Raw genomic sequence first — 213,885 nt, forward strand, 5'->3', positions numbered from 1 at the left:
ATGTAAAATCAACATTGCTTCCAGATTTCAAGCTAACCGACACTCTTGTTTCATCATTTCCTTTTACCTAACCTTTTGTGAGTAACTAGTAGCAAAGTTGACATGCCTGGGTTTCATTTTCCCTCGGACCAGCTCTCCTCTCGTGAAGGTGCTAATGAGTGCTCTTAAAAAGCAGAGAAATAGCCAAGGAGGATCTCAGGAAAGGAAGGTGCGACAAAGGATGTGAATTTTCCAAAAACTGAATAATGGGTCCTTGAATAACTATATCATAGTCAATGCCTATGTGTTATTTTCATTTTGGAAAAGGTTAGATAAATTAATTTTTCCACTTTCTGATTAAATATAGTTCTTCTTTCACAATGTTTAAGTATAAAGTTAATAAATAGCTACATATAGGGAGGGTATTACTGATACTTGGAATTTTATGCTTCTGTTTTTAATAATAGGAAATATTATAGACACTCTGCAGCATAGTTTGTAGGAGACATTTTCAGACATGTAGTCTTGCATTAAGAAATGTTTATGAGGACGCAGTATATTTTGTACAGTTCTTAAGGGAAACAGATTTTGATTTTATGATCATCATTGTCTTTCTATGATGGAGTGAACTTCTCCCCAAGTAGAGTGATCTATATTCAGGAAGCACTCAATGGCATCCTTTCAGGGCTCACACAGCAGGAGCCACATGAGTAGAGCTAACAAGTTATGTCCATTAAATCTAGTGACTTGAACAAATTTTTATTATCTTTTTGTAAAAATGTAAGCACTGCCTTACACAGAAACCAGTTGTTACCTAGTGAAGTATTTCAACATGTTCATATATGTTGATAGTTTCATACGGCCAGACTATTGCTGCATCAGCTATTAGCTACTAATAACATGCTCCCATCCTGCTTTAATGACATTCTGTACTCAGAATACTTAAGTGTGGACAGATGTTTAGGAATATCATCTTTCCCTCTTGGCTATTGATTGACTCCCAACACCCACTCCTGATTAGAATGCAAGATGTTTTCTTTTAGACTTGGAGTCTTTAATTACCCAATCTAATCAGAAGAAGACAAGCAACACACCAAGAATTTGGAATGTAATGCGGGAGCATCTTCTTGGACTTCTTACCATGGACTGTATTTCCAGATGCTCAGTGACAGCCTCTATCACTCTGTTTATCTTCCAAAGCCAAAGTGTTAGTAAAGAACACGCAGCTCTGACAAAGAGAAAGTGAAATGCACTATACAGTGGTTTTAGCCCAAATCAAATTGATGGTTTCATTAGGAGATTTTGGAGGGGTGACCCATGACCTCGTTGCAGGACAGGATGGAGTGGATCCTCTAAACTAGCTGTGCTTTCTTCATAGAACCCCTGATGGGCTTTATTCCTAAACCAGTGGCATATCTGATGCCACTAGGAGCACTTTTTAAAAGTGAAATTGAGGAAATAATTGTATTGGGTTTTGCACATGATGAAAGTAATTCTTTAACACCTGGGTTTTAAATCGCTTTATTCTTACTTCCTAAAAACCTGGACCCTCAGGAATCAATAGGAAAGGTTTTAAAATTGTTGTTTTGGGTATAATAGTGTTTGTGTTTACTTATTACTAAGTGCTCTCTCAGTAGCTAAAGTCCTTTTATGTCTTGAACAAAGTGGATCCTCCAGCTACCTTATTACGCAACCTGAACATTTACTCTTATCTCCCAGGTAACAAATTACCGTCTTGCTCCCCCTAGTGGAATTGTAACTCTACTTCAAAGTTTGAGAACACTGTTATCAGTACCTATTCGATTTAGCATCTTATTTTGGGGAATTGGATATTTTCCTAGTTTGTTCTCAAAGACTGAGAATAAAATAGAAAAATATTGCATTGAGTGGGCTGATAGGGGATGTGGGTAGCAAAATTGGCATTTTCCTGATAAATTTTCAGTTCCTAGTGTCAGCAAGGTTGGCTACTTCGTTCATAGTGGCTGCCAAATTCAGGCAGCTTCTGCTCTGCACTTCTGTCTTCGAGGGGGTCACATGTCATCAGCCTGGCAGACAGTCACCTCTAGAAGGCAGCTGTTAACACTCCTGGCAAAGATGGTACAGTGCTGGGAGTTGGTGATATTGAAAGACAAGGACTGGTCCCATCTGAATGTTGACTCCCACTTGTGCTATTGGTAAAGTAGGCCCAGGAAGTATCCTTCTACCTTCTCGATCTACATGAGGGACTGTGCCAGTATCCACAGCACATGGCAGTCATTTCCAGTGTACAGCTGCTAAACATGCTTAAAAAATTCCAGTAATTGAAGCTAAAATCACTGTATATCTCTTCTTAAGAATTTAAGTTTCTTTAGGGAATGATAACCAATGGTTTCACTGCATCAGAATCTCTTTTTCCTGCCACTATTTGTTTTTCACAACTTTGACCCTTGTAATAAATTTGTGTTTATTCAGATTTGCACACAAAGCACTCCTATTTTGTATATGCTAGTGTTGAAGTGTGTGAAACTTCTAAAAAATTTTTGTACATGCCAAGGTTTAGGACTCTGTTCTTTTGCAAGTAAGGCCTCATCAAGGTCAAGGCAAAAGGTGTAAAAGATACAGTGATCGCCAAATTAACAGTCAACAGAATATAAGTACTTGGTACTTATGAGCAAGAATATTGTATTTAGAATATCCCCCCCTTTCTTAAAATCATGTAATAGCGACAGTATTTAGAAATATTTTTCAAAATATTCATTCTCAGGGCAAGTGTTTACCTAGGGAAAAATAAAAGAGCGGGATCCGATTAAAATCCCAACAAAAGGGAATGCCAAAGTGTTCTATGAGCATGTTTTATTTGGGAGTGTGGAGAAAAAAAGAAACACCCGTACTGTTTTTTGTTTTTTTTTTAAATACCACTGGCTCAAGAGTTACAGAAATTTAGTTCAAGAACTACATCCATGCAAACACACGGCTTCCGTTCAAGCAAAGCATGTATCTGTGAAGTTCTGGTTTGGAATCTCATAATGCCTGGATTAACAATTGTGAAGACAGTGGTGTCACAGTGGCCGCACAGCCCAGCTGGGGTGGAGATGTCCATTTAGCAAGACTTTGGGCTTTGGGGAACCGGCACTTTTCTATTCCACAGGGAGTGTGAGGGATTCGTGAGTGAATCAGCATGTATCTCTGTGTATACACACATGAATGTAGATATAGATGTGTACATACATGTACAAATGTAGGCATGTACATGTGGGTATATTCATGTATGTATGTGACTGCAGCTTTGGAAGAGTTACAACAATGGCTCAGCTTCTTCCCAATGGATGCTAGGAATTCTGGGCGTTGACAATGCTTCCCAAAGCAGCTTTTAGCAGAGGGAAGCTGGGAGGCATTGGGGAAGTGTTCATACCATTCTCTGCTGGAATTCTCTGCACTGATGATACCCTTCCAGCAGTCTCAGAGACCGGGGACTGGGAAGCTCCACATACCACTCCCTGAAGAAGGACTGTGCTGGCATCTTTGTCTGGCAGCATTACAGGGTGGCTCTTCTTGGGAACATTCCAGCCATAGCTTGGAACCCTTGTCTTTCTTGAGGGGTGTGAGGACTGAATATCTTCATGCATTCCTTAGACTCATGAGTGAAGAGAGGCTTTGCTTACCTAGCTCTGTTTCCTTAAAGTGACTAACTAGTGGTGCATTAAACTGGGATGGGTTTGTTTCTCAGAATCTTAACTTTTCAACTGTTGATTGACCACTGTTGACTCAACACTAAAATCTTGTCTGCCTCTGCTTGTCATCCCATGGTTATTGGGGTTTGTTATTTGCTTTCTCTCAAGGTTCAAAAAGGCAGAAAAGTATACACAAGCATTGGGCCACAAGCAGAGCAGATAGAGAATTATGAAATAGATATAAAAGATTCAGTATTTTTGTTGAAATCCTGACTTTGTGTGACTGCCTGTTTTACATGAAATATGGTCCTTGACATGGGGTAGATAGCCTGGAGACATGGTTAACAGGTAGTCAGCAAGTGTGGGAAGGAAGTCCTTGTCTTGGGCAGAGTGCCAGCTGACGCCAAACTAGTCAAACTTGCATTCTTTTCAGGACTTCTTTCCTGCTACTTAATTGTTGGCAATTTGAGAAACTATCTTTGAATCATACACCTTGGCAAGAAGGTAGGATTAAGAGAGTACTGGGGACAAAAAAGAGATACAGATGTCCACTTGCTGGAAACTTTGATGGCAGAGGGAAAACTGTGGACAAATTCCTGGCATATGGAAATATTTATCTGCAATTTAACATTTTTTATATAATGTTTCCTCAGGGAATCTTACTATATTCCTACTGATAGTACTTACATTGGCCCCCCAAATAACAAGGAACACCATCAAAACATGTAAGAGAGGCACCAGGCAGATAAAAAAGAGAAAAGAAAGTTTGTAGGGAAATTCAGGACTTAGAGTCTCACATAGATGGCACAGGGAGAGGTTGAGGCAAATCATGCTAACCATGTCACCTTAGGCCAGTGCTCTCCAGTTCCCAAGAACTAAGTGGGTGTTTATGAAAAATCTAGGTTCTCAGATCCCACCCCAGAATCTCCAGGGAAGGGATCTGGGAACACAGTTTTAACGAGCATCTCAGGTGATTCTTACTGTCAGACAAGTTTGAGAAACTGCCATCATCGTATTGCCTACTAGGACTAAAATATTTCCAAAAGTTGTATAAGTGTGTGTGTGTGAGTGTTATTGCCAAGGTTTTTAAAGTTTGAAAAAAAATAGTCTAACAGCCCGTATTGGCATCATTAACATTTCTTAGTGAAAATATCTGTTATTTGTGTAGGGTTGTAGAGTTACAGAGGGTTTTCCCGTATATTATCTCATTTGTTCCTAATACCAACCGTTTGAGGGGCTGGGCAGCAAAGATCATGTTTGGCCCCAGATTATACACGGGAAGTGGGCTCCACATGTAGCTGGCAAGTGGCAGAACTGGCTTTGAATAGGATCCTTCACCGTGTGGGCAAGCCCAACACCAACCTCTGAGCCCACGCCTTTTCCTCTTTTCCCCCCACACCCTGGTCACCAGGTTGATGGCAGCCTTTGTAACATGGATTTGCATACCTACACCTTTGCGCACCACGATCCCTCTGCCCACATGTCCTTCCTTCCCTGTCTGCACACTCAAACCCATTCATTAAGGTGCCTTCCATGAAGCTTTTCTGGATACTCTTCTCACCCTACCACCCAAGCAGAGACCATTTCTCTTTCAGCTGGGTTTCCATCAAGCTTTACAAATCCTTCTACCATATGTTGGGTCTTGTTTAATATAGGTGAGTTCAATGATACCTGCTCAGTAATGCCTCCCTTCTTGCTCCTCACCCCGCCATTGTACCACTTTATTTATTTATTTTTTATTCTATTACAGATAAACAGAAATGTTAGCGTTGAATAGCCACTTACTTTAAATAGATGGGAAGTAATCACGTCTAAAACACTCAGTGCTTGTTGGCTAAAGCTATGGGAAGCATTCAGCAATGATTTAAAGGGTTGTCCGAACACTGACAAAGTTCTTGTTCTGGAGGCCAGCAACGTGGCCATTAACATCCTCTAGGAACAGAACTGTTTAAAGGGACCAGGGAACATTGTCTCATGAGAGATGGGGGAAGGACAGGGGACTCTATGCACAAAAGCATAGATTTGGTAGTTTCCTTGATAGGTAATGTAAGGGCCTTTCAAGGACATCTTCAACTAGGGGTGATTTTCATGTTATACTCGTAGCCCCAGGTTAGATGTGACTGTCTGTCATGGCTTTCAAATCATATTATAGTTAATTCTTTATGCAAATATACCCCCTACTAGACTTTGAGTGAGGGTGAGCCTGAGTCCCATATTCATCTTTGTCTGCCAATTGATAATTGTTGAATCAACTTTTTGGGGAACATATCTTCTAGCCATCTGCGTCTGAATGCAATCCAATTATTTAATTATAGTTCTAATTCAAATTCTCCTGTGTTTACAGCCACCGTTGGTCCAAGCAATCTTCAGTGGTGATCCAGAGGAGATACGGATGCTCATCTACAAAACGGAAGATGTGAATGCTCTGGTAGGAGATGCTCTGGCTTTGCCGGCTCAGACCCTCTTAACCTTTTCTGTGCCATGGACCTCTTTGGTGTCTGGTGAAAGCCCTGTCCTGCTTCTCAGAATTCTGTTTTTAAATGCACTAAATAAAATATATAGGGTTCGAATGGAAATCAATTATATTGAAATTCAGTTATCAAATCAAATTTTTCCTATAATAATATATGTGTTTATCAGCACATTTAAATGGCAAGATACAGTAGGAGATCTAATAGTGACCATAATTAAAAAACTGTGGTGAGCCTGATGAATATTTTCTGCTACCTGCTACCACTCTAATGTGGTATGAATGTGATTTCTGCTGACACTACTGAGGTTTGCTGCCCGCATTCATAATGCGAAGAAACGTGGAGTTTCCATTAGAAGTTAGTGAAAATAGAGACAGAAAATGTGTACATCTAGAACCCTTGCCCTACAGCAGGGATTGACAAACTAGGCTCTGTCTCCTGTTTTCATACAGACTACTAGCTAAGAATGGTTTTTATTTTTTAAATAGCCGAAAAAAGAATGAAAAAAGAATATTGTGTGACACAGGAAAACTCTATGAAATTCAAATTCTGATATCTACAAGTAAAGTTTGGTTGGAGTACGGGCAGCGCAGCTTTCATACTGCAGCAGCAGAGTTGAGGCACTGTGACAGAGACAGTATGTGGCCTGAAAAATCAAAAATATTCACTCTCTGGCCGTTTAGAGGGAAATTTTGCTGCCCTCTGCTCTGGAGGGTCCATGAACCTGGGATCAGTGGATAGACTTGGCATTCTGTGTGCACCCTGAAATCGTGTGTAATATGTGTGTGCACTTGTGGACATATTTTTTCCTGTGAAAGGGTCAAGGCATTTCATCAAATTCTTAAACGGGTCTATGATCCCCCAAAGATTAAGAGCCACTGGATCTGGAAGTTCTTTTTTTTTTTTTTTTGCGGTGTGCGGGCCTCTCACTGTTGTGGCCTCTCCCGTTGCGGAGCACAGGCTCCGGATGCGCAGGCTCAGCGGCCATGGCTCACGGGCCCAGCCGTTCTGCGGCTTGTGGGATCTTCCCGGACCGGGGCATGAACCCATGTCCCCTGCATCGGCAGGCGGACTCTCAACCACTGCACCATCAGGGAAGCCCCTGGAAGTTCTTGAAATAAATAAACCTGCAATGAAGAAAGGTGAAAAGAGTTATTCAGTCATTTACCCTGTTAATAGTTTTCTAGACCTAGATTAAACAGGCAATTATGTACAGTACATGCTACTAATTTTCTTAATGTAACTCAATTACTTAAATGCTCCAGTCCATCGGGGAGAGGAGTTTTCTTTGAAGTCTCTAGTGTTCGGTAGGAACAACAGAGTCAGACATATCGGGGTAAGAAGAGCTTTGCCACCGGGAAATGAATTCTGTCTGAGGTTGCATCACTATCCGGTCGGCTGAATGCTTTATTCAGAAGGCGAGTCATTGGTGCAGCCATTGTTCTGTGGCAGTGTAGGTTGCTGTGGCTTTTTGAAAAAGCTTTGGGCCACTTCTCACCAGCTGGTACTGAAAACAACGGAGCAATGTGCTGTGACATTTTTGCAAGGTAAGCACAGATGAGGCCAGGGCCAGACTACTTGAGAAGGCAGTTGGGCACTTGTGCAGGGCCTGCGGGGCCCTGTACTTCTGAGAGGAGGCGAGGCAAGGAAGCTGATCATCTATGGTTCTGACATCACCGGAATTTGCCCAGCCTGCTTTGTGGCTTTTCCTGATGATCATGAGCAAAGAGGACTTTTGTTCTGTCATACATCCCAAGAAAGATTGTACTGTTCTCTGAATGGCCTTTATTTCTCCTTAGGAAAGTGACAAACGTCCGCTGGCTGGTAAAGATTAGGGGAGCTTAACTTGAGTTGTCACCTAACTGTGTGACTGAATTAGAGAGGTTTACTCCTGAACACGTAGATTCCGAAGTGTCTCATGGCTCAAGCATAGGAGAAGGTTGATTCTCTTATGAACAGATTTAGAGGGGTGGCTCTCTTCCACATAGAGTCCCAGGTATCAACATGTAGCTTCTAAGGTCACTCAAGGGGTTTGTCTCTAGTCCAACCAGAAGGGAAAAAAGAGTGTGGAGGCAAAGCACGGGAGGATTTTTATGGGTCCGCTTGGCAGTGACTTTTAATCACTTCCACCCACGTCCCACTGCCCAGAACTCAGTCACGTGCCAAACTTACCTACAAGGGAGGTTGGGAAATTAGTGTAGCTGTGGCCCCAAAGAGTCAGAGAACAGGGTCTTCGGTGAACAATTAGCAATTTTGGCCACACCAATTGTTGGTCTTAGAGAATTCTAGGGAATACCTCTTGTCTGTACAGTGTCTCGTTCATTCGACAGTTATTTACTGAGTTCGGACCCTGTGTTAGGTGCTAGGGATACAGCAGTGAGAAGATAGCTCTTTCCCTTGTGAGCTTACATCATGGCAGAGAAGGCAACAAGTGAGAAATCATACCTTGGTGTATTTCTGAGGGAAGATCCAGGACACTATGTAGGGGCCTAATCACGAGGGACCAATGAGACTACTGAGGAAGTTGGTTTTTATTTGTAGCCTGTTGCCTGTGTGGCAGCAGAAAACGGTGGCATAAAGGGAGGGAGGGGAATAAATGAATGAATGAGTGGTTGAATGAGTCAATGAACACACACAAGGGGCACCTGAGTTCCTTATGTTGATCCTGTGGTTTTTCTGGGTCCACAGCCCCTTTCCTCCACTCTCACCTCTTAAGACTCCCTCTTCGTGTCTCCTGTTCCCTTCGCTCAGGTGAGCATAAAGATCATTTGCTCCCCTGCTCTGTTATCAGGTATGTTGGAGACACTGAGCTGTCCTCTTCATGTCATGATTTTCCTTTGCCAGAACTCCGTAGGGATCAGTCACAGGGACTGTTTGTAGGAGGTGGATTAGGCAGTTTAGGGGAACTGGTTGTTAATAAAGGGCATAGGGAGATGGAAGATAAATAAGGATTAGAAATCTAAGCCTAGAGTTTCATTTTAGGATGGAAGAGAGGCTGCACCAGTACGGAAGGGAAATAAATCATGGAGGAGCCTTTTGTTAGTGGGAAGACGGTGTTTGTCTTCCCTTCTCACCTTTTGCTTTTCTCTCTTTACCCCTATTTATTCACTTAATTTTTTCCTTTCTGCCTTAGGTTCTGACTTTTTTGCCTTCTTTTTTCTTCCCCACCTTTCTGTATCTTTTAATGGGTTGCCTGTTCTTTGGTATAAATACCCTTTGATTAGCTGATCCTGATAGAGGAAGGGTCTCATCCAGCTTTGCCTCTATGTGTTTTTCCAAACTTTACTTCCCAGTAGTAGTATTCATGGACCCTATGCATCAACCAAACCAAATTACTCAACCCACTGGTATTTTATTCTTTTCTCACTTCTCCACTGTTCCAGTCCCACCTGTCCTTCCAGGCCTACTACTTCCTCTGGTAAGTTGGCCTGATTCTCAGCTTCCTTTCTGCTGCCTTCTGTGCCACCTCCCAACTCCCATAGCTCTTTGAACCTCACTCATCACTTGAGTTATTTATGTCTGTGTTTTACTTTTGAGAAACTATGTGTTTGATGACATGATTGCTCATTTGCTCGGTGGCTCAGTCCAGTGCTTGCAACACTTGTTGAGTGAATGACTAGGCCTGCTTTATTACTTATGTTGAGCCAGTTTGTGGTTGCCTGTTTTTCATTTCTGCCAATGAGGACAAGTTGCCAAATAGTTCTGGCTTAGTTAGTGGCCCTCAGTTCTCAGTTGTAAGATTGAAAGTTCTTGTCATAAGATTGAAAATCTGTAGATGGATTTGAGGAGCCACTGAAGGATTGGGAAGGGTACTCTGAGTCTTTTTTGTGGTTTCTCTGGCCGGTGGCATGCCAGGGGCTGGAAAGGTGGGAAGACAGTTATATATTCTGAGAAATCCATTGAAGTGGGCCCAGCTGTAGCTGATAATAGAAAGATTTAGTAGCCTCCATCAGACTAATTAAATTGAGGTGGAGCATGTGAAGTCTAAATGAATGCAGAGAGTCTGAAAGCCAAAATTTGAACTCAATAAAGGCATTTTGGGGATTATGTCCTGACAGCATGACATCAACACACCATTTTACCATGCACCGCACTGAAACAAGGACAGAGACAAATCGGTGTCTGTCAGTAGCGAGTGGTGAAGACAGGGAAGGAACCATGCCCAGTGAGGAATGGCTGAAGAAACTGGTGATGTTTTAGACTTGGGAAGGACAGGAGAACTCTCTGAAATAGTTCAAGCACTGTCAAGTTAAAGTGGAGCTCTTCTTACATGTCTCGTGGTTGTAAGCTGCAGAAAATAAGATTTCAGGTCAAAATATAAGAAATAACTTCATAGAGCTGTCTAAAGAAGTAATGAGTTGACTTGACAAGTATTAAGTTCCCTGAAAGACCACTAGACTAGAGATTCTAAAGGTAGCTAGTAGTAGTAACACACATTGCCCCACTCTCCTGTCTTGTGCCCTTGGCTGGCATTGCTAATGGTTCATGACCTTTTTTCCCCTCTTAGTCTTAAAGGCCTAAATTCCTTCTCAGGACAGCAGTATTAAATTGGAATTGGCCTATAAATTGAAATCTTCTTCCCATGCCTGGACTAGGTGATGTTTACAGTCTCTTTAAACTGTGAAAAACTACAATTCTAAGACTTGTAAATCCCATGTGATAGCAAACCCATGGAGTTTATTTCTTTTTTAAAGTATCACTAGCAGATAATGAACACACACACATATACACACACACAAAATCATTGTCATACTAAATAAAATTCGCAATAATTCCTCAGTATCACCTAATATCCAGTGCATATTCAATTTTATTTTGTCCTAATAATTTCAGAAATGCCTTTTCACAGTTGGGTTGTCCCTGTGTTGATTAATTTAATGCATCTATTTTATACCAAAAAAAAAAAGATTTTGCCAAGCAGTTAATGTTTATTATTTGCCATAATAGGATCTGGCCCAAGTATATTGGTGCATTTTGCTTACTCTCTTCAGTTCCAGGGTAGGAAGGGATGATGTGTGCATCTACTAGAATAAATCTTGAGATGAAAGCTAAGCTTATGTTAGCAAAGTACTTAAAGTGAAAAAAGGGGAGAAAAGCATTAAAGCTGTGGTTCTTGACTACGGGCATTAATTCAGGGGGTGGTGGGTGGCCTGCTAGTCTCAAGATCCAAGTGAGAAAAAAGAAACTGTATCAACATTGTATGATGAGGGGATTTTTTTTCAATAAATAAGACAAATTATCAATAGTAAATTTATAATTTGTTCTCATGTGTGTGTTACTATACCTACAAAAAATACACCATATATAGTTACAAAAAATTTTTTTTATGATTGGAACTTTTAAGATCTACTTAGCAACTTTCAAATGTGCAATACAGTATTATTCACTATGGTTACCATGCTGTACATTGCATCCGCATGACTTATTTATTTTATAACTGGAAATTTGCATTATTTCTTTTAAAAATAGAATATATATTTTTGAATCCATCCAGAAGGCTGCAATCTGACTCTACCTAAAGAACTTTGAGTGATAAATTTAATGTCCTCTCTAAACTTTTCTCAGCTTCATTCTATCATGTCATGAGAACATGAGAAATACAAACTGTAGAGCACGGGCTTTTACACTTCTAGATTTTTGTGTATTTTCCCTCACCTACATATTTCTTACTTGTTTCTTTCTTTTTTAATGAGGAATTTGATATGGGGATAAAGACTTGAGGTGTTTTGTTAGCTTAGAGACCTGTACACCCTCTAAATTAGACCTAAATCAGAAACTGCTTGGAGTAAGGAGGCTGCACGCAAGGGTAGGGGGACAACCCCTAAAGCAAAGTCCCATAAATCTAGAAGCACACTGCCACTGGGGGTGATGACCCCCTCAACTCTCACTGAATGTTCCTGCACAAGAATGCAGGCGCAGCGTGGCCCAGACTTAAGTTTTTAAGAGAAAATACAGGAAATCTCTAAATTGTTAAATGTTGGTTCCAAAAAAATGATCCAACATCATTCAGGCCAAAGAAAACACATCTGTGGGCCAAATCTAGCTTGCCGGCCACCGTTTTGCTAACTGTGGATGAGATCAGCAAATATTCAGCAGTTAAGGTTTCTCTGGCCACCTGCATCTGGAAATCTAAAACGTGGTCCTGAAGCAGAGGGTCCGGGGTTCTGGGGAGAGCAGTGACCCGTGTTCTGCAAGCATGGACAGCATTTCTGGCTCCCTGGCCCATGGGTAGGCTGGCAGCCCCTTCACAGCTCTGGGAGGGGTGCTTTTTGTCCTGAGGGTAGGTGCCCATCTCTCAGCGTATGCCAGGCAATACTGTCACCCTGCTCCTTGTTGGACCACTGCCCAGGATGTGGGGCTGTGGTTTGGAAGCCATGACCTATGTCCTGTAGAGAATGATTCATGAACTCCAGATGGCTCTGAGCAAGCTGCAGCTATGTGGCTTCAGGGCATTTACGATGTGTGAAGGCAGGTCTGGTTAGCATCATTCCTAATTGTCCTCCGGGATGCTTAGCAGCTGAGGCCCCATTTCTCCAGCACTGGCCTTGCAGGCCAGAAAGCCGTCCTCTGTGAAAGAGAAATCTTATAAGGGTATTCGATGTGCACCCTCCAGATAGTAGAGATGGGTATTTTGGAGCTATGGGAAAATTCCAAGTATAATGGCATTAGTATTATTTGCTAGACATTTTTACAGCACAGAAAAGTCTTGAATTAAAAGATGTACTTTGTAAATAGCTTGAAAATGTGAACATCTCTAGGATAAAGGGTTATGGTTTTCCACGTTAGCTGTTAAGTTTGGGGGAAGGATGAAAATGTGAATAAATGAGCTACATCATTCTCAGATGGAAAGAAGACTCACTTGTTAGAAATTAATGTATAAATTCAGTGCATTTGATTTGGGTGGTAAGACTTGGATTGGGGAAACTTGACAAGATCATTCTAAACTTTATCCAGAGGAATAAATATATGAGGAAACTCTTGAAAAAGAAAATCAGTGAGGAGAGAATTTCACCAAATATAGTAAAACAAATTACAAAAGTATAGAAATTAAAACGATGTGTTACTGGCATAGGAATAGACAATCAAATCAGTGAAACAGATATAGTGAGTCCAGAATTAGACTCAAGTGTATATGGTCATTTGGTATAAAATAAAGGAAGCATTTGAAACTACTAGAATGAAATGGATTATTTAATAAATGGTGTTGAGAAAACTGGCTGGTAAAAAGCTGAATCCTTCCCTAATTTCTTATATCAAGATAAATTCTAGAGGTAGAAAATAAAAAGATGAAAGTAATGGAATACAAGGGGGGAAATACTTTTTTAATCCTGGTGTGAGGGAGGACTTTCTAAGCATAATAACAAAGATAAACATCATAATGGAAAAGATATCTTTGAATATATAAAAACTATAAACTTCTGTATATTAAATCTCCATAAACAAGGTTAAAAGATAAATTAAAGGTATGTACAATATATGTGAAAAGTGTTAATGTTCCTAATATATATAAAGAACTCTTGCAAATTATTTAGGAAAAGATAAACACCCAAATAGAGAAACGGGCAAAGGATATGCAGAGGCCATTCACCAAAGAAACTGTAGATAGCCAACACGAATGTGAAAGGGTGTCCAGTCTCAATCTCACCTGAGATCTAAGAATTCATATGACAGCCATACGGTGCCATTATTTACTTGTCAAATCAGCAAAGATGAAAATAAGATCTCAAGGAGGGTGTAGACAAATGGACACTTTGATGCCTTTTTGGGGAAAGTGTGATTTGTACTAGCCTTTGGAGGGCAGTTTGACATCTGTATCAACATTCAACAGAGTATATATCCTTTGACAGAGCAGTACCACGCTGGGGAATTTACCCTAAGGGAAATCACTGGACAACTATATATACAAAAAATGCTTGTTGCTCTGTGGTTTATAATAACAGGAGATTAGAAATTACCAGTAGTTTATTTCTGAAATATGTTACAGTATATCCATATGTGGTAATATCATACCATCTTTTAAAAGAGTGATTTGTATCAATTTTTACCTATTACATATATTTATTGATGGGTAAGATTTTCAAGGTCTATTTTTTTTTTTTTTTTTGGCTGTATTGAGTCTTCGTTGCTGTACACGGGCTTTTCTGTAATTGCAGCGAGCAGGGGCTACTCTTCGTTGCGGTGTGAGGCTTCTCATTACGGTGGCTTCTCTTGTGGAGCACGGGCTCTAGGTGCGCAGGCTTCAGTAGTTGTGGCACGCAGGCTCAGTAGTTGTGGCTCACGGGCTCTAGAGCACAGGCTCAGTAGTTGTGGCACACGGGCTTAGTTGCTCCACGGCATGTGGGATCTTCCCGGACTAGGGATCGAACCCATGTGCCCTGCGTTGGCAGGCGGATTCTTAACCACCGTGCCACCAGGGAAGGTCCCTCAAGATATATTTTTGAGTGAAACAGCCAGTTGCTAAACAGCATATGTCATGTGTGCATATAAGTTTAAGAAGAGGTCCAAAAGGTTAATTATGGTTGAATCTGGGAAGTAGGATTTCTGCTTTTTTCTTTATTCCTTTATGTGTTATTACGATTTTTTACACTGACCAAGTATTGTGTTGATAAATGATAAAGACAAATACATTTATATCAAGAAGCCACATGCACAAGAAAGCCAACAAACCAGGTTCCAAAGTTGTTCATATTTAGTATATGACTGCTAAAATGCACTTGTTATATTTGTTTGAATAAGTATAGAGCATACTTCAGTGGTGTGGTACTTGCTACCCATAGTGATAAGCAGAGAGGTGCTCCCACCTTTTATTACGTTACAGGGGCCTTTCTCGTGGTGGTGGGAGATGTTGGCATCTCAGTAGAGTTCTTTTCTTCTACCATCATGCTTCCTTCTTTGGAGGAATTTCAGGGGGACCCCATTCATTGGCATTTAAGACTGGAAATGTGTATGAATGAGATTCTAGAGGGCAATATCATATAATTTCATGTCTTTTTACTTAGGTTTATGAACCACATGTCGTATCATAAATTATGGAAAAATAATTTTTTTTTTTTTTTTTTTTTTTTTTTTTTTGTGGTACACGGGCCTCTCACTGAGCACAGGCTACGGACGTGCAGGCTCAGCGGCCATGGCTCACGGGACCAGCCGCTCTGCGGCATGTGGGATCTTCCCAGACTGGGGCACGAACCCGTGTCCCCTGCATCGGCAGGTGGACTCTCAACCACTGTGCCACCAGGGAAGCCCGAAAAATAATTTTTGATTGATAGTTTCGATTAGGGTAAAAATCAAGTGAAAGTTTCCAGGTGCTTTTTGGGCTTCTTTATTTTCTAATTTCTTTTATAATTAGAATATACTTATAATCAGAAAAAAACATTTAAATCTTTGTTGAAAAGAGCTAACTCATATTTAAAATGAATTGGGCAGAGATAACCACATGCCCAGATCATTCTTAAGAGATATGTGCAAATTAAAAGGATATAACATATATTTTACATCAATTAGTTGTGTCAGCTGTGACTTTTACCGAGGAAATATTGCTTTTGGTTTCAAATGTTAAATAACTATATAATTATGACAGCCAGAGGACTTTCCATTTGTAGCTTTATAGATGTATTATCTTTGCAACTGACTTTAAAAGAAAAGAAATGCAAAGAGCTTAAATGTATGTTTTATTTAATTAGGGTAGAAGCCTGGGGGGCTGGGTGGGATTTTTTTCCCCAGGAGGGTGCATAGCTGGTTGTAGTCAAATCAGTTGCCAACCTTCTGCTTAAAGAGATGTTCCTGGCAGTCATTCTAGGGCAGCTGTGGGTTTCTTGCTATGTACTTTCCGAAGTCACCCTGAGTGTAACACAGGCCACATTCTCCTTCTCCTTCAGCCCTTTCCTAAACTCCTTCCTGGCTTTCCTACTCCACATGCACCTGATCAGAATTTTTGATATAACACCTTCACAACCAACCCTTATATGTCCCTGCTTGATATACTTTATTTGTTGGTACATAATCCCTATCAGTCACACCAAAATGCAACTGTGGTGTAGGGAAAAGAGTACTAAGTTTAGCTCAGAGGCAGAAGCCTTGGGTTCTGTGTGTTTTTGAGTCAATTAATCTACTCTGGGCTCAGTTCCCTGTCTATAAAATGAGTATGATAACAAACTTTTTATAAGGTTTTGTTTGGAGAGATGCTATGTGTATATCTGTTAGGATTAGATTTGGCTTCATTAGAGAGAAAATAAATAATAGTAAAATGGTAGCTTGTAGTAAAATAAAAGCTTATTTCACTAAAATATAGTGGTTTTGAATAAAACAGAAGTTTCTTTCTTTCCTATGTGCAAGTACAGAGATAGACTGTCCAAGACTAGCGTGGTACAGGCATACCTCAGAGATACTGCAGGTTTGGTTTCAGATCACTGCAATAAACCAACTATCACAATAAAGCAAATCACATAAATTTTTTGGTTTCCCAGTGCATATAAAAGTTATGTTTACATTATAATGTAGTCTATTAAGTGTGCAATAGCATTACATCTAAAAAGCAATGTACATACCTTAATAAAAAATACTTTATTGCTAAAAAGTGCTTAACCATCATCTGAGCCTTCAGCGAGTCATAATCTTTTTGCAGTAGTAACATCAAAGATCGCTGATCACCATTACAAATAGAATAATAAAGGCAAACTTCAGAATATTGCAGGAATTGCCAAAATGTGACACAGAGACATGAAGTGGGCAAATGCTGCTGGAAAAAAATGGCACCAATAGACCTGCTCAACTCAAAGGTGCCACAAACCTTCAATTTGTTAAAAACAACAACAACAACAAAAACTCAGTATCTGAAAAATGCAATAAAGCAAAGCACAGTAAAACAAGGTTTGCCTGTACTCAGTGATGGTAGGAGCTAGTCTTTGTCTCCTTTTGTGCTGCCATCCTTGGTAGGTGGCTTCCATCTCATTGTCCAAAATGTCCACTTGAGCTCCAGCCATCACATCCAAATTCCAGATAGCAGGAAGGTGGAGGAAGGGAATTCCACCCCCACCCCACCCCAAGGCCACTTCCACTGAGGAAACGATTATGTATTGTCTAGAACCTCATCATATGTTCATGTACTAGGCTAAAAATAATTGTTTTTTAGGAAAGAAAGAGAGATGTTGGGGCAAACCAACAGTCTTTGCCATGACCTTTGAAAGACTTTTGTGACCTGGGAAATACTCTTGAGTCCAAAAAACTACATTATTTATGTAATATGACTGTGAGGCAACCGCATATACATTCATCCATTCACCAGATATTTATTAAATACCTGCTAGAGGTGTAGCACTAGAACTGACACCCCATATGCTTTCTCACATTTTCTTAGTTTATGTTATTTCCAAAAAAGGGTTTGAGAGATCCATGTAGCTGTGATTCCCTCCCCGCTTCCTGCTTTGCTGTGCATGTGGGAACATAACATCACTAAGATACCATATTCCTCTATTTGGGAGAAGGGAAGGAGAAGGGTGACATTGGAGCCTGTTGTAAATGGCAGCTCTCTAGCTCACCAGTACAGAAAACACTGTGTGTTTTCCCCTCCAGCTCTCAGAGGTCCTGTCTTTTGTCATCAATGCTTCATGTTGCTTTACATCTTGTGTCCCTACTTACTTTGTGTATATGCCTTTCCCTCTATTTAAAACAGATGTGCTGGATTGTCTCGTTATCATCTGCCCTCTCCCTTTCAAACAGGGAACACTGTGTTTGAACAAGCCTTTGCTTTATTTGGGAGGCAAAGATGGATGGATGGATGGATGGATAGATCAATTAGTGGGCGGGTGGGTGGATGGGTATGCAAGCAAGCATGCATAACCTGAAGGCCAGGCAGCATTGTCCAGTACTGGGGTTATTACTGTTCTCAGGGGACCCTGATGTGTGCAGGATCCCTAAGGAAATAGGATCTGCAGTCACAGGCTCAAGATACTCCATTTGGAAAGGATCGGGAAATGTCTGACATCCTTCCTTGTAATCTTTCAAGAATTGACAGTGGTGGGCTTTTTTTTTTTTTAATCTTCTTGTTTCTTTTATTATGAAAAATTTCAAACATTCAGAAAACAACCACGAGCCCACTACTGAAATGGAACAAATGTTAACATTTTGCCATATTTACTTAAAACAACAAAATGAAATTTTATAGCTGTAGAGTTTTCCTCATATAAACGCATGCTCCTTGTGTCATTCATGTCTTTGCATTAGCACCACCTTATCTGAGACACCGTCCCAAACTTCCTTTGTAATAGAGCCTCCCTCCATCAGCCTCTAACCTCTCTTGCTAGCACTTTCACCACTTGACATACACAGTGCATTTTTCTGTCTTCTGTCTGTCTCCCTCCTAGCATGTCTGCTCTGTGAGAGCTGGGACATGGCTTTGTTCCCATTGAATCACCCTCATCTGGCATCAACTAGGATCAGATGAACAGAGATGAAGCCTCTTTTAGGCTTCCTGGCCCATCATCTCCCTCCATGTCTCTCTCCCCAGGGGCAACCACTGTCCTGAAGTTTAAATACCCTTCTCATCCTTGTCTTTATATACTCTAATTTTATTTACACCTTTAAATCTGTGTGTACATAGATGCCAAAACAATAGATGGTGTTGTGTATCTTTTTTTTTAATTAATTAATTTATTTATTTATTTATTTTTGGCTGTGTTGGGTCTTCGTTTCTGTACGAGGGCTCTCTCTAGTTGCAGCAAGCAGCGGCCACTCTTCATCATGGTGCGCGGGCCTCTCACTGTCGCAGCCTCTCTTGTTGCGGAGCACAGGCTCCAGACGCACAGGCTCAGTAGTTGTGGCTCACGGGCGCAGTTGCTCCGTGGCATGTGGGATCTTCCCAGACCAGGGGTTGAACCCGTGTCCCCTGCATTGGCAGGCAGATTCTCAACCACTGCACCACCAGGGAAGCCCGGTGTTGTGTATCTTTAAATACATTAACTAAACAAGCTGTTTATATCCTCTGTAACTTGCTTTTTCTTGTTCGACGTTATGTGTTCAAGATTTTCTATGTGGATACATGCCCACAAGAATTTACTTCATATATTTCATATTCCTACAATATTCCTTCTAGGATTTTATCACAGTGGGTCCACAGCCTTTTAATAATGGCTATATTATCCTTCTTTTGTCAGGGACTCTCTAAATCTGATCTGTGGTAACAATTGTACAAATCCTAGAAATGGGCTAAAAAATTAAGATGGTAAATTTTGTTATGTGTATTTTACCACAATTTAAAAAAATTTTTAAAAACTTATTAAATTATACATTTAGGAAAAAATAAGAAGGGGCACCAATAAGGCTTGTATTCTTTGTAAAAGTAAAATAATTGTTAATGGTAATTTTAGAGACAATTTTACTCACCGTTGAATACATTTAATTATAACAGTAGCTTTTTCAAGGAATTGTGATATTCTTCTTTGTACCTTAGAAACTAGAATTCCCTCAAAGAAGACATACAAATGACCAACAGGTACATGAAAAGATGGGCAACATTACTAATCAGGGAAGTGAAAATCAAAACCACAATGAGATATCAACTCACACCTGTTAGAATGGCTATTATCAAAAAGACCAGAGGTAACAAATGCTGGCGAGGATGTGAACAGGGAACCAACCCTCCTGTACTGTTGGAGGGAATGTAAGCAGGTGCAGCTGCTATGGAAAACAGTATGGAGGTTCCTCAAAAAATTAAAAATAGACCTATCATATGATCCAGCAATTCCATTTCTGGGTATATATCCAGAGGAAAAGAAATCATTGTCTTGAAGAGATCTCTGCACTCCCATGTTCATAGCAGCATTATTTACAGTAGCCAAGGTATAGAAACAAACTTAGTATCTGTGGATGGGTGTATGGTTAAAGAAAACATGGTATATATGTACATTGGAATCTTATTCAGCCTTAAAAAAGAAGGAAATCCTGTCATTTGCAATAACATGGATGAACCTGGAGGACATTATGCTAAGTGCAATAAACCAGACAGAGAAAGACAAATACCACAGGGTATCACTTACATGTGGAATACAAAAAAAAAAGGTAAATATGTGAGGTGATAGATGTGTTAATTAACTTGATGGGAGAATCTTTTCACAGTGTATATCTATATCAGATCATCTCATTGTATATTTCAAATATCTAAATTTTTGTCAATTATATCTCAGTGAAGCTGGAAAAAGATAGAATTCCCTCAGAGATAAATCACATATTTCAATATATAGTTCTCCCATATTGGAGAACCTTTAATGGCTTTTCTCCTAAGGAGAGAAAACTTGGGAACAAATATATTGAGTTGCCCTAAAGTAATATTCAGAATTCTTGGCTTTTGACAAGATTCTAAATGTCAGGGAAGTCTGTTTTTGCAACAGCATGACAACTTGACTTCACACATCGGTACAGATTAACTGAGTGCCTGGGTTTTCTTTAAGACACATTCAAATATTCTCTTTCCAAGCTTCCTATTAAAAGCAGACTTGTTAGAGGACAAAGCTTTATTTATAAAGCATTTTGCAGATATAATTATAGGTATAATTGGAAAAGTTAAGGAAGATTTATCACCCATAATTTTGAATAATGACTCAGTAGACCTTGGCTAAATGTGAAACTGTTCTAGAAAGATCACATGATTGACCCTGTTTTTCATTTTGCTCATAAAAATCCATCCGGGCTGTCCCATGAATGTCTTGCTTCTAGAGATACAGTCAGATTTAATGAGCTATTTATCAGTTTCAAAACAGGTCCTGTTACTGCATTTCTTAAATTCGATTGGTATATTTCCCTGAACCCTACTAAACTTGAATACTTAAAAACACTATTGGGCTTCCCTGGTGGCGCAGTGGTTGAGAGTCCGCCTGCCGATGCAGGGGACACGGGTTCATGCCCCGGTCCGGGAAGATCCCACATGCCGCGGAGCGGCTGGGCCCGTGAGCCATGGCCGCTGAGCCTGCGCGTCCGGAGCCTGTGCTCCGCAGCGGGAGAGGCCACAACAGTGAGAGGCCCGCGTACCGCAAAACAAAAAAAACAAAAAAACACTATTTAAAACATATTTGGCAGTTAAATTAACTATCTAACCGTGGCTGTTTCACTTCAGTTCAATCAGCAGATGTTTATTGAGCATCTGTCATGTTCCCAGCACTGTGCTAGGGCTGGGACTATAAGATGAATAGAACAGGGTTCTGGTCCTCCTGGACCACATCATGAGGTGGCTGAGACAGATATTTATCCAAGTTATCAAAGGTAATGGTCAATGCTACAATAGAATTAGAATTGTCCTGTTACTGCACGCTCCCTGTGTGGCCAGGACTCTTAGAGCAATAGATTACTACCCTCAGCAACGGTGCCAGGAAGTGCATGGGCAGGTGTGAAGGTGGTGATGGGGGGAGAGCTTTAAACCTACCCACCATCTTCATCAACTTCCTTCTCCAAGCTGCCAATAATAATAATGACAGTAGTTTTTGATTTGGGCAATTGATCTTTTCTCAATCTTATATAAAATATGACTAAAAACATCTTTAGAAACTTTTATTTTATTGAATTAAAAATAGACTTTATTTTTAGTAGCAGTTTCAGGTTCGCAGCAAAATGGAGCGGAGGATACCCTCTGTCCCCACAGAGGCGCAGCCTCTCTCACTGTCAACACCCCTGGACAGATAGTACATTTGTTACAGTCTGTGAGCCTGCACTGACATTCCCCTCACAGTCCACAGTTTACCTTACTCTTTACTCTTGGTGTGGTACACTCTGTAGGTTTTGACTAATGTATAAGGACCTGTATCTGCAGTTACAGTATCATATAGAACAGTTTCACTATCCCCCCAATCCTCCGTGCTCTGCCTATTCATCCCTCCCTGTCTCTGTTTTATTGAACTTGACGTATAACCTAAGTAAGAACAGTTGGCCTGAAATGCAAAAGCGGCTCCAACTAGACTGTCACACCAAAGCCCTCCCGAGCACATTCTGGAGTCACTGCTATGTTACTTCCTTTGGTCATCCACGCCTCTGCGTGAGAGCTGCTGTGTTTAGCGCAAATGCTCACAGTTTATGTTAGAGTCTGTGGCATTAAATTCTGTGGTTTCAAAACCATTGAATGTGGTAGATGTGTTCATGGTCAATTTTTGTTCATCATCCTCCCTTTCCCATCACACTTTGACCACCCTTGTCTTTATAAAAAGGTCGGAAGTCTCCAAACAGAATCGCCTTTGTACTGTTGAGCGTCGGGGGTCTTCTGTGCTCCAAATGTCTGATTACAGTATAAACAGACCTATTTGCTTTTAGGGAAGCAAATGTTTTCTGTGTCCAACTGAGCTTGTAAAATTTCATTAAGAAGCTAATCATTAGCCCTGATTAAGTGAACAGTGGATGTTTGGCATGAATATTTTAATTTTCTATTTCCAGGCTGGCTTAGCCTTCTCAAGGTTACTGATGGTCAGCTGGCACTGATAATTTTTCAGTCACCTGTGCAGTTTTCCACTCCATCATCAGAGAATCTCCTCCCCTCCCCCATTCAACTGGGGAAGAAAACCAGGGCTCTCCTAGAGTCCCAGACATGAAGCTGGTTCTCTCATGCTCATTAGAGGACTTTTTTTTTTTTTTTTTTTAACATCTTTACTGGAGTATAATTGCTTTACAATGATGTGTTAGTTTCTGCTTTATAACAAAGTGAATCAGCTGTACATATACATACATCCCCATATCTCCTCCCTCTTGCATCTCCCTCCCACCCTCCCTATCCCACCCCTCTAGGTGAACACAAAGCACGGAGCTGATCTCCCTGTGCTATGCGGCTGCTTCCCACTAACTATCTGTTTTACATTTGGTAGTGTATAAGTGTCCATGCCACTCTCTCACTTCGTCCCAGCTTACCCTTCCCCCTCCCCCTGTCCTCACGTCCATTCTCTGTGTCTTTATTCCTGTCCTGCCCCTAGGTTCTTCAGAACCATTTTTTTTTCTCTTGCAATTGAAGTAGTGAATCTCATTGCTGCCTACTCCAGTGCAGGACAAGAGACTAAACTCTGCTCTCTTTCTAATTCAACTTGAAATTGCCACCATTTCTATCCCTCCATATTTGCCTTTATAAACATTGCAGGCTTTAACAAAGATCAGATTTCTTTTTACCGATACTTACAAGTCAGTAGGAAGATGTGCTTAATATTACGCTTTTACTTTCAAATCTAGGAAAGATCATAAAAGATAAAGATGCAAAAAGCTTAAAGCAGTTACCGCCAGTGACTCAGACGTTATTAATATCGTTGTGGGCACAAGGAATTGGAATGGTGTTAGAACGATTTTCTCCGGGGAAGAATGCATCATGACAACATTTTCCAAAGTGTGTTTCTCAGAGGCCACAATAAATTTGACTAGTGTTTAGAAGGGGAAAAAAAGATATTTTGTGGCTAAATAAAATTGGGAAGCACTTCTACTGCAAATTTCCTTGTTTTAGTGATTCACAATGTGTATTGCTATATTAAAGGCTCTGGGAATTCCTGCCGTAAGGAAACCTGTTTAACTTTCTTCAACACAGTGTTTCAAATTCATTTGGCTTCAAATGCCTACTTTTTTTTTTTTTAATTTTAATGTAGCACCTGGAACCAACCCTCAGAGCCAATGGGATATACTTACACTTCGGGATATCATGTAGAATGAGAGTCTCTGGAATAGTCTGTGGCAGTGGTTCTTGAACTTGAGTGTGCATTAGAATCCTGGAGGACTTGTTAAAATACAGGTTGCTGGGTCTCACTCCCGTAGTTTCTGATTTGGGAGGTCCAGGGTGGGGCTTGAGAACCTCTTTTTCTAATAAGTTCCCAGGCAATGTTGTTGATGCTGGTTGGGGACCACACTTTGAGAACCACTAGTCCATGTTCAAACTGGAAGGAAACAAAAGTTATGGGGGATGGGGGTGGTACCACAGGTGCGCTGCTGTACAGTATACAAGTTAGTGTACTCATACAAGATATACTGATCCAACCTGCTGTGTGTCAGGCACCATGCTAGGTGCTGGAGATGATCCTTGCATTCAAACTTACAGTATAGTGGAGAGATAGACAGTAAATGGGTAAAGGAAATGAGTCATAGGTCCATATGAATTGAGAGGACTACTGTGAAGGAAGCCAGCAGTGTGTGTGCTGTGATACTGAATAAAAGGTGGTCGGGAACGATCTCTCTGGGGTGGCAGGGACATTTCAGCTGAGACTGGCCGTGAGAAACCGGGGGGCCATGAGAAGATGGGGATGATGTTTCAGTCTGGATCAAGCCACGAGCAAAGGCCCTGGGGGGGGTTGGTGGGGGGGAGAGTAGCAAGTTCTGGGAATGGAAAGAAGGCCAGGATGGCTGGAGGACAGTGAGAGAGAGAGAGAGTATGGAAGAAGAAGAGGTTGGAGAGGAGACCAGGAAGGGCCTGGTCACTGGAGCTGAATGAGGCAGTTTGGGTGTAATTCTAAACGCGAAAGGTTCTGGTGACTCTTGTAAACAGTCGCTCTGGGTGTTGTGTGAAGGAAGGATTGTAGGGGAAGAGTAAAAGCTGTGAGACCAGCAGGAAGACCATAGCTGGAGTCAGGGTAGAGATGATTTGCCTGGGTGGTCAGGCGGCCACGTACTCATGAGCTCTAGGGGGCGCCACTCCCAGGGATTACTTGTGGCTGTTAGCAGTGGAGAGATGCGTATTGCTTCCTAGCGTATCTCGGAGGTAGATCATCCCGGATTTGATGATGGGTTAAGTTGTGAGGGGCAAGGAAGAGACAGGTGCCAGGAATGACTCCTGAGCAACAGAGAAGGGGAAGCGCTGCAGGAGTAGGAACCAGTTCATTTCAGAGAGAGAGGAGGGAACTAAACAGTTACTTTTCAGGGCGACAGTGAAGTGACCACAGCCCATTATTCTGCAACTATAGTAACTGGCTGTTTGCTGGTACACAAAAGCAATGATATTGGGGTTTAATAAATACTCTTATTAGAGAGTTGCTCTATATGTTGTGTATCAATGGTTGCCTGGTAGCCCAGAATTAGAAAACAAATAAGGCCATTTAACACTAAGCATAATGTTGTCTTTCTCTAATAATTCAGAGAGCACTTCAGAACCTCACAGAGACTGTTACTGTTGCTGTGTAACAAACCACCGCACAGTTTAGTGGCATAAAACAGCCATTGTATTATGCTCATGGATCTTGTTGGGTTAGGAATTCAGACAGGGCACAGCGGGATAGCTTCTCTCTGTTCCATGGTGTCTGGGCTCAGCTGGAAAGACTTGTCAGCCGGGGGGACTTGACAGATGGGGGCTGGAATCATCTGGAGATGTCTTCACTCACGTGCCTGGCAGTTGATGTTGGATGTCGGCCTGAGCACCTCCACGTGGGCTCTCCACATGGCCTGGGCTTCCTCACTTCTCGGTCCCTACACATAGTTGAACTTCTGACATGGCAGCTCAGGGCTCCAAAGGCGAGTCATCATTGCAAAGATCTTGAATGTTTGAATTATACGAAACAGGTTGCTGAATTCATGTTCTGTTTAATAGAATGCTAGATAAGAAAGAGATTGCCTTGCTTGCATGCTGCCTCGGGGATAATTTGGGAAGAAGAGCCTGCTTTAGGGAAAGAGCTGGCTGTTTTGCATTAGAACAGATGACAGGGATATTCTCGCTTTGGCTGTGAGCCAGTCATGTGATAAACAAGTATTTTTCCAGCCTCTTCTACTTGCCCAGCTCTCAGGGGTGAAGCAACCAAGCATAGTTCATGCTTATCGGATAATAAGAGGATGTTTATAAACTAGGACATATAAGAACTGGTTTGGAATTATTTAAAAACATTACCTGGATTCAGATTTCCCCAAACCTCTATTCATACATCCATTCTGGTGAGTTTCATCCATGAAGTAGCAATGCACAATGCTTCCTTAGAAATTGTTCTTGATGTGGATCTTGGGTAGCCCTTGATGACTAGAAGACACCAGTCTGAGTTGGATGGTCTAACCCTAAGATAAAATCCTTGGTCTAAGGCAGTAGATTCCAAAAAGGGGACTATAGGCCTCCCAAGAAGTGTTCAAGATGATCCACTGAGGGCAATGGAATACCTATTTCTTAAATAGGTATTCTTAAAAAAAGAAATTTCTTAAAATTTCTTAAAAAAAAAAATTTCTTAAAAAAATTTATTTTTTTATTTCTTAAAAAAAGTTTAATACATATTTCTTTAAAAATTTTCTTTAAAAAATTTATTTCTATTTCTTAAAAAATATATATATTTTGTGTGTGTCTTATAGAATATTAAATATGTAATGCATGTATGAAATTTGATTGGTTAATTAAAAAAATAATTTTGTTTGTGCTCAAAAAGTTGTTTTTTGCTGATGGAGTACAGCTTAAAGGTGTGTTTTATCACATTTATTCCTTGTTGCTAATGCTTTTCAAACTTTATTATGCAAATCACCTAGAGAAACTTGATTTTTCTCAGCTCAAGAGTGATTAGAATTTGGGGAATTGATTCACACTAAGCTCACAAGAGAATGATTTATCAACCAAAATGCCAAATTTATTAATTTCCAATAGCTGGAAAACTAGACCTATCATTGATACATGTTATGCTTTTATTCTTGGACAAAGTGATTTATCTCAGGATATGAAGTATCAGAAAGCTATGTGTCTTTTAGACACAGAACTGCATTTTCTGAGCTTCTCTAGTGTTTAGGGCTCTTCTTACATATGACCTCCTGGTTACCACTCTCTATTCCTAGCTCACCTGGCTCACAGGTGCTCACCCACAGGAAGTGAGATGCAGCATGTGACCCACTCGCTGTGGTTGGTGTTGAGTCCACCTTTCTGGCACCCTGGTAATTAGAGGTGCCTGTGGCAGCAGTCAGATTTTGTTCACCAAAGATGAAAAGCTTGTCTGGTCAGCTCCTCTGTCAGGTGACACCTCCCGCCATGTTGTCATATTTTGATTTTGTTCATCTGATCCTGTGCATCTCCAGTCACAGGGTCTACTAGAGGGGATGTTTATCTGGCCCTTGGATGTCTTGATTACCCTGGAATTTAGGTGAGACTGGGTGGGACACCTTATCCTTCCCCACCTCTGTCCCACCCTGACTTCTTTCCCTCTTCCCATCAGCCAACCAGAATGGGGGAAAGAGTAAAAACATGGATTACATAACACAGGCAACATTTGTTGAGTGCTAACCATATACTAGCAACTGCACTTTATTAGCATCATTTTATTCCATCTCACAAATTCCCATTTTACAGACAAAGAAATGGAGGCTCCAGTAATTTGCCTGAGACCACATGGCTCTAGGTGTCAGGGCCAGGACTGGAACCAGATCCCTCTGCTTCCAGAGCCCACTGTTGCACTGTCATCCTTAGAGATGGCTAAAATCCAAGGCCGAATCAACTAAGTACAAACAAATTTCAGGGACCAGGGAGGGGAGGAACTACTGCTTTTGAGAGATATTGCTGGGAAGGCATTGCTGAGAGGGCCTGGAGGAGGTTGAGGGCTGTGCCTTCTAAAGTTAAGACATCTTAGGGGTGGAGAGATGCGGGGGAGGAAGGCGGTTCTGGTTAAGAGGCAGGCCTGACTGAGCAGAGGTCTGGGGCCAGGAAAGCCAGTGCTCTGGGGCGGGGAGGGTCCCTTGGCAGGGGGTGGTGGGGCGGGTAGGGGCGGGCTGCAGGGAGGGGAGCAGTAGGAGGTGAGAAAATCCTTCGGCAGGGCGACCTTCACCCTCCCATAGAAAGCTGCCTCTCCGAGTAGGGATGACGTCATCACTGCGCATGCCCACTGTGGAGGCAAAGCCTGCCCTTCCTTCTTCCACCGAGAGACCACGCTGCGGGGAAGGACTCTCTAGAGAGCTGCTCTTCGGCTGGAGGAAGTGCCTGACCTGCCTGACCCCACAGCGTGGCTCCGGAGAACCAGAACCGAGGGAAAGGGCTTCCTGTGTCAGGCCGCCTGGGAGCTCCAGGGACACAGCAGCTGTACTTCCCTCCCTCTTCCCCACACCCTTGACCTCGTGCTGCCACAGAGGGGTCTGATACCCAGACACAGCTGGTAGCATCTGAGGCCAGACCTCCAGTGACCTGAGGAATGTGGAAAAGTCCCCGCTCAGCCAAGTTGGAAATCAAGTCGGTTCTCACCCCTGAATAAAATTTCCCTAGCAACTCCGGTCCTAGCTGAGGGACATGGGTGGACTGGGATGTGGGTCCCCCAATACACCTCAACCTTTTTGGGAAATCCATCCTTCTGGGAAATTCTTGAGGGATTGAGAAGCAGTAGATACTACCTGTGACCCCACTTCCTTTATTTGTCCTTCATAAAGCACTTTGATGGACCCGTAGCCCCACTGTAATCTCTTCAGCCCTGTCCTTTTAAGAAATAGTGTTGGTGTTCTCTGTCACCAGCACCCCTCCCCAGCACTGGGCCTGCACTGGCCTGTTAAGGTGACCAAGGACTTCCCTGGTGGCTCAGTGGTTAAGACTCCGCACTCCCAATGCAGGGGGCCCAGTTTCGATCTCTGCTCAGGGAACTAGATCCCACATGCATGCCGCAACTAAGAGTTTGCATGCCACAACTAAGGAGCCCATGTGCCGCAACTATGGAGCTGGCGAGCCACAACTAAGGAGCCCGCCTGCTGCAACTAAGACCTGGTGCAACCAAATAAATAATAAAAAAATATAAATTAAAAAGGTGACCAGCCCACGCCTTCTCCTTTCTATGCCTGTCCCAAACATCTAGATTTCCTATGCCTGGAACTATCCACACTAGTAGTTTCATTTTAATAGGAGCCTCTAATAATTTCATATACAGGTTTGGGTTAGCCAGAGACAAGGAAATAAATGTCCCGCATCTTTAAAAAATTCGGTGTTGGTCCCCTAGTTCCACACACCACTGGGTTCCCAGGAACTGGTATTTGTGGACTGGCGGTGGACATGAATGTCCCTCTCTAGGTCTTATTGTCTCACAGAAACCAGGACTGCACAGCAGGCAGCCCTCACTGGAGGGGGCAGAGGTGAGCTTTCTTGATAAGAAACGACGCTAGCTGAGCCTCATAGCTTTTTGTTACCACCTTCTTAGCAAGCCTTCTCCTCCACTGGGTGAGTGAGGTACAAAATCAAGGCCCTATTTTGAGAGCAACAGAATGGATAGGAAGTCTGAAGGGCTGAGGGGTCCTGGGGTGGTCAGACAGCTTTGAAACAAGGCCAACCCCTACCTGTGATGGACTGAGGGGGTTGCTATCTTCAGTCAGTGTTAGAGGTGGATGTGAGCCACAAACAACCATGCCACACACCCATCCAGACTCTGGCATCCCTAACCCCCTGTAGAGAGCAGTTCTCTGCCTCACCACAGAAACCTGCAGGCTACCCTCATCCAGACCCTCTTCTTGTTGGAGTTTAGGTTTTGTTGAGTCTAAAATAAATCAAGACATGACTCTCTCTTATTCCTCCAAGAAATGCATATTGAGCACCTACTGTATGCCAGATGTGGTACTAGGTTGATACAGAAATGAATAAGACTATCTCTGCCCTGAGCTCACAGCCTGGTTAGTAGGAGTCAGGAAAAAAGGAGGGCAGACAATCAGATGTGATGGTGCCACGAAAGAAGATTGTAGAATAGAGGGGGTGGGGTAGAGAACCAGAAGAGGTTTCAGAGGAAAGGTCAGTTGAGCTGCATGTGAAAAGACTCTCCCAGGCAACTCCAAAAACCCAAATCAGGGGCTCCCTGTTTTGTGATATTAAAATAAATGTTGCCTTATGTTACGTCAACTGTCCCTGCTTCTTCTCAAGGGGGAATGTTTTGTGTTGACTGTCTCAACGCCCTCACACTTCCACATCCTTGCCAGCACTTGTTATTTGTGGTCTTTTTGATACTAGCCAACCTCATGTCCTCTTTTGTTATCTTGTCATTATTTTATAATTCAATGGAAAAAATCATAAATTTTACACAATTTTAATGTGTAGACCGCTCTCAGAAACACATATGGTATGCAAAGCAAGATACATTTAAATTAAAAATCATTCCCTTCCATGAATGCATAAGGTCAGTAGAGAAAAGATAACACTCGCAAGCAAGCAAACCAACCAAATATGTGTTAGTGTTTAACCCATCCATGGAATGCCATATCCCCATGTCCTGTGGTGTTGAGTAGGGTATTTGAGATCTTCTGGGGAAAGACCCCATTCTTGCCTTCTGTATACTCTCAGAAGCCAGATTTTCAAGTGAGGATCCTAAGGGGCTCTTAACTCATGTGAAAAAGTACTGGTTAGTCTGGAAATACTAAGCAATTTGAAGTTGGGTTGGGGAAAAATATCCCCTATAGTCCACGGTTACGAAGGCCAGTTGTGTCCCCAGTGACCTTTTTCTCTGATGGTTGTTCTCAAGTGGTATGGGTTTTTTTGAGATTGTCCTGAAGGTAGAGCGATGCATCTTCTGTTTCCCTTGTCTCCAAGAAGGGCTGTTATGTAACCATCTCCACATTCTGGGACCACTCACATCAGGCTCTAATTAGAGGGCTTGGGAGGCCTGCCATCTTGCAGTCTTCCCTCGCTAAGCAGAATGCTCTGTATTGAATCATTGCAGTGTGTTTGGCTTTCTGTACTATTAGCTCAATTTAGGAAGGGCGTAGATGAGTGCTCCTTTGCTTTTTGTTGTAGCAAGTGGCCCCCTGTTTATTTTCCTGAGTACCTTTAATGATTCTGTGGTGGCTTTACTTCTAATAAGTTAATAAGGGAGACTTTGATTAATAGCGTAGGTGTCTTGGATAGCAAAACTCTCCTGTCGAGTGTCAGAAAGGTTTAGTGAGCTTTCTAGCTTGGGGATGCCTAGTTCGAAGGTTTTCAGCTTTGGGGGAGGAGAGAAAGGGCACAGCATCCAACCCCCAAGGGCAGCTCCCATCTGTCTGTCTAGGTTGCTGACTCTGCTGAGCTACCGAGACTGGATGAGAAAGGAGGCCTTCATGGCAGCAGAGATACATTCTCAGCAAGGATTTAGAGCTGCTGGGGGGTAGGTGTTTTAGGTGGTTCCATGAGAGGAAAAGACTCCACTGTGGGGTCCCACGAGATAAAGGACGAATTATGCGAGGCCCAACTCTGGAGTCTGGGAGAAGCTTTGGTTACTTTGGTTGAGGTGGGACAGGTAACAATGGCCAAGCCCACCGAGTTGACTGCTTGAGGCTGGAGAGGAAGCAGGCAAAGCACTGCTGTGGGCCAACTTTGAGCAGGCATTGCCAGCCCTTCTTCTGGTAAACAAATACCACTTCTTAACAGTAAAACTGTTTCCCCAGAAACTGTTCTGAATCTCCTTATTTAGTCTAATCACCAAGGGGAGCTAAAAAAATTAGGATAAGCCACAAAGATGTCAATAATAATAATAAGATGGCTGACATTTATTGGACCTCTGATTTGTGACTGCAAGGGAGGTGATCCTGTTTTCATTTTATAGAAAAGGAAAATAAGTCTCAGAGAGGCTGATTTATTTGCCCAAAGTCACACAGCTCCTAAGTGGCAGAGGAGGGATTCAGAGTCAGGTCATTGTGACTCCAGAGTGTATGTTCTTTAGGCCACAGGAGGATGCCTCTAATGAAAGGGTGTGGGTGTGCATGTGTCCATCCCTATCCTGCAGGTCACTTGACAGGAAAGGTCAGAGTAGGACCAAAGGTCCAAAGTGCCGTGAGGAGGGTGGAAGCAGGTTCTTCCTTGGCGAGGAATTCGTACCAGCTAGTACAGCCCTGTGTAGTTTTGTGAGAGAACACAGAGAATGTGGAATCAGGACACCCAGAGTCACCAAAAGTTGGTGTGTGACTTTTGGCAAGTCATTCAACTCTCTAAGTCGGCCTTGATTGCTGTCCTGTTAAATGGGGATAACAATACCTACTTGATCAGTCTCCCTGACTTTTCCTGTGATGCATTGTGCAGGATGATGCTTTGGCAACTCTGTGGAGCATTATACAGATTACAGTTTTTCCAGGTTTATTCATAAACGTAATATTTTGTCATTTGCAAAGAAACTCATTTGCATATCAATTATTCAAAACCTTACTACAAGATAACGAAGGTTTTGGACAGGAGATAACGTCCAGTGCTTTACTATTTATATTTAATTACTTACAACTAGCTCTTGTTAGAGCAGGCCTGCTTTTTTTTGTTTGTTTGTTTGTTCTGTTTCTGTTTTGTTTTTTAAATAGGAAAGTCTTTCTTATTTACAAAAGGAATTTTGGTTTTTCTGTTTCTAAACTGTGTTAATATAAATCTTGAAATACAGGCAAAGAAAGAAGAAAGTGAAGAACACCCATAATATTCTTTACCCAGAGGTTATCATTGTTAACATCCTGGTTTATTGAGCCGATCTGATATCTTAGGTCCTGATAACTGCATTGGTGATTTTTATAATCGGTATTATATATAAACTCTGTTTCTATAATATCCACCTGGAGACTGAAAAAAAAAACTTGTAAAGAGATACTAATCATTTTAGTTAAGATGCTTTTTTTCTTTTTTGTTAAGATGATTTTTTGTGGACCACAGAAACTGTTTTTATAAACTTTCGCTGTGAATTCCCCTCCCTCACCCCCAAATAAAAAAGAGAGATAGCGAGAAACAGACGCAGTATCTAAGAGTTATTGTTGTGTCCAGAGTAGCTTCCTTTGAGCATTGTCTCCTTTCATGCCACACTCTTTCTTTCTCTGTTTGCTATTTTCTAACACTGCATAAGTGTGTGTCTGCTCTTTGCTGATGGGTGTGATTAATCTAATATTAGTCCACTGTAGTAAATAGCCCATTGTCGTAAATAGCCTGGAGCCAAGAAAGTGAGATTCTTTGAGGTTCCGTGAAGGCAGGGACCCTCTCTTAAATGCTGCTGCATCCCAGGACTGAGCATCGTGCCCAGCACATAGTAGGCTCCAGTAAATATTTTGTCATTTGTATGAATGAAAGGTTCCACCACTGCCATTAACAGGTATGTGACTTTGGGCCAATCAATTAAATTCTCTGGATGTCTCTAATACCCTTCTAGTTTAGATATTTTATAATTCTAGGCTTCCTCTCCTGAGATTTTGATTCTGACACTATGTGATCATATACCTGATGACAAACTTTCACCATTGCTATCCCCTTAAAGATGTTAAAACCTAGCAACTGCCTTCTCTTCATCCTTTTATCAATAGGAGATAATTTTCCAAGTAATGAACTGATTTTCTTAGTTATCTCCTCTCCTATTAGACATCTTTGTTTGTTGAAGAAATTGGTTAATGATCTAATTAAAAGAGACAGGAAGCCTGGGGTGGGGCCCTAACAGAAACGAGATTTGTCACCTCGCTTGTTAGCTCATTGGAACCAAGGGCAGTTCCAAATTGTGGCCTCCCTTAAATATCCTTAGCAGTAAAACCTTCCCACCATGTATACAAGAGTTATGGTTTCTCCATGAGAAACTATTTACCAAATGCATTACGTTTAAAGACACTGCTTCTTCTTATACTTGGGATGCTGCACAGAGCATCTGTGAACTTTATTAGCTTTTAGGATGCAGGGGGAGGTAGTGCTGGGAAGATCTGCCTTGGTTTCATCAGAAGCTCCAAATGATTGCCTTTGCAGTGGGTGGATGTGTATTACTGTTTCACTGGCAACAAAACCCAAGCATGTTGGCCAGTTTTCCAATCTGTAGGACTAGAGGACTAGAACCCTTTTCTTTTTTTTTTTTTTTTTTTTTTGCGGTACGCGGGCCTCTCACTGTTGCGGCCTCTCCCGTTGCGGAGCACAGGCTCCGGACGCGCAGGCTCAGCGGCCATGGCTCACAGGCCCAGCCACTCTGCGGCATGTGGGATCTTCCCGGACCAGGGCACGAACCCGTGTCCCCTGCATCGGCGGGCCGACTCTCAACCACTGCGCCACCAGGGAAGCCCTAGAACCCTTTTCTATGTTCTGTTTCCACTGACTCTTGAGAAATGTTTCTGGCCAAACGAAATCAGGGCAACAGAATAAATAGTTGGTGTCCCATCAGGTTCCCCAGGCAGAGTCTGCCCTAAAAGGACTCTGTCACTTGGGAATTTCTGAGCGCTGTGGTAAGATCCCAAGGGTGCTCTGGTAATCTGCTGGTGACATGTTGCAGTGGACCCACAGGTTAGGCATAAACCATTCAGTTTCATACTTGTACTTAGTTTTCTAGATTTATTTTTCTACATCCTTACCCAATACACATTTGTCAAAGGTTTCATTGAGGAAATGTAAATGTCCTAAGAGATTTTGCGGAGAAATCTTGCTTGTGCCTGTTTTTAAAGCATATAGACTTTAATCCAGCACCCCCTTCTTTTGCCAGAACTTCACTTTTATGTCTATACATGAGCAGGACATAACATGAATTGCCTCATTTCCTTTCATGACTTTGCCATTTCTTTTCTTCCTCGTAACTGAATTGTTGCGTAGGTGTATTTTTTTAACTCTTAAATATAGACTTCTTTATGTTATGCAAAAGAGAATATGTTTCATTTGCCTGCTTGTGTATTTTAAAAGCAGCTTTATTGAGATATAATTGACATACAGTAAACAAAAATTTGCAGTTTTGACATGTTTACACCCATGAAACCATCACCACAATCAAGATAATGAATACATCCGTCACCCCCAGAAGCTTCCTTGTGCCCCTTGGTAACCCCTTCCTCCCACCCTTTCCAATCTCCCTTCCAGCCTCCTCAGGCAAACCCTGATCTGCTTTCTGTCACTGTACATTAGTTTGCATTTCCTGGAATTTTATGTAAATGGATTCATACAGTACATACTCTTTCTTGCCTGGCTCCTTTCATGCAACAAAATTACTTTAATTCATCCATGTTGTCACATGTAGCAGTAGCTCATTCCTTTTAATTGCTGAGTAGTGTTCCATTGTATGAAAATACCACAGTTTGTTTATCCATTCATCTGTTGATACAAATTTGGATTGTTTCCAAGTTTTGACTATTAAAACAAAGCTGTTACGACTTGTGGCTACCAAGGGGGAGGGGGCTGAGGGAGGGATGGATTGGGAGTTTGGGATTAGCAGATGCAAACTGTTGTATACAGAATGGATAAAGAACAAGGTCCTACTGTATAGCACAGGGAACTATATTCAATATCCTGTACTAAACTATAATGGAAAAGAATATGAAAAAGAATATATATAATATATACATAAGTGAATCACTTTGCTGTACAGCAGAAACTAATACAACATTGTAAATCAACTATACTTCAATAAAATAAATTTTAAAAAATAAAGCTGTTACAGGCATTCATGTACAGGCCTTTGTGTGGACGTATGCTTTCTTTTCTCATGGGTAAATACCTAAGAGTAGAATATCTGGATCGTATAGGTCTAATGATCAATGTCACTGAGCATTACTTCATGTGCTTATTTGCTATCTGTATATCTTCTTTGGTGAAATATCTGTTCACACCTTTTGCCTACTTTTTGATTGGATTGTTTTCATATTAGTGAGTTTTGAGATTTTTTGGGTATATTTTAGATAGAAGTCCTTTATCTGATATATACTTTAAAATATTTTCTTTCACTTTGTGGCTTGTCTTCTCATCCTCTCAACAGTGTGTTTCAAAGAGCAGAAATTATTATTTTTGATGCAATTCAGTTTATCAATTTGTACTTTTATGGGTCATGCTTTGGCGTTATATCTAAGAGATCTTTGTCTAACCTAAGGTCACAAGGGATTTCTCCGATGTTTCCTTTAGAATTTTAAGTTTTACATTTAGTTCTACGTTCCACCTTGATTTAATTTTTGTCTAGTGTGCAGGGTTTGGGTTGGAGGTTTTTTGTTTGTTTTTGCTTATGGATATCTAATTGTTTCAGTGCCATTTGTTGAAAAGGCTATCTTTTTTTTTTTTTTTTTTTTTTGCGGTACGCGGGCCTCTCAGTGTTGTGGCCTCTCCCGTTGTGGAGCACAGGCTCCAGACGCGCAGGCCCAGCGGCCATGGCTCACGGGCCCAGCCGCTCTGCGGCATGTGGGATCTTCCTGGACTGGGGCACGAACCCATGTCCCCTGCATCGGCAGGTGGACTCTCAACCACTGCACCACCCGGGAAGCCCAAAAGGCTATCTTTTTACCAGTGAGTTGCCCTTGTACCTTCTTTGAAAATCATGTGTTGTCCATATATGTGCCTTTGCACCAATTCCAAATTGTCTTGATTACTGGAGCTTTATGATAAGTCTCAAAATCAGGTAGTATTCATTCTCCAACTTTATTCTTCTTCCCTACTAGTACTTTTTACTTATGAGAATTTTGTTCTTAGGTCTGGAGTATTAGGGCAAGAGTAGCAATTATAACAAACAATAACTTTCACTTTGTTTACTTATAACTATTCAGAGAGTCAGCAAGAGCATGAGCAATGGAATCGGATCTGGTTCTGAATCCTGGTTCTACCACTAATTAGCTGTGTGACTCTGGTCAAGTTACTTATCATCTCAAAGTTTCAGGCTCCTCCACTGTAAAATAGGGATGATAATATTTACCTCACAGTATTGTTTTAAGGGACAAATTAGAAAATATAAAAATCTCTGATATAATTTTTGCTTAATATATATTAATTTAGTTAAAAAATTAATGCAATAAAATATATAGTATTTAGTTACCTAAGGCATATATAATCAAAATGTCTTTGGCATTCTCATTTCTCTTATTTTATCTTCTTTTTTTTGGCCACACAGCTTGCAGGATCTTAGTTCCCCGATCAGGGATCGAACCTGGGACCTGGCAATGAGAGAGCACCGAATTCTAACCACTGAGCCAATTCCCGCCAGGGAATTACTATAGTTTATTTAAAGTCTTTTAATAAGACTTTAAAATCTCATTTTAAAGTCTTTTGAGTGATTATTGTTTAGTTTCTATAATTAGGTGTAGTTTTGAGGTTTGAATTTGAACATTTTTGATATAGCAAAATGTACTAGTGTTTCCCATACATCTGTGTTACATTCAGATGGATGGGTTGAAATACCAACAGAGTGATAGTTGAATGAGGTTGTTCAATGTTGCAGGTGTATAGGGGCAGAGATTAACCATCACTTTTGAGGCATAGAAAATTCCAGCCAAGGAAAATCCAGCTCCATGGGATCACTCATGCATGGAAGAAGAATGACGATTATAAATCTGAATTTTTCTCTTATGGTGACTTGGGGTAGACATTGACCCATCTCTGCTGTGTCTAGGTGAAGGCATAACGAGTTTTCATTGAAAGTTGAATTAAGCAATATTTTTAAAAACCCTCCGCACATCATAAGAAAAAGACTAATAACTGAATTTGGAAATGGATAAAGGATATGTACAGGCAGTTTGCAGTTGAAGAAGCCAGAACTTTTAGTAAACATATGAAAAGAATCTTAACCTCACTTGTATTTAGTGAAATATAAATCAAAGCCACAGTGAAATACCATGTTAGGTATATCATATTGGCAAAGAGTAATAAGGTTGATAACAGCAAATATTGGCAAGGATATCAGGGAAAGGAACTAATTAATATTTGACTGGTGGGAGTATAAATTGGTGAACCATTTTTTGAAAGCTATTTGGCAATACCTAATAAAGTTGAACATGAATATTCCCTAAGATCCAGCCCTTTCATTTCTTGGTATCTGCTCTAGGGAAATGCTCATACATATTCCCAGAGAGACATGTACAGAATGTACATTGCAACGTCGTTTGTGGTAGTGAAGAACTGAAAACTGCCTAACCTAACATGTCTCTGTTTCTGTGTCTCTGTGTCTCTGTCTCTCTCTCTCTCTCTGTCTCTCTCTCTCTCTCTCTCTCTTTCTCTCTCTCACACACACACACACACACACACGCGCGCGCACACACATACACACACAAGTTATTTTCAGGACCATTTGCAAGTCACAATACTCATGACATTATACCCCTAAAACTATTTTTTAAAAACAGAGTTCTGGGGCTTCCCTGGTGGTGCAGTGGTTGAGAGTCCGCCTGCAGATGCAGGGGACACGGGTTCATGCCCCGGTCCGGGAAGATCCCACGTGCCGTGGAGCAGCTGGGCCCATGAGCCATGGCCGCTGACCCTGCACGTCCAGAGCCTGTGCTCTGCAATGGGAGAGGCCACAATGGTGAAAGGCCTGCGTACCGCAAAAAACAAAACAAAACAAAACAAAAACAGAGTTCTGAAGCAGATGTAAAAAATGCTAACATATTTGACATGTTTGATTTTGCTGGTGGGAACATATAGATCTGGTATTTTCTGTACTCCTCTGTATTTGTGAGATGTTAAAAAGAAACATGATTTTTGTTTCCCTCCTTTGCTTTCTTTTCTTCTTCACAAATTTCTTTTAATTCCCCACCTTCAGACTAAACATCTTTCCTGTTCTGCCTACTGTTTGATTTAAATCTTTAATGTGTCTTTGGCTCTTTTCCTCATATGATTTGAAGTATCTCCAAGGTACATATACATATCCAGAGTTCTTTAGATATCTGCTTGCTTCTAGTGATCTCCATTCAGTATCACATAAGCTGGTTGGGCCTAAGTTGTTAGTTATTTCTTCGCTTGTTTGGTATTAGTGGGAGTTTGAGTTGACGATTGGAACTTAACTTTTGTATTTCATGACAGGAGAGGTTTGCAGAGTTTGTTTTCTAATATTGCTCCATCTGCCTGTCTTGGTATATAAGATATTTCTATGTAGGGAGGGATGTTTGTTTTAGTGTATGACAGATACTTACAATGAAGATTAGATCATGCACTTCTAGCTGAGAATTTCCAAAGCATGTAATAAACAGTTCTTAATCTTCAAAAGAGAGGCTTGGGGTGCCCCCTCAGTCGGCCTGCCTACGCAGTATTTTCAGCTGCCAGAATGGACTCTCTGCCCGTGTCAAATTCACTTTACATGAACAAACTTCTAGTTCCCTATTTTCTTTCGTCTGCTTCTTTGGTAAACAGACGACAGAAACTTCCTCTGCCTGATCTTTCTATGACATACTGCAAATTTAGCTCAGACGCCAGCTGGCTGTGTGTCTTTGGCTATTCATAGAAAGGGAGGGTTTACCTTCCTTCCTTCTGAAGAAACCTGATTTTTTTCCATGGGTCCGAATCTGTTTGCCAAGGGCTATTTGGAATGGGAGCTCCTGGGGAATGGAAAAAGATCTCTCTTTTTGTGGCACTTGAACAGCCTATTTAAAAACTACATTGATGAGTTATTTCTAATCTGTGCTTGCTTTTGAATTGTTTTCTCCTCTTGTATTCCTGGGTGTTGTAAAGACCTACACAACCATTCATGAGCTGTTGGTCATCACAGAGAATCCACTTGGGTAACAGAAGTGAATGCAAATGGTACAGAACATGTAGCTCGGCCACTCTGCCCGAAGGCTTCTCTGGTCCTAGCCTGGTCCTGTATTCTAATTTTGATCCAGAAACTACCCCTAAGGCAGCCTATAAGATACAGGCTGGGCTCTGTGACTGACCTGGAAGTCTGACCCAGGGCTTCCGAAGTTCCCATTTAAGCTGGAGCCAGTGGGGCCTCTTGAGAGTCCTTGGCAAAATTTGTTTACTTCCCAGTTCAGGAGAGATTCTTTTCTTGTCGGTTTAGACTTCCTGCCCAGGCTTGGTCGGAACTGGACAGGTTTTGGGGCAATATTTACTACAACATTTGTCTCAGTTTATTTTCACAAATCTTTTAACATCACGAATATCACTAATTACCATGTCCCTGCTTTTGTTTCTGTTCTGATGTCCTAAATTGGGAAACTGGTAACTGGACTGTGTCTTTAGGGTGAGGACTGGATGTTTTAAATTTTCTGTTCCTAACATCTACCACAATGTCTGGGAGATAATACCTTCTCAATAAATGTCTGTGCCTAGAAAATATGGCTGAATAAATGGTTGTAAAACATATCCCAATGTCACTGTACTTCTTTTATCCTTCTCCAATTTTCTTTTTTTTAACTTTTGTTTTCATCTCTCTTAGACCAAAGTCTTACATGGTTTCTAGCATCATTTGTACTGCTTCCTGTAACTCTTCCTTCATACCTCTTCCCCCAAAGTTTGTTCAGTTAAAAAAAAAATAAGGTCTTGTTTTCTCCCTTGGGCTTTGTCCTTCATGTTTAAATGATTTTAAACATTACTTGTATCTCTTTCTCCTTCTTCTATAGTATTATCTCAGGCTCCTGCTGGTTGTTATGCCTGCTGACTCTGGCTTATGGGAAATTAATTGTTTCTACGTGGGTCTGTGGTTTAGGCTGGTGAGCTCATCTTCAGCGGAGGTTTAATATGTGGGAATCCTGGACTGCTTGGATTGAGGGCACATCTCTCCAGATAGATTTTGTTTCTTCTTCTTGGCACCCTAGGGGTATCCTTGGCTTAGAACCAATTTTTATGCCAATTTTTTAGCTTGAAAGTTTCTAGACTACAAAGGTATTGTGAATTCAAAACCCCAAACCACACGAGGGCAGACTCTGGGGACGTGGATGCTCAGTGGAGACACTTTTGTTCTTCCACCAAGAATCTAGGCCAAGGCATCACTTTGCCATCTGCCTATGGAGTGTCTGGCTTTTTCTCGAGCCCACCATTGCACTTCAAGGATCTTTCTTCAAGACCACTTCATGGGTCTTCCAGTTCCAGTTCTCTACCTCACCTCCCATCCCTGAGCAAGTGTTCAGTCCCAGGCTTCTGGGGTATGACTTCTCCCTGCAGGGTAATAAGCTCATGTGCTTCCAGCTTTGGTTCTCACTTTACTCTTCATTTTACTATTACTTTAACTTACTGTAAGCTCATTTAAATGAATGTTTACTATATGTTTACTATATGTTTGTCACATTTTCCCCAGAATCTCTTAGGGATTATAATGGAAAGTTTTTAAGACTATCAAGGCAACTTCTAAGATGATGTTCTTGCTTCCTTTTTTATAAAGAAAAAAGTTTTAGGTTGGTAGCCAACACACCTAATTCTTTGACATCAGTTTGCTGTGTTGGGCAAGTCATATAATCTAGGGGTCAGATTCCCTATCTTTTAAATAGTGGTAACAAGACTTAACAACACAGTTCTGAAAGGTGTTTCTCCTCTGATAGGGCTATTATGAGATTTAAGTAATAGAATAGATGAAAAGACATTTTGAAAAAAAATTAAAAGCCCTGCGTAAGTACCAGATAGGTTTGTTTTTTTTTTTAACATCTTTATTGGAGTATAATTGCTTTACAGTGGTTCTGCTTTATAACAAAGTGAATCAGCTATACATATACATGTATCCCCATATCTCTTCCCTCTTGCATCTAGCTCCCTCCCACCCTCCCTATCCCACTCCTCTAGGTGGTCACAAAGCACCGAGCTGATCTCCCTGTGCTATGCAGCTACTTCCCACTAGCTATCTGTTTTACATTTGGTAGCGTACATATGTCCGTGCCACTCTCTCATTTCGTCCCAGCTTACCCTTCCCCCTCACCGTGTCCTCAAGTCTATTCTCTATGTCTGCACCAGATAGGTTTTGTTTCTTCTTTTAGATGCCATAGGGTATCATTGGCCTAGGACCTATTTTTACTAGTGTTATTATTAGTATTCTGTTTTCCCCAGAGCCTTCCCCCTCCTTCTTCTACCATTGCATCTCCTACTCCATTTGTCTAGCTTATGGCAAGTAGAGTGGCCCTATACTTAGGCAGAGGATGAACTGCAGTTGGTGAAACCTGGCTGGTTTCACCTCATTGGGTATGGTGATGAATGTGGCTCTGTTATTCACCCCTCAGCTCATGATCCTGTACATCACTCGGGTTCCTTGCTAGAGAGGAGGTGTTGATCAGTAGTAGTAATGCATTGTTATTTTGGGTAAGGTCTTAATAGCACATGAAATTATTTATATGATTCTGCTGCTTCAGCGAACCAAACAACTACTGCCTGAACACAGATCTTCTCTTCAGTTACCTGTCTATGGCTTGTCACTGAAGGAGAGTGTCAATTGGCATAGATGTTCAGGAAGCTACAGGAAACCTTTAAATGCATATTAACAGGAACACTGGGATTTACAATCAAGGAGTTTTTACAATATGATCTCATGTAACACACCCATTTTGTAATATAAAAACTTCTCTTTGAACAAGTCGTGTCATAAAAGGGGCCGCAGAATGAGCAAAGCCAGTTATATAATGATGAGCCAACCAGATTTGGATATTGGTGTTTTCTTGGTGTTTTTTTGAGGCCAAGTCCTCAAACAGAGCATCGACTTTGCTTCAGGTCAAATTAAAGTTATAATTTGCGTTGGGTTAGTCCTTGTTTAAATCACTTAGGTGAGGTTTAATTTTTGAACAAAACTCTGGAACCAGTTCAATTCACGAAAGAACATATAATTATATAACTTTTATCCTAAGACCCAAGAGATACTTTTCAGCTGATATAATGAGGATTCAAAGGGAATATGAAGCTAAGAAGGAAAGTGCTTGTAGAAATATCAATAGAAGAAATAGAAATAGAAGACATTTGTGAAAGTCTGGTCTCAGTTATTTGTATAGTTCATTGCACAAATTAATACACTTGATTCTCAAGCAAACATGTTTTTAAATATTGAAACTTTATTTTCACAGAAAGGATGATATAGCAATAAGAGGGTTAACCATGGTTGTATATCTTACTGACTTTTCCAAGGCATACCATTATTTAATGTGGAATAGTTAACATGACTGCCCTATTTCCGCTTATCTGTAGTGATTGCCTGCAGCATACATAGACAACATAAATTCCCAGCTAACTCAAACCCCCTCTTTTGATCCACTGAAAAGTTAGTTAATCCATTCATAAAACCTATTTACCAGACCTCCTAACAAATAGACGGGTCTGAAGATCAGTTCTTGTCATGTTCCCTGCCTGCCATCTGTTTTAGATATTAGTGAGTCATGAAATGCCTAAAAGCTATGGTCTGAAAGAGACTGAGAACAGAGGGCCTGAACTGTCCGCAAACAGAATAACAGAATCCTTAGGCTACAAAGACTGTTAGGTATATTGTCTAATCAAGTGATGATAGGAATGATGATTAAAATCAGTAGTGAATCCACAAATCTCAAAACTAAAATGCATGCTAGTTTCAGGAGAAACCTCTAAGATAGCATATAGGCTTTGGTTACTGTTGTTATGGGACAGTTGATGGAAGTTTGTGGAAGAGACCACACACATAGACTAGTTTAGTTTGGTCAGTTTATGCTGAGCACCGACTGTGCTGCTACTATGGGGAGAGAGGGGAGTAAGACCTGTTATTTACTCTATGAGAGTTCTCAGTCTTGGAGGGAAGACATAACCAAACCAAACTTGGGTCTGGTCGTCTAAGTGCAGTAAAGACCATCTACTGATACTGGGCTGTAGTGAAGGAAGGTGCAGCGTTTACCGCAAGACCAAGCAAGGGGTACTTGCCTTAGCAAGGGGTGGCTAATGCTCAAAATGCCTGTACTCCTCAGTGGCTTTCGGGGAAAGGTTTTTAAAGTCAGGGTGAGGGAGATGGTTTTGGGATGTGTGACCAGCTTGTGGACATTCTTCTGATTGGTTGGTGGTGAGGTTATCGGGAGTCAACATCATCAACCTTCTGGTTCCAACTTATCTGGGGTCTACGTGCTTGAGGTCAGCATGCAGTTAACTTCTTCCTCTTGGTGGGGGTTTCAGTATCTGCAAAACAACTCAAGGATGTGGCTCAGGATATTGTCTATAGCACTTGAGGAGGAACTAAAGGTCCTAGATTTTGTTTAATGGCTAAACTATTACTGTTTTCTCTTAATTTCTTTGTTTCTTTCTTTCTCACTTCTTTGATTAAATGTATTCTTTGGAACTTGGGGAAGGCCTAGGAGGCTAAAGTTTTTCTACAAACAAGAGGCAGGTAGAGGACAGGGACGTGGGTCCTGTCCTGGGAAGGCCCCATAGGGTCCTGCTGGGTTACAGTATCACACAACTATCTATGCTGTGACAATAATGGCTACTATGGAGCACTTGCTGGGCATGCACCAAGCCTCATGCCTGCCTAGGACTTATTTACTTACATTATCTTGAATGTTCTTATCAGTCCTCTAGGGAGATATTATCATCTCCAGTTTACAAATGGGAAAGCAGTATTTTTTCCCCTGCCTGTTAGCAGGCTGCCTCTCAGCACAATATGTTAAATGCCTTTGCCGAGGACTGAGATTGGAATCTGACAGGTGAAGGTCTAATCTTGACTCTGCTATATACCTGTGGGGTCTTGAGGACATTTCTTAATTTATTTGAGCCATAGTTTCTCATCTATGAAACAGAGTAATATCTACCTCACCTCTCAGCTTCAAGGTCAACATCCTCTGAAAGGCCTTACTCAACCACTCTAAGGAATCTTTTTCCCATCTCCCCAGTCACTTGATCTCATTATCCTGTTTTTATTTTGTTATAGCCTTTATCACCATCTGAAAGGATCTCATGTGTCATTGGCTTACATGACTATTGTAGGCCTCCCCACATGATTGTGAGTTTCATGAAGCCAGGGACTGGGCCTGTCATGGTCACCCTCCCTGTCCCCAGAATCTGGCTTCTGGCACATAGTAGGCATTGAATAAGTACTACATGAATGGGCAGTGGTCTAGGCAACAGTTAACGGAAAATGTCCTTGTGAACAATTCCACTAGGTTCTCTTAGAAAGAAAATAAATCATTGAAAGCTTTGAACTATGCTGTTAAGGTAGGTAGAAAGATTTGAATTTTTTTTTTAACCATACTGAAAGTTTAAAAATAAGTGGAATTTCATCATCCAGTGCATGATGGTCCATCCTTGACCTGAACTGGGCTTCAATAAAAGGAGTAGGGAGGCAAGTACGACCCACAGACATGGAAATCGGGATCTTTCGTACACGTGACTGTGGGAGATGCTGAGAGAAATGTGTAACCAGAACTCACCTGAGTGGGTGTTTGGCCTTCAATCTCTGTCACAAGCATTAATCTCAGAGTGAGTGACATGTCGTACTATAACTACAAAAGATACCTCCGGCTGCCACTGACTTATTTATCTTTGCCATTGTTTCAGGATTCTGAGAAGCGAACCCCGCTTCACGTGGCTGCGTTTCTGGGAGATGCAGAGATCATTGAACTCCTGATTCTGTCAGGTAAGTATCAGCTGTACTTAAAAGTCAACTGCAGATAAAATTTTCTTTTTTTTTTTGCTTTATAACAAATTTAATCAGTTATACATATACATATGTTCCCATATCCCCTACCTTTTGCGTCTCCCTCCCACCCTCCCTATCGCACCCCTCCAGGCGGTCACAAAGCACCGAGCTGATCTCCCTGTGCTATGCAGCTGCTTCCCACTAGCTATCTACCTTACGTTTGGTAGTGTATATATGTCCATGCTGCTCTTTCACTGTGTCACAGCTTACCCTTCCCCCTCCCCATATCCTCAAGTCTATTCTCTAGTAGGTCTGTGTCTTTATTCCTGTCTTACCCCTATGTTCTTCATGACATTTTTTTTCTTAAATTCCATATATATGTGTCAGCATACAGTATTTGTCTTTCTCTTTCTGACTTACTTCACTCTGTATGACAGACTCTAGGTCCATCCACCTCATTACAAATAGCTCAATTTCATTTCTTTTTATGGCTGAGTAATATTCCATTGTATATATGTGCCACATCTTCTTTACCCATTCATCCGATGATGGACACTTAGGTTGTTTCCATCTCCGGGCTATTGTAAATAGGGCTGCTATGAACATTTTGGTACATGTCTCTTTTTGAATTATGGTTTTCTCAGGGTATATGCCCAGTAGTGGGATTGCTGGGTCATATGGTAGTTCTATTTGTAGTTTTTTAAGGAACCTCCATACCGTTCTCCATAGTGGCTGTACCAATTCACATTCCCACCAGCAGTGCAAGAGTGTTCCCTTTTTTCCACACCCTCTCCAGCATTTATTGTTTCTAGATTTTTTGATGATGGCCATTCTGACTGGTGTGAGATGATATCTCATTGTAGTTTTGATTTGCATTTCTCTAATGAGTAAAGATGTTGAGCATCCTTTCATGTGTTTGTTGGCAGTCTGTATATCTTCTGTGGAGAAATGTCTATTTAGGTCTTCTGCCCATTTTTGGATTGGGTTGTTTGTTTTTTGTTATTGAGCTGCATGAGCTGCTTATAAATTTTGGAGATTAATCCTTTGTCAGTTGCTTCATTTGCAAATATTTTCTTCCATTCTGAGGGTTGTCTTTTGGTCTTGTTTATGGTTTCCTTTGCTGTGCAAAAGCTTTGAAGTTTCATTAGGTCCCATGTGTTTATTTTTGCCTTTATTTCCATTTCTCTAGGAGATGGGTCAAAAAGGATCTTGCTGTGATTTATGTCATAGAGTGTTCTGCCTATGTTTCCTCTAAGAGTTTGATAGTGTCTGGCCTTACATTTAGGTCTTTGATCCATTTTGAGCTTATTTTTGTGTATGGTGTTAGGGAGTGATCTAATCTCATACTTTTACATGTCCCTATCCAGTTTTCCCAGCACCACTTATTGAAGAGACTGTCCTTTCTCCACTGTACATTCCTGCCTCCTTTATCAAAGATAAGGTGACCATATGTCCGTGGGTTTATCTCTGGGCTTTCTATCCTGTTCCATTGATCTATCTTTCTGTTTTTGTGCCAGTACAATACTGTCTTGATTACTGTAGCTTTGTAGTATAGTCTGAAGTCAGGGAGCCTGATTCCTCCAGCTCCATTTATCGTTCTCAAGATTGCTTTGGCTATTCGGGGTCTTTTGTGTTTCCATACAAATTGTGAAATTTTTTGTTCTAGTTCTGTGAAAAATGCCAGTGGTAGTTTGATAGGGATTGCATTGAATTTGTAGATTGCTTTGGGTAGTAGAGTCATTTTCACAATGTTGATTCTTCCAATCCAAGAACATGGTACATCTCTCCATCTATTTGTATCATCTTTAATTTCTTTCATCAGTGTCTTATAATTTTCTGCATACAGGTCTTTTGTCTCCTTAGGTAGGTTTATTCCTAGATATTTTATTCTTTTTGTTGCAATGGTAAATGGTAAATGGGAGTGTTTCCTTGATTTCACTTTCAGATTTTTCATCATTAGTATATAGGAATGCCAGAGATTTCTGTGCATTAATTTTGTATCCTGCAACTTTACCAAATTCATTGATTAGCTCTAGTAGTTTTCCGGTAGCATCTTTAGGATTCTCTATGTATAGTATCATGTCATCTGCAAACAGTGACAGCTTTACTTCTTCTTTTCCAATTTGGATTCCTTTTATTTCCTTTTCTTCTCTGATTGCTGTGGCTAAAACTTCCAAAAGAGTGGTGAGAGTGGGCAACCTTGTCTTGTTCCTGATCTTAGTGGAAATGGTTTCAGTTTTTCACCACTGAGGATGATGCTGGCTGTGGGTTTGTCATATATGGCCTTTATTATGTTGAGGAAAGTTCCCTCTATGCCTACTTTCTGCAGGGTTTTTATCATAAATCGGTGTTGAATTTTGTCGAAAGCTTTCTCTGCATCTATTGAGATGATCATATGGTTTTTCTCCTTCAATTTGTTAATATGGTGTATCACGTTGATTGATTTGCGTATATTGAAGAATCCTTGCATTCCTGGAATAAACCCCACTTGATCATGGTGTATGATCCTTTTAATGTGCTGTTGGATTCTGTTTGCTAGTATTTTGTTGAGGATTTTTGCATCTATGTTCATCAGTGATATTGGCCTGTAGTTTTCTTTCTTTGTGACATCCTTGTCTGGTTTTGGTATCAAGGTGATGGTGGCCTCATAGAATGAGTTTGGGAGTGTTCCTCCCTCTGCTATATTTTGGAAGAGTTTGAGAAGGATAGGTGTTAGCTCTTCTCTAAATGCTTGATAGAATTCGGCTGTGAAGCCATCTGGTCCTGGGCTTTTGTTTGTTGGAAGATTTTTTTATCACAGTTTCAATTTCAGTGCTTGTGATTGGTCTGTTCATATTTTCTATTTCTTCCTGATTCAGTCTTGGCAGGTTGTGCATTTCTAAGAATTTGTCCATTTCTTCCAGGTTGTCCATTTTATTGGCATAGAGTTGCTTATAGTAATCTCTCATGATCTTTTGTATTTCTGCAGTGTCAGTTGTTACTTCTCCTTTTTCATTTCTAATTCTATTGATTTGAGTCTTCTCCCTTTTTTTCTTGATGAGTCTGGCTAATGGTTTATCAATTTTGTTTATCTTCTCAAAGAACCAGCTTTTAGTTTTATTGATCTTTGCTATTGTTTCCTTCATTTCTTTTTCATTTATTTCTGATCTGATTTTTATGATTTCTTTCCTTCTGCTAACTTTGGGATGTTTTTGTTCTTCTTTCTCCAATTGCTTTAGGTGCAAGGTTAGGTTGTTTATTCGAGATGTTTCCTGTTTCTTAAGGTGGGATTGTATTGCTATAAACTTCCCTCTTAGAACTGCTTTTGCTGCATCCCATAGGTTTTGGGTCGTCGTGTCTCCATTGTCATTTGTTTCTAGGTATTTTTTAATTTCCTCTTTGATTTCTTCAGTGATCACTTCGTTATTAAGTAGTGAATTGTTTAGCCTCCATGTGTTTATTTTTTACAGCTCTTTTCCTGTAATTGATATCTAGTCTCATAGCATTGTGGTTGGAAAAGATACTTGATACAATTTCAATTTTCTTAAATTTACCAAGGCTTGATTTGTGACCCAAGATATGATCTATCCTGGAGAATGTTCCATGAGCACTTGAGAAAAATGTGTATTCTGTTGTTTTTGGATGGAATGTCCTATAAATATCAATTAAGTCCATCTTGTTTAATGTATCATTTAAAGCTTGTGTTTCCTTATTTATTTTCATTTTGGATGATCTGTCCATTGGTGAAAGTGGGGTGTTAAAAGTCCCCTACTATGATTGTGTTACTGTCGATTTCTCCTTTTATGGCTGTTAGTATTTGCCTTATGTATTGAGGTGCTCCTATGTTGGGTGCATAAATATTTACAATTGTTATATCTTCTTCTTGGATCGATCCCTTGATCATTATGTAGTGTCCTTCTTTGTCTCTTCTAGTAGTCTTTATTTTAAAGTCTATTTTGTCTGATATGAGAATTGCTACTCCAGCTTTCTTTTGGTTTCCATTTGCATGGAATATCTTTTTCCATCCCCTTACTTTCAGTCTGTATGTGTCTCTAGGTCTGAAGTGGGTCTCTTGTAGACAGCATATATATGGGTCTTGTTTTTGTATCCATTCAGCCAATCTGTGTCTTTTGGTGGGAGCATTTAGTCCATTAACATTTAAGGTAATTATCGATATGTATGTTCCTATTCCCATTTTCTTAATTGTTTTGGGTTCGTTATTGTAGGTCTTTTCCTTCTGTTGTGTTTCTTGCCTAGAGAAGTTCCTTTAGCATTTGTTGTAAAGCTGGTTTGGTGGTGCTGAACTCTCTCAGCTTTTGCTTGTCTATAAACGTTTTAATTTCTCCATCAAATCTGAATGAGATCCTTGCTGGGTAGAGTAATCTTGGTTGCAGGTTTTTCTCCTTCATCACTTTAATTATGTCCTGCCACTCCCTTCTGGCTTGTAGAGTTTCTGCTGAGAGATCAGCTGTTATCCTGATGGGGATTCCCTTGTGTGTTATTTGTTGTTTTTGCCTTGCTGCTTTTAATATGATTTCTTTGTGTTTAATTTTTGAGTTTGATTAATATGTGTCTTGGCGTATTTCTCCTTGGATTTATTCTGTATGGGACTCTCTGTGCCTCCTGGACTTGATTAACTATTTCCTTTCCCATATTAGGGAAGTTTTCAACTATGATCTCTTCAAATATTTTCTCAGTCCCTTTCTTTTTCTCTTCTTCTTCTGGAACCCCTATAATTCGAATGTTGGTGTGTTTAATGTTGTCCCAGAGGTCTCTGAGACTGTCCTCTGTTCTTTTCATTCTTTTTTCTTTATTTTGCTCTGCAGCAGTTATTTCCACTATTTTATCTTCCACCTCACTTATCCGTTCTTCTGCCTCAGTTATTCTGCTATTGATCCCATCTAGAGTATTTTTTATTTCATTTATTGTGTTTTTAATCGATGCTTGATTCATCTTTAGTTCTTCTAGGTCCTTGTTAACTGTTTCTTGCATTTTGTCTATTCTATTTCCAAGATTTTGGATCTTGGAAATAGAATCTTGGATCATCTTTACCATCATTATTCTGAATTCTTTTTAGGTAGACTGCCTATTACCTCTTCATTTGTTAGGTCTGGTGGGTTTTTATCTTGCTCCTTCTCCTGCTGTGTGTTTTTCTGTCTTCTCATTTTGCTTATGTTACTGTGTTTGGGGTCTCCTTTTTGCAGGCTGCAGGTTCGTAGTTCCCGTTGTTTTTGGTGTCTGTCCCCAGTGGCTAAGGTTGGTTTAGTGGGTTGTGTAGGCTTCCTGGTGGAGGGGACTAGTGCCTGTGTTCTGGTGGATGAGGCTGGATCTTGTCTTTCTGGTGGGCAGGTCCACGTCTGGTGGTGTGTTTTGGGGTGTCTGCGGACTTTTTATGATTTTAGGCCACCTCTCTGCTAATGGGTGGCGTTGTGTTCCTGTCTTGCTAGTTGTTTGGCATAGGGTGACCAGCACTGTAGCTTGCTGGTCGTTGAGTGAAGCTGGGTGCTGGTGTTGAGATGGAGAGCTCTGGAAGATTTTCGCCGTTTGATATTATGTGGAGCTGGGAGGTCTCTTGTGGACCAGTGTCCTGAAGTTGGCTCTCCCACCTCAGAGGCACAGCACTGACTCCTGGCTCCTCAATTTGGGATGATTTGTTGTCTATTCATGTATTCCACAGATGCAGGGTACATCAAGTTGATTGTGGAGCTTTAATCCGCTGCTTCTGAGGCTGCTGGGAGAGGTTTCCCTTTCTCTTCTTTGTTCTCACAGCTCCTGGGTCTCAGCTTTGGATTTGGCCCCGCCTCTGCGTGTAGGTCGCCGGAGGGCGTCTGTTCTTCGCTCAGTCAGGACAGGGTTAAAGGAGCAGCCTCTTCGGGGACTCTGGCTCACTCAGGCCGGGCGGGAGGGAGGGGCACGGAGTGCGGGGCGAGCCTGCAGCGGCAGAGGCCGGCGTGACGTTGCACCAGCCCGAGGTGCGCCGTGCGTTCTCCGAGGGAAGCCGCCCCTGGATCCCGGGACCCCGGCAGTGGCGGGCTGCACAGGCTCCCGGAAGGGCGGTGTGGACAGTGACCTGCGCTCGCACACAGGCTTCTTGGCGGCGGCAGCAGCAGCCCCAGCGGCCCACGCCCGTCACTGGGCTCCGCGCTTTCAGTCGCGACTCGCGCCCGTCTGTGGAGCCCCTTTAAGCAGCGCTCTTAATCCCCTCTCCTCGCGCACCAGGAAACCAAGAGGGAAGAAAAAGTCTCTTGCCTCTTCGGCAGCTCCGGAGTTTTCCCGGACTCCCTCCCGGCTAGTTGTGGCACATTAGCCCCCTTCAGGCTGAGTTCTCGCCGCCAGCCCCAGTCCTCTCCCTGCGCTCTGACCGAAGCCCGAGCCTCAGCTTCCAGCGCCGCCCGCCCCGGCGGGTGAGCAGACAAGCCTCTCGGGCTGGTGAGTGCCGCTCGGCACCGATCCTCTGTGCGGGGATCTCTCCGCTTTGCCCTACCCAGGTATGTGGGGAGTTTCTTGCCTTTTGGGAGGTCTGGGGTGTTCTGCCAGCGTTCAGTAGGTGTTCTGTAGGAGTTGTTCCACGTGTAGCTGTATTTCTGGTGTATCCGTGGGGAGGAAGGTGATCTCCGCGTCTTACTCCTCCGCCATCTTACCCGGAAGTCCCCAGAATCTCTCTAAAAATTTAAATGACCAATTTACTGGATTGACTACTACAATGAACCCAAACAAAATTTCTTTACTGTGCTCGTGGAAGTTTATTTGATCACGGAGTTTATCAGTAGACAAGGGACAATGCAAGACCTTCTTCTTATTGAAAAATGACTTCTCTCGTGAAACTTTTATATTGCTTTGAAAGTCTGATTCCTGACTGTCTAACCAGGCCCAGTATTGTAAATGAATTCAGTACATTTGGATATCTTTTAATTTTTTTCATTGTATAAAAACAAAGAACAAACAAGAAAGCTATTTTCTTAAGGTCTACATGAATACACGTAAATGTGTATGTGTATTTACATATATTTAAATTGCATTACAAAACAATACTATGTTTTGCTTATGGATACATAACTGTAATGATATAATCAAAGAATAAAAATATGGAAGGAAAGGAAACATATCCATTTCTGGATAGTGATTACCTCTGAGGAGGCCAACTGAGTGAGAGATGTCTTCAGGGGAGGGTATGAAAGAGACTATAACTCTGTAAAATATTTTATTTTTTTACAATTGGGGTAAATATGGCCAACACATGTTAAATCAGATTTGTATGTGTACTGGTCTTTGTGATATTAGTCTCTTTATTTTTCGATGTATTTTAGATATTTCATCAGATTTTTTAAATGTCAGTGTTTTCATTTTTGGAACCCTGTATACTTGGTACATCTCATCAAAGAGGCTTCCAAAACCAGTATGTGCTTTCTCCCTTGAGTATTTGCTAGACAAATCCCCAGAATGAATCTGAGCACGTGCATGTGTCTCAGTGTGGATTGTATGCAGGCCAGCTGGCTTTCTTTCTCCTTCTTTTGGTTTGGGGAGATTCAAATCTGGAGGCAGTGCCTCTTCCCACAGACTATGCAAAAGGCCTATAATAAGGTTTTACCTTTGTTTGCAGTAGGGAAACTGTAGAATTCCAAAGTCAGCTATGCACAGGTAGGAACTGACATGGTATTTGAGCAGATGTGGAGAACATTATGAAAAAGAAGCAAGCATTGTGCTGTGATACACAAAGAAGACTCACATTGCGCTTATTTTTGTTGTGTTTGTGTCCTTGAGGTGGGTTTTCCCAGGAAACAAATATTTTGTGTCTTACAATGTTTGTGCCCCATGCTCTTGTCAACCTCGTGGAACTTAAGTTAGATTCCATGTAGTATTTCTGGTGCTCTTGAAACAGGCCTTCATTCTGATAATTCTAAAGATGTTTCAGGGCTGTGTTCCAAACAAAACACGTACTGTTTGAGGCTGGCACAGTCTATGGCTAACAGCCAGCGCACACCTGGCTGGTCACCCCAACAGCAGAAATTTGGCCCATGGAAAATTATAGGCAGAATTGGTGAGGGTGAAAAATAAAGAGTTTTGTGGTATGACACCTAATGGTCCCGACCTGCTGTACTCACCATCTAAATGTTGTATTAAGAGACAGATCTGGGTCTCAGAGGAATGTTTGATTCATGAATGTACAAATTCAAAACCTTGTTTTAGATCCCCAGCTTTGGTTTTTTGGTTTTTGGTTTGTTTTTCCACATTCGAAGGGGAAGGTTTCAATTCTTCAACATGAAGGACCCATCTATTTTTTTTCAGGCATCTGGGGTCTGGTGATCAAGAAACTTGGTTTCACCTCCCCTTCACATGGGCATGGAGTACACCAGCCTCTTTTAAACGGGGCTTATTCAGTAGAGCCAGGAGAAACTGTTTTGTATATCTTGATCTGTACACCTGTTCTCTTAGTCCAGTCATCTAGGAAGAATCACTGGCTATTAATGTCTCTAGTATAATTTTGGGTGGCACATGCTATGGAATTTTTCCTTCTTCCCTCATCAAATTAGGAAGACTAAGGGCATGGGAGAACATTGGGAAAGTTCTTTAGAAATTTTATTCAGCTGTGGGAACTTAGGCGAATTCTTGGAATTCTCATGGTTTTAATTTCCCCAAAAGGTCCTTTATTCAATATGTATATATTCCTAAAGAAATATCATTGCAAGAGCAATGATTTCATCTCTGAGCTTACATCTGGCAGCTGACCCTTTAGGGAATCCAACCAAACTGTTTTCCAATTTAATAATGAATGAGGTGCTAACAATTCCCACGTTGGACAAATCACTTGGCTTTGCCAGAATTGCCCATTACAGCTGTGTTCTCCATTGTTGTATTAACTTACAGAGCATAGTGTAACCCAAGCCTGCTAAATTCCTACTGACATTATCTCCTGTTAGCCAGGCAGATGGAACCCTGAATGCCTCTGAGCAAACAGCGAGGAATTCAGGCCTTGCAGATTTCCTCTTCTTCTAACTGCCAGTCCACATTCTGGCTTTCTTTTCCCCACCTGCTTCTAGCTTCTGTTTTGGAACTGGCCGAGTCAGGATTAAGGCAAATACAAGGTCAAGAGCTTGCTAAATCGTTTGCCTGGAGATGGATGAATGAGATCAATGTGAACCAATCAGTGACCAAGAGTTAAGAGCCTAGGCTTGAGATATAGGAAACAGAGCACACAGAGAAACAGCCACAGTAACGAGACCCTGTAGAGAAACTCTGGAGACACGCAAGGGTTAGAGAGTTCTGGGCTGAAGGAAGAAAACCAGAAATACCCACCCTCTAACATGGGAGTGTTTGTGAGTTGTAACTACTAATTAAAAATAGTAAATTTATTAGCACATAGGCCACCAAACAAGTGGTATTCCTGTAAAATTATTTCCTGTGATTGTTCAAAATGTGATTACTACTCCCAATGCAAATTGCCTCCAGAGCTGGTAGCAGGTCATTCTTTTGATTATCTCATGCATAACAAATATTCATCCATTGAGGTTGGATTTGATTTTTTTTTTTGGTCTAGAGAAAGAGGGGTGATTAAATGAGTCAATGCTGATTTTGACCTCCAATGTAGTGCGATTATAAAGTAATGGGCCATTTGCTGATGGGTATATAAACTGGTTCCAAAGGCAGCTCCAAGGGGAGTTTTTAAAATGCTTTGGACAATGCTACATACATGGAATTATCATACACTCTTCCAAGGTCATTGCTTTGAAGGACAGTGCTCCTGGGCTGTAATAAGATTTGGTCTGTTTGTTAAAAAAAAAAAAAAAAATCAAAAGCAAGCTGATCTCACTGTATTATAATCATACTTCATATGATCTTTCTTTCATATTTCTTTTTCTTTTAAATTAATTTGTTTATTTATCTAGTTTTTTGGCTGTGTTAGGTCTTCGTTGCTGTGCGTGGGCTTTCTCTAGTTGTGGTGAGCGGGGCTACTCTTCTTTGTGGTGTGCGGGCTTCTCATTGTGGTGGCTTCTCTTTGTTGCAGAGCACGGGCTCTAGGTGCGTGGTCTTCGGTAGCTGTGGCACACGAGCTCAGTAGTTGAGGTGCACAGGCTTAGTTGCTCTGCGGCATGTGGGATCTTCCCGGACCAGGGCTCGAACCCGTGTCCCCTGCATTGGCAGGCGGATTCTTAACCACTGTGCCACCAGGGAAGTCCCCATATTTATTTCTATAATTAAAAGCCAAACATTGGCTAAGCTCACCTTAAGAATCAGTTGTTCTCTCTGGCCTGTAAGAGTTTTAATCATTTGGTCTACCTTTTTTCTTTATTCAACTTCTTCCTAGATGACAGGGCTAAGAGAACAGAAGTATTGCCTCTGGAAAAGATGCTCAGAGTTCTCTTTACTCCTGATATCTATGAAAATAAAATCAAGTGTTAATAAGGATAAGATTTTTTAAAAAGGTATTTAATTTGTAATTAGAGTTTATGCCTGATCACTTTTAGTTGTGTCTTTGTTTCTGCAGAATCAGCATAGCCTAGTGCTTTAAAAAAAATGATAAGCTTTAAAATGTCCTTGAGGAAATAGCATTTGCCTTTAAATCATGAGACATGCAGACTCTGTGTCCTTCAGTGCACAATGGTGCCTGACAGGCAGGTAAATAACATGAAGCTTCCTTTAGAAAAATCAGTTATAAATATTCAACTCAAAAGCATCTGATGTCTCCCTCTGACATGTAAACAAGACTCTCAGACAGACGGAGGAAGAGGATGAGGAAGCCGGTCTCACGGGATGACACTGATGAAATATTGCGTCCCCATTCAGACAACTCTGCTTTTGTTGTAATAATTTTGTTGTTCTGGGAGAGGAGGTTTCCTTGGCAGCCGCCTCTTCAACCTTTTGGAGGAGGATTAGTAGAGGAATGGAGGACTTAAATAGTGACTGAAAGAATCTACTTCCTAGATTTCTAATTATCTTTCAATTCCTCAAGTGACCCCAAAGCTGCATGAACACAGTGCTGGTGTTTGTTACACACGGGCCATGTGTTGCTTTATGCTGCGCAGCAAGCTCAGGGTCAAGGTGGTGGGATGAATCGGGAGATTGGGATTGACATATATATACGAATATGTATAAAATAGATAACTAATAAGAACCTGCTATATAAAAAATAAATAAAATAAAAATTTAAAAAATAATAACAATACAATATAAATGTATACATATAAATTATAAGAGTGACAAAGTGAAAGAGAGGCATGGACATATATACACTACCAAACGTAAGGTAGATGGATAGTGGGAAGCAGCCGCATAGCACAGGGAGATCAGCTCGGTGCTTTGTGACCGCCTGGAGGGGTGGGATAGGGAGGGTGGGAGGGAGGGAGACGCAAGAGGGAAGGGATGTGGGAACAGATGTATATGTATGACTGATTCACTTTGTTATAAAGCAGAAACTAAATAAATAAATAAATATACACAAAAAATAAAAAAATAAAAAATAAATAAATTATAAGAAAAACATAGTAGAAAAACAGGAGAAATAGGCAAAGAATATAAATACATGGTTCTCAGAGAATGAATTTTAAATGACCAATAAACAAACATATTAGAGATGCCCAACCTCCCTGTTAAACAGGAAACACAAAAATGTGAGACCATTTTTCTCCAATCAGATTTGCACTATTTTATTTTATTTCTTTATTTTTGGCTGCATTGGGTCTTCATTGCTGTGTGCGGGCTTTCTCTAGTTTCAGTGAGCGGGGGCTACTCTTCGTTGTGGTGCGTGGGCTTCTCATTGTGGTGGCTTCTCTTGTTGCAGAGCACGGGCTCTAGGTGCGCAGGCTTCAGTAGTTGTGGCACGTGGGCTCAGTAGTTGTGGCACTCAGGCTCTAGAGCGTAGGCTCAGTAGTTGTGATACACGGGCTTAGTTGCTCTGCGGCATGTGGGATCCTCCTGGACCAGGGCTCGAACCGGTGTCCCCTGCACTGGCAGGCGGATTCTTAACTGCTGCGTCACCAGGGAAGTCCTGCAATATTTTAAATAACTGATAATATCAAGTGTTGATGAGAATGTGGGGAAATTAAGCAATCATACACTGTGAGTGTTGATACACTTTAGAGGGTTCAGACTATGAAAACCAAAAGTGTGCATGACAAAGTCCGTTTCTAATTATCTATCCTAGACAAATACTTGCACATTTGCGTAAGGAGTCATTTTCTGGATGTTCATAGCAGCATTGTTTGACTAGTGAAATACTGGAAACAATTGAAATACCCATCAATAGAGAGAATGTCTAAAAAAAAATGTGTATTTATATGTTGGAATACATGTGGCAAATAAAGAGAATGGACTCATTCTCTAAGTTTCAACATAAACAGATATGAAAAATGTATTATTGAATGAAACAAGGAAATTCAGTGTTATTACAATATGACACATTAATGTAAAAGCATACTTATGAAATAGTGCTACAAATTTTTTAAAATTGTGTAATATTTTAAAAAACAAGAAGACTATTGTATTGGCCACTCAGCTTAATTCTCTGATTTTCTATGTGTACACATATTTGTATATGAAGACATAAAAGAAACGAGAAGCTCACCAACCAAACTCAGAGTAGTAGTTTTCTTCAGGGAGTGAAGAGAGTCCAGCATTGGGGATGATTCTCAAGGGGACTTTACCTAAATCTTCAACAATCTATCTTTTAAAAGAAGAATGCATTCATGTATTACTCATATGATCAAAACATGAAGTAAAATAGGTCTGCTGCTATTCATGGTGATAGGCATATTTTCATAGCTCTGCTTCAAACCAGTTCAGTTGAGGAGACATTGCTGGATCTTTCTTTTAACCAGAAAGCATCCTTCATGTGGCAACTGTTAACTAAGGTCTGAGCTGGACTTAGAACTGTGTCAATGGTAGATACCCCCGGTCTCTATGCCTTACTTCCCTGACTCTACTTCGATAATAGTTAGCAAGCAAGTGTACAGTGTTTACCACGTGCCAGGAAGTGATCTCAGGGCTTTTGTGGTACATCCTTCTAGAATGTTTAATGTTTTTACAAAAATGGGTTCACTCATTCATAATGTTTTAGTACTTGCTTTTTGCGCACAACCATAGTTTGTGAACATCTCTCCACATTATTAAGCATTCTTACAAAGCATCGCAGCTGCATCATGTGGCTGTATGGTAATTTATTTAACCAACCCTTTGTCTAATGCCAAAGTTGTTTCAAGTATTTTACTTTTATGACTAACCTTTCTTAAATCATCCTTAAAGATTAGTCTTAACATTTACCTAAAGTTATTTCCTTACGATAGAGCATTCTAATACACACATACAAAGACAAAAATAGGTTGTGTATATGAGAGAGAGAGGGAGGAGGGAGGAGAGAGGAGGGGGAGACGGAGGGAGGAGAAAGAGAGGAGGATGGAAGGTAAGATTTTTGGGGTTTTTTGTTTAACGTCTTTGTTGGAGTATAATTGCTTTACAGTGTTGTGTTAGTTTCTGCTGTATAACAAAGTGAATCAGCTATATGCATACGTATATCCCCATATCCCCTCCCTCTGGCATCTCCCTCCCACCCTCCCTATCCCACCCCTCTAGGTGGTCACAAAGCACCGAGCTGATCTCCCTGTGCCATGCAGCTGGGAAGGTAAGATTTGAACTTGCAGGTAGACACAGGTCAGGCGTGTACTACACACATGTCCTCTGCCCTCGTCAGTATGCTGGTGGTTTGGCTGGTGAGAGAGCTACTGAGATGAGATGCTTAGATTCAAAATGTGGTGATAAAATGGCATATGGAAAGACAGCAAAAGATTCGCTAAGATTCTAGAGCCCTCGCACCTTTGGGTAGGCACAAGCTTTTTTTTTTTTAATTTTTATTTTTTATACAGCAGGTTCTTATTAGATAATATCTATTTTATACATATTAGTCTATACATGTCGATCCCAATCTCCCAATTCATCCCACCACCACCACCACACCCGCCCCCGCTTTCCCCTCTTGGTGTCCATACATCTGTTCTCTACATCTGTGTCTCTCTTTCTGCCTTGCAAACCAGTTCATCTGTACCATTTTTCTAGATTCCACATATATGCGTTAATATACAATATTTGTTTTTCTCTTTCTGAGTTACTTCACTCTGTATGACAGTCTCTAGGTCCATCTACATCTCTACAAATGACCCAGTTTTGTGCCTTTTTATGGCTGAGTAATATTCCATTGTATATATGTACCACAACTTCTTTATCCATTCGTCTGTCGATGGGCATTTAGATTGCTTCCATGACCTGGCTATTGTAAATAGTGCTGCAATGAACATTGGGGTGCATGTGTCTTTTTGAATTATGGTTTTCTCTGGGTATATGCCCAGTAGTGGGATTGCTGGGTCATATGGTAATTCTATTTTTAGTTTTTTAAGGAACCTCCATACTGTTCTCCGTAGTGGCTGTATCAATTTACATTCCCACCAACAGTGCAAGAGGGTTCCCTTTTCTCCACACCCTCTCTAGCATTTGTTGTTTGTAGATTTTCTGATATGCCCATTCTAACCAGTGTGAGGTGATACCTCATTGCAGTTTTGACTTGCATTTCCCTAATAATTAGTGATGTTGAGCAGCTTTTCATATGCCTCTTGGCCATCTGTATGTCTTCTTTGGAGAGATAGTCTATTTAGGTCTTCTGCCCATTTTTGGATTGGGTTGTTTGTTTCTTTAATATTGAGCTGCATGAGCTGTTCATATATTTTGGAGATTAATCCTTTGTCCGTTGATTCGTTTGCAAATATTTTCTCCCATTCTGAGGGTTGTCTTTTCATCTTGTTTATAGTTTCCTTTGCCGTGCAAAAGCTTTGAAGTTTCATTTTGTCCCATTTATTTATTTATTTATTTATTTATTTATTTATTTGCGGTACGCGGGCTTCTCACTGCTGTGGCCTCTCCCGTTGCGGAGCACAGGCTCCGGACGCGCAGGCTCAGCGGCCATGGCTCACGGGCCCAGCCGCTCCGCGGCATGTGGGATCCTCCCAGACCGGGGCACGAACCCACGTCCCCTGCATCGGCAGGCGGACTCGCAACCACTGCGCCACCAGGGAAGCCCCCATTTGTTTATTTTTGTTTTTATTTCCATTACTCGAGGAGGTGGGTCAAAAAGGATCTTGCTGTGATTTATGTCATAGAGTGTTCTTCCTATGTTTTCCTCTAAGAGTTTTATAGTGTCCGGTCTTAGATTTAGGTCCTTAATCCATTTTGAGTTTATTTTTGTGTATGGTATTAGGGAGTGTTCTAATTTCATTTTTTTACATGTAGCTGTCCAGTTTTCCCAGTACCACTTACTGAGGAGACTGTCTTTTCTCCATTGTGTATCCTTGCCTCCTTTGTCATAGATTAGTTGACCATAGGTATGTGGGCTTATCTCTGGGCTTTCTATCCAGTTCCATTGATCTATGTTTCTGTTTTTGTGCCAGTGCCATATTGTTTTGATTACCATAGCTTTGTAGTATAGTCTAAATCAGGGAGTCTGATTCCTCCAGATCTGTTTTGTTCCCTCAAGATTGCTTTGGCTATTCAGGGTCTTTTGTGTCACCATACAAATTTTAAGAGTTTTTGTTCTAGTTCTGTAAAAAATGCCATTGGTAATTTGATAAGGATTGCATTGAATCTGTAGATTGCTTTGGGTAGTATACTCATTTTTACAATATTGATTCTTCCAATCCAAGAATATGGTATATCTCTCCATCTGTTTGTGTCATCTTTGATTTCTTTCATCAGTGTTTTATAGTTTTCTGAGTACAGGTCTTTTACTTCCTTAGGTAGGTTTATTCCTAAGTATTTTACCCTTTTTGTTGCAATGGTGTATGGGATTATTTCCTTAATTTCTCTTTCTGATCTTTCGTTGTTAGTGTATAGGAATGCAAGAGATTTCTGTGCATTAATTTTGTATCCTGCAACTTTACCAAATTCATTGATTAGCTCTAGTAGTTTTCTAGCAGCATCATTAGGATTATCTATGTATAGTCTCATGTCATCTGCAAACAGTGACAGTTTTACTCCTTCTTTTCCAATTTGTATTCCTTTTATTTCTTTTTCTTCTCTGATTGCCATGGCTAGGACTTCCAAAACTATGTTGAATAATAGCAGTGAGAGTGGACATCCTTGTCTTGTTCCTGATCTTGGAGGAAATGCTTTCAGTTTTTCACCATTGAGAATGATGTTTGCTGTGGGTTTGTTGTATATGGCTTTTATTACATTGAGGTAGGCTCCCTCTATGCCCACTTTCTGGAGAGTTTTTATCATAAATGGGTGTTGAATTTTGTCAAAAGCTTTTTCTGCATCTGTTGAGATGATCATATGGTTTTTATTCTTTAATTTATTAATATGGTGTATCTCACTGATTGATTTGCGTATATTGAAGAATCCTTGCATTCCTGGGATAAATCCCACTTGATCATGGTGTATGATCCTTTTAATGTGTTGTTGGATTCTGTTTGCTAGTATTTTGTTGAGGATTTTTGCATCTATATTCATCATCACTGATATTGGTCTGTAATTTTCTTTTTTTGTAGTACGTTTGTCTGGTTTTGGCATTAGGGTGATGGTGGCCTCATAGAATGAGTTTGGAAATGTTCCTTCCTCTGCAATTTTTTGGAAGAGTTTGAGAAGGATGGGTGTTAGCTCTTCTCTAAATGTTTGATAGAATTCACCTGTGAAGTCATCTGGTCCTGGATTTTTGTTTGTTGGAAGATTTTTTTTTTTTTTTTTTTTGCGGTACGCGGGCCTCTCACTGTTGTGGCCTCTCCCGTTGCGGAGCACAGGCTCCGGATGCGCAGGCTCAGCGGCCATGGCTCATGGGCCCAGCCGCTCCGTGGCATGTGGGATCTTCCCAGACCAGGGTACAAGCCCGTGTCCCCTGCATCGGCAGGCAGACTCTCAACCACTGCGCCACCAGGGAAGCCCTGTTGGAAGATTTTTAATCACAGTTTCAATTTCATTACTTTTGATTGGTCTATTCATATTTTCTGTTTCTTCCTGGTTCAGTCTTGGAAGGTTATACCTTTCTAAGCATTCGTCCATTTTTTCCAGGTTGTCCATTTTATTGGCATAGAGTTGCTTGTAGTAGTCTGTCATGATGCTTTGTATTTCTTCGGTGTCCATTGTAACTTTTCTTTTTTCTTTTCTAATTTAATTGATTTGAGTCCTCTCCCTCTTTTTCTTGATGAGTCTGGCTAAAGGTTTATCAATTTTGTTTACTTTCTCAAAGAATCACCTTCTAGTTTTGTTGATCTTTGCTATTGTTTTCTCTGTTTCTATTTTATTTATTTCTGCTCTAATCTTTATGATTTCTTTCCTTCTACTAACTTTGGGTTTTGTTTGTTCTTCTTTCTCTAGTTCCTTTAGGTGTAACATTAGATTGTTTGAGATTTTTCTTGTTTCTTGAGGTAGGATTGTATAGCTATAAACTTCTCTCTTAGAACTGCTTTTGCTGCATACCTTAGGTTTTGGATTATCGTGTTTTCATTGTCTTTTGTCTCTAGGTATTTTTTGATTTCCTCTTTGATTTCTTCAGTGATCTCTTGGTTATTTAGTAATGTATTGTGTAGCCTCCATGTGTTTGTGTTTTTTATGTTTTTTTCCCTGTATTATTATTATTTCTAATCTCATAGCATTGTGGTCAGAAAAGATGCTTGATATGATTTCAATTTCTTAAATTTATCAAGGCTTGATTTGTGACCCAAGATGTGATCTGTCCTGGAGTATGTTCCATGTGCACGTGAGAAGAAAGTGTAATCTGCTGTTTTTGCATGGAATGTCCTATAAATATCAGTTAAATTTGTCTGTTCTATTGTGTCACTTAAAGCTTGTGTATCCTTATTAATTTTCTGTCTGGATGATCTGTCCCTTGGTGTAAGTGAGGTGTTAAAGTCCCCCACTATTATTGTGTTACTGTCAACTTCCTCTTTTATAACTGTTAGCATTTGCCTTATGTATTGAGGTGCTCCTATGTTGGGTGCATATATATTTATAATCATTATATCTTCTTCTTGGGTTGATCCCCTGATCATTATGTAGTGTCCTTCCTTGTCTCTTGTAACATTCTTTATTTTAAAGTCTATTTTATCTGATATGAGTATTGCTACTCCAGCTTTCTTTTGACTTCCACTTGCATGAAATATCTTTTTCTATCCCGTCACTTACAGTCTGTATGTGTCCCTAGGTGTGAAGTGGGTCCCTTGTAGACAGCATATAGATGGGTCTTGTTTTTGTATCCATCCAGTGAGCCTGTGTCTTGGTTGGAGCATTTAATCCATTCACGTTTAAGGTAATTATCTATATGTATGTTCCTATGACCATTTTCTTAATTGTTTTGGGTTTGTTTTTATAGGTCCTTTTCTTCTCTTGTGTTTCCCACTTAGAGAAGTTCCTTTAGCATTTGTTGTAGAGCTGGTTTGGTGGTGCTGAATTCTCTTAGCTTTTGGTTGTCTGTAAAGCTTTTGATTTCTCCCTCGAATCTGAATGAGATCCTTGCTGTGTAAAGTAACCTTGGTTGTAGTTTTTTCCCTTTCATCACTTTAAATATATCGTGCACTCCCTTCTGGCTTGTAGAGTTTCTGCTGAGAAATCAGCTGTTAACCTTATGGGAGTTCCCTTGTATGTTTTCTGTCGTTTTTCCCTTGTTGCTTTTTTTTTTTTTTTTTTTTTTTTTTTGGTTTTGTTTTTGGTTTTTGCGGTACGCGGGCTTCTCACTGCTGTGGCCTCTCCCGTTGCGGAGCACAGGCTCCAGACGCGCAGGCTCAGCGGCCATGGCTCACGGGCCCAGCCGCTCCGCGGCATGTGGGATCCTCCCAGACCGGGGCACGAACCCGCGTCCCCTGCATCGGCAGGCGGACTCGCAACCACTGCGCCACCAGGGAAGCCCCCCTTGTTGCTTTTAATACTTTTTCTTTGTCTTTAATTTTTGTCAATTTGATCACTATGTGTCTTGGCATGTTTCTCCTTGGGTTTATCCTCCTTGGGACTCTCTGCACTTCTTGGACTTGGGTGGCTATTTCCTTTCCCGTGTGAGGGAAGTTTTCAACTATAATCCCTTCAAGTATTTTCTCGGGTCCTTTCTCTTTCTCTCTCTTCTCCTTCTGGGACCCCTATGTTGCAGATGTTGGTGCATTTAATGTTGTCCCAGAGGTCTCTTAGGCTGTCTTCATTTCTTTTCATTCTTTTTTCTTTATTCTCTTCTGTGGCAGTGAATTCCACCATTCTGTCTTCCAGTTCACTTATCTGTTCTTCTGCCTCAGTTATTCTGCTATTGATTCCTTCTAGTGTATTTTTCATTTCAGTTATTGTATTGTTCATCTCTGTTTGTTTGTTCTTTAATTCTTCTAGGTGTTTGTTCTTTAATCTTTTATGTCTTTGTTAAACATTTCTTGCATCTTTTCAATCTTTGCCTCCATTCTTTTTCCAAGGTCCTGGATCATGTTCACTGTCATTATTACGAATTCTTTTTCTGGAAGGTTACCTCTCTCCACTCCATTGAGTTGTTTTTCTGGGATTTTATCTTTTTCCTTCATCTGGTACATAGTCCTCTGCCTTTTCATTTTGTCTCTCTTTCTGTGAATGTGGTTTTCGTTCCACATGCTGCAGAATTGTAGTTCTTCTTGCTTCTGCTGTCTGCCCTCTGATGGATGAGGCTATCTAAGAGACTTTTACAAGCTTCCTGATGGGAGGGACTGGTGGTTGGTAGAGCTGGGTGTTGCTCTGGTGGGCAGAGCTCAGTAAAACTTTAATCCACTTGTCTGCTCATGGGTGGGGCTGAGTTCCCTCCCTGTTGGTTGTTTGGCCTGAGGCGACCCAGCACTGGAGGCCACATGCTCTTTAGTGGGGCTAATGGCAGACTCTTGGAGGGCTCACACCAAGGATTGCTTCCCAGAACTTGTGCTGTTGGTGTCCTTGTCCCTGCAGTGAGCCACAGCCGCCCGCCGCCTCTGTAGGAGACCCTCCAACACTAGCAGGTAGGTCTGGTTCAGTCTCCTATGGGGTCACTGCTCCTTCCTCTGGGTCCTGATGCTTTGTGTGTGCCCTCCAAAAGTAGAGTCTCTGTTTCCCGCAGTGCTGTCCAAGTCCTGCAGTCAAATCCTGCTAGCCTTCAAAGTCTGATTCTCTGGGAATTCCTCCTCCTGTTGCCGGATCGCCAGGTTGGGAAGCCTGACATGGGGTTCAGAACCCTCACTGCAGTGGGTGGACTTCTATGGTATAATTGTTCTCCAGTTTTTGAGTCACCCACCCAGCAGTTATGGGATTTGATTTTATTGTGATTGCACCCCTCCTGTTGTCTCATTGCGGCTTCTCCTTTGCCTTTGGATGTGGGGTATCTTTTTTGGTGAGTTCCAGTGTCTTCTATCTATGGTTTTTCAGCAGTTAATTGTGATTTCAGTGCTCTCACAAGAGGGAGTGAGTGCACATCCTTCTACTCCGCCATCTTCATCCCAAGAGGCACAGACTTCTGAGGTCCTGCCTTTCCTGCATGTGCTGACTTGCCTCTATTCAACAGCTGGGGAGATCAGCGATAGTGATTGTGGAGAGAGGACAGCATGAGAAAAAAATGACAATAAGACCAGCAAATAACACGTAGTTAACTTGAAATTTTCTTATCTAAATGGACTGTACAAATGAGGTCATCTGCAAATCCAACAGCAGCTCTTTCTCGTCTTTCCTTACTCACCTTGGGTGAGCCTTAGGAAAGTCCTGGAAGAGACTGTGAATGGGCCATTTTATATGAAAGTGTCATTTTTCTAACAAGAAGGGTGACTAACCAAGAAAAAAGTTGTGTAAGAAAAAGCAACTTAATCCCCCCGAACCATTTTCATTAAGAGACATAAAACTTTAAGTGTACTAGCTTTCTTAAAAGTGTTTTATTAGAAAATATTTCAAACATATAGAAAAGTATGGAGAATAATGTAATTAATACCCATGTATATCAAGCTTTAAGAAATCTTAAGATTTTTCTGTACTTGCATTATATCTTTTTGAAAAGAAAGTAAAGCATTGAAGACACAGTTGAAGCCCATTGTATCCTTTCCTTATCCTTTCACACCTTCCCTCCCAAGAGTCAACCACTAGCCAGAATTGGTAGTTGTTTTCTTTAGCCACATTTATTACTATTATTTCAATCTATGCATCTATAAACAACATATTGCTTTGTTTTTTTGTAAATTTAAAAACTTTATGTAACTAGTATTAAGCCATTGGTATTAATCTGCAACTTCATTTGTTCATTCAGTGTTGTGTTTTTGAAGTGCATATGTTTATATATGTAACTTCAGTCTGTTCATTTCCATGACATTGTAGCATCCCATTGTACAAATGTACCACAGTGTATTTTTCCATTTTCCTCTTGATCAACATTTAGGATCCCAATATCATGCTGTTACACACATGCTTCAGTGACTATTCTTGTACATGTATGAGAGTTTCTCTAGGGTATATGATAGGGTGGAATTGCTGGGTGGTGTAGGACACGCACTTTATCAGTTTTATTAGGTAGCACCACCCTGTTTCAAAAGGGGGTTGTACCAATTCACACTCTCACCTTCTGTATCTATGTTTCCCTGTTGTTCCATATCCTTGGTAACTCTTGGCATTTCACACTTTAAAATTTTCCCCAATTTGATGTGTGCGATATGCTTTGTTAATGTTGCTTTCATTTGCTTCTCCCTGATGAGTTTTGAGAAGTATCTTTTCACATGTGTCTTACCATTTGGGTTTCTTCTTCTTGCATAACTTTTTAAGTTTATACACAATATTTACTCTGTGAAAGACCATGAATAACAAAATATGTATTTCTGTTCCATATTGTTATAACCGGTGTTTGGAACTAGAAGGAAAAATATGAGAAAGAAGGAATGAAATCAAGGGGGAATATATACATATATATGAAAAATATATACATGAAAATGGAGAAAGAGGGAGAGAAGAGTGACTCTAAGGACCAGAGAGAAAGATGGGGGAAATGGAAGGGAAATGCAATCAGTGTTAGTTGAATGCTGTGTGAATGTTACTAATTTTGAAGTGAGGCATACTGCCCTAGAGTTTGGCTTTGATGTCAGACCACCTAGGTTCAAATCTACCATTTCCTAGCTGGGGACCTGGAGCATGTTATTTCTCATGGCCTTGGTTCCCTCATCTATAAAACTGGCATAATAAGAGTATCTCCCTATTAAATGGATTACACGTACGTTAGTATAGTCAGCGTTCAGCCATTCTTAACACGGCTCTTAGCAATTTCACAGCTCTAATGGTAGAATCATAGCTCCTTAGAACTGAAGAGAGCTACTCAAACAAACGAGTAGCCAAGCCTGGGGTCTGCCACCTAGCATTTAGAGCTGCACTGTTCAGTATGGTAGCCACACTCCAGCTGTGGCTATTGAACACTTGAAGTGTGGCCCGATTGAATGGAGATGTGCTGTGCGTGTGAAATACACATGGGAGTTTGAAGCTTTAGCATGAAAAAAAGAATGCAAATTATCTCAATAATTAAAAAATTCAATTACATGATAATATTTTGGATATATTGAGTTAAGTAAGTAAAATATATTACTAAAGTTAATTTACTTGTTTTTTATACCCTTTTTAGTGTGGTTACTAGAACATTTTCAGTTACTTGGTTCACATTATATTTCCATTGGGCAGCACTGATTTAGAGGCTCTGAGGCAGAACTGATATGCTACCCATAGCGGGTATCAATCTGTCTCATGTAGCATTCCTTCCTACAAACGTACTAAAGTGTTGATAAGAAAGAACATCATGCAGACAGCCAGGTGAAAATTCAAACCCAGAAACAGAGGGAACTTACGGCCAGATGTTCTTCATCTCAGATGACTGATTTGACTTCGTGACACGGAAGTCCCTTAAAAGTGGACAGGGAATCTGAAGGGACACCCTGATACAGCCATCTCTACCGGTAGGGAATGAGACTTGAATCCAGCTCTTCGTGAAATCTGGGTGATGTTTGTGACGTGTCAAAGAAACAGCCTAGGACTAAGTAACAAATATACATTTGAGTTACGAGAGGGAATAAAAAGTCTGTCTTCTGATATGCAGGTATAAGCACAATGTGGTAAAATAGACATATTTATGACCCGGGTAAAGGCCTGAAAAAAAGATGGGTAATTTTAGAAGGGTTGAATGCTGAATGTTGGAAGAAGAAATACTAAGACCTGAGGGTTAAATGCTGTTTGTTTCTAAACCAGAAAGGTAGGCTTTGTAACAATCATCTGGTGCTCCCTTGGAACTTAGGCTTAGGAGAGGAGAGCTAAAATTTGTTTTTTGGTAGGGAAAATTTTGTTTTAAAACTCACAATATTTTCTGCGCTCAATTACATCTGGGTTTCCTCCTCCCTGGCATTCTCTAGCATCTGAGTCTCTCTTAATCTTCAAAAGATATCTGTTTGTGCAATCTCTAGGTGATGGTTCTTTGCGTTCTTAAATCTATATGTTTGACTTCCCCCTACTTTCCTGGGCGAAGACCTGAGTCATAGATTTAGAAGTAAATATGACATTAGAGGGGATTTGGAAATAAGAACTGCTAATATTTTTCTAGTGCTTTGCAATTTACAAAGCACCTTCAAATTCACTTGATTCTCCCAACCACCTCATGAGGTGGGTAGAGAAGTATTATTATGTTGTTGTTGTTAGCCTCATTTTTACAGAGTAGTGGCTTTTGGTAGCTGGGCCAGTAGGTGCTGAAATCAGAATCAAATCTGGGTCTTCGGACCATGAATCCCACTGTCCTTCCCAGACCTCATTCTTTTCACTCCAGAGCATATAGCCCAGGACATCCTGCTACTGGGGAGAGAGATGTCTGCTGCCTTGGCGTCTTAGCACCACCAAACTGATTTTGTTTGGTTCTTACTGATGTAAGGGGCTTGAACCTTTTCAGGTAAGCTGCCTGGATGAAGTTAGTAGAATTAGGATTCAAATAATTTTAAGCTTGATAAATTAAGCAACAACTTACCAGTGGCTCTCAATCTTAACAGCCTATTACAATAACCGTGGGTCCTGGGGAGTTTTTAAAAACTACCTGTGCCTGGTCCCACCTCCAACTAATGAAATCAGAATGAGGGGAGAAGAGACATTCTCTCTTGTTTTAGGGATTATTATGTTCTTGTTTTCTATCATTAGTATGGTTGATGGTATTTGTTCTTCAGCTAAAGAGAAAAAGCAGTGTAAGTTCTATGATTAAATTAAATTTCTAGCACACTTTTATCCATGAAAGTCTCCTGCTGCCTTTTTTTTTTTCTAAACATGGTTCCTGTTTTTTAGCTGTCAGCTGGCCTTGGCCTCACAGAGATTGGTCAGCCTCTGCTTACACTTGACTCACTTTCTCGGCCCTTGTCTCAGAGCCACCTCCTTTGCACTTCCCCTCCTCTGCCTTACTTTCTAGTTTCTTTGAGCTTCCTTCCTTGTTGTCCTAAGGCTAAAACAGGGTCCTCTTATTGCATCTGCAAAGATATCATAGATCTTTTCTCCTCCTCTCCTTTTGCAGTCCTTTTATAAAACTTTCCATCTCTGACCAGAAGACTGATCAAAATCCAGATTCCAAAAAAAGGAAGCTCATATTGGGTGTTGTAGTGGTTCAGTTGTAGCTTGGTGGGCGTGTACGCATGGAGAATTGTGCAGGTGTCATGGGCGGAGGGCATACTCTACTTTCCAGGAATCTGTTCCTGTGGGGCTTCTGCTCCATGATTGTGATGTGGCTCCCAGGGAGCTGAGCATGGGCACCTCCCTGAGTATGACCGGGCTCTGGCTTGTGTGGCAGCCTGTATGCCCACCCCATAGTGTTAGCGAGCCGTGAGCAGCCTACATAGGCTTCATGTTGTGTCTGTCCAAAAGCTCCATGGAACCTGGCTTCTTCCTACCAAAATATTTGGCTAGTTCCAGAGAAATAATTGGGATTCTTGGATAAAACAGATTTCTGCTAATCCCTTTAGCCCAGATCAAATCTCATCAGAACTCAACTTCATGTTGTGTGTCCTGTGAGATAGATACGCTTAATGACTAAAAATAAAATAATGTATATGATTATATATTTTATATTCAGGAATATATGTTACATTCAGGAACACGAACACATACACACACACACACACACACACACATATACACATGCATACACACCCCTGAAAAGTTCTTCATTCTTCAGAACCTACATTTCTATAGTTCTGGGGAATCTCAGCTTTCTTACAACTGTATCCCCTACCCAGTGAGACACTGTTATTTCTCATCTAGTCTTGACCCGATTCTTGTGACATCCTCAGCTCCTGATCTTGCTCCTTCTACTGCATTCAATGTCTTCTCCTTGTTTGGTGGCTAGAAAGCACATGACTGGCAGAAAGGAAAAAACAAAACAAAATGTGTTGGTTGCACCTGGCAAATGAGAGCACAAGATATAGCATCTGACTTCACATCAGCAGAATTGCATTATGCCTCTAACCTGTGCTGTTTGGTTCCAGGAGCTCGTGTGAATGCCAAGGACAACATGTGGCTGACCCCACTGCACCGGGCTGTTGCCTCCAGAAGTGAAGTGAGTGATTATCTTATTTAATCTAGCACCTCCAGTTCCTAGAAAGAGAAAAATGCTTTCTGCTGAATTAGGGATTCTCACTGGTAAGCAAAAGGCTTTTACTTCTAATGCAGGAGGGTTACCAAATTGAACAGCTGTTTGTTTAAGCACCTCCTGTGTGCCAGGCATGGTGCTAGGGGCTGACGGGGGTGGTCCAAGATGGACGGTGTGATCCTTGACTTCAGTGAGTTCTCAGTCTGAAGGGGATGCAAACAGGTAAGCAGATCTGTACAGTATCATAACTGAGTTGGAGGAAGAAGCAAATAACTGTCTTCTTGAATAGACGAAGTCTTCCAAGAAGACATGTCAATTGAGCTAGTCCTTAGAGGGTGATAGGGACTTACCAGGCCAGGAAAAGGAGAGAGGGCTGAGGCAGGAGGACAAACATGCTGTAGGGAAAGGGTCATGGAAGTGATTGAATGGTGAGTTCAGTTGGATGTAGCTGGAACACAGGGTGTAGTAGAAGATAAGTCTGATAGTAGAGGCTGGGTCCAATAGCAGAGGGCTGGGTGTCCTCTGAGCAGTGGGGAGTGTTGACAGCAGAGATAAGTTGTGAACCTGACAGGATATGGAACTTGTGAGGGTGAGATGGAAAAGAAGCCATTGGTTGAATGATAACACCATTACCATTGGTAACCCAATGGAAGGCAGAGGCAAAGGAGCAAGGGTTGGGGAAGTTAATCAGTTCTGTTTGAACATGCTGAGTTTGGCAAACATGTCACTGGAATGTAAGCACCGTGATGGCAGGGATTTTGTTTTGTTTCCTGATGTAGCCCAAGCCTGGTACATTGTAGGTGTTCAAGAAAGAATTTATTTTGAATGCTGGAAATTTGGCTGAGGATGGCAAATATGTCTTTTAATTGGAACATTTTGTCTATTTACATTTAAAGTAATTATTGATAGGTATGTACTTAATGCCATTCCATTAATTGTTTTCTGGTTGTCTTTGTAGTTCTTTTTTGTTTTTTTTCTTCTTTTGCTCTCTTTCATTGTGATTTGATGACTTTGTTTAGTGTTATGTTTAGATTCTTTTCTATTTTTCTACGTGTATCTGTTGTAGGTTTTTGGTTTGTGGTTACCGTATACGTATATGTTGATGATCTCTTAATTTCGAACATATTCTAACAACTCTGAATTTTTACTCCCCCTGCTATATTTAATGTTTTTGACATCAAATTTTACATCTTTTTGTTTTGTGTATCCCTTAACTAGTTATTGTGGATATAGATGATTTTGCTACTTTTGTCTTTTAGCCTTTCTACTAGCTTTATAAGTGGTTGATCTACTACCTGTAGTTTATGTTTGCCTTTACCAATGAGATTTTTCCTTTCATAATTTTCATATTTCTACTTGTGGCCTTTTCTTTTCCACTAACAGAAGTCCTGTGAACATTTCTTGTAAAGCTGGGTTAGTGGTGCTGAATTCTTTTAGCTTTTGCTTCTCTGTAAAACTCTTTGTCTCTCCTTCAAATCTGAATGATAACCTTGCCAGGTAGAATATTCTCAGTTGTACGTTTTTTTCCTTTCATTGCTTTGAATATAAAGTGCTACTCCCTTCTGGCCTGGAAAGTTTCTGCTGAAAGTCAGCTGATTATCATATCCCTTGTACATAACTAGTTGCTTTTCTCCTCCTGCTTTTATTTTTTATTATTTTTAATTTTTTAATATATTTTAAAAATTTTATCTTATTGAAGTATAGTTGATTTACAATGTTATGCCAGTTTTTGCTGTATAACAAAGTGATTCAGTTATACATATATGTATATATATATATATACATTCTTTTTCATATTCTTTTCCATTATGCTTTATCACAGGATATTGAATACAGTTCCCTGTGCTATACAGTAGGACCTTGTTGTTTATCCATTCTATATATAATAGTTTGCATCTGCTAATCCCACATTCCCAATCCATCCCTCCCCGCCTGCTCCCCCTCCCTCTCCCCCAGCAACCTATTGCTCTTTTTAAGATTCTCTTTTTTTCTTTAATTTTTGTCATTTTAATTACATTGTGTCTTGGTGTGGACCTCTTTGGGTTTGCTTTGTTTGGGATTCTCTGGGATTCCTGGACCTGGATATCTGTTTCCTTCCCCAGGTTAAGGGAGTTTTTAGCTATTATTTCTCTGCCCCTTTCTCTTTCTCTTCTCCTTCTGGAACCCCTATATTGGAAATGTTAGTACACTTGATGTTGTCGCAGAGGTCTCTTAAACTATCCTCATTTTTTTTTAATTCTTTTTTTCTATTCAGCTTGGGTGATTTCCACTACTCTGTCTTCCAGATTGCTGATCCATTCCTCTGTGTCATCTAACCTACTGTTGATTCCTTCTAATATATTTTTCATTTCAGTTATTGTATTCTTCAGCTTTGTTTGGTTCTTCTTTATATTTTCTAACTCTTTCTTAAAATGCTCGCTGTGTTCATCCATTCTTCTCCTGAGTTCATTGGGCATCTTTATGATCATTACCTTGAACTATTTATTGGGTAGATTACTTATCTCTACTTCATTTAGTTCTTTTTCTGAGGTTTTGTCTTGTTTCTTCATTTGGAACATACTCCTCTATCTCCTCATTTTGCCTAGTTCTCTGTGTTTATTTCTATATATTAGGTAGGTCAGTTACATTTCCTGATCTTAGAGAAGTGGCCTTATGTAGGAGATGTCCTATGGGGTCCAACAACATGCTTCCCTCTGGTCACCAGAGCTGTATGCTCTAGAGGTGCCCCCATCTGGGCTGTGGGCCCCCCTCTGTTGGAGCGGGTCCAATTATTGTGGGTTTGCTGGGAGGTGGGGCTGGCCCCCACTTGGTAGGCTGTGAGGTTCTGCCTCATGGAGTAGCTGTGGGCCCACTGGAGGATGGGTAGTTTCCCCAAGCAGTTAGCTGTGCAGCCTTGGGGGTGTTGGGCTGGTGCTGGTGGGCAGGTAAGTCCCCCAGCACTGATAGGCTATCAGGAGGATTCCAAAATGGCACTTGCCAGTGCTGATGTCATTGTAGAATGAACTCCCCCAGATGGCTGCCACCAGTGTCTTTATCCTCAGATGGAGTCCCGGTTGCCTTCTGCCTCTCTGAGAGGCTCTCCAAGAATAGCAAGTAGGTCTGACCCAGGCTCCTTTTAAACTACTGCCTCTGCACTGGGACTTGGAGTGTGTGAGATTTTCTACATGACCTTTAGGAGCAGTCTGGCTCCTAAGCTCTCTGGCTCTCCTGAACACAAGCCCCACTGGTTTTCAGAGCAGAACTTCTGGGAGCCCATCTTCCTGATTCAGGATCCTGGGCTGGGGAGCCCAATGTGGGGCTTGGACCCCTTGCTCCTTGGGGAGGACCTCTGCCATTGTGATATTCTTCCCACTTCTGGGTTGCTGACCCAGGTGTATGGGTCCTGAGTATACTGCATCTTAGCCCCTCCCATCCATCTCATTGTAGTTCCTTCTTTATATCTTTAGTTGTGGGAAATCTCTTCTGCTGTCTTCAGGTCATTTTCATAGATAGTTGCTCTGTAAGTAGTTGCAATTTTGTTGTGCCTTTGGGAGAAGGTGAGTTCAGGGTCTTCCCACTCTGCCATCTTGGCTACATCCCATCCTTCCTTTTGTGAATTCTAGCCTATAGCCATTACTTTATGCCTCCCCTAAAAAATACCTGGGGAAAGGGAAGCATGCTTGAGAGGGGAAGAACAGAGACGGTTTGGGCTGGTCTTTTGGAGTTTTGCTATTAACACTTGCCAAAGAAGATATGTGTGTTCAGTAAGAGAGCTGGCACATCTGTCTATTGCTTAGATGGGGCAAACAGTGATATTCCTTACACAAATATGTTTTAAAAACCATTTCTTCATTGAAAGGCTTATAAACTCTATATTGTCTTCAAAACCCCTGTGCTTCTAAAATGTGGGTAATTGATCTCTCTCAGGGCTTCAAGGTTCAGGGTTCAATCAGGGAAGCAGAACCACAATGAGAAATATAGATAAGACATTTATTATAGGAATTAGAGCTTACACAATTGTGTGAGCTGCTGAAGAAGTTTATGTAAGGCTATCCCCTTGGTTTCTGTGTGGTCCTAAAGTCACTGTAGGCCAACAGGGTCTGCAGTTGAAAAGAAAAGCTAAACATGACATGGGGGAAAACAGGGATAAACTGGAACCCCTGTCTGTCTCTCACTGCCTCTGCATCATGGATGTGGGTCCCTTGCAGAAGGAGCTGTGTGCTTCACCTCTGAGCTTGCATGCACCTGGCCCAGGAATGGGAGAAACTGAAGAAGATATGGCAGGATCTGAAGAAGCATCAACCTGGTACTGCCCTTTGCCAACACAGTGATGCAGCTGGTCAGTGACACCGTGCTCAAGCTGCCACAGACCTGGCACCCAACATGCCACTCAGTCTGTGGTTTCATGTATGCCTTCCAAAACTCATGCAGATTTCTCCAGCACCAACCCTAAATGGAACAGTACAGCGGAGGGAACTCTGCGAAATGTAACTCAGCTTGGCTAACTTAGCACAATATAAAACTACCACTGAAATTGTTTTTCTGTTTTAATTAAAAAGATCTTCTAGGCAGTACATTCTTTGCAATGAGTGGCATGCCTATTGCTTGTCATTGTATGTTTAGCATCTAGCCTGCACAGGAAACAATTGTTTTTTGAGTGACTCTTTAAAGACTGGGTTTTCCGCTTAAGCTGTGTTAACCTGGTTCTCTGTAAAACTGCTAACGTGGAGCTAGTATACAGCACAGAGAACGCTGGTGGTAATCATCTTTCATGCATGCAAGGTAAACTAACTTGAAGTTTGTTTATGGGAGCGTGGCACTAAAAGCAAGTTAAGCCACTGGATCCTGCAAAATCAGAACAAGTTTCAAAAATAGCGTGCAAGAAGATATCAGGTTAAGTCAAAGTTATCAGTGTACGTCAACATTTCTGAGCCTTCTATACATCAGGCAAATTTCATGTTTGGATTTCTATGCCTGCAAAAATAATGTTCATTTGCTAAATTCATTTCCTGAGCCTGTTATAGCAATAGGAGTATCAGGTCATAATACTGATTAAACAGCCACCCATGCTTGACATTACAAAAGCTCTTCTGCAGACAAGAAAGTAGATCAAGAAATGGTCATATCCCTCAAAAACTGTCCAAAATAGACTGGGTTGTGGAGATGAACCTTTAAGACTTAACTTGGTACTGACCAGGCTGCATTGTGTGCTCCCTTCTAGGCCCAGTCCCCTCCTCCTCCCGCCCCCACCTGCTCCCCATGCCTGCGATTCCCAGGGAGGAAACACCAAAGAGATCATCGGAGCCCACCAGTGCTGTGTTCTTACTGACCCGCCCAGGCCACCATTCATCCCCCTCTTTCTCTGACTGCTCCCACAGCTGTGAAGAAATGAAGAGAGTCTCATATGAAAATATTAGGGAAACTTATTTTGCAATGCTAGATAACATACATGAGCAAGATTTGGGGCTGCCAGGGAGAATTATCTGAAGTGCTGCTGTGAATTATTTCATATCGTTTCCCCTGTTTAGCTTATTCTTGTTGCTTTTTTGTTTCCCGTGGAAAAGAACAGCTGTAGGGGAAAGGAATGAAATGCATACAAACCTGGAGAGTTTGACACGTTTATTGAAGCCCACTCTGTGGAAGGCGCTGTTAAGTGTGGCGTCCCTTCTTGGACACTGTGTAGAGGGTAGACAACCAGTACACAACCGGTAGACAACCATAGAGCCTACTGTGGCCTGTGTCCAAATGTGTTTGACCTTTCACACATGCATTTTCTTCTCTAATGAACTGAGAGTAGCCCCAAAGGGTTTGCTGAACTTGTCACTTTTCTGTTCTGGAGGCTATTTTGTTGTTAGAAATGTTGAAAATAATTGTATCCTGTCTTTGGGGTGTAGAATTGAGGATGTTGTGTTCAAATATGTATTGTCACGGTGAACGTTTATTGAGCACTTACTGTGTGCTAGGCAGTGTGCTAAGCACTTTCTGCACATTATTCCATTTTAACCTCTGAATCACTCTCTGAGATTGACACTGTTATTAATCCTAATTTAGGAAACGTGATCTCAGAGAAGTTAAGGAACAAGCCTAAGACACCACAGCCAGTAAGTGGAGGAGGGTGTAACCCGAAAACCTGTTCTCCTAACTGCCGTGCTCCACTGCTGCCCTCACGTCACATGGGCACCCCTAGGGATACTGGTCGAACTAATAACATGCGTCTATTTTTGTGTCTGTGCAGACAAAAGTCTGACAGGTATAAAGATGTTTCCCAGATCTGATCAGGAGAAGCATTTTATTTTATAGCTTAAATTTTAAACATCACATTTCCCCCTTCCCTCTGAAAAACGTTGTCATTATGGTGGGCTAAATGCTAATAGACAGGAGAATTGGAAAAATTATATGGGAGACTTGAATGTTATGCTTTCTATAAATTATCTTTATGATTATAAAATGATGATCACATATAGAACATATATCATACCTGGAATGGGAAGTAAGCATCTTATAACCTATTAGAAGGTAGATGAGTAGTATTCAGATTTAGTGTGCATTCAGATCATCTGCAGTGCTTGTTAAAAGTACCTGTTTTAACACTGCTATATATAAAATAGATAAACAACAAGGACCTACTGTATAGCACAGGGAACTATACTCAATATTTTGTAATTTCATGTATATATATAGCTGAATCACTTTGCTATATACCTGAAACTAGCACAACATTGTAAATCAACTATACTTCAATTAAAAAAATAAATAAATAAAATTATGCGCACACACAAAGTACCTGTTCTAGAACCTCACCCCCCAGTGATTTTGATGAAGCCTGTAACTGAGCCTGGAAATCTGTATTTCAAAAAGAAGATTCTTATGCATGTGGTCTACATACCACACTTTGAGACCAGAGATTAAAGATTGGAAATACTTTAGTATCTGGCCTTCCCAATGTTTAAAGCCAGTGGTTCTTTTTTTTTTAAATACTTATTTATTTTATTGTATTATTTATTTTCTTTATTTTTTGGCTGCGTCTGGTCTTAGTTGCGGCATGCGGGATCTTCGTTGCAGCATCCCGGATCTTTTTTGCTGCGGTGCGTGGGCCCTTCCTTGCGGCGCGCAGCCTTCTCTCTAGTTGTGGCACGCCGGCTCCAGGGCGTGTGGGCTCTGTAGTTTGCGGCACGCGGGCTCTCTCATTGAGGCAGGCGAGCTCAGTAGTTGAAGTGCCCGGGCTTAGTTGCCCCGTGGCATGTGGGATCTTAGTTCCCCAACCAAGGATCAAACCCGCGTCCCCTGCATTGGGAGGCGGATTCTTTACCACCACTTCCGTGGACCGCCAGGGAAGTCCCCCAGTGGTTCTTGAATAGTTTGAATTCTTTCACATCCCCAAGTCTTCCCTTTGTACTACTAGTTCTTAGAATAATTGTACTCTAATAATAATTATAATAATAAAGTGCAAGTTTAGTTTAATAATAGGTACTTTTAGAAGAATAATTTGATTAATTTGAACAAATTAGGCACCAATTTATACAATTCTTACAGGATATGAAATTGCTATAATCAATAGAGGGTAAAAGCCCCAACTGGTTATTTTTTTACATTAATAGAGTGAATGCCTTCGGGACTCGAGTGCAGCCTCAGGGACCTCAGCCCATATAAATGTCTTGTTAATTTTCCTGCTGTATATAAAAAAAAAGTCTTGTTAGTTTTTGCATATTATTACTTAGAGAGTTTGCTAATGATTATACCAATATATTTATTCTACCCAAATTTATTGAATATACATTAGGTTCCAGATACCTGCCAGGCTTTGTGGCGAGTATAGAAAATTGTATGAGACTCAGACCCTGGTCTAGAGCAACTTACAGTTTATAAAATTTGACATTGTTTATGCCTACAAAGACTCTGTATAGTCATAAAGCATTACTTTTCCATGAGTAATTTATGATCACTTAAATGCAATGCACATTTGAGAGTAAGAAAAACAAATATTGGAGGCAACAGTTTTTAAGGCACATGTATCCTATTTCTTCTCATCTTTTCCATGTGCCACAGTGTATGTTTCTACTTCTTATACAGGGTTGGAGTGACCTTTATAAAAGGAGAAAGTCATAAAAAGTAGAAATAAAATGACTGCAGATGCCATCTCCAATTCCCTCCTGTGTCACATCCCATGACAGTTCCTCTCTCTGTCTATTATTTCTGTGTCTCATGTAGGACAGCCTACTGTGGAGTGTAATCCAGCAAGGCCTACAGTCCTAAGGCTGAATGCTAACTAGGCTGATCCCTCCACTCAGGAGAAAGGCCGGAATCCTCACACATGCTTGTTCATTAAAAAAGAAATCAAGACTTTGAAGCAGCACTGCTCGCAGTGTGGCTTGTGACTAGTCTGAGTCTTTTTGTCTTTCCTTTTGTGACATGAGTGAGCATTTCACAACTTTTAGAGAAATTTGATAGAGTAATTTCATGCCTGCTAAATTAAATGATAAAATAATTGAGTTTATAATTTGTCTTTGTCTTTTTTCATTTTATTATTCTTCTAATTACTCATGAATTTGAAATAATAATAATTTTTAAAAAAACTGGCCCTTCACCACAGATAGTTTGAAAAGTACTGTTTTAGTATCCTTTCTTGATTCAGAAATTGTTCAGCTTCCCTTCCACCACATTAGCTTCTTTTTTACCTTGTAAATTTCTGTCAGCTCGAACTCCTAGCTGTTAATTTTTTTTTTTATTTTGCGCTACGCGGGCCTCTCACTGCTGTGGCCTCTCCCGTTGCCGGAGCACAGGCTCCGGACGCGCAGGCCCAGCGGCCATGGCTCACGGGCCCAGCCGCTCCGCGGCATGTGGGATCCTCCCAGACCGGGGCACGAACCCGCGTCCCCTGCCTTGGCAGGCGGACTTTCAACCACTGCGCCACCAGGGAAGCCCCTAGCTGTTAATTTTTTAGTCAATGTGTGATACAGGAAAAGAGAGACTTCTTTTGATTACAAAAATCAGTAATTCCCTAAATAGCCATAGAATTACTTCCTCTTAAAACCAAGTTAAAATGCTTACAAGATTAAAATTTTTGAAAGAGAAATGCAACTTTGGAAAAGGAAATTGTAGTCTTTTTAAATCAAAGCTTCGTTTTTGTGAAAATATTGTATTACATTTCTATTAAATGTACGAAGCCAGTTTGGCAGGCTAAAACTTAAGAGTTTAAAAATGTAAATAACTAAGGAGAATTAACATTTCAAAGTATTTATGTCAGGGTACTTGGCTGTTACTGTGTGCTGAGTAAGCTCGGACCTAGTAGAAAATGCATGAGCCCTTAAACCCAGGCTGGCAAACCATCTTCAGCCATCTTCCCTATACAGTGAAGCTGCCTATCAAATGAGGGGGCAATCCAGATGACCCCTGAGGCCTTTTCTACTTCTAATATCCGGTATATCTGTGAATTTAATTCCATAATCATTTTATACTTGCATTTTCATTTTTTCAAAAAAGGTTAATCCTTGGAAATTAAATAAGAACCCCTCCTTTGTATACTAAGTATTCCTTGATAGAGTCCTTTCTTGTCAAGTAAGATGAAAACTGTTCAATTCACTATATAAGCAGATATGAAAGTAAAAATGGAGAATGGCAAAGTTAAAACATTTTATAAAATTAGAGAAATAAAAGTAACGGTTATCATAGGTGTCCTTGAACTGTGAAAGTGAGTGTTGGTACAAAAGACACGTGGCGAAATAGGCACTCACGTGGGAATTATGTAAAGTTCACATGAAAAGAAATTTATTAGAGACCCTACCCACTTCTTTTTTTCCTATCTGATCAATGAACTTGAACCTTTTCCTTTTCTAATTTTTTAGGTATAACCCAGATGTTGGTCAGGGGCACCTAGCCTTCTAAATGGATATGACTGACTGGAAACCACTTGTTCAAAGTCTGATATTCTCCCAACAATTCCAAAGAATTCCTGGAGATTTAAGTTTTGGTTGCCTGGCTCCACAAGCCTGCTCTTGCTGCATTCATTGGGTTTATGCATCAGCTTTCTCCTCTTCCCTCTTGGCCTGTTGACTGTGTTCCCACCCAGATGTACACCTCCTCCCTGGGATGCAGGGCCACATCCTCTCTCCAGTCTCTCTGTCCTCATCCCTTCCTTCCTGCCAAGCTCTAAATGCTTCCCACTCTATTATGCAGAGCAATGCAACTCTGTTTGGCCCCCTCCCAAAATTCACTGTAGACCCACCATCACATAGCAAGAGCTGAACTCAGAGGCCTCTGACTCTTTTCATAGGACCTGCCCTCCTGAAGACTATTTGGACATAAAAATAGTATTTTTTCATGCTGGTAAATAACAAAATTTTATTTTAACCAGATTTGATCATTTATAGTTTGTGGTAATTCAAACAGAGAGCTAGTCCAGGGGTCTGCAAACTTTTTCCGTGAAGGGTGAGATAGTAAATATTTTAAGCTTTGATGGCTGCATGTGGTCTCTGTCACAAATACTCAACTCTGCTGTTATAATTTGAAAGCAACCATAGATAATATGTAAACAAATGAATGAGGCTGTGTTCCAAAAAAATTTTATTTACAAAACCAAACCAAAATTTATCTGATTAAAATATTTTTAGAAGTATTGTCTACTTAAGAATATGGTTTTTTTCCCCCACAAACTCTAAAAGCACTTATTTATATATAAACTATAACTGGCATATGAATGTATATTTTCTTTGCTTAAAGTATTGCTGTGTATACAATGCAAATCATTCCTAAATATTCGTTTAAAAGTAGGGCCTCTCCTAGGTAATATCTCATTCACCTAGTCGCAGTTACTCTAAGAGCAATCATATTTTGTTACCTTTAAAAAACAAATTTCTCATGAATTGGTCTTATAAATTTGTGAAATGTTGCTGTACATTTTCTGTTTTGTTAGTCTATCCTGAATTTACATAATATTTAATGCAAAGCAAGAATCTGTACAAGTACAGTAAAATAATATACAAAGCAAAGGTATTAAAAAGACAGTATGTATTGTTATTTTGCTGTGAATGTGTGAAAAGGATATATATCATTTTTTATAGTACTGCTTTTGAGATGGTTATCTCCAACCCTTTTGGCCACGTATCTGCAAAACTTTTTCAGCATGCATCTCCAGAATATGCATCTCATTTATTTATAAATTATATATAAGAACTACTATCATTAGATAGTATTTCAAGGCACAGGTGAAATATTAAAGTGAGGCTTTTCATTTGTCCTAGTCTTAAATAACCATATAGATAATAGACTTTTTTTATATATATATATAAATTTATTTGTTTATTTTTGGCTGCGTTGGGTCTTTGTTGCTGTGCACGGGCTTTCTCTAGTTGCGGCGAGTGGGGGCTACTCTTCCTTGCGGTGCGCGGGCTTCTCATTGCAGTGGCTTCCCTTGTTGCAGAGTATGGGCTCTAGCCACATGGGCTTCGGTAGTTGCAGTACGTGGGCTCAGTAGTTGTAGCTCACGGGCTCTAGAGTGCAGGCTCAGTAGTTGTGGCACACAGGCTTAGTTGCTCCATGGCATGTGGGATCTTTGCAGACCAGGGCTCGAACCTGTGTCCCCTGCACTGGCAGGTGGATTCTTAACCACTGCGCCACCAGGGAAGCCCTAGATAATAGACTTTTGATGATTTCTCTGTTTTTGCCAAGCTCTTGTTAGATCTGATTACATTTGTCATTACTTTTACCTTGTAATGTAGGTGATAGAAAGCTTTTACGAGGAGTAGAGGTGTCAGCTCTGTGACTTTCACATCATTTATGCTCGCATTGGTATTATTATTATCTTTAATCTGTGGGTTCCTTGCATAAATCTTGTCCATTTTAGGGTGTTTTTAGTTTAAGGGTACATATTACAATCTGTAAATGGACTCGGCAGGCCATCACTCTGTATTTCAGTGCACTCGAAGTGAATGAATGGAGAGGGCAAGCCCCACCCCCCCAGCACTGTGGAAGCCCCACCCCTCCTTGAGGGCATCTCCAACACTGTGAGGCAAGATCTTCCATGGAGCTGACTGAGGGCAGGACACCAATCCAGAAGTTAAATACCAGCTTAAATGCTTTCCTTCCCCCCCACCAACCCCGGTACGCGGGCCTCTCACTGTTGTGGCCTCTCCCGTTGCGGAGCACAGGCTCCGGACGCGCAGGCTCAGCGGCCATGGCTCACGGGCCCAGCCGCTCTGCGGCATGTGGGATCTTCCCGGACTGGGGCACGAACCCGTGTCCCCTGCATCGGCAGGCGGACTCTCAACCACTCCGCCACCAGGGAAGCCCAAATGCTTTCCTTTTTAAAGAAATAAAATATAAATGGAGGTTCCAATATTTTCTTCCCATATTACAATTGACTGCACATCTACATAAACTGAATAATTTATGAGATGAAAGTTGATAAAAATATTATTTTTCTCTTATTTAAATCTTAACGCTTATATTGTGATCTAGCTTTTCTTTTATTTTTTGTTCACCCACCTAGTTGTTAGGATAGAGCCTGACTAATGTTTCCCTCAATCTTCCATAGTTCTAACAGTGTTTTTTACATAGAAAGCGAGCATTAATAATAGATGTACTCAAAGACTATTTAATAGTCATTATCATCAGTTGTGCTGAGGATGGGTGGCATATATCTTTTTTTTTTCCCTTTTGGTAATCTTAACAAATTGATTGTTTGCTTGGATCCTATCAGTTTATTGCCCTTTATTTATAGCATCTAAATGGAGTCCCATTGTTTTCTTAAAGTGTATTCTCTAATTTGCAAAGTTAACTTCTTTTTGCTCTCATTCTACTGTTCAGGTTAACCATTCATCTCAATATGTTGCCACTACTGATTCGTGGAACATTTTTTTTATTTCATCATTTATGTCCCTGGTTAAAATGTTAATTCTGAGAGTTCAAATCATCTACTTTTTTGGGATTCTTTATATACCTGCATGATAAAGTTGATAGACAGTCCAGGTCTTTGGGGATTAAGGTGGGCAAGGGTAAGTTCTTTGTCCATGAAGGGTGACAGGAATGTGGTACTAATGCCTTTCATTGGTCTATTGATGCCACATTGACAAGATGTCCATAAAGGAGCCAGGGACATCCAACTGGTCTCAGGGATGTCTCTAGACATAAAGAGAAACAACCGACAGCTATTCCCTTCTCTTGAGAGAAGCTGTGTCATTTACTTGACTAAAGAGAAGAGTGTCCTCGATCCTGGCTGCATAACAGAGTCCCCAGGGAGCTTTACAGACATTCTGAGGCCAGTTAGAATCAATACAGAACCGTCATGTGTATTTTTAAGAGCTCCCCAGGTGATTCCATTGCACAGCCAAGGTGGAGAGTTATAGTTCAAGAGGCTAATAAGATGATGAGGTCAATAGAAGGAAAATCAAAAGTGGGAGGCTCAGTAAGGGTGAAGGGACTCAAGAGCAGAAAAAAAGTCTCATTTTAACATAGAAAAGATTGGGGAAAGAAGAAACAATTTTGTAACTTCAAGTTGAGGTGGTAATAGACATCCTCTTCCCTTGACTTCTTATTGATCACACAGGGAGGGTTGAGATTTGACCAAGAGAACCAAAGATTTATAAATTGATCCAAGAATGTCTGGAGAGCTTTGGGGCCTTTGGCTTTGGAAGATGGAGGCTTACTGACAAATATGGCTAACCTTGGAGGATCTTTGGGGGCCCTTTGGTCTATGGCTGTTTTAACCTGCTGTGTACACTTGCACATGAGTGCTCTCGTTCGGCCTAAGGATACCTTATATTCTGTAAGGAAACCTTACACTTGGAAGTTTATTTGGTTTTGGAGTTTTGCCAGGGCTCTTGGCCTAACAGAGAAAGGGAGAGTGAATCTGTTTTAATCTGTGCCCCTCTTTTAATCTTCATCCCGTATGACCTTGCTTGTCTCAGAAGAATATACGTCGTGAGCCAGCCTGTGAGGGCAGGGAGCCTTTCCCTTTCTGTAGTTCCAGGGTCTGGTGAAGCATCTTATATTCAATAAGGATTGACTGAGTGTGTTTGTCAGTGACCCTGCAAATTCTGCTTTTGTTGTAGGAAGCAGTGCAAGTGTTGATTAAGCACTCGGCTGACGTCAACGCGAGGGACAAGAACTGGCAGACCCCGCTCCACGTGGCAGCAGCCAATAAGGCTGTCAAGTGTGCAGAAGTCATCATTCCCCTGCTGAGCAGCGTCAATGTCTCTGACCGAGGGGGACGCACAGCCTTGCACCACGCCGCTCTGAATGGCCATGTGGAGGTCAATGTCCTCATCATTGAGAACAAGAATCCTCCCCACAGACCCTCTTAGCCCCATGGGGAACCTAATCTCATGGCTGAGGCTTTTAGATAATGTGACAATAATATTTGTACACCACAGCTTTGGCAACTGTACCTATTTTTAAATTTAGAGCCACAGTGAATTGAAAAAGTAGCCGACACCTCAGTCTTTTCCTCTGACACACATGCGGCAGGTTGGCCCTGGTATCTTCCTACTTTGAACTTCAGATCTCTGACCTGCCTTTAGATTGGACATTAATTTGGCTCACATCAGCTGCTGAGGGTGAGGACCCCTCACCATGACAGAGTATACACTTGATTTCACTGTCGGTTATCTTTCAGATGGTTAATTTACTCTTGGCCAAAGGGGCAAACATCAATGCGTTTGACAAGAAGGACCGGCGTGCTCTGCACTGGGCAGCTTATATGGGTAAGGATTCCATGAATGGAGAGCAAAGTGCAGAGAACTTGACCTAAAGAAGCCCCGGGTTTCTCACTGACCACGCAGGTTTTCTCCTGGGCGAGCCTGACTTCTTTTCAAGCTTGGGATTCAGTTGAATTAAGATTCGGTCCTTGTACTGGCATGCACAGAGCGCTCTAATTGGGCAGTTGCTTTGTCAGAGATTTATTTATCCTACAGAGAGCAGGAGGGGTGAATCATGGCATGGACTTCATTGAATGTGTTTCAATCTGGATTGGAAAGCTGCACAAATTGTGCTTATTTTAACTTGCTATGGCAGCAAAATAAGGTGTTTAAAAAGAAAGAAGGACGGGCTAGCAAAGCAAGGATGTAAATTTCATTTGTGTTTTTATTTATAAATATTCCTGAAAGAAACAAAAAGGAAGGTATAAAGGACAACACCCTGACTGTCGTGTAGGTGGAGGTGCCCAGAGTCACTGCGGGTGATTCTGCTGCTCCACCGCCGACAGAGCTGGGGCTTGCTCCTTGTTTCTGCCAGCTCGGGTGCAGAAGACAAAGGAAGACATTACACTTCTATGCTTTTCCGCTCCACTTTTGTTGGCACTAGTACCACTGACAAATGAGAGCCCTCAGAGAGTTTATTCTCAGTGTTGACTCTTGGGAAATGAAGAACTAAAAGAACTAAGATCCTTCCTTTGTGTTTCTAATGGGAGAACATCCTGCAATTAGAAAAGCAGAAAAGCAGGATTCTATCAGCACCAAATTATAAACACCCTGACTGCCCATCACAACACAGGAGATTGTGAAAGATCTACACAATGGGACACTATGCAGTAACTACAGTGATGATATCATTAGTATTTTTTTAACACAGAAAGATTCTGTGATATGTTAAGTGAAAACAGATCATAATACAGTATGAATAATACAATCCTCATTTTTGTTAAAAATATCTATAAAATGAAAACAACCTGGGATGTATTAAACACTGAAATATTAACTGAGTATCTCAAGGGATTGTGGATGATTTTGGTTTCCTTTTTTTTTTTTTTTTTTTTTGCGGTACGCGGGCCTCTCACTGTTGTGGCCTCTTCTGTTGCGGAGCACAGGCTCCGGACACGCAGGCTCAGCGGCCATGGCTCACAGGCCCAGCCGCTCCGCGGCATGTGGGATCTTCCCGGACTGGGGCACGAACCTGTGCCCCCCGTATCGGCAGGCAGACTCTCAACCACTGCACCACGAGGGAAGCCCGATTTTGGTTTCCTTTAAACACCTTTTTGCCTTTTCTGAATCCTTTTTAATAAGCCTACGGACCTTTTATTATCATAAAAAATAATAATGTTAATTGTGGGGAGAAAAAAGAGAATGGGTTGGGGCAGGGATGAAATAAATTCTGTGGCTACAGATAGGCCTGAGTGAATTCTTGGACTTAAAAAAACAGAATCTTGGGCTTCCCTGGTGGTGCAAAAAAAAAAAGAATTGAAATCTGGCTAAAGAGGTAGTACAGCATAGTGATTCAATGTCCAGTTCTGTGGACAACCCCCCCCACCAAAACCAGAATCTTAAGATTTTGCATGCATTATCCTTTTTTACAAGGTGACATGGACTTTCGAGTTGTTTGAAGCAGGTTGGATGTCTGCATGGTCCCTGCCGGACTGGAGCCAGTGAGCGTTTGCCAGATGATGTTTAGGCAGAGCACACACTAAGCTAGTGTGACGTGGGACTCAAAGAACCTGGAGTTTCATGTTTGTTCTTTGCTGATACACGGCTAAAACATATGTGTAGAATTGCTTTAAAGCAGTAAAGTTACATTTTTGTGTGTCATCGGGATACAAATAGGAAAACATATACAGATGACTATCTTTAGGGAGTAAGGGACAAAACCAGGGCAAAGAGCTTAAAATAGCACCACCAGTAATTCAAAATAGTTTTTTTCCGTATATAAGTCTTCATAAAACTAGCCAAGACAAAACTCTGTCTCTCTTGTACACACACACACACACACACACACACACACACACACACACACACACACACACACACACACACACACACACACACACACTTTAGGCCCTGGAGCCGGTACTCATCTTCTACCCTTCAGTTATCAGCAATGTTTAGAGCAATGATCTTGAAGCATCAAACAATCTTTAGTCAGGAAATAAAGATCAAGTACATTTATCGTTGTATATGTAGCAAGATAGAGAACAAAGGAAGATATTCTAGAAAATATGCCAACAGGAGTTGAAACTAGAAGGGTTTTCAGTTTAGCCAGCAATTCATGAGAATTTGAAGTTGAACCATATGAAGTTGCCATTTTTGTGGGCCCAAAAAAGAGTCAAACAGCAGCAGTTGCATATGATTCAACAGTAATCTGGAGTTGTTCTGATTAATTGATCTTTTTTTCTTTCATTAGTTTTTCCAAACCAAATGGTCATTGTTAGACTTTTCAGTGAAGAATGGCAATTGGTTTCAAAAGCATTGCTTTCATTTGACATGTTTTTTTTTTAGTCTCTGGTTCTAACATATTGGCAGGACCTCCTCATTATTTATTTGTAAACAGGCATCGATCTCCTTAAAGAGAAGGCTCACATATGAATCATATTCTTTCTTCCCACAGCACTTACATGATGCCTGACACATAGTACGTACTCCCTAACTATTTGTTGGATATTTGCCACGAAGCAGCTTTTTATAAACAGCTTAGCAAAATGCTGGGCTTCCCTGGTGGCGCAGTGGTTGAGAGTCCACCTGCCGATGCAGGGGACACGGGTTCGTGCCCCAGTCCGGGAAGATCCCACATGCCGCGGAGCGGCTGGGGCCGTGAGCCATGGCCGCTGAGCCTGCGCGTCCCGAGCCTGTGCTCCGCAACGGGAGAGGCCACGACAGTGAGAGGCCCGCGTACCGCAAAAAAAAAAAAAAAAAAAAAAATGCTGGCGGCAATAAAAGCTGATGGTGATAATTCAGGTGGAATGAATTGTCAAATTGTCCTATAAAGGTTAAAGACGTTTTCTGCTGCTTTGTTTCTACAGGCCACCTGGACGTTGTGGCGTTGCTCGTTAACCACGGCGCGGAAGTGACGTGTAAGGATAAGAAGGGCTACACGCCCCTGCATGCAGCAGCCTCCAATGGGCAGATCAGCGTTGTCAAGCATCTCCTGAATCTGGGGGTGGAGGTGAGCTATGATTCGGGCATCACCCCATGGTGCATTTGTGGGTTTTCTGTTGTTCTGAAATTAAATCCTGTCTTTGTGGGTTTTCTGTTGTTCTGAAATTAAATCCTGTTTACATTTTAATTCAAGAGGGGAAAAACTCTCATTTCTTACCATCCTGTCTTTTTTGAGTTTACATGGGCAACTGATGAAGGGCAATGGGGCATATGCTAAGTCATAGAAAGCCAGAAACAGACTTTCTATATCAACATAGAGAAATATTTTAACATCTATGATACATATCCACCAGTCATTTTTAAAAGACTGGCAAGGTTTCATCATCCCACCTTTAGAACCTTGCCTTCTAAATCGTGGCTTCCAAGCAGAAATGAATGAATGAATAGCAGGACAAACATGCTGAGCTGGAGAAGTAGACCTCACCCCATTCTCCTTAGGTAGCAGGGCAGGAGCAGTAGTGAGGCTGTCCCGGAGGAAAGGAAAACCCAGCTGCAATAGTGAGATGGTGATAACAGCAGTCAGGGCAGGTCTGGGAGAGCAAGAGGGAGCTGGGGGCTAAATAACCAGGGCAGCTCCACAGCCCAGCCACCAGAATGTGGCCTCTTGAGGTGTCAGCAGAGCGAGTTCTGAGTTCAGGCCCCACAACAGCTCCCTGAGCACCTCCCACCCTTTCCTCTTCTGTTCACTGTTGAGATTCGGGCTCTTTTCTTGCTCCCCCGATTCAGTTCTCCTCTGGCGTGTTTTTTTTTTTTTTGCAGTATGCGGGCCTCTCACTGCTGCGGCCTCTCCCATTGCGGAGCACAGGCTCCGGACGCGCAGGCCCAGCAGCCATGGCTCACGGGCCCAGCCGCTTCGCGGCATGTGGGATCCTCCCGGACCGGGGCACGAACCCGTGTCCCCTGCATCGGCAGGTGGACTCTCAACCACTGCGCCACCAGGGAAGCCCCTCCTCTGGCGTTTTGAGAAAGCTTTGCCTTTCCCTTTTTATCCCTTCCCTAGCTGAAAGATATCTTCCCACGAATGGAAACCTCTCACTCTTCCTCCCAGCTCACTTTTTATCACTTTCACGTTTTGCTGATCTTTACCTCCGCGTGAGAAGCCTTCCCAGGATGACCACGCTGGGGCAAGAGTAAGCTCTGAATGATCACACTGACAGATGGGTGTTTCCTTTCTCCAGCACAGCCAGTAGGCTTTTGGTGGGAAATTGGCTTCAGTGCTTTTAATCGCCCATGTTGGACTCATTTGCAGATTGATGAAATCAACGTGTATGGAAACACGGCCCTCCACCTGGCCTGCTACAATGGGCAGGATGCTGTAGTCAACGAGCTGACCGACTACGGTGCTAACGTGAACCAGCCCAATACCAGTGGGTTCACCCCGTTGCATTTCGCTGCTGCCTCCACACACGGTGCTTTGTGTCTTGAACTACTAGTAAACAACGGGGCAGATGTTAACATTCAGGTATGACTCTCTCTCAGTCTCCCTCTCTCAGTGTGAAGTACCTTTGTGTTGAGCCTCTGTTTGAGCAAACTCACCTGCTGTAAATTACAATTAGTGAATTGTAACTCTAAGCATCCTGATTCTTGTGGACTGATCCTATATTGTCATGATGTGGAAACTTCTGCAGCAGTGGTGGTACCGGTGGATGACACTGAGGTTCTAGCCACGTGCCCTTGGTAGCTTAGTGAATATACGGGAGCAAATACTGGGTCTCAGGGATGCGGACTTGGCCGAGATTCTAATACTGAGGTGAATGTTGAGCTGATAGGGCAGAGATGCTGAGCATGAAAAGGAAGCCTAACCTAATGATCTCAGGTCTGCTTCCAACCCACAAGGCCCTCCAAGGAGTTTCTCAAATGGCTTCCTGGAGTAAACCCCAGATAGTGGCTTCAATTATATGATATTAATCTGGTTTTAATGGTAATTCCTTTACTCAGAAAACTTACTGAGGACTACCTAGTGCCCTCTGTTTGGTACTGGATGTATACTCCAAGGTGCCCTCAGGGAATTTACGATATGGCAAGGAGATAATGTACTCAGATAATCATGGGGCAAGAGAGATGTCATGAGTGGCATGAGAAATTAATAAAGTGCTGCAAACTATAAGAAGTAAGTACTGACTTGCTTTTTGCTTGGGCATCAAAACTAGAGATTGCTTTTGAGCTGAAGATTGATATCAGTTGAGATGAGGAGGGATAGAGAGAATTTTAGAGAGGACATTCCAGATACATAGAATGGCAAGCAAAGGAGTTGAGAGGTATTGATAGGTAAACTTTAGGTAACCAGTCTGCTCACTGTAACAGATAACCAAGAGGAACTTTTGCAGGTAGCCTTCATGATCCAGGTTACGTCACTTGGATGCATTTAGATTGTAGCAGAATATCCTGATTTACACCAAGTGACCTTGTTTGCATCCTCAGCTTCACTTCTCCCAAGCACACAGGAATTGTAAAGCAAGGTCCCAGTGTATTCTGTCTCTGCTTTTGAAAAATTGTTATTTCCAAGATTTAATTTCAAGAATATTGGATCAGTCTATTTTAATGATCTTCTCTATTCACTATTAAAGTCCTCATATTTTTTCATTTAATTTATAATAGTGGGGAAATATGGGACAAATTCTCAGAATAGTGATTTATTGTGATTGAATGGAGTACAAAGCATATGAAAGAAAGGAGCCAGGAACAAGCTGAAATGTGACCTGACCAAGAATGGGCACTTGTCTACTGGCCAAGGAGTTGGGGCCTCTATAGGGTGTGGGTCCGCTAATCACTATAGAGGCCACATGATCAGAACTGAGCATTAGAAACAGTAATCTGGCCACAGAAAACCAGAGACAGAAAACATAAAGAAAAAAATGTATATATGACTACATAAAAATTTTAAACTTTTATATAACAAAACAAAACAACAAAAAAGACAAAAACAAAAACCTTAACATAAAATTGAAAGGGGAGCAACTCGGAAATTTTTCTGCAATATACATATAAGCAAGGAGTTAACATATTTAATATGTAAGAGCTCATAAAATTCAATAAGAAAAATTCTGATAGTCTACTAGAAAATATGGGCAAATGCAGATCACAAGAGAGAGAATACAATATCCATTAAACTTATGAAAAGATATTCAGTGTTACTAGTCATTAGAGAAATGCAAACTAATACTTTTATAATACTAATACATTAATATTTGCCTTTAAAATTGGCAAGTATCAAAAAGACTAGCAATGCCCCGTGTAATCAATGAAAAATTAAAATTCAATAAGTAAATATGATCCAGTTTTATAATTTCAAAAAGTATGTGTCTATGTATGTGCATAGAAAGAGAAAAATATCTGGAATCTACATCAGTATCCTAGCAACAGTTATCACTCCAGCGAGGCCAAATTATGATTTGGGTTTTTAGTTGCTTTTCAATATATTTGTTTTAATCTTCTTATTGTGATGCCATAAGCATGTGTTATTTTTATATCGAAAAGAAAAAAAAAGCTATTTTCATTTTTATAAAAAAAATATTTCAGATATAGTGGACCTAGGGAGGGGACAAGTAGAAGGTAACTGGAAGTCAATGAAGTGGGTCTGGATAAGAGGTAATGAGGACAGGGGGACGGGGACAGCCAACGGAGGTAGAGGCTTTGCAAAAAGGAAATCGCTGGGATTTCATTGGACAAGAGATGGAGGAGATAAAGATGAGTATAAGAATTGAAATCTGGGCTTCCCTGGTGGCGCAGTGGTTGGGAGTCCACCTGCCGATGCAGGGGACACGAGTGCGTGCCCTGGTCCGGGAAGATCCCACATGCCGCGGAGCGGCTGGGCCCGTGAGCCATGGCCACTGAGCCTGCGCATCCGGAGCCTGTGCTCCGCAGGGGGAGAGGCCACAACAGTGAGAGGCCAGCGTACTGGAAAAAAAAAAAAAAAAAAAAAAAGAAAGGGAAGATAGGAAGGAAACCAAGGGGATGGAGTGTCTTCATGGAGGTAGAAAGCAGGCAGAAATGAAAAAGTAAACTAGCTGAAGAGAATTTCAGAGTTCTAGATCTTGTAAGGGGACCCCATCCAAGGTCCTAAGTGGAGGTAGGATGAAGGTCTTTAGGAGCAACAAAGAAACCAAGGTGGGGAAAGAGCCAACATGTGGGGTTAAAGTCTAAGAGGAGGGTGGTGGAGGACAGGAGACAAACAGGCGGCTCAACTGTCAATGTCCCCAAGACTTGTGACAATTTTCTTGCCATCCTGATGTCTGAGGGACATCCTGTGGATCCTCCAAAGGAAGGAACATTATTGAAGTTAGATAAAGTATCTCTTTACCAACCTTAATTAATTCACGGGGTTATCTGAGGCTCTCCATTTCCTCTTTAAAACATGCCAACTGATGCTTTCAGTGTGCCTGATACTGAGGTTAGAAGGCCACTTTCTGGCATACCTACCTACTTCTCCCAGGTAACTGACTAGCAGCCAGTTCAGATTGGATAAGAGGCTTCAACTAGGTATGGTGCCTTGGTTTATAGCAGCCTTCTCTTCTCCCCCACAAAATGGACATGGAAAGCATAGCTACTTAATTTTAATAGTTAATTTTTTCCTGTAGACTGCTAATCATCAATAGAGTATAAGAAGCACCATTAAAAAGAAGTCTGAGACTTGGGTTTATGTATTATCTAATCCATGTAAATGGGATTTTGAATCAAATCTAGCCTTCTCCCTCAGTCTCCCCATCTACTCTGTCTACATCCTAATTCTCTTGAATCTTTATTAGTTAACTCTGGATGCATGGATCATCTAACATTTCCGTGGAGCCATTCAGTCTGACTGGAGGTTGTTATCTCTCTGCACCACATTGCCCTTGGATTTTGAAAGTGTCTGTAGATTGCAAGACAATTTGTATTTGTTTAGATTTTCCAAAGTTAGAAGAAAACAGCAGATTGAAATGTAGCCAATACCTACTCACATGTTCACTTTGTTTTCCTCTGTCCTCACAAAACACAAAAAGTGATGTCTTCACGAGAAATTGCAAGATGATGGAGGGGGGGGAAGGCTATGTGTCCTGCATGCATTTTACAGTCCCTCATTTTGCTTAGATGGACCATGGCCCTGTCCTTGATTTTGAGTATTGTGATATCACAAAGTTTAATTATTATAAAATAATAGAGACACAATACTTAATACAATAATCTGTTGAAAGTTTACTTTTTTTTTGCAAATAGGAAGAGCGTGAGGAAATATGAAATAATTTCCCTTCTCCGTTAGAGACCACATTGTAATTTTTGTAGCATCTCAAGGCTCTTTTTGGAAGCACTCAAACTAAGCATTAAAGAAGGCAGTAAACACGTGGCCATGCTGGATATGACTTAGAAAGATAGATTCAGAAATTACCATTGCCTGCCTAACATTCCGCCTGCCTATGGTCTCAATTCTTTTCTGTGCACGGGCCCTTAGATCACTTAACCCTAAGAGACTGGAACTGAAGCCCATCACACATTTACTGAAGTGGACCAGCTCCCTTCTTTGTATGTACCAGGACCAAGTTATATTCTGTAATTGCATTGCAGAGGTTGAAGGTGAAACTGGAATAGGCAACAGTAAGCAGTAATAGCGACGTGGCCCTTGGGTCTTAAGAGAGGAAGTGAGGAAAGGAGGGGGGTGAATGTCTGAGGCAACCACGTACCATCTCCAGCCTTTAGAAGCATTAAAAAAATTAGACTGTATATGGCTTTTTGCACGCCAGGGTATTAGATTGCTCTTCCATTGAATTAGGAAGCCCTTTGGGGTTTCTCGCTATATTTATTTTATAGAGACTTTATTGCCCTCCGCCAGGGCCACTGAGCTTTGTGGCGCCAGGGGGCGCTGTACCACAGAGAACACAGTGCCTTCAGCTTCCTGGGGAGTAACTATGTATTTAAGTTTAGAGAAGGTTTATGGGAGGAGGAGGAAAGAAGGCATTAGAAGTGGGAGAAAAGAATGAATGGATTTCTGAGAATGGAAACGCTTCATTAATTCAAGGATTAATCTTCCTTGGATGATGGTGAATTCTGCCCTGAAAGAATACTAATATTTGTCATAAAATATTCTTAGTCCTCACTGGTTTTCTTTCATGACTTATTGCTGAACCATAAGTCAATAGGAGAGCTATTAAGCAAGTTCTCAAGGTAACAAAAATTTCCAAGCCCTACATCTGCTCTGGGAGAATGCACCTAGAAATTGGAAGGAGGCTAGAAAGGAGGAAGTTTTTCTAAAAGCAAAGCTTTGAATAAGTGGGAGAACTGATCATTTCTTCTCCTTTGAGCATTCAGGGAATGTTTGGTATCTGAAGTTCCAGGGCCAGCAGCAGCAATGGCAAGTTCCCCGCCACCCGACCCCGCCCCCATGTGAAAAATTTCTCAGGCAGATAATGAAACTCAGTAGGATCCTCAGTCTCAACCTGAATATTCTGAGTTCTAACTTGTAAAGGCTAAATAAAAAGTACTAGTCTTTTGACCTTCATTGGTTTTCAATGGCTTTTTGAAATGAGTTCCCTTTACACCTATACCATATAAACAAAGCTGCCCAAAAATGACTGCTATGATACCCTTAATGCTTCCTGTCCCCAATTCCCGACCTCCTGCCACCCATATCCCAGTGAGAAAAAAAAAGTCAGCTAAGGTGTGTCTTCAGTGGTATGTGAACTCGGGCAAAGATCTGCAAGGGTAGATCTGAAGCAAGCATCACCATTGACTATATTGCCATCCTTTTCATTTAACCTAACTTTGGTCATGTCTGTTTGTCCCTTTACCAAAAGCACAAGCACTCCAAGGGAGGAAAAGGGTATGGTGTTTGCTGTCCTTGAAATGGGACCAGCTTTGTAAACTATATACTGTAGAAACTGGTGACGTCTGCTTTGACTCTCTGGCTGCAATTTAGTTAGTGACCACCAGGTTGGTGGTTACTCCTAGCCTTTAAGCTCTTTTCTGGGCATGGAAAAGTGCTTGGTTAAATATTTATAAAGATATTATCTAAACACTGAAATATTTACAGCTTTATATATATTTAACTAAATGCTAATAAGTTATGTTTTCATCTTAAATTTAAGAGAAAATACTGGAGCAAAATTTAAAGAAATAGCACCATCTAGGGACAAATGAATGTCAGCTCTGCAATTTCTGTTTTCTCTCTCCTTAAGAGCCTTGGGCTGTCATCACTTTTTTGTTGGAGGGAGTATGTCTTAACTCCTTATTCCTAAATGGTTCCCAGACTTTTTAGTCTTTTGAATTGTCTGAATTTATCCCAGCTAAGACCCAGGCTCTGGGATCAGAAAGCTTTTAGGAGCTCTTCTCCATCATATGTCTTATGATTGGTGATGGCATCATATCCTCATTTTCTTGACTAATGCTCCTTTTCCCTAAAGATATAATTTCAGTAAAGCTTCAAGCTTACTTCCATCTTCCTTTCCTTTCTCAATCTTTTGTAATTCAGGTTATAATCATACAAGATTAAGATGGAGAAAAAATCCTGTTTTTTCTAATTTTTTACCCATCAACCTGAGAACCTTTCACTATAATGATTATTTACTTCAGTCAACATGCAGTTACCACTCTGACTAACTCTTCCCTTGACACAGATTGTGCATAGTTCCTTTCTTAAGTCTAAGGAATAGACTTATAGGATATAATAAATATTCTTCTGTTAAACCTTGTGGTTTTATAAGCTATTCCAGTGGCTCCTAAACTTTAATGTGCTGTGAAAGTTAGAAATGAAATCAATTCTGATTCAGCTTAGGTCTGGGTTAGGGCACAGAATTCACATCTCTAACAAGAATCCTGGGTGATTCAGATGCAGGTAGTCTGTGGTTCACTCTGAGAAATATTTAAGTGATTATTTGTTTTCCATTGTAGAGTTTTTAAAAGAATCATTTTAAAGCACACGTATTTGAATTTCATCACAAAAATGAACTTGTGTTTTTGAAATCTCATATTTTAACCTCAGGCTTAGGAAAACGTTTCTTCTGAGACTTAGAAAAAGAATAGTTACATAAATTTCTTTCTTTTCTTTTCTTTTTAAAATAATATCTGAATGAAAGAGTATGTAATATATTCTCTCAGTTGGGGATACTTTGGATCTTTCTTTTCTTTTTAAAAATAACATCTGAATGAAAGAATACATAATATATTCTCTCAGTTGGGGATACTTTGGGTCTAAAATAACAGTAATATTTTCATTTGGGTATCACTATTTTTAGAAGAAATTCTGTAAATGATTATTTCTTAATCAAATGTGTAGGACTTTGGTATTTGGTGTAATGATGACTAATGTATGGATTCTGTACATTTTTCATCTTTTGGCTTAATCTGTGAGAGAATGCCATCATTTATATTTTGACTAATAAAGAGATGTATAAATTCAGCGCATATTCCCAGATAATCATTAACATGGCAATTTGCATATCTTAATCCTATGATTTCTAATGAGTCAAGTGATGCAAATGTTTCTCTTTTGGAATAATCGAAAGTGGTGTTTCTCTGTGGAATTAGAATGTAGAGAATGGTGGAGGATTTCAGGTCAATTTTGAGAGTTGCAGTGATTTATAGCAGTTTAGTCATCTTCAGGTCAAACAGGGCCAAACAAGTTAATACATCATTTGTCTTTTTTTCATGTACTATAGACAAAAGGTGAAAAAAAACACTGTAATAAACTATACATATACTATCCATTATACTGTATAATGGAAAAGAATACAAAAAATAATATATACTATATATGTATAACTGAGTCACTTTGCTATACACTAGAAACTAACACAACATTGTAAATTAACTATACTTCAATTTTTTTTTAAAGTTGAAAAATAAAACTCCTTGAAGGAAACCTTCACCAGTAGATCACAGGAGATGAAAAAATGTTTTGGATGATTTCCTCAGTTTAAACCAGGGTAGTTTAAAAATTGTCCATGTAACTAAAAATTTTGCATTTCTTCTCTAGAATAATTTCCACGTCTCGAAGCTTCTTTAAAATGTGATGTTATAGATAAATAACAGGACCTACTGTATAGCACAGGGAACTATATTCAGTATCTTGCAATAACGTATAATGGAAATGAATCTGAAAAAGAATATATATATATGTATAATTGAATCACTTTGCTGAACACCTAAAACTAACACAACATTGTAAATACTTCAATAAAAAAATGTGAAGTTAGGCAATAACTTGTGATATCATGTGTAAATACTTCAATAAAAAAGTGTGAAGTTAGGCAATAACTTGCGATATCACATACACTTTATTGAGCATTGCTAGCAATGTCCATAGGAATGTTTCAGATTGATGTCACTGGCCCATTGTTTCTCTCTCTCTCTCATTTTTTAGAGTAAAGATGGTAAAAGTCCTCTGCACATGACAGCTGTCCACGGAAGGTTCACACGGTCACAAACCCTCATTCAGAATGGTATGTGAGATTCTTCTGCAGTGTCATTACTGGAACAGTTTCCTGGTGTGACTGAGTTTGGTTGTCCATCATTTGAACGTGAAATATGATGCTCTGTTTTAGAGTTTATTAAGCTTGGATTTATACTGTCCTTTGATGAACTTTGCTAAAAGCTCTTAGACACAACATCACCAATTCAGCTTAAGAGTGAGGACATAGAGCCACTAAGTTTCACAGTCAATTCCCAGTCAGTCAAAGAACATGTGAGTTTTGAACCTGGAAATGATCTACTTATATAGGCTCAAGATCCTGCATTTTTCACTCTGAAACTAATAAAAATAAGTATCAGACATTTTCTAGCAGCAAATCTGAATTATTTAAAAATTTTTGAATTTGCCATAGTTCCATAAGTTAAAACTTGTTAAGCTACTTGGGCAAAGGTAAGAAAAATGAGTGACTCAGAGGAAAAGCAGGTACGTACATGATATAAAGGATCATAAAATCACAGGCTTGATAAAGACCTTGGAAAAATCACATAATCTAGTAATTTCCCAGGCTTACAATAAAGGTGTGTTTGAACCATTGGGTTGTCTCTGCAACCAAAGTACTAGAGAGTGTCACTTCACAGCATGGTTCACGTTACAATTAGAGGGTCATGGCCAGAATCTGTGAGTGGATTGACTTTGACAACACAACTTCTATTATTTTAGCAAATCTTAAAGACAATTTTTAAAAAAAAGGTTTAGTTCAGATTTTATGCTGACATTCCAGGTAAATCCAGCAGTTCCTAAACTATCTTTAGTTGACCCACATTTCTAGTTCTCAAAATTCTGGCATTAGTCAATTTTTTTAGACCTATCTTGTTCTCATCTGTAAGAATACTGGATGACATACACTTGAATTGTTAGTGGTACTAAGTTATGTCTTAGGCACTGAAGTCATAAAACTAAAATGTCATTTGACATTTGGATGGAAGACCAGCCAGGGAAATTATGCTGAGGAAGCAAAATATCTGCAGCAAAGCACAGGAAATTTATAAGCATTTCAGTGAAACTATAGAAGAAAAGAAATCCCAACAGATTTCCAGTGAGCAAATGCAGGTAAATGAAAATGAACTGCACAACACCCATTAATTCTAGTTTGAAATATGTGATATGCCTTTGTCATTTACTTTATTGAAAGGCCACTTTAATTGTTTTGTTTTGCTTGAAGTAAAGGGGAGGTGGAGAGGGACCTTAGCATCTCTCCTCTGCACGCTTTCCTCATCCCACTGTATTTCTCAACTGTTTTTCAGAAACAGTGTCCACTGCCTTAAAAATAAACAAAACTAGGGAGCTATTTGGTTTCCATTTTAAAAAATTTAATGTGAACATAATCACCAGGGCTTAGCTCTGTGGCATTAAAAAGCATTGTTCCCTGTTAGAATAATTTCAAGCACGAGTGACCAGATCAGAGAAAGAGCAGTTTTTCACCTTGTAAGCACTGCCTTCCTACAGGTCCATCCCTGCGGGCCAGACCTGTGTCATGCTAGTGTGCATGCTAGTCTTGGGGGTGCTGCTGGCTGCTTTGACCTCTCTAAAAACCACCCCTGTGGACTTGAAGACTTCCATGCCCTCTCTGGACATTCTTGCTAGACTTTTGAGTTGGGACGACTCCTGAAAGAGACCTTATGTCTTGTCCTCTGTGATCAAGGAGCTTGTCTCAGAGCCTATCTCATTCTTGGCTGGCCTGGCATCTTGCTTGTGGGTTGAGTGGGATCCTGGGTCCTATAATGCTGAGGATATAGCGGCTATAATACATAACTTATATATAATGATAAAGCTAACATTGGTTGAGTGTTCTTCACATTGTGCCAGGCACTCGGCTAAGCACGCCACGTAAATCCTTCCAACTACCCCATGAGAAAGAGGTGCTATTATTATCTCCATTTCAAAGATAGGGAAACTGAGGCAGAGAGGTTGTCACTTCTGCTGGGATACATGGCACGTATGTTGAGGAACAGATATTAGAACCCAGGAAGTCTAACACTGGAGACTGAACTCTCAACCACTCTTCTCTGTATGAACAATGACAGGTTAAAATGTTTTGTTTTGTGGTACGCGGGCCTCTCACCGCTGCGGCCTCTCCCGATGCGGAGCACAGGCTCCGGACGCGCGGGCTCAGCGGCCATGGCTCACAGGCCCAGCCGCTCCGCGGCGTGCGGGACCCTCCCGGACCGGGGCATGAACCCGTGTCTCCTGCATTGGCAGGCGGACTCTCAACCACTGCGCCACCAGGGAAGCCCTAAAATGTTTTTAAAATTGAATTCTATTTACTCTAAGAGTCGCTTGCATTTGGCAGAGAGTTATTTATCCCTGTAAAAGGATGATTCGGCATTCTCTTCTCTCAGCCGACAGTTCTTTGCGTTCATTGCAGATGTGAGAACTGCGAGTTCTTCCATTCGACTTAAAAAAAAAAATGCCCTTAGGGACAAGAATAGGAAGCTCTTTTCTTTCCTCCTGTTTGTTGGTTTCTTTCTGGGAAAAGCCCAGAGGCTCACACCCCCAGGGCCTGCTGTCTTTCCTCCAGAGTGGGTAACCACACGACAGGACCTGGAATGCCCGGCCCCCATGGGGACATCACTTGGCTCTTAAGACCTGCTGAGGAACATTCTTGATGTTTATTTATTTGTTTTGTTAAATGGCTCTGATGTTTGGACTTTGTGCAGCATTTCTCTGCTTCTCTGACTGATCTATAGTCAGAGTTATTAATTCTTTATAATAACTTTTTTTTTTTTCCAGAAGCATTCAGCTTTGGTAAGGTGATCGTTTAAGAAAAAAACCAAAAGACTCTTTTCTTTTTTAAGTTAATAAGCAAAGACTACCTCTGCGGTTCAATCACGTTGTTTGTTGTCTGAAGCTGTGTTGTCAGAGCCAGAGAGGGAAAGAAGTAAACGAAGACACAATCTGATATCAGAAGGCATTTGATCTGGCCTTTTGCACAGGCAGCTGCCTCAGATGCTGTCCGGCAGGTTACAAAAGTTCAAAATGATGTTTTTTTTTCACAGAAGCTTTAAAAATAAAAGTTTGAAAAGGAAGAGTGAAGTGATAGGTTAGGATGATTCATTGTGAGGTTTTTGACCTTTGGGCTCACAGACTTTCTGAGGCAACTTAATAAGATAACTATTCTTGTTTGTGCAATGAAAAACTAACTTCAGATGAATGCCTAGATAATGCTACATAAATCATCCCTTCTGACGTGCTCTGCATATGTCTAAACTCACGGATATTTATTTTCCTCACTAATAATCAATGATCGATAACCAACATTTAACTTGCAACCTTCAAATGAATAGTAAAGATATTTAATTTGCTAAAAAAAAAAAGATAACTAATAAGGACCTGCTGTATAGCACAGGGAACTCTACTCAATACTCTGTAATGGCGTATATGAGAAAAGAATCTAAAACACCTGAAACTAACACAATATAGTAAATCAGCTATACTCCAATAAATTTTTTTTAAAGATATTTAATTTGCATTCCAAGCAAATGAAAATGGAAAGGCTTCGGGAGTGACTATAAGATAGAAATTCATTCATCTAGAGGTCCTACTTTAATATAAAGCATATTTCTGAATAACAAATAGTCTCTTTTATTTTTCTACTAAGTTATGATGTTTTCTAGAAGTATATCTTAAATGACAAAGATAATTATCCATATTTTTACAGTTTTAAATTGACTTATGAAATGACAGTAACAAGAAGAAACTTTATCGGCTCAGACCCTCTATTCCATCCTTTCCAGTATTTTTCACTCTTCTCTTTTCCTGTCCAATTTTTGGCATATTTGAGGCTGGTAAACATGGAGCCCCTACTCTTGGCTGGGAAGGACATGAGCAATGTAGTGTTTGTCCAGGACAAAGACTTCTTTGACGTCTGGGGATCTGTCTCCCACATTTCCCTGGATCAGCTCCGTGGGTGGACCTTTCAGGCTGACCACTGTGGGCAGCTCTCACATGGATACTTGTACCCTGGATTGCTCTGAGGTATCCATGGAGACCAGGTGGCTGCCTTTCCCCAAGGCATAAAAATGATCTAAATTGGATACTTCTAAATTTAGATTACTGTGCACTATTTCTTGAGTCCCTAGAAGTTTTTAATAACTAATTTTATTTTAATTTTTCTTGATTATAAAATTAGTACATGCTCACTGTAGAATAAAATTAACTTATTAAAGAGATTCCGCCATGACCCCCATCAATGTGTCTCCCTAACCCCATCCCAAGAACTTCTATTGACAGTTTGGTGAAACTTCCAGATTTTTCTATGTATTTAAGAATGTATATATAAAGATACATAATTATTACTTTTACAGAAATGATCGTAGTCCATTTATTTGAACAACTGATTTTAAAAATCACTACTGTGCCACAGACACAAAGATATGAGGAAAGATCAGCGTTTGTATTCAAGTTGCCATTTATATTTCTCTGTCACAAAGTTAAAAAGGGATTACCTTTTTGTAAACAGCTATTAAGTTGCTAACTCCAAATGTGCAAATTTATTGGCAGCAGCTAAACTCTACATGCCAAAGTCTTGGCTGCAGAGTGAAGCATCTTAAATCCTGTGTAAACATATGTACTAATTGGAGTTGTTTTTTTTTTTTCTTAACATCTTCCCCTTCTACAAAGCTCACACATATTTGTAATTATTTCACTTTTTAGGAGAGATTCTCGTTCATTAACTCTGTTGTGCCAGTACACCTGGCTAGAAAATATATTGTTTGTTGGAAGTAAATCTTAGGGAGTTGGTGGTCATAGTTAGGATTCATTAGAATGAAGGACCATACAGATATTATCATGAAGATTTTATAATGGTCATATTATAAGAAATAGTGTCTTGGCCTGGAAGTTAATGCTTTTTCCTCAGATCTGAAAAGACTCTCAGTGGCTTCCTTTTGGTGCTCAAGTATACCTCTGTTGGGTGTGCAAATGGGCACAGCCTTTCTCAAAAGCAATTTGCCAGTGTCCATCAAGAGCCTTAAAAACATTCATACTTGTGATCTAGTAGTTCTACTTGTAAAAATATTGCTGAAGGAGATCATCTGAAATGTGGATAAAGATTATGTATAATTATGTTCATTCCTGTGTTTTTCCTAATGGCAAAATTTAGGCATAGCCTAAATGCCTAGCAATTGGAGACTTGTTGAGTGAATTCTCTAAATACCGATATCATGTAGTCATTTACAGTTGTGTTAATGAAACTAATTAATGATATGAGAAGTGTTTGTGATGTAATATTAAGGGGGAGATCGGGATACAAAACTCTTTCTACCCTGTGATCTCAACCATGGGAAATGTCTTCACACACAAATGCACACACACATACAAACAACTGGAAGAAAATATCCAGAATATTAATAGTGATTATCTCGGATAATCAGTGAATTTATAGATGGCTTCTGTTTTCTTCTTTGTATTTTACTGCATCTTCTAAATTTTCTACAGTGAGAAAATTACTTTCTCAGTAATAAATATTATTTAAAGTAAATGCTTAATATCTTTTTAGATTGATCTAAGCCATTTATATAATATTTGCATTTCTCAGGATTTTGTATTTCTTATTCTGGAATATATAAATGTGTATGTGTAGTTTAGATACATAAACTAAACATTATAGTATTAGTATCTTAAAATTATGTATTTTAGTTTTAAAATATCAGCTTACTTTAGTTCAGTATAATTGATGATGAGAGTAAAGCTTAAGATTTGACCTATTCTAAAATACCTGATACCTAAGAGCATGAGCTGACAATTCGGTAACTTACTGCTTTCCATAATGATGCAGAGATTTGTTTATGAACAGGATAGTCAGGAAATAAGACCTTAGAATAATTTATATTCGGTGCCCCAATATCCTAGGTGCTTTCTTTTATTAAAAGCATAAGTGCGTGTGGGCTTACATAAGCAGGAGTACACACTATGTGATTTTTCTCCTTGGTGTGCTTCCCTGTCCTCTACTCCCTCCCCTTTTCCTACTTTCTTCAGGCCCCTCCTTTTTGACTGGGGTATAATTCATATACTATAAAAGTCACCATTTTAAAGTGTACAGTTCAGTGGATTTCAGTATTTTCACAAGGCTTTACAACCATCACCATTATGTAATTCCATAACATTTTCATCACACCCCTCCAAAATCTTTATCCCAGTTAGCAGTCACTCCCCATTCCTCCCTCTCCTTGATTTCTCCTTATTTCATGATTTTCAAGGACTCTTAAACTACTTGGAAGCTTACCCAATTATCACTAATGCATGTAGCAAATATTTTCACATATGTCAGTTTCCTTATTGCTAGGATGTGGGGAAAGCCTTTTTTTTTTTTTTTTTTACATCTTTATTGGAGTATAATTGCTTTATAATGGTGTGTTAGTCTCTGCTTTATAACAAAGTGAATCAGTTATACATATACATATGTTCCCGTATCTCTTCCCTCTTGCGTCTCCCACCCTCCCTATCCCACCCGTCTAGGTGGTCACAAAGCACTGAGCTGATCTCCCTGGGGAAAGCCTTTTTAACTACAATGCAAAATCTAAATACAATAAAAGACATAAATTACGAAAAAAAAATTTTTTCAGGGTAGAACACCAAAGACAAATGAAAATCTAGGCCAAAAATATTTGCAACATGTATTACTGATAAATGGGCAATCTCCCAAATATTTTAAGAACCTTTAAAAATTAAGGAATAAAAGATCTCTCTCTCACACACACACACACACACACACACACACTCTCTTAGAAAACTGGGCAGAAGTCATGGAAAAATGGTTCATAGAAAAAGGTAAACAAATGGCCCTTTAATATATTAAAAGATTCTCAACTTCCTTAACAAGAGAAATGTAAAGACTACAGTGAGATACCAGTTCTCACTCATTACATGGTATATATTCAAAAGCTTGACAAGGCTGGGGAGAAAAGGCACTCTCATACATTGCTTGTGTGAGTGCAAAATTGCACAGCACCTAAAGAGGGAAACATGGCAAAATCTAACAAAACCACATACTTATTTCTTTAACCTAGAAATCCCCTTTCTAGGAATTTATTCTGAAGATAGACCCAACAAATACAAAACACTTGCAAAATGAGGTTATTCACTACAACATTCCTGATATTAGCAAAATGATTTTTACCACCTAAATGCTCATCCATACTGGACTGGTGTACTTAACTAACACATCCATGCAATGAACAATAATTAAGCTGTACAAAAATGAGGAAGATTTCCAAGAAGAGATCTCTAGGAGTGAATTCGAGGGTATGTTGTTAAGTGAAAAAAAAAAAAAAAAAACCATGGTATAAAAGATTCTATGTGCTTGTTTTTCCAAAGAGAAACACAGAAAGCGTAAACCAAAACTAAAGAAAATGATTAATTACTATAGGATGTGGTTGAGGGTGAAGTGAAAGGGATAGAAATGAGAGTGGGACTTTTTAAAAGTGTAGAATTTTTGACTTTTGAAACATGTGTGTTACATATTAATACAATAAAATTAAATCAAAGCTGGTAAACATTTTGAAAACAAAATCAAATGAACCTGTGTATCAAATTGATAATGTAAGCACACAGAATAAAGAATTCAGATAACTTTTGAACGAAGTACTCGCTGTATATGCTAAAATCATTATGGGAAACTTTGTTGGGAAAAAGAGTAGCTGCACAGTCTGGAAGTATCACCCACAAATTCCTTGTTAATTACAAAAGGGAAAAGACATTTGTACAGTGGCGAGTGCTGGCCGGCATCTCTTGTATTTCTTATTCTGGAAGATATAAATGTGTATGTATACTTTAGATATACAAACTAAACATTATAATATTAGTAGCTTAAAATTATGTATTTTAGTTTTAAAATATCAGCTTACTGATATTTTCTTACTGATAATCAAGCCTCTTTTTTTTTATTGTGGTACATAAAATTTACCATTTAAACTACGTTTAAGGGGCACTAATAAGTACATTCACATTGCTGTGCAGCCATCACCACTACCCATCTCCAGAACTTACTTTTTCATGTTCCCAAACTGACACTCTGTACCTATTGCAAGTAATCAAAATTTGCATCACCCAGTAATGGAATAACTTGACCTTATGTGTGTGATGTGGAGATGTGATGGGAAGTGCAATTCAACTCTGGGGTATTCTTGCCAAAATGTTTAGCCTGAATCTAGTAATGAGGAAATAATCAGACAATTCCAGAATGCAGTATATCCTACATGACTCCTGGCATGGTCTCCAAAAATATCAATGACATGGGAGATAAATATATAAATACATGAAAGGCAGGAGGATTGTTTTAGATGAAAGGAAACTAAAGAGACGTGACAACCCAAATGCTATCAGAATCTTTGATTGGATCCTGGATTTTAAAAAAACAGTTATAAAGCACATTTGGGGGAACAATTGGAGAAATTGGAATATGCACTTATATTATGTAAAATTATGGTATTAATGTTATATTTCTTGGATATGATGATGAAATTATGGTTATGTGGGAGACTGTCTTTGTTATTAGGGGTGAAATGTCATGATGTCTGACTTATTTCTAAATGGTTCTTCAAATGAATAGACTACTTATCTTTCATATTATATATTATATATTATATATAACTTTTCATATATATATGAAAAGGTGAGGGAAAGAAAGAAATGTAGTAAAATAAAAATTAGGGGAAAAAGAAGGCAAAATAAAATAAGATGTTTACTGTGTTACTAAAGTGATGGTTAATGTTATAGTTTTAATAAATATAGATTTTTCAGTTTATGGTTGATGCTTTTACTCATTTTACTCATCAGCATTTAGATAACCAAACTACATAAAATCTTTTCCTGAACACTCTATTCCTTCTGGTTCTTATGCTTTAGCATAAGGATTATTTACATAGGTCTCTAATTAAGCAAATAAAACTAAAATTGAATGTGTCTTCAGAGTTACATTTTGTGGAATTTGATTACATTATTTATTCAGAGAGGGAATCTAGTTGTAAGATTTTAGAACCTTAAATAAGACAATGTGGATAGGTTTTTTAAAAGCATTTTGTTGTTGTTGTTGTTGTTGCATGTATCTTTTTTTTAAAAATAGATCTTTATTGGAGTATAATAGCTTCACAATACCGTGTTACTTTCTGTTGCACAACAAAGCAAATCAGCCATATGCATACACATGTCCCCATATCCCCTCCTCTTGAGCCTCCCTCCCACCCTCCCTATCCCACTCCTCTAGGTGGTCACAAAGCACGAAGCTGATCTCCCTGTGCTATGCGGCTGCTTCCCACCAGCCAACTATTTTACATTCGGTGGTGTATATATGTTGATGCTACTCTCACTTAGCCCTCCCACCCCATGTCATCAAGTCCATTCTCTATGTCTACCTCTTTATTCCTGCCCTGCAACTAGGTTCATCAGTACCATTTTGGTTTTTTTTTTAGATTCCACTTATATGTGTTAGCATACGGTATTTGTTTTTCTCTTTCTGACTTACTTCACTCTGTATGACAGACTCTAGGTCCATCCACCTCACTACAAATAACTCAATTTCATTTCTTTTTATGGCTGAGTAATATTCCATTGTCTGTATGTGCCAAATCTTCTTTATCCATTCATCTGTCGATGGACATTTAGGTTGGTTCTATGTCCTGGCTATTGTAAATAGTGCTGCAATGAACATTGTGGTACATGTCTCTTTTTGAATTATGGTTTTCTCAGGGCATATGCCTAGTAGTGGGATTGCTGGGTCGTATGGTAGTTCTATTTTTAGTTTTTTAAGGAACCTCCGTACTATTTTCCAGAGTGGTTGTACATTCCCACCAACAGTGTAGGAGAGGGTTCCCTTTTCACCACACCCTTTCCAGCGTTTATTGTTTCCAGCTAAAAGCATTTCTAATAGACTTCCCTCTATGCAGATTTAATAATACTTCTACCTCAGATGGTAACTTGTCCCCTTAAAAAGCATTCTTGTCCTTGAGAGCAGAGATGCACAAAGTAGAAACGAAACCAACATTTGGTAACATGAGTAACTAGCATAAAATGTAGTATCTGAGTCAACCTGAATCCTTATGTAATTTTGTATTAAAATGTCTTTTCCAGGAGGTGAAATTGACTGTGTGGATAAGGATGGCAACACTCCTCTCCATGTGGCTGCAAGATACGGTCATGAACTTTTGATTAACACCTTAATAACCAGTGGAGCTGACACAGCCAAGTAGGTTACTGCAAAAATATGGTGGAATAATTTCCACATGTGGGAATACTGCCAAAGGGATTCTGCCATGCTGTAGATAGTTCCCATTTATCCAGGTTAAGTTAGATATGCACCATTATGCTAAACACAGATTAGATTTGAACTAAATTAGGTGACTTTTAATGACAGTTGCCAGGAAGAACCAGTTTTATTTTTCAGCTGTATCAGAAAGAGGCCTATTTCAGTGGTTTTAATTAAGGAAACTTGGACTTTATTCCTAACTCTGCTTTTTAATATTCTTCTGTTTTTTCCAATGTGCAGTGTTAGTTAAACAGGAAAAATAAAGCATAACTGGGCAAACTCAGAATTTATTCAGGGTGCTGTTTTGCATGTATTAATGGCCCATATTAATGATAACGCTTATACGGTGCAATTGAGTAAATCTGCTACATTGGGAAGGGGGGACCTGACTTCATTTTGTACTTTAATTCAACAAGAATATATAACGCATCTCTATGAGTCTGTTGCAATGTTAGGTGCTGTGGGAAATTTCAGAAGTAAGTTAACTGGTTGGTACCTTCCAGGAGCTCATAATTTTGTTGGAGGCCCAAGGCCCACTTAAGACAAAGAACCATGCAAGATAGTATTTAATAAAGTTCAAAATGAAACAGGACTTTAATGGCAAAATGTTTGGTGTAGACAGTATATGCCACAGAGTGTAGACAGGAAGGATAGAGCTCAAAGGTGGCCACAGTTTTCAAGGAAAAGGTGAGTTTTAGGTGGGCTTTGAAGGATGAGAATTATGTGAGTAGAGCAGAGAGTGGCAGATATCCCAAGCAGGGAGGCAAGCAGGAACAGACCCAGATCCGGGAGGAGCTTGGCCTGGCAGGCCTGTGACAGTGCCATGCTCTGCCCAGAGGCACTGTTATATCAGTGCGGGGGACCCAGGCTTTCTTGGGCACTAGCTGGGTTCCAGTCCAAGCTACCTCACTTGTGAGCTGTGTGACCTTGAGCCTGTTGCTCTATCTGTCTGTGCTTTGATTTCCTCATTTGAAAAATGGGAGTAATAATAGTACCTACCATAGGTTTGTTACGAAGATTAAAGGACTTAATCACCATTCAAACTCTCTGGTATGTGTTAAGATCCGTGTTAGTATGAGTTATGTAAATACATCTGCTAAGGTTATTCAACAAGATAATCCACGTTAAAAGCTCTTTGAACAGTGCCTGGCACATAGTGAGCTATCAATAAATGCTAACTATGGTTTTATTACTTCATAATAGGCAGGAGAACCAAATTAAAGAGGGCCTTAAATGCTTAAATAGTTTGGCCTTATTATAGAGACTGGGGGTAACAATAACTGAATCTTTAGGAAAGGCAAAATATGAGGGCAGTGTTACATTAGGAATTCTAATTTGTTTGTCAAGGGTTGTGCAACAGAATTGAAAATCTTGGTGGAGAATGAGCCAGAATTTAAATGGTCCAGGGAGGGCGTGGTGGGTTCCAGTGGCCCTCTGGGCTCCCAGTCCAGTGGTGGAGATAAGATCAAGAGCAAATGTGACTGCAGCATCATGAGATGTGTTATGATGGAGGTTTGGATAGGGCAACACTGACTACCTCTAGGTTCCGCAGAAGAGGTGACATTTCATCAAGAAGAAGGATGGATAGGAGTTTGCCAGGTGGACAGAATTGTGTGAGATAAAAAAGATAGAAGGGGAAGCAAAGAAGGACATTCCAGGAAGAGGGAACAGTATTTACAAAGGCACAAACATGTGAATATGTTGAAAGCAGATTCCCAAGCCCAGGTTATCTAACATGTTACGGGGAGTGGAAAGAGATGAGGTGGAAAGGTAGGAAGAACCACATTTTGAGGACCTCGAATGTCTTGCTAAGGAGTTAGATTGCATTCTGAGGCATTCGGAAGCTGTTAAAGAATTATAAGTGGGTGTAGGGTAGGTTGTGTCTAATGCTCCCATTTGTGTGTAAGAAAGATCACTCTCATAGCAGTCCACACAGATTGGAGGTGGTCCAGGCTAGAAACACTTTGCAGCCTCTTGCAAATGTCCAGAGAAGAAAAGATGAGAGTTCGGGCTAAGGACAAGACTGAGGGCAGACAGAGGAGGGGGCATGCTGAGAAATAGCAAGAACAGTGGGTTGTCTCAGAAGAGAAAGGAATCTGCTTCAAGCCAATGGACCTTTTTGACTGGGAGGTTGCAAATCAAAAGAAGCAGTTTGGAACCTCCCTGGGGGTCCAGTGGTTAAGACTTTGCCTTCCAATGCAGGGGGTGCGGGTTCGGTCCCTGGTCGGGGAGCTAAGATCCCACATGGCTCTTGACCACAAACCCAAAACATAAAACAGAAGCAATATTGTAACAAATTCAGTAAAGACTTTAAAAATGGTCCACATTAAAAAAAAAAAAACAAAAACTTGAAAAAGGCGAAGCAGCTCAGTTTCCTGGAAAGAGCCGTGTACTAGGATTCAGGAGGCTTTCACCAGATTCTAGAGTTCCCAAGCAGGCCATGGCTACCCAAAGCCAGAGATTTTAAATGCTCAGTGTCAGTTAAGCAGAAATAAAATATTAGGCACAAACCAGCTTCACCTGTGGTATGTTAATATTCTCAGTGATGTTTTTCTTTCAACCCTGGGTTATTTGGGGAGTTTTAGCCAAAGAACTACGAATTTCTGATTTTCTTTCAGATTTGAACTCGTTTGAGGGATAAAGATCAACTGGGCCCAATACTTACGTAAAATGTCTGAAAAAACACATTTAACTCAATAAACACAAAGTCTATTTCCTCGTAATTATTTTCCCCTCAATTTATGCGAATACAAACTTTGTAGCAAAAATGCCTTAGGAATGACCTTGTTGTTCAAGTAGCCTTTCCTTCCATTGACCATGCTGTGTCCTGGGGACAATGACAAGGGAAACATCGTCCCAGCCTCAAAGAGCCACATACGTATGCTTTCTTCTGTCACAGCATTATCTGGGGTTAAGACATGCTCCCTTCAGTAACAGTGGTTCATTAAAGCAGCAAGTGTGTGTGTGTGTGTGTGTGTGTGTGTGTGTGTGTGTGTGTCTGAGTGTGTATAGTGTGTGGAAAGGGAAGTCATCTAAGGAAAAAATATCCAAGTGAGGGGGAGGAGAGTTGGAGAAGATTAAATTTGCTAAAGACTCCCCAGAAAGTCACTGTTTTCTGGGCTCCTCGTAGATTTATGTAGGATAGCTCCTTAAAGAGGAGAAAAGCAGGCCTTTCCTTCTGTAAATAAGTGAACAAAGAGCATTTATGAAAATCACCCATTTTCATTCATAAACAGTATGGCCAATGTATTTTTAAAGATCTCTTTATGACAAGTTTTATGGTCATTACTCGCTGATGAATTTATTTGCATCTTATTCTCAGTCCTTGATTGAATGTTCTTTGTTATTCTTTTTGCTTCTCTGAACTTTAAGTCAGAGAAGTTTCTGCAGTGTGACTCGGTGCTTATGCAACTTTATGTGGTATTGGAGCCATTGGGTTTTTTCTTCTTTAACTTTGTTAGGTTTGGGGTGCTTGTCTCTAGAATTTTACCAGTGATGCTCTCATGGCTTTTTCTGCCTCAATTGCAGCAGAATTAGCCGTATTGTAGTTTTACAGGTAACCGGTTCTGACATTCTTATATTCGCTAAATATCTGTTGATAGCTTGTTAAGTGTCACCCACTGTGTCAGATTCTGGGGTCACAGAGCTCCCTGCCAAGGAATTTATAGCCTACAGAGGTGGGGGAAAGAAGTAAACAGGCAATGACAATCACACATGCTAAGGGTGATGCCAGAACAGTCGCCAGGTGCCACTGGGATACAGGAAAACGTATCTGGGAGATAGCAGGGCCAGCACAGCTTCCAGGAAGAGGGATGTTAACCTGTAGGACAAGAAGCGATCAGTTATGTCATGGAACATCTTTCAGATCCCAAGCATCGACTTAGATTATTTTTATTATGATGTTTGAATATGTATAAATATAAGACTAGATAGAAACTCCTTAGGCTTTTGACTCTACTATAGCAATAAATCAAAAAACATTACAAAATACATGCAAACAGAAACCATCAATGTTCACACTAACTGCACGGGACAACCATAGTAACAAACACTCATGAGTGCTTACCTGTGCTACGCCCCACTCTGAGAGGTTACATTTAACTGTCACAACAACCCCGCGGGGTAAGTGCTATGATTATGCCCGTCTTATAGGTGAAGCAAAGGAGGCACAGAGAGGTTCAGTTACCTACCTGAGGTCACAGAACTAGTGGGCGGAAATGGGACTCCACCTTCGGCTGTCTGGGTCCTGGGCAGGAGGCTTGCTGCCCTTCTTTGTAGTGGATGATGTGATACTTCACATTTCGCATGGGATTATGGTCCTGGTGGCTAAGGTGCTGAGTCTTTAGGATCCAGTACACACCATGGGAGTGGAGATTTTGCAGGGACTTAAAGTGGTGGGCAGTGGACCCGTCATACGGCGCAGAGACCTTTACTCAGACTACTGCCAAATTCCGCGCATCCAGGAGGCTCAGTGTGCTCCATTATCATTGGCCCTCCCTAGACTCAGACATTTCATTTGCTATTAAGTCCACCTTCTTTTCTCATTAGCCCCTGGCAATTAAAGTTGGACCACCAGCACAGCTGTGATCCTAAGTACAAACGTGGGTGCTGAAATTTGACAGAGGTGTGTGGTGATATGGTGGTCCTTCAGATGAGCTGAAATATGCTCTGATGCCAGCTGTTTTAGGTTACCTTCAAAAGGAAAAGACAATTTAAAAATTGCCACAGAGACCTCTTAAAAGCCCTAAGATATTTCCAGCAACCCCCAGAGATGCACTGACTAGTTTGAGAAACACTGGGAGAAGCAGGAGAGAATGGGAAGAGTTTTGGGGGGGCCCTGCATGTGAAAACCTAGGGCTGGGCAGAGCCTGGCTCTTCCAGGAGGAATATACAGAAGGTCACAGAGATTAAGCAACAGTCAGATCCAGAAAGGGCCTTGTAAGCCACGTCAGAGTGTTTGGACTTGATACAGAAGGAACCACTGAAAATGTCTGTAGGTCGTAAACAGCAAGGACCAGGCCTCATTGTTGTCAGTTATCCCAAGTGCCTATAACTTTAGGGTGCGTGATAAATACTTGGAATGGCATAGATAAAATTAATAAGTTTGTTTTAGGGTTTGGTTTGATCAGTTGAGTAAGAATCATAAAATCATTTGATGATCGAAAATCATCAAATGTTTTGTCTCGCCCACTTGGTGGGCAAAACTAAACCAATCCCACCTTCCCTGGGAGAGTTGAGAGATAAGTATTGTAAAGCATTTTGAAATATATAGAGAGAAGAGAAATGCTAGTTGATCACACTTCATTCTTGGGTTTTAAGGAATCACACACCTGATTTTAAGGAAGTACAACCTGATTACCACTTCAAAACTCACAGACTGCTGGTTATCCAACTAAGCTAATAATAATTGCAAGGGCAAAAATACCACTAACATGTATGGTGAAGACTTAACCGTGGGTCAGGTGTTCTATTCAGCACTTTATGCACATTATCTCAATTAGTCCTTAAAATTGTTCTGTAAGATAGACACTGTTATTATCTTTATTTTCCAGGTGAGGGAACCATTATGTACTTGCCAAAGATCAAATAGCTAGCACATGGCAAAGCTAGAACTGAAACCCAAAGGTTCTGACCCCATCACCTTAACCACAGTGTTTTTTACCATACGGCCTAAGGGAAGGCTCTAGAAAAGCCTGGATATGGAAAGGGACAGCCATGTCCCCCGATGCCAAGGGGAAAACTTAAAAAAACTGATATTCTAATGGTGCAAAAACCCTTTCCTCACCTCTGATGGCTCTCTACAATTTATTCTGACCTCATTTATTCTGAGATAACTGGGTAGGAGATGCCAGCTAACAGCTAAATTAGAAATAGCTAATACAAACATGTTCCATTAATTTTATGACTGCTCAAATAAATGTAGCAAATTAACTGGAATTGGTCTTCCCTTTCCTGTAATTTATGCATTGTTAAGTTTAGTGTTATCTGACATCTTTATTTCTTGATCTTCCTTGATGTAGACCTGATGAAATCAGAGCGATGCTTCTTCTTTGACTGAGACAACCAAATCCTAAGTTTCCTGCTAAAGGTTTTAAGATCCTTTCTTTATAAGCAGTCTTATTTTATAACAATAAAGGAGAAATTTTATTTTGAAACGCATGAATCATTTCTGAAGCGATTCAGAGATTCTGAATTCTACTTTTACTTTCTTTCCCATCTTGGCCTGATACTTAGTTTTTCTCTTTGAACCAGAGCATCATATTCAAGTTCAAATGCCAATAGTACTTGAGTCTAAATTAATATGTTTCAAAACCTGCATTGAGGTAGTGACTTTTTATTAACTATGGAAAAAAAAAATCTATCAAAGAGAATTTTTGCTAGGCCTTTTAGAGTTCTGCCTCCCTTACCTTCTCAGGTTCATAAGTAGCAGTAGAAAAAAATGAAATTATTAGCTAATGTAGAGTGTGACAAATTACCTAAGGACAATGGTGTTAAATGGTAAGGTTGGTTAGAAGTGTTAATAATGAAGTTTATGAAATATGTTATACTGAGGCTGTTAAAATATCTCATACTTTATGTTTTTCTTGATTGTTTTATTATAGAGTTTGATACTCTTTAATTCATTTGCTTGTATTATTTAATATAAAGTTGTATATTTTATGTACCTATATAAACTATATCATAAATATTGTGTATATATATGTGTGTAAGTATGTGTATAGGAAATATTAAAAGATTTAAAATACTAAAAGTATTTATATTTTTATACATATTAAATATTTGTGTATACATGTATATAAAGAATGAGGAAGACTCAAAGAAATCTTGACAAATCCACCCCTTGTTTTAGGCATGTTCTTACAGGAACTCACAACCATCCTAGAAAATAGTCTATCCATTTTCTTCTTGCAAATGTCCAGAAATATTTAATCAAAGATTTTTGCCTTAACTCCCCCAAACAAATAAAATGGTTAGGTAAAATCCTATTAGCTTACAGTTCCATGTAGTAAAGAGCTTTTAAAACATGTTACACATCAAAAAAAATTAGTGTTTCATTGGCATAGGGAGGGAACAATATAAATAGCAGCACGAATAAAAAGCTTCTCTCCCATCCCCCAATTCCCTCTTCCTTTTCATGAGCATCAAGGTTGTCACTGATGCGATTGCTTTTCAGAATTTTTTTTTTTTTTTTTTTTTGTAAATGACAAGAGAGGCAATTACAAGCAGTTCTCCTCCGCATGACACTACCCGGAAGACGGGCAAATTGCATCTCTTGATGGATGCCAGCTATTATATACACTGGGTTGGAAATCTCCATATAGGGAAAGGAAAACGAACAGAGGGAAGACTGAACAAAAACACCAACAAATAAAAAGAAGTTTTCATGAAAAGAGAGAGGTGGTTAATTGCTAGCAGACTCGAATTTTGCAAAACACTGAATACCATGAACTATCTGTGAACATGTATGTACTTTCACATACTCATGCACATCATGATAACTTTTGAGATAGCAAATAAAATTCATGTGTCTCAAGCTTAACAAATTCAAATCACATGTAGTTTTTCATTCAGCATAGAATCTGGAAACGGGCCACTTTGTGCTAGGGAAGAAACTTAGATGATTCATGCTGCAGGTGTATATATAAATAGTCTCATACTCCTTGTGTTATGTAGAGGATTTACAAAATCTGAAATATATTATTTGAATAAAATGAGATGTTATGAGAAGTGATCACTAACACGCTTCTAAGTACACAGGAACCTCCTGATGATGCTGTTTGTTTTGAACTAAATTCAGCTCACAACTTTGACTTTGGGTCCCTATTTGCGGAGAGGGGATGGGCAGGAGGAGGAAGATTGAATTCTAAGGGAAGGTTTAATTCTAAGGCCCAAAGTACTGCCATCAGAAAGCTGCCTGTCTCTCGGGGTTGTTCCAGGGACTGTGTTATGGCAGGGGTCAGTCTAAGAAGTCCTATTGTGGATTCTTTCTGTAATGCTGTTAGGGGAAATATGCTAGATTTATGAAATATATGCAAGATAGCTATTAACTATTTTGTGACTGTTATTCTTGTGTGGGTTAACGTGCAAAACAAAAGGCTATTAGGAAGATGAAGTTTCACTTGCCGAATGTGAATATTTATACATATTAAATATTTGTGTATCCATGTATATAAAGAATGAGGAAGAATATAAAGAATGAGTTTTAATTCCCATCCAAATTTTTATTTCCAGTAATGCAGCCATAATTAACTCTTAGCAAAGTGCTTGGCACATAATAGGTCAATAATAAATATTTGTTTATCAACTCAAGGAATAAAACAGGTTGCTTTTCGAAGTCGAGGGTTTGTCAGTTTCATGTTTTCTCCAGCACTTAGCATGGTATCTGATGCTTATACAGTGTTAAACAGATGAATGAATGATGAATGAATGGGACAAAATTGCTAAGCTGAAAGAAAAAGAAATTAATTTTAAATGCTTAGAGTCACTGTTGATGTGAAATGTTTCCTTAAAAATATATCTTCCTATTGTTATGGGCTTTTCGTTGTGGTTTAGGTCCAGGATTTTATTATTTTAAGATAGAAATGATTGCCTAATTATTTCAGCCAAGAGTCCCTAAGCAAGGTCTCATGGGTTTAATTTTCATCAGAGAACTTATAGAGAGATCGTGCCCCTTCTGCGGGTGTCTTGAGATCTGTTACCGTGAGCTGCTCTGTTTTCTTCCTCCTCAGGTGTGGAATCCATAGCATGTTCCCCTTGCATTTAGCTGCCCTCAATGCTCACTCTGACTGCTGCAGGAAGCTACTGTCATCGGGTAAGTAACTCCATTACCACAGCTCAGGCTTAACATGTCCTGTAAATGAGCCGTGTGGCTTCAGGTGTCTGGTCAGCATGAGCGGCTGCCTGTGCTTCATGTCATCCATGACCCAACTTGGCAGGATGAGTGGTGTCCACAGCTAAGTGCATGTGACAGCTCCCAGTGGCCCACGGTGTTGAAGCTGTTTGAACGTCAGTATTCCTGCCCCAGAATGAGAGACTTGTCTGTTTATCAAGTTAAAGCTGGCATGATCCAGAGTGAGAGGCAGGCAGGGATGGCCATAGCTTACAGGAAGTTTCTCATAGAAGGAGAAAACATCTTTGAGGCTTAAATTGGCGGCCTAACATTTCATATTTTTCAACAAAGGGAAAAGGCCAAATCCGCTACGTTTTAATGGTAGAAAATGTCAAATTACCATCCCACTCCTTGAGCTCTGAAAAATTTGCTGTGGTTGATACCCCTTCAACTAGGTTTCATTTTTATTTTTTTAATGCGGGTCTATTTGGAACCAAGAAATTCTTTCTGGTTTGGAGCTCTGCTAATCTTTCTTATTACTGCTTCTGCCAACCTCCATGTATTAAGACGTTCTTGGCTTTCAAAGGTGATAGAGGTCTGAAAGGCAAAGATTGCTTAAGAATTCATTCAACAGATATCCCAGAGGCGTTTTGTTTTGGTTTTTTTTTTCCTTTAAGTTCTTTACTTATGATCGATTCTGCTTTCACTGCTTTTGGCATGTTTAACAATAACCCCTGCATGAAAGCACATTTCCCAAATCTTAAACCAACTGAAAGCTAATAATACCCTTAAGAAAATATCTCTTCTAGCATGCTACGATTACTCCTTTGCCTTCCATGTTTTCTCCATGTGTTCTGTCTGCCTGTCTATTGCGCTACTTATCTCAAACTGGTTTCATAAATTTCTATCCTGGGATTGAAATATGGGGCTGTAGTTCACCCAGGGCTGGATGTGAAAATAAATTCTTCTTGACTTCACGGTTCTTCCTATAAAATTGCCAGGCTTGAGCAGTTACCGATCGTTTCCATGACAACCTCTTTCTGACTACAGTGGCTTGCGTTCTGGTTTTTCTACTAACTGATTTTTCTGTCTCTGCAATGTTTCTTGTGGTTTAACTAGGACAAAAGTATAGCATAGTATCCTTGTTTAGTAATGAGCACGTGCTGTCTGCAGGCTTTGAAATAGACACCCCAGATAAATTTGGAAGAACGTGCCTTCATGCTGCTGCTGCAGGAGGGTGAGTAGTTAACAATTTTAGTTGTTATCTTATGGCCTAATTACTAATTCATCGTAACTGACTTAAGTTGTCTGTGGATCAAAGGCAACTTCTTTAGTAAAACGGGTAAGAACTCTTTCTACCAATACCAAATATCACTAGGTTGAATTTCCAGATTACTCGTGTGTTTGTTTTTCCAAAGAAAAAGTGTTAGCCCATCTCATATAGAAAATATTTTTTCTTTTGTTTTCTCTTCTCTCACTCTTTTTTTTCTTTTCTTTTCTTATTTTAAATTGTAGGTCTTTAGCCTGTAGAATATATACTTACTTGGTACCTCTTCCACCAAAAGAAAATAATTTGAGATTTGTTCCTAAGTTTTTCCTCTTTCATTGCTGGAAGGTGGTTGATGATCATGGAAATCCAGGGTTGAGTTAATTCATGTTCATTTACAGACATTTTGGTCCTTATTTCAAAACTGATTTTTAAGTCCTTATAATGATTAAATGTGAACAGAGGTCAAGAAACCCAAAGGATAGGCAAAACGTGAATTAATCCTTGCCTTTTTTTTAAGTTGTAAAGAGCATTTTTCATCAGATACTCTTTTTCATATCAGTGGTTAGATTAAGGCTCTGATCAATATATTGTTGATATATGACCACACATTGGCCAAACATGTTTTCCTTTGGATGGCCTCGATTGGGTAAGGTGTTGGTTCTTCATCAGTTTCCTAGTCTTAAGGACTCTTAAGGAACAGCAGCGCTTCTCCATGTGTCAACTGTATATGACCAAAGGTATTACCTATTTAGCAGAGGTGGATTGACTGTGAAGCTTTAGGGCCCTTTATTTGCATGGCTCCCTTCCAAAGTCTTGTATCTAGTTTTATATTCATAATTTTGTTATTATTTTTTTTTAAAAGAACCTCCTTCTCCTCACCCCATTTCCTCAAATTGTATGAACTTCCTGAGCCACGCAACTTGGATCTGTCTCTGTCTTTGATCCTTTGACTCCCAGAGACAGGTGCTTTACATCAGCTGACATGTTACACCAACACATAACGACCTCATAAAGTTCTTATATTTTATGACTTAAACTAGTCGCTATTTCTCTGTGAAAAGTGGCTACAAAGGGTGGAAGTGGGGTGGGGAGAGCCCTCCTCACGTTTATCATTAATGAGATCATTTTTCTTATTTAAACGATAATAAAGTCATAAATCCTAGGCCACTTCTTAGCATCCTAAGTTGAGAACAATGATGGATGAGTGTCTCTTTTTATGCCCCCATTTTTAAAAATATCAGACCTGTACAGAAAAGTGGCAACAAACCATTCTGGATTCATGTCTGAAACCCCTATTAGGATTAGTATTTAGCTTCAATAGGAAAATTCACTTCAATGGGTTCTTTTCTCTCTACTAAACATGATTTATTGCTTCTGCAAATGACAAAGAAGCTTTGGAAGATCACTACGCTCCATTACATCATTTTCGGCCTTGGTTCTGCACGTTCATTTACCTAGATTACCAAGACAGGGAAATGCTGCTGTTTTATTTTCCATTAAGGAGAGTCTGGGTCGAAAATGGTTATCATAGTGAATTCATTCTGCTGTGATAAAAGGTAATGCTCATCCATTCTGGCTTATTGTTTAAAGGTGACATGAAATTATTACAGGTTTAAGGGGCTGTTTCATAAACTCTTAATGGTTTTGAAAGAGAATTTTAGGGTAAATGATGAAACCATCACTGAAAGGTTTCATCATGTAACAATCATTAAATTCTTTAGTCATGGAATTGAAAATGTTCCATCAAGCTCTCTAACGTATGGATATATTAGCTTTGCAAAAGGAATTGTGGGAACTTTAGATCCTTAAGATATGACATTACTCTAATGTGTTCAGGTTATTTTTGTGTTAGCAGAATTTAAAGCTAGTGCTCGCATTTCAACTGGGCGTGCACTCTGCAGAAAACAGCTCTGTCTGAAGATAGCCCAGCAGTTGACCTCCCCCACCTTAATGATGTTTTCCCTGTCTTTCTAGTAACGTGGAATGTATAAAACTCTTGCAGAGCAGCGGAGCAGATTTCCATAAAAAGGACAAGTGTGGGAGGTATGTAAACAGGGAACTCTGCTTCAAATGCCTAAAAAAAAGGAGTGGGGAGCAGTCCATCTGGAAATCATGTTATGTTGAGATGGTAAACAAGGAAGCTAGCTGGGGAGATTCCATTCTCAGAGGGAAACCCCTTCTACACCACCAAAGCAGGCACAAGGCACAAGGACAGAATCTCCTCTCCCTGCTTCTGTTGAGCAGTGCCAATTGCTTCTCTGATCCTTCCAGTATATATATATATATATAACTGTATCCATGTGGGGGATTACATATTTTATATGTGCATATGTATTTGTATCTATAAAATATGTAATTTCCCACATGGATATGGTTTAGGAAATTCTGTCTGTAGCAGAGTAGAACACTTGAGCCCTTCCAACCCAGAATTTGGTCACAAGATCTGGAGCACTTTATTGTACTTATTGAACATTTCATTTTGGGATAAATCTTTAGACACATTTAAAACATGAATCATAACTAATGAGAACCTGCTGTAGAGCACAGGGAACTCTACTCAATGCTCCGTGGTGACCTAAATGGGAAGGTATCAAAAAAGAGGGATATATGTATACACATAGCTGATTCTCTTCGCTGTACAGCAGAAACTAACACAACATTGTAAAGCAACTGTACCCCAATTTAAATAAATAAATAAATAAAACATGAAACACACACGGGCCACCTATAGCCCCTTTGGCTATTGGGATGGGTCATAGAACTTTTCTTATCTTAATTGTCCTTTGCATGCATAGCTAAGTCATGCCATAATACTAGCTGGTAGGGGGAAGAAAACAGCATGAGGAAAGGTGGAGGAAGTGAGGACATGACCAAGAAAACCTCAGGTTATTCAGTTTGGAAACGGCATTGGACACCTTTAGGGGGGAGAGAGATACTTTATAAAGATAGACCAGGGCTAGCTTGGGAAAGTCTTCAATTCCAAACTAAAAAATCAAGGCTTTGTTCACTGGGGCGGACTGAAGGTTTTAGTACAGGTTTGTGATATGTAGGTATTGGACCTTAAATAAACCAGTTCTTCATTGATGCCAACTAAAAGTTACATGGAAGTTGCATTAGGGCAAAGGAGGCCAAAAGGGGTGGTATTGCAAGAGTCCAAAGGAGCAGTAATGTAGACCTGAACCAGGATAGGCACTAGGAATGGAAAGGAGAGATCTACAGGTGGGTGGCCTTGTCTGAAGCCACCATCTTTGTAGCCTTCGTTCTAACATAAAGTCAGAGAAAGGCATGTCTCTTGGCCTCCACACTGAGAGCCAACACCCCTAGGAATACTGCTGTCTGTGCTGGTGCTAATGATGGGCGTCTGTTTCTCAGACTGAATGAAGTAATAGACTGCTGTTTGTTTTTCAGGACCCCTCTGCACTATGCAGCTGCAAATTGTCATTTCCACTGTATTGAGACATTAGTGACCACAGGGGCCAGCGTTAATGAAACCGATGACTGGGGCCGCACCGCTTTGCACTATGCTGCTGCATCAGACATGGATAGAAAGTAAAAACAGCCTTACTTCTGTTTCCTCTCGAGGTGGGGGAGGTGGGGGGAGGTTGCTAAGTTTTCTTCATACCACCTCACAGAGAGTGTGAATGAAGAATCCCTCTCATCCAGACCTGAAGGAGTTAGAATTGCTTCATTCCCTAGCCCCGGGTTTCCCATTCTTCTCTCTTTACGTTTGATTAGTATGTGTCACTGCACAATTACTTCTCCTCTCTGTTCTTTGGGTAGAATGCCAAGTGGAGCTGTCAAGCCCAGGTTTTCAATTCATTCAAAATCTGTCGTAATTTGTTTTGTCATATACTGCGGTTTTCATCATCACCACTTACATGCTTCATTTGCTGTAAAACTTACATTTGCTAATAAATATGTCATGTGTCAAAAATATCCATCTATTCACAATCCTAATAGTCTTCAAATGCAGCATCAGTATTTTAAGATAGGCACTGTTGTTCAAACCTGGGCATGAATACTCTTTCAGGAGCTGGAGTAAAGAAAGTTGGGTACCCTGATCGTATTTGGATTCTAGGTGGCTAGGAATGGAAAGCAGAATTAAGTGAACCAGTTCAGGGGGAAAGGGTGGAAGAGGTGCCCACAGTTATGAGATTGTTCTCAAAGACTTGAGGACCAGGCCTTCCTTCATAGGAATACTTTTCGGTGATCCTGTTTGGAGAACTACTGAGTTATTTGCTGCCCTGTGCTACGGAGTTGCTTCTGGGTCAGTACTAACTCCCTTTCTTGTAGAGCAATGGCTTTCAAATGTATTAGACAATGACCCACACTAAGCAATACATTTTACATTATGACCCAATACACACACTCACATATATATGTTTTATACATATGTATGGAAAATGGAAACAAAGATTTCATAAAACCATACTTACTTTTGCTATGTGGGATGCATTTTGATATACTTTTATTTCATTAAAAAAACCCTACTGACTTCAACCCGCTAAATTGATTTCACAATTCAGTAATGGATTATGATCCATATTTCCACAGTTTGGAAAACACAGCTTTATTTCCTTCATATGATACTGGCAAGACTGTTGTAGCCTCAGGATCCCAGGGCCGCATGTTATTAATTCAACAAACATTTATTGAGCATCTACTATATGCCAAGCTCTATGCTATTCACTTGGAATAGAATGGGAGACAAGTATACTTCATCTGTTAAGAGCTGGCAGAGGAATCCTAGATGGTGAAGAATTGCTCTGGCAGATAAGGGGTGCTTAGGAACCCATTTATTCCTGGATAAATGAGATGCTCAACTGCCAAGGAGGCAGCAAGGAATGTTGTAGGAGCCAGGGAAGTTTAAGCTAGTCACTTCCTCTTTCCATGGGGAGTTTAGAATACTCATGGAAGGGTGGGCAGCATGATTGCTGTCTTAATCACTGATACCTCGGTGGAAGTTTTAGGAAAGTCATGTTCTCAGTCGGATTCCTTGGGAGAGAATAGACTTACTGGATGGCCTTGGGGAGAACCATGTATATCCTCCATGAAAAATCAGTAGCACTTGCTTCTTTTGAGTTGGGGGAGAAATTGTTAAGATATAAACTGCACCAAAATCATTAGCAACTTTGCCACTAATTGTAATTTTTTTTCTTTCCCTTATGCTGAGAAGTAAGACTATCTTAGGAAACGCCCATGAAAATTCCGAAGAACTTGAAAGAGACAGAGAGCTGAAAGAAAAGGAAGCTGCATTGTAAGTTTCTTCCCAGCTTAAGCACAAGGTGTGGTTACTGATGCTTTGTCCGCTGCTCTGGGTTGCCACGTGGGCCAGCCTTACTATTTTGGGGTCTCACTTGGGCTCTTGCAGAAGTGATGTGGGCTTGCCTTTGGCGAAGAAGAAACTATTCTTTTAATATATCCTTCAACTATGCTGTTTTCACACAAGGAACTCTTCCTAAAATTGAAACCTTTGCCATGACCATCACTGTGATTGCTCAGCAGTTTTTAGGACTAGGTACCTTAAATATAGTTTCTGACTCTGCCATGTAGTATGCCTCAGGGGACATATTAAGCCTCCTCCGAGGGCCTCAGGCTCTCCTTTTGTGACCTGAGGATAACTATTTAGCAGATTCTATGAATAAATGTTTTGAGATTTTGGTGTGAAATACACCAGTTGTACTCTCCCCTTCTCCCCAGAAGACACCCATCAACTTACAAACAGCTCCTTGCTTCCTGCAGACAGCTGCCCTGTCACCCCTCATCCCACCTGCCCTCTGGTGTCTGACAGAGATTCAGCTATGACTGTGATGGAGTGCCTGCCAGCACCCAGGGCTGTGGATAACGTGGGAACCCCTAATGCTTCCTCCTCTGAGAGCCCTTCGTGCACTGGAAGTGGCAGTAAGAAGGTTGTGCTCTGCCCAGGGCAGTGCCCAGTGGGTAGCTGGTGATCAGTAACTGTTTGTTGAATGAATGAACACTTGAATAACCGGTGCCCACGGTTTGTGTCCTGCCCCCGTGAGACTCAGTGGATGTAGTGCTCTAAGAGTCTGCACACACACAGTCCTTAACTTGCTTATTCTCTTCCCTGCTGTCAGAGGGACCCGTTTCTCTGTGACTTGAATGCGCATGTCCACTCTGGGGTCTTCTTCCCACTGCCCACTGGGCTCTCCTCCCCTGTCCAGACCGTTGTGGAAAGGTGTGGTTAGAAAGTGAGGCCCCAGTGCAAGTTGTGGGGACATAACTTTGACTGTTCCTGGGGTGAGCACAGGAAACACCACTGTGAGTAAATCAGAATAACAGAGGTTTTGCCCTAATCGTGCAAAATTAAAATAATGGTATTCAAAGACTGTAGAATTTTAAGCCACCTCAGCAGATGCTCCCTTCTCCAGTGAAATGCAAGCTTGCCCTGGGCCAGAGCAGCCCTCTCTACATCTGATGGACAGGGAAGGAGCGGGAGAGGCAGGGAAGGCAGGGACCAGCCTGCTGGGGATCTGTTCCATGCAATGAAATGCTACTCCCCTTGTCCAAATACACCCCTGACCTAATGCGCCTCTCTTGATTTTGCAGCTTAGGTGCCAAAATTACTAGTCAGGGCCCTGGGTGGTAAAGAAGACAAGCATTCCCAGTTGAAACTGGATTTCATTTTCCCTTAGGAACAATGTGGAGATTATTCACGTTCTGTAGTATTGTTGTTATTTCTAACAGTACTGTTGACAGTTATAGTTCAGCTGTATTCCGCATTAAATAGGTCTTTGGGAGTAAGCCCAGGACTTTCCAAATTACATATTAAATTTATCAACTGATTTTTAGAGTATAATCCTTTCAGAAGCTGGGAGTTGTGTGTCCACTAGAACTCTGTTCCTACTGAGTGATTTTATTTCAAGAGCCAAATTCAGTTTAAAATGAGTCACACCTAGGATTCAGTCCATGGGCATTTAATTACAAAAATTAAAAAACGACTTCCTTTTAAGGTATAAATCACCAAAGACAGCCTGATGTATCAGCGCTCCAATAATAGTTTGATTTATTACAGAGAATTTTATGGATGAATCGTGATATGTAGGTATTTGGCGTAAAAAATTTCTCTTTCATCAGGTTTTCTAGAAATTAAAATGTCTGTTTTCCTATCTCTCTATGTGTGTGATTTATTTACTCCTTTTGCCTTAGGTAAGTGTCATTTTAAGGTTTTTGAGTAAACTATAGAAATTGTCCATTGGAGGTCTTCTTTAATATACAAGCTTATATTTAGGATCTTACAGTTTTGACTTGAGTATGAAATTGAATCACCCTGGCCTTGTAGAGGACATGTTTGTCCCACTGTCACAGAAATAAAACCGAAATCATGGAACGTTGCTCCCTGTCTAGTTCTTCCCTCTTTGACCAGCAGGATGGTCCCATTTGCCACACGCCCTGAACAGAACACATTACGTCCCCGAGTACCTGTGTCTTGGAGGCTGGGGCTCTTCAGCAGAGGTGGCGCCACTCCCCTTCCTCTTACCTATTACAAAGATGGTGTTTTTTTCAGAAAAATTACAACTGTGTCAGAAAAGGCTTTTATTATTTTAAATGTTATTTTAAATTTTATTATTATAAAATTTATTATTTATCATTTTATTTATTTTTCCAACCTTTTGATCTCAGACTCTCCAGTAGCAAGGTTAAAAATAAACACTTCTCTCTTGAGGTTTATCCCGTTGCAACGCCTTGACCACTTCTTTATTATGCTGAGAACTTGTCTTTTGAACGTGGAGCTCTAAAACTTATTATTCAGTAATCTTGATGACAGGCGGGTTCTGTACCTTAAGGTGAGAAGGGAAAAAAAAACTTAATTACCCTCTAGTTCCTAAAGCTTTTCCTGAATTCTAGAATGGCTATTTTAAGCTGAAGGAGGGGACTTCCCTGGTGGTCCAGTGGTTAAGACTCTGCGTTTCCACTGCAGGGGGTGCAGGTTCAGTCCCTGGTCAGGGAACTAAGATCCCACATGCTGTGTGGCTTGGCCAAAAAAAAAAAAAAAAAAAAAATTTAAGCTGAAATAAAGATAGCTGCAGAAAACACATAAAACATCCAGTACATAAACCCTCATTGCTGTAGGATTTTTAAAGAAACACTTCAACTCACAAAGTGCTTTGTGGAACACTCATAATAAGAGAACATTTACATTAATTATCCCTTTTGGTCCAGAGATGTTTTCTGAAATAACATCTCATCTTTATACTTACAGATGTCTAGAGTTTCTGCTTCAACATGATGCAAATGCATCTATCCGGGACAAGGAAGGCTACAATAGCATACATTATGCTGCTGCCTATGGCCACAGACAGTGTCTGGAATTGGTGAGCTGTTTTGTCTTGATTTGTTTTCTCTCACACAAACACACATACACCCAAACCTGAAAATGCTGGTCTTAATCTCTCAACAAATGTTCCCTCACTGCCTAATTCAGTCCCCACGGGAACTCACCTGGAAGATATTCTGTGGTAAGCTATTAAGTTGTTTCCCTTTACAATATGTAGATCTTTTTGTTCCATTTCTGCCCGTTCTAATCTCAGAGCTGACTAACAATTGATTCTTTTCCGCATTAACTTGGACTAGGAATTTTAGACCCTGGTGTGGACACAGTTTGTATTTTGAAGATAATTTGGATGTATCAAATAAGCTTAGTATATATTTCCAGAGTCACATTTAGCACCCCAATATCCAGTAAGTGTCATAAGATGATTACAGAACCATTAGGCATATGGGTTTGTTATAGTCCCACATTTGTGGTTTAGGAAAAGAAATCGGCAAGGGTATAACAGCAGAATTTACTGGAATTTCTAAACCACCCCAAATTTCAAACCCATTAGTGATCAAGAAACACTTGATTTGAAGTCTGAAACTCCTCTGTTGGTGTAGGTTACCAGATGCAAACTCAAATGTCTACAGGCACAGGAATATAAAAAACAAGTGAAGTGAGCCCAGGTGTGGATAATAGGGAGTGGTGGGGACTGTGGCAAATAGAGAGGACATGTTCTGTCTGAGGGGAGAAACAGCTAGTCAGCTGCAGCTGATGGAGACCAGATGGTACTGCAGACCCAGGTTTGCTAGAATTCCACTGTTTCAAGAGAAGCTACAAATCTAGACTTTGTGTGTGGAATTTCCTGTTTTGAAAACACTGGGTGGGCTAGAAAGAAAAATTATGGGTTTGTGGCTGAATCCTGACTGCAGGCCATCATTTGCTGTCTTCTGAGCATCACCCTTGATTCAGCATCACCAGGATACATGGGGTATTCCAAACTCACCATCTCTGGTCCAATGATAGGTGCCACCTTCCTTACTGGACTCCAACTGTTTTCCTTGTTCTTTTAAAGGAGAAGTCCCACTTTTCAGAGTTATTTGAAGGTGTGTTTGGTGAAACACTTGCCCTTCATCAACTGCATAGTTTATTGAGAAAGGCATGAGGCAGAGAGCCCGCAAGCAATGGTGTGAGTGCCTACATAGAAATGACTCGATGCCCCGGTGAGGCCCTTTACCTTTGGCCTTGCGGCTGTTTTTTCAAATGGTTCCACTTAGGGTCTTTCTTACTATATTTGTTTTAACTATGAATGTGGGAAAATGTTCATAAAGATCACCCAGTTTGGAAATAAAAAGGTGATTATTCTGGTATTGATTTTTGTGACATTTATTGGTGAATTGTATGTACCTTCATCATTTCTGCAGACTTCCAAGTCTGCTTTTCCTGAGGTTCTTGTGGATGCTGAAGATTTCTCTGCTTGACCTTGCGGGTGACATTTTTTTTTCTCTCCCGTTTTAATTCCATCATGGTTCCTCTTCCAGTTACTGTGGCTGCATAACAAATTACCCTAAAAGTTAGTGGCTTAAAACAACGCTAATCACTGATTGTCTTTGTTTCTGGTCAGGAATTCAGGTGTGGCTTAGCTGAGCAGTTCTAGTTGATATCCTATGAGATTACAGTGTCGGGGCTGGCATAATCTCAAAGGCTTCTTCTCTCATTTGTCAATCACGTGGGTAGGAAAATCGAATTGCTGACGTTCCTTGGGCCTTTCTCTCCGTCTCTATGTGGTTTCTTTTTGCGGTTTTCTCTAGCATGGTGTTTTCAGAATAGCTGGATATCTTACCTGGTGGCTCAGGTTGCTAAAGGTATCTGCCCTGGGAGAGAGTGTGAGTGAGAGTATGAGCAAGTAAAAGAAAGAGACCATATTACTTTGAACGATTTAGCCTTGAAGTTCACATTTCTGCGGCATCTGTTCATTGCTGCAGTCACAAAATCCAGAGAGGTGAAGTAGATGCCACCTTCCAAGGGCAGGAGTATCAAAGAATTTGTGGACATATTTTAAAACCACCCAGTTCCATAGGAAGATGTAGGAAGCCAGTGACGTCAAAGCCTTCTATAAATTGAATTTAAAGTAGAATCACAAGTGGCCAAGGGGCAATCTCTTATCTTACAGATGAACAAACCAAATCACAGGGGCATTTACTGGGTTGTCCAAAGTCATAGCTCTGGTCAGTAGAGGAAGTGGTACCATGAATCAGGATCCCTGATTTAAAAAAAAATTTTTTTTTTTAACCACATCATGTTGCCTTCCACTGCTGGTCAAAGCTCTACCACCATCCAAAGCTTTTCAACATAGGGTAAAATCTTGGTAGGACCTGGTTAAGATATAAGGCAATATCACTTCTTCCTTCTAACACCAGCAATGGAAGTTGATCTAGACCTATCAGCAAATAGGATTTGTGTTTAGATCCCACAAAGAAAGGAGTGTTTGTGTGTGTGTGTGTGTGTGTGTGTGTGTGTGTGTGTGTGTGTGAATCAGTGGCAGAGTGAAGGTTTACTACTGTAACTACCCATATGAGCCTGCATTCCAAAGTTTACTTAAGACACAGCTGTCTTTAATTGGTTTTCTCTATGAAAACCATATGTCATCATTGGACATACGAACTTTCATTTCAAAGATTGTTATTATAGTCTTGATAGCTTGTGCTGTTTTAAAGTACTTTGATGAGTTATCTTTAATCCCATAGTATAATAACTCTGAGAATGATTTACCCATAACACCTTTTTTCTATGTAAATAATATATGGCACATTATTTTCCTTTTTCAGGAAAACCCTTTCAAGGCTATTATTTCTGTTATCCAATGAAAAGGTTTTCTGTCTACAGAAAGTTTCACAAGTGCTATATGATAATGAAATTATCCCCATGATTAGGTCAACATTGTGATTTACAAAGCAGTAATGATTCTTGGAAATTATGTACATACTTGACATACAGCACTGTATAATTTTAAGGTGTACAGCATAGTGACTTGACTTACATATATTGTGAAATGAGTACCATAATAAATTTAGTTAACATTGATCATTTCATATAGATAAGAGAGAAAGAAGGAAGGAAGTAGAGAGAGAGAGAGAGAGAAAGGAAGAAAAAGTTTTTTTCCTTGTGATGAAAATAAGGACTGTTTTTGAACAATAAGTGAGCTTTTTGCAGGGCATCTTTTCTAACTTTAACTTTCTCTCTCAACTAGGACCTCAGTGCACTCATGTTCCTTAAAACTCCCATTTCTTTGAGTACTAGGTGTTAGGAAAGCAAGCCACTTAACCAATATGCACTAGGAGTTAGTTCCTAAGACTCACCACCACCATGCCAATCTTCTCCCTTATCTCATGACACAAACACCTCAGTCCTCCTAGGGGGTTATCTGTTTTACAAGTTGGTCCTGACTCTGTGTTAGATGCTAGAATTATGACAAGGAAAGACATGATTCTGGTAGCTCTGAATGGCTTACTTGAGCCTCTGAGCAAGAATTATTCAGGGAGACTTTTTTTTTTTTTTTTTTTGGCCGTGCTGCATGGCATGCAGGATCTTTGTTCCCTGACCAGGACCAGGGATCAAATCTGTGCCCCCTGCAGTGGAAGCACAGAGTCCTAACCATTGGACCACCAGGAAATTCCAGGGAGACCTTTCTTTAAGTCACATTTCCTAGCCTATGTTTCTGGCCTGAGGAAGGTGTGGAGAGAATAAATGAGTATTTGTGGCCCCTGGGCCTCCCGTAGCAGACCAGGCCCTTTGTGCTTTGGAGTAGGAGTAGGATTAAAAAAGATGGGTGGCATCAGAGCCAGCTGATTTGTGAGGTTGGTAAAATTTGTCTTTTGCCTCTTTTCCCAGAGAGCAATTACTGTGATTATGCATATCATTAATTTTGATGCATATTTTTTGACTCTTAGTGTGTGCTTACTTGGCATTCGTGGTGTATGGCTCCTGCCTGTGATCATAAGCTTAGAATTTGTCAACGATCCTTTGTATTCAGTCCATTTTGCTATAATCAAAAAGGAACAGAAATTATTTAAGTTGTTTTCATTCTATTTCCCTTATACAAAGTACTATTGAATTCATTCAATGAGCAAAAAACTTCTAGAAAGTAGGGTGAACCCCTTAGCCTTGATAAAACAGGTTCAGAATTCTGCCAAGTATGGCTCCTTAGGCCAGTGTTTTCAGCTGGTCTTGATCAAAGATGTACGTACCGTGTGTGCAAGCACAAATTTGCCCACAAGTGGATGCTGAGCGCTGTCATCGGCCATATTCAATTGGGATCAAAATATCAAAGCGGAACAGAGGAGACTTGGCTAATAAAGCATCTTGTGTCTGAATAAGACTTATGTTTGAGTGGAGGAAGGGAGTTGGCCAAGGAGAGCTCTGGGCCTCCCTTTTCCTTTATCTGGAATGCATTCTTACCGACTTGAGAGAAAAATCAGAGTCGTGCCCCTACTTGGAATTTGTGAGTTTATATGGGCACACTGTTTCTCTCTTACAACATTAAAAATTTGTCTGTGAAAGAAAGATCTTTGTGGCTTTGTTACTGAAATGGAAAAATGTATGTGCCAATATAATTACATAAATTATCTACGGAAATTTGGAGAGATTGTTTGAAAACTCTAGGCCTCTGATTAAATTCAGTCCAAGATTCTGCCATGCCAAATCACTTGGAATTTGGCTGCTTCCTTGGGACCTTCTCTCCCTTTCACTGTTATGAGATAATTTGAACTTCAACTGGGAGAGTTTATGGGGGTGACAAATGCCCCTGTGTGTATATTCTAGGAATTTGTGGGATTCTCTGAAGACAGTTGTATCTCGGGCAACTGAACACTGAAATTATGCTGCTTTTTAAATGTGTCTTGTATTTATCATAGGGCTTTAGGAAACCATTACCACCTGGCTTTGTATAAGATATACTCACATTGGCAGTATCTAATTAAGCTTCTCAAGACTGAGAAAGCAGGATATAGAAGAGGGGTTTAAAAAAAAAAGAAAAGGAGAGCTACTTAGCAGTCAGCTGAGGACACGATGAAAACCCAGTGAACTTGAACCCCAGCCCCAAATAAGTCTCTGATGGCTTCTCTCTGTCCCCAGAGGTTCTGCTAAGAGATGGAACTGGGGGTGAACATGACCTCCCAGCAGGCGGCCTTCCAATGGGCAGTGGAAACTTCAACAATGCTAGTCTTGTTTTTTCTTCTAGTTAATTCAGTTGAAGAGGAACATAAAGTCTTATGGGGAACTCAAGGGAGGGAGCAGAGGTGTGGGCACAGATATTTTGATGCTGTTGGCAGCCTCCTCACTGCTGTGAATAAAAATATACGCCCACAAATTTTGAATCAGAATTTGGATGTGAGTCTATGTTCAGAACATTGGAGTAGACAATATTTTGTGACAGAATGTTCCACTTATCCCTTTGTAATAGAGCAAAAAAGAAATTTTTTTGGCTTTACCATGAATGAATTTGGCAATTGATGAAAGAACCATTCAATAGGATGTATTAAAATAATTTCAGTTTCACCGTCAGTCGAGTGCTCAGGACAGTGGAGCCATTGCCCCCACATTTCAAAGTCAGATACTAGTTTTCAACCCATGGCCCCCTTGCCCATTCAAGAGATCAGAGAGCAGATTTCTGTGGAGATAGTTCTGCTTCACATCCCGTCACCACTCCCCTGCCCCTATGGCGCGGGAGAAATCCTGATCCCAAGCCCAGTGAGAGAAGCTTCAAGGAGATTGCTTGGATATCTGATATGAATTCCACACACTTTAGGGGGCTGAGTGGACTGGCATGTGATGAATCTAAAGACTGAATGGCGCTGATTAGAGCTTGCTTGCTGGGAAGTTAAATAAAAAGAGGGCTGTGGTTGAGAAATACTCTACCCCCACCAATGATAGGTCAAGAGTGTATGTTTCCCAATGTCCAAATGTGAGCCAAGGGTCAGAGCTGGCCTGGAGTTCTCCTGGATGCTACTCAAGAGGGCTGCCTGGAAGTATGGGGAGGTGTAGGATGCCTGGGGTTGGGGAGAGGGGAATGTGAGCCACCAGCAGAGAGGGGCAGTCACCCAGGGAAGTTGGGAAGTTGTTGGAGAACCTAAATAAGCATTCGAGAGACAGTTTTAAACATCTGACCCAGTCAGGGGGTCACTGCCAGAAGGGTGCCAGTCAGTAAGACCATTGTCCCTGTACCCTTGGTGTCCTCCTTTTCCCTCTTCTCTTTAGTCCTGAGGCAGGCAGAGGCAGCCAGGAGGGGAAAGGAGGAGGAGAAGCCATAGTCTGGGAAAAAGAGAAGTCAGCCTTGTCTCCTTCCCCACTGGGGGAGGCAGAGAGGAGCTTCGGTGCTAAAAAGCATTCAGGGTTTGTTACTACATAACAGACATTGTAATTACTGACATGAAGTTATGTTTGTGACTAAAGTGCCTGAAGAACTTTTTGTTATTTGTTGGAGATTTTATCTGAGGTGGCAGGAAAAGAAGTAGTCTCATAAAGATTATACCAGGTATAGGAAAGGGAGAATAAAGTTATTGTTTGATTATACCCCATGACTCACTGGTTCAGTACAAAGTCACACACTTAGAGTCATTATTTTAGGAAAGATTAACACTCAGCTCTAAAGAAAAAAACACTATTGCCCTTTAAATATATGCGAATTTAAATATCAACTTTATAAGACATAGGTTCTAGTAATGCCAAGCACTTGTCAGGTACCAAATTGTTGAAAAAATGAATCACACTTGTGAATGATAAAGCCTGACTTAGTGATAAAACTTAAATGCTAGTTTATAAGTATTATGGTGACTATCCTGTTCGGAAGGTATTTCATAGAATCCACAGGTGAGAGAGAAAATGAAAATGTACTGTTCTGTGGCTTGGCCTTTTCTGTAGATTTGATTACTTCCCAACACGAACTCCAAATTTTATTGCAGCCTCTCCTTTATTTTTTTTTCTTCAAGATCTAAAAAGCTGTACTGATGCGTCAAATTGGTATGAAGACATCTACAAAATTAAAATTACATGCACACACACATGTATACACACTTCCTGTAATTTCTTATAAATAGCTAGTCAGCACTAAGGGATTCAAAGAAGAGGAATCATTGCTCATGATATGGGAGCTTTAAGGACTCAATGATGTAGCAGAAAGGAAGATTTCTTAAACAGAATATAACTTAAACGTTAGCCTAAAAGAAGTTTATCTAGCCTTCCTTCCTTCCTTCCTTCCTTCCTTCCTTCCTTTCCTCCTTCCTTTCTTCCTCCTTCCCCTCCATGCCTCCCTCCTTCTCTCCCTTCCTTTCTTCTTTTCCTCCTACGCAATTACAGACCCATTAGGCAGGCCTGAGGAGGGTAGGAAGGCAGTCCAGCTGGGACCCAAGGAAAAGGATATCAGGAAAGCAGCCCAATAAAGATTGGAACTTATTCAGGGAGAGTGTCCTAAATGTATATACACTAAACAACAGACTGTAGTATATATGAAGCAAAAACTGATAGAACTGAAAAGATGGAGAAACCCACAATTATAGTTGGAGACTTTAGCACCTCTCTTTTAACAATTGATAGAACAACTAGATAGAAAATCATCAAGCGTATAGAAAAACTCAATAATACAATCAGCCAAGATGACCTAATCAACATTTATAGACTGTTCCACCCAGCAACAGAATGCATATTTTTTTCAAGTGCCCATGATATCCTGAACCATAAACCAAACCTCAACAAAACTGAAAGAATTGGAATCATATAGAGTGTGTTCTCCCACCACAATGAAGTAAAACTAGAAATTGATAACAGAAAGATACCAGGAAAATCTCCAGTACTTGGAAATTAAATAACAGACTTCTAAATAATCCACGGGTCAAAGAGAACATCTCAAGGGAAATCCCCTAAACTACACTGAACTGAATGAAAGTACAACAAATCAGAATTTGGGGACACATATTAGTGCTGAAAAAAATTGTAACACTAAATGCTTATATTAGAATAGAGGGAAAGTCTCAATTCAGTAAGTTTCTACCTCAAGAATCTAGAAGAAAGCAGAGCAAAATAAACTCAAGATAAGCAGAAAAAGGAAATAATAGACATGGGAGCATAAATAAATAAAACAGAAAACAATGGAGAAAATCAATGAAACAATGACCTGGTTTTTTGAAAAATCAACAAATGAAGTAGGGTATATTACTACAGACCTTGCAGACATCAAAAAGATAATAAGGGAATATTGTGAATAACTCTATGCAAAGAAATTTGACAACTTAGGTGAAATGGACCGATTTATAAAACAACACAAACTACTACAATTTACCAATATGAAGTACTGATCGTTTGAATAGTGTATAACTATTTTAAAAGTTGAATTTTAAAACTTTCCCAAAAGAAATCTCTAGGTCTAGATGGTATCACTGGAGAATTCTACCAAATATTTAAGGAAGAATTAACACCAATTCTACCCAGTCTCTTCTGAAAAATAGAAGAGGAGGGAACACTTTTTAATTCATATGTGAAGCTAGTACCCTGATACTAAAAGCAAACAATGGTAGTACAAAAAAAAGAAGTATATATATATATATATATATATATATATATATATATATATATATATATATGCAAAAAAATCCTTAAATATTAACAAATAGAATTCAGTAAGAATTATATACCATAACTGAGTGGGATTTATTACCAGGAAAGACTATTTTGTTATTTGAAAATCAATCAATGTAATGCATCATATTAACAGGATAAAGAAGTAAAAGCACATGACTGTGTCAAACACTGTAGAAAAAATGTTTGACAAAATTCAACACCCATTAACAATTTTCAAAAAACTCTCAGAAAAAAAGGAAAGGAGGGGAACTTCAACTTGGTAAAGAGCATTTAACAACTTAATAAAGAACAGCGAACATTGTACTTAATGGTAAAAGACTAAATGTTTTCACCTGAAATCAGGAAGAAGGCAAGGATGTCTGCTTTCACTGCTCCTACTTGACATTGTGTTAGAAGTCCTAGCCAGGGCAATAGGGCAAGAAAAAGCAATGAAAGGCATAAAGCAGAAAGGAAAAAAAACAACTTTTCCTCTTTGCAGATGATGATTGTCTACATAGAAAATCCCAAGGAATCAAGAAAAAACAACTAGAAATTATAAATGATTTCAGCAAGGTCACAAGATGCAAGACAAACACACCAAAATCAATTGCATTTCAGTATACTAGAAATGGACATGTGGACATCAAATTAAAAATACAATATTATTTACAACTGCCCCCCAAAAAATGAAATATGGGGATTATATGCTGAAAACTACAAAATGCTGATGAAAGAAATCAAAAAAGATATAAAATAATGGAGAGACCATGTTCGTGGATTGGAAGACTCAGCATAATAAAGATGTCAGTTCCCCCCCAGTTAATCTGTAGGCTTAATGAAATTCCTATCTAAATAACAGCAAGGTTTTTTATAATAGAGGTAATATTTTTCTTAACTTTATATGGAATGGCAAAGGAACTAGGATAGCTAAAACAATTTTGAGAAAGAAAAAGTGGGAGAAATCAGTTTACCCAATTTCAAGACATATAGCTACAGTAATCAAGATTGTCAGGTATTGGCAGTCTTAAGATACATAGATCAGTGGAACAGAATAGACAACCCAGTCATAGCCACACACAAATACACCCAACTAGTTTTGACAAAGGTGCAAAAGGCATTCAATAGAGGAAATGTAGAGTTTGCAACAAATGGTGCTGGAGCAGTTGGACAGCATAGGCAAACAACAATGAGCCTTAATCTAAGTCTCACACCTTATACAAAAGTGAACTCAAAATGGATCATAGACTTAAAGGTAAAACATAAAACATAGGAAAAAATCTCCAGGATCTAAGACTAAGAGTCTTAATACCAACTAAAAGTTTTAATAGGCAAAGAGTTCTTAATACCAGTTTTTTTAAAAATTGATAAATTGGACTCCATCAAAATTAAAAACTTTTGCTCTGTGAAAGACCCTGTTAAGAGAATGAAGAAACAAGCTGAAGGCTGGAAGAAAATATTTGCAAACCACATGTCTGAGAAAGGACTAGTATCTAGAATATATAAAGAATTCTCAAAACTCAACAGATAAACAAATAAACCCATTAGAAGGTGAGCAAAAGACACTAGCAGACATTTCACTGAAGAAGATAAACAAGTGGCAAATAAGCACCTGAAAAGATGTTCAACATCATTAGCCATTAGAAAAATGGCTCCACTGCACAGCACAGCCCACTCAGTTGCACACTCAAGTTCCCCTGGAAGAAACTTCCAAATCTGTATCTCTAGCCTCAATCCTCTCCAAGGTCCAGGCTCATCTGTCAAATGGCCTTATAGATACCCCCATCCACAGGTCCTTCTGGAACCTGAGTGGGTTCTGAACTTTATGGCACCAAATTTCATGGAATCTTGACCAACAATATAAGGTCAACAGACCCTCGGTCCTTGAAAGAATCAATCCCTCACGCAAAACAAAGCCCTAATTCTCTTTCAAAGCCTTTTCTCATGGGGGACAAGTTTAACAACCATGCCTATTTTTAATAAAGTCATAATAATGGACATTTATTGCAAGCATATTGGGCTAGACCCTGTGCCTACATCATCTCATTTAATTCTCACAACAGCACTGTGAAATAACTCCTGTTTTTAATCTATGTTTCATACGTGAGTATCCTAAAGTACAAAGAAATGGAGTAACTTGCCCTGGGTCTTAGAGTTGGTGTGATATAGAAGCAGGACTCAAATCCATGTTTATCTAACTCTAAATTCCAGGCTTTTAACCATATGCTCTACGGTCTGGAGGACTGGCAAACTTCAGACTTTAAAAGACAAAGCTGTCTCAGAGGATCTGAATTCACATCAACCAAGAGAGTGATGTCCAAACAAGATATCACTGAGATGAGCAGTGTTTCAGCTTTGTCAAAGGGAAGCGGGAGGACCTCAGACAGTACCAATATCGGTTATGTCTGTGTCACCCATTTCTCTGGAAAGCCTTAGGCAAGGCAGTCTGCATTTTCTTTTTCTGTAAGGAGAACAGAACTACCTTATAGCATTCCCCATCCTGTGATGGGTAAAAGCACCCTAGCTACAGTTCTGAAGTACGTGCCATTATTGGAAATCTACAGCACTGACCCCTGGACTTCACGTATTTTCATAAAAGCACTCTTCCTTGGGCCCAGCCTTCCTCCTGAAATCTCTGTTCAGTATGTTTGTAACAGCTGCTGTCAGCTTGGCCTCACTCTTCTTATGATAGCAGCTGCCAGGGATGACCCTTTCCCGCTGGGGGTGGAGTGGGTGGAAGTAAGGGGGAGGGACTTCCCAGCAAGATTGTTTCTCCAAAGACACTTTATTCTTGGCAGCCGCCAAGGACTCCTGGCTAGTGAGGTCTAGACCAGGTCCTTCTGATAATCACTTCCCTTCTTGACCCTCATTCAGTAACAGAAAATGTAGAGGCCCGAGCATTTTTAAATCAGCCTAGGTGCTCACATACACACCTGTGCCTCCAGGTCACGGGGTTATGATGCTCATAAAGAACAAAGAGCCCTTCTGAGATTCCAGAGAAGGGTAGAGGCCCAGCCATCTGTAACAGCTGAAAGGAATATTTAGAAAAACCAGACCACTCAGCAATAACTAAGATTTATTTTCTCTTATGAGCAGATCCCTATAACCTAAGTGATAACATTACTGGATTTAAATTCTGTGGGCCATTCTGTACTTGGAAAAGTAGTTTTGTTAATAGTAAACAATAACATTCACTTGATCACTGGGAAGCCATTTAGTATAGGGTGACAACTTCATAGCATTTTTCCCCCCAATTCAAGGATTCAGCCAGCTGCTGCAGGTCATGTAGTCCTATAGTATGCATTTAGTGAAAAAAGTCCACGTATTACTGAACCTGTGCAGTTCAAACTCATGTTGTTCAAGGGTCAACTGTATTGTTGGTCTGTTAGGATTTTGTATTTTTGTTATTTTTATCATTATCCAAAATAAAATGTGATCTTCCAGAAGAGTACAGGTGCTATGCTGTGAGAGTTCAGGGGAGGGCACATCCCATTCTTGGTTCAGTGGTTAATGAGAGATTACCCGACACTCGTCAACGCAATGCATTTGCTGTGTTTGTCTCTCTAGATTTCTTGTCTCATCACCGCCACCCCGCCTCCCCATTTGTGTGAATGTGGGATAGTAGCACCAAACCTGAAATGAGTTGAATGATGGAGAATGTGGGTAGATGTTTGGACTTGGTTAGACCAATTGACCAACATGTCATTTTCAGGATATCAGAAGTTTTCATGATGGTTTCTTTCCTTTTGATGATATTTGCATCATCCACTAAATAGAAAAGTTGTAACTGACATCGTACATTGGAGTAAAAGGAAAATGGATGCTGTATCTCAAATTGTGCTCCTGAATTCCATTACCATCTGGGATCAGTCATTCATAAAAGATTAAACGTGAGGCAGGCACACATCTGAATATATGTGTGTCAGTCTCTCCCATCTGTTTTAATTTTGCTTAAAACAATAACAGCTTTCTTTACCCACTTACTTGAATCTACATTGATTCTTTTAATGTTCATTAGCCAGAAGTAGTCTGTGGTGTTTAGCTAGAGTTTCAGAATCCCACCAAGATTAGCTTTAATTGAATCAGTAGAAATTTTCTTTAAAGCTGTATATTTTAATGACTGAGCTAGAATCACTGAAATGTTAATGGATGCTTAGAGTGGGTAATTTATACTGTAATTTAAGATTAAAAATGGTATCTGAAGATACATTTATGTTGGTTTACACAGCTTTTGTGGGGACTAAGACCAGGTAAGCAAACTGCCTTTCTGAAGCAGGGTTTTTACTTTTACTATCACATAGTTTTTTTAATTATTAAAAAAAGTGTATTCAAATCTAGTATTTCCTTTGTTCTCTTTTTCTGCAGTTTTTAATCATATTACCATGTCCCTCAGATTTTACATCCTTCTCCAACCTACCCCTACCTCTCAAATAAAACCTCCCTTGTCCTAGGCAAATAAATTTCACCTTGTGCTGAGGCAGAAAGTAAATTAACACAATGATAATATAATTTAGGGTAAACTAAGAATATCTTCTAGAAGAGAATTACTTAAACTTAAGAATTACTCTCAGAAGTCACCATGGAAACATGAGGGCAATGTTACTGTTTTGCCTGGTAATACACAAAGAACTGGATGTGCTCAGCAAGTGGAATTGATCAAATGTAGCACCCATGACCCTGAATATTTTACAGGGTTGACTACTTGTCACCATTTCAATATGTCTGTCACTTAATGCAATCAGATGTTTTGCAGTGCAGAACTTCAACTGAATTAGCTCTCAGATGAGTATTTTTGTTGATAGATAGCTGGATAATGGATAGGGGACTGAATACATTTTAAATAGTATGAAATCCAGGAGACCTGCTGCCGTTTTGTTTTAGATGCCAACTTACAGTGGTGATTAAGCCCCAGAGTTATATAAAGACTCTCTAATAATCAAAGCCTTTGTAGATAAGCATTCACATTTTATCAATGAACTAATAATGCCCTGGGAGGTAAAAAAAATTAAGCAGACTGACAAAATCTAGGCTACTTTAATTTTCATTAAAATTATCCATTATCTCTTTTCATCTTGTATGGTATCCCTTCTCTGTTTAAAAGGTTTTAATTTACAGAACACAGGGCAATAAACAATTAAATGCTGGAAAAAAACAAAAGATTCACAGTCTAATTGTAGAGAGAGCATCTCTCTGAATCCCCCAGTTCAACTCTAGTGCTTTTTTCTGTTAACTTTAAGCCACATTGATTTAAATATTTGGTGACTTTGGAGACCTGCAGTGTCAAGGATGAGATGAAGGGATAGGTAGTTATTAGTATACGCCTAACTACAATCCCAAGACATTTTTCCAGATAGTACTTAAAAATATAACATTCTTTACTGTTGAACAAAAAATTGGACTATCACCTGCAGTGGCACCATCTGGTGGTTTCATCTTCAATTCACTGCATGTTTATTGAGAACATATACTATACCGGGTACTTCTCACTATAAAATGGACCCAGCTCCATCCCAATGGACTCGGCATATGTTGTGAACTGCCAAGAATGCAGGCAATAAATGAAAGAACTTTTCTGTTGGAAGTATGTGGTTTCTATAAGATTCTTTGTCTTATCTCAACCCTCAACATGTTTCATTTCATTTAGATAAAGATATCACAAAAAACTTTAGATAAAAGCAAACAGAACTGTTATGTGGTTAGATCACTGTAGACAAGATTCAGAATGATATAAAGGGCTTGGGGTTAAAGATCTATTCTTTTTTTAATGTTATCTACAGTTCTTATGTTGCTTAAGGTAGATTTTTTTAGGCTGAATATTTTTTAGACTGAAAACATCCATCCAAAAGTACTGACAATCCTAAACAAAATCTTGGCAAATTAAATGCAACAATGTATGGAATAAGATAAACTGCATCATAATTGAGATAATTGAGTGGGAGTATTCTAGGGATACAAATGTAGTTTAGCATTAGAAAATCAATCAAGGCAATTTACCACATTAACAGAAAAAGAAGAAAAATATCAGATAAACATCTCCATCAATGTAGCAAAAATATTTGGTAAAACTCAGTGTCCATTTATGATTTTTAAAAGTCTTAGCAAACTAGGAATGGAAGGGAACTTCATTAATCTGATAAAGATTATCTGCAAAATGTCTATGGCACACATCATACTTAAGAGTGAAATATTGAAAGGTTTTTTTCCTTACAGTGGGAAACAGACAGATATGCCTGTTGTCTCCCCTTCTATTCAACTTTGCACTGGGAGTCCAAGCTGGTGAAATAAGGGAAGAAAAGGAAATAAAAGTGCGGTAGACAGAATGGCCCTCAAGTGATGTTCACGCCCTCATTCTTGAAACCTTTGAATATGTTACCTTACGTAGTAAAAGAGTCTTTGCAAATGTAATTAAGTTACAGATATTAAGATAGGTGGCAGGTTAATTGCATATGCCTATAGGGAGAAATGAATCTTTTCTTCTACCTCACACCACATACAAAACTCAATTCAAGATGGATTGAAGGACTTCCGTGGTGGCACAGTGGTTAAGAATCCACCTGCCAATGCAGGGGACACGGGTTTGAGCCCTGGTCCGGGAAGATCCCACATGCCATGGAGCAACTAAGCCCGTGCACCACAACTACTAAGCCTGTGCTCTACAGCCCACGAACCACAACTACTGAGCCCACATGCCACAACTACTGAAGCCCATGTGCCTAGAGCCTGTGCTCCGCAACAAGAGAAACCAACGCAATGAGAAGCCCGTGCACCGCAACAAAGAGTAGGCCCCACTCACTGCAACTAGAGAAAGCCCGCGTGAAGCAACAAAAACCCAGCACAGCCAAAGATAAAAATAAATAAATTTATAAACAACAACAAAAAAAGATGGATTGATAAGGGTATACGGTCAACATACAAAAAGCCATTATATTTCTATATACCAGCAACAAAACAAATAGGATATACACATTTTTAAAGACATCATTTACAAAAATATTTTAATTTGCATCAGCATCTAAAATGTTATGTAAATTCTCTCTCTTTCTATAAAAACTGTAGGGCTTCCCTGGTGGCGCAGTGATTGGGAGTCCGCCTGCCGATGCAGGGGACACGGGTTCACGCCCCGGTCCAGGAAGATCCCACATGCCGCAGAGCGGCTGGGCCCATGAGCCATGGCCGCTAAGCCTGCGCGTCTGGAGCCTGTGCTCCGCAACGGGAGAGTCCACAACAGTGAGAGGCCCGCGTACTGCAAACAAACGAACAAACAAACAAACAAAAAACCTATAAAACATTATTAAGAAAAAGATGACCTAAATAAATGCCCTTATCTTACCATATATAAGGTTAATATGTTAAAAATCAATTGCTTTTCTATATCTCAGTAACAACAAACAGAAAATGAAATTTTAAAAAGATACTACTTTAACAATTACAATTTTCAGTAGCATAAATATATTAAATGCCCATACCATAAAACTATAATATGTTGCAGATAAAAATTAACTATACTTCAATAAATGGAAAAATATATTCTTTCCATTGATTAAGACTCAATGTTGTAAAGATAACAACTCTCCCCAACTGACACAGACTCATCAAACTCCCTGTAGGGCTTTGTATATGTGTGTAAATTGAAAAGCTGATTTAAAATTTTATATGGAAATGCAAAGGGCAAAGATTATACAAGGCAGTCTTGAAAAAAGAAAAACCTGGGGTCTTACACTTTCAGATATCAAAATCTGTTATGAAGCTATAGTAATGAAAATAACATGGCTTTGGAGTGAAGATAGGTAACTTACAATGGGACAGAATGGAGAGTTGAAAAATAGATCCACACATATAGTATCCTGATTTATGATAAACGTGGCAAAAGGGTCTTTTCACTAAATTTTAATTGAATATGCATATGGGGAAAATGAATTTTTTTATCATCTACAAAACAATTCAAGATGAATTGCAAATCTAGATATGAAAGTTACAATAATAAAGCTTTTAGAAGAAAACATAGGAGAACATCTTCATGACTCAGAGAAAAAGATTTCTTAAATAAGACACAAAAATAATAAACCACAAGGAAAAATTGGATATATTGGAATATATTAACATTAAAATTTTGTTCAGTAAAGGACACCACTAAGAGAGTGTAAAGGCAACCTTCAGAGTGCAATATGAAAAAGGTCTTGTATCCAGAATATGTACAGAACTTTTATAGAATATATAAAGAAGCCTTAAAAACCATTAAGAAAACAATAGGAAACCCAATAGAAAAATGGGCAAAAGGTGTGAACAGGCACTTCAGTAAAGAGGATATCCAATAAATACATTAAAAGGTTTTCAGCTCTATTAGTCATTCGGGAAACATAAATTAGTGTTCTACTGTATTAGTGTGATATAACAAATTACCACAAATTTAGTGGCTTAAAACAACACAAATTTATTACTTTACAGTTCTGTAGGTTAGAAGTCCAACACAGACCTGACTGCACTAAAATCAAAGTGTCAGTAGCACTGCATTCCTTTCTGGGGGCCCTAGGGAAGAACTCATTTCCCTCCCTTTTCAGCTTCTAGAGGCTGCCCTCATTCCTTGGGTCTACCCCCTTCCTCCATTTTTAAAACCAGCAATGTTGTATCTCTCTGACCCTTCTTCCATCGTCATATCTGCCTGTGTCCACAGCTGAAAAAGGTTCTCCACTTTTAAAGACTTGCATGATTAGGTTAGGCTCACCCAAATAATTCACAATCATCAATTTCAAGGTCCATAACCTTAATCACATCTGTATATTCTCTTGTGCCATGTAAGGTAGTATAGTCACATGTTCTGGGAATTAGAACATGGACATCTTCTGTCTACAATATGCTTACAACTTCACACCCACCAAAATGACCAATGAAAAAGAAAATACCAAGTATTGGTAAGGATGTGGAACAAGTATCACACTCATACACTGTTGTTAAGAGAAAAACCACTTTGTCTTAAAAAGCCCTTTTGTTCACCCTTCATTTTTAAAGAGATTTTCACTGGTTATAGAATGCTGTATTGACAACTTTTTTTATTTCAGTACTTTCCTAATGTCATTCCATGGTTCGGGCTTACAAAATTTCTGATGAGAAATCTGCTATAATTCTTTGTTTCTCTGGATGTAATCTTTCTTTTTTTCTCTGTTTGCCTTCAAGATTTTCTCTTATCTATAGGTTTCAGCAGTTTGACTAACATGTATATAGGTGTGTTTCCCCTGCTTTGATATTTAAACTGCTTGAAATTCTCTGGGCTTTTTTGGTCTGTGTTTTTTGGGGGGGTTGTTTGTTTTTCAGTTTTGGAAAATTCTTCAAGTATTTTGCTGGCTCATTCTCGTTTCATCTTCTGGGACTCCAATTACATGTATGTTAGACTATTTGATAGCTGTTGATACTTTGTTATTTTTCTCTTTCACTCTTTTTTTTTTCCCTCTATTTCAAATGTTTGGATCATTCAGATTGACCTATCTTCAAGTTCACGGATTCTTTCTTCCATGGTATGTGTTTAGTCTGCTGATGAACCTGTGGAAGGAATTCTTCATCTCTGATAACATGATTCTTTGTCTAGTATTTCCATTTAATTCTTTCTATAATTTTCATCTATCTGCTGAAATTCCACATTTATTCATACATATTTTCTACCATTTCCACTGAATTCTTTAACATTAGTTAACTTAGGTATTTTAAAGTCCATAAATGATCATTTCACCCATTTGGGTCATCCGTCTTTGAGTCTGGTTCTGTATTGCTTTATCTCTTAATAATAGGTTGAGGGGGTGTTCTTGCCTTTTGTATCTCTCATAATTTTTGAGTGAATGATCAGTGTTTTGTGTGGAAGAACAGTAGAGACTGAGGTAAATAATAATCACAGCTGGAAATGGATAGGCCTCTTCTTCTCAGTGTTAGTGTGGGCATGCATCAATCTAGTCAGGAACTGAGCTGGGTTTGAGTTTTGTTGTTGGCATGGCTATCTGCAGTACACCAGAGACTTAAAATTCCTCTGGAACAAGCCATTGCTACCTTGAGCTTAAAGTGGAAGCTGAGCTGCCAAAAGGTTTTTCTCAGTATTTCTTCTTCACTCTCACCTTTCAGCAGTCCCTGCATCCCTGTTCCACAGGAGTGGTCCTTTTCCATGCTGTTACTTCTGCAGTAGATTGCTTTTTTTTTATTTTTTATTTTGACCATGCTGCGGCTCGCAGGATCTTAGTTCCCCAACCAGGGATCGAACCCAGGCCTCCTGAAGTGGAAGCGCAGAGTCCTAACCACTGGACCACCAGGGAATTCCCAGCATTCCTACTCTTCTACCCTTTGATAGACAAACACAGCACTGTATCTATGGTGGTTCTTGCATAAGAGAGAGGTTCCTGCCACTCCCTGAGTGATAGCAGAACTCTGCTTTTTGTAGATATAACACATAGGCCTAAAAGGATTTTCTGCTGTCCCCAGGGGCAGAGGATTTTTGCTTCTGCCCCTCTTCAGAGGAAGACTGATTTTGCTTTTATCCCTCCACCAGAACTAATGGAATATTGTCTGGGTCCTAGGGATGAAAGAGTTGTCACCCCATCCTGCTGGCCTAAGACTTTTACTTTGTATGAGAGAAGAATCCAGGGAAATAGGCAGCGTTTCCTGTTTATCTTGCAGTGGCAGCCAATCACCTCCTCCATACCTCCTCCACCAAGGAGGGTTCTCCTTGGTCTCCCATTCTGCCTCCAGTCTTGCTCATGAGCACCCAGTGGAGACCTATGGTAAAGAAATTTCAAGTTGAGTGCAAACTCCCCTTGTGTCTGATATTCCCAGCTATTCTAAAAGACAGCTTGGCCTTTAAGAATTCATTAGAAATTTGAGTTAATTTCTTTTTTCCTGCTTTTTTATGGACGTCACTACTTTCACACATGCTCTGCCATAGGTGAGACAGTTCATGTGTCCCATCTCTCCTTGGATGGGCTTATTACTCTTCTGAATTAATTTACTTAGTTGCCTTGTGACCTCAGCTCTCTGATGAGCTCAAGAAACGTTATGATTGTGTAGACTATTTTTTTTCTCATTGTTAGGGTAGGAGCATTGTGCTCTTTTAGCTTTCAAAATCCTAAGTGAAAGCAGAATGATGAAACACTTTAGAAAACTGGCAATGTAAATTAAAGCTAAAACTATGCATGCCCCCTGACCCAACAATTCTACACATAGGTATACACACAACAAGAATGTCTAAATCTGACTACCAAAAACACGCAAAGATTGTTCAGGAAGTACTATTCATAACAACCGCAAACTGGAAATTGCCCAATGCTCTTCCACAGTAGAATGGTAAAATATATCGTGGTGTAGTTATAGTGAGATACTATAAAGCAAGCAGAGAATGAGTGATTTACAACTACACATTGCAACATGGGTTAATCTCACATACATAATGGTGAGCAAAAGAAGCCAGATACAAAAGAATACATTCTTTATGATACCCTTTAAAAAGAGCTCAAAAATGAGCAAAACTAATCTATGTTGTTAGAGGTCAGGATAGTGTTTACTCATGGAAGGGATTAATGATTGCAAGGGTGGGGGCATGAGAAGGACTTTGAATCCTTAGTAATGTTGTGTATCTTGCTTGATCTGTGTGCTGCTTGCATAGAATTCTTGATACCGGAATGATTCTGCTGGGTCAAGGTATTATGTTTCAGTTAAACTGATAATTAATGTCCTAGAAGGGAACATATTACTACCTGCTGACATCTGAGCTCTGAGACAGCAAAAGCTTGAGAGAATGAGAAAAAGGACATAAATTTTGCTCTGTGGGGGAGACTTGCACAGCTAAAGGCCAACGTAAGAGCATCGAGAGGATGAGGGAGTACTGGTCCAAAGTATTAGTCCAATTTTTCCATGTCTACCTCAGGTTGATGTCACCCGGACCCATATCTTTTCCATATTCTGTGACCTCAAAACATCTGTCACCATAGTATCTGTACAGAAGGCATTCTGTAAGTGATGCTTGAACCACAAAGTTACTAGGACTATTATTTTAAAAGAGCTCTGGGAATATCCATATGGCCCTGTAGTCATGAGGAAATTGTTATAAATCAAACAAGAATTCCCCATTGTTTTGGGGTTTTTTTGAATTTTATTTTATTTTTTAATACAGCAGGTTCTTATTAGTTATCCGTTTTATAAATATTAGTGTATATATGTCAATCCCAATCTCCCAATTCATCCCACCACCACCCCCGCCCCCGGCTTTTCCCCCTTTGTGTCCATATGTTTGTTCTCTACATCTGTGTCTCTGTTTCTGCCTTGCAAACCAGTTCATCTGTACCATTTTTCTAGATTCTACATATATGCATTAATGTACGATATTTGTTTTTCTCTTTCTGAGTTACTTCACTCTGTATGACAGTCTCTAGGTCCCACCACATCTCTACAAACAACCCAATTTCATTCCTTTTTATGGCTGAGTAATATTCCATTGTATATATGTACCACATCTTCTTTATCCATTTGTCTGCTGATGGGCATTTAGGTTGCTTCCATGATCTGGCTATTGTAAATAGTACTGCAGTGAACATTGGGGTACATGTATCTTTGTGTATGTGTGTGTGTGTGTGTGTGGTACATGGGCCTCTCACTGTTGTGGCCTCTCCTGTTGCAGAGCACAGGCTCCGGACGCGCAGGCTCAGCGGCCATGGCTCATGGGCCTAACCGCTCCGCAGCATGTGGGATCTTCCTGGACCGGGGCACGAACCCACGTCCCCTGCATCGGCAGGCGGACTCTCAACCACTGCACCACCAGGGAAGCCCCATGTATCTTTTTGAATTATGGTTTTCTCTGCGTATATGCCCAAGAATTCCCCATTGTTAACACCATGGAACTAGAAATAGCTAGTTAGGACAGGATCGCTTACCAGCTTCCAGGATTATTGTGGGCATAATTTATTGCTCACTTATTGACATATCAAGAAAGCCTCTTTAACTGAGTGGTAGGCACAGGTATTTTCTTCAGTTTGTATTGATACTTACACAGGAATTTCATTATCTTTTGCTTAACTATCTAGACTTTAATTTTAAGAGGATGTATTTGTTTTCAGTGGTAATACCTATTAATGTTTGATATGGCTCTGCCTTTGAACCTTAAATGTTGTTGACTTTTTTTTTTTTGAGGTCAGATTGTCAATTCTTGCTTTGATATGCATAAATTCAGTCATTTGAGTTTTCTTAGGATGATAGCAAAACAAATACTTTCTCTCAATTCTCTAATGACAGTGAAATTTAGGTAAATCCATGTTCTATATTGCAGAACATTTTGGTGCTTTGCTTAGGCCACCATCAGACACCTTATATCATCAATGTGTCAAATTATTTCATTGAATGCATACATTGCATACAACTTGGGACACTGAGCTAAAACATAATTATACTTCAGATCCTTTTCAGTGTTTGAGCCTCATATCTTCAGTATGTCCTATAATTGGCCTGGTTGTGACTCTTTTCTATTTTCTTTCATTCTTTCCTTCTAAACTATCCATTGCCAGAATATAAAGGTATGTGTACTGTGGAAGATAGAATTTGAGAGGTCCTTTGATAAACTAGTTCTTGAGTAACATGTTAACATATTACCCACTAAACAACATGTTATACAGTCAGCTCTATAAGTAGGTAATACTGGGTGAGATTTTCATATGATTTGATTTAGTATCAATGGTTATTTACCCTTTTTTCAGCATAAGTAATCATGTCAATATTTAAAGGATAGCAGTGGAGGTAGAATTGGATTATAGTTAGGGAATGGAATAGAAAGGCAGAGGGGTATAATTACCCTATTCCAGGTTGTTTTCTGATTATAGAACTAATATGTGCTTAATTGTAGAAACTTTGGAAACATCATAGAAATATAAAAAGAAACTTGAACTCCCCTATAATCCCACCATCCAGAGATAACCCCTGTTTAAATTTTGGTCTGTTTTCTTCCAGTCTTCTTTCCCCATGTGTATGCAGATGTGGGTGGGTGTGTGTTTGTGATGTTTTAACTCTCTCAAGGTCTTCAGAACAACAATAACAATAAAACAGGAAATCCTTTTAAAAAAGGAATTGATTTAAATTCTTACTCAGGAGTGGGGCAGTCATGCATCAGTTTAATTTAAACTTCGGCAAAGGAATATTTTATTTGGAACTTGGCTAAAGGAGACAAATTGGGTCCATCTGGTTTTAATCCCCCCTTTACCAGCTGAGACGAGCAGCTCACCTTCTCCCCAGTCTTCTCTTCCCATGTTGTTTGGCAGAGCTGTACGCTCCCTGGCATGATTACCAAAACAAATGAATGCTTCTTAAGTCTGCTTGTAATTAATAACTCCCAACAGAACATGAGTCTTCCGTAGGCTTGGAATCTTGCCTAATTTTCTCTAAGATAAGTAATTAGATGCTGAGGGCTGATAAGGCTCTTTCCTCTGAGCATCTGCCAGACAGCCGGTATCTGTAATGTGGGTAAGATGATTAAAGTCTGAAAATAGCTGGAGGTTTTCTCCTGTGTCACAACTGAAGATATTTATTTGTACTCCATCCTCCAAGCCCAACGCAGCCCCAAAGGAGAAGAGATTTAAAATGGATTTTTAAAAGGCTATACCTAAAGTCTTTTAGATGGTTTAGTTAGCCTCTGTTTTCTATTTTCTTCTTCATTCAACTCACACATTTTCTGTGTAGTCAAATTAAATGTGAAGTATGGGTTTCTCACTAGCTTTGAACACTATCAAGTTAATGATTACACTTTCTCTGGAGCTTAGTCTATATGTCAGTGGATTCAAGCTTACTAAACTCCTTTATAAGAATCTACTAGGGCACTCCCATCATAGGACTTCTATTTAGAAACTTGTCTTCCTATTAGGAAGTTCTAAGTCAGATCTCTATACTTCTTGGATGGTAACACTTCCAAAGGTTCAATGGGAATACTTTTCTTTTACCTGCTTTTATTTCATTCCCTTAAAGCAGGCTTTCTCAACCTTGGCACTGTTGACATATTGAACAGGATAACTCTTTGTTATGAGGGCTATCCTGTGCAGTGTAGGATGCCTTGTAGCATCCCTGGCTTCTCCCCACTCAATGCCAGTAGGAACCAATGCCCCCTCTAATTTTCGACAGTCAGAAATGTCCCCAGACATCACCAGATGTCTGTTAGAGGTTATAATCAGCTTTGTTGAGAACATCTGGCCTGCAGAATAGTATTCACATGTCAGTGGTCACAGTAAGTTAAAGTAGATCTTTATTTATCGGTGAGCTATAGCTGGGATTCCAAGCTAGTACTGGGAAGAGATGAATGCATCTCTTCAACAAACTTACTGTTAAATAATTCAGAGGCACATGTGGAGAGCAGTTGACTGAACACATATTCTGATTTAACCAAGCTGGTACCTCCTAGTAGCTGGATTTGGTAGAAGCTTACAGTTTTGAGAAGCTTGGGTCCTACTGTTTATGAGTCATTAGCACTTTACAGATACAAAAGGGAGGCATAGGAATAATTCCACACATTGAAGTGCTCCTCCCAGGGGCTCAGGTCTGCTTCTGAGGGTGCAGTGCTCTCACAGAGCCCAAGCACAGCTAGGAATAACCGTGGTTTATTTATATGACTTTCTGTAGGCAAGAACTTTCAAAAAATAACCTGGTGGTTTGCCAACAGAAGGAGGCTCGAATTTAATTGGCCCAAAGTAACTAATTATTTGTGGAGAAAGGTTTTAATTGCAACAAGGGATATTGTGAATTTGGAATGAGGGAGAAAGAGGATGCTTTGTTATTGGTGGTCAAGGTGTGTCCTGGCCAAGATACAGAAAAAGGCCATTGGGTTAGTTTAGAAGGGAGAATAATGTTTGTTAAAAAAAGAAAACATGCTCCAGGAATCTTCTTTCTTTCTTGATTAAAATCCTGCTAAGGTCAAATTCTTAAGGTAGGAATTCAGAAGAGCATCTGGTTATCCTAAGGTGTATATAAAGCAAGAACATTTGAAGCATAGCTGACATGAAAATATAAAAGTTAGAGAGGGCAGACAGCAGAAGCAAGAAGAACTACAATCCTGCAGCCTGTGGAACAAAAACCACATTCACAGAAAGATAGACAAGATGAAAAGGCAGAGGGCTATCTACCAGATAAAGGAACAAGATAAAACCCCAGAAAAACAACTAAATGAAGTGGAGAGAGGCAACCTTCCAGAAAAAGAATTCAGAATAATGATAGTGAAGATGATCCAGTACCTCGGAAAAAGAATGGAGGCAAAGATCGAGAAGATGCAAGAAATGTTTAACAAAGACGTAGAAGAATTAAAGAACAAACAAACAGATGAACAATACAATAACTGAAATGAAAACTACATTAGAAGGAATCAATAGCAGAATAACTGAGGCAGAAGAACGGATAAGTGACCTGGAAGACAGAGTGGTGAAATTCACTGCTGTGGAACAGAATAAAGAACGAAAAGAAATGAAGACAGCCTAAGAGACCTCTGGGACAACATTAAACGCAACAACATTCACATTATAGGGGTCCCAGAAGGAGAAGAGACAGAGAAAGGACCAGAGAAAATGTTTGAAGAGATTATAGTGGAAAACTTCCCTAACATGGTAAAAGAAATAGCCACCCAAGTCCAGGAAGCGCAGAGAGCCCCATACAGGATAAACCCAAGGAGAAACAGGCCAAGACACATAGTAATCAAACTGGCAAAAATTAAAGACAAAGAAAAATTATTGAAAGCAGCAAGGGAAGAACGACAAATAACATACAAGGGAACTCCCATAAGGTTAACAGCTGATTTCTCAGCACAAACTCTACAACCTAGAAGGGAGTGGCATGATATACTTAAAGTGATGAAAGGGAAGAACCTACAACCAAGATTACTCTACCCAGCAAAGATCTCATTCAGATTCGATGGAGAAATCAACAGCTTTACAGACAAGCAGAAGCTAAGAGAATTCAGCACCACCAAACCAGCTCTACAGCAAATGCTAAAGGAGCTTCTCTAAGTGGGAAACACAAGAGAAGAAAAGGACCTACAAAAACAAACCCAAAACAATTAAGAAAATGGTCATAGGAACATATATATCAATAGTTACCTTAAACGTGAATGGATTAAATGCTCCAACCAAAAGACACAGGTTTGCTGATAAAAAATATATAAAAAGACCCATGTATATGCTGTCTACAAGAGACCCACTTCACACCTAGGCACACATACAGACTGAAAGTGAGGGGATGGAAAAAGATATTCCATGCAAATGGAAATCAAAAGAAAGCTGGAGTAGCAATACTCATATCAGATAAAATAGACTTTAAAATAAAGAATGTTACAAAAGACCAGGAAGGACACTACATAATGATCAGGGGATGAATCCAAGAAGATATAACAATTATAAATATATATGCACCCAACATAGGAGCACCTCAATACATAAGGCAACTGCTAACAGCTACAAAAGAGGAAATCGATAGTAACAAATTAATAGTGGGGGACTTTAACACCTCACATACACCACTGGACAGATCGTCCAAAATGAAAATAAACAAGGAAACAAGCTTTAAATCACACAATAGACCAGATAGATTTAATTGATATTTATAGGACATTCCATCCAAAAACAGCAGATTACACTTTCTTCTCAAGTGCTCATGGAACATTCTCCAGGACAGATAACATCCTGGGTCACAAATCAAGCCTCAGTAAATTTAAGAAAATTGAAGTTATATCAAGCATCTTTTCTGACCACAACACAATGAGATTAGAAATGAATTACAGGGAAAAAAACATAAAAAACACAAACACATGGAGGCTAAACAATACGTTACTAAATAACCAAGAGATCACTGAAGAAATCAAAGAGGAAATCAAAAAATACGAAGAGACAAATGACAATGATAACACGACGATCCAAAACTATGGGATGCAGCAAAAGCAGTTCTAAGAGGGAAGTGTATAGCTATACAAGCCTACATCAAGAAACAAGAAAAATCTCAAATAAACAATCTAACGTTACACCTAAAGGAACTAGAGAAAGAAGAACAAACAAAGCCCAAAGTTAGCAGAAGGAAAGAAATCATAAACATCAGAGCAGAAATAAATGAAAAAGAAACAAAGAAAACAAGAGCAAAGATCAATAAAACTAAAAGCTGGTTCTTTGAGAAGATAAACAAAATTGATAAACCATTAGCCAGACTCATCAAGAAAAAGAGGGAGAGGACTCAAATCAATTAAATTAGAAATGAAAAAGAAGTTACAATAGACACCACAGAAATACAAAGCATCCTAAGAGACTACTAAAAGCAACTCTGTGCCAATAAAATGGACAACCTGGAAGAAATGGACAAATACTTAGGTATAACCTTCTGAGACTGAACCAGGAAGAAATAGAAAATATGAACAAACCAATCACAAGTAATGAAATTGAAACTGTGATTAAAAGTCTTCCAACCAAAGTCCAGGACCAGATGGCTTCACAGGTGAATTCTATCAAACATTTAGAGAAGAGCTAACACCCACCCTTCTCAAACTCTTCCAAAAAACTTCAGAGGAAGAAATACTCCCAAACTCATTCTATGAAGCCACCATCACCCTGATACCAAAACCAGACAAAGATACTACAGAAAAAGAAAATTACACACCAATATCACTCATGAATATAGATGCAAAAATCCTCAACAAAATAGTAGCAAACAGAATCCAACAACACATTAAAAGGATCATACACAATGATCAAGTGGGATTTATCCCAGGGATGCAAGGATACTTCAATATATGCAAATCAATCAATGTGATACACCATATTAACAAATTGAAGAATAAAAACCATACGATCATCTCAATAGATGCAGAAAAAGCTTTTGACAAAATTCAATGCCCATTTATGATAAAAACTCTCCAGAAAGTGGGCATAGAGGGAAACTACCTCAACATAATAAAGGCCATATATGACAAACCCACAGCAAACACCATTCTCAATGGTGAAAAACTGAAACTATTTCCTCTAAGATCAGGAACAAGACAAGGATGTCCACTCTCGCTACTATTATTCAACATAGTTTTGGAAGTCCTAGCCACAGCAATCAGAGAAGAAAAAGAAAGAAAAGGAATACAAATTGGAAAAGAAGAAGTAAAACTGTACTGTTTGCAGATGACATGATACTATACATAGAGAATCCTAAAAATGCCACCAGAAAACTACTAGAGCTAATCAATGAATTTGGTAAAGTTGCAGGATACAAAATTAATGCACAGAAATCTCTTGCATTCCTATACACTAATGATGAAATATCTAATAGAGAATTTAAAGAAACACTCTCATTTACCATTGTAACAAAAAGAATAAAATACCTAGGAATAAACCTACCTAGGGAGACAAAAGACCTGTATGCAGAAAACTATAAGACACTGATGAAAGAAATGAAAGATGATACCAACAGATGGAGAGATATACCATTCCCTTGGATTGGAAGAATCAATATTGTGAAAATGACTCTACTACCCAAAGCAATCTACAGATTCAATGCAATCCCTATCAAATTACCAATGGCATTTTTTACAGAACTAGAACAAAAAATCTTAAAATTTGTATAGAGACACAAAAGACCCCGAATAGCCAAAGCAGTCTTGAGGGAAAAAAATGGAGCTGGAGGAATCAGACTCCCTGACTTCAGACTATACTACAAAGCTACAGTAATCAAGACAATATGGTACTGGCACAAAAACAGAAACACAGATCAATGGAACAAGATAGAAAGCCCAGTGATAAACCCATGCACCTATGGTCAACTAATCTATGACAAAGGAGGCAAAGGTATACAGTGGAGGAAAGACAGTCTCTTCAATAAGTGGTGCTGGGAAAACTGGACAGCTACATGTAAAAGAATGAAATTAGAATACTCCCTAACACCATACACAAAAATAAACTCATGATGATTCGAGACCTAATTGTAGATTCGAGACCTAAATATAAGACCTGACACTATAAAACTTTTAGAGGAGAACATAGGAAGAACACTCTCTGACATAAATCACAGCAAGATCTTTTTTGATCCACCTCCTAGAGTAATGGAAGTAAAAACAAAAATAAACAAATGGGACCTAATGAAACATCAGAGCTTTTGCACAGCAAAGGAAACCATAAACAAGATGAAAAGACAAAGCTCAGAATGGGAGAAAATATTCACAAATGAATCAGTGGACAAAGGACTAATCTCCAAAATATGTAAACAGCTCATGCAGCTCAATATTAAAGAGACAAACAACCCAATCCAAAAATGGACAGAAGACCTAAATAGATACTTCTCCAAAGAAGATATACAGATGGCCAAGAAGCACATGAAAAGCTGCTCAACATCACTAATTATTAGAGAAATGCAAATCAAAACTACAATGAGGTATCATCACCTCACACCAGTTAGAATGGGCATATCAGGAAATCTACAAACAACAAATGCTGGAGAGGGTGTGGAGAAAAGAGAACCCTCTTGCACTGTTGGTGGGAATGTAAATTGATACAGCCACTATGGAGAACAGTATGGAGGTTCCTTAAAAAACTAAAAATAGAATTACCATATGACCCAGCAATCCCACTACTGGGCATATACCCAGAGGAAACCATAATTCTAAAAGACACATGCACCCCAATGTTCATTGCAGCACTATTTATAATAGCCAGGTCATGGAAGCAACCTAAATGCCCATCGACAGACAAATGGATAAAGAAGTTGTGGTACATATATACAATGGAATATTACTCAGCCATAAAAAGGAATGAAATTGTTGAGATGTGGATGGACCTAGAGAGTGTCATACAGAGTGAAGTAAGTCAGAAAGAGAAAAACAAATATCGTATATTAACACATGTATGTGGAACGTAGAAAAATGGTACAGATGATCCGGTTTGTAGGCAGAAGTTGAGACACAGATGTTGAGAACAAATGTATGGACACCAAGGGGGGAAAGCCCCGGGGGGTGGGGGGTGGGGATGGTGGTGTGATGAATTGGGCTATTGGGATTGACATGTATACACTGATGTGTGTAAAATTGATGACTAATAAGAACCTGCTGTATAAAAAAAATTAAATTAAAAAATTAAATTAAAAAAAAAGTTAAATAAACAATGAGAATGTTCCTTAACAGCATAGAACTTAAATATTAGCGTCTGGTTGTATGGATGTTATGGGAGGGTAAAACAAGGATTGCTTGCTGTCATGCACATATTTGGCAGATCCCAGTTATCCTTCATAGTAGTGTCCTGTGAACTTGTAAAGATTATAGAAAAATCCTTTGCACCTACATTTTTAGAAGATGAACGATCTCTAATGATTGGATACATGAAAATAGATGTATTTAGAAAAGCACAATGTAGGGACTTCCCTGGTCGTCAAGTGGTTAAGACTCTGTGCTCCCAGTGTAGGGGCCCGGGTTCAACCCTTGGTCAGGGAACTAGATCCTGCATGCCACAACTAAGAGCCCACATGCCACCACTGAAAAGATCCCACATGCTGCAATGAAGATCCTGCACGCAGCAGTGAAGATCCCACGTACCGTAACTAAGACCTGACGCAAAGAAAGAAAGAACGAAAGAAAGAAAGAAAGAAAGAAAAGCACGATGTAGATGATAAATTATTTCATAACTTACAGGAAGTCCATGTAAAATACTTATTCATAGAACTAAAAGTAAGGTTTAAGATTTAAGTTCTTAAAGGAGTAGCTAAAAGTATTTCAACAAAGAAATTGTGCATGAGTGTTTTTTTTTTCTCTCTTGAAGGCAGATAGTTTTAGTTCCAGAGGGCTTTTGTCATAGGCATTCAAAAAATTCACTGACATCACTCTTAAATTCTTACCTCTTACCCTCTTACCCTACCCTCTACTTTTTGGAAAAGGTTTCAAGTCCTTCTCGACTAAGTTCTTCTAAAGCACATTGAGTATCTCTGTCATTACTAGAAACATTATGGCACTAGTCCTATAAGATGAGAAATTCTTTCTTCATTAATTTATAGTGGTTATTAATAAAATGAACAAGCCATTTAATTACTCAAGTGACCACTCTGAGCCCAATTTGTATATTTTCTAAGAATAGTTAAGGCTAAATTTTAAATGCGAGTAGCCAGTTAGATGCCATATTATTTTGTGTCCAGTCATGTTTGAGATGATTGCATTTTGGTTATCATCTTAAAATAGCAATTCTAAATACTTTACCAACTGCAGATGAATGTTCACAGAAAATTTTAATAGTCTTCTAGAGACAGTTATTCATAGATAGCCATAAATTCTGTTTTTATTTAAAGAAAGGCTACTTTTTTATTCTTTTCTTGCAAGTTGAAATTTATTTGTATTAAGCGAGTGGAAAATATCAGGTTATGTTTGTTTTAGTTTAAACGTGAATAAATTCACATTTTACTTCACTTATTAAGGATGAACACAGTCAAGATTTGAAAAGTTGTAAGAGTACAAGATTCATTTTAGAATTGCTACGAGAAAGAGAATTGAAAGACATGTACACTACTCCAGCTGGGCATGAAAGAACAGCTGGAAATACCCATAGAGCTGTTTTTAATGAAAGGGATACAAGTTTCCTGCCCTCTCTGAGGGTTCAGTAACTGGCTCCTTGGTGAATGACTGCTTTGATGAGCCTTGAAAATATAAAATCAGAGATAGGGGTAAATAGTATTGGAAATGATGAACTAAGACCCAGCAAAACAAAGCTGCAGGCACTGTACCTCAAGCTACACCAAAAGTTGATTTAAATTACCAGAAAGATTTTGCCAATTATGAATCAAAACCTTAAATATTCTGCTTCGTGCAGTTTATCATCAGGAAACCGTCACGAACATCCATAAAGATTCAGCCACACAAATGTTCATTACCTGTTAATAATAATAATAATAATAATAATAATAATAATAATACCAAGAAGGGGACAACCTTAAAGTTCAAAAATAGAGGAGAAAGGTAAATTATTGAGAGATTATTGTACTGATTTACTGAATGCTGTGTAGTCATTAAAATGACATTGCAAAAGAATATTTAATGTGTGTAAATATATTCACTACATATTAAAATAGCACAAAAAGGAAAGTTATAAAATAATACATACATCATGATTTATGTGTGTTTATGAGCTGTTATATGGCTAAGAGGGCACATACTAAAATTTAACTGGTTATCTCTGGCTGTTGCCATTACAGTTTTTAGGGACCACATTTTGGGGTTTTTTGGTGTGTGTGTGTGTGTGTGTGTGTGTGTGTGTGTGTGTGTGTGGCTTTTTGACTTACATTTTAAAGATTAGTTTACAATTCTTTCATTTTTTAAATTCATGCATTAAAACAAATTTATTGAATACCTCCTCTGGGCAAGATACTGTTCTAGAGTCAAGCACCATGTTAAATAATGCATGCCTTCCTGAGTACCTCTTCTTTAAAAATTATATTTTAAAAGTCAATGGAGGGTTTCCCTGGTGGCACAGTGGTTAAGAATCCACCTGCCAATGCAGGGGACACGGGTTCAAGCCCTGGTCTGGGAAGATCCCACATGCCTCAGAGCAACGAAGCCCGTGTGCCACAACTGCTGAGCCTGCGCTCTAGAGCCCGTGGGCCACAACTACTGAGCCCACGTGCCACAACTACTGAAGCCCACGCACCTAGAGCCTGTGCTCCACAACAAGAGAAGCCACTGCAATGAGAAGCCCGTGCATTGCAACAAAGATTAGCCCCTGCTCGCCACAACTAGAGAAAGCCCGTGCGCAGCAACGAAGACCCAACGCAGCCAAAAATTAAAAAATAAATAAGTTTTTTTAAAAAGCCAATGGAAAAAATTTCAAAACTTAAAAGTTGACTTTAAAGGAAAATTAAGCTCATCAGAGTGACCAGTGGTATCTAGAAGCCTGTCTCTAGACAGAGGAAGAATAACAAAGACCTGAACTTCCAACTCCTCTCACCCTTCCTCCTCCTGAGGATGCTTTTAGGCTACCTGCCAGGGAAGGTGAACACAGGGTTGGAAGTAAACACCACACTACAGGTGGGATTATCTCAGTTATGGAGGAGGATTTTAAGTCCCTGTTGTTAAGGGATGGATCCTGTTAAAAATAAAATGCCTTCAGAGCATTGTAGATTGCAGTAACCTAACCTCATTAATGTAGCAGAGAAAGCACAACAGTACAACGTCTTTACTGCAATTGAGGAAGGAAAGTAAAATGAAGACAGAATCATTAGCATGTAGAAGCATAAAAAGAAGAGCTCCTGTACATTCAGCAGAATAAAGAGAAGATGGCTGTGAAAGCAACGTAGCACAAGCTTACACAGCCCCACTGATAGAGTTGCTCTGACTTCCTATTGCCTAAGTGGAAAAGCAGAAAAGAAAAAGAAAGAAAGAAAGAAAACAAATCCAAGTGATGGTTCAAGCTGTGCAACTATTTGTGAAATTATCAGATAATTTGATAATTCTTTTGGCATTTTAATAAAATCCACCATTAATATTTAATTTTAATACTTTTGAGTTAATCTTTCCAATCCAGCACTCTCCCTGAGCACCAACTCAGAAACTTTTTTCAAAGCTGTTTCAGCAAATAAATGCTAAAATTAAGGTATATTTAAAATTTTTTTCTTAGACATAAAACTTCCTTCTTATACCTCTTTTATGGCAGAGCTAGGAATCTGCATAAGCTATTTATGAATTGATGGCTTACTTTAATATTTTAGGACCAGGTGAAATCTCAGTCTGTGCTTTGGCATGTTTGGGCATTTATCAGGATCATGTCACATACTTTTCAGGCATATACTTAAAAATTGATCATCATAAATAAATGTAAAGCACCCTCCTGAGGAAAACATTCATTATGGGCCAGACTTTAAAACTGGAACATGCAACCAGAAGCTACAGGAATTGGTGTGCAATTTAGCACTCACTGTGTTTATCACCGTTCAGATAATTTCAGAGCAATTTGGTATGTAAGAGAAATTCTGAAAAAAAAAAAAACCCACCTTTTTACTGTGGTAACACAGAGAGGTCTCTCCCAAGTTTTTATGTAATTATGTTCAACTGCCATTTGTACTAGTCATTAAAACTCCAAAGGATATAGTGAGTAAACAAAAAAGAAAATGTCCTGCAAGATGTGATTTTAGTCTTTTAAGATATGTTTTCTTGATTTTAATCTTTTGATCACTGATCCCTTGACTTTAAAAGAAAAAAGTCAAAAACTGAAAACACTTCTATTACAACCACTTTTATATTTGCTGCTAGATTTTGTAAATAGATCATTCTGATCTAACTTTCAGCAATCTAATTTATGAACGTGGTAATCAGAAGTGAAACTAATGCTTTTATTTCAAATGTGTCCCTAACTCATCCATACTCTACAGAATCCATGGTGCAGTGTGTGTCCTCAAAGGGAAAAAAAAGGGTCTAAATTTGACACCTGTGCTCTTGTACAGCAAATGAACGTAGTAGGTTAGTTTAAACTGTGCAGAGCTAACAGCGTCAGTACCTATTTTCTTAAATGGAACTCTGAATTTTTTTCAGCTGCCTTTCAGCTGTGCACTGATGTGTTTGAAGCTCCAAATTTAAAAAAAAAAAAAAGAATTAAAACAGGACTGCATCCAAACTAGAGTTTTTCATAGTTTTTAAAGAATGCATATGAAGTAGTTTTTTAAAATAAAGCCTTGTTAAAACCACGGCAAAGTCATTCTGATAGATAATTGGGAGCAACAAGGAGAAAGCTTTACAAGAGTATAGATTTCTTTTAAATTGTTCATTTGAGTGACATAAAGTTACACAACATTCTAAGGTTTTCTTTCATTAATAGGGATGAGGTACTAGGCTAAGTGCATGGGTGATACAAAAACTTAATTTTAATCAATAGTTTCACCTGTCTTTTTAATCCCTTTATGGAAGGTTTCAGCAAGCAGTGAGAATGGTCCCTCTTAGAACTGTGAGGACCTTAGTCATGTACTTTATGTAATTAAATACCCCACCTCTCACACCTTCTGTTCAAAGAGCTAATTAACAGCTAGAAAGAAAAGACAACAGATGGGAAAGGAGGCGTAGACACTCCCAAATTGATGAAATGGCTCTCTTTGTATCCTGGTGGCTCAAATTCACAAATTTTAGTGTGTCTTAGCTGTTTGCTGAAGATGCTTCATTCTTGCTATCAGCTGAACATGACTGATTTTTAGAATTGCTGGGTCTGTGAAAGTAAAAGGCAGATAAAATAGTTTAGGACCTGATTTTAAAACTCATTAAAACTCATGAGTTATCCATGGGCTCTCTGGGTTTTGATGGCAAATTATATTTTGTATTGTGCTGGTTCATGGGAAGCAAGGTGCATGTGTTTCCCAGGAGAATGGTGGTTATTTACATATGTGCCCTGGAGGCAGGAAAGGGGTTTTGGTTTTCGCTGCTGTAGTGGAGGGGGAAACGATGGGACGGGAGGATGAAATGGAAAGGAATAGGAATTAAGCCCTAAGGACAGTGTCTTTCCTTCTCTCCCAAGAATGTTGGCTGCTCTGGAAGGAAGGGTCAATATCTCCTGTTCAATAATAGCCAAAGGACAAGATAACAGGAGTCAGACTCAGATGGGTCGATGGCCTAACACCTCATAGAAGGAGAATCCAGGAAGGCTAGATTTGCCAAGACGCCAGCCTACAAGCTGCTCCCAGCGACCCCTTCAATTAAGGGTAAAGTGTGTGGCTAAGGTGGGGTCCACAGCGGAAAGACCACAGAAGAAACCATTTTTTAAACTGACACACAAAAAAATCAGGCTGAGGAGCATCATAATTTCATTATACTAAAGAAAATAGCACTCTGTGGCGATTTTTGTGTATGTTATACCTTCTATAAATCTAAAACCATAATTTTCTTATACTTTTGTAATTCCTATGCCAATAAAATAACCACGGTGGAACAGTCATCTTACATAAATGAAAACAGGATTTAATGAAATGAAATTTTATGAGCTTTGAGAGAAACAATTCTTTGAATTATCTTATTTCGCTTAAATGAAATTAACATGCTCTTGCTTTCAGTCGTAAATGATCTGTGCTTTATTGTGAATTTCATTTTCTTCTGCAGAGAGATTTATTTTTAAAGAGAGGTGAGATGGAGGAGCAGAGAGGGGTCTGCCTCTTGGGTTGTAGGTGATTTGAGGTTTAAGCCTTACCGGCGTCTGCCTGGGGTGAGGCTCCCTGCAGTTCTGCTGAGGATTCTAAGTCAGGAAGGAGGCCAGAAAGAGAGAAGAGGTGGTCCATTGTGAGACCCCCAAAGTGTGCTGAAGGGACATAGCCCTCCAAGGCTATGCCTCCTCTCTTAGACTGGGGGGTGAGAAGAGGGCAGTGTTGGTATATGGCAACTCCAGTCTGTTCCTGGGATAAAAATGAGCAGATGCGGACCATAAGGCCTTTAGCCCAAATGAAGAGTTCCTGGCCACTACCATGATTCTCTGGATAAAGCAGACACTTGAAGAGCGGAGGGGAGCCCATGATTCCTCAGTCTCAGAGCCTGAGAAGGGTTCATTGGAAATTCAGTGGGACTGATTTTCTGATCGTGGGACAGCATAGCTCTGTCTGCCCTGTATCTGCACAAGTTTCTTTGGAAAGAGAGGAAGGTACCTTTTCAAGTTCTGTCAGTGTTCCCATGGAGCGTCTGTTGTGGAATGACATTGATGGGAGAGATTGTTATAGGCATTTCCAAAGGATATTAAGACTTTTGAGGTCTTTTTTTTTTTCTTGCGGTACGCAGGCCTCTCACTGTTGTGGCCTCTCCCGTTGCGGAGCACAGGCTCCGGACGCGCAGGCCCAGCGGCCATGGCTCACGGGCCCAGCCGCTCCGTGGCATGTGGGATCTTCCCGGACCGGGGCACGAACCCGTGTCCCCTGCATCGGCAGACGGACTTTCAACCACTGCACCACCAGGGAAGCCCGACTTTTTAGGTTTTGTATTAAGATTGGAGCTGATGGGCGGTGTCAAAGTATACTTCCCAAAAAATTTAAAATGAGACTCTCATAAAAGGAGAAAAAGAATATGTGTTAAAGATTTTTTAAAAATCTCATTAAGTAATGGAACCACTAAGATGCTAAAGTTTATTCAAGGAGCATTTGAGGAACAGAGCATTTATAGAGATTTTAATAAAATAATATTAGGGTAAGATTGCTAGGTAAGATACAAAACTTGTTATCATCCAAAACAGCAATAAGCTATAATTTCTAGAGTTATCTTTTCTACCACACAGAAATAATGTGTATTTCTGCAGGAAACAGGTCTACAAGTTAGCATGTAACTTCACAGAGACTGAGCCCTTAATTAACATTTTACTAAAAATTAATCCTTGGGTGGACCTGTTAAAACAGTGCCTCAGTATGATTCTTAAAAGGACATGGAATTATCCTCTTTGCCTTATTTACAAGTTTTGGATCATTTTTCTGGACAATAGGGAATCTTGTCTAGTACCTCTTGATATTTATCCCTCATTCTTTTTCCTTAAACTCATGTTACCCACGTGTGATTGTGGTTGATTAGCACAGACTTTTTGCTTTTATCTTCCTCTCCTGGGCCCCTTTACTCACACACACATATCTCAGCATCACCACAACACACATGTAATGCCAGGATCCAAAAGAGAAGAGTCAGGTGGCTCTGACTGAATACACCCATTGAATTGAATATACCAATGTGTTGAACTCACTGCTGATATAGAAGGGTGAACTTAACTTTTGAATTATTCTGCAAAATTCAGGAGGTTGTAGGCATGGTCTAGGCCAATTCCTTTACTATGAATGTCAAGGAAATAGGCCAAGTTTTTTGTTGTCAGAAAATTCCTTTCAGTAATTAATGCTAGATCCAAGAGGGCTTGACATACTCACTATCACATCCCTAGTGGATATATTAAGGGTACCCCCAGGGCATACTTTGCTGGTATCAGCAACCTAGGCACACACTTTATCTGAGATTCCTGCTTCTGGAATTTGCTGGTGACTGCAGCCTATTCCCTCAGAGATTTTCTTAAGGACCCTTTTCAGCTGTCTCTCTTTTCTATCCTGTCTCAAAGCCATCAACATTCCTTCCCTCTTTCGGCTCACTGCCCACACAGAAGAATGAAACCAAATTCGGTTATAGAAAACTATGGAACCAAAGAGAATAATTTCTTTATTATGGTGAATTATGCCTTCTGATTCTGTTTAACCCAGATATAGTCATTTCATATTTTTATCCTGCTTAGGAAAAAGTGAATTTAAGAATTCTGAGCATTAGTTAAATCATTTAAATCCACAGCTGCCAGGGAACCTCGAAAATAATAGGGAGCACTTTGATGATTTTTTCACATTTGCGATAACTTCTGCAGCAATTCTTTGCAACTTCTTCAGTGGGTTAAAACCCTTGTTCTCTCCATAATCAGGTTTGGCTTCAACCTTGGATAAGTCCTTGTGTTTTCAGGAACCATGGTTATCTTCCCTAAAGAGAGTGACATTTCTTATGAGTCAATTTTAATGCTCGTCCTTATCTAGAATGCTCACTCATGGCAAGATGAAAAGAATTCTACTGTTTAATTATTTCAAAAACATATTATCTGGCTTTCTCTGGACTGATTTAGGTATTTACAACCAGAAAATGTGTTTCGAATTCTTTTACTAGTATCTTACCTTCCTCATAGTATTGGTACATCGATCGTATCAAAATTTAATTTGATATTAGTCTTCTTTATGTCCTTATGACAGAAGGCCAGAGTGTCACCTCAGGATGAGTTCTACCACTACCTGGCAACAGCAAACTGACATCGTGGTTTAGAAAGACACACTTAGCCTAGAGCATTTTTCAGTTACAAGACCATGTTCTATGAAAGGTCAGGTTTGTTTGTTTTTTTGTCTTGCTGGTTGGTCGATTTATTAAATGTAGCAATGCATATGGTATTCACATGGTTTTTCTAAAGGGAAAAATCCATCCAATATATAAGATCCCAGTAATGTTTTTGATAGTTCTGCAGTGTCAAGGCAGCAAATGCGTTATCACCCTGTAATTAATTCCACTAGTGCTGTCTCATTCACTTATCAGATTTAAATAAAATTCAATAAACAGTATTGAATACCTCCTACAAGATATAGGTAGTCCCTGCCCCTAAGGAATTTGCAATTTAATGGCCATGAAGGAATGTACTCAACCAATAGTAATACTAGCCAGAATGGTGTTATTGATTTAATAAAGATATACCAGTCATGGTCATGAAAACATTGACCCCCCCACCCTAAATTTTGACTGGATAGGATGCTAAAGGGACCTTGGAAATCATCTGACTCAACCATCTCACTTTTAAAAAGAAATTTATGTTATTCTTTATTAGAGTAATCTATATTTGTTGTAGAAAGTTTAGAATATGTAGAAAAGTGGAAAGAAATCGAACACCCAAAGTCCCTACACTACAAAGCAGTTTTTATTAACTCTTTTGGTATATTTCCTTCCAGTCTCCTTCTCACATATTTTATTTTTTACATACATGAGATAGTATTAAATATGCAATTTTATGCATTGATTACTTTTCCATAAACTATTCTGACATGATCCTTTCCCAGTGTTATTAAAAACTCTTGGTAGGGCTTCCCTGGTGGCGCAGTGGTTGAGAGTCCACCTGCCGATGCAGGGGACACGGGTTCATGCCCCGGTCTGGGAAGATCCCACATGCCGCGGAGCGGCTGGGCCCGTGAGCCTTGGCTGCTGAGCCTGCGCGTCCTGGGCCTGTGCTCCACAACAGGAGAGGCCACAACAGTGAGAGGCCCACGTACCACACACACACACAAAAAAAAATCTTGGTAAACATTTTTTAAGCTAAATAATGTTCAACTATTGGATTAGTCATAACTTAGATATTCTTCTATTTAGGTTGTTTATACTGTTTCACTATTGGATGGCTTTGGGCTTAAAACTTTCTCAGGATGTAGGTTTATAGGTCAAAGTTCATGAACATTTTTAAGGCTCTTGCAAGATAGTTTTTGAACACCACGCATTGTGTACCTTGCGTTTGCCTTTATCTTCACAGCAGGTTTCATTAGCCTTCCTTACACATACTACAGGCTCTGCTGCCTTTTAATTGGCAAGGAAATCACCAGGAACTGAATATACACTGGAGGGAGGAGATAAGCAGAGTTATCAAAAGCAGCTCCCAAGGGCTTCCCTGGTGGCGCAGTGGTTGGGAGTCTGCCTGCCAATGCAGGGGACACGGGTTCATGCCTCGGCCCAGGAAGATCCCACATGCCGTGGAGCGGCTGGGCCTGTGAGCCATGGCCACTGAGCCTGCGCATCCAGAGCCTGTGCTCTGCAACCGGAGAGGCCACAACAGTGAGAGGCCCGCATACTGCAAAAAAAAAAAAAAAAAAAAGCAGCTCCCAAGAAGAGTTGGAAACTTAATCTAGCTAAGCTTCTAGTAGTGCTCTCCTGACAAATGTGTTTTCTCCTTTTGAAGTTGCATAGACCTTGACTTACACAAGTAGAGAAAGTTAATGGTTCCTTACTTATGGAATTGAGTGGAGAAGGCAGAAATTAGATTAGATCCATGCATTTCTAGGAACCACTGAGTTTCCAGTAATTGTTAATAACAGTTTCAAGCAACACGGCTTTCTCTAATAGCTGTGAAGGGGTGTGAGCAGAATCATGAGAAACAGTCACTGCTGTTACTGATGTGCCATCATGAAGGGAGCTAGTTTATTCTGGGCTAGGCTCAAAGGCCTGGCGTCCACTGAGGTCCAGTATGGCCTGAAACATTATATTAAACCTGAGACTGGGAGACCTGTGGGATCCCCCAACCTCTATCCTGTGCCCCTGGGAGCCTCTGAATGGAGCATTGACATAGGCTGGGGTGGTCTGACACTTCTGCAGACTCAGCCCCCTCTTCTGGCCTGAGCCAGAGTCAGGTCACAGCACAGTGGACTCAGGATTGGCCTTGAGGTTGCCTAAACAGCATCTCATTCTCAAGCACAGACAAGTGGAATGTGAAATAGAATTTCTGACAGAGGTGCCAACTTTCCAGGGACCTTGGTCTGCTTCCAGCCCTTTGACTTGAAGACTCATAAATGTCCTCACTGCTAAAAGATAAATAACTCCATTTTTAAAACTTTCCTCAGAGCACCTCCTTGACATGGTCCCCAAGGATATTTTCTGATTGGTTTTCTAACTCCTCTTCGCCCTTCTCACCTGTGGAAGCTAGTTATGAAGTCCAAGTCTAACCAGCACTGACAAGAGCAAGGGTTACCTCACAGACCCACTGGCTACACCTTTCTGTTTTTATATTCCGAACCATACTTGGTTTCTGCTTTCTTAAATAGCACATTTAGAAACTGGTTTAGTTCAGCTGAAGGTCTCTTGAAATCCCTGAATTTTTTCCTGCCATATTTTCAAATAACTAGTCATAAGCTATACTACTTACAAAGCTTGGGTTTCCAGCTAAAGGGTAATATTTGTGTGTTTCCTTGCAATTTTGGATTAGATCACTGTTTTGTTAACCCAGCGGCCAGTTGGCTTATGGTCAAGTTCATATTTATTCTTGATTTTGTTATCACAGATTCACTTTTTAGAGAAAGAGGCTTAAACTTGGCCTTCTATTACCTCTGCTGTTTTAAAATCCAAGACATTGAGGTGTTCTTTGTGTGAGTCCTCCGGTCCTGTGGAAATGCCTTCCAAATTCAGAAAATGTCCTATGAATTGTTATAATCTTAAATACAATCGGTTTCTCAGGCCCCCCAAAGTTATAGAGCATCCCAGCCACCCCCGACCCCGAGCTGAACCAGAGAGTTCACGTTTTACAAATAAGATGGTTGAAAAGCCTGCTTGCTCTCATCTTAGCTTTTTTCTCTCAGTTCCCACTTCAGATGCCCATCTTTACTTGTCAGTGGGGGTTGGGAGTAGCTTGAATCTCAGACCTTCTGGTTTTTTCAGCCAAGAGAGTCTTGGCAAATGCAAGGTGGTAGGAGGACGCTGTGGGAGAAGAGGTGGAGGTCAGGCAGTGCTAGATTCTCCAGACGAGCTTCATAAATGATTGATCAATTGAGAAAAGAAGCAGTTCTGGGGTTTTGGAGATAACAAGGAATAAGATTAAGTAGTCCAGATAAAGGCTTTATTAAAGCAGCCATTTTAATAGATTTTTTAGGCAGAGGACCAAGTCGATCCTTGGAATGAGTGCAAATTTTTTATTGAGCCAGTAGAAACTGATGGTGACATATTGGACGTGTACATTGGATTTATGAGTGTAATTCAACGTGAAAACTAGCATGTGAATGCATGGATTGTGTAAATGTTACGTATAAATTATATTCTTTGATTTATAACTACAAGCTTTATGTGCAGAACTCATTGACTTTTTATGATGCTGCTTGTTTGGCATGTATTCTTAGCTGTAACTGTGTTTCAAAAGAACCATTCTATTCCGGATTTTGACAAGGTAGGTTGCGGGTGATCTCTGTAGAGCAATGTTATTTTCCAGTAATATTGCAGACCACAGGCTGAAGTACGAGTTTGTATAATGAGTCATGGTAGGAGCTCTCTGTCTCCCTCCGGTCCCCATATTCTTCCCCTGAGTCGTTTATGCAGAGTCGAGTCTCTGAGCAGTGCTGTGTATCTGCATCATCCCGTGGACTCTATATGTTTAGAATCAATTTTAAATTAGAAAGAAAATTCTAAACATAAACGTCAGTTTTGAATGACCTACAAATTGCTTTTCTGCCCCCCTTTTTCACATTGCCTTCTTAACTAACAAAGAAGAATCGCTAAAGGAAGAGGCATATTAGAGGAGCTAGATTCCAATTAAGGTCCCCTGTGACTGCTGTGTAACTAAAATGACTACTTACCACTCCTAGGAAACAAAGAGGAAAATCTCAAAGATCAAAGGGAATTGTTGAAGTTAAGAGACATAAAAAGACCCACATAAAAGCACACAATTTCAAGTTTTCAAATAATACAATACAAATAATTATATCGGAAGTATGAGACATTTTATGTTTGTTTTTATTAGTGTGAGAATAGAATTTGGAACTTAAGCAATCTAGGATACATTAGAATAATGAGAGAACATTTAATTTTCACTTCAAAACTAATAACTTTAAAACCATCTGCCATACATAGTTGAAATAAAAGTAGCTTCAACTGCTTGAAAAGGCTAGAAAACAGCTGTTCTTTGCTTTGTTTTGCAACATTATCACCTGCAAGAGTTCCTGGAATTGACAGTGCGTACCAACTCCAAATCCTGTCCTAGAATGAACTTTTAATCAAAGGAACACAGAATCATTTCCACCATTATCACAAACACGATGAACAGAAGCAAGAAGACAATGTACTGTTTACAGTCAAAAAGTAGGCATATTCCCAGAAGATTTATTGTGGAAGATTTTTCCACACGTGTACTTTGATCACTCTAATAGCATGTGATTTTTTTTTTTTTTTTTTGCGGTACGCAGGCTTCTCACTGTTGTGGCCTCTCCCGTTGTGGAGCACAGGCTCCGGATGCGCAAGCTCAGCGGCCATGGCTCACGGGCCCAGCCACTCCACGGCATGTGGGATCCTCCTGGACCGGGGCACGAACCCGTGTCCCCTGCATCGGCAGGCGGACTCTCAACCATTGCGCCACCAGGGAAGCCCAGCATGGGGATTTTACTTCAGTCATTCACTACACGTTTGCTGAATGTCATCTCTGTCAGGGAGCCTGGGTTAGTCACCAGGATTCAGCTGTGCAGCAAACAGATGTGGCCACTGACCTGAGAGAACTTAGAGGCTAGTGGGGAACCCACAGAAGTTAACGGGTAGTGAAAACAGTGAGGCTAGAGCTAGGATGCAAGATGCTATGGGAACATGAAGGAAGAGGTACCTGACATAACCCTGGGGGTCGGAGAAGACTCTTCTGTAAAGGAAGGTTTAGCCTGAGACCCGGATGGTAGGAATCTGCGAGGCAAAGAGAGAAGGGAATTTCTACGCAGAAGGAAGAGCATGTGAGAACACAACAAATGTGAAAAGCTTTAAGTTTAATAAGACTAGATAGCATGTAGGGGTAAGGAAAGAATGAGGAGCAGTTAGTCTGGAAACGTAAGCAGACGACAGATTAGGTATAGGGTGATCATATCATTAGCGCCCAATTCAGGACATTTATGAGACTGACAATTGTGCCGGAATAACAGCTGTAAGCCAGGACATCAAATCAGGATAATTAATGAGAGTCATTGCAGTGCTTTCAGCTGGGAAGAGGCATGATCACGGTCAGATTCTTGGGTTTCATGAAAATCTCTCTGTGCAGTGTGGAAAATGAGCTGCAGTGGTGCTGGGGGTGAGGACTGCAACCCTAGAAGCAGGGAGCTCAGGATATTTCAACTATGGGATTTCTAAATTATGAATTATTAAGTTGTTGAGAACGGGCAGTGGCCTGTACTACAAAAGAGGCAGAGGAAACGGAAGGAAGTGGGGATATTCGGGACTTTCATTCACTCCTTTATTCACTCATTCAATAGTTATTGAGTACTGTGCTAGGCACCAAGATTTGCAGTTCTAAAATGGTCGTTACCCACATGAACCTGAGAGCCTAGAAGGTGTAATAGACATCATTCATCGACTGAACAGCGGAGGAAGGGGAAAGTGTAGAGTCAAGGATGACACCCAATTTTCTTGCTTTGGTAACAGGGTGAATTGTGAGGCCTTCTTTAAGATAAGAAACAAAGAGGGCTTCCCTGGTGGTGCAGTGGTTGAGAGTCCGCCTCCCGATGCAGGGGACGACGTGGGTTCGTGCCCTGGTCCGGGAGGATCCCACATGCCGCGGAGCAGCATCAGTCAGGAGGCTGGAGTGGACATTGAATACTGCCATATTCACCACACATCAAGGCTTTGGGTGTTGGGTTTTTGTCCCTTTTGGATGCATCACTATACAAAGAAGAACTTAACAGCAACATAAAGAGAGGGAGAGCTTATCAGAAGGGGTGATATATACCACTACAATTTATTTACTCCATCCCTATTGCTATTTATTCATTTTCTGTTGGTTGTTTTTTTTTTTTCCATATAAACAGTGTCTTGATAAACTGCTCTTAGCAGAGTCACTAATAGCCTCCATGTTCCTAAACCCAATGGGCAATTCTCAGGCCCCATTTTACTTGACCTATCAGGACTTTTGACACGGCTATGCATTCTCTCCTTAAAACTCTTTCTTCACTTGGTTTCAGAACCTCCTGCTCTCCTGATGTTCTCTCTAGCTCACCTGCTCAATCTGCATCTCCCTGCTGGTTCCTTCTCATCTCTCTAGCTCTTAATGTTGGGTGCCCAGGATCCAGTCTCCCTTCTGTGTTTACTACCTGGCTCATCTCATCCAGCCTTATGGCTTTAAATACCCTGAAGTCCACACCCGTGTATCCTACAGCTGCCGATTAACATGTATTTTTGATGCTTTAAAAACATCTCAAACCTAACATTTCCAAAATCGAACTTCTGCTTTTTCCCACTACATATATTCCACTCACGTCTCCATTTCGGTTCGTGGAACCTCCATCTTTCAGTTTGCTTACAGCAAAATCCTGAGTGTCATCCTTTAATTCTCTCTCTCACATTCACATTCAATCCATCAGCAAATCCTGTTGATTCTGCCTCCAAAAATATACACAGTCCAACACTTTGCTCCGTCCCCACTTGCTCCCTGCTGGTCCAAGCCACTGTCTTGGACTTTTGCCCCAGATCTTCAGTGGCCTCTGTGCCCTCCCTAGAGTCTAAAAGTTAGAACATGTCACCCCTCTGCTCAAAGCACTCCAGTGAAATTCTATCTCACTCAGGATAGAAGTCACAGACTTTTTACAACAACCCAGAAGGCTCCTTGTGATACTACTACCCATGGTGCCACCATCTTTCTGATTTCCTTTCCTGTCATTCTCATCCTTGCTCACCTTGCTCCAGTCTCACTGATGATCTTAAGCATCTCTGTCGCTAAAGGACTCGTCAATTGCTGGCTCCTCTGCTTGGAATGCTCTTCCCCCAGATATCCACAAGGCTCTCTCATCGCCCCCAGACGTTGTTCAGCCATCACCTGCTCAGTAAGGCCTTTCCTGATCTCTGTATTTAAAGTTACAAATGGACCTCTCCTCCAGCCTTCCAAACCCTCCTTCTCTGTTTTATCTTTCTCCATCGCACCTACGGCTTTCTAATTAATTATATAACTTCTTTTTTCTATTGCCTGCCCTGCCCCCCATGAAAAATTTGATTTTTAGATATATTTTTTATTATTGAATCAGTGCATGGAACAGTATCTGGGCACATGGGTAGTCATTCATCAAGTGTTTGTTGAATGAATATATTTCTTTATACATGTGTCATTGTGCACTTGTCTAATTATTTAGTGGGGATTAGTTCCTAGATATATTAATTCCTAGATATTCCTAGATATGCACAAAATTGCCCGGAAAGGTTTTAACAATTTATTCTCCCAACAAGAGTCAATGAAATGTCTTTTTCCTGACACCCTCACCAACATCATACCCTAGTCACACTATCCGTTCCATTCCTTGAACTCACCGTGTTCATCCCCACTTGATGCATTTGCCCTGACTCCTTCCTGCTCCCAGAATGCTCTCCTGCCACACTTTGACTTGATTTCACTCTTCTTCTTATTCAGGTCTCGCTTGAACTGTCATCTCCTTGCTTGGAGAGGCCTCCCCTGGCCATCAGCTGTAGAGTAACTTCCCAGTCACTCCATATCCCATCACCCTACTTTACTTTCATTACAGCATATTTCACTACCAGATATTTTCTTATGGGTATGTTGTTTATTTGTTTGTCTGTGCTTTCCTGCTCTAGAATGTAAGCTCCGTGAGAACAAGAGCTTCCTAAGTCTTTTGCAACGCTGTCTCCATAAATATGTGTTTGATAATGGAATGGACCCTGGGTATTGTAATTTTCTCATTGTGATGATACTGCTGGGTGGGAAGGGGATTTAACATGAATTATTTGCCTAGATTGGTGAAGCTGAGCAACTTTTCAAGTATGAAAGCTTTCTTTTGAATAACAAATGCTAAGATGACCTAGAAGTTGAAATATTCAGTTAGCATATTTGTTTTAGATATGCTATATCAGATTTCTTATGTTTCTGAGAAGTTGCATGATTTCTTAAGTTTCTGAAGCCTGTTTTCTCATTTATGTCAACATTTGTATCCATAAAGTGGGATTCCTTCTGCAAATTGCACTCACGTACTGTTGTTTTCTTTGTGTCTCCACAGCTTTTGGAAAGAACCAACAGTGTTTTTGAAGAGTCAGATGCTGGTGCTACCAAGAGTCCGCTCCACTTAGCTGTAAGTGAGATGCTGTGGGCAGCTTCCCCTGTTACAAAAAGAACCTAAGTGTTCCTAAAACTAGGCTGCTCTTAAAAGGAAAGCATAGCAATGCATAATAACTCATGATGGAAACAGTACATGGGTAAAGGCTCAGGCTGCGGTGAGAAAGCATGTCTCAAATTCCCATCCCAGCTTCTCACTGGTGACCTCAGACACATTACTTACCCTGGCTGAGCCTCGATTTCCCCATCTGTGAAGTGAGGATACAGGAAAAGAGACAACGTGCATGAAGCCGTATCACAGTGCCCTTAATAATGATTGTTATACATTTTAAGTCTCTAAATTATCATTATCTAGTAGTTAAATCAGTAAACTGAGGAAATGTTTTATTTTGGTTTTAGAGATTTAAGTATAGACAGCAAGTACTGAACTTACAGATAATCGAGTGCCACAGTTAAAAACTTGAGATATTTAAGTACAGACTTGTGACAGTAAGACGAAAATATGCATAATTGCAACTCTGCCGCTTCTGCCTGGGCTTGGAATCGGGGTCTCAGAGGAGGTATCAGGCTCTGATTCTTGTACTGGGTGAGATCTGGGAGGGAGGGGAACAGGAGTTATTCTGTCACCAGTAAAGCTTCCTTTCCACATCCCAGTCATTGAAGAGACATGCAGTAGCTCAGAGTGAGGATCCCCAAACTCTCTCTGAGGGTGACCGAGCTGGGAAGCTCACTACCACTCTACTTCGGTTAAGGTCTTGCTCACCGTTGATCAGCAGCAGCTGTTCCCTAGGGACCTCTCAGACTGGCAACAGCCAGCTCACCTACGCAGGCTCTGCTGAGCTGTGAAGCCTCGGTCCAGGGCCATCAAGAAGGTGTTTGGGGGCTTCCCTGGTGGTGCAGTGGTTGAGAGTCCGCCTGCTGATGCAGGGGACGTGGGTTCGCGCCCCCGTCCGGGAAGATCCCACATGCCGCGGAGCAGCTGGGCCCGTGAGCCATGGCCGCTGAGCCTGCGCGTCCGGAGCCTGTGCTGCACAACGGGAGAGGCCACAACAGTGAGAGGCCTGCATACCGCAAAAAAAAAAAAAAGAAGGTGTTTGGATGCACCCGGAGGCTGGATGCTGGGAAGAGTAGGATGCTGGGTCTCTGTGTTTAATGGTTATGACATTTCACTCAGTACCACTCACACATAAGCACTTATTCAGTTTCCTTCTGATGAAAAATTGAGATGGAGATTTTGGAGAGCAGAGAGGAGTGTTGTATTGATGGCATACATAAGCAGTCAGGCAAGGTGAGAAGGGATGAGGCCATCCCATAAGGATTGGGATGAACCGAGCACACTTATGGGGCCCTTGCTTCTTTGCCAGTCTCCCCACATACTCACCAGCACACCTGATAACATCCCACTCACCACCCTCTGCCACATCTACCAACGCAGCGACTATACACACGGACACACGCACACACTGAGTCCAGTGAGTTCAGGCTAAAATGTCCATTCGTCTTTCTTCCAGACATGGGCTTAGAGTAGAAGAGGTGGATGGAGAGTGGGATACTTACATGTATAAAATTTCATACCACTGGGCTCTTAGCACAGGTTGCTCTAAAGGGTGACCCTAGCAGCTCTGCCCAGCCATCTGCTGTGCCTGGGGAAGTTACCCCAGAGCTGGGAGAGGCCTATTGGAAAGGTTATCTCAGGTAGAATTCTCATGCCCTATGAAGGTGGGGTTGATTGCATTGCTAAGCCTGCTGGTAATATGAGAAGAGACTTTCCTAGCTTCCAAAAAATTCTATCATCTCTCATTCTTTTTTTTTTCCTTTCAAAAATTAATGTTGAGTGCTTACTGGGTGCCAGGTGCTCTGCTAAGTGTTGTGGGTTCCCAGTCCTGTAAAGACAGGGTGGTACAATATCATTGGAGAGAGTTGGGCTTTGGTACTTCTACACCTAGGGGATCCTAGCCACCAGTCTTCCCATTAGCAACTCGCCTGGACATGGTTTTTCCATCTGTAAATTAAAAGGAGTGAGTCAGTTAAGGATCCCCAAACCCTTTCCAATTTGTTAATTTATTTAATTGTTTTTTTGTTTGTTTTTGCGGTACGCGGGTCCTCTCACTGCTGTGGCCTCTCCCGTTGCGGAGCACAGGCTCCGGACGTGCAGGCTCAGCGGCCATGGCTCACGGGCCCAGCCGCTTCGCGGCATGTGGGATCCTCCCAGACCGGGGCACGAACCCACATCCCCTACATCGGCAGGCGGACTCTCAACCAGTGCGCCACCAGGGAAGCCCTAATTGTTTTTTGTATGATCTTGGCCAAGTACCTAACCTCTTGTGTCTCAGTTTTCCCACTCATAATATGGGGAGAAGAGCAGTACCTCTGTCATAGGGCCACTGGGGGGATGACCTGGGTTAATGCATGGAAAGCAGTTAGAACAGCACCTGGCACTGTCTTCCTCTCGCTATCAGTAACATCACTATCATTCTTTCCTTTGACACATACTGACTGTGCGTGTACCAAACACTGTTTCGGGAGCTGGGGAGATGGCAACAAACAAAACCCGGCCACTGTCCTTGTAGAGTGTGCAGTCTAGGAGAGACAATAGGCAAGTAAATATACAACGTGGCAGGTGGTCAGAAGTGCTGCTGCAAATGGAATCAGCGAGACAGAGAGCATCGAGGTGGCAGACTGGGCGCTGTTTCCCACAACATAGCATCTCACGTTTGACCAGGGATGCGACGAGCTAACCATTTGGTCTCGGACAGAAGAATGCTCTGGGCAGAGTGCAGAGTCCCTGGGGTGAGAGCACACTTGGCATGTTCCCAGAACAGCAAGGCCACCACGGCTGGAGCACAGGGATGCAGGGAGGGTGGTAGGGGTCCGAGTGTCATAGAGGGGGCAGGGAGATGGGGTAGGGCCACAGACTCCAGGGGGAACTTCGACTTCTTCACTGAGCAAAAGAGGAAACCATTTGGAGGGTTTTGAGGAGACAGATGATGTGATATGACTTTTATCTTAGAAGGATCCCTTTAATGTCTGCATTGAGTTTAAATTGTCAGGGAACAAAGCAGAAACTAGACAACCAGGTAAGCGATGATGGTGATAACTTTGACCAGGGTGATAGCAGTGGGTCAATTCTAAAACTATTTTATTTATTCCCTCTAAAAGCTAATACTTTTTAAAGAAATTATTATTTGCTCCAAGAACCCCGCAAGTATGCCCCTCCCCCTCCCCAGGGCCCTCTGCAGCAATTAACTTGATTAAAACCCAAGGCACATTATTTCTTCCATGGAAGATTCTACAGTGAAAGAGAACCAGATGCCCCCAAACCTTGACTACCCCAAGAAACCTGACCGGCCTTGAGTTACTATTTCCTGGCTGAATGAGTCAAGTCTCCAGGGTTATCTGCCCAGTGAATTTCATAAGCATTTCATCCACTTGAAAAAAATTAAATCAAGAAACAAGGCTATGCAAATGAAAGGCTCCAGCTGTCGAGATTTCCAGATGGACCCATTGTTTCATGGATTCTGTTGAGATCCCAAATTCTTTCTGCTTGCTGCCCTCAGTTCCAATCTAAAAAGTTCAAAGAAATTAATTATGTTTAAGAAGTATTTAAGTTACTTAATGAAATTTTTAAAAGTCTTTTGTAAAACAAATTTGAAATGTTTGATTGCCACCTCTAGTGAAGGCTTAAACTGGGTTGTCTATTGAAAGCCAAAATACTACAGGCTTTTTGAACCAGCATATTTGCTCTTTTGTGTGATTACTTCTTCCTGGAGATATTTTAGAAATTATTTGTGGAATTACCCACTAAACACCTGATTTAGGATGGGAATAGAAAGAAAAATAAGACAATGTGTTCATCATGCACTGCTGATATGAGAAAGGTCTTCTTTCCTGACTACCTGAGTCTCTTTCAGAGAGTTTAAAGCTTTATTTTATACTTTCTTATAGACTCTAAGAACCACATAACTGCCTAAAGACAGAATCATGCATTTAACCACAGAATAGAATTCCATATTATGTGGTAGTTTGTTTCTAGGGTTAAGCCCTAAAGTGTGAAGGTAAGTGAAAATTCTTGTATTATCAAATTTACCTTTATTATTTCCCTTAAATTGCCCTGGAAGTACAGTATACATAGTTTTATGTCTTCAACTCCATATCGTAATGCTTTTGGATACTGAAATTCAAGAGCTGCAGGCTTGACTAATGGAAGAAACAAAGGGAATTCTATATATAAATCTGGCCTTTCAATCATCCTGTCTTTGAATTTTTAAGTGCCTGATATAGAAGAAAATATTGATTGGAATTCTGAAGCTTTCCTTCAGCAGGGTTCACTCCATTTTATTTTAACGTTAAGCCTCTTTAACACGTGCAAATGGGTTTATTTTTTGTTGTGAGAATTAAAGGAGAAACTGCAGGGGTCTTTTACAGGAGTTAAGTTCTTAAGTCAGTGCCTAAGTTAAGTGCCCTTTGATGTGACTCTGCTGTCCTGCACAGTGCTGATCCCTCTATATCACCTTCCTTCCTGAATATGTTTCTCTTTGCCCTGGGTTTTCTCTTTATTAAAATCTAAATATGTGAGCCATGGTGCTTTGTAGATATGCATGCAGTTTATAGGTTGCCAATTCTATTTTCCTAGGTTAAGTCAAATTGACAGAAACTGTAAATGTTTACTATCTTTGTCATCCTAGTAACTGCCACCGAAGGAACGAGCATTTGCAAATAGCATCTAGAACCATCTATCATCTACATGGACCCATTTCCCTTTGATGTAAAGTCAGGATTTCTACATAAGCTGAATCAGTCACTACCATTACAATTTAAAATTAGAAGAGGTGTTATGCAAAAATAAGCCACAGACTCAAGCCCAGAGTCAAATGAGATAGACTGACTGACACCGATATAGATGCTCCTGTCGTCACAGCCCTTTATAGGAGGATAGGTGCTCCCAAGTTGGCTTAAAATCACCAATGGCAAGTTGATGATGGCCGAAACTAGGTGATGGGTATTTGGGAATTTGTGACACTATCCTCTGTTCTTTATATAAATTTGAAACTTCCTGTAATAAAAAGTTAAAGAAGCATATATCTTATGGTCTTGTTGCATCCTATCCATAGTAGGAGCTCATGAGAAGCCCACAGCTCAGGCTCTGGGATATGACTGGTCTGCCTTTGAATTCCAGCTCCACCACATAAGGCTGAGGACTGAGTAACATCTCAGCCTTCCCATGTCCTTGTTGGTGAGATGGGGATGACGATAGCATCCAAACCATGGCTTGTCGTAATCATCAAATAAGGTGCTACGTGTCTAGTCCTGCCTGACACACAGCAAGTACTCAGTGAAATTAACTGTTGCTTCACAAGTTAGGTTAGACTAAAGGCTTTCCATCCTATGTTTCTGATTCAATATTTGTTATTAAGCTCTCTGAGCCATTACACACAGGCACAAAAGTATTTTACTTGAAAGTCAATTAAATGGAATTACTGGGAAAAATGATAAGACATTGCCTAAAAACATAGATTCTAGTGGTGACAGATTGTGGGTTTCAAACCTGACTTTGTCACTTACTAGCTTCAGTGATCTTGGGTGAATTAATTAACATTGCTTGTTTTGGTTTTTTTTCCATCTATAAAAAGGATGTTTGCAAAGATTAGAGCTCAACACAGTGCCCTCAATAAATAGTTGCTATTTTTTAAATATATTCTTTTTTTTTTTTTTTTTTTTTTGCGGTACGCGGGCCTCTCACTGCTGTGGCCTCTCCCGTTGCGGAGCACAGGCTCCAGATGCGCAGGCTCAGCGGCCATGGCTCACGGGCCTAGCTGCTCCGGGGCATGTGGGATCTTCCCGGACCGGGGCACGAACCTGTGTCCCCTGCATCGGCAGGCGGACTCTCAACCACTGCACCACCAGGGAAGCCCTTAAAATATATTCTTATCACTAATACTAATAAATGATAATAGCAGTCATTATATTCATTCATTTATTCATCAAGTAATTGTTGAGTGTCTGTGCCATGCACGAGTCTAGAATACAGCAGTGAGCAATACACAGAAAGTACCTTCAGTCTTAGATAACAAACAGATCAATAGATATGTAACAGATATCAAGCAATAATAAATGCTATAAAGCTAAAATAAAGCAGGATAAGTGGGGTGGAGAGTATCCGATATGTTGAGGAGAAGGGTAGTGGGCTATTTTATATGGGCTCTGAGAAGCCGCCAGATAAGGGGACAGTTGAAGCAGAATTACTGAAAAAGCTGTGTGGCTCTTTGGGGGAAGGGCTTTCCAGGCAGGGGAAACAGAAAGGACAGATGCAGTGGCCCAGAGGAGGACATGCATTACTTAATCATAGGGGGTGCAGAGGGCAGGCTAGAGTGGTTGGAACACTGAGTTCCAACACTCTCTGAGTGAGGGACTATGCTGACGGACAGGGTCGAGGGAGGTCACATCCTAAGGGCCTGAATGGTCATGAGAAGTTTGGGATTTTATTATCAGCGAGGGAATTATCAATGAGTTTTCATCAAGGAGTGCTATATCCAACTTGAGTTTCAAAAGATTTCATCCTGTGGCTGTTCAGTAATCGTTTGCAGGAGGGCAAGGACGGAAAGGGAAGCTTTTGCCATAATCCTGGCAACAGAGGATGTGGTATAGTGAGAACTGGATAGATTCTGGATATATTTTAAAGAAACAGTAGAGATGATTACGGCTTGGAAGTAGAGATGATCGTGGCATTGAGGGCTGCTACTAGTCACCCAACACCTGTGTGTGAATTACAACAGGGATATGGATAGATATTTCCTGCCGGATGCCCGAGAACCTGATGACACCTCTGTGTGGTTAGCAAAAGTGTCCCTTACTCTCAGCAGACACATCCCTGTACCAGGGCATGGCAAGGCCGTGGGAAGGGGTGGGGAAGCTACTTGTTAGCACCCCTTTGCCCCAATGTCCCAGAGCCCTTGTGTAGGGCTACAACCCTGCGCTTAAGAGGGAAGACAAAGAGGACTCCAAAATATTGGGCCTGAGCAACTAGAAGAACAAAGTTGCCACTTACTGAGATGGAGCTTAGTTTGGGACATGTTAAGCTTGAGATGCGTATTAGGTATTCAAGTGGAAATTTCAATAGACAGTTGAATATATATGTCTTGCAAAGTAAAAGAAATAGTTAGAACTGGGATATAAATTTGGGATTCATCAGCATATGAGTTATTATACTACATATATATGTTTAATATGTAGCATAATAATCATAATCTTTTGCAAAAATAATATAATGAGAGAGTTTTAAAAACAGTTCCTATCAGCACTCTTAAATCTTGTGGGTCATTTAATCTAGTTTTTGTTATTGTTGTGGTTGACATGTACTTGGGAAAAACATTCAAATGGTTTTTTAAAAGATAAGGTGAAATGAGTCCACGTGTTCATTACTTTACCTCCCATTTCTGGAGGTAACCACTGTTAACAGTTTCCTTTGTATCCTTCTAAAATTTTCTATGAATACAGAAATATACATAGATACAGATATGTGTCTATCTGGATATATTTGCTTTTTATAAAATTGCTATATGTACTATTTGCAACTTTTTTACAATTTTTGATAGATTTTTGTCAAATCACCCTCCACAAATGTCACACCATTATATACTCCCACCACCAGAGCATAGATTGCTTTTTTTCACCATGTCTTATCTAATACCGGACATGCCCAAACTTAATCATTGACATTTGGTAGTTGAAAAATAGTACCCTAAAAATTTACATGGTTTTTTTCATATGTGTGTTGACCTTTTATATTTCTTTTTCTGTGAGCTGCCTTTTCATGTCCTTTACACATTTTCCTAGTTTTTAAAATGGTTTGTATAAGTTCTTTGTGTATTAAGGAAATTAGTCTTTTGTCTGTGCTAAGCTGTTTTTCAAATAAATCGTGCCTTGAGTAATTGCTGCAGTAGAAAAACAGAAAGTGCAGGAGACATAAGAGGGAAACTTTGGCTGCTGACGACACTGGGGACAGGCTTTTCCTCTGTCTCCTTCTTTACTTCCCTCCACCAAATCCCCACCCCCACCATATCCTTATCTGTTTTCTTTCTTTTATTTCAATGTCCTTGGCCTTATATGTGCATTTACTTTTTTTTTTTAACCTTATAGACTTAATAAAAATTACCTTTCGGACTTTTCGTTTTGTGTTTTAGTATGAAGCCTCCTAACCTTAATGCAGCATAAGACTTCACAATAGGTCTGAACTTGGCACTGATGTATGGAGTATACTTCCATAATTGTTTTTATATTTTCATTATAATCAATGGAGGAAACAAAGGAGAGAAGAGGAAGCATCAACTATGTATAAGACACTATGCAAATCCTGTGCAATTTTATCTCTTCTCATCTTCTCTGGAAGGCAGCTTTTATTGATCTCCTTTATAGATGAGGAAACAAAGTCTAAGTGAAATTAAGAAACTCACCTAGGATCAGGAGGTTGAAATTTAAAATGTTGGACTGTGGCAGAAGGTCACTACGCCTCTGTTGAATTACAAAGTCCACAGTGTTTTTAGTGTTTTTTTCCCTCGAGATTTAACAGAAAAGCCTCCTGAAAAAATATTCTGATTGCGTTAATAGGTTTAGGACTGAACTAGCGGATGAAAAAATATATTAACTCATTCAGCTATTAGTCTGCATTAGATTATTAGATCAATAGATATAAATATAAGAATACATTGATACATTTAGTACCTTTGGAATAAATTATTTGACAAAAGAGAAAGAACATGAAGGAATGCATATGTGACTGTGAGGTCTGTGCATTATAATTTTTCCACCTAACTCTGATTTTGCCTGTGTTTCAATAAGTATTCCAAGTATCTTTCTGATGTGCTCTTTGGAATGGTCTCCATGCGTGATCTGAGAGCCTTAGCCCCTCACATGGATTGTTGTGGGATTTAAGGTGAGCAAGCATTTGAGCGGTTGGTTTCTCCTTTGCAGGCCTACAATGGGCACCACCAGGCCTTGGAGGTCCTTCTGCAGTCGCTGGTGGACCTGGACATCAGGGATGAGAAAGGCCGCACTGCTCTGGATCTGGCTGCCTTTAAGGGACACACAGAATGTGTGGAAGCACTTATCAATCAGGGTGCATCCATCTTTGTGAAAGACAATGTAACCAAAAGAACCCCACTTCATGCCTCAGGTAGGTCTTGTCAAGAGTCTGGTTACCCTAGTTTTGTGGCCCACTTACAAGTTCAAGTAAAAGGATGGCAGCATTTTCTTTCATCCCAATTCTTAAAATATCTATTTTCTTTCTACATCAAACATGCCTACCCTCTTCCAAAATGCTTTTGGCTTACTGTCCACTTGGTGATAACTGGTATTCTATGGCCAGAGAGCCTCTGGCCTTCCTTCTTTAAAGACAGTTTTTCTTTAGAGCAGTTTTAGGTTCACAGGAAAGTTGAAAAGAAGGTACAGAGATTTTCCACATACCCCCTGTCTCCCACATGTGCATAGCCTCCCCCATTATCAACATCCCTCACCAGAGTGGAACATTTATTACAATGGATGAACCTACATTGACACGCCATAATCATCCAAAGTCCACAGTTTATATTAGGGTCCACTCTCTGTGTTGTACATTCTATGAATTTGGACAAATGTATAATGGCATGTATCCATCATTCTGCCCTAAAAATCCTCTGTGCTGCATCTGGCCTTCTCCTTAACTCCAAAGGGAGTTCTGAACCTTTGGCCAATGGCAGTCACAGAACTTTCTGAGAAAAGGGCAAGGTGTATTGTGATCTTCAGATAAATAACATAGAATAAGATCACACAGCATTTCGAAGCACAAAATGAATGATATTTCACAGCTACTTCATAAAAGGAGTTGTCAGATAGCAATCTACTCAGTACGTTACTGTGCAGCCTAAATGGTACTTCTTCACTTTTGCTCTGATCCTTGATGCATCTGGTGTAAAAATAGGGACTGTTAAAAAGTGCATGTATTTTTCAAGAAGTGAGTAATTTGCCTTTTCTGTGACTTTTCTTCAATATACATAAAATAAAACTGTGTCCAGACACTTCTAGACATATACACAGATGTAAAGGTAATGTGGAAGAGTTTCTAGCTCAGCTAAGGCATAATTTCCTTTGGACTCAGGAATTCAACGATAATGGCCTTTTATCAGGAAAGCAGATAGCATCTTATAAAGAGAAATAACCATGAAATAATGGATGTACTGAGGAAGAAGAGGAGTGAAAGCAGTTTTCGAAAGACTTTATGATTCTTGTACTTGGGAAAATGTTCTTGGAATGTTAGATTTTGTGGAAGTATTGCCATCCACATCCCTGAATTTCCAAACCACTGAAGAAAAACAATATGGAGATTGAAAAACATGGTGTTGCCTAATTATCTGGAAATGATTGTTCCTGGAAAAAACTTTAGCAATGGTTGGTATGGTTAAGTTATAAATTCTTATTTCCCATCATCACATTTAGTCTTTTTGGTCTTTTTGGTATTTATAAGTATTATTATAAAGTTTGGTATTCTAGGCTTTCTTGGTATTAAAGTTTACATTTAGTTCTCCTTTTTAAAGAGTAGTTGCCTATTATTAAGGCAAGCATTGTGCTTTAGTTACCATGTACTTCCTGACAATTACAAAGGGCCTATTTTGATTGTGGAAAATCACCCTTGTGCACAGGTAAACAATGAAGAATAATCACTGTCACTCATTTGCCACTGTGATGTTGGTTGCGGTCCAATGGAGCCCCCTAGTGGTCAAGAGGACTCACTCCATTTGGGTTTCCCTCGTGTCATTCATTAAAAAGATGCAGGCTGTCATTTGACTCTGTTCTCCACAAAATGTCTGCTGTGCAGAAGCTTTAGCCTGTGCTTTGAGAATCTGCTTTTCCAGAATCTCTTCCAGCTCATTTGAGATGCCAGTTTTTTTGTTTGTTTCAAATCCTGAGAGTACTATGAGGAAGAGGAACCAGGATGGATTTTAGAGGGTTTGGCACAGATAGTTGTAGTGACACTTGTGGTCTTTAAGCAGCATGAGAAATGGCTGTCACTCATCGTCGGGGAGGCTGAGCTAGTCTGAAACAAAGCTGGACTTGGCAGTGCACAGCGAAAGGAGATGGTAGCATCTTTTTGTTGGAAGGCAACTGCAGAAAAACATAGTTTGTGGGAAGCCAACGAGAATCCTAGGGCAGCTACACTTTTACGATAAGGGGGAATTATATTTACTGAGGGCTATTAGCTAAGTTCAAAAAGCTACCGTACATGGCCTCACCTCCCACCCCCTCACTGCCCCCCCCCGAAAAAAAAGACACACTACTGGAGAAATTGGTTTGCTCTGCAGCATACTGGATGAGTGATATGAACTTAGATGATTTTCCCCCCTTTTTCTGTTTAGGCAGAAATCAAAATCCTTGGAACCATTATGATTATGAGTATTTAAAGAATATCAAATTGCTATAGAAAGAGGAATCAATCAAAGTATGCTGTACCTCCATTTCATGAGTATTATAAAACACCACCACCTGTAGTTAGCTATAGTCCTCTGCTAATTATTTACTTTTGAGCATACATTAAACCCCTTGCATATTTCACCATTGGTAACAGATTTAATGTGATTTTTAAAACAAAAAACCAAACAACAGCAACAACAATATTTCCACAAAATTTCCTCCTGAGGTACATAAAGGGGACATGGCTGAGCATTCGCTGAATGCAGTGTCTACAAAATGCAGGTATTATTCCTGTAGTTAATTTGAGTGGTGTCGATGAATGTGAGCTAATTCTAATACGTATCGTCCCTGAGAAATGTGTCCTTGTTCAATTAGCCTTCTCTCGTGACTGGCATGCAGTAAAAAGGGCTGTAAAACGCAGCTCTTAGAAGAGCCTCTATCAACCTAACATAGCCACATCTATTCCCTTCTCTCTCCACATCCAGAACGAGGTTAATGCGATGTATTTTATGGCGTTCTCATTGTTCAGCAGAGGAGAGAAGGTCACGCCTGGAATTTTAAACATATTTGTTCCCATCCTACTCCCTGAATGGAAAGCCAGGCCTTTTGTAAGGCTGTGGGTTCCATTCAGCAAGCTGGAGGAAAGTCCCTTACCTCAAGGATTGTCGTCCCCGGAGGTTTGCTTCCGGGCCCTGGGGCACCGCAGCTCCTAAAGGAAGCATCTTGCCTGGTGCTTGCCCTGCCCTGTGTGGGTTCTGCCCTGGCCGGTCAAGGCCAACCCAATGTTGGGGCCACACTTCCTGCCCCTTGCCAGCCCCTACCCGGGGAGCTGGGTGAGGAGGGGCGGGGTGAGGGCCTGCCACACCCCAGTCAGAGGTTGGCAGGGAAGGAAGGGGGGGACAGAGGCGATGGGGTGGGGTGGGTGGGAGGCCGCCGGGAGAAGGCCGAGAAATGAAGGCTTTGATTTGAGGAACTCGGATGGAGGGGTCCTCGAGCTACTGGGGGTCCATCTGTGAGTCTCCTGGGGGTGCCATTCAGTCAATGAGCAGTGAGCCAATGGCTCGTGTACACCTTGCTGGCTTGAGGTTTTGCTTTAAGACACCACTAATCAGTTGGAGCAGAATAACTGCTTCAGCGTCTACCTCAGAATGTAGAATGATGGGGAAGAGAGGTAAGATCTGTTCCCGTCTCCCTTCTTCCCCTCCTGTGCTCACCTCCCCACTCCTCTTCCCTTCTGCCTTCTTTTTAAAAAGGGCTGGAGGCAGGCTAGACACAGGATGATTATACAGAATTGAGAGGCTCTCTTAGAGGAACAGAAAGGATAACTGGAAAGTGGAGAGAGATGATCAGTCCCATAGGAGGAGATAAGAAAGGATGTCCTGGGGCTTCCCTGGTGGCGCAGTGGTTGAGAATCTGCCTGCTAATGCAGGGGACATGGGTTCGAGCCCTGGTCTAGGAGGATCCCACATGCCGCGGAGCAACTGGGCCCGTAAGCCACAGCTACTGAGCCTGCGCGTCTGGAGCCTGTGCTCCGCAACAAGAGAGGCCGCGATAGTGAGAGGCCCGCGCACCGCGATGAAGGGTGGCCCCCGCTTGCCACAACTAGAGTAAGCCCTCGCACAGAAACGAAGACACAACACAGCAAAAATAAATAAGTAAATTAATAAACTCCTACCCCCAACATCTAAAAAAAAAAAAAAAAAAGGAAAGAAAGAAAGAAAAAAAAGAAAGGATGTCCTGCTTAAGGAAAAAAGCCTCTGTACAGCAACCAGGAAAAAAAGTTAGTTGAGGACCAAAGTGCCCTATAGGAAGATGGGTTGGTAACATACACATTGTGTGCTTTGCCCAGCAGCTGGCACGACCTGGAAACCTGGAGATGTCTGTTAGCAACAATTGAAAACCACCCATTTGAAGTCCCAATAAATTTCACTTTGGAGGGATATGTGTGGTCTGTTAAAAGAATGTCCATTATTTTCTTTTTCAGTAATTAATGGTCACACACTGTGTTTGCGGCTATTACTAGAAATTGCAGACAACCCAGAAGTGGTTGACGTGAAAGATGCCAAAGGACAGTAAGTGTTCATGCGCTTGGGGTTGACATTTCAAATCACTGCAGGTGACTGGTTAATTTGTTAAATAGCTAGGAGGGCTGACTGCTGAATTCTAGGTTGGGGGTATATATTGGGGTGAAATTCATGGATGAAGGTCCTAGAATAATGCAGTGGTTTGCACTGGAGTGTATGTCCAAGAAAAATGTGTGCGTGTATATCTTGATGAAAAAACAGCCAACTTTTTATGTCTGTAGCCATGTGCTCTGGCCTTTTTAAAATATCCCCTCCTTTGTTCCTTTCTATCCATTTTTACCCTCTTCTGAAGCTGCTATAGTCTCATTTTTTAAATTAATAACGTAATAGGACAGACCTCAAGAAGTTATCTCCACTGTAAAAATCCTTCATATTTTATCCTTCCTGAGTTTGTTTTTCCCAAGTATTTTCCATCTGTTAGCCCATTCTCCCACCCAGTCTTCTCTTACAAATAGGAAACGCAGAGCAATAGAGCACTAGTGACTCACCCCAGATATATGAGTTCATGTCGAAGCCAAAGCTGGAACCTCACCTCCTGGATCGCAGCACTTGGATCTTTCCTCTCTGGGCTTGCCTGACTTTTCCTTAAGGCAATGAAGCTTTGTTCAAATAAAATCTTGAGCCAAAGTCCGACATAGAAAACCATGAAAGTAGAGCTGCTCTGATAGAAGCAAAAGCATCTCTTACATGTACACACTCCTTACTCAATGGATATTTGGTCAGTGCTACATAGTTCTGAAAATGTTGGAATTCAAATGAACGTTTTGAGGTGGAACCTTCCTGTGCCCCACCCGTATTGATCAGTCCACTGCCGCCATTCCACGTGGCCATTAGAGACCAGAGGCAGATAGCTTGTTCCAAGTGGCAGATAGCAAACTGGGGACACTCAGAAAATATCAAGCAACTGTCAAGAGGGGAGAGAGACTGAGAAAGAAAGAGAGAGATGGAGAGAGGGAGATCCTCTCACTGGAAGTGATGAGTATTTTTTTAATCTTTTTAAAAGCCTAATTTCCCTCTTTTCCTAGAACCCCGCTGATGCTTGCAGTAGCATATGGACACATTGATGCTGTTTCGTTGTTACTTGAAAAGGAAGCAAATGTGGATGCTGTTGACATCATGGGCTGCACAGCTTTACACAGAGGGGTATGTGTATTTTCCTCAGCTTTAGTCAAGCAATGTCATAGTGAGCTTGTTTCTTCTCCCCCTGCCCAGATGAATTTTTAGTAAGAAAATTGTTTCCTGAGATAACCAATTAACCTCAGTCAGCCGAAAAGAAATTACAAAATCTTTTGCAAAGGTAAAACAACGGCAGGTGCTCTTAGGTCCTGCTCTTGAGTTGTTGCCTTTGATTGTGATAATAGATACATGAACACCTACTGTTGGTAGAATTGGTTCTTTCTGATTGCATGCACATCATAGGAAATTTGCAAAAAAATTTTTAAAGCACAAATAAGAAAATCATAATCGCTAGTAATCCCACCTCCTGGAGATAACCACTTTTTGGTGTATATATCACCAATCTTTTTTTCTAAATATAGATTTGTTTTAAATTTTAAAAAGAATACTGAAGATGCTATTTGGAACCTGCTTTTTTTCTCTTAGTAGATCAAGTACCTTTTTCCATTTCACTCAATGTTTTTCCACCCTATCATGTTTCATCCTCCACTGTGTACAGGTGTCATAATTTATTCCAATGATTACCTAGCTTTGAGTAGCCATGCTCTTTTTAATTGTTCTTTATACAATGTAGACCCATTCCCCACCTGAAATACGTATCCTGCTGAAATATGTATCCTGTGGGTAATTCTTCATACACACCTGCTGAACTGTTTTTTTAAAGCATGTCAAATAACCCAAATGAAACAAAAGCAGAAATCGGAAAATTGCTATTTGAAGATGGTGCTGACCACCATGATCAATGAAAAGAAGAGGAACCATGAGTGGTTAATGCCATAATCGTGGATCTTATTTCTTGGGTACTTCCTGCGGGCCGCACAGCAGGCTGAGAGCCTTTACATATCTCATGAGTCCTCACAACGGGCTGTGAGGTCATTATTACTATCCCCATTCACAGGTGGGTAAAGTGAGGCATAGAGAGACAAATTGACTTGTCCAAGCTTTATAAGAGGGAGCCAGAATTTAACTCACATCTTCCTGATTTTAAAGCTGATGCTTTCCACAATATCATGATTCCTTTCATGGTTATGTTTGGAGGGTCAAGAGACGCTTCTAAAATGCTGGTGTTCATACAGACCTTTCTGTTATGAATCCTGCTAGGTTGTCCTGCCTGTCTCCTCCCAAGTAGGACAGAGTCTGTTTCCCTTAAGACCCCGGCGTTATGTCCACTTACTCTGAGCCCAGCCTCCCTTAGCCAACTGCTTCGCTTCCTGAGTCTTCTCAGATTTGTGTTGTGTTTTTCATTGCGATGCATCAGATTATGACAGGACATGAGGAATGTGTGCAAATGCTGCTGGAACAAGAAGTGTCGATTCTGTGTAAAGACTCCAGAGGGAGGACACCCTTGCACTATGCGGCTGCTCGTGGCCACGCCACGTGGCTGAGTGAGCTGCTGCAGATAGCACTTTCCGAGGAGGACTGTTCTTTCAAAGATAACCAGGGCTACACGCCGCTGCACTGGGCTTGTTACAATGGTGAGTTAACTGTCATTGGGCTGAATGCCATCAGACTTCCTGCCCCAACACCACTGTGATCTCAGAGGAGGTGGGAAAAAAGCGTCAAGCTGTAAGCCAGGGTTTCCAATCTTTCTGCATTCAAATACCTCAAAAAAAATACCTTTTTTTTTTTTTGATATTTTTCCCTCCGTGGCTACCACGATGCCATAATGGAGTGAAAATTCACTTTACCCTTTTTGTTGATCAGTAACCTGTAACTCCTAATCAGAACTTCTGATGAACTGAAATACCAGTTTTAATCAGGGTTTCTTCTCTATATGAGACAACCAAGGATCCTACAAGGAATTAAAATAATACAGCTAAAAACAACCAAAACAATATGATGTAATATCTGTCACAATTGACAGCTGGTAGATGCATGATTTATCTTTCAGTATTTCCTTTTTATGTCTCATAGTCTACTTATTAAAAAATACTTATTGGGGGCATACTATTTGCCAGGAACTATTCTTGGTGCCATTTTAAATACTATATAGTGCTTTACAGTCAAAGCCCTTTCACTGGCATTATCTTAAATACTATTTTCTATCACTCACATCTTCCCTTCCCTAGGGTGCATAATTATAAGTGAACCTATTCACATGGGTGAAAGGGAAACTTTCTATTGTAAATATGGGCAAACTGAGGCATACCTATGTTAGGCATCTATCTTTTAAGAGCTGAGAGTAACATAGAATTATTCTGCTCGTAAATGAGGTCTCTTCTCTTTCTCTCCACCAGACCATATGGCCTTCACTGTTTTATTTATTCATTATGTCTCAGAACACCTGTGAGCATAGTTAATAACATTTTGACATTTGGTGAATTTTATTCCATGGAGAATGAATGTTCAGCTAATTCAGGAAAATTCATAGGCCAGAATTCAATACTTAATGAAAAAAATAGATTGAATTAAACAAAGTGTCTTTCTTGGAAGCTCCCTAACTTCTTTTGATTCCTTGCAGGTAATGAAAACTGCATAGAGGTACTTTTGGAGCAAAAATGTTTTCGAAAATTTACTGGTAATCCCTTCACTCCACTACACTGTGCAATGTAAGTAGAAATGCTGGAAGTTAATGGTGTTGCTTGAATTCTTTAAACTACATGTAGAGAAATTGCCTTTTGGGGAAGGAAAAAGGTTTTAGGTTATAGATAAGACCAATATATTCCATTTCACTGCTAAAGGCAAATAGGTCTGATAGCAAAGTGCAGTCCATAATGTTAATGATTTTCTAGGAAATTTTTGTGGAGTGCCATGGTTCCAAAGTGGCTCACAGAACATCTAGGGAAACTGCAGGAAGGGGTGGACTGAGAAACACAGTACACACCTCCTGAAGAGTTCTTCAGATGTACCTCACATCTGTCTGCCAAATTCTAAAAATAAGTTGGGGTTAACAACATATGGCTGTGGATGATTAGAAAGGTATTCTACACCAGTAAGACTTTTCATATGTGGTAATTCTCCATTCTTCATAATGTTGAAATTCTTTTTTGGTAAATGTAATTTTTGCTCCAGTCTCATAGTGTGAACCATTATTTAGAGAATACAGTGACTTTGAGACAGACTTCCATGGTAAGCTTGGGGGGAACATGGTCACCTGGGCCTGTGTTCATCTGGGGGTCCATGTTCACCTGGGCAGTGATGGACAGCCTGGGGGCCCAAGACTTGGGAGTGCTTTGTCTTTACCTCATCTCTGTGCTTCACATGAAGCTGGGTCATTTGATTGGAAAGATATTAGAGGTATAAAGTGGATCAAAAAAGAAGAGATAAGAGATTATGAGTAGGAGTGATTTTAAATCTGAAGAAACATGTCTTCTTCACTTTGGTGTATCTGCAAAACACCTAACATGATGCCTTGTGTAAGTGGCGTGCAATAAACTCCTTCCTGGAAGTAGGGGGTTCTGAAGAAATGCTAGCGGTTACAGAGTGTGTGCCTTTAGAACTGTTAAAATGATTAAAGAAGACTATTGAAGCAAACTTGATTTTACACTTCATGAAGCAGGCAGTCTCCACTCTCAAGAGTTCAGAGAGCTGCCAAGTGGGGCAGGAGACAGGAAGCTTTTACAGGATGAAAAATAGGGAACAAGGAAGAGCAGGAATAAAACTAGCTGATTGGCTGGGGTTACGTATCTGGCTTTATTTGAGGTATCATAGGAATAGGACAAGCACCCATATAACTTGGCGCTCGTGGACTGGCTACCTAGATGGTCTGACCTCTAGGCAGATGGAACATTTACAAGAACATGAAAACTAAAAGTTAAGTTTCGTTTTGCGGACGTGGTTTCTCAGGATCAGCAGCACCTGGCCTACTGAGGAAAGGTTAATGCAAGACCAATTTGACAGTCCCCCCTTTTGATCAGCCTCTGGCCAAGCAAGAGGTTTGAGCAATGATGGTGTTGTAAGTTATTCTCAGTTACCATTGCCTCTTTGTGTTTCGGTATATATTTCACAGGAAATGATATCAGATTCATCATTCCAGTTGGAGAAAGACCATTTGTTGACTGATTGATGGCTGCGTACACTCACCTAAAACCTTGAGAGAACACAACAGACCAGAGAGATAATTATTATTAATAATAGTAAAAGTATTCCTAAGGTTTGCAGGGCAATCTTAAGCCAGGGTCCCCATGAACCAAACCAGCTAGAGTCAAATACGTCAAGAAATGATCCCAAAGAGGGACCTACTTCTTTAAGCCAGTTGGTCTATTTATATATTTCTTGTGACTCTGTTTCCATTTCCCCAGAATTGTTTATTCAGTGAGTTCGTTCCAGAGAAACTGAGGCATTAGCAATCAGAGGGAAGTTTCTGTAGGCAGAACCACAGGATCACCAGCATTGTAGGAAATCCAAAAGGTTGGAGGTTAGATTACCCCCATTTGCAATGGCCTGACATATGTGAACAATGATATATTTTTCCAGGCAAGGGCAAGGCAAAAGGTGGATAAAAAAATCGTAAAGACCTCCATGGTGTAAGAATAAGGAAAAGTGTGGCCAGAGAGGGGAAGAGGAATGGAAAGAAACATTCTTGATCCAACATCTTGGGAGGAAGCAGTTTACTTCCGTGTTAGCTACTTCTGGTCAATTTGATTTTGAGGTCTCTGGCATTTGCCGAGGACTAGGTGTTAGGTGGAGCCTTCTTCAGTTTTGAAATATGCACTCAAAGTTCAACACTTTGTAATTTGGCAGCAGTGTCAGTGGTCAGGAGTACTTGGTAGTGTCTTTTCCATGAATCTCTTTTGCAAAAGCATCAGAGTAAAACAATTAACTGTCTACAAATGACAAAAGACTTAAAAATGCCTGTGGTTAAAGATCTGATGAGAGTTCATTATAATGGAATTAACAAGAAAATTTGGTTATTTCTGTGACACACAACATTTAACTGGAATAACTGGATAACTGGAATTATGACCGATAACATTATACCAGGACATACCAGATTTTTAGGAATTTTATACAATTTCTGGAACACATATAGATAACATAGACCCCTACAAATATAACCTAAGAAGGTTAAACATCACTTCTTATTTGACAGTGCTTCCTATGTAATTTAACATGTCAACTAAGCATAATTAGTTTAACATTTCTCTTTTGATAAGGAAAGAGAACAAATCTTTTGAGATATTCTAGGGGCCCTGTGGAAAAATCCCAAAGTTAGTTTAAGACTTTATTTAGAATTTGATTTTAGGAAGTTTATCAGAATATCAAAAGCTTTTAAAATGTTTGATCAAATAGGATCATAGGTCACTGTGAAACAATACTTAATTATCCATTTAACCAAAGTGACAGTTAAAGACTTCAAAGGCAAATATAGAACATTACATAGTAGTTAAAAACTGAAACAAACACAAACCTTAGTTCTGTTAATATTGAGAAGACTGGTTTTTCTTAAGTAAGACCGGGTAAAGTCAGTGTGAAGCACAGTAAATTATTTTGGTGAAACACAAAATCTTTGCTTTTCAGGCAGATTATTTAAAAGGTAAAGAAAAACCTTTGTTTTATAATTTCTTATTAAGAGCACACGAATAATCTTTTAAAAAAAACCAAAACTTTGCCTTTTTAACAGAGAGAAAACCAAATTCTAATTTTGCTTTACTGTACTTTTGATATTAAAACTCATTTTTTATCGTAGTGTTTATATGGACATATATACGCTACCAAATGTAAAATAAATAGCTAGTGGGAAGCAGCCGCATAGCACAGAGAGATCAGCTCCAGTGCTTTGTGACCAGCTAGAAGGATGGGATAGGGAGGGTGGGAGGGAGGGAGATGCAAGAGGGAGGAGATATGGGGATATATGTATGTGTATAACTGATTCACTTCGTTATAAAGCAGAAACTAACACACCATTGTAAAGCAATTATACTCCAATAAAGAAGTTTTAAAAAAAGAGGATCATAAAGATTAAAAAAACCAAAACAAAAAAAACAAACTCATTTTTTAAAAACTTAAGTCTATTCCAATCTTAGCCAACTCAACCACGCGTAAATTTCCTTTTCCAAGATTCCTTTCCACAAATCTTCTACAACTTTCTTACATCCAGTCAGATTTTGTCCTATTTTTCCCCTTTTTTCCAATTCTGGAATAACCAGTCATTTTACTTTAAGGCAAAGTTACTTTCTCTTTTCCCTTACCAAAACAAAATAAAATGAACAAACAATAACAAAAATGTCCTTCATACGTTTTCTTATCCAAAACATATATTCTGCTTTCCTACCTACTTTTCATATACAGTTGTTTTCTTTCACCCTTATGTCTAATTAGTTTTAATTGACTAAAATTATTAACCCTAGAATCCTTAATTTTAAATCTTAAAACTAAGAAATAAGCAATTGTGGTCTGTGTTACACTAGCACTCTGTGGATTGGCAAATTTATGAATACACTTCATAATTTTTAAAGTATATTCTTCCTTATAGTAAATTTTTCAGCATGGCACAAAACATGTTTACTAATAGAACCAAATACCTTAGGCCCTCTGTAAAAGGAAGCCAAAAGTGGATAAACTTATGTTGAGTAAGTTTCAGTATTTTATCTTATTTGGAAATGATCTAGATATTCAATGAATATCCATTATTTAATTTATCTCAGTGTAGCTTTAAGGTTTCAACTTACCAAAAGCATTTTGGAAACTATTTAAAGTAAACATACCATAAAGCATACTTGTTGAAAAGTTCATTTATAAACTTTTTTTTTTATTAGTCTCTGCTTTACAACAAAGTGAATCAGTCATACATATACATCTGTTCCCACATCCCCTCCCTCCTGCGTCTCCCACCCTCCCCATCCCACCCCTCCAGGCGGCCACAAAGCACCGAGCCGATCCCCCCACGCCACGCGGCCACCCCCGACCATCCATCCACCCCACGCCCGGCAGTGTATACACGTCCATGCCTCTCCCCTGCCCCGTCACAGCCCCCCCCCATATCCCCAAGCCCACCCCCAGTAGGTCTGTGTCTCTATTCCTGTTTTACCCCTAAGTTCTTCATGACATTGTTTTTTTTCTTAAATTCCATATATATGTGTTAGCATACGGTATTTGTCTTTCTCTTTCTGACTTACTTCACTCTGTATGACAGACTCTAGGTCTATCCACCTCATTACAAATAGCTCAGTTTTGTTTCTTTTTATGGCTGAGTAATATTCCATTGTATATATGTGCCACTCATTTATAAACTTTTATCTTACATCTACTTAATTTACAGTTCTTAACAATTATGTTTAGATTACTCATGAAAATTTCATGAGACATTAAACAACTAACCATCCTCTTAGGTTATTTTTCTTGCTGACAAATTCTGTAACAGAGATAACATGGGCTTACTTGACTTTTAGTAAACCTAGGTAGAATAAAAGTTGTATGTCTGCCTTATATTTAATTCTGATAAGTCTAAAGACATACCTGTTTTAATTAAACCAAGGATTTGCGTAAAACCTTCTAGGACAGTCTTTTTTCCAGTTTCCCTGTTGATTGCAAATGAGACACCAGTCTCTGGTGTTTTGATGACCGTGCAACAGTGTTTTAGGTTTTTGCCCTTGGAATTGTTGCAGCTGTAAGGTCAGTAACTTTGAGAAGACTTTTTGCTTATGGTCTTGTAGCCTCTTCAGAATGGAAAGGCAATTCAGGTAGAGGATTAGTAGACCCTGAGTACTCAGGTAAAGGAGGGCAGAGGGGAGTAGTAGGGTCACATTTGTCTTATAGTCTTTTGTTTTAGGTACCTCTGCATCTTTAATTTTTCATTAGCCTTTTGCAATAAATCTTTCAGTAAGGCTATTTTGGAATCTTGAAGCCTTCTGGGGGCTTCTGCATACCAATTAAAATAAGTATTCCATTCTGTTCGTTGATTTGGGAACGCTTGCTTTCAAGGGCACTTCTTAAATGAATAATCTTGTCTAACTGGAACTTACAGCATCTAGGACCACAGTTCTTAGACAAAATAAACAGGTGTGCTGGAAGGTAGAGCACAGTTTTTTGAAACTTGCAGATTCTATTTCTTTAGCTAAGCCTGAGTTTCTTGGAGCCAAATTAATACCTAAGAGATGTGCTGCTGGGTTGAGGATTTTGTGGTGTTTTACAACGTACTTCATAGCATACAAATTTTCTTGAGGTTTTTGGGTGACCTAGTGTCAATCTAAACCATTCCATGACCAACTTCACCCAGCACAGGAGAATTAGATTTAGGTGCAAGCTCTCTAACAGCTTTTCAGTGCTTGATCCGTGCCCACCAATTTTGAGGCTTTGGCTTCTGAGAGGCTCGTTAACGATAGATCTATTGCTCTTTTCACAAGAAGATTTCTTTATAGTGGCAGATGCTCTAATGGCTTTCAGTGGTCTAACTTGTGCCCACTTAGATTTTGATGTGCCATTGGTCAAGCCTGTCTGAATCCCTTATCTTATTTCCCCATGTCCCCCAGTGGTTTGTGTTATGGACTTACCTCGAGGTCCACGATGGTCCTTTGGCTGCTGCCCCCTGCTATGGACTCCCAATATAATTGTCCCAGAACCTTTCCAGGATCCTAGAAGCTCTCTGGGAATTTTAATAAACCCTTTATTTTAATAATTTTTGGGTAAAGTTTGTTTAGATTGGAAAGCTGCACGCAAGTGAGCAAAGCTCAAATCTAAGAGTGACTCACCCATGGCCCTTGATAATGACAAGAGGAACGGTGAACTCAAAGGGTTCAGCAGGCACCTTGTCTGTGTGTCTTTCTTGCAGGCTGTTAGTAGTCAGCTTTGAATCTTATTCTCATTGGCAAAACTGTTAAAATGATTAAAGAAGACAATTTAGGTGATACAAAGTTTATTTAATAGTTCCTCAGGCAGGCAGTTCTGAGAATTCTTGAGAGTAGAGACTACCCACTTCATAATGTGTTAGAGAAAGTTTATTTGTATGACCTAAATTGTCTTCTTTAATCCTAAATTAAACACAGACCACAGATATTTGCATCAGATTTTTTTTAATGTGTCAGATTATTAAACATATAGTGCATAGGAAGATGGAGTAGGGGGGATATATAATTTTTTAGAGAGCAAGATTTTAAAACTTGAAATCTATTTTCATTTTAGAATAAATGATCATGAGAATTGTGCATCCTTGCTACTTGGGGCCATAGATTCCAGTATTGTCAATTGTAGAGATGACAAAGGCAGGTAAGTGATCCTAGGATGGCATGGCTCTTGTCTTGATGAATCTTAGTCTGCTTTGTGGTTGCAGAGTGGCCAAACATCTATGTTTTTTAATTGAAAAAGTAATAGAAAAGCATGGTTTTAAAAAATTAAGTATAATAAATGATATATAATTTAAAGAAATTACCCTTTTAGCCCAGAAACCCCAACCTCTTCCACTGAGAAATCCACTTTAAACTGTTCTTTCTAAATTTTTATATTCTCCCAAATATTTTCTAGACATAGCTACAAAAATATATAAATATATATATGCTTCTATTCTTTTTATGCAAATGAGAACATTCTACAGAAATGCTCTGCTTTTAGCATATCTTGGAGATCTTTCCATACCAGAACGTATGTATTTACCATATTCTTATTAAAGCTGCATATTATTCCATTGACTGGATATGTTATAATTTAATCAGCCTGTTCTGCTTTGAAGAATATTTGGTTGTTTCAAAATTTTGGTATTTTAAAGAGTGGTGCAGTGAACAGTCTAGTACATTTGTCTGTTCACATGACCAAGTGTATCTGGGTGATAAAGTCCTAGAAGTGGAATTTTTTGGTTCAAAGGTCATAGTGTTTAATTTTGATAAATCATGCCAAATTGTCCTCCCAAAGAAATCAACTATTCACCTTAAATGATGTAGGCTTTTTTAAAAATAGCCAATTGTCTACACATTTAAGGCTTAATTTTGGAAGTATGTTTATCAAAGATGAGAGAGAAGTCACTGGAACCCAAGATTAAAGGGTCAGTAAAGATGCTAATTGTATTATCAGGGCCACTTCCTATACCCCCCAAATCTAGTGGTGCCGTTCACATCGGTGACACTTCATTGTCCACCCTGAATAGCCTCTGGGGGAGCCTGATCACCATTTCTGTAAGCTGATAAGTTTTAAATCCCTAAGACAATACCATGCACATGTTTCTCAGGCATATATAGAAAGAGAGTGTGTTAAGTTTACAGGAAGTTAAAATCGTACTTGTTTTAAATCGTTAGGACACCACTTCATGCAGCCGCATTTGCTGATCATGTGGAGTGCTTGCAGCTTCTTCTGAGACACAACGCTCAAGTGAACGCAACAGACAGTTCAGGGAAAACAGCACTGATGATGGCTGCTGAGAACGGGCAGGCCAGCGCTGTGGGTACGTGCTTGATTTGCGGACTTCGAGTTTATGCCTATCCAAAACCAAAGGCATGTAAAATCGAGCAATTGGTCATCTTCTTGGTTTATACATGTGAAAAAAGACCAATGTTTTATTTAGGCCACCTGATCTACCTGCTAGTCATCTTCAGTCCCCTGTTAACTTGGTTATTGATGGACTTTGTCAAACTGAGCCAACCTTCTGCAGTGAAATCTCTCAACATTTAGAAACCAAATAGAACAGGATCATTTTATCTGGAAATAACAAAATTGTAAAGGGAATTAAAATTAATGCCTATGGACCTTGGATTTGAATAGGAGAGCTATGGCAATAAATTGCTCCTTTTTTCTTCAATAATATTAAATATGATTATGTGAGCTGTACAGATTTAAATGTGTTATTGTTTTGGTAGTAACTTCTCCAAAATGCGTATAATTAACACGTAGTCTGAGTAACTTTCTTTTGGCTTTTTCTGCAGATATTTTGGTGAACAGTGCCCAGGCTGACCTGGCTGTAAAGGATAAGGACTTGAACACACCCTTGCATTTGGCTAGTAATAAAGTATGTAAATGAATTTGAAACACTGTTATTTAGTATAATAATAATAATGATAATAACAATAATACCTAAATCTATCTATCTCAGAAGTGTGTATTGTGGCTCTTAATTAAGATGTCTGTTGTCACTCTCAGTGGAACTGAAGGGGGCAAGCAAAGGGCAGACGCACACAAGGGTTGAGGGGCTATGCCTTTCATGGCATTTGCCACTTGAAGTCTTGCCACAGTCTGGCTTGAAGCTGCCACTGTATCTGTCTTCATGGTTGTGGCACCACATTTTGCTTTTAAACGCAGGTTAGGAGCTCAGTTATCAGTTCCACATGCTTTCATTTTGTTCCACTTGAAGACATTGTAATAACACAGCCAAAAAAATACTCTCCTATAAGGCAAATAAATGTACTCATGTATGCTTTATTCTCCCCTTTTTTCTGGTGCATAGTTCAATGCAAAGAATGTGCTTGTTTTTTTTTTAATAGCATTGTGTTCACATATAGCTCAAGGTTCCTGCTTCTGTAAAAGATAAATGTATGATTTTATGAGAGTGGGATCATACCGTTTGACAACCTGCTTTTGTTACTGAATCATATATTATGAATATCTTTCTTTTAGACATCATATATTATAGTGTTTTAGAAGATGTGTGGTATTCTGCCTTAGGGCTGTGCCATCCTTTATTCAACCCATCCCCTATTGTTAAACATTTACTTGTTTTCAAATATATGCTGCTATAAATAATGCTAAGTGTAGATAATAATAATCTAAATAAATTCCTATATGTGAAATTAGTGAGTCTAAGGCTATGAACATTTTTAAGACCAAATTGCCCCGTAATAAGGTTACAACCATTTACCCTCCTCCAGCAGTACATCAGAATGAAAACTCCATGGACACTTCTAAAATTATCTTTAAGTGTCTCTCTTATAAGGCATTATAATATGATGCCAGTTATCACCAGTGATGGTGGTTTGTTTCAATATAGTTGTAGTATTAAAGGTGTTATCTATACCCAGTGGTACCAGAAGTCTCAGCTATTCCTTTCATTGGTTGCATTTTCTCATTTCATGCTCTGAGAAGCCTTTGGATGCCACAAAAAGTGCTCAGGTTCATGAAATTCATTTCAAGGTTTGTGTTTTTGTGAGTATAAGTACAGTGCTTTCCAGACTTTATTGTGCAAATGAATTGCCTGAGGATCTGGTTAAAATACAAATTCTAATTTAGGAGGGCTGGATGGGAGCCTGAGATTCAACATTTCTAACTCCCAGGTGAAGCTGATGTTGCTGGTCTGTGGGCCACATTTCGAGTATCAAGGGTTTAAGAAGTGGCGACCCCTTAACAGGGCACTAGGCCTGAAGTTGTGAAAAGTGTCTCTGATTCATCAGTTGATTTAAAAAAAATTATCAACCATCATTAGTCATAAGATACAGAGGTATCTTCTGGATGAGGAAGAAAAGAATGACCTTTCCTGAAAAAGATTCTCTTCATAATATAAGGCAGCCAGTGATGATGAATGATACAGATAACAGATACAATGGGAATTCCAGTGATAGGATCACTGAGGTGGTATTTGAAGGCTTGAGAAAGGATATGGGACTTGACTTGTGTTTAAAAAGCATTGTTGAAGAATTTAAAGGACACTCCGAATTCTACTCTCTGTTTACCAGCTGACCTAGCTGAGCTAGCTTCTGCTTCAGCTCTCTGGACATTAATTCTAAAAGTTATCTTAGAAATAACTATATTTTAGATCAGATTTATATTAATCAAGTCCTAATAGACCTTATTTAGAATCTTTGAAAATCTAAGGCTGTTTAATAACCATTTGCTTTCAGAAGAAAAAAGAATTACTCAGAAAATAGCCTGTTTTGTTGTTAGGGCATACATTTTAAATTTAAAGCATAATGAAGTGATTTTTCGAGAACTTTTCTGTATCTCTGTCCCATGTTTCTTATCTTTTTTTTTTAATAGGGTCATGAAAAATGTGCCTTGTTAATACTTGACAAGATACAAGATGAGAGCCTTATTAATGCAAAAAACAATGCACTGCAGACGTAAGTGTGGCTACTAAAGTTTGACTAAGTCCCAGATTCATAGTCATTTATTCAACAAACAATAAGAATTTGCTGTATGCCAGGCTAGAGCTGGGAATGCAGTGGTGAAAGACACAGACCTGGCTTCTCCTTTGTGAAGTTTAAGGTCACATAGCTACAAATGGAAAACAAGTTTTATAAATCAGGTTCCCAGAATACATTTGAAGCATTTCTAAGCTATTTTCTTAATTATATTTTAATATAATTCAGTGTAATCCTTAGCGTGAAAGACCTGAAAGCTGCTTCATTTTCCATTTGGGGAAATTACCTATGCATTCGTTTTAAGGGCAAATGAATATTAGGATTTTTTTTTTCATTAAGATTCTTAAGCAGCATAGCAGAATATATTGGGTATAATATTATTCTTTAAGGTATTCTCAATTCAATAAAACATCATTTAGTGTATTTAGTAATAAGGAGGTTTAAGATTATGTAATATGGGTGATAGCGATACCAGTCATACTGATGAACTGTGTGAAAAAGTGATTCAAATGCTGACCTAGAAAGCAAAGGGTAAAGAACTTTCTAGAAAACACACCAGAGCTTGAGTTCTTCTTCTGGCTTCTTGTGTCCTGTCACTAAGGTTGTTTGAGGTGTAGAGTATTTGTAATATCTGCAGATAAATTTGGGCCAACGTGGAAGAACAGTTGGATCATTAGCACCTGGAAAAGATGTGGTGCACAAATATCTTTTTTTGAAACAGTAAAAATATTCATGTGCTATTTATAGATTCTCAAGTCTTTTCTTCCTTTTAGCCACTCAGACTACCCAAAATGCCACATTCTCACACAAATATATATCATAGTTGATGCTCGTTGTTGTCTTTTTTAGACCCCTCCACGTTGCTGCGCGCAATGGCTTGAAGGTAGTCGTTGAGGAACTGCTAGCCAAAGGGGCCTGCGTACTTGCTGTAGATGAAAATGGTAAGTGGAAAAAGTAAGCCATTACTGCAGATACCACGCACCTGCAATGAAGCCAGAGGAGAATGAGAAAGCCAGGAGCTAGATAAAAAGGCAGTGAGAACTCCCTTCCCCTTGGAAGTTCCCTGTGTGTGAGCAATCAAACAAGGATAATTTGTCCTGTCTGTCGTTGTAAGACATATAGTCTCCCTGCAGCCCCCCAGTGCCTTCCATGTGCATGTAATGTCAGCAGCTGGTCTCAAACTCCTCAGCGTGGTGGTTAAAATATGTTAGACACACTCAAAAACTTTCAGCTTGACATTCAAACCCAATTCTAACTGCATATGCTGAAGAGTTAGGGATCATACATGTCATGAGTGCATGCTCAAGGGCTCGAATTAAAACAAAATCTTTGTATTTCAGTTCATTCTGAGATCAAACCTCTTATTATTATTTTTTAAAGAACAGACCAGAACTCATATTTCCAGTATGGATATTTGGGGAACATGAGTAAAATTTTTAAATTAACATTTAGGCTTGAAAGCTTCTTCTGACCTATAGCACGTTCCGTTTCTAAATGAGCTAACTCTTAACAGAAGCTTTCTGCTCTGCTTCCTAAAAACTTTTGAAAGCTAGTGAATATGAGAATTGTATTAAACTACCATGCCTCTTAACCTTGGGGAGCAAAAGAGGAACTTCTGGATATTTATGAATTAAGTAATTTTTTGAATGTGGCATTAATTGTAGCATTTAATTAAAGTATTTTAAAATGTATTAACATAACTCAATTAACTGCTTATTACAGGTATTGGAATTAGCAGCTCATGCCTATTTCTCAGAAGTAAGCAGCCATATGACATCATTAGCTAACTCCTATTAGTTTTGGTTTTGCAGCCCCATTTATCCTAGCATGTACCCCGCTCTGTCCCCAACCTGACTCATGTAGGAGGTGCAGAAAGTTCTCTATTACTCCATCTCCTTGGTCCTCCTGCCTCACCCTCCCCCACCTTCTTATCGTGACCATATATATATATATACCTTATCACGACTATATATATATATATATATATATATATATATACACACACACACACCTTGGGGTTGGCATGTAGAGGCCCACAGTTTTGCTGCAAAATGACTAAGGAGACCAGAATAAACTAGTGTAAGTCTGCTGTATCTGAAGCTTGTCCAGCCCACAGCAACCTTAGGAACAAGAGCCCCAGGCCTATAGAACTACAGCCTGTGTCAGAGCTTAGCTACATCCCAAAGGTCTAGGAACATTTGGGACAATTTTGTACAGCACTACAATATTAATTTCTTTACTCATCACGGACCTTTGTGGAATGGAATGTTAAGATATCTGTCCATTCTTGTTTGTTTTCATACCAGGGAAGGGAATCATCTGTTAAGCGGGGGAGAGGAGCAGAAATCAGGCCAAGTGCTGATAAACAATACAGCAAAAAATTAAGTTTTATTGAGCCAGTGCCTCTGAATAAATGAGCGAGTGGTTGGTAGGAAGTTTAGCCAGCACAAGGGGCTGGAACCCCTTTCCAGCCAGTAGAATAAAGGTTGAATAAGGGTAGATGGAGTCAAAGACTTTGTCTGCCTCCCCATGGCACCTGCTTCGTGAGTTGAGATAATTTTCTTTTCTGGACTGGACCCATCAAGTCGAAATGGCAGAGAATGACAGCTCTATGGCAAATAGCAATTTCCCCACATCTGTTACATTTAGGACTTGGGACTTTGCCTGGTGGTGTTGATATTACTTAAAATTCTGTTTAAGTTTCTTTTAAATGATAGTACATTTCATCACATACAACAAGTGCTTTCCTGTGTCTGATCTACTCAACTTATTCCATTTCTCCAGAACCAGTTACCTGTGCATACTTTATATAAAGTATACATGAAGTGACAGAATGGTGTTACTGACTCTTATAGACATCTGATTCTTGACATCCTTTCTAATCTGACACACGATTACCTACAGTGGAAAGTCATTGTTCTCAGAATGAGAGTGCTCTGGCCCCAGCCCGAAGCGCATGGTGTGTGCATGTGCTCTCAGGTGGAAACATCTTTCTGATTGTCCTGTGGCTGTTTCTTGTGGAATTGTGTCCCACCCCCGTCCCCTCGTGTTTCTGTTCACTAGATGAAGACTGAAATTCTGCCTAACTTCAGATAATATAATGCTTTGTTGTCACGTAAGCAGTAAAAAAAAAAAGGAACCTTCCATCCAATGTCTCCCACTCCCAGTCCCCTCCAGCCTCACCCTCAGCATGACTTGTGGGAAATAACTCCTTTGCCTGGCATGATTTCTAACTTGACATACATCTCTGCGTATGAAGTCATTCGAGATGTACTGTGGGATGCTCACACCACCTCTGGATTGCCTGGACTAACCACTGCCTTGTCTGCATTTACGCCCAGGTCATACCCCGGCCCTGGCTTGCGCTCCTAACAAAGACGTGGCTGACTGCCTGGCCCTCATTCTGGCTACCATGATGACTTTTTCTCCTTCCAGTACCATGACGGCTGTCAACTTCGTTTGTTTTAAAAAAGACAGTTTGAGCAGGACGACCCTCTCCAACCTGGGTAGCATGGTTAGCCTGTGCAGTAACAACGTAGGCTCGGAGGATGGGTACAATGAAAATGATTCTGATTCGGAAACGTTTTGACTTTGGACTGTAGAAGCTTTTCCTTGATCACCCATGTTGGAGCAAGGGAAAGAAGCTTGAATTCCAGGTTTATGTTGTGTTCAAGTATCATTATGGGCCCGAGCTTCCAGAAGCCAGTAGAGAAGGAATTAATTAAACCGAGGGAAGGCAGCTAGGCTGTAGGGCAAAGCACTCACACAGATGGGCCTCGATTTTGCTTTGTTTCATATTTTCCTTAGATCTGAGATACTTCTGTGAAAGCCTACCTCTCATTTTAAGTAAGGAATAAAAAATGCATTGAATTCTTTTTCTTTGTGGATAATGCAACTGAGAGGGAACTGGTCTCTAAAAGATTTTTTTTCGTGTACTCACTCGACAGTGAGTTCTCAGAAGTGTATCAACATGACATTCATGTCCCCCAGGAGGGAAGGGAATGGCTGGATAGGAAATGCCTCCAACCTCTTCTCACTTTGATGTTTACTTCCTTACTAGAAGCCAAAGGTAGAGGTGTTCATCTTCAGAAATAATGCCTTCATCTTCAGAAATAATCTTTTTAAAGGAGTCCAATTATTCATATCCTATCTATAGTAAGCACTTAAATATCCAGAACTTCTTTTTGAGGATTTTTGTTAAAGTTGCCAGATGAAGGGAAAAGTTCACTGGAAATTGAATTTGCTTTTTTCATTTAACATAAATGTAGCACTCAGTGATCCCCATAACAAGCCTGTGACTAATTTTCACCCGAGTGGTCAAATCCAAATCTCTCCAGTAACATTTCAGGTGAAGATTATATTGCACCAAAACTTTGAGACATATGCAAATATAATATGAAACTACCCTTTATTAATTTGTCTGTAAATCAAACTACTAACTTTATGAAAACATAAGAACCATCAGTATTGCTCATCAATAGTAAAATGTTAAATGCGCTTCTCGGTCAAAGTCATGCCCCAGTGAGTGGAAGTGTGACTCCAAAAGGGAGCAAAGTGAAAGCACGATGTAGAAATGGGCAATGTGGAAATTAAGGCCAATTAAAGTTGCTTGATGATGAAATCACCATAGTGAATACTGTGTCTGCTCCCTCTGCCAAAGCTTCTAGGTCAAATGGACCCCGTTCCACACCTGGAATAGCTGTACAAAAAGAAGAATGAGACTCTTTAGATTATGCACATACACATGCACACGTATATGTATGTATTTATATATATATGTCTGTAGTTCGTCAACCAGCTATCCACGAGGACCAAAATGCTTCAGTCTAAAATGGAAGATTTAAATTGTTTTCCTTCGAAGTGGAAGTGAGAACTGAAACAGCTTTTCTGTGGAGTTAAAATGTAATCTTTTTGTGTAAGTCTTTGTTGTGTTTTATATTTCTTATGACACAGATTTCTAGTTGATGGCTTAACATTTGTAACTGATAATGTGTTGACTACAGCTTATTTTTTTGCCAAACTAGAGAAAATGTTCATATACTTTTGATGTAAATGTGTTTGTATTTATTTGAAATGAAACAAATGCCGAGGGAACATCCATTGTTTGTTCTCTGTTTTAATTCCTACTTGTCTTACTTGGAATCATGAAAAAGCCGGAAAATACACAGGACTCTCCCTGGGCTGGCCCGCAGTCCTGGGGCCAAGCCCAGCAGCATTTCCACTCCTAAGGCTTCCAGCCAACCCTCAGGTTCTTCCACGTTGGTCGGAAAGGGGTAAAACATCCGTGGCTCAGCCCGTGTGTAGCCAGCTCAGAGCTTAAAAGACACTGCAGTCCTGTGATCTTCTACGAGATGAAAACTGAAGTGTGTACTGGATCATATGCCCAAAAGTGGCCCAAAGAAAGATATAGAAATTATCCTGAATACGCTGAAAATTTCACATGATCCCAGCAACCTAACGGGAAACTATGTCAGTGTGTGGGCACATGTACCAAGAAGAGAAATAAAAATCACCAGCTCATGCTATTTTCCACTTGAGGAAGAGACAGGAAAGAAACATGTTGCATTAAGGTAGTGCTCTCCGACATTTTATAATCGATTCCATTTTCACCCTGAAAATTTCTATCTTATAATATATGTGAGATATTTTTAAAACAGTGTTCTATCATGTCTGGATCAAATACAGATACTGTATTATATATTTCATCTAATTGTAAAAGACTTTAATCTTACTCTGTAATATCCTGGATTTAATTAAAAACTCATGCTGGGTTCTTCACAAATGAGAACTTGTTCAAAGGACTTCTAAGAACTGGTGTTAATTTCATTGAAAAATTTTGACACCACCATATTGTTTTTTTAATTCTTGCTGTTGTGTTCCCCTCCTTCCTCTGTCCTTTCTGTTTGTTTCGAGAAGATGAGTTTCGAAAAAGTGGATAAATTGCTAATGAGCAGTAATGACCTTATCTTTACCAAAACCCTGAAAATAAGGTAGATCTAACACTGAAGAAGCACGATATACTGCGGAGTCTTTTTCTAGAAGTGAATGGAAATCTTGCTCAGTTGGCATTTAAAGCAGGATATGTGATGCCTGCTTTAGTGGTGAAGCAGCATTAACATTTTTCCCCGTAGAGTAGCACAGAGAACAAGAAACACTGCGGCAAAACAGTGGCAGCCACGCGACATTATCTCCACGGAGCTGCGTTCTGACTTTTCCCCACTCTTTCACTGCTAGAAAGAAGGAAGACAAAGGAACAAAATGAAATCATGCTTTGAATTGTTCACTGAATCCATCTCTCGCCCCCGCTCTCTTTCTCTTTCTCCTTCTCCCTCTTCCCCAGACCAATTTTTTTCCTTTAAGAAACGACTTTAAAAACTATGAGTTCTGTTTTTCACATACATCTCTTAGAAATAAAGCTAGGTTTTCCACATAGCTTTCTAAGAAAAACAAAAACAGAAAACATTGTGCTTTTACCTTAATGTGTTCTTTTTAGACTGTATTTTAACCACAGCCACGGGGATCATGTTTCATCGCACTTACCTATTCGCCGGTGTCTGCCTATCCTGGGTAAATATGTTACTATCTCCAAATGGCCTAAAATCTGCTATGATTCCACAGTAAATAGCTCAGGGGATTTCTATTTATCACTACTAAAAGGGCACCATAGTATGTTTTGGTACTTTAGGCAGTAAACAGCTGCTTGGGTTATTATTTTATTATTAAATTAGGACAAGAACATCAAATGGATTTGCTGCACTAGTAATTCTTCGTACTGTTGAGCAACTAAGTTTGCTTATCTGTTGTGTTGGTTGAAGAACTCATCCCTTTTTTTGTCTTGTAATATGAAGTTCGAGTGCCTTTTTACATTTGTATATTCTGAAAATGTTCTGTGAAATGTTTGGTATTTTTTTCATTTGAGTGTTATCAGAGCAATATAATACCAGTGAGTTTTCATTTCAGCCTTTCTTTGAATGTATAAAGTGTCTTTTTCCTCCTTCCCCTTTTACCTGCTTTGAAATGAAAATGAAGATGCAAAGTTTTCTATAGGAATTGTTTGATTTTGCAGTGCTAAACTGCTTTCTTTTTACAAAACTGTAAACCATAGGTCAGTGTTATAGGGGAAGAACATTTTAAGATAGTGACAATCTGAGTGTGTGTATAAAATGTAATTCTAAGCGTTTCTTATGCAGTGATCTAAAAATTCAATGCAAATATCTTTTGTTTGGTAGTTTTGTCTATATATTTTATGCTTTAGCATGTGCAATATATCTTTGTAAAGCGCGATGATACAAATCTGGTGCCAGTGTTATATTTTGCATAACATATTTGTAACAGCATAAAATATTGTTTGATGATTTCAGTGGGATTTTTGTCTGTAATGTTTTCTTATGTGAGTTGGAGTTGAATGACTCTGGTAAATGCCATGACTGTAAAAATGAGGAAATGACTTTGAACCAATCTGAATCTTCTCAAGCACAGTTTAATACTTTTTCAACTACTGAATGCTAATAATGTAATGAAGTACTTAACTGTAATATACTATGGAAATGCATTCAGATGGTTATTTTTACAAATAAAAGCGGTACAAATATTGTTGCAATTTGTGTTGTCTTTAATTTTTCCAATTATGCTAACTTTACCAGTTATTCTGCTAACTTAAACCTTTGTCCCCTGCCAAAGCCAAATAACGTTAAATTTTGAAAATAATCAAGATAGAAGTGTATCTCCATATTTTCTATTTCTGTGTATATAATCACATTTAGAGCAAAAAATTTCAAACAGATATTTTATGTTTATTTTATCAGTTTATGCCTCCAACTTTTTCCATAAAAATTTAAGCTGGCTTGCAACATGTCCTTACCATAGGGCAGCTCACAACATGGCAGTATGCTTCGTGAGAGTGAGCAAACTGACAAAAGCCAGAGAGAAAAACTCACAGAACTCACGGGTTTAGAGCTGAATCTTGAAGTGGCATTCCATGATTTTTTTCCATAGTCTACTCATAAGAAACAAGTCACTAGGTCCATCCCACATGCAAGGTCACATCCCACCAAAAGGTGTGAGGACCAGGAGACAGGAATTACCGGGAGCCATTTCGGAAGCTATTGACCACACTGGCTCTATCACAGCGCCCTTCAAGAGTGGGAGTTCACACCAGGATAACTTTCCCAGTCATTGCTAAGGAAATTGTTTACTTGACTGCCTTAATTCACCTGTTCAAGAAATACATACGGATCCCCTAATTTCACTTGTGCTTTCGTAAGCAAGCAGAAAGGGGATAATGGCCTCCACTGAGTAATTGTATTGCTGGACATCGATGTGGTGCTTTGTCTCCAAGCTGCTTGTCAAAGGATTCCTCTCCCTAATGCCATTCAGTAGGTTTAGATCCCTATACATCTGTCCCTCACTTAACACACTTAATGTATTCCAGAATTAGCTTGCAAGGCCAAAGACATTAAGCTAAAAGGCTCTTAACACAACCTAAAAATATTGTGGGTAAAAGTACTGTATGAATTGTCTCGAGCAGATTTCATACTGAAGGTACATTTGCTGTAAAACATAAAGCAGCAAAGATAATGGCTGTGCCATTCATTAATTTTCAAGCACTCCAGGGGGTGATCGAAAAGGTGTGGGCATTAGTGGTTGGCACAGTGACTGGGGAGTGGGAGGGCTTGCTACTAGCATTTGGTGAGCCAGGGATACCAAATGTCCCACCCAGCCCAGTGTACAATCCCCCCACCCCCAATGCCCATGCGTCCCCACCTCACTGCTCATATACTTGCTCTCCTCTTTTTTCTGAATCATTCCTTCATCAATGTATTACTTGTGAAACCAGCCATATTCTAAAATCTGTTTTCACAGGGAATTTCATAAAGATGCTCTACTATGCATCCCCTCCTAAAGAGCACTCCCAAGCTTAAGAAGAAGGACTTCAGAAGGCAATGTCGAGTACCTGTTCCCTGGTTGTGTATTTCTACAGGTGAGATCACATGCAGGTGAGTGGAGGAAAGTGCTACACAGATTTGAAACAAATACTTAATTCCTTTGTTGTTAAACACACAAACTCAGGCCTGCACGTGTATATTTCTTGTCTTAAGCAAGGGATGATTGCATCCTCTTCACAGTTGGGGTAACCCTGCTCATAAAGACAGAAACATTTGGCCCACAGTCCCACAGCAAGATCTGGCAACAAACCACTGTTGGCTCACGTGGTTCTCTGGGCACTGGTAGACACAATTTCCAGAACACCATTTTCTACCTTTAAAAGACAATTTAATGAAGTATATTTAATATCTAGAAGATATTTTCAAAAGTAAAAAGTTGAAGCAGTACCTAGAGCACAAAAATCTTACCTGTGTTTATGTTCAGTTGATAAAGCACCCAGCAAAATTGAAAACTGGAATAACTCATATTTCTTTTAGTTGGGTTCCCTGAGAATTACAAATGTCTAAACTCAAATCTGAATGTGAAGAAGTGGCCAGCCATATAGAGATCAAAGGAGGAAACAGGGAGAGGAAACAGCCAGTGCCAACAACCAAAGGCAGGAATGAGCTTGACATGTTCCAGGAACAGAAATGGGGCCGGTGTGGCTGGAGACTTGTGGGGTAGGGAAGGGTGGTACGAGATGAGATCATGAGTGGTCTGAGGCCAGATCTTGTAAAAATTTTTTTGAGCCAGGAGAAGAAGTTTCTATTTTATTCTTAATGTGATAAAGATCCACTAGAGAAATCTAAGCAGAAAAAAATGGCTGTGTTCCTATTTCATTTTTAAGAGACCACTCTGACTGCAATAGGGAGGCAAGAGAGGAACCACTATTGAGTGGTTAGGTGGCTACTGCGCTAGTCTAGATGAGTAAAAACATGGTGGCTTGTATTGGTACAGCAACAAGGGAAACAAAGTGTGGCACAGTTTGGGTACTCTTAAAGACAGAGTTGACCTTGCTGATGGTTTTATGTCAAGTAAGCAGTCTAGAGTTTGGGAGAGAGGCTGGGGCTGAGGTCAATGAAATTATAGATGAGCAGAGGAACTTGCCCTGGGAGTAAATGTAGAGAGTGATGAGCCCTGAACTGTGGGCACTCCAACATTCAGACGTCAGGAAGAGAAGGTCTAACAGAGAAGACCAAGAGGGAGTGGCCAGTGAGGCAGGAGGAAAAGCAAGAAACCTAGATGTCCCTGAAACACGGGAAAGAAAGAATGTATGAAAGGAGTGTCAGTTGTGTCTCCTGTCTCAATTGCTTCTGGGAGGTCAAGATATGCAGCGTGACCATTGGATTTGGCAACATAGAGTTTATTAGTGACTTTTGCAAGAACAGATGCATCAGAGTGGGGGGGGGCAACAATGCAAAGAGGATGGTTTAATGAGGGAAAGAAAGGGGAGAAGGTAAAAGGAAGAAGAAAAATAAGGCAGTAGCTGGAGGGATGTGAAGACCAGAGAGAGTATTTGTTTTTTAAGATAGGAGATGCTGTATGTAGTATATCAATGCTAAGGGGAATGTCTGGGAGTGAACAAGAAGAAGGTGTGAGAAGGGATGGGAGGGTAATTTTAGAAGGAACATTTTAGAGCAGCAGAGGAGGATTGCTGAGTAAGGCTTAGCACACTTGAGATTTATGACCATGAATTTTAAGTGGTACCAGTCATCCTGGTGGGTTTTTTCATCAATGTTGATACAGGCATAGAGTAAGTAGATAGTGGAACTTAAACAGGGATAGAGCTTTGCCAAATGAGCCCAAGGGGAGTTATGGAACTGCGGTGTTTTCAATAGACATGATTATGTAGATCATGGATTCTAAACCGGGTAAGGAGGGAAATGAAGACATGAGGGAGGTGATGGAGAGTGAAAAATTGGCCCAGTCACTGGACTGAAAGTCTTGGTAAGATGGAAGAATTGTTGAGTTGTAGCACCAGAGTTGGTAAGCTAAACATGGGGTGCTTGAAGTAAAGATTTTAGAAGTGGTACAGTTTCGATGTTGACAAAGTCAAGAACATAATCACAGGAGTGGGTGGTTGAGGAAAATTGAAGGAAAAAGCACTGAAGATAAAGAAGTAAAAAACTGAAGAGGCCAATATAATGAATGGCTTGAAAGCCATTTAAAATAGAATTTGAGCAGAATTGATGAGAAAATTTGGCCCCTTCAAAACATCTGTTTTTCAGGTGTTTTACTTTAAGACACACACTCAAAACTGATTTATTATCAGACTGATGTTTGGTTCCAGGATTAGGATGAAGCTTTTGAAGAAGTGAGAATGGTCAAGTGCATTTCTTTTAAAAAAACAACAACCAGACTTTGACTATAATACAATGACAGGTTTTATGTCCATATGGTTTAACCTAAATGTGTTTATGAGGCTCTCCAGAAAACAGGACAGATGGCTAAGAGCTGCAGAGTGAACAAAAGGAGTGTGTGGAGCAGACAAACGTCTTAGTGACAACAATGAAAAATTGAATACTTCCCAGTGGGCCTTCCACAGAGGACAAAAGACTAAATTCATTGGAATTCTGTATTGCTGTTTAAGTGAAAACTAAATTTGCTTTAAAATACTAACTTATCCTGAAATCTCAATTTTTAACAACAACAACAAAAACCAGAAAGCTGACTTGGGTTTATAATTCCCTTTTGACTCTCTTTTTTCAGAAATGAGTTCTCCATTTCCAAGTCCATCCCATGATTTTATGTTACTTGCCATGTTTTATGTTCTTCAGGCCTGAGATTTATTCCTTGCTATTTTATGATTACTTAAAATCTGTAAAAACTTTGTTAGAGGACTGTTACCTGATAATTGATGGATTTTCTACTTAACTTCATTCACAGGGTCTACACATTAGCAATGTAAATTTTGATGAGGCTGCTGGGCCTATTTCATTTTGGCATCAGTGCTAAAAAATCTGATAAAGGGCTCAGTTGGTGCCATCTGGGAGCTTGCTTTGTGATGTCACAGCTGACACTAGAAATTAGATTGAGAAAACTAATTAATTTCCCACAACATTTCAGATATTGAAAAAGAAAAGCCTTTCATGATGCTAACAACATTTCCTAGAGATAAGAACATATTTTCCAGTAAATATTAATAATCCATCTTAATTTTCCTTGCTGCTAGCCTCATGATATGAGAGTAACTTGGGTAGTACAAAGCAGAGGACATCTGTTAAAATTCATATAATGTTTATAGGTGTCTATACAGTGTAAATATATACAATCATGGACAAAGATACAGCAGGATTTAACCCAACAATATTGAAGGAGGAGGGTATAAGGAAGTAGTGAAATTGTAGTTAATTGGGAAAATGTACATGACATAATGCTAAATTATGAAAATATAAAATGTAGAATATACATTGTTTTATATTACAAAAATAGGTTAAAATTGGATATGTTTATGAGCAAGAGCTAGAAGGTAACGTAGACAAATTAAAACATTGATTTAATTAAGTGACAGAATTGTGGGCAACTTTTTTTTTGAATTTTATTTTATTTATTTTTGTATACAGCAGGTTCTTATTAGTTATCCATTTATACATATTAGTATATACATGTCAATCCTAATCTCCCAATTCATCACACCACCACCACCACCCTCCCCCACCACTTTCCCCCCTTGGTGTCCATACGTTTGTTCTCTACATCTGTGTTGCTATTTCTGCCCTGCAAACTGGTTCATCTGTACCATTTTTCTAGGTTTGTGGGCAACTTTTATTCTGAATTTATGTTGTTTATTGTTTTTGCAATACAGATTTTAAAACAAAAAGAGACTGGAATGTATAAATAGGAACTTGGAGGTATATTAGTCATTCTAATGAGTGCTGGGTTTATTCTGTTCATTAGA

General features: G+C 39.9%; 1 protein-coding gene across 2 annotated transcripts; it reads left to right on the forward strand.

Moving 5' to 3' along the window:
• Positions 1-6,006: 6,006 nt before the first annotated feature.
• ANKRD44 (ankyrin repeat domain 44) lies at positions 6,007-205,781 on the forward strand (the record flags this gene model as incomplete). 2 transcript variants are annotated; one of them, XM_079710777.1, is made up of 27 exons in its annotated part: positions 6,007-6,057; positions 45,060-45,138; positions 70,581-70,651; positions 84,709-84,909; positions 85,272-85,359; positions 88,383-88,525; positions 89,768-89,980; positions 97,847-97,925; positions 108,020-108,134; positions 116,924-117,006; positions 118,198-118,261; positions 120,269-120,337; positions 121,703-121,843; positions 123,471-123,551; positions 126,519-126,630; positions 173,376-173,447; positions 182,399-182,600; positions 186,855-186,942; positions 187,980-188,097; positions 189,389-189,605; positions 190,592-190,679; positions 197,191-197,274; positions 198,294-198,439; positions 198,918-199,000; positions 200,959-201,041; positions 201,912-202,003; positions 205,723-205,781. In XM_079710777.1, the coding sequence occupies exons 1-27, from the start codon at positions 6,022-6,024 to the stop codon at positions 205,779-205,781; spliced, it is 2,907 nt and encodes a 968-aa protein (XP_079566903.1). In that variant the 5' UTR covers positions 6,007-6,021. The 2 variants fall into 2 exon arrangements, with proteins under 2 accessions (XP_079566903.1, XP_079566902.1); XM_079710776.1 differs by lacking the exon at positions 205,723-205,781 and adding an exon at positions 204,404-204,887.
• Between the last annotated feature and the right edge of the window lie 8,104 nt (positions 205,782-213,885).

This window comes from Hyperoodon ampullatus (genome assembly GCF_949752795.1).
Source record: "Hyperoodon ampullatus genome assembly, chromosome: 8".
NCBI lineage: Eukaryota > Metazoa > Chordata > Mammalia > Artiodactyla > Ziphiidae > Hyperoodon > Hyperoodon ampullatus.